Source organism: Hippopotamus amphibius, chromosome 12, assembly GCF_030028045.1.
Source record: "Hippopotamus amphibius kiboko isolate mHipAmp2 chromosome 12, mHipAmp2.hap2, whole genome shotgun sequence".
NCBI lineage: Eukaryota > Metazoa > Chordata > Mammalia > Artiodactyla > Hippopotamidae > Hippopotamus > Hippopotamus amphibius.
Genome location: NC_080197.1, coordinates 38,036,134 through 38,315,792, shown reverse-complemented (window position 1 = coordinate 38,315,792; position 279,659 = coordinate 38,036,134). Strand labels below are relative to the sequence as shown.

General features: G+C 49.8%; 1 protein-coding gene across 3 annotated transcripts; it reads right to left on the bottom strand.

Moving 5' to 3' along the window:
* Window positions 1–40,333: 40,333 nt before the first annotated feature.
* SYNDIG1 (synapse differentiation inducing 1) lies at window positions 40,334–158,560 on the bottom strand. Of its 3 annotated transcripts, none has more exons than XM_057702958.1 (4): window positions 158,395–158,560; window positions 106,211–106,768; window positions 83,348–83,485; window positions 40,334–41,472 (listed from the first exon to the last, which is right to left on the bottom strand). In XM_057702958.1, exons 2-4 carry the CDS (start codon window positions 106,688–106,690, stop codon window positions 41,314–41,316), a joined length of 777 nt encoding a protein of 258 aa, XP_057558941.1. In that variant the 5' UTR covers window positions 106,691–106,768; window positions 158,395–158,560; the 3' UTR covers window positions 40,334–41,313. The 3 variants fall into 3 exon arrangements, with proteins under 3 accessions (XP_057558941.1, XP_057558943.1, XP_057558942.1); XM_057702960.1 differs by lacking the exon at window positions 158,395–158,560 and adding an exon at window positions 157,926–158,107; XM_057702959.1 differs by lacking the exon at window positions 158,395–158,560 and adding an exon at window positions 124,181–124,314.
* Window positions 158,561–279,659: the final 121,099 nt, after the last annotated feature.

Sequence of the window (279,659 nt, the reverse complement as noted above, 5' to 3'; positions counted from 1 at the left end):
GTCTCCCTGTGACCCTTCCCACTCAGCACCCTCCCCCACCCCCCCCACCCCCTCCCCAATCCTGCCCCACCCTGCCCCCCACTCTGGGGATCCCTGTCTGATCGTTCAGCACAGATTGGTTTCCTGTTCTTGGCCTCACAGGCGGCGGTGCTTTTGCTCATCTCATCCACACTGGGGCCGGGTCGAAACCCTCCTTCTGGTTCCTGAGTTGCCTCCGTGGTGATGAAGAACCTGCGAGCCTTTGTTTGTGGACACGGGTTTTCTCCTCTCTTGGGTGAATGCCCAGGTGTGGGATGTTAGGTTGCAGCCTTGACGAGGGGTCGACTTTATCAGAAAGTGTCAGTTTGCAGGCGGTTCTGCTGTCACACGTTCCCGATGACACGGGCTCCCCTCTGTCGGCACGTTGCCAGCGTCAGACAATGTCAGTCTGTTTTTCTGTGCCGGGAGCTGTGGTGGCGTCTCGCCGTGGTTTTAACTTGCGCCTCCTGGTCCTGATGACGCTGAGCTCCTCTGCTGCACTTGCAGCCATTTTTCACATCATCTCTGATCAGCGGTCTGCTCAAGTCGTCTGCTCTTACTTAACACCCCCGTTCAACCCCTCGTCCTGCTCCTCGCTGGATGAGGTAGGTGGACACAGAAATCAGTGATGAATCGGTATTGACGGTAAGAAAAATTTGGAGAAACATGTCAATTCCAGAAGCTGGAGAAATTCCAGTCCAACGCTCTCTTTACCTTCTCGTTAGCTGTTTCTGGTTTTTTGAGGCCTCTCTGAGTCGGAAGTGATTCTGTCCTCTTCATGCTTCTACAGTACGCCCATGGGACCTCTGTCTGTTCACCCACTCGTCTGTCCACTCGGTGGCCTGCTCAGCGAGAGGCAGTGCCTGGGCTCTCCCCATGTCCCTGCTGGTCTGGGGACGGGACCCTCCTGGGCACCCCTTTGATCCTCCCGGTCCCCGTCCTACTGCAGCCACAGCTGCAATGACCAGAGCCATGCAGGCTGCGACCAGCCTTGTGTAGCCTGACATGTCCTGGCTCTGTCCTCTCCTGCTCAGTCCTTCTCTGATGCCTCGGTGTAGGACCTCTTCAACACACGTGGCCCCCACAAATCCCACCTAGACACCTGGGGCCGTCAGCCCTCCAGGGAGCTGAGGGATTACATGAGGGGGTTTGTGAGACGTCTCACCTCGTGCCCCGCGATTGCGTGTCCGGGGGTCTGAGCTGCAGCCGGCCCAGGGAGGTGGACTTTCCCCCTCCCTCTTTCACCCCCAGCTCCACCCCTGCTTCTGGGATCACAGCCCCACACGACCTTGATTCAGACTCTGCTTTTGGAAGCACCAGGCTGAGAGAGTCCAGAAGGTGGTGCTTGGTCCTGCTTCCATGTGGAAAGCCCTGCTGCGGCTGACCTGCCCTTTAGAACAAGGTGCCGGGTTACAGTGGGGCTGCTGGGCTCCTCCAGGGCCAGCCCCTGCCTCCCTCCATCTCCCATGCTTCTCCCACAGAACCCAAACTCCCCTCAAAAGGGACGTGCAGTGAATTCTGCCAGGGCTGCGGGCGGCATGGCGCTCGGGGAAGTCTTCTCAGGAGAAGGATGCTTGAGCAGCCTCTGACTTATGTCTGAGGAATTGTAGGGGTCATAGTGTAGGGGTCATGGCATAGGGGTTATCGTGTAGAGTCACGGTGTAGCAGTTAGGGTATAGCAGTCATGGTGTGTGGTGTAGGGGTTGTGGTGTAGGGGTCATGCAGGGGGTATGGTCTAGAGGTCACGGAGTAGGGGTCAGCACACAGGGTTTAGTGTGTAGAGGTTATGAGCACAAGTTTGGAAGTCAGATTGTGAATTTCAGCTCCAATTCTGCCCCCTCCTAGCTGTGTGACCTTGGTCAAATTACTTACCTCTCTGAGCCATAGTTCCTTCACCTGTGGAAGCGGTGCTGCTCACGTCTCCGGTGTAGGATTGCTCTGGGGTTTAGGGGATGGCTGGTGTACGGTGCCTGGCACTTGGCGACTGGTCAGTCAGTGCTCTTCATATGTGCTGAGTGTGTTTTCTGAGGCCCCCCAGGGCCTGGGTGTTGACACTATTCACACACTCAATAGAGTACATCCTCCTAAGGATGGAGACCTGTGTTAAACACCCCGGAGTTTCCACTCTGCTCCGAAAGCCTGAAGATTGAGCAGATAATAATAGTCAAGAGCTGTGATGAACAGTACGCCAGGTGGGGTCTACAGGAGTGTCTGGCGTAGCCCAGAGATTGTCACAATCGGGTCCCCAGCACAGCTTCAGCATCACCCAGACACTGGTTAGAAATGCAGACTCTTGGAGCCCATCTCAGACTCGCTGGATCAGAGGCTGTGGGCTGAGGTAGCCCCATCTGTGTTTTCACCAGCCCTCTAGGGTTCCGGTGACCTGGAGAACCCCTGGTGGGCAGGACAGTGCAGCATCCTGCCGTAAGGACCCAGAGAAGATGAAATGAAGCTTGCTTCCCCTGTAAACCAAGTGTTCCTGCCCTGCGCCGACCCTGATTTTTACCCTTACTCTTGGGCTGGTCATTGACTAGTGACATCACTCAGGCTGACCTGCATACTCTGTCCACCCTCTGCCTCTGTCCCTTGTCTGTCCTGTGACTCTCACTGGAGGGAAGGCGCTGGAATTTCCCGGGGCTGATAAAGATGACAGGACAGCTCCTGCTGTTCTTTGGACAGAAAAGCTTGTCCCTGTAGCCAGCAGGGCCAATGGTGGGAGAGAGGATTTACACCTGTGTCTCTCCATGGGTGCAACACCCCAACACAGAAACAGTCTCTGGAAGTCTCCATAAGGTTCGTCAGCCCAGGCTGACCCTCAGTGGTTGAGGAGAGAGGAGGCCCTGGAACCAGACCCTGAGATGGTTCATGGGCAGGTGATTTCTAAGGATGTGCTCCCAGGTGAGGCCAGCAGGGCGTGGGGGAGGTGCGCAGGAGGGGAGAGGCCGCTGGTGTGGGCTGACCCCACGCGGAGCTCTCTGTCTTGCCTGGGTCCCACCTGTCTTTGGCCACAGGAGCAGAGAAAAGAAGTGACCCTGGTCTTCTCAAGGGAGACGCTGGTCCTCTCTTATCTAATTATCGCCCATCCCCCTCACCTGCCACACTGACACAGGCCAGTGGACAACTGTGAGGACGGTCCCTGAGGCCAAGCTGATTGATGCTTATACTTGATTCTTGGGGAAGATAGACCAATAACAGGTACAAAGATTTAGGTGGATGGTGTCTTAATAATAACAATAAAAAGCAGGGATATTTCATTCCCCTGTAAGGCACCCCAAACTGACACACATACCTGCTCTTTACAAACAAACAACCTGCGGGCATTTGTCCAGTAGAAGGACCTTATTGCACGTTGGTCACAACCCAGAGCACAAGTTTCTGGAAGCCCCCATGGCCAGATGGCATTAGCAGATGGTTGGAATCGTTTCTGAGCCGGGAGGTGGCCGGCCTTGGGCTCCTGTGGCTGCACCGTGTGTGGTTTCAAAAGGAAAACCCAAAAAGTGCCTATGCAGTCACAGGGGCTGGGGCTCGTGGCTGTTCAAGCAGCGTGTTTTCCCAAGACGTTTTATCGTTAACCTTTGATTGTGCACGCACATGGGGCTGTCTCATTCAAACAAGGGCAGTAAAAGACACATTTCCAAAGAAACTGAGGACTGTGTCTGGGGGAGAGGGCAGACTGGCAGATGGGAAAACTTCTGGTTGGGGTCACACATGCCCAGATTTTCTGCAGCAGGAAGGCACCAGCGGGGGTCATCTCGCTCGGGCATTTCAGATGTGTTCCTGGGTCCTGCAAGGGCGACACCAAAGGGGCCGGGCTGGGGCGGGTGAGGGAGACCGTTCACTGTAGCAAAGCTGCGCGTTTACAACTTCTACATGTGTGCCTGCTGTGGATAAGCTCTTTTGACATCAGTGCATGCAGGGCTTTGCTGGAAAACAGTTCTGCTACTAAAACGTTAGAAAAGCACCGAGCTCATTTCCTCCTCTCCCTTTGCACTGAGGAACCAGAGGCCCAAGAGACTCAGCAAAGCACATGGCCGGTCGCCCTGTGAGATGGCGATAGACACCGGCCTTATCAATGACTGTCTGGCTTTTATTCCACCGAACGATTATCTGATCAAAACTTGGCAGGTTCACCTGAAATGGGACACTGGATCCCCAAAGATGTACCATCCTGAGGGAGTGGCCATGGGCTGGTGTGGAGCCTGGCCCTTCCTGACTACAGGGTCTGGTCTTTCCCCCGAGGCTTCCCTAAATTGAAATCTGTCCTATCTGTCTTTTTGGACTTTAGCCTTTATTTGTTTGAAATGGGCCTGAAACACCTGCTGTGTCTTTCCCATCATCATCACCAGCTCATTTGCACAACACGTTAGGGTTTACAAATGGCCCTTCTAGGTTCGATCGCCGCAGAGGTTAACAGTAGTTCCATGAAGCAGGTTGTTATGTCTGTAACGGAAGGGTGTGGGATCCGAGGTGACTTGTCTAACTTTTTTCCACCCGTGGTTGCTGGTGGTGGGGAGGGGCACGCGCCTTGGAAGTGTCTCCCGCTCGCTCCACGGCAGGCGAAGGCTTGCTCCTGTAGGGTCGGCTGCTCCTGTTGGCTCCTTATTCAGCAGATGTCTCTGGCGTGTCTGCTCTGGGCAGGCACTGTTCCATACACTGGGGGATAGCAGAGGACAGAGTCCCCGAGCCCAAGGGTCTGGATGCCAGGGGGCTAGTCTTCAGAATCCCTGGGCCGCCTGCGTTGATACCCACCTGCATTTAACCACTGAGTTCTAGGCGCCAGGGGTGTCCTGTAGTCTTCTCTACTCCACTTAACCTGGCGCAGGAAGGTCCCTGGGGCTGGATGTTCAGGCCGTCCTACACTCCCCGCCTTCCAGGTTTCTCTCTGCCGGCTCTTCTCTCAAGACGGAAATCCACAATTTCTTATGCTTTGGGGCTCATTGCCTGTTTGTTTTCCTTGAATTTTAGCAACCAGAGAGAGCAAAACAGTCCTTGATTTCTTCACCAGCTCCCGACTGCAGACCTGAGCACCGCAACACCAGTTCAGAAGGAAGCACGTCCCGTCCGTCTCTGGAAGACAGTCTCCCACCTGGACCCCCGTCCGTGGCCGAGCCCCTGTCTGCGGGCCTGCAGTACCGTGGGGGATCCTCACTGCTGCAGGATGCGTGGCCGGCGGCTCCCAGGCCTTGGGGTCCGGAGCCCAGTGTGGAGGGACGTGTTGGGCTGGGCGGAGGAGAGGTGCTGACTTCTCCCTGGAGGGTGAGGCAGCTGAACGGGGACCAGGACGGTGGCCGGGGATACAAGGTCCTGTAATATCGAGTTAACTCAGCTTTCCGTCTGATGGGCGAGGCCCTTCTGGTGAAATGTGTGTGGCTTAAATCCGAGAATGTAAACCAAATAGAAATTTGGTTCGCTTCACGAGTCAAGATAATTGTACTTTGAAAAATGTTTTCAACATAACATTAATTTTGACCTTTATGTGAAGCGTGACATAAGTGTGTTTTTAAAATGGATATTCATGCGTGACACATTTTCCATTATCACCTTATCAGATTTTCTGAGTTACTGCCGCAGTAGATAGGTCAGGTGTTTAAAATAAACAATCAGTTATTTTTATGCTCTTGCAGGGACAGGTTATGGTGATTGAACGGAGTTTTCCTTTTTTTTTTTCCTTCCAGGAGCCTCAAGAACAAAGGCCACGGGAAGGTGGTGGGTCCTGCCACAGGGACCCCCGGTTGGGATGGAGGGATGGAAAATGAGGGAGGGGCCAGCAAGGCATCAGCTCCTCACTCCTGCCCCCAGAGGAACTTGGTGAGGGGAACTGGCAGCACCTTCCTGTACCCTCTGATCTAAGATCTCCCTGTGAAATCCCTAAAACGCAGGTTACAGGTTTTTGCTGATTCCCACTGGAGCCACCGGCTTCCTGAGCCGATTCAGGGTGTTTTCCCTTCTGCCAGAACTGTCCTGGCCGAGGGGCTGAGGGGCCCACTGGGCTGTTTTCCTCCAACCCGCATTTCTAGTTGGCTCAGGGCTGCTTCTGGGATCCACGCTCTGTCCCTTCCCGCCAGACCCCACGACAGGAAAAGCCTCCAGCAGAGTCTGTAGGGCCCGCAGGGGAAGCTGTGGATGTGCCGGGAGCCATGAGAGCTGGGGTTTGTGGACGGGGAGCCCGAGGTGCCACTGTTTTTATTGGACGATTAGGGAATGTGGTGACCAGTGTGAAAACTTTAGGAATTAGTATGGAGCACAGCCTATTTAGATGGGAAGAAAGTATCCTGTCTGCGCTTCTAGTTAATTGGGGGACTCAGGGACCAGAGCACTGGGACTAAGCCGTGGGATTTGGATTCCTATTTGGCAGAACAAGCACAAGCACGGCATTATTCCAGCCATCGGCATTCAGTTTTCAAAGTCACTTGGCAGCACTAATAGCCTTAATTGCTAAATAAATATGGTTACTGAACATCTAAAATAATACATTATAAACTCTCTATTTAAAGCAGTAAAAGAATTCACACTATTAGGAGCTTGGAGGACATTAGTAATCTTTAAATACCTCGGTAAGCAAAGACTCTACTGCACTTTGTAAGCACAAAAATTGCAGGAACTGCTTGTTCGTTTCAGAGGAGAGACACCCAGCACTGTTTGGTATTTGCATATTTGCCCACAAGGGTTTAGGTGTTTCGTGGGGAAGAGAACCTGAAATCTCCCCATTGAGAGGCAGTTCTGGGTCCAGCACGTGGGAGGTGGTGGTGTGCCCGGGGTGGGGTGAGGGGTGGGGGTGGAGAATGGAGCTGGAATCCAGCTCGAATTCTTTCCATCTCATCTCACTGTGTGTCCTTGCATCCCTTTCCAGTCCTTTCCACGGCCTGGTTTCCTTTTAGGGAATTACATTTTCTCCAAGGGGCCGGCAAGGAGGCCAGTTCAGGCCAAGCTGCCAGGTATTCCCTCCAGGGTGTTTGCACCTCAAGTCAACAGCAGCTGTTAATCCACCCCAGTGACGGCAGCAGAGAGAGACCGCCCTCAGTGAGTTTTCATTTCTCTCCTGGTCTCCGGAGGGCCTATCCCTAGCCTCACCTCTGGACCTCTGGGCTTCTGACAACTTCCGGTGAATTCTCTGGGTTGGACACTTCTGTGAGCACTGCATTCTGGTTGATACACTTCCCCACCACCAGCTGCTCTGTAACTTGCAGCTGTGACGGTCCTTCCATCCTTCTCACATCTTGTCGTTTGGATGCACAAGGACTGTGATTTAGTTTTGAGGACTCACATTGTAGCAAACGTTGCCAGGGGCCTGCCCTTACCTCTGCAGCTCATGCTGGCCAGATTCCACTGCCAGCACCTGAGTTTCTCAGTCCCCCGGGCTCAGGAGCCCCAGATGTTGTAGGGCAGAGATAGCTGTCCCTGCTGTGCCCTTTCCGAAATCCAGTTACTAATGCAGCACAGCAGCCATTCTGAAATTAATGGCGTGAAGCATGGTGAAGCACTGATGCATTGGCAACTGGAACGGGGCAGGGGTGAGAGCTGGGAGCAGGGAGGGCACCCCCTGTTCATTCCAGGATGAGCAAGGCCAAGGGGACATGGGACAGAGCGGAGGCCCCCAAGTAGGAAGTGGCCAGGCCGGGCTGGGGCTCAGAAGCCACCCCAGGGCATCTGGATGGTTTTGTCTTTTCTGCAGCAGGTGGAGGGTGGTAGCTGGAAGCCAGCCTTTGGCCGAGCTACATGGTTTGTTACAAAAGTGCCATTGGAAACAGCTGCACCCAAGAAGCCTATGTTTGGTGTAAACCCTGGAGCAACTGAATTCCTGAAGTTCAAATCCACAGACATGCACACATTACTCCCCACATCTGTCCCTTCACTGGGATGGAAGCTGCACATCTGCTCTGGGCTCTGTCACGTCTCAAAGGGGAGAACTGTCCACCTGGAGAAACCATGATCTGAGAGCATGTACCTGGCTGCCCTGCAGGTGTCTTGCTCAGCACTGGGTGAGCGCACCTGGTCTCAAACAGGGAGAGATGGGGGACGTTGTTCATGCTGCTGACAGGGATCCCAGATGCCGCAGCCCGTCCAAGGCAGGGCAGGAACTGACCCCAGAGCAGAGTCCCCAGTAGAGCCAGTGCCTTGCTGGACTCCACGCCCCACAGGCCAGTCAGGGGCCCAGCGGAACATGGAGACTCCTGACAGTCACGGGCGTCAGCCCTGGGGTCCAACAGCAGTGGATGCAAGGCCAGATCTCTGTGCATTTGGGGTGCTGAGTAAGGCTCGTGAGACCTTGGTTCTCTTGAGCAAGTGGGATGAGAATTGTCCCCAAACCACAGGGTGGTTCTGGGCATTCCAGGGGACCTGTGATGTGCCCTCAGGTGCATGGTGTGTGTGAGGGGTGCAGCTGTCCTCACTAGTGGTTCCGTTCCTGCTCCTTCAGTGATGACGGAGGCTTGACAGCAGGATGTCTGGACAGTCTCTGCAGCGGCAGCTCCGTACACCCTGGGGCTCCTGGAATCAGTTTGGAGAACCCTTTGTCTGACTTCCTCATGGATGAGGGTGGTGGCTGGAGCTCAGAGGTGAGGGACAGTCCCCACCGCTGGGCTGGGAACCGAGGCTGTGGGTGTTTCTGAGGCAAGTACATTAAGTCCCCACGTACGAACCTTCAAGTTGTGAACTTTCAAAGATGTGAACATGCGTTTGCACGTCTAATCACAGAAGTTAGTTCTTTTGTCTGGCATACATTGTCACGTGTGTGCATCCTCTACTAGTTGTTGTGCTTTTGTGTACTTTACTGTACAGTACGGTATACAGTACAGTAGTAAAGTATCTTTATTTCAAGCCCAGGATGTCCAGAAGCAAGTGCAAAAGCAGCAGTGATGTATTGCTAAGAAGTGCCAAGCCGTAATGAAAGAAAAATGAAAATAATTGAGAGAGTGGAGTGAGGCGAAAAGATGGCAGACATGGCTCATTCTTCTAACATTGAGCTCCTTGCTGGGCAACATGAGGAGCTTACTAATGAAGCCCTGATGGAGTCGGAGGCCCGGAGAAAGGACGAAGAGAGACTGGAGGAAGAAGAAGGAACTGAAGAACCGAAGAGAGTCACGATGCTGGAGCTGGCAAGGGGATTTTCTTTATTTTGGGAGGCACTGTTAATTTTTTTTTTTTAACTGTAATCACGAGTTTTTTAGTAAAAAGAAATTTTATGACAGTTATTCAATTAAAAAACGTTTTAAAAAAGAAAACAAAATACATAAAACCAGGTTGACAAGAAAAAACTTATTTCCTTCATTCCTATTATTTATTTATTTATTTGGCTGTGTTGGGTCTTTTTCTTTTGCTGTGCACAGGCTTTCTTTAGCTGTAGTGAGTGGGGGCTACTCTTCGTTGTGGTGCGCGGGCTCCTCATTGCCGTGGCTTCTCTTGATGCAGAGCACAGGCTCTAGGTGCGTGGGCTTCCGTAGTTGCAGCACATGGGCTCAGTAGTTGTGGCTCATGGGCTCTAAAGCTCAGGCTCAATAGTTGTGGCGCATGGGCTTAGTTGTTCCATGGCATGTGGGATCTTCTTAGAGCAGGGATCGAACACGTGTCCCCTGCATTGGCAGGCGGATTCTTAACCAATGCGCCACCTAGGAAGCCCCATTCCTATTTTTTTGACATACAATAAATTGCATATATTTAAAGTGTACAATTTGATATTTTTTTCTTATTAGTAATGTATATATGGCAATCCCAATCTCCCAATTCATTCCCCCCTACTCCCTGCTTTCCCCACTTGGTGTCCATATGTTTGTTCTCTACATCTGTGTCTCTATTTCTGCCTTGCAAACCAGTTGATTTGTACCATTTTTCTATATTTCGCATATATATGTTAATATACGATATTTGTTTTTCTCTTTCTGACTCACTTCACTCTGTATGACAGTCTCTAGGTCCATCCATGTTTCTACAAATGTCCCAGTTTCATTCCTTTTTACAGCTGAGTAATATTCCATTGTATGTGTGTACCACATCTTCTTTATCCATTCATCTGTTGATGGACATTTAGGTTGCTTCCATGTCCTGGCTGGCACTGTTAGTGTTTGAGGCACAGGACCCGAATGTAGAACAGCACACGAAGGTTGCAGCAGCTCTTCAGAATGCAGTGCAGTGCTGTCATGTTATCTATGACGAGAAAAAAAGAGCCACTGCCCAGGCATTACTGGATCGTTTTTTCAAGACGGTAGATGGAATTGAATCCAGCAAGGAACCAGAACCTGTGCCGTCCACATCAGGCTTGAGTGACACTGCAGCTTGCCCTCCGTCTCCTATTGCTGACGAGCCTTCAGCTCTACCACCTCCCACCTCCTCTCCCTCCTCCAGGCAGTAACTGTTCTTGCCTATTCACTCGATGCCAGCCCTGTATGCCGGCTGTTGTACTGCACTACTGTACTTTTCAAGGTACTGTAAGATTAAAACTTAAAAAAATTATTTTTATGTTTGTTTTTCATGTATTATTTGTGTGAAAAGTACTGTGAACCTATTAGAGTACAGTCCTATTCAGCTGCCAATTGTGTTAGTTGAGTACCTAGGCTAACTTTGTTGGACTTACGAACAAATTAGACTTAACAAACGTGCTCTCAGAATGGAACTCGTTCATATGTAGGGGACTCACTGTACTTGTTCATCCCGTGCTGCATGTGGGGATACCCTCAGAGGCTGGGAGGTGACCCACCCTCACTGGGCTGGGGCTGGTGTTGAAACGCATCCCTACAGTCGCCTCCTTTGGCCTAAAGAGTTGGCCTTGGATAATGTGCATATTCAGCTGCCTTCTTTTGTTTGTATCTAGTTTATCCATTCATTCAAATATATATTGCGTAGCTCCTACGTGCTAGGAAATTTTCTGGGTGCTGAGGGAGAAAGCGGTGAGATAAATGGACAAAAATTCCTGTGCATTAAGAGTGTCATTCCAGTGAGAAAGGAGGAAGGCTGCGGATAAGACAAATAGGAACAAGGTAGGGACTGTTGGGAGCTCTAGAGCTCTAGTTGAGTTCTAGGAAGAAGAAGGAAGGAGATGAGAACAGATGATGGAGGGAAGGAGGCAGGGTGGGGAGGGGAGGATGGGAGGGGTGGGGAGAGGGCAGGGGAGGGACAAGGGTAGCATCCAGGCAGAGCAGCAGCACATGCAGGCGCCTTGCCGGCTTGGCTCTGCATCCCTGATGTGGGCGGATGTGTGTGGGAAGCAGCAGCTGAGAGTTCAGGGCAGTGGACTGTGGGGCTCTGGGCGGTGGGTCTGGATGGGGTCCTGCCCTGGCCTTGGTGAGCGTGGCGGGAGTGGCCACTTTGTCCAGGAGTCATTGCTGTGTTGTCCAGAATTCCCTGCAGAACACGGCCAGGAAACATGGGGTCACCCACATCCCCTCCCGACCACTCAGTGCCACGGGCCTGTTGGGCAGGTGCCCCCTCCCCATCTCCTCCAACTGTGACTCTGGTGTGTCTTCCCAAATAAGCCTCTTGCACGCACGTCCTGCCCCAGGGTCTGGTTCTGCGGAGCCCCAGCCCAGGTGGTGTGTTCTTCAGGGTCTGACAGCAAAGCCAGGCCCTGTGAGCCTCACCCTCACGGCTTGGTGCACGCACACGGTGTGCTGACCGCGGCCTCAGGAGGCCAGTGTGGGGTCGGGGGCCCCTCGGCCACGCAGGTGGGTGCTGGAGGGCTGGGAACACGGCTGGTCCTCACAGAGCGAGGAGCCCTCTGTGCTCCTCACTGGCATCACACCTGGAAGTGTGAACTGGGTTGGTGTGAATGGTGAGCCCCCAGCACCCCCATCTCTGTGCTGGGCCACAATCTGTCCTCAGGGTGGTGGTGGTGGCTCTCACACGCTGTCCCCAAGGATGGGACCTTGGTTAAGTACACACACTTTGTCACCTCACTGTGCAAGCAGGTCCTCCAGAGGGAAATAGCTTAGGGAATTTTGCTTCAGGCCATAGAGAGCGATCCAATTGAAGTGGCATGAGCAGAGGGTCCTATAGAACTAGAACCTTGTGAAACGGGCTCTGTGGCAGGACCCTTGCCCCTTACTTGGGAGGGACGTTTCCTTCCAGGAAAGGAACATCCCTGGCCTCTCATGTCCCCCTTGCTCCTTCCTACCCTGGGGATGGGGGGTGGTTTATGGGATTGAACGGTGTAGGGAGAAGGAATCCGGCCCCTTCCTGCCTTGGTTTTAGGGCTGTGCTTCCCTGCAGGGAGGGACCTGGCTCCTATCACCGGTGGTGAGGGGCCTTTTCCAGGGCTCAGCACCAGGAAGCCTGTCCACGCACCTGCACTTTGGCTGCATCTCCAGGATGGGCGGTGCTGGTTTCTGACAACTAGATTGGCAGTTGATGTGTCTCAACTGGTTTTGAAATTGGTAATTAGTGTGCCTCTGTTGGTTCTGAATTTGACTGGGAAACAGAGGCACATGATCCGCGGACCCTGTGGACCACGAGAGCTTTTCTTGTGGCTGCTGCACCTGGTGGTGGCCTGGCTGGCTTCTTGTGACAGGGGAATGCTGCAGGGCTGGTGGGTGACCTTTGTTTCCCCTGCAATGTGCACTGTGGTGGAAACATGGCAGCAGGTCCTGCCAGCCCTGCCGAGGCTGGGCCACGTCCTGGTGACTGGGCGCCCCCCCGCCCCCCATCAGTCTCGGAAAGCGTCGCTCCTGTTCCACGGCTGCAGGAGGAGCTGGGCTGTAGCATCAGCCCCAAGGTGTGAACAACCAGAATTCTTGGAAACTTTTCCAAGGAACTCCTCCAGGGAATGGACAATTTCGCCCATTCATGGGGTAGAGCTGCCCCAGAAAGCTGGGAGATGGGTCCCAAGTCATCTGTGGCATCCTCCCTTCAACCAGCCTGGTGGAGATAAACTGTAACAGCTGAGACAGAAACTCAACAAAAGTAACCAAAATTTGGATGTAAATGCCATTTTGGAGAACTGATTAATATGTCAAAATATTCAGCTCCCAAGGTATGTGATAAAAATAACCAGAGTTCTTTGCAATTTCGTGATTTAACATTCAAATGACTGATATAAATTCCATTTCATCAACTCCTTTGCAAACCTGTCCCCTCTTTGCAGGGGTTTTGGGTGGCTTCTTTGCTGGACCCTGAATTGGTGTGGGCTGGAATTCCTGGTGGGGGGCACCATGGCTTCTGGAGCAATGGCGGGGGATGGTTTCTTGCGGGTTATCCTGATGGGAGCAGTTTGCCTCGTACAGCCCTGTCCTTTGTTTCCAGCGGAGAGAGAAGGCTGGGGACAGGGTTGCCAGGCAGTCACAGCCCCTGCGCCTGACGGGAAGGGGATGGTGACCTGTGTGAGGTCACCTCCTGGTTCTGGTGTTGCTTCTTCTCTCTTCTCTGTGGGGCCCATCCTGGCCGGGACTCCCCAGAAAGTAGAGCCTGAGAGGTACAGAGCCCGAGCTCCCCTTTTACTGGGGTGGGGTGGGGTGGCATGGGGGGATGTGATCTCAGGGGAGCGAGGGCGTGGGGGTGGGGAGGGAAGAGGGAGCAAGCCTGAGGGTCTGACCACTGGGTGTGTCAGCACCTTCAGAGAGGCCTTAGGAATCCTGGTGGAGGGGCATGTACCCCCACTTCCCATCACCCATGGGTCCAGTTACCATCCTGCATCTTCAAAGAGCCTGTGAGCCTGGGCATCAGATCATCCCCCTGCACCGTGCCTCCAGCCCAGCAGCCTCAGGGAAGCTGGGGAGGGTGGTGAGGGTCAGGGTGTGGGTACAGGTGCTGCCCAGGCGCTCCCGTCAGAGGAGGGATAGAGGCCCTTGTGGCAGCTGAGGCCCTGCTCCACGGCCAGGCACCCACTGTCTGGGGCACCTGGTCTGCTTACACGTGGCCTTGGAAGGATGCTGACGGGACTGGCTGGGATGCAGTCAACCTGCAGGACTGAAAGAACCCTTGAGAATCAGCGGCTTGTGGGTGCGGCTCATGGATGGAATCGACACGGGTGCCCTGACCCTGGCACCCCTGCACGTGGAGGCGCGGCGGTGAGGGTTGGGGGTGGGGTGGGAGGGCAGGGTCCTTGTGGTCCCTTCATCTTGTGGGAATCACGGGGCGCTTCCACCGCATTCCAGCTGAGGGTGACTCTTGGGGCAGGAGCGCCCTCTGCACACAGGGCTCTCACACCCACACCCATTACACCCGCACCCGCCCTCACGCCTGGCAGAGTTAGGCCGGATTCCTTATTTAATCAGCCAAGGGCATGACATTCCCCCAGGAGCGTGGGGGCCGAGGTGGGAGGGGTGCGGTGCTCCACGTAGACCAGCCCCCCGGGAGCGGCTGCAGAAATGCCGAGTGGTCCTCTGAGGGTCCGAGGGTTGCAGGTGAAAGGCCCAGTGGAGGCCACACTGGGAGAAGTTGGGCTGATCTGGGGCTCTGATGCCAGGCCAGAGCCGAGTGATGTTGGCCTTGGACCCGGGCTGGCTGACGGACATCCCCACCCCCACCTCCCTGCCCTGCCAGGCCTCAGCCCGGAGGTTGCTAATTTTTCACTCTATTTTCTTGCCGCGCAGGCGGCCTCAGAACCCTTCCAGGCAGCGCTCCAGGAGGCTGGCTTTGGTGTGGCTGTCATGAGCCGGCCCTGCTGTTGCTCAGGGGAGCTCTTGTTATCTCTCAGCCGAGGAAAAAAATCAGAAAAAGCGTCCACGAGCCAGAAATAGAAATTGAGGCCACTGAGCGAATGTCCAATTATGTTTCGAGATGGTGCCCGAGTGCCGTCTGCCTGCTGAGGTGCGGCCTTTCAGAGAGTCCGGCTGCCTGCCTGGGCAGTGACTGTCGGGGATGGCAGTTGAGGGAGAGCCGGGCTTACTGTCCTGGCAGGTGTACATTTTGGTGCGTTAATGTGTGTGAAGTGCACTTGCTTCCACGTGCAGCTTTTATCAGCATCTCTCTTTCCTGGGACGGGATACTCCTGTACTTGCCACACCCCAGCGCCCCAGCCTGCACATTGCCACGTGAGTGGTGGAATATGCACGAAGCCCCATGACCTGCCTGCATCTGGCTGTGACACTGCTTCTCTCCTTTAGACGCAGCCATTAAATTGCCATTTTGCAGTGAGGAAGCACTCCCCTAGGAAAATTAGCAGAGAAAATAGGCAGAATCATCCTCACTGCACTCGCGAGATGAGGATGGGACGGCGCAGTGGGAACACTGCTTGGGGGACCAGCACGGTTGCTGTGTGTTCACTGAGAATGGGAGGCTTCTGGAGGTGTCTCTTCCGCTGGCCTTGCAACATCGAGATGCAGGCTCAGCGCCCTCGCTGTCAGGGACCCTGGCTCCTTCCTCACCTGCTTAGAGAGGATGTTGCCTTCATCAAGTGGCTTCTCGAATACCTGCTGTAACAGGAGGCGGTCAGCTGCAGTGGCGGTGGCCTGAAGCATTGTGACTCTTCTGCCGGGGGCCTGACCCCAGCCATGAAACATGTCTTATAAAGGATTTTGGGTGGTCCCCCAGTTCAAAGGGCTGTCTGAAGGATGCTGTTTGGATTTCAAAATACTGGGTTAGCATTTCTGGGACAGAAATGGAAGATCTAAATGGAAGATTAAAAAAATACATTAATTAATTAATTAATTTATTTATTTCTGGCTGCATCAGGTCTTAGGTGTGGCAGGTGGGATCTTTTGTTGCAGCATGTGGGCTCTTCTTTGCATCGTGCAGGCTTCTCTCTAGTTGTGGCATGTGGGCTCAGTAGTTGTGGCATGCTGGCTTAGTTCTACAGCATGAGGGATCTAGTTCCCTGACCAGGGATCGAACCTGTGCCCCTTGTGTTGGAAGCGCAGTCTTAACCACTGGACTGCCAGGGACGTCCCAGTGGAAGATTTGACACGGGGTCTGTTTTTAAAAGTCTGAGTGGATTGTTGCTGTGGGCACGTGATCCCTGTTATCATTGCTACAAATAATTGGTAAAGCAAATAGCCAGTATTTGTTAAGTACACACAGGCCAGCCTAGGTCACAGAACTGGCCAAGGTGGCCTCATCTGACCCTGCCAGACAGCTCTCTGAATGAGGTGTTTACTGCGTCGATAGTGAAGCTGAGGCTTGGATGTTAAGTCACGTTTCAAGTTCAACCAGATATGAGAGGAAGACCCGGAATTTAACCCAAGTGTCTGGCTCTAAACCCAGATTCTTAATCACCCCATTACGTGCCCCTCCCTTTCCTTCCAGGAGTTGAAGATTAAAGGAGTCAGTACACACAGCACTGAGGTTGCTGCCCAGCACACCGTGACCACTGAGTAAATGTCAGCTGTTTCAGCATCACTGTCACCATTGCTGCTCCTGGAGTAGCTGAGGGGGCAGAGAATTAAAATGGTTTCTTTGCTATATGTGGGAAAATCCTGGCTGAGAAAATACCAAACACAGAGGGACTCATAACCCTCCTCCATCCAAAAAAAGGAAAAGACTAAAAGAGCTTCCCATGACACTGAGTTCCTGGAAGCAGCCATGCCTGATATCCACTCCTGGAGTTTTCAGTGCTGTGTGCCAATAGCATCTGTGATTTCTTTTTGTTTAAACCCCAACTCCAATTGGTGTTCCCTCACTTTCAACCAGATCTTATATGTTCAAGCGGAGACAACCTCATCTTACCTTCAATTCCCACAGCTTGTTTCTATCATTTATCCCCTTAAGAGCCATATTTTCTAAGTCTGAAATCATGATTAACGCCTTGACAAAGAGTTTTTTTTCCTGACCTGAAAATTTCATCACAGGAAATTAGTGGTTTGTTAAAGGGTCACCTTTATAAAAGAGCCACCATCCCCTGATCACACGCACTGTGAATCTGGAGCAGCTCAGCCCCCTGGCCACGGCCATCGCCTCTCTCTATTTCCTGCTGCAGGGGGCTGTGTGCAGGCCGATTTTACCTTCCTGGCCACAGCCATAAAGTCGGGGTCTGGATCTGACTCATTTTGTGTCCCCCACGGTGGCTTACATGTAGTCCCATACAAGGCAGGTTTTCAGTGGATGTTGATACACAGCATCAGTGTGGTTTCTGGGGACTTCTCTTAAACCACCAAATCCCAAGACATCAGTAGATTTTTTAAATCTGCTTTTCCAGACCCCAGAAACACTACAAAATTAATTAAAGGGGCACAGTCCGTGCTTCCCCAGCTGGCAGGAGCCCAACACAGAACTTAAGCATCAGATTTGGAGCCAAAAAACATTAACCTCTAATTAACTTATATCCTCCTGACATCCATAATGTTGTGATGATGCTAATGCATGAGGTTATTAATTATATCTAATTATTCAATTAACGAATAGCAAATACCAGTGGAGATGAAAGTTTGTGAATGATTAACGAGAAGACTCCAGTTTGACAGACTTGAAGCTACTTAGCGGTGAGAGAGAGGATTTCTGGGGCACTGAGTGGCTTTCAGGGACGGGGAGGGTTGCTCACCTGGCCTCCCCGGAGAGAGAGACTCGGAGACTGGAGGCCTGGAGCTCAAGGCTGTTTGTGGGCTCAGAGCTCGCCCTGCCAGGTGGGGGTGTGCCCACCTCTCTTCCCCAGAGCTGGTGTGGCCCGTGGTGGGTGGCGCTGTCCTGGCCTCTTAGCAAGTGGGGGCTTGTTTCATACACAGCGACTCAGCACACAGTTCCTGGATGCTGGCTGGCCTTGAATAAGATACTGAGAAAGTTATGGGCCTTAAGGCAATGTGGATTCAATGTTAATTTGGGGATAAGCAGTAGATGTGAATTCTCTCCTGGGCACTTGTGCCCCTGGTACACGGACACACACATTAAATACTGACTCCCCAGGCCCCACCCCCAGGCCCTGGCAACCATCATTTCACTTTCTGTTTCTGGGATATTGACAACCGTAGGTACCTCATATAGGTGAAATCATACGGTCTGTCTTTTTGTGACTGACATTTCACATAGCATAATGTCCTCAAGATTCATGTTGAAGCACGTGGCGGAAGTTCCTTCTTTTTAAGGCTGAATAATAGTCATTGTATGTTTATACCACATTTTGCTTATTCATTTACCCATTGATGAACACATAGGTTGCTTCCATGGTTTCGTTCTTATGAATAATGCTGCTATGAACATGGACGTACAAACATCTCTAGAGACTCTGAGTTCAGTTCTTTGGGGTATATGCCCAGAAGTGGAATTGCTGAAGTGTATGATAGTTCTGTTTTTAATTTTTTGATGAACCTCTATATGGTTTTCCACAAAGTTCTATATTACACATTCCAACCACAGTGCACACAGATTCCAATGTCTCCAATGTCAACATGTTGTTTTCTCTTTTGTGTTTTTTTTTTTTTTTGATAGTAGCCATTCTAATGGGTGTGATGTGGTATCTCATTGCAGTCTTGATTTGCATTTCCCTAATGATCAGTGATGTTGAGCATCTTTTCACGTGCTTATTGGCCATTAATATACCTTCTTTGGAGAAATGTCTGTTCAAGTCCTTTGCCCATTTTTGAATCAGGTTGTTTGCTTTTTTTTGTTGATGAGTTTTAGTTCTCTCTATATTTTAGATAGCAATCCCTTGTCAGATATTATCATTTTAATCTTGACTGCTGTTAATAATCTCTCTTATAAGATACGCTTCACAATTTATTTTCAGAGATTTATACTGTTTCTTGAAACACACATTCACACATTTGTTTGAGTTGAGAAACTTCATACACCATCAATGGGGGGAGTCCCATCTGGCAGTTCCTTGAGCTGATTGAAGCCGCGATGCCTGGCTTTCTAAGCATCTGTGGGTGCGTTGCCATCATTTGAGTTGGCTAAGCCTCAGCCTCAAGGTCCTGACGAAGACAGAGTTAAGCCTGTGATAAAATAATGTCGAACTCTCTCTTAGTGGGTTGGACCAAACTGGAAGGCCTGATGGTCCCCTGGGAGTCTTGTAATGGGGGGTTTTTGGGCAGAATTTCCAAAGAAGGTGTAAGGATGATTTTACTGTCAGGGTAACAAATCCCTCTCTAAGGCAGGTGGTTTCTTTCTTTCTATTTTTCTTGGCTTCGTTGGGTCTTGTTGCTGTGCGTGGGCTTTCTCTAGCTGCACGTAGCGGAGGCTACTCTTCCTTGTGATGTGCAGGCTTCTCAGTGCAGTGGCTTCTCTTGTTGTGGAGCACAGGCTCTAGGCCCGTGGTCTTTAGTAGTTGCAGCACGTGGGCTCAGCAGTGTGGCACAAGAGGCCCTGGAGCACATGGGCTTTGGTAGTTGTGGCACTTGGGCTCTAGAGCACAGGCTCAGTAGTTGCACAGCATGGGCCTGTTTGCTCTGCGGCATGTGGGATCTTCCCAGACCAGGTAGGAACCTGTGCCCCCTACACTGGCAGGCGGATTCTTAACCACTGTGCCACCAGGGAAGTCCTAAGGCAGGTAGTTTCTAATTCTTGGCTTCCAACAAAGTTAAAGGGAAATGTAAGTGCTAAAGCTCAAAGGCGTTCCTTGGCGCTTACAGGTGTAACGCAGAACACCAAAAATGAAAGGTGAGGATAAAAGGGATGCCAAGTCTGCCCTGCTAATTCCAGAAAAAGCAACATCCATCCACAGCGAGGCCCCAGCTGAGAAGACAACGACAGGACCCCCAGCACCGCGGATCCACATTGATATAAGACACGGGAAGGGGCTCAAAGGCCCTTTGGAGCAGCCCTGCTGCCCCTCCTGTCCCTTCTTGATTAGGGGGCGGGCAGGGGGCAGCTCCTCAGAGAACAGAGAAACAACCGCAGAGCCTCCAACTCCTTCAGAGAAGCTCTCCCAGCACAGCCTCACTTTTTATATGCAATGACTTATCAAAATTTCTACTACTCTTGACTTGCTTAATAGCATCAATAATAATTATAATAAAACTCAAGAAAAACGTTTTAAGTACCTAGACCTTCTGGTCATAAGAAATAAAATAATTTCAATTTGTATATGTGTTTCTGTTGCAGAATTTTATGAGGATGATAATAAAGCACTTTCAAGCATTAAACTCTATGCCATTAGGATAAAATCCTGAGTGGAATGAAACTGTGTTTAAGGAGAAAAGAAGAAAGGGTAAAACTTCTGACTGTTGAGTGGAAATTGCTTTTGTACTATTATTACTATTATTATTTTTGCTCATGTATATTTTAATCAATCATGGTGGGTCTTAAATTGCTGTGAAACTTGTTTTCTATGGCATACATTCTAGAGACATCTTAGAGTTTTATTTTAAAATGCTAGTATTTATAATATATAAGAAATTATATATTAGGGTGAAAAAGTTACGTGCAAAAAAGGAATGAAATTGAATTATTTGTAGTGAGGTGGATGGACCTAGAGTCTGTCATACAGAGTGAAGTAAGCCAGAAAGAGAAAAACAAATACCATATGCTAACTCATATATGTGGAATCTAAAAAAATGGTACTGATGAACCCAGTGGCAGGGGAAGAATAAAGATGCAGATGCAGAGAACGGACTTGCGGACACGGGGAGGGGAGGAAGGAGAAGATGGGACAAAGTGAGAAAGTAGCATTGACATATATACACTGCCAAATGTAAAATAGGTGGCTAGTGGGAAGCTGCTGCAGAGCACAGGGAGACCAGCTCGATGCTTGGTGACGACCTAGAAGGGTGGGATATGGAGGGTGGGAGGGAGGCTCAAGAGGGAGGGGATATGGGGACATATGTATAATTACAGCTGATTCACTTTGTTGTACAGCGGAAACTAGCACAACAGTGTAAAGCACTTACACTCCAATAAAGATCTGAAAAAATGTTACATGTAATCTTAAAAATGTGTGAAGGGAGTGTCACAGTTTTGTCAAAACTTTTCAGGAGCCAGTGCAGCAGCGGATGGACTGCTGTCTCGAGGAAGCTGCAGGACAGCCTGTGTGTAGACGGCAGGGCGTCCGGTTGACAAGGGGAGCAGGGGGCTCACGGGGCGGGGGGGGCGAGCCACCAAGGCCTCGGTGAGGAGCCACGGGAGTATTAGGTGGCAGGCTAGTGATGGTGGCGGCCGTGGCAGACAGTTACCGTGTGGCGAGGAGGAGAGGGCAGAGGGGTCAGGCAGCAGGGGGAGGGTGGTGGCAGGACGTGTGTTTGGCAGGGAGAATTGACAGGTGTCTGTGACTCACAGGGAAGGGGTGTGGGTGAGGTGGGTCCCGTCTCAGGCTTCTGACACATCTCTGGGCACAAACGTTGTGGGGGATGTTAGAGGCACCCAGAGTCATCGGATGACGCCTCCAGCTATTCTGGGCTTAAAGAAAGATGAGGTCTCATCACTATCACCATCATATTGCTACATGTGAGAAAATGTTCCCTTCCGTCTCTGAACTCTGTTCTCAGTGATGGAAGCGAGAGGTGAGGTCTGACATCAGGCTCCGCCCCGCACAGTGTGTGGGTGTCATTTCCATGTGGGCTGTCAAAAGAATAGTACATGTCTATTTCAATTTCTTATTTTACAGAGGAGGAAGCTGAGCCCAGAGAGGTAATGTGATGGTCAAGGTTACACTAGTTGGTTGGCAGTTCTCTTGAAGATGCCTTGGCAAGGAGTAGAACAAGCGATTATTTATGCTTCATGGGCAGAAGGAAAAGTAAGGGCTCTCCCCCTGTTATCTCCAGTGGGGCAGGCAGGTTTAGAAACAGACCAGACTTTCCAATTAAAAGGCAGAGAATGGAAGAACAGGACAAAACCCATGATTCACGAATATGATGACTGAAAAAGACACACTTGAGATTTCAAGACACAAATTGATTGAAAGGGGAAGGATGAAAAAAGATATTCCCTGCAAACAGCCACCCGAAGAGAGCTGGAGTAGCCGTACTAATAGCAGACAAAATACAGTTTAAGGCAAAAATTGTTGCTAGAGAAAATTATATGTTTTATAATGAAATAGAAAATCCATTAAAACGACATAATGATAACAACAGAGTCCCAAATATATGAAGCAAAACAGGCAGATTTAAAGAGAGAAACAGGCAATTCAAAATAATAGTTGGAGACTTCAATACCTCATTTTCAATAATGTACAGAACAGCTAGACAGACATCAGCAAATAGACTACCAACACTATGAAACAATGATACCTCAACACCCACCCGATGATACCAGAAGACACATCCTTCCCAAGCATATGGACCATTCCCCAGAGTTGACAATACATAAGGCCATGAAACAAGTCTTAGTGCATTTAAAAGGGTTAAAATCATACAAAGGATGTTCTCTGATCACAATAGAATGAACTTAGGAATCAATACCAGAAGGAAATTTGAAAACTTCACAAAAATGTGGAAAATAAACGGTACACTTCTAAATGGCAATAGGTTAAAAAGAACCACAAGGAATTAGGAAATACTTTGAGATGAATAAGAATGAAAACACAACACACCAGAATTTGTGAGCACAGTGGAGAGGGAGCACAGGGTCAGAGGGAAAATAATACCCGTAAATGTCTACATTAAAAAAAGAAGAACTAGCTGAAGTTAATAACCTAATCATTCATCTTAAGAAACTAGAAAAAGCAGAGCCGCAGCAGGAAGTAAATAATAAAGATAGATGGAAATACGTGAAATAGAGGACAGAAAAACAACAGAGGAAATGACGCACAAAACCCGAAATTGGTTCTTTGGAAAGAGGAACAAAATTGACAAGTCTGTAGCCAGACTGATCGGAAAGGAAGAGAGACACACATTACTAAATCAGGAATGAAAAGGGGGCAGTATTATGGGCCGCACAGAATAACAAGGGCTGTAAAGGGATACTGCTGGTAACTGTGTGCCAACACATTAGGGGGTCGATATGAAATGGGCACATTCCTAGAAAGACACAAACTGCCAAAACTGACTCAAGAAGAAATAGAAAAATCAGTAAATTTGTAACAAAAGATTGAATTGGTAATAAAACATCTTCCCACAAAGAAAAACCCAGAACCAGATGACTTTCCTTGCTACAAGTGTGAAGAAAAATAAAGAGGAAAAAACAAAGAGGAAAAGAGGATCAAACAATAAAGTTGTCCTTAGAAAAGGCGAGACAGGAAATTAAGGACAATAAAAGCAGGACCCGGTGAGTTTGGAAACAGAAAATGAGAAGTAAAGAAGAATCTCATGTTGACTTGAAGACACACGTGTGTGGACACTCACAAGCTCCCGTGTGTGCGTCTGCCACACACACGTATGCACACGCACAGATGCGCAGTCAACTCAGCCTCGTAAAGGACACTTCAAAATGAGAAAGTGGAAGAAACCACAGATGCAGAGAAAACATTCAGATTCAAACTGAAAAGGATACTTTGCTTAACTTTACATAAATAAACTTGAAAACTCGTGGGGACTGGATGATTGATCCTAGAAGACCCAGGAAACTAATGGTTCAATGGCCATGTCTGAAGCTGAGCAGTTGTTCAGGTGACCCTCAAGAAGCATCAGCTGTGAGAGGTGCAACCATGGCCAGGAAACGTCTCCAAGGCGCTCTGTGAGCTGCAGGAACACTGCATATTGGTGCATGCCTGCATTTCGTGTGCACGTGGCTGCTGTAAGCTGCGTACATGCGCACACAAGGCACTGTTGTTTTGTAGGCATGTGGGCATCCAGGTGGGAAGAAGCTGAGTTTCCATTGCACATCCTTTTGATCCATCTGGCTGCTTTTTACCATGCTCTTGTCACTTTCCAATGAAAAAAAAAATGGGGAAAAATAGTTTCACAATTGCAAAAATCTCCCTGTACCTATTATTAAAATCACCCCCAGATAAAAGGCTCAGGAGAAACTGGGGTGTCAGCCGAGGGTGCTGAGTGTCCTGACTGGTGTGTAGGTGTTGGTCTCCTGTAATGACCCCACGTGTCCCACTGGCCAAGTATTCTGTTGGCAAGGATAATACCCCAGGCTTGTGGCCCAAGGTCTCTTTTTGCCAGTGGCAGTCCTAACCCATTCTTTCACCACAAAATAATACAATTGGGTTGGCAGAATGGTTTCTGAAATGAGAACAGTGATGAATGCCCACAGCTGTCAGTCTTTAGCAGAAATTTGTCATATTGTGCAAAGAATTAAGTTCATCCTCCATTAAAAATACGACTAAAAGTATTAATTAATTTTCAATGTAATGACTTCAGCAAGCGAACCTTGCATAACAATGAGGGTTTCTGAACTTCTAATGAACTGTTTAAAGTGTTCGAGTGAAGCTGAATTCAATTCTGATAATAATTACTAAGATCCAAGACTCCCCTAAAGGAGTTGTTTGATGAAATACTCTCCAAGGGGATTAAGCTTGAAACTAATAAATGAAGGCGTCTGAGTCAGAGGCCAGGGCAGACTTTTGTGTCTATGGCCCCCATGGTGACCTCACCCCCCGTTGATCTGGGGGTTGGCCAGGCCGTTGTTTGGGGGGTGGGTATCAGCAAGTGTGAGCTGGGTGAGTGCTTGCATGTTGGGGTTTGTCTTCCTGGGACACTGCCTCTTGGAAGCCAGCTGCCACATACGCGGGCCAATGGCCTGAGGCCACCTGTCATCAGGAAGCCCAAGCTGGCCAGTGGAAGGTCACATGGAGAGAGCTCTGTGCCGTCCACTCCCAGCCGTGTCAGCTGTCCCAGCTGAAGCCCCGCGGCCCATGTGTGTGCTAGTTGGAGGGGAGAACTGCGCAGCTGAGCCCCGGCGTAAATCCTTTATTGCGGCTTAAGCTGCTAAATTTTGAAGCATCTGGTGCAGCTTAGACAAGGGCTGGGGGTCCAAGCTGACATGCACCTTGAGGAGAGGGAGCAGGTGTGGGAAGTAAATACATGAGAGCGGTGATGCTGTCATCGTGGTGCAGTCAGTGCTCCACGGCTTCACGGGGACTCTGGGGGTGACAGTGCCGCAAAGATCCATACAACCAAGTGTGGTCCTCACACCGGCAGCACTGACATTCTGGGGGGCTTGTTCATGTCTTAGAAAACCCCAAACCTCAGGCCCTGACCCAGCCCTGCCGAATCAGAACCTGCCTCTCCACATGATTTCCAGGCGCTCTGCGAGCACGTTCATGTCTCAGAAGCCCGGGTTCTGTGCCCGGGTTCTGGGTTGTGAGCCCCAGGGACGCCACGCTCTGGGTAGCGAGCAGGTCATGACCATCTGCACACAGATGTATTTTGAGATGTCTGTCTCCCTGGAGACCTTTGCAAGGGCGTGATTCATCTGCTGAAGGTCTTACTGCCCCCACACGTGGAATAATTAGATTTCATGTTCCTAAATACCAGCGTACATTCCTAAGTCATGTCATCAGAAAAAAATCCATAAAAGGGGTCTTTGTTCACTGTTGATGCAGGGTCACTGTATTGACTGGGAAAGTGCCTGAGAGGGGCCTTGGGGAGGGGGGACAATGGAGAGGGTTCCACGTCTCCGAGCTGCTGGGTCAAGCAGCTGAAAGGCTGGCCCAGCGGCTCCTTGAAGTCTGCACAGAGCTGACCCCCATTGCGGGTCAGAACCCAGAGGCCAGGCCCTACCTTTCAGACCCTGTGCCAGGCGCCGGTGGGGGGACCCCGAGAACCTGCACACCCCAGGACACCACAGCGTCTGCAGTCTTGGCAGGTGGTCCCAGGACCACCCCTCCTAATTTAACCTGAGAAGTAAAGACGTTCGATGATACCAAGCAGCGGTGTGGTGTGAACCGGCAACGTGCAACGGAAATAACCCACACCCCCACTCCGCCCCGATTTGCAGCATCTCCTGATTTCTGTGGTGTGGACACTCTGGCCCCTGCAGATTCCAAGCCACCAACAGTCTAACAACCAGCTCCCTAAACTGAGCCTGTGTGAGCCCTGGAAGCTGCGGGTGGGAGCAGGGTTCACTGCGGTGCCTCTGCGGCTGGCGACGCTGCTGCCCCTCTGGGCAGGTGCGGCTGGCAAGCCCCCTCCCCTCCTGACCACAGCTCCCCAGGCAGGTGGGATGAAGGAACCTGGGGCTAAACTCCCGCCTAGGGCCAGGACGGTCCTGTGCCACGGCCGGAGCCCAGGGCCTCTGTGGGGCAGCTGGCCCTCAGGAAGATCCCTGGTGCCGGCATCTTTCCCTGGAGCCCAGAGCCCGGTCTGTCCCTGGAGCTGCATCGCCACCTGGCGGCAGGGTGTCCGTGTGTGGGTGGGGGCGGGGGCGCAGGTGCTTCTGGGGTCTGGGTGATGCAACTGGGCGAGTCGTGGGTGAGTGGGTGAGCTTTGAGCAGTGGGAGACGTGGTCCCGAAGAAGTCCCAGGAGGCCTGTGCCCTGTGCCCAGCCACCGGCCCCTGGCCTGGTCTCTGGACTCCCTGCCTCACTGCTGCGTCCTTAAGGTGCATTTCCCGGGAAAGTGTCAGAGCGGTGCTGTTGTCCCAGGCTTTGCTTTATAGGGACCGAAATTGAGACCAATCTCATTTCCTGCTTGGGCTGCTGTGCCGCCCTCCTCTCTCCCTGGTGGAGATGTGGGACGTCACGGGGTCAAGAGTCCCTGCCCTGGCTGGGCGTCCGGGCTGGAGGGCCTGAGTGCCCCGTCCAGCAGCCTGGCCCGCCTCGGGCAGGACCAACTCCAGGAGCCCGATAGGAACAGTCCTGCTCCTCCTGAGAGTTCAGGGCTGGAAAAGTGACCAAAACAGGGAAGTCTTTCTAAAAGCCTTTTACAACCTTCTCAAAATCTCAGTTTTCTGATACATATGTAATGTATAATATTACAACATTAGTATATGATGTATTCATATATTGTATAAAGTAATATGTAGTATACAGTCCCAGCTTTCCAAATATATAAATAATAAAATATAGTACGTTAGATTATTAGATATATTAATATATCACATACATTATTATTTATATATATTTGGGAAACTGGGATTTTGAGAATATTTTAAAGGCTTTTAGAAAGACAGATTCCCCTGCTTAGGGAGAACTTTCCTAAGTTATAAGAGGAACATCCTCTGTAACTCTGCCTAGAGAGGATCACATTAGTGGTTTGGTAGCTGCTTCTCTACAGCTGTTCTCTCCTTAATGACTGACGTGTGCCCGTGTCCTATAAAGTGGCAGGACTCTTGCAGCCTTGGGTGTCCTTGGCTGTGAGACTCAGGCTGCTTCCTAGAGGCGTTGGGCTCAGACACCTCCTGGCTTTGAAGGGCCAGTGGTGCCATCGGATGGATGCTCTGCGACGTGTTTACGGTTGTCTGGTGAATCATTGCTGGGAGACCTTCTGCATCTCATTTCTCACTCGTATGCGCCCTGCTGATTGCTGAGCTCACCCCCAAACCCAGAGGTCCTTATGGGGGCTTGGTGGGAGGTGCCGGGTCCCAGGCTGGCTCCAGGAGTTCCCCGGAGGGGCACATCTGACTTGAGGAAGTCAGGGGACAGCGCTCTGTGCCCCGTCACCTTCCACAAGAGGGACGCTCTGTCCTGCCCTTTGTTCAGGTTTGCACACTTGCTGTTTTGCTGTTGTGGACCATCGGGGACTCTAAATGCACCCGAGAAAAGCCGCATTTACGTTTGGACCAAGAGATGTGACGTAAGGGGGGCCAGCAGAGCCCGGGATGAGCTGCCGCCACCTCCCCTGCCTGTAATCACATCCTCACCCAGTACGTCCCACAGGCCTCGAGCCCAAGCAGAGTCGTCCTTGGAGACACACCCTTGTTTCAGTTACTATGGCTTCACAACAAACCAGCCCAGGCCCCAGCAGCTTTAAACAACGGTGTTCATGGACTGCGCGTGCGTGCGGGTCAGGAATTTGGACGAGCGCAGCGCTCTCCACGTGGCCTCCATCCATGCCCCAGGAGAGAGAGGCGGCTTAGCCTCGGACGTCAGCATCGCCTCGTGTGAAGGGCACGGGGACGGACACGTCTCAGTGCTGCCACTTTTAGAAATTCATCGTCCAGGCCACTGTTTTACAGAGGTGACCTCAGCGGTTGTGCAAGCTGGATGCTCCGGGACAATGTCGCTGGGCTGGGACTGAACAGACTGGGGCTGGGGACTGTCCCGGGGAGGACACAGGGTGTCCTGGAGGGTCCTTGGCTCACCCAGGCCCTGGCGATACCCCAGGTGGAGGGGGCGGCTGGAGGCTCCAGGCAGGGGAGGGAGTGGATCTTTGTGATGAAGGGCCCCCTCCTGCTGCTGGGTCATCAGTTCCTTCTGACCAGGAGCCCAGTCAGTGGCAGAAGATGAAGAAAGAGGGTGGGTGGTGAGAACCGTGCCAACAGGATTGCAGCCAGGGGTCTGGTGTCAGGCTCCATCTTGCAGCTGGACCCAGGCAAGGGGCAAGGTTTCCTTCAACCTCATCCCTTAGCCAAGGGGGCCTCCTCATACCAAGGGCCCTCCAACAGCGAGCCTGAAGCCTTTCTGCTGAGGGGGTGGGACAGGCCGGGGCCTCTCGCAGCCCTGCCTGGGTGGGGAAGGCTGAGGCCCACCTGCTCTTCCTGCGTCCAAGGAGCTGGTCACCTCTCAGGTGAATCTCAGGGGCAGAGGAGGGGCTCCTGTGACTGTGACCCACCCCCCTTCCCTCAGAGGTGGCTCCCGAAGCCAGGGTTCAGTGGCACGCCCTGAGCCAGGCTGTAAAACACCCCAAGAGTCTTCCCCCCATTTCTCTCCTTCCTTCAGGAAGCCCTCTGTGACTTCCTGCAAACAGGGTTCCGGCATCTGCCCTGAGCTCCCATATTTCCAAGGTGAGTGTGAGGCCAAGTCCTCCAGGCACAAAGCGCTCTCTGGTCCACAGCAGAGGCCGGACCACCTCGAGGCCTTGCTGGTTGGAAGGCACAGGACCGTGGTTCTGGATGGGGGGGTGGTGGGCCTGGTCCTGAAGGGCATTATGCCCTGCACACCCCAAGGGGATGGGCAGCGACCTGTATCGGGAGTCCACCTGAGCCCTCAGCCCCTGGCTCTGGTCATGTCGCCGGGGATACACTCACCACGTTCACCCAGGACAACAGGGCTGTAGGCTTGGCGACTCTGTTACCCCAGGTGTGGGAAGGAGGATTATGTGGCTTGGACCCTGAGCCGGATGGACGCTTGTGGGGAGAAACTGCAGCCCGGGAGTGGAGGAAGGGCTGGGCAGTGCCCTCCTGGGGGAGCCCCATCACCTGGGCAGGGCGCTGCTACTCGCGGGGGTGTCGGCCTGCCTGGTTCCTGCTCTTACACCCACTGTCTCCCCAAAGAGCTGCCCGGCCGGAACCACGGGGGCGGCTTCCCCGGTAGATTCTGGAGTCTGGGTGACCCCACTGCAGACGCACAGGCCTGTGGGGCCCCCACCCACCTCCCTGATGTCACGCCGTGGTCCCCGGGCTCCACCTGGAACCCCCCACACCCAGGCTCACTGCCATCGTCTGAGGGAGGTTTCGGGGTCTTGGCTTCTGTCTCCACTTGTCACATGTCCTTGTGTGACTAAAAGGGACTCTATCTTTGCACAATTTTGGTTCAAACAAAATATGACTATTGTTCATGGTGGAGAAGGAGGGGCACCAGCATGACCTCGTGGTGAGAGTTTAGAGAGCAAGGCAGAGGCTGGGAGGGTGCAAGGATGCTGGTGGGAGGAGGGAGAGAGACGGGGGCAGGGAGCACGTTAATACAAGAGGTTGTCTGAGCGAGCCCCACGCCCCCAGTGCTCAGGGGCTGGGAGCAGAGCCAGGACTCTGCCTGCAGGGCCAGCCTGCAGCCCAGCAGCCCGGCTCCACGCTGAGCCCAAGAGGCTGGAGAGGGGCACGTGTGAGCCACGGCCCTGCCTGGGCGCGGGATGTTTGGACTCCTAATTAACTTAAGTGTTCCTTAATCATCCTCAAATGGCTCCTGATGAGGGTTGCCATGGCCACAGGGCTCTGGAGAGCGAAGGGCCCGCCTCACTTTCACGTCAGTCTCACTTTCACGTCAGTTGCTTGGCCCACTTGGAGCTCAGGCAGCTCTGCTCTGAGCCCCAGGCGCCTCCAGCAGTTACCGGCACCTCTTCCTTTCGGGGTGCCCGAGGATCCTCGGTGCTCCCTGGTAGGAACCAGTCACGACAGGCCATCATGTGGTGTTTCCTCTGTGCCCTCACAGCAGCACTGCCAGGGATGGCAGAAGAGGAAACAGAGGTTCACAGAGGACCAGTGATGCACACAAGCCTAGTTATGACTGTCCAGGCCTCGTGTCATATAAAGATGTGATGACACTGGGCAGTTCTGTAGAGTCAGGTGCTGGGCTCATGTGCAGTTACTCCAGCAGCGTGGACATAAGTGCAGGTAATCATCCCCACTTTTCAGGTGAGGTTGAGCGGCTCAGAGAGGGTGAGTAACTTGCCTCAGTTCACGGAGCGAGTGAGAGGCTGAGCTGGGCTTCCAGGGTTGCCAGTGCCCACAAGTGCAGGCAGAGGCAGGGCCCAGGGTTTGCTGTGGTTCCTGTGTCTTCCTGTAGCAGGGATGCCTCCCCCTTCCACCCCCCACCCCCCCTTGCCACGCGGTGTGGCCCTGAGGGCTGTGGCACTGCAGCGGGAGGCGGGGAAGGAGGAGTCACGCTGTCCTCCACGCACAGGTGTGGTCAGGCCTCACCCACAACCCGGATTGTTTCATAGTTAGATGCCCCCTTCGGGACTGTCCAAAGCCTCAGCCCGGTGGCTCCTGCAGAGCCTCCTTCCAAAGGGGGCTGAGTCTTCCAGGTTCCTTCCAGCGCACACGAGTGTCTGGGGGCCAGGCCAGATGTGTGCCCTGTGGCATACCAGCTGCAGATATGCCAAGGGCACGCGGTGGGCGGTGAGCGCCTGATGCCGTCAGGAGTGGCGCCGACAGCTGGGCCCTGGTCCCCGTAATGAAAGTCATGAACGTCGCCTGCCCTGCTGTTCCTGGCCTCCTAATTAGAGTGAGACGTGGTCATCTGTGTCCCCTGCGGCTTTTCCAGATTGTTTTTCGCACGGCTAAGCAGGGCTGTTAGTCCTAATCGTGTTAGATGATTACGGGTCTGGTCCGATGTCTATTCTGGGAACTTAGGTCTTCAGAGTGTGGAAGTGTCACCTCACTCCCTCTTCCGTGTTCTGGGCCAAACCTGCAAGACTTTAGGAAGCCCGGGAGCCCTGGCTAAAAGCTGGGCTGCCTCTTCTGCCCAAGGTGTGTACTTGTCTTGGACATGACCGGGTTGCATGTGTGCAACCCTTTCTCCTCTTCTGAATGCCTGGCTTTGTTCACAGGGACAGGTCTCCCAAAGACCCCCTCTTTGTAAGAAATTCTGCAGGTACCCCACGTCTGGCTCAGTTGGGGGCTGCTGCCTGCTGCACCAGAAAGACCCCAAATGTTCAGAGTTTTGGGTGCAGAAGTTTGTGCTCACTCATTGAGCAGGTTGGCAGGGGGCTCCATCGGAAGGCTCCTCCCAGGGGTGCGTCCTCTGTGTCCTCAATCCCAGCTGTCATGGTCCAACCCAGGATCATCCAGCTGCAGAAGGGGAGGGCCCTGGGGACTTCCCCAGTCCTGGACCAGAGGCTGCTGCCTCGCTGGCCCACGTCCCGTTGGTGGGAACTCAGCGGTCACCGCTGCCTGTGAGGAGGTGGTGTGCAGTGCGCTGGGCGCCCGGGAGGAAGGAGGGGATACCGCAGTAAGGGGCCCTTGGGCTCAGGTGTGAGTGAAGAGGGCAGGCTCACGGGGCGCGGGACAGGCCCGCTCTCAGCACCTTCCTTGCATGTCCTCCTTCTTCGTGACGCGCCGGGGAGGAGCTCGTGCTGGACTTGGTGGTCTTCCCCGATGTCTGGCCATTTCCAACCCGTCTATGCATCAGAATCACCACGGTCCTCTGGAAACACAGACGCCTGGGACGCAGCCCCTCACGTGCTGATTCACAGGCCCCAGGTGACACCTGGGCATCTGCGTCTGCAACAAGTCCTGCAGGCCCAGCCGTCCCAGCTGCAATGCTTGGGACACGGGGCTGCCCCAGGTCCAAGGAGAGGAGTCTGTCGCCCACATGGAGGCAGTGCTGCGTCTCGGGGGAAGGGCAGGGCGGGCCCACTCCCCGCCCGGCTGCGGTGACAATGGGCTCCTTCTCCTGGTCCCACAGAGACTACGAGGGCCCCCGGGCAGGGTGGGGGGGACGCGCCCCACCCCCCCCCAGAGAGACACGAGCCCAGAGACGTGTGCAGGCGCCATCGGTGTCCCTGTCAGGAGATGAAAGCTGCTAATTGTTTTGTTTCATGTTCTGTGTCATCAACATCTGTGTGGAGGAGAGAGCAGAGGGCACCACCGGCCCTCCCGCCGTCCCCATGGCGACCACCCTCTGGAGTCCAGGCCTCCTGGCACAGAGCCCATCAGACCCGCGGCCCAGGACCCCGTCAGCTTCCCCCTTGTCCTCGCCGCACAGACACTCCTGCCCACAACGCTGCCCTGGGCACAGGCTCTGCAGAGACGGTCCCTCCTTCCCGCCGTGGTGCCAGGAGCACACTTTCTCCTGCTCCAAGATTCAAGGAGGAATCTGTTATCTCAGCCTCAGCTGGGTGCCTCCATGGGGGTTTCTCTCTTTAATTTTAAGTGCACTTTTTTCCAAGTGGAGCAGGTGAATGCCACTCTGGGCTCTTGGGGGCTGCTGGTGGGTCAGAGCACACGGCAGGGTGCGGGGCGGGCAGGAGGCGGGCGGAGGATGGCCAGAGCCTCCCTCAGAACACTTTGAAAGTTTCTTTGTAGGCAGGCGGGTGGATTCTCAGATGCTGAGAAAATCCACACTCTTGGTTCAGTAGCCATCCCGTGTCACGTTTTCCTTTCTAGGAGGAGGAACCACCTCTGTTTGGCCTCTGAGCCTTAGCTTCCCTGTTTGTGTATCAGAAGACTAATCCCCACCGCCTGCGTCACGGGGCCTTTCTCGAAGGGTCAGATCTAATCAGATTGAAGAATCTATGTACAACACTTACTGTTTCCCAAATGACTGATGCTGAGGGAATAAACAAATGCATAAAATAAGACGTCTGTTCTCGAAAAAAAGTGTACAATGCGGGGGAAGGTACGGCCAAGTCAACGATGAGTGTGCAGGGCTGAATCAGGGATCAGGAGGCACCCAGGGCCTGGGGACCCTGTCTCCACGCAGGCTGCCCCGTGCTGACCTGCTACCTGCCCTGCCCCCACTTTAATGACGAAGGTCCATCACACGCCCTCAAGGGGGCGGCAGGACCCAGCCTGTCCAGCTGGGAGTGGAGCTGGTGACCCTGGGGAGCACGCGCTGCTTCTTCTAAACCTGCTTGTGCCTCAAGCCCAGCAGAGTGCCTGGCACAGGCTCAGTCTCTGAGTTTTCTTTCTTTCTTTTTCTTTTTTTTTGGGCTGCTTTGGGTCTTCATTGCTGCACACGGGCTTTCTCTAGTTGCTGCGAGCGAGGGCTGCTCTTCCTTGCGGTGCACGGGCTTCTCATTGCAGTGGCTTCTCTTGTTGCAGAACACAGGCTCTAGGCACGCGGGCTTCAGTAGTTGCAGCGTGTGGGCTCAGTAGTTGTGGCACACGGGCTTAGTTGCTCCGCGACGTGTGGGATCTTCCCAGACCAGGAAGGATCAAAGCAGCGTCCCCTGCATTGGCAGGCAGATTCTTAACCACTATGCTACCAAGGAAGCTCCTCTCTGTTTTCTTACCCATGAAACATACCATACACATGGTGACGTGTGTAAGAGTTTGAGAACCATGGCCCCCAGCCCGAGCTCCCCTCGGCTGATTGCACCCCCTGCTTTCTTCCCGTCATCCTTCATCACCTAAGGAAGTGTCACTGCTGTTCAGCTTTTCCTCCTTTGACCGGATCTAAAGGGATCACGACGGGCATCTGCTGAGACGTGTGTCTTCTGCTCGCTGCTGTCTTGAGATTCAGTCAGCCGATGTTCCCTCCAGGGCAGGACTGATGGCAGCGGGTCCAGTGAACACTGCTGAGCGAAGGCAGGGCCTGTGGGGCAAAGACCCCGCGGGCCTGGCAGAGGAGGAGAGAATTCCGAGCCCACAGGAGCCCAAAGTCCAGGTTTGGCAATGCTGCACCACCTGGACCTTTGAGGACACGCCAGTCTCTACTGGGTGCCTGTGTGGGTAGGGCAGGTGGCGGTGGGCAGCTGGGGACCCCAGTCAGACAGAGCTCGAGACTCCAGGGCATCAGGAAGGGCAGGGAGGGGGATGGGCCTCCTGGGGCCAAAGCAGGACTTCATTCTGTGCAGAAACTGATGCCTCCACCACCCCTACCCTCAGAGAAGGCCCCCGCCCAGAGTAGGGGGCTGAGCTGCCCACGTCCAGGCCTCCTGATGAGCTCTGAGTTGCTGGATGGCGGCATTTCTAGGTGGGGCCCTGAATGTGGTTGTGCACGAAGTCCAGGGGCTTCTCCTGCCCTCTGCCTTGGCCTGTGTCCTGTCCATCTCCTCAGCCTTTTCCTGGCCGTGAGCTTTCCCAGGATGCATGTCTATCAGACACAGATTGATGAAAATTCGGTGGTTCTGGTCGAGCCAGACTGGGTGTGTCTCCGGCTCTGATCTCCTCTTGCCTGGGTCACCCGGGGCCCCTTGCAGCCCTTGTACACAGTAGGTGCTCAGCAAATGCTTGTCAGGCAGCCCTGATGTGCGACAGGCTGCCCAAGGCGTCACACCTCCGTTTCTGTCCCAAAGCAAAGTGGAAGGACTTGGAAAAGATATGCTGACCTGCTAAATATCATCCAACCCGGTTTTCAAACCCCACGCCCCCTCTTCCTGGAGGAGTGGAAGGGATGGGGCCCCCTCTGGGACCAGCTCTGGCCGTGGGATCTGACGTCCCGGCCACAAGCTGGGAATGGAGGCGTGTGGCCCTGGCGACATCTGGACCAGCATCCTGGAAATGATGTCTAGGCCACCAGCAACGTGTGCCTGACCCGGCTGGACCACCACCTGGCTCGCACCCTCTTGGAGGGTTTTTTTTTTGGCCCTGCCATGCAGCTTTTGGGCTCTTAGTTCCCTGACCAGGGACTGAACCCGGGGATATGGCAGTGAAAGTGCTGAGTCCTAAACACTGGGCCACCAGGGAGTTCCCCGTGAGGAGCTGGCCCACGGCCCCTTCAGATCAGGGGAACCAGAGGCTTTCTGGGGGCTCAGCGACTGGGTGGGCACGAAAGCTTTCCTTATGAAGCTCTGAGTCACACTGAGTACAAAGGCATCGTTTTACCAGAACCTACACTGGTGCTGGGAGAGGTGGGGTGTCACGGGCAAGCAGTGCCCAACACCAGTTTCCTTCCAGGAAATGGTCTCTTTTTCTCTCTTCCTCCCCACCTTCCTCTCTTAACTAAACTGTGGTAAAAGGTGATGGGTCTGAGTGGATTCCAAGCTACCGGGCTGTCTGGTACCTAACTCAGAGCCAGTTTTCTATGTTTGTGCCGAGAAGGACGGGCTCCCAGCATCACTGATGATTGGGGCCGCCCTGTGCACGGCAGGCTGTCAGGCAGCACCCTGGCTGCTACCCACAAGGCGGGCAGTTGTGACTGTCAACAGTGTCTCCGGATATTGACAACTGTCCCCAGGGTGGGGAGAGGGGAACTCTCCCAGATTTCATGTGCCATCCAACCTCGATCAGCTCCCAGCCTGCAGTGAGTCATCGGGGCTGTGGCTTCACTCCCTCCTGGCTGAAGGCCGCCGGCCTCACCTGCTCTGTCCCCACTTCCTGTGACTTGGCCTCTAAGGGCCCAGGGCTGGGATCAGGGGCCGTGCCCGCTCTGTCTGAGAAGCCGCTGTGGCTCTGGGCAGCCGCATGACCTTCCTGGCTGTCACCCCGTGGGTTTCTCAGACCCCAGCTGGTGCCCTCCTGGCCCAGGCTCACAAGACTCGGGACCCTGGCCCCAGGCCCTTAGAGGGCACAGACCCCAGTGCTGCCTCGCGGAGCCCAAGGCCAGGTCTGTCACCTCCTCGCCGGTAATATTGAGGCAACGGCCTCCGTGAGCTCGGTTTCCGCCTGACCCTGAGGATCCGATGGGCCTGGCACAGGACTGCTGTGGGTGTGAAGCTGGTACATGTTATTTTTAAAAGACCTGTGGCCTGAGAGCCCACAGCATGCCAGACGGAGGGTTGGTTTGGGAACTGGCACAGCTGGGTTTCTATCTGGGGATGGGGAGTGCCGTCCGTGGGGCCCCACATTTCTCCAATATGGGCCAAAGTGAGGGGTGGGGGAGACTGAAGGGCCTGAATCTGTTTCTAAATCAGACACTGTCGCTGGACACTGGCCGTTTCTTGCTCCTCATTCACAGGCCTTCTGGGGAGAACAAACGGGGCTGAGCTGGGAGGTTTCACAGCCTGTCACGCAACTCAGTGCCGCGGCGAGAGCTCCATCCACTTGCCACGAATACTCCGCTCACCAAGGCCAACAGAAAACGCGCCTCTTACAAAACGTGCTGCGGCCACATCCAGGGAACAGAGACGTTACATTAGGCGACTGAGAAGACGCCTGCTCTTCCCCAGCTTGTCCCGCAGGCAAATAGTTTGAGTCCAAATATGGATTCTCAGGTGTGGACAGACAGCAGCCCAAGTCACTGTTTATTCTTCAGCTGAGTCACAAGCTGGACTTTCGTGACCTGAGGTGTTACAAGCAAAGCGCTGAGGGAATGAACAGCTGAGTGTCGTGCTGGGATTTCATGAGACACTCCCCACCCCTGAGATGTGCAGGTATTTTATCCATCATCCATCTCTATCTGTCTGTCTATCTACCTACCTATCATCTTCAAACTGGCCCCAAATGACCTGATTCCAGTGAAAACCCAAGCCCAGTCCCCTAGAGGCCACAGGGGCAGTGGATACCCTCCCTGGCACTTAACTGGCCTCTACAGAGCACCTTGAATTCCATCAATCTCTGCTGGTCAGTTGAGTGCCTGGCGGAGGCTGAATTCAGATGCGTGAACCTATCTCTCCAGCGCGTAAGCGTGGCCCCAGCTCGATGGTTGCTGGAGGGAAGTGTACCTCTGGGCGACGAGGACGCTGGGCAGTGCTCAGCTAAAGGGACAGTCATCTTGGTGTCTGGGGCTCGGATGCAGTGGTGCCTGCACTGCAGGGCCTGGTGCAGAGGCAAAGAGGAACGGTGGCCAAAGGCCAGAGCAGTCCCGACACTGCTGCTGGGCTCGGTGGAGGTGGGAAGCCTGAGCTGTTTCAGACCATGCGCAGCTCCCCCGGGAGAGCCGGGGCCCCCCCCACCCCTGGGGTGTGTCCACCCGGGGCTTCTCCCTGGAGGCCCCCACATTCTGACCCTGTCACCCCAACCACCCTTCCTGATCCTGCCAGGCTGTCTTCTCCATCTGGCAGATTTGGGCAAATCTTTAGACCCCGAGGGTCTTCCCTGCCCTGTGACTCATTCAAAATGCCCTCTCTGCTACGAAGACCCACAGGGAGCCCCACTCCTGGGGGGTCACCATTCCCTACTGTGTGGGAAACTCTACTTGCCCTTGTCATTGACCCTGCAGCCTGTTCCGAGTGCAGTGGGCCCCACCTGTCATTCCCGCAGTGCCTTAAACACCCCGTCCACCCTCACCCACGTGGAGCTCTGACCCCTTCCCGTGGGTCAGTGAGATGACAGAGTCATCACTTGAGTTGCATGCTTGTCTGGCGGGGGCCCCGCCTTCTGCACGCCCCAGGTGTCTGCGGGTTTGGCGTCCACCTTTGCTTTAGTACCAGGAGCCTAATCTTCAGGTGAGCATCCCTGCCCCCTTCCCCACCCCTCCCCCCCACCCTCCCCCGGGGAAGCTCAGCTTACCCTGAAGACCAGGGAGGGGCTTTCAAGAGGTCAAGGGGGGGACATCACAGCCACAGCCTCACACCACTTCCGGCTCCACCTGACGCTCCCAAGGTCATCGACAGCAGAGCACAGACAAGAGCGTGACCTCTAGTTGGTTAAAGACAAGACAGCTGCTTTTCCAAGAGGTTGGCCTCCGCTCAGGGTCTGAATCTACACGTCATGGTTTATTGGCAAATTGGGTCAACAGATGTCAACACCTGTGGCAACAAAGGCAGGTGGACTTTGAGGAGACAACATAAAATTGTCCTCAGGGCTGGTGCTGAAGCCAGTTCACAGGGGCCCCTGGGAGGCTTTATGAAGACTCAGGGGCCCTGGGAAGGCAGCTCAGCCCAGTGACCACGGGGCATTCATGACCGGAAGTGGCAGCCGCTGTTGGCCAATTGGAAGGCAGCTCATGGATGATTTTAAACCCAGATGCTGCCCCAAATGAGAGGTGGCCTCTAGCATCTGGAGAGGCACAGGGTGACTGGCAGGGGTGAGGGACGCCCTGCCCCGGCTTTTGGGGGACCCAGGGTAGTTCCCTGGGGCGATTTGGAATAGCTGGGCAAGCGGGGACACTTGGGGGACATCTGGTAAGGTGAGGACACCTGGTGAGGACTCCTGGTGAGGTGCGGACGCTTGGTGAGGTGGGAGACACCTGGTGGGGGGTGAACACCTGGTGAAGCAGGATGCCCAGGGAAGCAGGGGCAGAGAGGGGCCTCAGGGAAGCAGGAGACCGGCAGGCTGTGGCCTCTGCAAGGATGTGGGTGGGCCCACGCTGTGCAGAGGAGTGGGACACCCACCTTTGCCGAGACGACACTTCCATGGAGATCACCACAGGCCTCCGCCCCTTCCCTGCTCGACCCACCACCCACTGGGAAAGATGAGCCGTGAACATAAACCAAAGTCCTTTTGGGTCCCTAAGAGTCCTGAGCCACTAACATCTGGCCCGGATGCGATTCCTCGCTTTGTAAGCCACGGCTGAGGCCACGTGCTGTAAGAGGGGGTGACGGGTTAGGGTCTGACTGCCTGGGTGGCAGCTGACTTTGCTGTTTCTGGGGAGCACGACTGTGGGGAAATTACAGACACTGGGTCTGCGCTGCAGAAAGTGTTTTGAAGAGAATGTGAAGAGCTGGCGAGGTGGGGCAGAGGCTGTGCCCGAGGTGGGGCCAAGGGAGTGGGTTCCCTGTGGCCTGGAGGGAGAGCCGGGCTGGGTCAGCCCTCGCTCTCCAGCTGCCACTTAGGTGGGGCCGGGCGCCTTACCTTCTCTGACCCTCTGCTCTGACTCCCACCCACCGGGGCTCTTGGGACTTTGTGGGAAAGCTGGACCCAATGCCTGGGGTAGGGCCTGCCCAGGTGGTACCTTGTCTGTGGCGGCTGCAGTGACAGTGGGACAGCCAGGGTCTAAGGAGGTGCACGGTGGCCCCGACACCCTTAGAAGATGCTGCATGGGTAGCAGCCCCTGCCAGAACCACCCCTTCCCACAAGGCCGAGACGGTGGCAGGGCTGGGCCGCGCTGTGTCCACCTGTCAAGCGAGCTGCGGGGCCGCGCATGGCAGGTCAGTTGCCCTAGGACAGGCTGGGCCCTGACCCCTGCACACTCGTGGCCACAAGGCACCGCCTGTGGTCATGGTGCTGGTCCTGGAGGGGCCACGAGAGTAGGGGGAGGCTGGAGGATGTGGGAAGGGGGTCTAGCGGGAGCCCAGAGGGGCTGGCTCTGCTCCTGATGGTGGCAGAGGAGACAGGGGACAGGACATACATCCAAAGACAGGCAACTTTGGGCACCTCTTGAACTAAAAATGGATATTTTGGGACAAATACAAAGAAGACCATTTCACACAATGGCTCATGATGAAGAAACCGAGAGAATGGGCTGAAAAGATGGGAGGGCATCAACAAGCCGGGGCAGACCTCAGGCCCAAGTGACTGCGACCAGCCATCTCTGTACACTGGCGGCCAGGCCTGGCCTCCGCCCCGCGCTCACCGGCAGTCCCAGCAGGTGGCCTCACTTGTCACCCTCCCCTAGAGATGAGATCCAGAGACGTGAACCCACCCGCCCAGGATCACACAGCTAAAACCTGGGTCAGTTTGGTTCCAAATCCATCCTCTCTCAGCAGGTTACACTGACTCATCACAGAAGATGTCTGGGCATCTTCTGTGCTCCTGTTTAGAGCATGTTTTTGGCACATCCATTAGATGCAAATGCCTGATGCATCTTGGATTTGACCCAGGAAGGCAGTGCAAATAACTTTCATGATATTAAGTGTTTAAAATCAAGGAAGAGAGAGGCAGGTGAGGGGTCAAACCTAAGTCCTTATTCTAGGACAGTGGTTCTTAATTTCCGCTGCACTTTGGTATCACCAGGCTGCACCCCTGATCCATCACATTCAATTTCTGGCCCCAGGGCCCAGGCAGCAGGGATGTTGTATGTGCCGTGGGTGGAACTACTGCCCTAGAGAGATGGACTCTGTGTCCACTGGGGGTATTAGGATGAGAACAGTAATTACTAACGTGTTCAAGTGGGAACGTCAGCAGCTGCGGATGCTGTGATTCTCACCTCAGGACACCCTGCAACTGCTTCAGCCGCTGACTGCTGGGGGCGCTGCAGCTACTTTAACAACAAGGAAAAAGTATCAGTGAAACCCAAGGGTTGATATTAAGCAGAAAGAAAAGTCTTAAGCCAAAAAGCTAAAAGATGATTTTTGTTAAATAATGAACACTCGTGAAACAACGATGAAATGGTATTAAAATGTCTGTGATTATGTATTTCTCAGCATTCATCTGATAACGAAGCAGCATGAAGCAATAGTTGCGCTTAAAAAAATGACAAGAAAATAGCTATTCATTTAGTCGACAGAGAAGGTTCGTGTCCTCTGTAAGATCACTAGTGTCACTGTCAACACCAAGGTGCGTGTCAGCGCAGGCGGGTAGAAGCCTCTCCCCGCGTCCTTACACTGAGGGGGCATCCGTGGCTCCTTGGCCTGGAGTTCCTGGCGCAAACCTGGGTTCTTCTGGGAGGAGTCTGGGGAGGGCCCAGATCAACGAGGCCCCAGGATTGCATATTGCTGCGTGGTGGCTGCGGAGTTCGGACACATCCCAGAGGAGGCCCGGTGTTCCTAGGCCGGGGACAGCGTGGAGAGAGGGACGCTTGGGGCCTGGGGACTATTCTGGCTTTGCATTCTCAGGGCTGGACCCGTCTGAAGACCCGTGACAGCCGGGGGTCCTGCCAGCAGCTGCGCAGCCTACCTCCTTCCTGCGGGGAAGATGCTTGGACTGGGGGGCGGTGCCCGAGGAGTCAGGTGGGGCCGCAGACAGAAAAGCACGTGTCCCCTGCCCTCTGCCCATCGCACCATATTCCATGGACACAAACACATGTTCCTGTTTGTCGGTCGCTAGCGCTACAGCATTCCAGGCACGGGCACCGTCGTTCATCCACCAGAATCCGTCCAGGGACAGCCCCGAGAGTCGGGATCTTTGGAGCTTCCATTTGGGAGGGTTAGCAGTGCCCATCTGTCCCATGCTCTACACAGTGCTGTGAAAACGATATGAAAGGGTGGAAACAAAAGGAATCCACGGGCGGAAGATCCCAGGGCTGTGGGGCGTCGTTGGCGATGACTTACGCTGTACAGCATCACACAGGTGTGTCTCTACCTGGGTGTCCACTCTTGCCGGCCCCGCTTCTCTGCACCCGCACACAACTGGCCCAGGCTCTTTGTGCGCCCGGGGAGGCTCATAGGTGGTTGCTTTTGGAGAGGTAGGCGATGAGGGCCACGGCCACGCCCACGTAGATGCCGGTCCCGATGGTGATGGAGAGCACGGCCAGGAAGAGGGCCCGCCGGGAGCTGGTGCTGGCCTGGTGAAAGTCCCCCTTGGCCACGGCTTTGTTCGTCTGCAGAGGGAGGAGGGAGAAGAAGAAGGGGGTCAAGATGAGCAAGAAAAACAGAGACGGGGCTCGCCGAGGGGGAGCCGTGCGTGCTGATGGCAGGGAAGGTGGTGGGTGGGTTGGGGCTGTCGCTCACCACTGCTCCCCCTGCCCCGCGAGGCAGTCGAAGCTCAAAAGAAAGAAAGCGAAGCTCCAGGGATCCCCAAGCCCGCAGTTGTCAGCTGAGCACCAGCCACGGGGGTCCCGGTTCTCAGGCCCGAGATGCGAGGGCGGGACGTCACAGCTCCGTGGCCCCTTTCTGCCCCGTAGAGATACACGAATCACAGTTTTCTAAGGTGTGTTCACACTTACCTCCTCTGATCCTTACAGTGTACGGGGGTGTGGGGAAGGAAATTGTAGTTCTCATTACCTGGAGAGAAGCCCGCAGCCTAAGATCTTTCAGTCGACTGTGGATACCGAGACCCCGCTTCTCAGCCGGTGGCCCGGGGATCTGCGTGCCTGATGCCCTCTCCCTGCCGTGGCTGGGCCAGAAAAGTCACCCACCAGGGAAATAACTCGAGGTGAGACCAGCGCCTCTATTTCTGGTCGCTTGATTGCATAACGAGGTGTTGGTTTAATACGATTCACGTTCCTCAGGGTCACGAGGCGGATGGGAACGTGGAGGTTTTGGGGTGTTGTGTCCGATCTGGTGTTTTGTGGCGGAGCCCACCTCCGCCACCGCCAGCCCCCTCCTCCTCGTCCCCTCAACAAGGGAGGCACGGGGCTGTGGGGACCGTCGTGTGATCCAGCTGTGACGTCACGGAGGGCCCCCCGGGTGACGGCAGATGAGGGTGCAGGCCGCGAGGGCACGTGTCCCTGGAGCATCGTGGGGCGCGGAGCAGGGCTGACCCCAGGCGTGGGGGGGTGCGCCACATCAGGACGAAGGCGGAGCCCACTCCCCGGGTGGGACGTCCTGACTCCCTCAGGACACACCTCCAGAAGCTGGACTCTCACTGGACCCCGTTTCCATGCGTGATGAGCGCATTTCCACATTTTGTGGGCAGGATGGCAGGCAGCATGCTGTTTACTGAAAGGCCGAGGTCCCAGACTCAGAGGTCACTCGCAGACGACTTTCCGTCCTCGGCCACCCTGCCCCTGACCCGACGCGATGTCGGGCGGAGAAGGGACTCCAGTCAGCTCATGTCCTTCTTCTTTTTCTCTAACTTCAGGACCTTGAGGGCCAGTTTTTATGTCTTCCTCCCTGATTTTTGGGCTTGGAAGTGAGCCTGGGGGTTCCCTGTGGACGGTCTTGGATGAACTGGAGTGAAGGGAACTCCAAGCGGGAAGCTCCCAGGACAACAGTAACTACATCTCAGCTGAGGTCACCCCAAACTCTGCAGGCCCCTCCTTGCCAGCCTCCGTCAGGGTGGCCCCCCCACCCCCAGCCTGGGCTAGGCTCTGCTGCAGGAGCCACTCAGAGACAGACAGACAGACAGACAGGGAGGCCAGGCCGGGCGCTCGGACCCTGCAGGGAGCTCCCGACACCGAGGGCTGCCTGTCCCAGGGTCCGCACACTCACCGGGACCCTCCGTGGCTGGGAGCCCCTGTGAGGTGGTTGTAATGCCTGCATCATCCGGGCTTCCCGAGGGCCGCCCTGGATGGTTTGACCCGCGGGCGCAGGCACCGAATCCAGGTGCTCTGTCCTCTCTCCTGACAGAAGCGCTCACCGTCCTCTGCTGACACACATCATCCCCAGCCGTGCGGCTTCAACCAAAAGCAAGCCTCTAACCTCTCCCAGGTTCCGGGGTCAGGTGTCTGGGAGCCCCTCGGTGGGTGGCTCTGCCTGGGCCTGGGGGAGCCTGGGCTGTGGTCACTCGATGTCCTTGCTGTGTCGTGGGCCCAGCGAGGAGCTCCCAGCAACCCCTGTCTGGGACCCGCCGGCTCCTTCCGTGCGGCCCCGTTCCCCTCAGGTCCACCCAGGGTCCCCTCCCAGATGGTGCCTGGCCTCACAGTCTCTGGGGACCAGCTCCTGGGGCCCCTGCACGGAAGGGGGCCATGGCTGGGGGCTGGCCGGCGTTTGCACAGCTGAAAGGAAACTCTCTTGGAGCAGGGTGCACACTCAGGGCGACACGGTGGGCGGCCCCTTCTTCCAGGAAGAGCAGAATCTGGGGGGTGCATCCTTGGGGCAGTGACAGATGGGTGTCCCACTGGCACTTGTCCTGAAGGGGGTCCCCATGGGCAGCTTTCTCTCCACATGGTCTCTGTCACCCCAGAGGCCGACCCCAGGGCCGCCAAGATGGTCAGAGGGAGGGGGAGGGCGTGTATCCCTGGCCAGCCCTTCAGGCCCTGTTTGCAAACGGCCGTCCCATCTGCACCCTTGAACCTACGGGTGAGCCGCCCCCTTCCCCCGGGCTGAGAAACTCCCCACCTCTGGTTTTCCTTCCCTGCCCTTTTGGCCAAAGGTCACCAAGTGAAGTTTGTTCCTTTCTTTTTTGAGGTCTTTTTCTGCTCAGAAAACAGAAAGTGCAGGTGACTGACCTGGTTTTTAGCAGCATCTTCCATGCGCCAGGGACTGGCTCAGAAGGACCCAGAGAGCCCGTGTCCACCCTCAGGGACACTGCTTGGAGTACAAGTCACAGGCACGGAGAGTGTCAGCTCAGGGCGAAGAGCCGGAGGTCGGAGGCAGGAGTGCCTGGGCCCCCGAGACACTGCTCGCTGGGGACAGGGTGCAGCTACCTCCCCAACCCGGGGAAATGTCCTCCAAACCCACCTAGGACGCGCTGAGCTCACGTGCTGCCCACTGGAACCGTCCACATTCAGACACGCACTCTGGTTCTTTAGCTAAATTACTATCCTCACCCTCCTGGTTTTAAAGCGATGTAGGAAACCCAATTTTAAATTCAAGAGCAAAAGTAAAACATTGGTGCTAAAACTCATGGAAACCCTGACTCCCTCCCTTGAGTGAGGTGTTATTTAAATGGAGGAAATAAAAATCATATAAACAGAGAACACACAGCCGGGACCACTGTGCTTAGGCCAGAATCGACCATCAGAGCCGTGATCCGGATACAGCGTGAGGTCCATCCCAGTGCCGCCCCATCAGCCTCTGAGGCTGAGAGGACCACCAGGTCAAGCCCTCGTGCGGAGGAACCGGTCACCAGAAGGAGGGAAGGTGCTCAGACACATTTCAAGCTCATTTCGTGCAGGTTTCTAGGGTGAGAAATGACCAGTGTGCAGGGGAATGAAGTCAACTTCACATCCTCGGCTGCACTTACCCACTGATACTTCCCTCCCTTGGTGGCCACGGAATGGCGATTGGGACCATTTAGGGGATGGTTTCATTGTGGGCTCATTCCCTGGTCTGACAGATGCCAGGCCCCCCTTTCTTCTGGTGCTTCTGGTGCGTCCCGTCTGGCCCCAACCTGGGGCCATCCTCACCCCCTTCCGCCCACCTGAGGCCCGGCTTACCTGAGAGGTTTGTCTGGTCCTCGGCTCGGGGGGTCCACGGCCCTACTCCTCCCTCAACCACTTCCTTCCTTCCTTTGCTCACTTACAACAGGTAGAGGTCTGACATCACGACAGACATGGCCTAGGATGGCGACAGGGCTGCACGGCCACGTTTGCCGATTTCCAAAAAGAGAGTGGAACCGAGTTAGAGGTTCTGACGCCCCCAGCCCCCCCCCACCCCCGAGGGGACCGGTGCCGGCTGGGTGGCGGCTGAGAGGGGACCTGAGGGACCAGAATGCGAGTCCGGGTTCTCTTCACGAGGGGTGTAGGAGCCGCCTGCCCCGTCAGGCCCAGTGGGAGCCGCTCTGATGGGACACTGGGTGTCTTGACGTGTGTCCCCTGCGTGAGGGCTGGGGACCATTTCGGTCTGGAGAATCCGGAAGGTGGGGGTGGGCTGGGCAGCAGTGTCAGGGTGGGGGGCAGGCTGGCCCTCTGGTTGGGAGGGGGAGGAGGAGCAGGTGCTTCTTGGGCCAGATGCCGGCTGCCCGGGCTGTCTTAGATCTCATCCAACAGAGCCCAATGGCGGGGTGAGTAGACCCCCAAGGAAAATGCCAAACTGCCGTCGAGGACGCAGAGTGTGTGTGTGTGTGTGTGTGTCCTGGGGGTGGGGGTCTCCAGAGAACCCCCCAAATGCCTTGCAGGCATGAGGCCCCCATGACGATGCAGGCGGGTGAGACTCTTCTACCCCCATAGGTCCCTGCTCGGCATGCCTCACCCCAAAGCGGCAGACCCCATGGTGGCAGGCTGGGAGTGGGGAGAGAACACACCCCTCCTTCCCAGGAATGGCTCAGGCGTGCCCTGCTCAGTACATCGACAAAGAGCAGTGCTATGCACCAACCCCAAAACAGCTCAAAGGGAAAAGAGACACAGTGGAAATCCACACTCTCATCTGGTCCTGTTGAAAGTGTGAATTCCTGTCACTACTTAGGAAACACAGCACTTTTTACAACTGGACACACACACACACACACACACACACAATACAAGTGTTCCACCCCTGGCAAACACTCAACAGAAATGATGCACTTTTGCACCAAGGACACCTAAAAGAATGTCCATAGCCATACCAACCATCATAGCCCAGACCTGGAAGTCATCCCAACATTGAACCACAGTAAAAGGATAAATAACAATGGTACCCTATACGGTAATGAAATAAATCTCAGGAACATGATGTTGAACAGGAGAAGCCGGACACAGGCATCTATTACATAAAGTACAAAACAGGCCAAAGTCATCTACACTGTTGGCAAAGGAGCCAGGTTGGTGGATGTCCTTGGGGAGGGTCAGTAACTAGAAGAAACCACAGTTTAAAAAATTTACTCTTACACCCTAAGATAATTTAAGAAATGTTTCTATGAAGAATTAAACGAACAAATAGGAACCACCCATACAGAACAGAGAAAACTGTCTCATGAAACTATTAAAATCTTGATATCAGAACCAGAGAAGGAAAGTAAGAGAGAAGGGAAGATGCTGATTCCCTACGAACATGGATACAGGTGAGATTCAGTGAGTGAGAGCCGGTTTCCTCTCCACAAGGCTCTCTGCCTCTGCATTTGCTGGGTCTTTTTGATTGTCATTCGCACCATTTTCTCCCCTAACACATCTTTTCCCCTGCGGAGGAGAGGCCCAGGGGCCCCCGAGTCTCCATCCCAGGCTCACCACAGAGCATCACAGCTGCAGGTTCACGGGCTCTGCACAGCACCACTCGGTAAACTAATGACCAAGGCCCAGCAGCCTTTCCTCCAGCTACCGAGGGCAGCACGCTTTGGTCAGAAAGATTCCCACACACCCAGGAAGCCCTTGGCTGATAACCATGGGTCTTACAGAGTCTACGAGCTGATTAGGAGGATGGGAACCAGGCATAGCTGAGAAGGAAGCGTTTACAACCACAGCTCCTTGCTGGGGTGGCTCTGCCAGGCGCCCACAAGGACTTGGTGGCCAGTTTGGGCCAGACGTGGTGACTGCATGATGGAGAGGACAGGTCCATTGTCCTCAGGGGTCCAGGAGAGGGGGGAGAGAGGAGCCTAGAGGGTGGCGGGGGCTGCGGGGGCTGCAGGGGCTGTGCTGGCGGGAGCCGGGCAGGGAAGCGCTGCCTCGATGGAGGTGTTAAGTCTGTGCTGCCCCGCGTGGTGGCCGTGAGCCTCCCGTGGCTGCTGAGCACTTGGGACGTGGCGAGTGTGACTGTGAGTTTTAACATCATTTAATTTTAATTAATTTAAACATAAATAGCCAAACGTTAGGGGCCGCCATGGTGGGAAGCACAGACCCGGGAGAGATGGACAGAGGGTCCCACAGGGAGTGGGGAGGCGAAGAAGCCCAGGGGGAGGGGGCGGGATGAACCCAAAGGAGGTGGAAGTCCTGCAGGGCGGTGCGGGCGTCAGTGCTGGGGGAAAGGGGGTCTCCCCACGCCTGGGAAACTGCGCCACACATACCTGCCTCTGTGCTTTTTACTTGTGGCTTTATTTTGGTGGCTTCGTGTCAGGTGGAGATAATGAAACAGTGGCAAAAATGCAGGAGGCTGGGGTGACCTTGTGAGGAGGGAAGGCCCGTGGAATCTGCTCCGGATGGGGACCTTTGGACCTGCGGCGGGGAGTGGGTGTCCTGGTCTGGGGTCCACCGGCCTTGCTCGAAGATGGAAACTCTCAGGGCTGATGCTGGGCCCAAGGCCTCAGTGACATGTGGTGAGGTCCTGCACTCCATTCCTGCTGGTGGATACCGCCCACCCACCACCCCCTCCCCCGCCCCCAGGAGATGATGCTCCCAGGGTCCGGTCCTGGATTGGGTTTCCTGCAAGCTGTCACCAAAGTCCTCATTTCTTTTGGCTGCAAAATATCCATGTTGTTTGAATTTCAGGAAAAACATGACTTTCTCAGCAATATACTCCGGCTTTTTCTTTCCTTCTTTTTTTTTTTAGCTGTGTGGCTTGCAGGATCTTAGCTGCCTGACCAGAAACTGAATCCGGGCTCTGGCAGTGAAAGTGCTGAGATCTAACCACTAGACTGCCAGGGAATTCCCACTGCTTTGTTTGTCTTACGGTCATTTATTTTAGGGACAAGAATCACTAAGGTCGGATGAGTCCACATCCACGTTGTCCACAGACACATGGTTCTGCTCTGGGTGAAGCGTGGGGTCCAGGCGTAGCTGGGACGGCCTCGGCAGAACACAAAGGCCGGCGCCAGGCCCCCCCATCTGAGGAGTGTGACGGACACACTCTCTGCCTCCACAACCGTCTCTCTGGGAATTTACAGCACTCTGGGTCCTTTACAGCTCATTTTCCCTCTAGCACCATATCTGTCGGGCTAGATTACGTTTCTCTGCATTATTGCAAGGCTTATTTCCCTTATTTATTCCTGTCTACCCTCGCTGTGTGCTGATGGGTACCCGGGCAGCGCTGGAGGAGGAGGCAGCTGGGTGATGGTTTAACAGGCTCTGCGGTAGGGAGGGAAAGCCTCTCAGGTCCGGGCTCACTCAGACCCACGCGCACATTTCTTTCCTTACATGTGTTCAGTTCCAGGTGCATTTTATGTCCCCCTGCTCCCCCTTTAAAAGCAACTCTTCTATTTTAAGCCATTAAAAAATAGAAACATTGTTAATTATGTCTGAATGGCAGACAGATCAGCTATGAAACAAACGTACCCCCTGTGCTTGGGTGAAACCTGACGGGAACACGGGCTCCCCTGGGCACTGGCACTGGGCCCCCCCCACCTGGCCTCGGCCTGGGTCACTGCATGGGGCCGGGGGAGCTTCCTGTGGCAGAGTCTGAGGGCCCCTGTCATCAAGGTCATTTTGTAGGGAACGCGACAAAAACATCAACAGGAGCAACGGCCCCTGTGCCGTCCTGGGCGGATGCCTGGGCGGCCTTGTCTCCATCCTCTAGCTGAGGTTAGAGGAGCTCTAGACCTTGTGGCTCCTGAGAGCCACCCCCCCTACAGTGCTCCTCCTCCTGCAGCTTAGGCCTCCCCCCCATGCTGGCCATGGGGCTCCGCTGGAGAGAAGCCTGCCTTGGTTTTCCCAAGTGACTCTTCAGTACGAACTCATGTTTAGCTTAATACAGGCACAGATGGATACATACAAAAATAATTATACATATAGAAATAGTTCTATATATAAAGACGTAGATAGGTATTTTTACATATAGAACTAATAACATGTGAGTATACACACATGTATTTCCTATTTCCTAGCTCTGTGTCTGAGCAGACCCAGAATCAATGACACCCTTGTAGAGACAAGCACATCCAGTGCTCAGATCGTGGTCTCTAAAACCATTTTCCAATAAAAGGGACCAGAACTCCGTGGGGAAGTGGCTGATTTTAGGACTCAGGCAGGAAATATGTAAGATGAGCCTGGGGAGGCATCTTATAGTACAGAAAAGGATCAAAAGGATGGGGGCATATCAGGGGGGACACAGGAAATACTCCCAATGGCAAAGTGACAAAATAAATAAGGTAGTATTGGATTATAAGCCAAAGTGTAAAATAAACATCCAAGGGTCCATACTGATATAGGTAAATGATTGGATGAATCAGTTCACCAGGAAGAACAGACAAATCTCCCACATAGACAAATTCCAAATAATCTATGTAGGTCCTCTGCCCTCAGGGAAGCAAAGCACAAGTCCTATCCTTGGAGAGTGGGCTACGCAGTGACTTCCTAGGACAGAGGATGGAAAGAGGGTAGGGGGAAGAAGGTTTCTCCTTGCCATGGGGAAATCTGACAAACATGACCCAGGCCAGGTGACCAAGGTCAGCATTCGAAGCAGTAGGTCATGTTGATGGGATGCAGCCCTGACCTACACCTCCACGCTCCTCCTCCCCAAACCCATAACCTCAGTCTATGCAGGAGGAAAGCATCAGACATGTCCCGACAGAGAGGCATCCCACACTATACCCGACCAGGGCTCCTCATAGCTGTCAAAGTCATCAGAAACAAGGGAAGCCTAAGAGGTTGTCACAGCGCAGAGGAGCCCGAGGAGGCCTGACTGCTAAGGCGACCGCTAAGGGGACCTGGACAGAGCACTGAGAATATGATGGTGCAGTAACACTGGCCTTTGCCTGGGACAGATGAGCCCCTCGCCAGATGTTGATGAGGGGTGGGGAGACTGCGCTCGGGGAAGCTGCCAGCTCTGCACTGCCTTTGTCCATTTTATGCAGAGCTAAACTTGTCTAACATAAGCCATTTATTTAAAAGGCAGGGCGTGGATGTGGCTGGTGAGAGGCCTGACAGGTGCAGGTGTGTGTTCCTGGGCTCCGTCCCTGAGATCCTGGGGGGAGGCGGGCGGAGGGGCTGGCACGCCTGCTTAAACTCGCTCAGCCCTTGAACTACTTACTCACTGTTTCCCTGAGTGTCCTATTTTACTTTCCTCCCTAAAGCAGAGTTATAACACCTGTCTAGTGGGTGTTGTGACAATGTCAGCACAGGACATCCTGACTTACTGCTCCATGTGGACAATTTACTCTCTTGGCCTCACTTCCTCCTTCCCAACTCTGCCTCTGTGGCCATAAACGTACCCTTAATACAACAATGTATTAGGAAGACGTTCAAACACACAGAAAAGGTAAAAGAACCTGCAGCAAACATATCAACCCCTTCCGTTCACCATTAGCATTTTGTTTATGTTATTAGGTGCATCTATCCAGCTCTCCATCCATCCATCAACTCGTCTTTTCTCTTTTGGATGCATGTCAGTGTACGTTGCAGACTCTCCCTGCTAGACACGTCTGCATGTGACTCCACTGATGAGAATTCAAGAATGAGAGCTGGGGAGTTCAGGTTCGATGGCGAGGGCCAGAGCTCTTGCCTCCTGGATTCTAACAGGTGCTCATAAACAGAAACTACACCATCATTTCATTCTCTATGCAAAAGTCCTGCTTCCTTTCTGGAAACGGATGGGGAGGAGGTTAACAATTTTAAAACCCAAGAGAGGAAAATCAGACCTTTCTCTTTAAATACCCCAAGGAGACAAAGAAAAATTCTTTGGAACAAAAATGCATGTTTGGGCCCTTTTGACCCAACGGTAGACGCAGGCTGGCTGACGTCTGCCCCACGTGCTCGGCTGCTCTTGCCGTGTGTGTGTGACACCCTGACACACGTGCGGTGGCTGTTCTGTGCCAGTGGAAACCTGTCAGGTGCTGGGTCGGTGCCTCTACAGAATCTGTGGGCCCCTCATGTTTTTTGTAGAAAAGCCCCCACGACTGGGCTTTGTCTTGTGCACAAGGTGCCTCAAGTTGCTACATTACAGGTGACATGATGGTCCTTCTATTTTCCTTCCAGTTCATGTCAGAAAAAAACCAATCACAACAGGACCACTAGATAACCACAAATTATATTGTTCCGATGATCTTAAGTAAAGCTTGTTTCTGAAGAAGCAAAGACAAGCAAAAATTTAAGAAAAAAATGAAAAAAAAATGCAGTGTTATCTATTAGACTATTAGAGAAAATCTAAATGCTTTAAAAGATGAAGAATTAGATAACTGTGTTATATCCCTATGGTGAGACAAACACCACTAATTACATGACAAATGCTCATGATATCAGTTACAAAAAGGAATATTTTAAACCCTGATCTTGCCTATATAGAGAATAACGCACACAAAAAGGACTGGACAGAACAGACCAATGTCTTAAATGTAAATGCGGAATTTCCCCGTTTTCTCATCGTTTAACGTGCTGTCCAGGATTTCAGTGCCAGTAAACAGGAAAAACCTATTGATCCTGCAGGTGCCCTTTCCAACCGTCCCCCACTGGGCCGATGACTCGGTTTACCACTCCCAGTGTGTGCAGCCCGGGGGGTTGGTGTCGGTCGTGGGGAGGAAGCCCCAGGGCACTGACACCCAAGCTCCCCTCAGCACGGCAGGTGCTGGGAACCCCCGAGCCCGGCGCCTGGTGTCTGGGTCTATGGGGGAGCCCTGCCCCAGATCTGCTCTCAGGCCTGATCTGCAGCCCCTCTGGCAGCTGATAAACCCACACCGTGGCTGAGCTGGGGGCTGGAGGCCGCCGGCTGGGGCCTGGTCCAGGCCCTACTGGGGATGAGGCCCTTGCTGGCTGCCTGGCAGCCCCCCCTGAACCTGTCCCAGCCTCACGCCCGCCCAGAGACGCGCGTCTGTGCACTCCAGGTTCAGACGTGGGATGCTCTGTGTTCCTTCCTGTGCGGCCTGGGTCGGCCTGGTGTGGGGACCCCGCCTGCCCCACCTCTGCTTCTTGGGCCCGGGAGCCCCTGGAGGGAGCAGCACAGGATGAGGGCAGGCGGCCCTCCGGCCAGGTTCGGAGCTTCTCATAGCCAGGCCTGCGAGTGTGGCCTTTGACCTTAGACATTTCTGGGATGCCCCAGACATCTTTTATAAATAACCCAGTGTGTTTGTTCAGTGGACTTGGGAAAAGAAAGGTCATACCCCCAGGGGAGCCTTTCACATCAGAGCGCAGAGTTCTGGCTTCACGCTTAATCCGTCATTTATCTTGACAGCTGCCCCCAGCTCCCCCAATTCCCTTGGCTAGTCTGTTGGTTTGTTTCGGTAGCAATCACATCCGTAGATATTCATCCAGTGACGAATTTAAAAAACATATACCTTCCACCACATTGTTGCTCTTCACATATTTGCATGTTTGTCAGGTACTGTTCTTCCTTTAAAAAATCCACTTTCGCACCTGCAGCAGGAGGTGAGGGCCGCCAGCAGGGTCCCGAGGCCTTGGGGGCAGGGTCCTCGGCTGTGGGCAGCGGACAGTTCTGCAGTCCCGCCGGGCTGGTCCCTTTTAGAGCCTGTCTTCCCAAGGCGGGTCAGGAGGATGTGTCTCCAAGTCCTTTGACAAACCCTGGCAATTGTCTCCCACCCCTCCTCAGTCACAGGAGGGGAAGCAAGGGCAGCTTCTGCCTCTGGCTGAGGTACTTAGAGTTGGAGACAAGGGGATGCCAGGGGTGGCATTGGGAGGAAGGCAGGTGGCAGCAGGCTAGGGGCTGCAAGTCGGGTGGCAGAGCCCGGGATGGGCAGCTACTGGTGCACCCGCAGACGGGGAAGGACCGAGATCCTATATGTGCACATAGGGCTGTGACATCTTCCCAGGAGAGGAAGGAGGTGCTGGGACTGGAGGTGAACTCGACTAGGGGGAGACAATTTCCAGGCCTGCCTACTCGCCGAATATTTATAATGGAAAGGAGCTTGCCACAGGCCACCAAGCGAATCATGTTCACATTAACTATGATCCATCCCGCGCTCCTGATTTCCTCGGGGGAAGAGGACCAGAGCAGAACACGAAGAACTGCCAGAAATGATGGGAAAGATTATTCTGAGCTGTGGAAGCCAATGGCAAGTTTATTAACCAAGAAGAAAATAAGAAACTTCACAGGAGCCGCGGTATGTGCTGTGTGCTCCAGCGCCTTCCAACATGCATGGCTTCTGACAAATTTATTCCAGAAGGGAGGAGACGGCTGGGAGGCCCTGTTTCCAGAAGCCCAGGCATCTCACCCACACCCTGTCCTCTCTCGGCTGCAGGAGACCTGCTTCCATGTGAAGCTGTTTGCTGCCCTCTTTTCCCCAAACACTCACAAAATATCTCAAAGAAAAGGCAGCGTCCTGCTGCTCTTTCCAGTACACCCCACCAGTGGCCAAACTACCCACTTGTTGCCTGGACTCCCTACAAAGCACAACAGGGGGGACCCGAGTCCCTGGGACCGTGCTGATAAAATCTCACTGAGATGATGCACGTGACCTGTACATTGTCACTGTGCTGTCGTTAAGTTAGGTGCTCTGTCCAGGCAGCAGGGGCTCCACTCGACTAGAAAAGTTTAAAATGAACTGATTTCCAGTGATCTTCTCACTGCCCACCCCTCCCCATCCAGGCCGGCAGCCCCGCCCCAACACACATTTGGCAAATGAAGGGCTCTTCTGGTCTGGTCTGGTCTAAGCACACAAGATAAGGCCACAGGCATGTGTTGCGTGGTCAGAGTCCTGGTCGGTGAAACTACCAGAAATCTAAGGTCTTATCAGAACGTTGGGTCCTGGGTTTCAGAAACCATCAACACCACAAGCCACCATCAAAGAGAGTCAGACAATGATGGAGTACTGGTTAGTGTCGTCACAACCCTTCCAAGGGCTCCTGAAAGCAGCGCTGACTTCTCTGGACAGGGTTCTGCATGTTGTCTACCAGCAGAGGTGCCAGAGGCATCAGGAAGCACCAGGGCTTTTTCTGACATTTTCACAACTTGCTCCTTTGCAGGTGGGACCCCCAACATCCAGACACCCCAGCAGATCTTACACCGTGAGTGATGCTCTGAGGTCTGTCCAGCACACTCTTAACCCGCTCACCGTGTTCCTCTTCATCTGTGAGGCAAAAATATCTCCTCTCTTTGAAAATAACACTTTTGGTAAATTCGTTCGAGAACAAGGAATGTTGAAGTTGAGGTTGACAGTTCTGGGGGCGGGTGACTGATGCTGCTGCTTTCTGGATGAGACCACGAGGTCGTGTCTGTAGGCAGGGGCAGCTGCGAGGCCCGGCCACCCCCTGCTGGACCTCTGCTCACACAGCTCCCACCCCCGGGGAGTTTTCAGCTCCAGACCTACTGCGGCTTAACTTCTCCATCTCACGGCTCAGCTGTGGGTGGACGCCAGGTCATGGTTTCAACTTAACCTGGGCCCATTGCCCAGAAATTCTGAGTTTGTTCTCGGATTTCCCCAAATGTGGATTTGAAGCCATCAGCACCGCACCTCCTCCTGGGTTTCCAGCCTTCCTTGACTTCAGACAGAGGCTCCCCAGGCCAGCCTTTAGGGGCATATTTAATTCTCAGCATCATCCTGTGGATGACACGGGTGGGGGTCTGTGACCTTCCCCAGTAACACCCTCTCCTTTCACATCAGCCCCCATGCTAGTTCCTCTTTCGGACCTTAATCATGGCTCCATCTTGCTGTCCTCTTATCTTTGTAGAGTGTTGTTCTTTGTTGCTCTTAAGGCTTTCCCTTTGAATTCTGTTTGTCTGGTATTAATATTGCTGCAGCTGGTTGCTTCAGAACCACCTACTTTCTGGCCAGGATATTCCACGACTCAGGGATTCTCGAAGCAGCAGGAGAGATGTGGTACTCGCAGCATGGGTGGCCCAAAGAGGATGAAGGAAACTGGTTCTGATGGGTCAGCACAGGGGCTTCCAGGAACCAACATCTCAGGAGTGTGGACACCACTGCAGTCACAGAGGGGGTTCCACCAACCTTGAAACTGAGGGGCTCAGGCGGCCCCAACCGAGCTGATCTGCCTGGTAAACCATCCTCCACCCACAGGGGCCTTGAGATCAACTCTGGCTGTTTCCAGCTCCCCTGGGTTTTTCCAGTTTGGGGCTGTGACCAAGGACGCTGCTGTGAACAACCCTGTAGACGTTTCTCTGTGGCCACGTGAGTGCGTTTCTCTTGGGCAGATGTCTGGGTGTAAAACAGGGAGATGGATGCTCATTTACATTTATAAGAAAATGTTACAGCATCTTCCACTCTCAGCAGCGGGGAGGGTCCCAGTCCGTGGACTCAGCGATTCCAACATGAACTGGGTGCTGTGCGTGCTGTTGGTTTTCATTTGTGCTCCCCTGAGGATGAATGATCACCAGCCCGTCTCCTGGGCTCCCTGGTCCTTCATGCACCTTCCTTTGTGCATGAACGACAAAGGGCTCTGTTTCGTTACTGAGTCGTTGCCATTCTTTATATGGTCTCCACGTCACTGTTTTTATAGACGTGTCCTCACCACCAGGTGAATAAAACAGGGCGTGGAGAGGTGGGGCATTCAGGCAGCTGTCCACGCAGTGCTGGGCTGGGGGCAGCTTCAGATGAGGGCCAGGGCCACACAGGGGAGTGTCAGGCAGAATGAGGGCAGGTAATGTGCTGGGTGCGTCCATGTGGTCACGGTGAACGTGGCCGCAGCCGGTCTTTTCATTTCTAACGCCTTCCACTGGCCCCACTGTGTACAAACCTATGTCTTCCTTTGCTTGGAGGTAGAACATCTAAAACCTCTGAAACCCCAGGCTCCAGACGCCAGCTCCCAGAGGAAAGCATCGTGCAGTTACAAGGTCTTTCCTGAAACGGACACCCTACCAGGTCCATGTGGCTCCGTGCGCCCTTAGTGCACTGAATATGACCTTCTCATGGACGCCTTCCATTCCCTCTGCTATGAATAAATGGGCCTTGAGGGGGGGAGCCCCAATGATGGCCCCCCACCAACACACAGGCCAGGAGGAAGGGCCGCACAGGGCTCCACATGGAAGACACGCCACTCCACCCAGATTCCGGGGCTCTTGGCCCGCGTTTGCTTTAGAATAGCACTGGCCGCCCCCAAAACCTTCCCATGAGCCCTGGCAGCCAGGGTGAATTGTTCTCCTCTTTCCTCCCGAGGGATTTTTATGCTGAGCAGCTAAGGACGGCCTGGGAGCTGGAAGAGGGGAGCTGTGCCCACGACTCGCCCACGTTCGCTGCTCTCACTGAGTTCCCTGGTTCCCAGCGGGACCACTCCTCTCTCACCCGAGCGCGTAAGTACAAATGATGGAAAATGGTTTAACATCCAGATTGTACACCCACGACATGAATAAAAGATCTAAAGGTACGCCACAGCCAAGAGTCCCGTTCTTCCATTTGTTATCATTAGCTCTGCTCTCAGGCCCCGAGGATCTCCGAGCCCAGGGACGTGAACACTTTATCCTTCGTGAACCTTTAACCGTCTACAAGGCGGTCCTGCTCCCGGGACAGGCCTGCAGTCCTGAGGGGCCCCTTCCTCACTATTCCTTCACTCTGGCATCAAACACAGGCTGCCTTCCACTTTGAGAGCAAAGCATCTTGCTGTTGAGAATTGAAGGTTTTCCATTTCTAAGGCTGGAGAAATCCAGTGTCAGCTCCAGGCACCGGGATGGGGGAGATGTTATGCTTTTAGCTGTTGGAAGATCCACCAAGAGAAAGGCTTCATGAGAGCAAGGGAACACCATTTTGCTCAAAGGAAGTCAGAACGTGGAGACACCTGAGTGTCCTGGTCCTGAGCAGACCCCACCCCGATTACATAAAAATGCCTATGAGGGGACCCAGACCTCAAGAGCCGTTCAAGGTTTCCAGGTGATTCCAGCATGCGGCCAAGGAGAGAACAGACGATTGCACAGGGAGATGGCAATTCCGGGGGAGCCAAGGCTCCTTGCTTTCAAGGAATTGGTCCATTTCATCTGGGCTATTGAGTTGATGGGCACAGTGGTCTTCACTCTGTTGAACTCTCTTCTTCTCTTAATGTCTAGGGCATCAGTAGTGATGACCCTTTCTTTTCCAGTATAGGTAATCTCATTCTCTCTCTATTGGTTAGCTTGGCTAGAGGTTTGTTCATTTTATTGACCTTTCCAACTTTTATTGATTTTTATTTTTCTTTTCAAATCTTCTCCAAGAGCTGGCTTTTGATTTTGTTGATTTTCTCTACTGTTTTCCTATTTTCAGTGTGAACTGATTTCTTCTCTAATTTTAACAATTCCCTTCATTCTGTTTGCTTTAATTTATTCTTGTTTCTCTAGTTTCTTAAGGTGGCCACTTAGGTTATGGATTTTAGGTCTTTTTCTTTTTCTAATATATGCATTTGATGTTACAAATTTCCCTCTAAGCACTGATTTAACTACATCCCACAAATTTTGACATTTTATATTCATTTTCTTTTAGTTCAGAATATTTTTAAATTTCCTGCAAGACATCTTTGACCTATGGGTTATTGAGAAGTACATTTTTAAAGTGCCAAATATTGGGGAAATCCCCAGCTGTCTTTCCGTTACTGACTTCTTTCTATTTTCATTCCTGTGTGGTCTAGCATGTACTTTGTATTTTTTTCTTTAAAGATTTTTAAGGATTGTTTTTTGGCCCAGAATACAGCCTATCCTGTTGAACGCCCCCTGTGCTCTTTAGAAGAATGGGTATTTTTCGGTGTTGGCGGATTAACAGTTCTGCTCAGGTCTTCTTCACCATTACTGCTTTATCTGTCTGCTTGATCTATCAAGCACTGACACAGGGGGCTGAAGTTCCAACTATAATTGTATCTATTTCTTCTCTCAATTCTGTAGTTTTGCCTCATATCTCGACTCTGTGGTTAGTGCATTCGCTTTCCATTTATGATTGTTATTTCCTTTTGGAGAATCAACCCCTTTATCATCAGGCAATACATCTCTTTACCCCCATTGATCTGCCTTGTTCTAAGGCTGGCTTTGTGTGACATTAACATAAGATACTCCAGCTTTATCTTGATTTGTGTTAGCATAGTATATCTTTTTCCATATCTTTACTTTTAATATTTACTTTCAATCTGTCTGGGCTTTATATACAGGTTTCTTGAAATGTAGACAGTATATAGTTTATAAGTAGACAGCATCTAGTTGCATCTCATTTTTTTTAAAACCAGTTCTGACAACGTCTGTGTCTTCACTGGTGTGTTGAGACCACAGACGTATAAATGATTATTAATATAATTGGATTAATATTTACCATGTTTGTATATTGTTACATTTGTTTTGTTTCTCTTTTTCATTCTTTTCAACCTTCTCTTGTTTTTTTAAAGGTTTTTTGGATGCAGACTATTTTTAAAGTCTTTATTGAATTTGTTACAATACGGCTTCTGTTTTACATTTTGGTTTTTTGGCTGCGAGGCATGTGGAGTCTTAGCTCCCTGTCCAGGGATTGAACCCACAATCCCCCTATATTAGAAGGCAAAGTCTTAACCACTGGACCGCCAGGAAAGTCCCCACTTTCTCTGGTTTTAATTGAGTATTTTATGTGATTCCATTTCATCTCCTCTATTGCCTTATCATTTATACTTCCATTTAAGATATGTGGAAGTTTTATGCCTACTTCCAAATAGCACCATATTGTCTCAAGTGTAGTGCCGGTACTTTACGATGGAATATTCCCAAATCCTTCCTCTCACCTCTTCAACACTGTTGTTGCTTTTCGCCTTTATATATTCCCTAATTGCCCAGGGCAGTGTTACTATTTTTGTTTTAAACACACCGTGATCTTTTAGATAAATTAAGAATAAGAAAAATAAAAGATTACATCTTATTTTCATTTATTCATTTTTTGCTGCTTTTCTTTTCTTTCTTTTTTTTTTTTTAATCAATGTAGACCCAGTTTCTTGACCCATATTGTTTTCTTGCTGCCTGAAGAACTTTACTATTTTTCTAGACCTCAGTTCTGCTGGCAGTGAATTCTCCCCATTGTTTGTTTGCGATTGTTTTTATTTATTCTTGCCTTCTGAAGGATAGTCTCCCTGGATATACACCCAGGTTAGCAGGTTTTTGTTTATTTGTTTTATTCTTTCAACACTTTCAAGACTGAGTTCAACTGCATTCTTAGTTGTGTGGTTTCTGATGAGAAGTTGGCCACAATTTTTATCCTTGTTTCTCTGTAGGTAAGGTATTTTATTCTCCTTTGGGGAATGTTCAAAGTTTTCTCTGTTTCCTTCAGTTTAAATATAATACATCTAGGTTTTTTTGTTGTTTTTGTTTTTTTGTTTAATTCTGCTTCATGGTCTCTCTGCTTCTCAGAAAAGTGATTTGGCATCTGTCACTAATATTGGAAAACTCTTGGCTATTATTTCTTCAAACATCTCTTCTTCTTTTGGTATTCCAATTGCACATTACATCATTTCCTATGCTCTTGCAGTTCACAGTTCTTGGATGCTCTGTTCTTTTTTTTTTCCCACTCTTTTTTCAATTTGTGTTTCAATTTAGGTAATTTCTTTTGGCCCATCTTCAAGTTCACTGATTCTTTTCTCAGCTGTGTCAAGTCTACCAAAACATTCTTCATTTCTGTTACTGTTTTTCACTTCTAGCATTTCCTATACAGTTTTTCTCTCTCTGCTGACATTACCCAGATATTCATGCAGTTGTCTACCTTCTCCTTTAGTGCATTTAACATACTGGACACAGCTGTTTCAAATCCTCTGTTTCATAATTCCAACATCTGAGTCATAATCAAGTTTGGTTCTAATGATTGCTTTGTCTCTTCAGACTTTTCTTGACTTCTGGCATGCCTTGCAATATTTTGTTGAAAGACATATTTACAGGGCAGTAGATGTTAAAGTAAATAGGCTTAGTGTGAGAATTTATGTTAAGCTGCCCAGAAATGGAGTACATTTAATGTATGTTGTAGCTTTAGGTACCAAAAACTTCGCAGTCTTCTAATGTCCTTATTTTGTCTTTCCTCTTGGCTTTGGGGCTTCCCTGTTTACTGCTCCTCAAACAGTATACATCTCATGTCCCTTAGCTCACATCCATGGTTATCACACTGGAAGCTTATACCCACATGGTGGAAGGGTATGGGGGAGGGGAAGCTCTCCAATCCCCTAAGTCTCATAACTGGAGTGCACAGTGGGTCTGGGGTGCACGCCACAAAGAGGGATGAACTCCACGGTCTTTCTGTCCCTCCTCCAGAGTAGGGTGACTCCCTCCATTGAAGCCTGCCAGAGACCACCCTGCAGCAGATGTGACTACAACGGAATTAATGAGATTTGAGTAGACATACCAACAAAGGGGCTTAAAACCAAATCACAAAAGAGATATTTAAAAATATGAATAAGCAGGGCGCTGACTTAGAAATGCAGTATTTCAGCAACTCTGAGAGGATACATCTTGTAAACGGCCACTTAACAGCACAAGGGTGCCAAATTGGTGTTACAAGTGTGCTCAGCCAAGCTCAAACCCTTGAAGCACAAGGCACTTATGATGCAATAAATTATTTACTTAAGAGCAAAAGTAAGTATGACAAGATTTCCCAGCACTTTGCTTTTAGAATAACAAATGAGATGCATGTTGAAGATTAAGAAACGCTTTAAGGTGGGTCTCTTTTGCTGAGATTGTTCCTATTCCTCTCCTGTACACACACACACAGTGGATATTTGAAGACATATGCTAACTTAGCTTATTTTAAAAATCATTTAGGATACTTAATGCTGTCATTTAGCTTTCCCATCACAATGCTGTTTGCTTTGCTAATTGAAGATTCACAAGACTCTCAGCCCTTCTGTCTTCACTAGGCAATGTCTTTGCCATCATTGTCATGTGTGCCAGCATGCATTTGATAAGTATAATAGCTTCGGAGTAAAAATGCCCTTTACTTTTTATTGTGATAATGCCATGACCTCATAACTATTTGAAGGCATTTTAGGTCTCAGACGTTTTGTTAACTTGATGTATTCTTTCTGAATACAGTATTTAGAAGAGAAAGTTGTTTTCTTATTATTCATTTTCCTATGAACCTAATAATATAAAAAATGTTGTGTGTATAATTTTCTCTCATCCCTATAAATGCAGCTGTGACAGACTGTATTTTTCCTGAGATGACTGCTGCAGCGTTTTCCATCCCTCATACTCTTCTAGGGCCTTGACTCTGTGTTCCCTCCCGGGAGTCTGGGTGGACCTTTACTAAGACCTCGGCCAGCAGGGTCTGGCAGAAGTCATGCTGCATGGCTTGAGGTTGGGTCATAACAAGGTCTCATGATCTCTCTTGGCATTTTGGGGACACTTGCTCCGGGAGCTCAGCCACCATGCTGTGAGGAAGCTCAAATCAGCCCACACGGAGGGACCACGTGGAAAAGCCAGGTACTGGGTGCTCCTGTGCTGACTCTGGGTAAAGTCCCAGCCAACAGCCAGCACCCATGACCCGACATGGGCGTGAAGACGCTACAGTTATTCCAGCCTCGAGTGACCCCAGACACCGAGGAGAGACAGACCTTCCCCATGGTGCCTCCTGCCTCGCAACCCAAGAAACCATGAGCACAACGAAAAGGTCATTTTATACCACTAGGTGCAGGGCGTGGCTTTGCAAAAATAACTGCATCAGCGCCCAAAATAAAACGCAGAGGTTTATCAGAAACCCAGGAGTGGGTGTGGTGTGTAAAACACTTTCACTGCAGAACCAGGAGGAAGTGCGGAGATTGTGAGAGTCTGAGGAAATCATACAAGGCCCCCTGAGGCAGCAGGATTTGCCTCTTCTGTGGAAGTCTGAGAGCATTTCTCTGGGAAGCCTGGGGTTTGTACCTCTTATTTCTTGGTATACTTTTAATGAGTCCATTTCAACTCCGGGCCTCAGCTTCCTCACGTGCAGACCTTGACCATGTTCCTTGGCCCCTACAGGGTCTGAGCACAGTAAGCTTGGGTTCACTCCTCCTCTACCTCCATGCTGCTCAACTGGAAACTCTTCCCTCTGTGAGTTTAGACAAGAAAGTGAGGGGACTTCCCTGGTTGTCCAGTGGTTAAGACTCTGCGCTTCCACTGCAGGGGGCACGGGTTTGATCTCTGGTCAGGGAACTAAGATCCCACATGCTGTGTAGCTTGGCCAAAAAAATAAAAAGTAAAAAGTAAAAAAATAAAAAAGAAGAAAGTGAGGCTGGGTCACACTGCGTGAGGTTCGGCATAAGACGTGCTCTGGTCTCTGTCCAGGAGACGATCCTTTTAGTCCTGGAGCTTTGTAGTCTGATAAGCTAATGAAGATGTGGCCAGTAAGGGCTATCCTATTATACAGTGACCATACGATATCTATCTGACTTACAAATGTTAAAAGTAAGTACAATGTATGGGTAAGGTCCTTAAATTGTGTATGTGTGTGTGTGTGTGTGCGTGTGTGTTCATGCACATGCATGGCCCCGTTTATGCCACGTAAAGACCAGCTCCCATGAGATGGTTTGTGGATGGGAACACATGGAGGGCAGACAGAGAAGGGAAGGTGAGAGCTGTGTTGGGCCCACGCAGTTTCTCTCTGCTCTTCCTTTTTTATGTGTGTCTGCCCCATTTGGAAGCCTCAATATTCTTGCCACTCTGTTCTCCATTGTAAGAAATAAGCAAAATCTCTAGGAGAAAAGTGTCTTTCTGGCCAAGGAATCAGAAACAACAGACTAGTCTGAACTTCGCTCTTCTGTATTTCCCACCCCTTCCAGACAATTCCTTTTGGTGGTTGCCACTTTCGGGTTGGGTACAAACGGGCTGACCTCTGCCTCATTTCTCTCATCACCTCCTAGAAGCCGAGGATGAAAGGACATCGATTAATATCGTGAGTGCAGGGACCTGCCACCTCCCGTTCCCTCAACGACAGCTGCACTGAGAGGACAGCCTGTACTCTGATGATTGACCGTGGAGCCCGGGGGGCCTGGGCACTGGCTCAGAGGGGCCCAGCCCAGTCCAGGTCCTTCCCATCCACCATGAACGCTCAAGTTCAGCTGAGGGTTCCAACAAGTCAGATGACTGAGCTAAATACAGACTTTTTTTCACTTTTCCAATGAAAGTGATACATTGTACACTTTAAATATGTAGTTTTGTTTGTCAATTATACCTCAGTAAAGCTGGAAAAAGTGATAAACCCAATACCACAGCCTCCCTCTTGACCTTCTGGCAGTTCTAAGTAACGGGGCTTCAAACAAGGGCCCTGGGCTAGGGTGTGACCTGCACACCCCGCTACGTCCCAAGGTCTGAACCTTCTCTTGTAAGAATCTAGGACTTTACAGAGGCTGTAACTGGAGAAAAGAAGTGGAAGACGCCCCAGTTGCTCAGCTATAGGGGAGAGATAGCTGACATGCAAAGAGGGAAAAGAAAGCAAAGGAGGAGGGGAAGGAGAGAGGAGGAAAGAAGAGACTCTTCCACAAAGAAGAAAGGTCACTGCGGCTATTTTCAGCATGTAAAATATTCCATTAGCTTTATTATGTGGAGGACATTAGCATCACGCACGGCGGGAAGGGACATTTTAATACAGAGCATCTTTGGCCAGCTTCAGAGATGAGAGTAAAATATAATGGTAATGAAACTGCTGTTGGGATGATGTCTTTTTCTCCTCGGGGCTTTGTGGGTGGGCAGAGTAACAGGCTGGTAGGAGCATAATTTGCAGGTCATAAATGACCCCAGCAAGAGAAGGACAGACAGGCTGAGCCCTTGGTGCCAGCAAGTCCTGGCATTCTGACCTGCAGAGATGCTGCAGGACCACCCTTCTGGGCTCCCCTGGGACCACCCCTCTGGTTCTCCCTGGGGCTGGGGGCCACCTTCACAGTCAGGAGAATTGCTAAATTTCAGTTAGAAGCTGGTGAAAAGCACGATGAACTCATTTCCCACCCAAGTCCATGGATGTCCCAGATGGCCTGCCTGACCCCGTGGGGTCTAGGCATCCCCCCACCCCCCAGGAGGAGGGAGGTGGGGAGGGGACGTCAATCCTCGTGTCCACACTACCTGAGCTGAAAGAAGGACGTCCAGGGCTCTGGGGAGAGGAGGAGGTGGGGGTGAAAGTGGGTGCCTATCTCAGGGACAGTACATGGGGGTGACTGTGTCCTGTGTTGCAGGCAAAGCCGCCTGCGAGGGGAGGCCCTGGAGGGGAGGAGTCGTCTCAGTGGGTCTACGAGCAGGACAAAGTGGGGTTCCTCGTGCTCTGTCTCCACCGAAGTGTCCTCCCAGCTCCATCCCTCGGGGTTAGGGTGTCAGGGTTGGAAGGAACGTCTTGTGGCGTGGTCGGGGGGCCATCAAGGATGGACAGAGCCGTGCGGCCGATTAAGTGGATGTCAAAATATCAGCAAGAAAGCTGCCTCACCTACTTAAGATACTAATGTCATTCAGAATTTGATAAATGCGTACAAATCATTGGCTAATTTCAACTATTAGCTTCGTTTATTAAAGGAGGCTGCTGAAAGAACTCCTTTGAAAATAAACCATTAAGTTCTAGGGAACAGACGTCCTTGAGAGCAATACTGCTGCCATGGAAATGTCTGAGCATCCACGCTATTTAGGACGTTTCCCCACACAAGGTCCAAACTCTATGGTATCGTTACCTTCTATTCATTTCTTTCCCCGACACACCCATTGGGTAACATTAATCTACACGTAACAAATAACTCTATTCTGAGCATTGAAAGGGGTGAAGCAGGGCTCCTCCTTGACAGCAGCTAGTCAGTTAGAATATTAACTGTGTGTCTGTCTTACTTATTCCCTGACCACTTCCAAGAAGGACCGGAGAGGGTTGACTGTTTCCCGAAGGCCGGCAGCCCTTCCTCATCCCATTTCCTCGTTGCTTCCCGAGGTCTCAGTGGACTTGTTGCCCTGATCACTGCAGAATCTCAGCCTAGGAACTTGCATGAGTTCCCTCACAGCGCCTCTTTTCAGCCAAGGAGAGCGGGCGGTTTGGGGAAGAGCCCTCTTGGCCAGGCCCCTCGTCCCTGGACCTGTTCCCCTGTCTCTGTCTTCACACTAACCCAGCAAACAGTGTGTTTACTAGACTTCTATTCCGGCCATGGACCACAAACAGCACACCCTGCAGGTGCAGCCAGACCGCAGCCCCCATGGCCAGCGTGCTCCGTCCACAGACCACCATGAGCTGAAACCCTTCAGCCAAGCTTTTTGACGATGACAAACCATTATTATAATTCTACGCTGGCAGCTGAGGGGGAATAGCTCTGAGTTTAGATATCTTTAGAAATGTAGCTAAAGCTGATTCTGCTTTAAGCCTTTGCCCTGGCTTTTGAATTCTGTTACGTTACTGGGAAATAAAGTTAATCATCTTGCAAGTTAGTGAAGGTTGTGCCAAGAACACTTCTACACCCCTCCGCCCACCGTTCTTCGGTTTTACAGCTCGCTGGTCGCTCGCGTCCGGCCAGGGATGTCCCATCTCCTCCCACTCCTGCCAGGAGACCAGGGCAGCAGGCGGGCCCCAGCATAGGGTCACAGTCTTCCCTATTAGATGGCAGGTGTTTGGGGCATACCAGATTCTGTCCTGGCGCCAAAGGGCTAAGTCCTCTCTCCTGAGTAAAGACAGCGTCCCGCCCTCGGCGGGAGTCAGACGGATCCCATCTGCTGGGGAAGGGCTGTCCTCTGGGGAAATGAACCCAGTCACTCCAGGCCTTCCTGGTCCCAGGTGGTGACAAGGAGTAACAAGGAGTTTTCAGGAGGAATTGGCCTTTCTCGTGAAAGGCTCTTATGTCAAGAATGGAGGCAAGTGGAATTGTTTGTAGTTAATCCATTGGGAACTTACAGCGCTTGATGATAAATGGATGTAATATCCATGGGACAGTATTTCCCTGTTACTGACATCAGGTGGCCATATAGCTGTCAGCACAGATGCGATGGACTTGGACGAAGCAAGTGCACACAGGGGTATGTGTGGTTACAGCTCAGGGTCCTCCCCTCCTGGGATCACATTGGATGCTGAAGGAGGTAGGGTCTGGCCTGATTCCCTGTGAGTCTGGCACCCAGGGCCGGTTCCCACACCAGCGAGGTGGGTACCATGGAGCGAAAGAGCAGCTGGAAATGCCCAGAGCACTTCCCTGAGGGCTCCCCTGTGCCTATCTGGGTCACAGAGTGCCCGCCCGAGGGTCCCTCGGGGCGGGTGGGCCAAGGGAGGACTCCTGGGAGGCGATGCTGTGGGGGTGGGTCGTGGGGCCCTGGGAGTCAGAGACCTGAGTCTGGGTCTAAGGGGCTCTGGGCTCCTGGCTAAGGGGCTCTGGCTGTCCTGCAGGCTGCAGGGTTGGGGTGGGGGGCACTGAGGCCTGTGAGCTGGGGACTGGCATGGGCCCATGTGCACCTGGGGCCCTGGGAGGAGATGCTGCTGGAAACAGGATCCTGAGCTGGGACAGCTAAGGCCTCAGCAAAGGGGCCATCAGACCAGGTGTCGGGCAAAGGGACTGAGGGGGGAGCAGTGAGGACAAGCTTTGTAGCCAGAGGACATGGTGGGTGGTTGGGTGGGAAGCCTGGGGGCTGAGGCCTGGGTGCCTGTGTCGTCTGGAGCCTCGAATGTGGACCAACGCTGCGTCCATCCACAGAAGAAAGAAAACACTCTCCGTTGGTGTCCAGAACACCCTGAGCATCTCCAGATCCAGGCCCAGGAGCAGATTCCAGACACTCCTCCGTGAACTCTGTCTGAGAGCTGGCCCAGGACAGAAGCAGCCCTCTGACCACGGAGCTGAGCCGCCAGCTCCCTCACCTGCTGCAACTGCAGCCGCAGGGCAGACACACCTGTGGCGGGCAAAGCTGCAGAGGGCGCTTCCCTGCATCCAGGGCTCTGGCCCCCCGGGGAAGCCCAGGACAGCTTTGGGAAGAGTGGCCATGTGTATTGAGGGGGCGTGAGCACTCAGGGCTTCAGACTCCAGCACATCAGCCAAACTTGGCCACCCCTCCCCCATCCAATATTCACGCATAATAAATCGAGTCTCACTGTGAGCGGTTCTTGTGAGATACCCAGCCAATTATCCGAAAACCAGCTTAAGGGCCAGAGCGGATCAGGTGTATCCTCTGTAGGCAGCGTGTGACTCAGGCTCCCTGCTGCAGACTCAGGCTCCCAGTTCCGATCCGCACCTGCCCCCTATGCTATGAGACAGGCAGAAACGTGCTCCCAGTGCCCCTGACGGGCGAGGCCGAGGGATCCTTACGTGGACACAGATGGCTCTGGTGCAGATTTGTCACTCACAGGCTCCATTTTGGTTTTCACACTCTGCGTGTCATTTCCAGAGTAACGTAGGGCACTTCACACACCTCTAAGGAGCAGGTGAAATGATGCAAAGTCATCCCAGGAACGCAGAGAATCATTTTAGAATTGAGCTCTAGGGACAGAGTCTCAAGATGGACTAACTACCTCTCCACTGTGCTTACATTCCCGGGATGACCACAAAGTACTGCCAGTCTGTTCTCACCTTTCTGTGCCTGTTAACCATCCCAGACACTTGGAAGCTCCTGTGGCTCTTGGTGACCAAGAAGGGACAACCAGAGACTCAGCCTGTGGTGGTGGACAGTGTGGGCCTGGGATGGGGCGGTGGTCTTGGAGGGAGAAAGGGGTGGCAGAAGACTAGCTGATGGCAGAATGGGGGTAATGGGGAAGTTCTGGGGTTCAGACTGGCTTTGAACCCCCCACTCAGTTTGGATGGAGCAGGCAGTGCTGGGGCCTTGAGGGGCGATGCTGTCCACGTGGGACTCAGATGGGCCAAAGTGGCCCCAAACCATGGTGCTTCCTGGAGAACTATGGCTGTGCCAGGATGGGAGGTGGGAAGGGTCCAGGGCCGAATTCACCATCTGCATTTTGCTGTCCCCCAGTGCAGGGCCAGTTCTAAAGGAAACTCCGCCTACACATCTTGCTGTTTCTTGCATCTCCTAAGCAATCTGCATCGTGTCATCTAAGAACTCGCTGCTTCATCATTTATCTTTGAATTACTTTTGAGGCAGCCGGCCCCACAGCTCTCCCCGACCAGCTTACACTGAGCACGTGGGGCTCCTTTGACCCTGCCCTTTTGTGTGCGTGGACATCACCGAGACGCAAAGCTCAGAGCAACGTAGACAGATACTGCAGTTGTGTTTCAAGGACTCCTTCCTATTTATATGTATCAATAATTTAAATAAAATCAAAGGTTAGAAATGAAGAATTCCCTGTGTAAAAGGAGAGAAGGAAAAATAAGAACAAGGAGCGTTACACGCTTTGCAGGTCACAGTACATGCTGTGCTCAAGGTAATTTTCCAGCTCTAAATTCAGCATCTTCTAAGCTCTATGTCTGGGATTAGTGCAACCCTCTGGCATTTGCCAGAAAATGCCAAAGCTCACCAAGAAAGCAAGGAAAGAGGGGCCCTGCTGAGAGCAGCCCACCCAGAGTCCTGAGCTGGGTCTTGTCCTCTCGCTGCACCAGTTTTTACGGCCAAGGTGCAGGTGTAACGTCATCAGTAGGTTTAACGCCCACGTACAGCTGGCCCATGGGTGAGGTAGTCCAGTGAGGGTCTCTCAGTGAGAAAGACTAAATTCCAGTATTGTCAATATCAAAACATCAGAGATGTACCCAAAATGGCCCTAACTTCCATGAGAACCTATGATGTGCTCATCAGCCAGTGACTCATCACAACTGTTCCCGAATTTCTATGTTCTGCTGGCATCACTGTACCTGTGAGTCCAGACACAGGAGACGCTGTCCTGCCTGTGAGGCGATGCTTCTTGCTGCGGACAGTGAGATGGATCAGTGGCCTGGCTGTCTTGTGGCCACGTTCAGAGACGCCTGTGGTAAGACTGGTGTCTGTCATGGACCAGGACACGTTCAGCTGAGTGTGTCCAAGCTCTGGCCAGGCTGGACTCAGCCTTCAGGGGTACAGCCATGGAAACCACGGGCCGCTGCACAGAAGCAGGAGCTCCTGGGACTGCATCTATTGTTTGGTTCTTGGGATGTCACAGGACCTGGGCAGAGCCTCAATCTCAGAAGAGATGCGAAAGAAAAGACCAACTCTGCATTTAGAGGCTATGTCCTCAGAACTTTAGGCACATCATCTAAAAGCAAAAGCATCACGCGTTTGCAAATGTAATCTGAGGTGAGCATGAGGCCAGAGGAAGGAATGTAACACACACTGCGATTTTAACTCTGGATTCCTAAGCACTGTGTGAGCTCTGCCCTTGGACAATCAACACATGGGTTTCTCTGCTCCAGACAGATAATCACAAAATCAAGATACTAATTACTGAGACAATACATAACCAGTAACTGAAAAAAATCCCGCTACTACACTCCAGGGAAGGGAGCAGACATGATGTATTTGTTCATTTACCCACCAAAACAAGCTGAGATCAGTGACTCAACTCCAGCATGCATTCTGGGGGAAGAAAAATAGATCAGAAATCTGATTTGTCTCGGCCGCACTGGATCATTAATATTTATACAGAATTGTTTAGATCCAGAAGTTGCAAAACAGCTCTCAGAAACTACAATCAGCATATTAAATATACACATGGAGACGGAGATAGCAGTGGGGCAGGAGGGAACGAGGGAGGAGGAAGCAAGGGAGGAAGACAGAAAAAGGGGAAGGGGAAGGTGATCATTCCATGACCATCTAGCTGCATCGGATATGTACAGGTTAATGTACATCCATCTGATAATACTGGGCCATCCTTCTAGCCATGTCTTTACTCCACTTCTGCAAAGGCAATGCCACTCCCATGCCTGGTGGGGCTCCTGCAGCTCTGGCCGTTCCCTCACCATAATCCTGGGGGGTGGGGGCGGAGTCCAGTTGGCGGCATGGGAAGACGGGGAGATTGCATCTCCCCACAAATACATAGGTTGCCGGAGGCTGGTGGGGGACCTGAGGCCCAAGCAGACCACAGGATCCCCGGAGCAACCGGGTAGGACCTGGGGGAAGTCAGGGGGGCGGGGAAGGGGAAGCCGGATGGGACCGGTGCCCCTGGGGGGTGGCTGGCTGAGGGGGGAGGTTCCTGCCCGCAGGGACCGTTGGGGGCTGGGGAGATCCGAAACTGCAACTGGGTTTCTCCCACCCAGGAGGCCAGGAGGCCTGCTGAGCTCCCCGGCTTGGGAGCCTGCTGGGCTCCCCAGCGGGGTCCTCCACCCTCCAAGGCCCCCTCCAGGCTGCCTGGGTTCTGGGGGTGTGGGAAGGAGGGAGGAGGGTGGGGAGGGGGAGAGGCGGACAGGTGGGGGTGGGGGCTTTCAGATTGGGGGACGGGGAGGTGAGAGGGCATTTCTCCTGCCCTCTGGGCCAGGGAGGCCGACTGGGCTCCCGGGTCTGGTCCTTCACTCTCCGGGCCCCCCTCCAGCACGAGGGTCCTGGGGGCATGGGGGGAGGGGGGGAGGGAGAGAGGCAGACAGTGGGGGTGGGAAGGGATCTCTCCAGGTCAGAAGACTAGGGGAGGCGCCGGTGGGTATTTCTTCTGGGCAGGTCCTCCACCTTCCAAGGCTCCTCCCGGCCGTTGGTCCTAGAAGTACAGGAGGGAAGCGGTGGGGGGAAAAGAAGAGAGGCATAAGGGGGGAAGGACCCCCTGGGATCAGAGGATGGGGGAGGAGGGAAGGCATTTCCACTGCCCACTGGCCCGGGAAGCCTGCTGGGCTCCTGGGCCTGGTCTCCAACTCTCCAGGGTCCCCTCCCAGACGTGTTGGTCCCAGGGACATTGGAGCGTGGCAGGGGAAGAGGAAGAGAGGCAGACTGATGGTGGGACATTCAGGAGCAGAGGACCAGGGGAGGTGTAGAGGACCGTTCCCCTGCCCACTTGGGCCCGGCGGACCTGCTGGACTCCCAAGTCTTGTCCCTCAGTCTCTCTGGCTGAGTGCGTTGTACAGGCATGGGAAGGAGGGAGGAGAGGAGAAGAGGAAGAGAGGCAGACAGCAGTGGGGGGGACCTTGCAGGACTGGAGGATCAGGGGAAACGTTGCGGGAAATCTCCCTACCCACTTGGCACTGGGAGGCCTGTTGTGCCCCCAGGCCTTGTCTTCGGTCCTTCAGGGGCCCCTCTGGGTCTCACTGGTCCTGGGCGTGTAGAAGGAAAGCAGGGGAGAGGAGGAGAGGTGGGCAGGGGAGGGGGCCTTCTGGGACTGGAAGATCAAGGGAGGCAGAGAAGGTATTTCCCCTGACCACTAGCTTGGGAACCCTGCCAGGCTCACAGACCTGGTCTTTCACACTCCAGGGCCCCCTCCAGCTGCTTGGGACCTAGAAGAGTAGGGGGTGAGGGAGAGGAAGAGAGGCAGACAGGGACCCTATGAGACTGGGCGATCTGGGGAAGTGCCGCAGACATTACCCTAGCCCAGTTGGCCCTGGGAAGCCAGTTGGGCGTCAGAGTCTGGTCTCCTGCCTTCCAGCGCCCCCTGCAGCTGTGAGGGTCCTAGTGGAATAGGAGAGAGGGGGTGAGGAAGAAGAGAACCCAAGGGGGAGCGACCCTCAGAGATTGGAGGACTAGGGGAGGTGCCTAGCATTTCTCCCACCAACTCGGGCCCAGGGAGCCCACTGGGTACCTCGACCTGGTCCTTTGCCCCCAGGACCAGAGGCATTCCTGGGCCCCTCTGCCTCATTGGGCTTAAGCCCCATTCCCCACCACCCCCAGGGCCTTTTCTAAGCTTATGCCCTGCCCATTGCCTAACCTCCCCACCCCACCCCCCGCCTCCCCACCTTGTCTAAGCCCAGCCCCCACAGCCAAGGCCTTCTCTGGCTTTCTTTTTTTTTTCTTCCCATCTCCTCACTTAGGCTATTGCAGTTGTTTTACCCTCCAGTTGTTGCTCCATCTTTTTTTTTTTTCAATTTTTTTCTAACACATCTGTTAGTTTCCTATTATCATATTTTTTATCTTGCTATTGTTCTTTGGTTCTCCTACTTTTATTTATTTTTTTAAATTTTTTTCATTTTCCTGCTCCACACAGCTTGTGGGATCTTGATTCACAAGCCTAGGGTCAGGCCTGTGTTCCTGAGGTGGGAGCTCTGAGTCCAAAACATTGGACTAACAGGGAAACCCAGTTCCCAGGGAATATTCATCAGAGTGAGGTCTCCCAGAGGTTCTCACCTCAACACCAAGACCCAACTATACTCAACAGCCTAAAACTCCAGTGCTTGAAATCTCAGGCCAAATAACCAGTGGGAAAGGAACACAGTCCAGCCCATCCAAAGTGGGGGGAAAATGAGATGACAAAACAATATGTCACAGATGAAGGAATAAGATAAAAATACACAAGACCAAATAAATGAAGAGGAAATAGGAAAATTGCCTGAAAAAGAATTCAGAGTAATGATAGCAAAGGTGACCCAAAATCTCGATAACAAAATAGAGAAAATACAAGAAACAGTTAATAAGGACTCAGAAGAACTAAACAGCAAACAAACAGTAATAGATAACAACATAACCAAAATTAAAAACACTCTAGATGGTATAAACAGCAGAATAACTGGGGCAGAAGAACGAATAAGTGAATTGGAAGATAGAATGGGGGAAATAACTGCCACAGAGCAGGAAAAAGAAAAAAGAATAAAAAGAATGTAAGACAGTCTCAGAGACCTTGGTGACAATATTAAGCACACCAACATTCGAAGCATAGGCATCCCAGAAGAAGAAGAAAAAAAGAAAGGGTCTGAGAAAATATTTCAAGAGGTTATAGTGGAAAACTTCCCCAACATGGGGGAGGAAATAATTAATCAAGTTCAAGAAGTGCAGAGAGTCCCATACAGAATAAACCCAAGGAGAAATACACTGAGGCACATATTAATCAAACTAACAAAAATTAAACACAAAGAAAAATATTAAAAGCAGCAAGAGAAAAGCAGCAAATAACATATAAGGGAAAACCCATAAGGATAACAGCTGATCTTTCTGCAGAAACTCTGCAGGCCAGAAGGGAATGGCAGGATATACTGAAAGTCCTGAAAGAGAAAACCCTACAGCCAAGAATACTCTACCCAGCAAGAATCTCATTCAGATTCAATGGAGAAATCAAAAGCTTTACAGACAAGCAAAAGTTAAGAGAATTCAGCACCACCAAACCAGCCTTACAACGATTGCTGAAGGAACTTTTCTAAGTAGGAAACACAAGAGAAGGAAAAGACCTACAAAAACAAACCCAAAGCAATTAAGAAAATGGTAATAGGAACAGACATGTCAATAATCACCTTAAATGTAAATGGATTAAGTGCTCCAACCAAAAGACACAGACTGGCTGATGGATACAAAAACAACACCTTTACATATGCTGTCTACAAGAAACCCACTTCAGACCAAGGGATACATGTAGACTGAAAGTAAGGGGAGGGAAAAAGATATTCCATGCAAATGGAAGTCAAAAGAAAGCTGGAGTAGCGATACTCATATCAGACAAATTAGACTAAAGTAAAGACTATTACAAGAGACAAGGAAGGACACTACATAATGATCAACGGATCAATCCAAGAAGAACATATGACAATTGTAAATATCTATGCCCCCAACATAGGAGCACCTCCATACATAAGGCAAAAGCTAACAGCCATAAAAGGGGACATCGACAGTAACGCAATAATAGTAGGAGACTTTAACACCCCACTTACCTCAATGGACAGGTCATCCAAACAGAAAATAAATAAGGGCACACAAGCTTTAAATGACACATTAGACCATCTCAACTTAATTGATATTTATAGGACATTCCATCTAAAAATGACAGAATACACTTTCTTCTCAAGTGCACATGGAACATTCTCCAGGATAGATCCCATCTTGGGTCACAAATCAAGCCTTGGTAAATTCAAAAAAACTGAAATTGTATCAAGGATTTTCTCTGACCACAACACCATGAGACCAGATATCAATTACCTGAAAAAAACTGTAAAAAATACAAACACATGGAGACTAAACAATACAGTATTAAACAAACAAGAAATCACTGCAGAAATCAAAGAGGAAATCAAAAAATACCTAGAAACAAATGACAATGAAAACACGACCCAAAACCGATGGGAAGCAGCAAAAACAGTTCTAAGAGGGAAGTTTATAGCAATACAGTCCTACCTCAAGAAACAAGAAAAATATCGAATAAACAACCTAACCTTACACCTGAAACAATCAAAGAAGAACAAAGAAACCCCAAAGTGAGCAGAAGGAAAGAAATCATAAAGATCAGATCAGAAATAAATGAAAAAGAAATGAAGGAAACAATAGCAAAGATTGTTAACTAAATTGAAAACTAAACTAGATTGAAAACTAAAAGCTGGTTCTTTGAGAAGATAAACAAAAGTGATAAACCATTAGCCAAACTTATCAGGAAAAAAGGGAGAAGATGCAAATCAACAGAAATAGATATGAAAAAGGAGAAGTAACAACTGACACCACAGAAATACAAAAGATCGTTATAGACTACTACAAGCAACTATATGCCAATAAATTGGATAAACTGTAAGAAATGGATAAATTCTTAGAAAAGTACAGTCCTCCAAGACTGAACCAAGAAGAAATAGAAATTATGAACAGACCAATCACAAGTACGGAAATTGAGGCTGTGATTAAAAATCTCCCAACAAACAAAAGCCCAGGGCCAGATGGATTCACAGGCGAATTCTATCAAACATTTCAAGAAGAGCTAACACCCATTCTTCTCAAACTCTTCCCAAATATAGCAGAAGGAGGAACACTCCCAAACTCATTCTACAAGGCCACCATCACCCTGAGATCAAAACCAGGCAAAGATGTCACAAAAAAAGAAAATTACAGGCCAATAGCACCGATGAATATAGACACAAAAATCCTCAACAAAATACTAGCTAACAGAATCCAACAGCACTTTAAAAAGATCACACACCATGATCAAGTGGGGTTTATCCCTGGGATGCAAGGATTCTTCAATATATGCAAATCAATCAACGTGATACATCATATCAACAAATTGAAGGATAAAAATCATATGATCATCTCAATAGATGCAGAAAAAGCTTTTGACAAAATTCAACATCCATTTATGATAAAAGCTCTCCAGAAAATGGCCATAGAAGGAAATTACCTCAACATAATAAAAGCCATATATGAGAAAACAAAAGCCAACATCGTTCTAAATGGTGAAAAACTGAAAGCATTCCCTCTAAGAACAGGAACAAGAGAAGGGTACCCACTCTCACCATTATTCTTCAACATAGTTTTGGAATTTTTAGTCACAGGAATCAGAGAAGAAAAAGAAATAAAAGGAATCCAAATTGGAAAAGAAGTAAAATTGTCACTCTGCAGATAACATGATATTATACATAGAAAACCCGAAAGACTCTACCAGAAAACTGCTAGCACTAATCAATGAATTTAGTAAAGTAGCAGGATATAAAATTAATGCACAGAAATCTCTTGCATTCCTATACACTAACAGCTAAAGAGCAGAAAGAGAAATTAAGGAAACCCTCCCGTTTACCATTGCAACAAAAAGAATCAAATACCTAGGAATAAACCTGCCTAAGGAGGCAAGAGACCTGTACGCAGAAAACTATAAGACACTGATGAAAGAAATCAAAGACGGTACAAACAGATGGAGGGACATACTATGTTCTTGGACTGGAAGAATCAATATTGTGAAAATTATCTTACCCAAAGCAATTTACAGAATCAACACAATCCCTATCAAATTACCAATGGCATTTTTCACAGAACTAGAACAAGAAATTTTATGACTTGTATGGAAACGCAAAAGACCCCGAATAGCCAAAGCAGTCTTGAGAAGGAAAGACAGAGTTGGTGGAATTAGGCTTCCTGACTTCAAACTATAATACAAGGCCATGTGATCAAGACAGTATGCTACTGGCACAAAAATAGAAAGGTAGGTCAATGGAACAGAATAGAGAACCCTGAGGTAAACCCACACACATATGGGCACCTTATCTTTGACAAAGCAGATAAGAATATACAATGGAAAAAAGACAGCCTCTTCAGTAAATGGTGCTGGGAAAATTGGATAGCAACATGTAAAAGAATGAAATTAGAATACTTCCTAACATCATACACAAAAATAAACTCCAAATGGATTAAAGACCTACATGTAAGGCCAGACACTATAAAACTCCTAGAGGAAAACATAGGCAGAACCCTTTATGACATACATCAAAGCAAGATCCTTTTTGACCCACCTCCTAGAATAATGGAAATAAAATCAAGAATAAATAAATGGGACCTAATGAAACTTAAAAGCTTTTGCACAGCAAAAGAAACCATAAACAAGACAAGAAGACAACCCTCAGAATGGGAGAAAATACTTGCCAGTGAAGCAACACACAAAGGATTAATCTCTAAAATACATGAGCAGCTCATGCAGCTTAATACCAAAAAAGCAAATAACCCAATCCACAAATGGGCGGAAGACCTAAATAGACATTTCTCCAAAGAAGACATGCAGATGGCCAACAAGCACATGAAAAGAGGCTCAACATCACTAATCATTAGAGAAATGCAAGTCAAAGCCACAATGAGGTATCACCTCACTCCAGTCAGAACAGCCATCATCAAAACATCTAGAAACAATAAATGTTGGAAAGGGTGTGGAGAAAAGGGAACTCTCCTGCACTGTTGGTGGGAATGTAAGCTGGTACAGCCACTATGGAAAACAGTTTAGAGGTTCCTCAAAAAACTAAAAATGGAACTACCATATGACCTAAGTCATCCCACTATTGGGCATATACCCAGAGAAAACCATAATCCAGAAAGAAACATGTATCATAATGTTTATTGCAGCACTATTTACAATAGCCAGGACATGGAAGCAACCTAAATGCCCATCAACAGTTGAATGGATAAAGAAGATGTGGCATATATACACAATGGAATATTACTCAGCTATAGAAAGGAATGAAATGGAGCTATATGTAATGAGGTGGATAGACTTAGAGACTGTCATACAGAGTGAAGTAAGCCAGAAAGAGAAAAACAAATACCGTATGCTAACTCATGTATTTGGAATCTGAAGAAATGGTACTGATGAACCCAGTGACAGGGCAAGAGTGGAGATGCAGGTGTAGAGAATGAACTTGAGAACACCAGGCTGGGGTGGGGGGTGGGGGGTGAAGGGGAAGCTGGGATGAAGTGAGAGAGTGGCGTAGACATAGATACACTACCAAATGTAAAATATGTAGCTAGCGGGAAGTTGCTGTGATGCTTTAGAGGGCCAGGGCAGGGAGGGTGGGAGGGAGTTGTGGGAGGGAGGGTGGGAGGGAGTCGCAGGAGGGAGGGGATATAGGGTTATATATAGGATATATATAGCTGATTCACTTTGGTATAACTCAAAAGCTGGTATAAGAATGTAAAGCAATTATATTCCAATAAAGAACTTAAAAAAAAAAAAACAACAAACCTGGGGGGAGAGCTGGGCTTGTTTCAAATCCTTCCCACCCCCCTGCCCCTTGGTAGCATCCTCCTTCCCAGATGGTCCCATCACTCCTGCTTCTCCATACCACCTGGGGCTGGAACGGGCTTTGCCAGAGTCCTTCTCTGCAACTCCAGCAGAGTTCATGGCTTTAGTACTTAGTTACCCTGCTGAACCAGACGATAACTCCACCTGTCAGAGCACCCGTGACTCTCACATATGAGTTGTTCTTGGGCTAATTCTGAATCTGCTAGTGTTTACAGATGCAGTCGCTAGGCGGTACTCAACTTACTATAAATCAGGGGGGATCTGAGAATAATGAACTTGAAGACAAAAGAGGGACATGGTGAAGTACATAAAACATTTTCTCTAGACCTGCAGATGGTCACAAACCACAGTACTCCGTGTGTGGAGGACACAGGGTCCAGTTTTACATAATGCACCTGTTCTAAGCACACCACTTTGAAAAAAAATGAGCATTTCAAAAACCTGTCTTTGTTTGTCACAAGGTTTAGCTAGGAGAACATGGAAATGCTGGTCTCTCCGGTGAGATGAATGGTTAGAGACGGACACGTGACAGCTCCTAAAAACACCCCAGGCATCTGCGGGTCAAGGCTTTGCTGTAACTAAGCTCCTGGCGGATGGGAGGGCAGAGGGAGGTGTACAGGCCACCTGGCTCCATCTGCCTCAGGCGACCCCAAGGGTGCACAGCAGAAATCCACAGAGGCCCCGCCGTGCCCAACACACGTCTGCTCGCTTCCTTTTAAAAGGATTTTCTGCTCTGAGTTGACTCTATCCTAGAGCATCCCGCTTCCGTGCAGTGCCCTCTGACCACCCTTTATGCTGTATTTCCCACCCTTATTCTCTGGCTTAAACGCTCGGTTAATAGACTGGCTCCAGTTTGTGTTCAAGGCTCTCAGGCCCTGGCCTGCCTTCCCAGGCCCCCCAGGTCACCTCTGTTGCTTCCTCCTGAAGGGAGCCCTCAGCCTGCAACTGATGGCAGCCCCTTCTTGGTGGACAGCTCGGAGGAGGAAGCGTGGCACTCTCTGCAGGGGGCCCGGGGGGGGGGGGTCATGCTGGCTGCCCGCAGCCCTGCGTGGGGTGCGTGCCCAGAGTATTTGGTGGCTTGACTTGATCTTCGTTACGGTGACTCCTCCCAGCTATGTCTGGGCACCTTCAGGAGAGGCCACGTTTATAAGCCACGTGGGTCACCTTTACCAAAGGACCAAACAGAACACGGGTAGGCAGGTCTCTGCATCAGACATGCATGCAGCCAGGACTCCGCGAGCCCCTCCAAGGCCAGGACCCAGGCCCCGGGGCTTTCCATCCTTTATTCACATGGTAATGCCACTTCCTCTGAGTCTGAATGAGGCTCTGATGGGCTTTGTTCCCTGTCCCCTTGCACGTGGCCACTCTTGCAAAGAGCCAGGGTGAGTTCCTGTCAGTGCGGGAAAGAACAGGAATTCAAGTGACAGATAATCTAAGTTCCTCAACCAAGCCTTCAATTTGCTAATTAAAAAATATTCCTGGGACTTTCCTTGCAGTCCAGTAGTTAAGACTCTGTGCTTCCGCTGCAGGGGGCACAGGTTCGATCCCTGGTGGGGGAAGTGAGATCCCACATGCCTCATGGGGCAGCCAAAAAAGTTAAAAAAAAAAAAAAAAGATTAAAAAAAATTTCTGTTGTAGGAGGAACACATTCTCCATATAAGTAATAAAGGAAAGAGAGAAATATAGATTTCTGCTTCTGGTGATACCACTAGTAACCCTTCTGCAGAAGACAGCTACAAATTCTTTAGGAAATATTAAAGAATACTTTTAAACGCTGGTGCTATTCATAAAATTCATAACCTGACTCAATTCCCTTTTCTCATTTAATTATGGTTATAATAGCGCAGTTAATAAAGGAAAGAAACATTTTATGAAATGAAATGAAATCAAGACGTAATAAACACTCAAAGGTAGAAGATGCCTGAGGCAGACGCAGTGCACGGAGCCCTTGGGCCTCTTGCTACAGTTCCAGACCCAGGGCCTCAGGCAGCGGGGGGAGGGGAGGATCCTCCAGCTCGTCTCAAGCTTGCATCAGCCATGCAGGTGAAAGCGCCCAGGTAAGCACCCAACCCTGTCTAAAAGGCTTGTGTTCCTCACTGTAATGTGCTCCAAGCAGGTAGGGGACAGTGGATTTAGAAGCAAGAACTGTGCTTCTATTTTTGTTTGCTGATAAAAAGTCAAAGTTATATTGCGGGAAATTTGATTTTAAGGGTTTAGAAACATCAACATTTGCATCCTGTACCCATACTTGCTACCTCTCTGATTTCTATGTTATTTAATCCCTTGACACTTCAGTTTTTGCACCCATAAAATGGGGAGGATGAAGTCCCACCTTTCAGACTCACTGCAAAGATGCAGGAAGATAAAGCAGGCACATCAACAGGCTCACAGCTGGTGCTCAGGGAATTGGGGTTCCTTTCTACCCTCAAGATCATTCAGAGCATCGGTTCCCGGGTGGACCCCCCCAAAACTACACACCACACTTTCCTCTCTATAAAAGTGCATAAAACTTGTCTGCATTGGGAACTGGATCAAACGATTAGCGTTGGAGTAACATGCAGTTGTGGACAAACGCAACACTCAGGCCTCCACGCTGAGTCCTCGACACCGACGGGCCCAGCCAGCTGCCTCCTCCAGAGGCAGCTCCGGGCCAGGCCCACCGCCGGCCAGGTCTGGACTTAGGACACCAGCACCCGCAGTGACCCCTGATCCCATGGCCACAAAGTGATGTGATGGCAGTGCCGTGTCACGGCCTTCCCACGGGATCACGCGTGTGCAACAGATCAGACTACGGCAGCATTGGGAGCGGCAGGGGGGAGGGCTTGTTCAAGTGCGGCTTCCACGCCCCACCCCAGTGGCTCTGATGGAGCAGGTCGGTGGGGCCAGACAACACGCCTTTCTAACTGTGCTGGGGGTGTCGACACTGATGGCCAGGACCGCCGAGAAGGCAGGTGTGCGGGGCCGGCAGGTCCAGGTGCTGCCCAGCTCATCGACACTTTTACCACCACTGTCACTGCTACTTGAGGCCTTTTTTTTTTTTCACTTTCACTCATTTATTATAAAAAGATATGATAAAAGATATAGTCGAACATCACACAGTCAAACATCCAGATGGAAGGGATGAGTAGGGAAAGGTACATGGAAAGGGGTGTGGAGCTTCCACACCTTCTCTAGATGAGCCACTCTCCCAGCACCTCCATGTGTTCACCAACCTGGAAGCTCTCCAAATCCCATTCTTTTAGGATTTTACAAGAGCATGATTGATCATTAACTCCATTTTCAGCCCTTATCCTTTCTCAAGAGAAAGGTGGGTGGGGCTGAAAATTCCAAGCTTCTAATCATGGCTTGTTCTTTCTTGAGGCCTTTTTTGAATTATAAAATCAGTTGAAGAAAAGACCCCACGTCCCCTTCCAGGTATCCCTTCACCTGGGGACCCATGTGTGTGCTGAGAATTCCTACTTCCATTGTCTGCAGTCGGGCTGAAGAGACTCCAACAGAAGGCCTGGCAACCTCAGTGCTCGGCGGAAGCGCTGAGTGCCAGAGGCTGCCTGCCTCCCAGGCCGTCAGCACAGCCCGGAACCATGAAGCCACCATGTGCCCGGGTCTCAGCCGTGGGTTCCCATGGAGACATGTCCACCAAGTGGAAATCCATGCTCACAGCACAAGGAGAAGACAGGCTGAGAGCCGGGGACCCCAGAGCCCCTCCTCTTCTTCCAACAGCAAAGGCAACCCTGCAGGCCTCAAGACGCTGGCTCTTCACCCCTGAGAACGTGACCCGCCACGTCCACAGAGACCGCATCTCATCTGCTGTCAACAGACGATCAGAATCCATTCCCATCAAAGGTATTAAACATCCTGACTCATCAGGCCTGAGTCTAGGAGGTTCTTAAGGTGTGAAGGACAACATAACTTTCTGAGAAGGAGCATCTAATGCCAGTCTCCTCTGTCGTGGCTGGATTTTTATTATATTTACCATCTGTCAAATGAGGACTCTGTGCACATCTTGCCCTGCTGCAGAGGTGTGCCTCCCCCAGGGTACGTGCTGCGGCCAAGACCAGGGATGACCTCTGCATTCCAGCCCATGGGTGACTTTTCCTTCCCCCGCCCCACTCTTATCCAGGGCTGACCTGGCACTTGCGGGCAGGCGACACCAATGTCTACTTGCATCTCTCTGAACAGGGAGCACCTGCCCCATGGAATCCAGGGTAAAAATATTGGTCCCATTCTACAATTTGGCAATCAGGACACAGTTCTGGTGTGGAGGGCACCTCCTGAGGGGGATGGGCTTTGTCAGCAGCCTGGGCTGGGAGGCTAGGGGTGGGCCGCCCCCTTCACCCCTCGAGGTGTCAGGACTGGGATGCAGGGGGAGACTGATGTCACATTTGGGCTCCTGGGACAGCCTGGTTCTTGTGGCTCTGTCCTCCTGACCTTCCTTCTCCTGGTGAAACGCTCTTGCCTGTTTGCAGCGCAGTAACCCCCGCTCAGGGTGCAGCGTATCTGGAGCAGTGGGCTCTGTGCCTGGGGTCTTCTGGGGGCCCCGTCTGCACACCGAGGGCGTCTGCTTTTGTCTGGGTCCCGCTGTGCGTCCAGTCCTTGGATCATGCAGCGCCCACAGCCACTGCTTGGGTCCGGGAGTTCCTGGTCTCACTCCAGCCACAGCTGCCCAGGCCCCTGACAGCCTGCAGTCTCGCTCTGCAGCCTCGGCTTGTGCCCACAGAGCAGGGGCCTCTGGCATGTGTAGGACAAACTCACAAAAGAGAAGCTCAGACAGACTCTTTGGGCCAAAGCTGGACGTGCAATGGCTACCTGGTCCAACACCAGTGGTGCAAGATGGCCCCCATCACCCCTCCCCGCACCCGTCCATCCTCCAGAACCAGGACCGCAGAGCAGTGGTGCCACCACGTCCCCCCAGAAGGGCCTCTGGGTGTCCCTGCGAAGAGGCGCCTGTCCTCAGGGGGCCACCAGTGGTCCTCTTCTCCCCCTGCTCCTCGTGGGGTCAGGAAAGAGGGGGCAGGGGACACAGGAACATGCATAAAGGGACTCACTACTCACCCAACAAACCAAATCAGGACAGACAATGGCAAGAAGCAGTGAGAGGCCAGGGGCCTGTTCTCAAGCCCAGAGGAATCAAGGCTTCAAGCATGATCCCTGGCAGGTCGGCCCCAGAGCCCTGGATTCTGGAGAAGGAGCCCGAGGTGCTCTGAGGCCAAGGGAAGGATCTGCCTTTCTCTCCCGTCTGGGGTGGGGGATGACGGGTAATGCTGAAATTCCTGCTTTAATTGGCAAGTACACGTCTTCCTTTGAGTAATAAAAAACGGGAACGCAGATGATTTCTGAATGAATGCTCCTCATTTGCCAGAGGAAATCTTTCAAAACCTGGGCTCATGAAGGCACACGGAGGACCTTTGCTGTGAGAAAAGGCCGGGAATCGACCCTCTTAGAGCAGGAGGGCATGGTTACCCACCAAGACAGGCTGTTTCCTCCAGCAGAAACTTAGCTTGGCATGAGCACACAGGCACTGCAAGACTGGAATCTATTTTATGTGTGAGCCTTTCACAAAGAAAACAAAGCTTGCTTTGCCTCCGTCCTGTATGTACCACGTCTGCATCCAACCTCCAGTCCTGCGGGCGTGGAGGCTCAGCTCCCAACCCGTTGCTTTCCCAGTGACTGTGTCTGAGGATGTGCCCTGGGCCCGCTGGGGTGAGGCTGGGCCCCTGCAGCCGGTTCCCCCAGGCGGGGCCCCTCCCCCCGAGCGGGCTCTCCTTGCCCGGCTGGGTGTGCCGGCCGGGTGCGTGTGACCGACGGCGAGGCCTTACCTCGTGGGACAGGTAGAAGGCGGCGATGCCCAGGGGCCAGAAGCAGCAGAGCATGGAGAAGACGCTGAGGCCCAGGTGGTCCCGCGGGGGCATCACCAGGAAGTTGTCCTCGCTCTCCGTGTCGCTGGAGTAGTCGCTCTGCCGGGAGAGACAGGACCGGAGAACAAGGTTAACAGGCGTCTTTCCACCATCCCCCGACGTGGGGGCTGGGCCTGGCAAGCCCTCCCGGCCCGTGGGCGTCCCCCACAGGGAGAGAAAAACCCCAAGGACAGGCTCTGGGCTGTTCCAGGGGAGATTAGACCCCACAGACCCGCGGATCTCTGGGCTGGGGTGTGGACAGCTGGGTGAAAGTTTAACTATTGGAGGCCGGGGCTGGGCGGGAGGCACACGGCTGGAGCTGGAGTCCACGCTTCATTCCAAGCCTTCAACCTGGTTTCAGGATGAGGCAGGGCTGGTGTCGGGGCCGGAACCTGCCCTGAGCCTCCTTCTTTCCTGAGACTCTGATCTGAGTAAGGACCTCGCTGGGCCTGGACTCAAGCCTGGGTGTCCCTCCTGTTTTAGTTAATTGAAGACACATAAAACTGCCAATCAGAGCCTCTACTCAGCCTATGCTGGAAGCTTCCCGCTGGACTGTTTGTGTCTTGTCTGAGAGAAAACAGATGAATTCAGAGGGGCTCAACCCAATTGCGAACAGCAGCCTTCTGCAGGGGCCCAGGATGGAAGCAGGTGATGCACTGTCCACACAGCACCCAGCTGCCCTGTGCATGCACACGCAGACAGACAGACACACGCACACAGACACATGCAGACAGACACGCACACAGACACACACACAGAGATACACAGAGACACATGCAGACAGACACATACACAGACATACAGACACACACAGATACACATACACACAGAGACACACACACAGACTCACACACACACACATAGATACATACAGACACACATGTACACACACAGACACACACACGCACACACCTCGCAGGTCCCCAGCTGCCCCCCTTCCCAGTGAGGACCAGCTCCTCCCTGCAGGGCAGGCTCTAGCCCTGGTTGGTCACGGCCCCTGGGGCGGTCTCTCCAGGACCCCACAGCCTCCCCTCCGCTGGGTCAGGTCTGCGGAATTCCCGTCTTTCCTCTGCAGCTTCCCCTCCCAAACAATAAGGGGAGTCTCCTGCAGAGACTGAACAAGAGCAGCCCCCAGGGAGGCATCTGGGGACTGAGGGCTGCCGGGCAGACAGACGCACACCTGCCGTCCCGCAGGGAGGCCAGAACCTTCGATCCGGGGGACGGAGGCCAGGCAGGGTCGCCAGGACGAGCGGCCCGTGAGGCCCACGGTGTCCACTCCGGGGGCACAGCGCTCGGAGCCTCAGGGCTCGGCTGGAACAGCCGAGCTGCGCGCCACGGCCCTCTGCGTGGGGTCTGGGGAGGGGGGCCACAGTCAGGACAAGGCGGGACCCGAGGTCCCCCGAGAGACGCAGAGGAGGGGGCCAAAGGACAGGCCCCCAGCAGGTGCCGGTCATGCGACAGGTGGAGTACGTGGGTGGCTGTTCCAGGAAAGATAATGAAAATTCATGATTTACCATGGGAAAAAAAAAAAAAGAATACCCGGGTGGGAATCCACATGCCCGAGCAACAGCTCTGTCTGTGGGTTCTGGTTCAGGCTTTTGGCTTCTGTGGAGTTTTTTTTGGTTTTGTTTTACTTCACTGAGAGTTTAAATACCTGGACCAACAGGATTCTTGCTGCAGCTCTGGAAGTAGCTGCTGTGGCTATTTCTCTTGTGATTTCTGTTTAACAAAGGACACTGCTGGGCTCTGGGAGGTTGCAGTGGCCCCAAACCACAGAACCGGCCAGCCAGCGGCCGCTTACTCCACACCTCTGTGCCGCCTGCTGTCTGGACACCAGCGTCTGGCCATCAACCAACCCCACTGGCCTCAGTTGCTTCTTGCCTAAAGCTGCGGTGTCCTCTTGGCACCCCTCGGCCCCCAGATTCTGAGGGCCACTTCTTGACTGGTCTGCTCCATGGCAGAAACAGGGAGGCCAGTGGCCGGAGTAGTCAGTGGAAAGTTGCCCAGTCAAAGAGCAGTGTGGTGTGAGCTGTGGCCACAGACCTCGCAGCGCTGCTCAGGCATCGACCCCCATCTCTGGAAACAGCTTCGAGTGACACCACCACACCTGTGAAACAAAGGTTCTCCCCCAAATCTTCACAGATGTTTATTTAGAGCATAAGGGAACCACATCTGTAAACTGCAAAGTTATGGCTGCCTGGCATCAAAATAACTAGTCAATTCTGATAAAAATAGATTTTTAAAAATTCAGACAAATTACAGGGCAGACAAAAACAGCCAAGCTCTCTGTACGTTCTCCCTCTCATCCATGATGCTGCTGCGGCTGTAAGTGGCTGTGGGCATCATGCCACCAGACAGAGGAGAGGAGAGGAGAACCCTGGCGGCGGGGGGGGGGGTGGGTGGTGTTGGCGGCAGAGACACCATCAAACCCAGTAGAGAAAACCCACACCAAGGCATGCACCATGCAGAGCAGCTGTTTCTGAAAATCCTCTTCATGGGTCATTAGATTAGAATATCTGCAAGGCAGGGTGGAAGAGTCCAGAGGCATTCATGGGTCGTGTGGTTGGAGGAACAGACGCCGCGAGGGGGCAGAGGCTGCTGAACCTCCCCCTCCCCGCGGTCACACAATCCGCCCTTGACCGTGACCTCCATACAGAGAGTTGGCTCTCAGTCCCCTGGGGTTTCTTCCTTGGGAAGATTTAATAGGATAGTCATGGCGCCAGGCAGGATGCAGCCCTGTGAGCACAGCCGCAAGGGTGCAGGGATGCAGGGGGCTCGGCCTTGGCACTCGTCTCTCTCAAGGCCTCACCACCGCCCCCCAACTCCCAGCTCCCTGGGGCCCCACTGCCTCCTCATCCCCTGGCCTTCTCTGCTGGCTAATTCTGGGGAAGCACCTCTGCGTGGCCCGGGCGGGGGCGGCGGGCAGAGACCAGGATGGACTTGGAATCGGGATTCCCTGCGGAGCCTTCACCGTGCTCCCAACAGCATCGCTTCAAAACCGCAGAATCACAGAGCACTCTACGTGGAATTCTACATGCTCATGGAAAATGATGACATACATTCTTATTCATTGCCCTGGAAAGATGCTTGTAATCACCGAGGGAAAAACCAGGGTAGAAAGTGGAAGAAGTCACATTTCCTCCAGAATGTCAGAAATTAAGATGCATCTGGATGGCAGGCATATCAGTGATGTTTTGCTTTCTTTTTGCATTTCTGGGGTTTAGTTTTTCTACAATAAACAAGGCTATTGGGCAATGACACTTACAAAGGCGCAGACATGCTGACAGATGGGGGCTCCCCCCGTCCTTTGTCCTCCCCTGGACTCTGTGGGATACGGCTTCCCTGAAGCCCTGCTTGGAGAGAGTGCGTCGGGGGCCCCAAGCAGTAGCTGGCGGAGAGGGATTGGAACTCAGCACAGCACCCGAGCTCCTTGAGATGCAGGTCAGACCCACTAGGCCACTGAGGGTCAAGAGCAGAGGCCTCAGCCCACGGCACCCACATCTGTGTTGGCTAGCATGGCATCATTGCCCCACGGAGCTGCTTAAATCCCCCAAATCAAAGATGCCCGACATAGTTCCTCAGCCTCCCCACCACCTGCCAGGGGCCCCGTTGGTGCAGGTGGCCTGTGCCTGTCACACGGGGTAACACACAGACTGCGCCCAGCAGGCTCCGACACACGCTGCGTGCACGAGGAATCCTCGCGAGCCCTTAGCCAACACGGACGGCCCCCACGAAGGGGCCAGGCTCCAGAGTTTGCCCAGAACTTGCGGGAGGAACTGGGTCCTGGCTCCCTGTGGGCGGTCAGCCCCTCCTCCCCACCCCAGGCTGCTCTCCTTCCCGTGAGCCTCAGGGTCCTCACCATCCATTCCGGTGGGACCACTGGGCGGGGAAGGTGACTTGGTCAGGTTCAAGGCTGTCTCACCCAGAGCAGCTGTGAACAGAGCTGAGGACGCAGGCAGGTGGACACAGCTCCCCCCCACCCTCCGTGTGTTGGTCAGAGACTCTCCTGATTGACGTTCTGGGGGTGTGACGTCCTGTCCACGTCAGAGGAGCAAGGGCCGTGGGTGAGTGCCACGGACACCCGGAGCTTCCACGGCTACAGACGGAAGTGCCTCCCGGTGGCACTGAAGTCCTTGCAGGGCGGACGCTGGGCCGTCCTCCCTCACCTGCACTGTTGGGTGGCCACGCCCCCCGCCCCATCCACTTGTGTCCACTCGGGGGGGGGGTCTTCTGTGGGCAGCCAAACCACGGAAGTCCAGGCCCCTCAGCGCGCAGCAGGATCCTCCACCCCAGCCCCGCCCGGCTCCTTCAGGCCACTGGCCTCTCCTTTAGCCAGAATCAGACCAATCAAAACCACAGGCTCTGCGGGGGACCCACTCTGTGCAGTGCTCACAGGGTCACAGATGCAAAGACATGCAGGGGTCTGGGGGCTCAGTGACATGGAATGCGGGGGACATATTTCAGTATCTAAACATGCTGCACCCTAAATTCTACTGGGGGGCTGTTACTCCACGTTCCTGCATTAATTTAAACACCATTTTCTCACCAGCTATGGTCTTCAATCTGATGGTTGGGTTAGGATGACAGACTGCCTCTAAGACTTGCCCTTCTCATTGTCTGGAAGTGCTCAGGGGTCCTGAGGACAATCCTACGAAACGCTCTCAGGACCCGCCTTAGTTTGGTTCCCCCAGAAGCAGATCTTGAGTCAAGGACCAGGTGCACTTGTTTTCTTGGGAGAGGATGACGGGGAATGCTGGCAGGGAAAAGGGGAGATGGGACACAGCTGGAGCACAGCCAGTAAAGGGTGTGTTACTGAGGCTGTTCCTCTGTGGGTGCCTGGAGCCTGGTCCCGCTGGGACCTCGGGAGCCGTGGGACTGTGGGGCAGAGGGAGCCCCAGGGGAATCACCTCCTGGCAGTGGCAGTGAGCGCCTGGGGGCAGAGGTTCTCCCACATTGCAGGGCAGGCTTCGGGGCCCAGAAAAGGTCCTCAGGTGGGTGGAGGCCAGGCCAGGGGGCTTCCCCTGCAGGGGTGATACCCTGAGTGGGCTGAGAGCACCTGCTGCAGAGCCGGTGGAGGAACTGGAGGGTTAAGACACCCTAAGGCTTCAACCACCTAGCGAACGAACATCTGAGAGGGTGAGACGATGGGGACACAAAAGAATGCGGACATCCAGGATGATAAACCCCACCCACCACCAGGCAAACAGGCTCAAAGAGCAAATACACATCGCATGTTTTCAAAGACAAGAGACATGGTGTAAAATAACACTACATGCATCAAGTGAAACCGACCTGAACACAGCAAGCAATCACTCCATGTTGGAAATTATATTATTTTTTCACTCTCATATGTTTTTGTTTTCACAGTGTGGATATAATGGAGTTGTTCACTGGACTTCAGATTTTGTCCAAGAAATTGTGCTTCCTCCCTGAAGGCCCCTTTCTCAGTAAGGATGTGGGGGCAGCACGTGCAAAGGCCCTGGGCCGGAGTGAGCACAGTCCACACGTGGGGCTGCAGGGAGTGAGGGAGTGAGAGCATTCGCTGTGGGAGGGGGGGGCGTGTGGAGCAGACCATGTGGAGGGAGGGCTGCTTTCCACTGCTGGGACCAGGGCTTATCCCACACCAGACAAGAAACCAGGAAATACACACAGACACAGCCCTCCAGGACCAACAACAGGGGTGGGTGTCACAACCAGGACTGGCCCTGGCATGTCGATTTATCAGCTGTGGATCCAGTTTCTAAATGCAAATCCCTGCTTCAAACCTGCATTATTTCCACGTGTGATATTCTGGACGTAAGAGCTACATGTACAATTGCATAAGGCGAGGGTCACCCCTTTAGATCTTCTTGCTTCCCCTTTATGTGACATTTGGCAGAAGAACTCAACACATAACCCACCAGGTTCCCTACTGTTTGCAGATGGCAACTCCAGGGTAGTTTTGGCACCGTGGGTTTGGATTGGTTTGAACTGGGACTTGACTCTCCCAGTCACTTGCGTGCAGGGGCAGCATCTGAAATTTTGTGGCCTGGGTGCTCTGCTGGCCTCACCCCGTCCAGGTGGGGCGATGCGCATCCTCACTTAGAGAAAGGAAAATGAAAATCACGCCAAGATACCATGTGTCACCTATCGAGTTGTCAGTGATGAAAAAGCACAACCAGCCATCCTGTCGGTTAAGCTGTGGGGACACAGGCTGGTTGGATACAAATTGGTGCAACCTTAGGAAGCAGGGTGCAATACAGTTAAATACGTGCTGAGTTTCGGGCCCAGCAATCTCACTTCTAGGTATTTATTCTGAAGATTCACCTCCAATAATTGAAAAATACACATGCCCAAGGTTATTCATTGCAGCCTTGTATGTAATTGCAAAATATTGGAAACGACCTAAATGCCCATTCGAAGGAGAGAAGTTATATAAACCGTGAGGCAACCATCCCCATGGGAGAAAGTGCAGCTGAGAAAAGAGTGTGTGATATTGATGTGAGCTGATTGGATTGGACTGAGGTTGTTAGGGTCTATCTATCTATAAATAGATAAAAAAATAAGTCTGTCCGTGTATAGACACACACACACACACACGGTTACATAAATGTGTTTATGTACATAGGTGCTACATGCTTCTCCCGGCATGGTCTGCTGAGAGGGGCTGGGGACAACACGCCCACCCTCCAGGGCGATGAGCAGACCCAGCGCCTGGACATGGGTGTTTGGACACGGTTCTCCAATATGAGGAGCCAGGGCGCTTTGGAGAAATGGCTGATTTCAGGGTCGGCGCTGCCAGCATCCAAGACAGACCTGGGACAGCTCGCTGCATAGGAAATGGAGATCAAATGGCTAATGCATGACAAGCTGTGTCAAAAGGACACAGAGCCAAGCAGAGGGGGTGCCTGCCGTCAAATCTGTAACAAAGTGAGACTAAACATGCAGTGAATACCATGACCGATGGGCAGCAACCCATAAAGTAAGACTCAGCCTGAAATGAAGTAATAAATGCTCACAAATAAATACGGGGGAAGGGAAACCTCTTCCCCACAGCTGAATGCCGGCCGATAAATACAGAAGGAACCGCGGCGTCAGGAGCTTGTGAAGCACCTCTTGCAAGTCACTTATTAATTCCAGAGAAATGTGGCTCGGCTGGGAGACACCTGGCAGGTGCCCCCTGCAACATGGGGATGGAGTCACCACCGGTCATGGGCATGTGCACCACGGACACACCGGCGACACAGTGACACGACAGGGGGAGGCAGGCGCCTCGCCCACGGTGGTCCTGCCCAGAGCGCCGTCACCTGAACCCAAGCAGCAGGAATCACCAGATGACCCAGAGCGAGGGCTCCCCTGTGAAATAACCGACCTGTACTCTCCAGACACGTCAAGGGCAGGAAGGGTACGGCAGAGAGAAGGTTCCAGATTACAGAGCACTAAAGAGGCACAGAAAGAAAATGCAAGATGGGGTCCTGAACTGGATTCTGGGCCTGACCTTTTTTCCCTTTGCTATAAAGGACAATATTGAAAGAATTGGAAAAATGTACATTAAGGTCTATAGATGAGAGGACAGCATTGTAACGATTTTAACTTCCTGACTTTTATAATTGAACTTGTTTTTAGAAAATACACTGGCTCATTTCGGGGTAAAAGGACATCACGTGTGACACTTTCTTACAAAGATTTCAGGAAAACATACATACATCGAGAGAATGGTAACCTGCCCGCAGTAAACTATTAAGACTGAAGGAAACCGGGTGACAACCATGTAGGGATTCTCTGTACCATTCTTGCAACTCGTCTGTCTGAAATTATTTTGAAAATAAAAAGTCAAAAAATCCCTCACACGTGTCATTTTAGGAAGGAAAAAAATTATACTTTAAATTGAATTTTTTCTTTTGGGGATTAAGCACTGCATACACGTTTCCCTCTTTTTTCATTATGCTTTAATGGAAACACTGTGAGCATTGCAGGGGAAAATGAAAAAAATATCGAATATTCGCTCTTTTCATGACACATGAATAATTCATTTTACTCTGCGATCTGGTATTTCATCAAGTTTGTCCTTTTCATGTTTCCACAGGGGAGCTACTTAGTAGTGTTCCGTGTCACACACCCGCCCTCAGGAGCTCAGTGACGTGCCGGAGCCCAAGGCGGCCTCTGGAACAAAGCTGGGCGCCAAGCAGCCAGGTGGCCGCGTGCCCACCGCCGGGGCCCACGTGGCAAAGGGCTCCCGGGAGAATCTGGCAGCGGGCGGCTCCCTAGGGCCCGCAGGGATACTGCCCTCGGCTGAGAGGCCGGAGGGTGGGCAGGAGCGGGGGGCCCAGTGGAGCAGCACGTCCTGGGAACAAGCTATGGGGTTACAACATGCATCCGTCTGTCCTCACCTGTCTCTCCACCCACCAGAGAGGCCCTGCGCCCCGAGGAAGTGCTGGAGCTACTCGGTGCCGAGGGACGGGCAGGTGGGAACCACAGTGCCTTCCTCTGAGAGGCTGGTGGCCACCTCCCTCCCCGGACGCCCGCCTGCCCGGGTTCCAGAAGCCTCTCTGGCTTGAGTGGGAGTCACATCTGTTCTGCTCCGGAGCAGGCAGTCTGCGGATCTTCCCTCTCTGTCCTCTTGTAGTATCAGATACTGGCCGAAGACCCAGCGCCTGTGCACTGTGAGGTCCTGGGAGTTACACCTCTCACCTCTGTAGCAAGGAGAAAGCCGTTTGCCCGAAGCTCGGGAGCAGGGACCCCAGAGCCCGCCCACCCAGTGTCCCTCAGCCCCTCACTGCTGACCGTGGCCACCAGCCCACACGTCTGCACGTGCCTGTGGCCCGGGCGGGCTCCCTAGTTTGTAAGGATGAGAATATCTTCTAAACCAAGGTCTGCCTCTGGGCAAGGTCCCATCACAGTAAACCTCTGGTTGTACACCAAGGCACTGGCTGGGCTATTCTAGGTCATCAGATACCAGCTGTTTTAAAAAAAAACCCACTAATTTCCCAATTTTCTTTACTGTTCTCAAATATTCTACTTTATTGAAAGGAAAACATGTACTTAAACAGTATTTTAGTTAGTTTGAAGATTACAGACTATTAAAATTCATTAAAAATGGCCTTATACAGTATGTGTATATATATGTATAAATTATTTCACTCTGTGTGTGTGTGTATGTGTGTGCGCACTATGTCACATCTAAAAACTCTTCAATTAAGTCTAGGTCACAGAGATGTATATATATATACACACACACACACCCTCTGAAGCCATTTTAGACTCACATAAAAGTTTCAAAAATAGAACAGAGTTCCTGTAGGGATTGCAAAGATAGAACAGAGTCCCACATCCTCGGCCACACCTCTTACATAAGCACGGCCCAGTGCCTAAACCAGGACACCGACTCTGTCTGGTGCAAGACCCCTGACTAGCCCCCTCAGCACGAGGCCCCGAGGGTCACCCCGGCTGCTGGGGGTGTCAGCTGTTCACTCCGTTTTATTCCTGAGTGATTTCCCACGATAAGGAAGTGTCGCTGTGTGTTCGTCTGTTGGTTCACTGAAGGGCGTTTGTTTCCTGTTTTTGATTCTTACTAATAAAGGCTGCGACACACAGGTTTCTGTGTGAACATAGGTTTTCTTTTCTTTAGAGTAAATACCCAGGAATGGGGTTGCTGGGTCGTACGGTGTTTAACTTTACAGGAAAATGACCAGCTGTCCTCCAAAGAGGCTGTCCTGCTTCTGCATCCTCACCAGCACTCGGTGGTGTCGGTTCTTGGCTTTCCACCGTCCCAAGGGCTGTGCAGTGCCCTCTCATCCTGGCTTTAGTCTGCATTTCTCCGAAGGCAGTGATGCTGAACATCTCTGTGTGTTTACTGGCCATTTGTATCTCCCACTTGGGGAAGCGTCTGCTCTTTCCGTTCCATGGCAGCTGGCTCCATCCTAACTCTTTTCTAAGTCCCTGTCACCCTTTCCTTAGCTTCCACCTCCCAAATGCAGACTCTCTGCCCGCCGGTGGCCTCCACGTGTCATGAGAAGGGATTCAAAGCTGGCAGGTCAGCGGTTGGCCCCCTGCAGGTGCCCGGCCCAGGAGTCTGATGTTCTCACACCTGACCCCCAGCTGGCACCAAGGACAGCAGACAGGGCTGTTCCGGGGGAACAGTTCCAGGGAGAACAAAGAACAGAGCTGTGAGCCCCTCAGGAGCACACTGACCTCCTGTGGACACTGCCTGAATCCGGGACACGGCCCGAGCCTCCAGCAGCCACCCAGCAAGCAGCTCATCTGCCTTCTCCGTGAAGCTGCACCAGTTGCTGCATTTCTAGAAGTTACGGTAGAGGATCTCAAGCATCCTTACCTCCTCTCAAGGCTAAGTGTGAGGCAGTGAGCACTCGTGGAAAGAGCCTGGGTCGGGGAGGGGGATGGAGAGAGACAGTGAGTGAGGTAGGTGCTGCCCGGATGGCACAGGCCTGGCAGTGCTGACCAGCCTCGCGGAGGGAGGGTCCAGAAAGGGGGCAGGAGCTCCAGTCCGCCTCACACAGGGCAGATCACCCCTGGATTCTCCCTTTCTTGGCTCATTTCAAGAGGGACCCAGAGTGAACAGGATGCGAGCAAAGTGATATCTTACTAGGAAGGGTGAGGACCCCAGGAGGGGGGGTGGGGGGGTTGTCTCCACATGTTAAAGGCCATCCTTAGAAGAAGGAGAGATGAGTCCCCAGGCATCCAAAGAGTACCAGGGGCAGCCCATCTCTAGAGAGGGAAACATTTCCAGCAAGGGCGAACCTTGTACATTCTCGGTCTGTGAAGTGGATTAGAAGCTGGGACCGCTGGTCAGTGAGCTCTTTGTCCTTCCTGCTCACAGTGTGGTCCAGGGGCAGCTGGGAGCCAGGACCCACCCACACCGAGGCCGCCGGACTCAGGAGAGGTGTTTGGACGGGGAGTCACAGGGGACTTTGTGCCTCTGGGGAGGGGGGGCGTCTCTCTACCACTGTGTGTCAGGAACATCCCAGTTGTCTGCCCTGCTACCTACCTCTGGACAAACGTCCACTTCAGCAAATAAGCAGCAACAGCAATGATGACAAACTGACCGTCACTCCTTCTGGTCTCTGTCCTCAGTTCTCCCGGGTTCCTTGGCCTCCACGAAGCTCTTCATCTTGTTCTGAGATGGACAGTCCTCTTCAGGGGACAGTGGCCCTGTGGCCATGCTGAGCTTGTCCATATGAAGCACCTCTGACTCCATCCCTGTGACGTGGTATGGGTCCTCCCCAGAGGGATGACAGGGCTGTCACCGGGTGCTTTGCTTCCTCTTGACCTCACGGATGCACTGAGGATGGTCGGGGGCTGAGAGGGGCTGTCGGGGGACCCCACTTTTCTCCTCCCTTCCTTCTGCAGTCAGGGACAGGTCTATCCGGCTAGAATGACCTCGAGACTTCTCTCTTTTCTAACGAAATGCCAAGGGCACTGTGTTCATAACAGTCTTCATGTCACGCTTTCTCCTTATTTCTTATTTAGATCCTGTCTTTGGTGGAAAACACGGTCTGCTCTTGTGTTTCAGCACCAAGCCGACGGCTGCCAGGAGGCCCCACACGGAGGTCTGCCGGACCTGCAGGGCGCTAAGTACCAGGAGGCCCGGGTCCCGTGTGTGCTCCGTGCACTTGATGTGGGAGATCTATTAACGCATCTCATTAAACAAAGTCAAGGTCACATAAATGCTCAATAGGAAGACCTCGAGAAGCCTGGGTCCTCACACAGGTGGAGTCTGTCTTCATTTCTATTAAAAAAAGGATGACATTGACCTGGAGAACTCCCCTGACAGTGATTTATGCATTGATAAACTGTTTAGCACGAAGGACCCTTCGATGCCCACTCGCTGTGAGCTTGGGGGCACAAATCCAGGAGCTCCTGCCTCTGCTCCTCAGCCCAGAGGCTGAAATCCCCTCACCCCAGGCCCCGAGGCCAGGCTGGGCCCCTCTGTGCTTTGCCTGAAGCTCCTTCCTTCCCTGACGCCCTCCCACCTTGCTCCTCTGCGGACCGGCTGGTCTCCCAGGGGATGTTTCCTAGGAAATCACGTGCTCATGAACCCTCACGTTGCCGTTTGCTCCTGGGAAACTCGGCCTAAGATGGCTCAGCCGTGTCCAACACGACAGAAAATAAACAAGTAAATACACACACACATAAACGATGGCATCCACCCTGCAACTTGGATGCTGGCGAGACGGCAGCCGAGCGAAGGGGAGGGGAGCACACTCCAGCCCAGAAGGGGCTGCAAAGCCGCGTGGGGGCCGGGAAATCGAGGGGGACCAGGAGGCAAGAGGTGGTGGGGACAGAGCAGGAGGTGAGGCGGCGAGGCGGGGGTGCTGCTCACGGGGCCCCCGCGTGTCTGCGTTTAACTCAGTTTGGGCGACCTGCTACTTGGTGATTTCAAAGGGATAAAAGCAAAAGTACTAGAAGAGGAGACTCAGTAATTGACTAATCTACCAGAGGCTTGATCTTTCCCCTATTTTCTAGAAGAAACATGAGAGGAAAGTCCCATACAAACTACCATATTCAAACACATCCAGATTTCACCCAGCCTGAGCCAGCAGCACATTGGATGGCTGGCTGGGAAGACCGCTATCCTCTGGGATCTGACCTCAAGTTACAGCTGCCCCTCCCACCGCATCTCGGACTCTCCACCACCAAGCCTCCCCGGGACACCACTGCTTTCTCTGCCAAATCCTTCTGCATCTGTATTTTACAGTGTAGACCTCTGTGGGTAATGTCTTATGTAAGGTTATGACCCCAAGCAACATGTTCTGTTTCTAAATATACTTCTTTCCACTCTGAGGACTGTTCCCTGACTTCTCAAGTTCTACCTGTTTGGTGATTGCAGATGTCCCCCAGGCCCCGTGGTGGTTCTCACCTTTCCAGACTTGTCCACATGGCACCCCTGTGGGCTGGCGTATGTTTTGCTGACAGATACCGCATGGAGACTTACAGATGCCTCAAGGGGATGTTTTCCAACTAACACTGCAGTCAACAGCACACACGTCTTGCTGTGTGGATTTGTTTTTTAGCTGGACAGAGGCTGTTTTCCTAACTCAGACTTGTGTTTCTCTCGTGACGGGGTTGTGGTGCGCAGTGTGTTTTTCATTATCCAGGAGGAAACATCCTTCCTTCTGGGATCCTCAGCCAACACCCAGGACAGCCAGGGCGGGACCATTCCTCTTCCTCCCACTTGTGAATGGGGACGGCACCGTCCCTGGAGACGAGCCCGACAGGAACCCTCAGCACTTTGCACAGGGAGGCTTCTTTCTTGCCTCCTCTGTGTCTTTCCTCCAGGTAAGTATGAGCACCGAGCACCCACTGCCCAGGGCCTGAGGAGGACCTGCGGGCTCTTCATCCAGAAGGACGGAGTGGAGTCTCCTTCACCTGCTAATGGTCTGAACCACCTGATAATCTTCGCACCAGCCAAACGCCCCTTGTTACAAAACTCTAGTTTAACCCCAGCCCATGGGGGCCAGCCACCTGCACGTCTTCCCCGTATTAGTTTCTTTTTGTATCTCAGAATTCACAACGCACCCAAACTACTTGTGTGTTAGTCCTGTGAGCTTTTCCTTCTGTTTTTAGGAAGCACTGTGAAATGGTTTGCTAGGGAAAAAAATGGAAAATATTGTCGGTGAAGAAGTTGGGCTCATCCTGGATGCCTGTGGTTTTTTCGCCATTGTTCCCCAGCGGCAGGACGGACAGAAAGCTGAACAGACCATAATATGAGGGTGATGCTTCCCACGATTCCCTTAAAAAGGGCGTGGTCATCACAACACTTGGAATTCAAAGGATGTGCTTCTTCTCACAAACTTGAATGCTGATGGTCACTTTCTCTTACGATATTATGATGTGGTAGGTGGGAGATGAGGTTTTTGTCACCACGGGCCAAGGTTAAATGGCCAAGGGCGTTTTCTGCACACACGGAGGTCACTGAATGCAGGAGTTAGCGGCAGGCCGGTGAGGAGACATGTTCCATGAACCGTTGAGCAAATCCGCCTCTCGGGGACCCCAAAGGATCCTCTTGGCGCTGGGTTTTGTCCTCATGAGTACTGCTTGAAATAGGTGAACTTTTGGCTAAGCTTGGGGAAACTCTATTAAACCACAATTTGGTTTAGAACCAAATTTTACTGATATCTGTTCAAAACTGAGTATGGAAGAGATTCATCTAAGTCAGGGGCCCGCCTTTCACTGTTATTCAAACCACATTTACCTTGTGAGTGTTCAGCTCACAGCCACCTGTACATATATAAAAGCTGATTTCATTGCAATAACTGTAGTCTGACAACGATGACAGATTCCTGTTCCAGGTGGACACAGATACACAGTTCTCTCCCACCCACAAATTCTGAGCAGGGGCTCAGAAGCCGCAGCCGAGAGGCCTGATCAGTGTGAGCGTGAACAAGTAAAGAGGCTTTATTTCCTTGGCATACAGATCTGGTTTGATGCCCCTACCCTTCTGCTTATCAGAAAGGGTTTCAGAGAAGTATGACAAATGACCCCCTTGTGTTCTTAACAGCAGATGGATTTATTATCTCAGAGATTCTCTCCTCATCAAACAGTTATAACTACACACTCCAGTGCCTTTTACTGGCACATGTAAGACGAGAAATATAAAGATATTGACTTTTATTTGGTAAGAAACCTGCCTCGAGTCCCATGTTTAAAGGAGAGTTTTCCTCAACAGAAAATTAAAATGGTAGATAGAACACTACTGTTCCAATCATCTTATAGTTCACACACTAGTTTTGAATTTGTCTTTGGAAATTGTAAGTAGGTGGGATGCCCTCAAAATATTTGCTTCGTAAAGCTAAATTTAATTTCCAGATGAGACGTGATTCACACAGGCCTCTTTACAGGATGAGGTGGTTGCTGCAGCTTGGAACGTGCTACATGAGATGTGACTATAAGGAGATAAAACAGATTTCCCGTGTGAATGATCCCCACATAGATCCAAAAGAAACTGGAATATCTAAATACATTTCTTTATTTACAGACTGCCCAAGGGAGGAAAATGAGTAATTTAATTTCCTAATGCTATAAGTGGATATATGTCATATTATTTAAGGATAATTAATTTGATTAAAATTCTTAACCTAACCACAAGCCCCCTGTGGGCATTTGAACATATTCTTTGTCCGTGTCTGGTGCCTGCTGGAAAATGCATCCAGCACTTCAGCTACTATCCTGCAAAACTGCTGGTATGACAGAGCCAGGAGGCAGGCAAATGCCGTCCCTGAGAAACGACTGAACAGAATTGCCAAATCAGCCTTCTCAGGGAGTTCTGCATTGACCTGGGGCCAATGATAAATTGAGGCGTATTTGCTTACCAACCACTGCTGAATTCTGAGTCAGAATAGTGTGAGTCTTCTTGGGGGTTCTTGCTCTGGGCTGATCCAAATCCACCACCATCTTGGCCATGAAGTATTTCTGCTAGGGTGGGGCTACCCTTGGAAACCAGAAGCTTCACTGCTAGAAGGAGCTGAATTGATTGGGGAGCACAGGGTGGAAACTCCAGTCCCAGATACAAACCGGAAAGCTTGCAGCTCTTCCAGCCTAAGGCTCTAGTCCTGGTTGGGCCAAGTGGCAGACAGCAGGATAACCCAGGAATTTAACAGGGAGCTCCTGGAATGGAGAGGCTCATGGGGGCTTGGGAAGCTCTCCTCACAACCCAGGCTGACATGAGGCTGTGCAAATGTATATTTACCGCAAAAAGGTAGAAAGAAGAAAAAGCGAAACAACGAGAACAAAACCAAGAAACACGTAGAAAACAAAAATCAAAATGGCAGACATAAATCCAATCATATAAAAAATTACATTTAATGCAAATGGATTAAAAACTCCAGTCAAAAGACAGAGATTGTAAGACAATGAACAAAAACAAGATCCACCTATGTGTTTTCTACAGAGACACACTACAAATTCTGAGACAAAAATAAACTCAAAGCAAAAAGATGGTAAAAGATACCTCGTGCAAACCGTAATAATAAGAAAGCTGTAGCAGCTGAAACTAACATCACACAAAATAGACCTGAAGACAAAAAATATTATTAGACAAAAAGACAGGCATTTTATAATGATAAAATGGTCAATATTCCAGCAAGATATAACAATTATAAATGTACATACGCCAACCAACACACGAAGCAAAAATTGACAAAATCGATGAAACAACCAGGAAGATAAGCAACAAAGACAGAAAACATGAATGGCACAGCCAACTTGACTCAACAAACATTCATGGGTTCTTCACACAACAAACACGAGTTCCTTCACAAATGCACCAGGCGCATTTCCCGAAACACACTGTTCGTTAGGCCATGCATCACGTCTCATTAAACTTGGAAGAGAAATTATACAAATTATGTTCTTCAACCGTATGAAATTAAATTAGGAGTAAATGATATGAAAATTGTGGGAAATCCTTGAAATTCAGAAATTAAACAACACTTTTGTAAATAACTCATTAGTAAGATAAAAAATCACAACGCATATTAGAAAATATTTTGAACTAAATAGAAAATGAAAACACATGTCAAAATTTATAGGAGGCAGTTAAAAGTGTTTGAAAGTTACAGCTTTAAATAGATATATTACGAAGGAAGAAAAATCTCAAATCAATAATTAAGCTCCCACCTAAAGAAACTAAAGAAGAACAAATTTAGCTCATAGGAAACAAGGAGGAAAATATCATAAATATCTGAGTGAAAATCATTGAAATGGAAAACTGAAAAGCAAGGACAAATCGATGGAACCAGAGGTCAGGTATTTGATCAACAAAATTTATAGACCTTTGGCTAGACTGAGCAAGGATGAATTGGAAAACCTCAAATCACCAAAATTAGGCACGAAAAGAGGAGACATTACCAACCACATAGAAAGTGAGAAGATTTAAATGGAATATTGTGGGCAAGGTTATGCCGACAAATTCGGTAACTTAGATAAAATGGGCAAATCCCTAGAATGACACAGATTACTAAAGCTGAGTCAAGAAGAAAGGATTTTAAAGATTTAAAATCATGAAGAAATTAGGTCTGATCAGTAATAAAAAATTCTTCCCACAAAGAAGAACCCAAGCCCAGATGGCTTCACTGTGAATATGAACAAATATTTGAGAAGAAAAAATATCAACACTGGACAGAGTCTTTCAGAGAGAAGAGGAGAGAACACTTTCTGATTCATCCTATGAGGCCAGCATTACCCTGACACCAAAGCCAGAAAAAGACAAGAAAAAAAAAAAAACAAAAAACTGTAGTTCTCGAGGACCAAGATTCTTCACGGACACAGAAATAAAAATCCTTACCAAATTGTTAGCACATTAAATCCAGCAATATTTAAAGAGGAGCATGACCATGGAGCATTTATCCCCAAACATAAGGATAGTTTAATGCATGAAAATCAGCTAATGCAATAGATCATATAAATACAATAAAGGACACCCCCCCGCCCCCCAGCATTTGGCAAAGTTAAACACCCATTTTTTTATATTAAAAAAACCCTGTTCAACCAAGTCTTGACAAAGGCTGCTCCCTACAGCTGATTAAGAGCCTCAAGAACTTGATCCATTTTTTTTAAGCCGTTTATTGAAGCATGATTGCTTTACACTGTTGTGCCAGTTTCTGCTGTACAACAAAGTGCATCAGCTGTATTTATACATATATCCTCATATCCCTTCCCTCCCGTGACTCCTTCCCACCCTCCCTATTGCACCCCTCTAAGTCATCACCAATCATCGAGCTGATCTCCCTGTGTTATGCAGCAGCTTCCCACTAGCTATCTATTTTACGTTTGGTAGTGTATACATGTCGATGCTACTTTCTCACTTCGTCCCAGCTTCCCTTGTGCCCCTCCGCCCGCTGTGTCCTCGCGTCCGTTCTCTACATCTACATCTTTATGCTTGCCCTGCCACTGGGTTCATCAGTACCATTTTTTTAGATTCCATATATATGAGTTAGCATACGGTATTTGTTTTTCTCTTTCTGGTTTACTTCACTCTGTATGACAGGCTCTAGGTCCATCCACCTTACTACAAATAACTCAATTTCATTCCTTTTTATGACTGAGTAATATTTCATTGTATATACGTGCCACATCAAGAACTTGGTCCTTCAGCTGAGTGTCTGAGCACTGCCCCCGAACCAGGAGGGAGGCAAGGCCCCCACTCACCACCTCTGCCATCATGTGAGGGTCCAGCCCAGGCAGCGAGGCAAACAAACCAAACCAAACCAAACCCCATGTCCCCGCCCCACCCCAGAGCAGCCCCTCACATTCTATAGGACACGAAGATCATGTTTAAAACAATGCCTATTATTTTCTGAGTGATTTCTGCTTCCTCTGGGTCCACTCTTCTATTTTTGTTGTTCTGTCTCATTCACGCTTTGGGGTTTTTGTCACATGTTTGCAAGTCCTCCCTGCTTTGCTCCTGTGTGTGAAGGAGGCCTCTGTAGGTGCTACATGCAGTGTGAAACCCTGTCTTTCCCAGCAGGTTTCCAGTTTTTCACGGGAGGGCTTGGAAGGCCCAGATGAGGGCTCAGACGTGAGGAGGTGACTGTGTCGGAAACAGCTGTTCAGAGGCCACACAGCATAGCCATCAGGAGACAGCAGTCTGATGCCAGCAGAGATACCTAGGACCCTCCAAGCTTCCGCCTGGCGTGTGCAGCATTAGGGACAGAACCCGCCGCCACTTGAGGCTGCCAGGATCAAACGGCAGGGTGAGTGGAGGGCCTGGAATGGGAAGATGCTCCAGAAACACTCATCTTCTTCCCCTTTCTTCCCGAGTCACTGTTTCCCAGTGATGACATCCCGGGTGCTCTCCGACGGATGCTGGAGGCTTGGCTTTGTCACAAAGGGGTGACAATCAGCCTTTCAACGCGTGGTGAGGCCCCTCTAGCCCTGACCTGCACCCATTTCGTTTCATAGCTTTAAACTCAAATTTTACATTTTGTAGTACTGCTTTATTACTTGTACCTGAAATCTCTCTGCCTGAGTTTATTTGTGTGAAAAGGAGACGTGATTTCCCACAGTTGGTGGCTGGTAAGTTGTGGTTTTAGCTGCAGTCTGGGAATGAGGAGAAGCCTTGGGGCTGTGGGGCACCTGGAGCATCCTGAGGGGCCCTGAGGTGGCCTGCTCGGTCACCCTCCCTCCCTGCGCACCCCTGGACCCCCCCACCCCCACCCCACGCTGGCCGACTCTCTGCTGTGATGGGCGCCCACTCTCCGGGCAGTGCAGAGCAGGTGCCATGGTCCACGAGATGCTTGCAATGAGCTGCAGATCTGCGCATGCCAGCACCACCTCCCGGAGGCAAATGCAGCTGCACAAGCTCCTGCAGACGCCCGCCCAGTGAGTGGACCTGTCTGGACCAAGGTGTCTCCACTGGAGTGCCGGGTGAGCCTGTCCAGACAGCAGATGGGAGCAGAGGAGAGGCGCCGGCAACAGGGCCCTGCTCCTATCAGGGCGAAGCTTTCTGAAAACTGTGATGTCCAGGAAACAGAATCAATCTGCTGTAGATCGAGTGAAGCTATGGAATTCCCCAAGGAGTCAAAACCATGTTTTCCATCTTGTCAGAAGTAGAGCTGCCTTCTGGGAAGAGCCCCACATCAATATGGTCCGTGCTTTTTATTTCAGTAACAATATGACCGTAATTGTTCTCATTCTGTTCAATTCGATGATCTTAAAAGTGATGCCGAGTGGTCTGCACACTCTTGCTCTGTGGGGGCTGCAGCAGTCCTGGCTGCATGGTTGGCCCCTTCCTGTCCTGTTACCCTGAGCAGCCCCTCCCACACTGACTTTGGGCTTGGCCATGTGACTTGCTTTGGACGATAAGACATAATGTATGCTCCACGGCAGAGACTTGAAAAGCTCTGGCTCCCTAGACTCACTTCTCTTCCTGCTCCTGGAATCCCTACCATGGCCACCACGTGATGAGAGGCATGTGGTCCTGTCACCTCTGTCATCTGGGCCAATGGCCAGCCCACATTCTCAGGCCAGTGGGGGAACCCGGCAAGCCCAGCGGAGCAGCCTCTGTCCAGCTGAGACCCCTGAAGAATGCTGACCCTGAGAATCACGAGCTCACAGAGCTGTTAGAAGCCACGCCTTTGGGGGAGATTTGTTACACAGAAAATGCTAACAGATACATGCCCATTTATTTTTTCATGAAACAGGATAACAGGACACTTCCTGCATGTAGGATGTGACCAGAGGAGAGAGGTGAAGCCACACGGGTGACCAAGGAACAGTGCAGACAGTCAGGAACTTCCTCTGCATTTTCAATCTAGTAACTGTTCCCCACGGTTCACTGCTGGGAATGTTATGTGTTGGAGCTGATTTCTAAGAAATTGTGACAAAGCTGAAAATCCTGCCCCGGCCAGCTTGGCCACATGGGGTCTCGGGACCTTCAGTGCACAGAGAGGCCTAACCCTTCCTTCCCATCCTCTCCAGACAATGGCAGGTGCCACTTCCTGAGCATTTGTTCACTTGTAGTGCTGGCCTGATTCTCTCAGCATCTGCTACAAGAGGCCCCTCATCCCGCTCTGCAGACAGAGCAGCTCTGACGACACACCCCCACCCTGCCCCGGCCCTCTGGGGTCCTCCACACATGAGCCTGCACAGTGACACCCCTGGAACTGCAGATGGGCTGGGCTCCCAGTCTCGGGCCTGCCCCTCCATGGGCTCCTCTTGACCCCATTACTGTCCCTCCTGTCTCCAGGCACCTGGGTTTGTGTCCCCATCTGAAATCCAGTCTCCCTGAGATGGCAGTGAGGTCCTTAGTGACAGGATCCCGAGTCTTCTTGGTCCCACCTCCCCTTGCTGTCCCCACAGATCTAGGTTGGAGGCCTCCGTTCGTGACATCCCTTGGATTCTACCCGCCCCCCCCACCGCCACTGCCCCCAATGAGCCTTCTTGCTGGAGGGTCTTTCCCTGGCCAGGTACAGCTGGGCGCCTCCCCTGCAGCCACCCCTGAGCCCCATGTCGAGCTCAGGGGCCCAGTCCCCTTTGGAGGCTCTTGGAGCAGCTGGGTTTCCATCACCATAGCTCCTGTGTTTTGCTGAAATTTCATCTTTGTGTGTCTGCTTCCTAAACTTTACGCAATATTTATGCTTTTGCTTTAGGCAAAACCCCAGACCTTGGAAAAAGTGGACACTGAACAGAGGCTCCTGAATGGAAGCTAAAGCACTCACTCAACTTTCTCAAATTTGGTGTGGCCCCCAGGATGTGGCAGTCCCCCCCAACGGCCTCTGACAGCTGCCCTCCCCCACTCCCCATCATCTTGTTTCAGGAGCTCCGTTCACAGGTTTACTACAAAAGCACATTTTGCTTTCTGTTTCTGAATATTTCTTCAGACTAAAACCATCTCTCCAGCTGCTTCTGGTTCTCATTTTACCTCCAGTCCTGACTCCCCTGGTCTCCTGGGCCCATCAGTCCCCTGTGAACTTACTGACCTTCTCCCCAGTCTGGAGCCCCGCAATGGGCCTGAGTCTACTCCAGACTGCCCCCCCCTCCTCCCACCCTTTACTCTCTCCCGCCTCCCCCAGTGCGCAGGCAGGAAGCCGAGCTCACTCTGCCCTGAGCCTCCCCTGCTGCAGGACAGCTGCCCGTCACGGGGAAAGTCACAGCTAGCCTGGGCCTGACCACGGCTGCACATGGAGCGCTCCCACACCCTTGATGCTTGGCAGTCTCTTCTGGAATGGTCACTTCCCTTAGTCACCGCCCTGAGTGTCCCCACCCTCCCCCAGCTCCACAGATCCTCCCCATGTGGGCCCTCATCCCGTCTTCTTCCACCCGGAGCACTTGGACTAGCTGACCTTCTCAGACAAGCCTCCTGCGGACGGCTCAGGAAAGGCCAAACTTCTGCACCCTGACTGGACGCTGATTCCTGCCGCCTTCCCTGACCCTGAATCCTCCACCCTGGACGTTTCCCTCCACCCACAAAACGTGCTCACCTACCAAAGCAGGAAACAAACTTCCTTTCCCTCTGACCACACACTTCCTCTTGCAGGTCTTTCCCTCCCGACGGATAGAAACTGACCCTTCTCTCCCTGCCATGCACGTCCTGGAGGAACCCCCTCTACCCCTAGGGTGGCAAAATGACCACCCCTGGCTTGGGTGCTGGCCTCCTGGGCTCAGACTGCTGTGGCCTCGCTCTGGCCCTCCACGTGGGTGGCTGTGGGTCACACCCTGGCCAACACGCATGTTCCTGAGCATGTGATTCAACGCCGTGCCTGCCGTATGGGAGACAGGACTCTGCAATAATTCAGCTCGGCTGCCCCTTCTGCTGTCAATTTTAACTATTTCTTCCAGCAGGTTTTAGCTCTTCCAACAATCCTTAGTAGACACTTGGGAATGTCAAATTAAGGAAAACACACGTGGCAGCAAAAAATCCCAAACTGTCCCCACACATGTGCTTCCAGCCTCTTGTGGACCTAGGACCATGGCCCCAGGACCATGGCCCCCCCGCCTCTGCTCACTTTTGCTAGTGCACACTCTCCACTGTGGCTGGGGGCGTTCAGCAGAAACCCCCAGCCCTCTGACCTGCTAGCACTGTCAACCCTTAAATCCATCTTAGTCCCATTCTGACGGCCATGACCTTGTGTCCTCTGACCAGAATCCCTCCTGAAGCTCCCGGATCCTGGTCCTCACCTCTTTCTCCATCCCTGCATCGTCCACAAATATTCTGAGTGAAGGGCACCCGGAAGGCTTTGGTTTCCCTGCACTTTCGCAAACTGGCTTCATGCCATCTGCCTGGCACTCATGCCCCCCCAGAACTCCACACCCTGCTCCCAAAGGCCCGTGACAAACACATGCTCTGACCTCCAGCTCCTGGAACTCCTCCTCCTCCTCCACGTCGTAGGAGAGCGTGTGGATCTTGATGTCTTCGGGCGAGAGGTCGATGAACTTGCCATCAGGGTATTCCAAGCTCTCCTTGGCGGGCGACCGGTCCTCGATGAAGGTGGTCTCACAGCAGTCGGCTGCCACCCCGTCCCCCCAGGGGCGCAGCATGCCCTCTGAGTAGAGAATGATGTTGGGCCGGTAGCGGGACTCCACCGACTGCTGGAGGGTGTTGGGGTCCAGCAGCTGCTGGACTGGCTCGTTCCTGCTGCCGTCCGGGGTGGCCGGTGCCATGCTGCCCACCACCCGGCAGCTCTGGTACTGGGGCGCCGGGTACACGGACACCAGGCCATCCCTGCTCTCGGCCACGAGGCTTCTGGTGTTGATCAGGCCATTCCTCTTGCTGGCCTCGCCGAGCTTGCCATGCACCAGCCCGCTCTTCTGCTCCACGACTCCAGCCATGGCGCTGTCCTCCCGGCCAGGCGTCGGGCTGGCGGGCTGGACTTGAGGGTCACACTTGCCGCACGGGGCCCATTTCTCCTGGAGGAGGAAGAAACAGAGATGAGACAAGAACATCACGCCTGAAGAGCTGCTCATCAGCCAGACCCTGGTTGTCTCAGCGTGTCCCGGTCTCCGGGGTGCACAGTGCACAGCTGCTGGTCCAGGCCCACCTACTCTGCCAGTTTAGACAGGCTGCCCAGGGGCGGGGGCCAGAGGGAGCCAGAGAGGGACTCCTCACATCTCTATATAGACTCTGCGTCCAAATGAAGGCGATTCTGCAGAAACTGGGACGACTGCCGCCCTAGAGAGAAACCCACATTCTGCCGACCTGAAATCCACGGGCAAGCCCACCCTCACTAGCCTCGACCACAGGGGAAGTGGGGCAGTTTCTCCACTTCTCCAGGCCCACAGCTCCTCATCCCAGCAGAATACTCGCACCAAGGAAGAGAAGGTTGACTTACAAAGATCTTGTGACTTAGTACTAATGGAACAAAGAAATAAAGCAATTATTTTAATTTTTGACCATCTCAAACAGATTTCCAACAAACAACCAACATATGATCGCTTGTGAATAAAATTTTGACTAGAGGGAAATTAGAGTTTTATATTCTCATAAATTCAAGGGTCTTTTTGAGTAATACATTTTTATCTCGATCATCTTTATTCAGATTGATATCTTAAATATTGATCTATTTTACTTGAATTTTATTTATTTTTTCTGAAGAACAAAGTTGCTTTTGCATCTAACTTACAGTAAACCGCATCTGTGTGATCAAAACATTAAAAAAACAAACAAAATGTCCCACACAGATATAGAAGATAAGTGACAGGAAGACCCACACGCTAGTGCTGTACGGGTACCAAGTTCCCCAGCTAAGGAAACCTCACATGCACATTCTAGCATATTCTATGCTTGTGTTAGAATTATCTCAACACTCACACTTGCCACTGGCCTTCAGCAGGGTCCCAGGGAACGGACTGGAATTTTCCCTGCCTCAGTGGTGCTCGGCTTAGAGAAACATCTGTGTATCTGGGATACAATTAAGAAGTCTTCTAAACTGTTTCTCCCTAGGTCCTGTTCCTTTCCAGAGTTTCAAACATCAAGAAAAAGAAAAGAAGATACCCAAGCTTAAGATTTGGGGGAGACAGCTTTTCCTCTTCGCAAATTAGTAACTATTTCGGGTGCTCTGGCTTTCTAGGAGATTGAAGAATTTTCTTACATTATAACCGCTTTGTGGGGTGGCAGCTACAGGCATGTAACATTTCAGACTGAGCAGAGGAGGAGAGGGAGGGGACGGATGCCCCCACAACTAACTGGAGGAGAGTAATTTAATGGCATCTGCAGATGACCAGTTGAGGGCAGTATGTGCACTGGGAGGTGTGGGTGTCACCAGGGTGACATTGTGCCACATGTCAGAGAGGTCAGGACACAGTGCGGGCTCTTCTGCCATGGCTCTAAGAAGCCCTCAGCCCTGGAGCCCAGTCACAATCCGAGAACTAAAACCACTGATTCTAAGCACCTGTGACGCACACCCTGTGTGAGAGCATTGCCTCTGCGCCTGGTCGCCTCCAAGATCCGCCAGGTGTTTCTGGTCCAAACACCCAGCTTCTCTGATCTTCACCCTTCCATGGAGAAGGTGCCAGGCCCCTCGTGCGGGGCTGGAGGTACTACTACGACCAGAATAACCTTCTTGAAACTCAGTTCAGCTTCTCAGACTCAGCTTCTGCCTGGATCTGCAGTGAGTATCTTACAAAAGACATTTGGTTGCATTTGTTCAAATTCCTCCTCCTGGATGGAGTCTCTTGCTGCAGCCCAGCCAGAGTGACCCTCCCTTTTCTGGTGTGTTCCCAGCAGCTGGGCTCGGGTTTCTCCTACAGCTCCTGGTGCGTCCTTCTCTGCCAACATGACAGCTACTCACATCACCTCCTCCTCAGCCCTGCCCTTCCCAGTGCCTGAGACCAAAGAACCACGGTCCCCTCCCTGCTCTGGCCCTGGTATGCAGCAGGTGTTCAATGAACGTTTCCCAAGAGTAACAGTCTCAAGGGTTACGGGATTGGCATAATCCTATGTAGTGATCTCCTTGAGCTACACCAGGCCCACAGTGGGTCAAAATCAAGGCATCTTGAGGCAGGCACGGCTCACGTCTCCACCCAGGGTTGCCTGAGAACCTGCAGCATCAGCAGCACCTGGGATTCTGTCAGGAAGGCAGAGTCTTGACCACCTGGAGCTACCAAGTCAGCATCCGCATTAACAGGACCGCAAGGGTTATTTTGCACCTTGAAGGGAAGGGCCCTGCTCTGTAGTGAATAGTGTGAGTTCTGGCTGTTAACTCACTTTTACAACTGACTACTTACTATCCTTTTTTAGTATTAAAACAAATCGATCCAACAATTTACATTCTTCATCTTTTGGTTTTTTTGGCCACACTGCACATCTTGTGGGATCTTAGTTCCCCAACCAGGGATTGAACTCGCGCCCTCGGCAGTGAAAGCACGGACTCCTAACCACTAGACCGCCAGGGAATTCCCCAACAATTAAATTCTTAAAGATCTTTTTTTTTTTAAGACCTTTTTTTTTTTCATCTTGGAGTGAAATTTTCCGACTTTGAGTATCATAAATTAGGATTACATCTGAGGGAAAGGGGCTGAAATGGGTGGAATTTTGTTTTGGCCACTTCAGCATCCTGTGATACTACTTCCACTAACACAGACTGGCTTGTCATTGCCTTTAACCTCTAATTCCTGTTTGCTTGTTTCCTCTGTGTTTACTTCCATCCACTTCTCCCCGACAACAGCCGTTCCTGGGCCTGAGTTTAGTGGCTCTGAGATAAAATGGAGAGACACTGTCCCATGCCAGCGCCTGGGGTCCCCTCCAATGCCCACGCGGTGCTTTCTGGAGTTTTACCCATGACTGTGCTGTTCCTCCAAGGCTCTTTATAACAGATATATAATCATGTAATATAATCAGCCATACTATATAACACATAATACATTTCTTTCTCAGTCCATGATATTCAGAACCAGTAGCCGCAAAGAAGAAACCCTCTCACTCGATCCTTTATTCCTGCTTGAACAGCCTCTGCCCTGTCGAGGATGCTGTCTGCCTTCGGTGGACAGAGCTCTTCCCAGGCTGCGTCAAGAGCCAGGCTCCAGATTTTGCCCCCCAGGGTGAGGCCCTGCAGTCTGTTTTTACAAGTCTGGCAGAGGTAGCCAGTCACTCGTGCTACAGCTGCTGTGTTACTGAGAGTGGCGTTCAGGGGAGGGGAGAGGATGAATGGGGGGCTCCTGGCCCCTGAGCTTCATCCCCTTTCTTCTCATTCCCTTGTTCTCACTCTCGGAATCACAGCTCAGAGAGCCGTCCTGCTCACAGGTGAACACCAGGTGGGTAAGGAAACTGATGGAGACTGTGAAAGGAAACTGATGGAGACTGTGATAGAAAACAGACAGAAAGCAGGCAGGCAACAGCTGTACAAATTCTACGTTGTACAAAAACATGCTTTTCTTTACTTTGAGGCTGTCAGGATGTAAAGAGGACAAAACTAAGAGTCAGGAAACCAGGAATTTAGCCTCAGTTGTGCTTCTTCATGGCTATGACCTTCGGCAAGTTGCTCGTGGAAGAGGAATTACCAATAATCCAGTTAAGCAAGAAAAGCTTTAAGGTCCCTTCAGCTCTGTGATTTGTACTTTGTGGCCCACAAGTCTCAGGCTTTTATGGGGTCAGATGGAGCTTTCCCACAAGGTGGTGAAAAATCTCACATTGAACAAAACAGGCTAGGTTTCAGTTCAATAAGATATATGTGTATCAGTTGCTTACTTTTGCCAGGCACTGTGTTAGGTGATCGCTGGAGACAGAAAGATGAATTCCCAATATTCAAAGTTGAATCAGTGAAAAGCAAAGCAATTACATAAACCACTGTAACAGTAGTTACACAATGAACGTGTCAGAAAGTCACACCGACATGAAACTAAAAAATCTAATGTTTCAGAATGAGGTACAAGGAATGGAGAAAATGGTAGACATTGTGAAGAACAACAGAAATCAGGACTGGGAAAATAATCAGAAGCAACAGAATTTGAGAATAGAGAGAAATGTGACTAAAACTCAGGAAAGAATTAGAAAGAAAAGAATAAGTAATTACAGAAATCAAGGCTAGCCCAGCAGGGACACGGGAGCAAATAAACACAGTGGATCATCCCTTAAAAGAAACAGAACATGGAAAATGGAAAGATGTTTTAAATTAAAAAAAACAGGGACGTCCCTGGTGGTCCAGGGATAAAGAATCCACCCTGCAATGCAGGGGAGGTGGGTTTGATCCCTAGTCGGGGAACTAAGAGCCCACATGCCTTGGGCCAACTAAGCCCTGGCACCACAACTACTGAGCCTGCATGCCTCAACTAGAGAAGAGAAATTTCTCATGCCACAACTAGAGAGAAGCCCACTACCCACAACAAAGATCTCATGTGCCGCAGCTAAGATCTGATGCAGCCAAATAAATAAGTAAATAAATAAATAAAATGAATACCTCAATTTATATGAAATTCTAGTGCACAGAGAGTGTTATGTTGTGAAAGCAATCAAAGTATTGTTTGGATCAGGATTGGAAGGACAATTTCATGCAAACGGCACAGGGCAGTTTCTGAGGCGATGCAGTGACTCTGTATCCTGGTAGTGCAAGGGTTACATGGACGTTTGCATTTGCCAAAGCTAATCAACATCAAAGACGTGCATTTCACTGTGTGCATTTAAAGTGCCAAAAATATTGTGAAAGAAAGCGATAAATGCAGAATAAAGGCAAAGTACAATATGCATATAAAAGGAAACCTTGGAGAAGAAAATAAACAATGGAAAAGAGCAAACACAAAAATTATGAAACATTAAGAATATGTTCCTGAGGTGAATGTTGAAAGGGTTCAGTAAGTGCCAGAAAAACAGACCAAGAATGGTCATCTCAACATAAGTTACAGTCAATCCACTAAACGTTAAAGAAAAACAAACACAACAACACCTTTGGTTATCCAGGAACAAAACCCTGGGTCACTCCAAAGGGTAAGAAAATCAGGTTGTCATGAGGTTGGTCCACGAAATGCTTTAGAATAGAAGACAACTGAGTAACACACGGAAGATGTGGAGGCAGGAAGGCTTGAGTCAAAGGTTTTACATCGACTCAAACTGACCCCAAGCTTAAAGCCTGTGGGTGAGCAGACGGGAGGAGTGCTGGTCCCACGAGACCTTCCTGTGGCATCCAGACAGCAGCTACGATGAACGACCAGAGGGCCGGGTGTGAGGGCTGGCGGGGGTCAGGGGCTACCGGCAGCACAGAGACAAAGACAACGGGCTTTACCTGCCTCTGATGGGAACACGTGTCGTCACCCGTGAAGTCTTCTTGCCCGACAAACAAAACACAACACAAACTTATTTTCATCAAATTTCTACATCTAACCACCAACTATAAGAAATTCAGAAGACAGAGGAACGTGTCAAATGACATCACAGGTGTATGAAACCAACAAAATCCAGAATGTGGACAACTCTACACGGGAAATAACCCAGGAATTGTAAGATTATCAAACAGACAGAGAGAGAAAGAGTCTATAGATTAAAGAGAAGACATAGCAACTAATTGCATATATTAATCTTATTTGGATCTGATTCAATTTTTCATATGTATACATATATGTACAGGCATATATACACACATGCCCATGTATGTACACACATACATATTCATACTAAATGTCTCTCTACATGTATACATACATTTATACGTGTTTATATATTGTGATGTTGGAGAAAGGAGTACACCGGCTGGAGTTCTTGTAATTTTGGGGGGTATTAATTTTTGGAAGGTGTATGAAGAAGATTAAAAAAAGAGCTACCTACTTTTAAAGATTCATAGTAAAGTATTTACAGATGAAATAAACGATTCAATGTCTGGGATTTGTTTAAACATCATCTGGAAAGGGAGGAGCTGGGTCGGGTACAGAGAACAAAAGGTCAGCTCTGGGTTGATGAGCAGTGAAGCTGGGTGATGGGTACACAGGGTCTATTATCCAATTCTCTCTACTTTCATGTATGTTTGAAATTTTCTGTAATAAAGAGTTTTTAAAAAAAAATCAACTGGTGAAGATGTGTAAGAAAGATGTTCCAGGCAGAGGGAACAGCATGAACCAAAGACCAAGAGGCAGGGACGCGCAAAGGGGGTGTTTGGGGAGATCCTAGCAGAAGGGCCAGGGGTCAAGTGGGAGGAGGGCAGGGGCCTCGACGGGAGGGTCTTGAGCATCATCTGCACATAAAACATTCACTGTGATCAACTCTGGGCGTCGTTGAAGATTGGCTCCGGAGTGGATGTGACATCACGGAGGCTGCTTGGGCACAGGGCTCTGTGGGCAGTGTGGGGAGTGGGCCCAGGGGGGAGCCCAGGGGACAACAGGGATGTGGCCGTGATGCAGCGGGGACCCCCTCTCAGCTCAGCTGCTCTAGGGCAGCCAGAGGCCGATGCCTGCAGGGGCCTCAGGGTGGCACGAACCAGGAGAGCATGGTTACGATTTCATCTCTGACAAACAGGTCATAAAGAGGCTATTCGAGTAGCCCTGGCAGTGGCCAGAGGATTCCACAGCCAGCAACCTCTTCTTGTCACTGGACAAGAAGCCCTTCTGGGGGACACAGGCACCTGGAGAGCCTGTGGGGACACCTGGGCATCACACAGTCCTTCCCGGGTAACTAATGCGTCCTTTCACTCACTCACCCTTCCAGGCTGTGGGTGGTCCCCACCATACACAAGGCTGTGCTCCAAGAGGGTCACCCGATGTGGATCTCTGTGTGTTTGCAGTGCTGAGTAGCTGTGTGGCCTGAGGCTGTGTCCATAGGCCCGGGGAGGGTCCTGGGCGGGTGTCAGGCCCTCGTCCCCCGAGGGGAGGGGCGGCCAAGCCCGAGTCTCCGAGCATCGCATCACACTGCCTGCTCAGAGAGGCATCTCTCCGGGAGGCCAGGGTCCCCGGAGGGCCAAGCAGGGCTCGTGCAGGAGGCAAAGGCAACAGAGTCGCCCGACTCCTATGGCTGCTCAGGCCAGACCCGAGGACCCACCTGAGAGGTTTATGAACAATTCACGGAAAATAGTTGTAAGCAGCCGCCCAGGAAGAGGAAAGAGTCAAACAGGAAGGAGGAAGATGCGGTGGGGAGCTGGGAGGGGCTGAGCATAGAGCTCTAGACCCCCCCACTCTCTTCTGGTTATTTTTTGGCTTTGTTTGGCTTTTGATTCTTGGTTCTTCTGTTGCATTAAACTTGGTTTCAAAATCACTCTCCACGCAGCTCATCATTTAGGTCCCCCAAGTTCAAAAGCCTTTCATGCCCTCCCCCCTGTTCCATCCAGTCACCGATTCTGTTGATTTTCTTCAGAGATGCCCCTCGGATCCGGTGCCTCAGCGGGTGGTCACGGTGGGTAGGGTGAGTCTTAAGGTCTGGACCTGGACGGGGCTTGCGTCCACCAGTCTACCCCTGCTCTGCCCAGGCTTCACTCAGTTTCCATGTTGCGATGTCTAATATTTTAAAAGATGCTGAAAGTGGAGATTTTATGAGAAATCTCCCAAATTTATACCTGTTGGCTCATTTTTGTACAAAAATTATGAACAGTGCTATTTGAGTCATGAGACTTGCTCAGCTAATCCCTCCCCAAGGCCACTGGCATGAGGGTCCAGATTATGCCGGGGCTTCTGAGCACGTCCCCCCCAACCAGAGGCTCTCCTGGGCCCACCCCCACCCTCCAGGCCTTGGGTTGGGCCCCCGGCCACAGCTGCCCCGTCCAGCCTCACCTCTGACCCCCTGAGCCCACACACCAAGACTCAAGGCACCTAGCCATCCTCTCTGAACTGGCCTCCACAGATGCTGGGCCCACCTAACCCCCTACCCCCCACCCCACCCCCTCCATCGCTGCCCTGACTCCAACCAGGCTTTGCTCAGACATCACCTTCCCCATGGAGCAGGGTCTAGTCAGGCCTCTGACACCACCAGCCACTGCCCTGAGATGCACTTCAGACAGGACTCTGACTCCAAGGCCTAGAGCTCCTCCAGATCAGAGACCAGCTCCACTCACTGGCAGTTCTGACTGTGAGGCCTGGTCACTCATGGTGCCCACAAATGCTTGATGAGTAGCAAAGACTGTTTGCCAACATAGGCCACAACCAGACCCTCAAATACGGTGACAAGAACCTCACTGATGAAGACGGAATCATCCCTCTTCCTCAATCAGGAGAAATTATTTGCTTGGTCACTAACCTGGGGAGACGGGTAACCTAAAAGCTCTCCAGCCTTAGACCAAGTTACTGAGTACTAGGGGCTTCTCTTGATTTATAAATAAACTTTTCACTTAGGAAGAAGTCATTCCAGCCAGAAGTTCTGTGTCACATGGGGGAAGTGCTTCTGGTGTGATGGCTGGATGTTCATCAAGCGATTTCCTGGAACTGCCTTTGGCACAAAGACCTACCTTTTTGTTCTCACCCAGGTGTCTGCACGGAAGTCAACGGGAAAGAGCAGCAAACGTCTATGATCGGCTTACACCAAGCACTGACTCCCACCTCATTCCTGTTTTCATTAAAGATAATGAAATAATGCCTAAAGATAATAGAAGCATTGTTTTCCTATGACTCTGCACGGCGGAGGCTTTCTAAACCTGGACCAGCACCCCTGTGACAATCCCCTCTCAGTACAAGTGGAAACCACTCCAGGCGTGCGGAGTCAGGCTCCCAGAGGATAAAAGCCAGCTGTCCAGAGTGGACGGTGGCCTGAGCAGAGGTGGCCTCAACCCCCAATGCAACATCACCTCTAAGAGTTTCAAAACAGGGAATTTGAACTCCCGCCCCCAAAACCAGGGGAGAAAGTGAGTTGGCGGGAACCCAGCACCTAGCATCTGGTGGGGCAAGCAGGCAGGGGCACGTCCGCACGTCCACTGAGAGCCTCTCAGTGGGCACCGACGGTGAGTGGGTGGTGTGCCGGGCAGGGGGACCAGGAGGCCATCTGGCCTGGGTGCTGCGCACAGCACAGGGGAAGATGGTCCCTGAACGGGCACGGAAGGATGCGCAGGGCTCCAGACCAGGAGAAGCCGGCCTGGAGATAACCAACACAGCACCCGGGTTTGGGGATTTGGAAAGAGCCTCCTGTGCAGATGCCACTTTGGGGAAATGTGAGGCTGGGGCCGGAGCTGGGGGCCAAGGCCAAAGGGACGTGTTCCAGGCTGAGGGGACAGCCGGGGAGATGCTTTAGGGCTCGAAGCAGGGAACAAGCTGCTGGGTGGAGCCGGGGGCTGGGGAGACGAGAGGGTGGGAAGGGGGTCCAACAGCCTCAGGGGTGCAGCGAGGGGCGGGGGCCCCAGGTGGGCACCTGAGAAGCGGGAAGTAGGGATCCCGGCCGAGGTGCGGGCAGCTGGACCTCAGGACAGGTTGCAGGTGGAGAGACGTGCACCGCAGGAGGTGTCAGTGGGCGGGGTCAGCAGGCCCGGGGCGCCTTGAATATGCATAAGGGGGGGCGTGGAGAACGTGAGGGTGACGTGCCCCCCGACACCCCCGCTCCAGCCCGAGGCCCTGGGGGACTCAGGTGTTATTTGCCAGTGGGAAACGGGGCGGCGGATGGATCTGGGAAAGCTGGGGACGGTGAGGCACTCACATTTCCCGGGTGGGCTGACTCACGGGTGCCGCCACCCCCGCCTGCCCTGGTTTCCACCATCCCGATGGTGCCGTCTTGGCTCACACAGGCCAGGGCAGAGGGGTTACTGCCCTGGTGCAGCTCCAGCCAATGACAGATGGACGCGTGCCCAGCATCTCTGTCCTTGGGTGGGAGGGTCCTTCACACCGTCCCACAGGCCGGCACCCCGGTGCCCAGAGCCTGCTTTGCTGCCTGTCTCGCCCCATCTCACTTTCCTGCTCCGCTACTGCTGTGGCCCCCAAATCCCTGTCCTGGGCCTGCTTCTTGGGGAAGGAACTCAATGCACCAGGCTCTCGTCCTCCAGGCCTGTGAGGTGCCACCCCCACTTCTGCACAGATGAGAAACCAAGGGAGACACCTCGTGTGTCCACCAGCTCTCAGCTCCACGTCACCTAATGACTGCGGCTCGCTGCCCTTGTCAGGACCCGGAGAAGAGGGGACGTGTTTGTCTCGCGTCCGAAACAGAGGCCACCCCAAAGAGCCAGCAGGTTCGGAGGGTCACGCGCTGGCCTGGATGAGCACACTTTAAAGCAAAAAGTAAAAGCAGGCCGTGGGTCAGCTGATTCTCTGTGCAAGTACACAGGCTGCCTTGTTACATGGCCGGGGTGTGTGGGGAGGAGGCGTCCTCGCTGCCAACGGATAAACTGGCAGTCGGCTCTGCAGGGCAGTCTCAGAAGGTGGGATTGCTTAAGCGGCCCCTAAAAGATTCTCTCACAGTGAGCTGAGAAACGATTAGGCTTCCTGACCTCTGAGGCCCAGAGTGAGACCCTGACTCACCGACTCTTCACCAAGAACACGAATGCCCCCAGTGGCCTCAGAGATTCAGCCTGGGGCCATGTCTCAGGCGGCGGCTTTCAAATTCTACAAGGTCCAAAGTCATCACAGCTGCTGATCTAAATACACGTGGAAAAGATGCTCCAACCAGGAAGAGGAACCGAAGTGAGACTGACAGGTGCATCTGACTCCAAGGTGTACTGTCTCCTTGCTCAGCGGGAGTGACACCCACACGTCACCTGGAAAGTTGGGGAGGCTCCTGAGACTGGGGACCTGACCATCAGCCCTCACCTCTGAGGGGCATGTGGTGTTTGAAGATCCCAGTTCTGTGGCTCTCTCTTGTTTTAATTAGTAATGTCATTCATTTTTTAAAATAACAGCATTATTGAGATGTAATTCAGACACCACAAAATTCGCCTGACTTTTAAAGCGTACAATTCCAAGGGCTGCGGCATGTTCACAGAGTTGCACAACCTTCACCCCCGCTAATTCCAGAACATTCTCATCGCTTCCTACACAGCAAGCAGCCACTGCCCCCTTCCCTGGCCCCAGTCTGCCTGCTGTTTCTACGGATTTGATCACTCTGGATATTTTAAACAGAAACCCACGTGTGGTCTCTGTGATGGGCTTCTCTCAGGAGGTGTCATGTGTTCAAGGCGCATCACACGTGTACATGTCAGTGCTTCACTCCTTGCACGGCTGAGCGGTCCTCCATTGTGCGGCAGCACGGCATTTTCTTCGGGGGGGGGGGTTATTCTCATTGAGATTGTATGTAATACTGGACTAATTGCGACTGCATCTCTCTTGTTGAGTGGTTGATACAACAGAGTTTTCTTTTTCTGGCAAATATATAGTCAGAATAAAACGGTCTTCAAAACAGAACAAAGCAAAACAACTCCTCAGTCTGTGCCTCTGGAGTGTGGGAAAGGCATTTCATGTTCGGCCTGGAACACAGAGTGACAGACACCACAGGTGCGCAGAAAGCAGAGGCGGGATCTCCCCCACATCAGCTGGACCAGACAAAGCCCACAGGCAGACAGGCCACGCGACCGGCTGACAGAGGGAACGCCGTGGGCTGGGCCTGCTTCCTCACTGGACGGAGAGCTCCGACCCCAACGCAGCAGGTGCTCCAGAACAGGTTGCAGCCCCAGCCTCTGCCTCCCTCCCCAGAAACAGGGTCTGAGCGATGCTGAGATCCATCTGCGTCTGGTCCTACCACACACATGCTCCACCAGGATTTTATATTATAACGCAGCAGAATTATACATGGACCCCTCTGTGTAGAAACGGGGATTACACATTCAAGGTTGTATTCTTCTCAACCTTGTTTCTAATGTTTCATAGATGCTTTGCTCTGAGGAAATAACTAGGAAAAAAGTCAAAAGAAAGTTTTGGGAACCAGAGTTGTAAGCATAATAATTTCCAAACAGAGGCAGGAGCCATGAAGTAAAGACAAAAGAAGAGCTAAACGTTCTTCCTATGAGCTGTCCTTTTCTCTGAGCCTGTAAACAATTCTAGATTTTGAAAAAATCTGTGTCTCCTACCCACCCCCTTGCCTCCCCCCCACAACCCCAAGGAAGACGTGAGGATCTGTACTGCTGGGCTTGTTTACGTCTGTATGTTGGGGGGTATTTCACGAAGTAGTACCTGATGTCTGTGCTTCTGTGGCTGATTAAGACCCTTATGTGCCAAAGATTTTGTGCAGCGAGAGTCACATTTAATACATAAAACCACCTTTAGAGCAGCATCTCTGAGTCAAAAGAGAATAGAGCAAGCTAGCTAGACAGCTGATGGGGAAAATGAAACTAATTAGCAGATCCGTTTGGCGTGACACTTGGGACGTGTGACAGGCCTGGATTTCTCCTCACACAATCCGCCCTCATACAGCTCAATCAGCAAAGCGTCAGGAGGGCACCAGGTGCGGGGTCTTCCCTAAACCCCAACACTGTCAGACACCTTTTGTGTCAACAGCAATACTTCCCTCCTGCTAAGCAAATAATAGATGCATTCCCACCAATGCCCAAGTGTCGAGAGAAGAGATCTGCTTGCAAATCCTCATTAAAACAATTAAAATTTGCCTTGAGCACAAACACACAGAAAAGCCTGTGATTTGGCAGTGGGGACAGTTAATGAAACATTCAGGACCAGATCAGTTATTGTTATTTAACATTTAAATGGCACATTACAATTGCAAAATGCTGTATCATCCAACTCATTACTTCTGGTGGCCTGGGACTTCCTGTTCACACAGCCGACCCAGACCCCTGCCAGGAACCAGACTCTGTCACAGCACCTCCGGGAAGAGTGCAAGAACCTGAGTCTGATTCATGAGCGTGGAAACGAAATGCTGTGATATCGGAAATGAGAAAACCTATGTATCAGAGACTATTGTCTGTGAAAGTTGTGCCGACTTCCTTTACTTTGTGGGTCTCCATCTCAGTCTTAAGGAAGATATCCTGGGAAGAGCCTTCCTCTCCAGTAGCACCTTCATGTCCACCTTCACAACCTCCAGCCCTTCACTATCACCACCACCACCACCACCACCACCACCATCTCCACCATCTCCACCACCACCAGCATCTCCATCACCACCACCACCACCACCACCACCATCTCCACCATCTCCACCACCACCAGCATCTCCATCACCACCACCATCACCACCACCACCATCTCCACCATCTCCACCACCACCACCACCTCCACCACCAGCATCGCCACCATCACCACCACCATCACCACCACATCTCCATAACCATCACCACCATCTCCACCATCACCACCACCATCACCATCACCACCATCACCACCACCATCTCCATCACCATCACCACTACCACCATCACCATCTCCATCACCATCACCACCACCACAACCATCACCACTATTTCCACCACCACCACCACCACCACCACCATCTCCACCATCACCACCATCTCCACTATCACCACCATCTCCACCTCAACCATCTCCACCACCACCACCACCATCACTGCCACCACCCTCATTACCAACATTCCCATCATCACCATCTTCACCCTCATCATCACATCACCACCACCACGACCACCACCAGGAATTGGCAAACTACAGTCCACAGGACAAATCCAGTCCTCAAGCTAAGCAAGATTTTTATATTTTTAAGAGGTTGAAGATAAGAAGTATATTTCATGATATGTGAAAACTAAGAAATTCAAAAATCAGTGTCCAGGGAATTCCCGGGTGGTCCAGTGGTTTTAAGACTCCAAGTTTTCACTGCTGAGGGCCCGGGTTTGATCCCTGGTTGGGGAACTAAGATCCCACAAGCTGCGTGGCCAAAAAAAAAGTCAGCGTCCATAAGTATAATTTTATTGAATCCCATCTGCCTCCATTCATTCACATATGCCTCTGGCTGTTCTGCATTAAAAGAACAGAGTTGGACACTGGCAAGAAGAGGTCATGTGGTCTACAAAGCCTAGAATATTTCTTATCTAGCTCTTCACAGGAAAAGCCGACTGATTCCTGACCACAACCCCTCCCGTACCACCACCACCACAGCCACCACCACTGCTGACACGACCACCGTCATCAGCACTAGTGATGCTGACACTGCCGTCACCATCCACAGCAATGACACCCCTGCCCCGCCCCCCACACCCCTCTACGGTTTGGAGGTGTGGAGGCCACCCGTGTGGTCAGTGAGTCCCATGAGAGGGCTGTGAATGAGGACACAGACTCAAGCAAGAATCTTCCTCCCCACCAGTGAGCCAGAGAGACAGAACTGTTGCAAGTAAATATTCTTGTGCCTTAGATGCTGCAGGTGAACTGCCGCCACAAGCCTGCATTCACACCCGAGGCCTCACCCTTCGTGTGCCTTGAACACTCAGTTTGGACTGTCTGGGGCTGGGAAAATCCACCCCCCCCTCCCCGCCCCCCGGCTGCCGCCTCGATTCTTGGCAGAAGCAAATGAAAATCCCTTCTGGAAGAATGGGCTAAAGACGGGTCTCAGAAAATGTCCACAGAGCATGCTGTGGAACTAGAGTCTGGGATTAAGCACTTGAGGAAATAAGCCCCAGTCAGCAGGGGTGAGTAAACGCTGCACGACCAGGATTGCATTGGCTGCAAGTATTGACATCAGATACATGGTACAGAGCAAAAATGCTTACCATGTTTAAAAAAATGCAGGACTGAGAACTTTAAAAGTAAAAAAAAAAATACATTTTTGAAATTAAAACCTCAATGGATAGACTGTCCCTTCTGGCATTAAAGTTGACAAGATGCTCCGAGGGATTGTTTTACTACAAAATAAGGCCCAGGATTAGAAAACACTCGGAGATGTGCTGGTTGTGAAGGAAAATCACCAAAGATCACTGCTGTTCCGTAAAGAACTACTGATAGGGCAGAGTGGCACTGATTTAGGACCACAAACACAACAAGTGAGTGAGTTATGCAGCCTTGGTAGGGACACGAGATGATGAAGTTGATACTGGACCCCTGTTCTCGGCTAAGATTCTTGATGGACACGGCCTCAATGTAAGCATACCTTACAGTCACCTGGAGGCCTTTCCCAAGCAGAGGTTCCCAGGCCCCCAGCAGAGTTTCTTATTCACTGGGATGCAGATGCAGATCCACGGACCACACTGTGAGAGCCATTGTTCTGTAGATTCTGACATAGCGTCAAGTAAGTGACAACCCCTGGCCACAGGTGGAAGTAGAATCGAAGGTCTAGGGTGGAAAGCCCCCCAAATTTAAGCACATAATAAGATCAAGCACTGAGCTGACAAAGTTCCCCCCACACAAAGACTGCATGTCTCTGTGAGTGAGAATCAATAGAAAAAAAATAGCTTTGGAAAATCAAGGACTTCAGATATTGGAACAGTAGGAATATAGAACAACTGTTTATAAAATATTTATGGAAACATTTGTAGAAACATAGAGTTGTAAAATTATAGACATACTTTGTGAAATATTTATGAAAGAAATAGAAATACTTAAAGATGAGCAAGTAACAAGAGACTATCAGAAATAAAGAGAAAAAATAAAAATAGTTTGAATTTTAAAAAGTGAAAATATTTCAGTTGTTAGAAAAACACAACAGAAGAATTAAAATAGCAAAACAGACACAGCTTAAAAAACAAACTAGAAGACACATTTGAGAAAATATATCTCATGATGCATCATTAAAATAAAAAGAGAGAGAAAATATAAAAGGTTGGTTAAGAGTGTGGAGTACAGAATGAGAAGATTCGACCCCCTTCTAGTAGAAGTTCCAGAAAGAGAGAAGAAAGGAAAGATAAACACAGGAAATGTCGCACAGACATGCTGTAGTCAAACTGATGAACGCGAACTTCAAGGAGACCTTAAAAGCAGTCGGAAGAGACGGGCAGATAATTTACTCAGCAACAAACATCCAAATGACAACAGACATAAGGTAACAGTGACGGGCTGAGAGCTTCAGTGTCGAGAAGCTGCCACCTTTAACTGTATGTAATAAAATTGTCTTTCAAGAACAAAGTGAGATAAGATAGATTAAGAAACAAAGAGACGTAGGCCAAAAAGAATTCTAAATGGTGCACTTCAGGAGGAGGAGAAACAACGCTGGTGGGCAGCTTGGGAGGCAAGGACTGGTAAACAGAGAAACCAACACCACATTCGTGAATCCAAACAAATAAGGAGGATGTAAGATCCCCACCCCTAAACTGTGAAGGTCATTAAAAATTTTAAAACACTGGAAAACAATAGTATGTAAATCAGGAGGTGGGTGATACTAAGATTCTTTCAGTGTTGCAGAAATGTGTTAAATTATTCAGTTTTAGACTTAGGTTAAATATGCCTGGGTAAATTTCAAGGATAACTACCAAATGAATAAAAATAGTATACACATATCAAATCAAGAGAGAGAAAAAGTGAGTAAGACTGAAAAAAATACAGCAGGACAAAAATAACAATAAAAAATTGAGGTAACTAGTAAAAACATATCAGCATGCAAAGTAGGCATTAATTAGTTGAAATTGCCAGTTAAAATGAATTTTTACTCCAGGTTTAAAACAGTATCCAGACATATGTTATTTATAAGAGACACACCTAAAGCATAAGGACGTGGAAACATTGAAAGCAAAAGGATGGAAAATATGTATACAAGAAAAATCCTAAGCAGAAAATAAACCTGGCACAGTTTAGCGAATCTAAAATAAAGTAGCCGCCAAGGAGTAGGAAATGCCACTACATAGTAACACAGATACTGCATAGTAAGAGGTTCAATCCACTGAGCTCAATGCTCAACCTCTGTGGACACAATCAATTCATATCATTACCTGCAAAGCAAAACTGGTAGAATTACAGGGATAATGGGATATCTTCACCACCAGAACAAGAGACTTCAAAACACTCTCTAAACTATGTTAGAAATAAACAGACCCAATCTAAGAAAGACATGGAATGTTCAAAAAGCAACGGTAGCAATTTTAAGCAATGAGCATATATAAAACTCTGCATCCAGCAATTAAAGAATAGATTCTTCCAGGCACGTGTGTTCATTTTCTGTTTCTTCTTATCTTTCCTCCCTTCCCTCCCTTCATCCGCTCCTCCCTCCCTTCCAAAAGTGGATCAAGTCCTAAGCCGTGAAGTACCAACACGTTTCACATAAGGAGACTCTTGCAGACCATGTTCTGTAACCACGACACAGCTGATGTAGAAGTCAATACATTTAGTAAAAACCACTCTCATTTGGAAGTGAAGAAAAAAGGAACATTTTCTTAATAACCCTTGGACCAAAGAAGAATTATAGCAAAATACAAAATTATTTAGAACGAATCATATTGAAAAATCTATGCATTGAAACAAACTATCGATACATATCAGAACCTAGGGGTGCAGGTGAAGAGATACTTAGAGGGACCAGATAGCTTTAAATGCATGTATTAGGACAATAAAGGCTAAAACATAATGAGTCAACATCCAAATTGATAAATGAGCTAAAATAATAATAACAAAGGGAAGGAATACCTGCGACAGGTAGCAGTAAAAATAAGAGCAGAACCATTGCACTAGGAAGCAGAGTCACAACACAGGGAACCAGCGAAGCCAACGTCTGTTCTTCGGGAAACCACCCTCCGTGGCGCTGACGAGAGTCCCGGTGCCTGTGACCGGGCTGGGCTTCTGACCCTGGGTGGAGGACTTGGCACATGGATTCTCTCCCCTGTCTTGAAGATCTCGTGAAAATATTACTGAAAGAATAAGAAATGTCTTACTAGGGAGGGATAAATTGGGAGATTGGGATTGGCATATACACACCACTCTATGTAAAATAGATAACTAATAAGGACCTACTGTATAGCACAGGGAACTCTGCTCAATACTCTGTTATGACCTACATGGGCAAAGAATCTAAAAAAGAGTGGAGATACACATATGTATAACTGACTCACTTCACCGTACCGCAGAAACTAACACAGCATGGTAAATGAACTATACTCCAAGAAAAAACTAAGAAAAAGAAAGGTCTTACGGGAAGAGAAAGTAGTAACATATACTTGTAGAACTTCTAAAAGCCACAGTAGAGCTGAAGAAGGACAGTAGAGGAAGGGACAAGACGGCTGCCACCTGGGATCCGAGGGGAGGTGGCTGGTGGCTGAGGGCGTGGGGGCATAGGCTGACACCTGACTTCCTGTTAGAACAACACAGGCTGGAAAGACAGCGGGGCCATGCCTTCAAAGTCGGGAGGAAAACTTTAAGTTATGCACCCCAGCAAGCAGTCATTCAAGTGTGAGGAAAAACAAAAAAAGACACCAAACAGCAATGGTAAATATTTTCAGCAGTTAGAAAATTTATCTCGTACACCCTCTCTAAATAAGTAGCTCACACATTTACTCCAGAAGGAAAAATGATCATGGAAAACCAAAGAAGTGGGTAATCAGGGATAAAAGAAACAGTGAATATCCAGAAATGAATAAAAAGAAACCCCTGTCTGGCAGCTGTCCTGTGGCAATCTGTCCAATTTATAACGAACATCTGTGGGCTTCACGAAGGCAAGTTGTGTTTGTTGTGTTGTCTCCTTCAACAACAGGAAAGACAGAACAAGCACGACACTGGAAGATGCCAGTGATGCTGGAAGAAGGCACAGGTTTCTTCCCTCAATGTTAAAAGAAGGTCATTTAGAAACTCCAGGGAAACACACAACCAGAAAAACTGTACAAGAGTTCCATGCGTCTAAATACAAAGAAAACAAAATTTCCCATTATTTTGGGCAGCTATGGAAACGTAAAAAGGCAGAACCCATTTGACCTGGACACTAAGACTACTTCTTCTTCTGGTATAGGGGGTCTGATCCTGCAAACTAGTGTAGAGGAAATAGTATTTCATCACTACAACTTGGGTTTACAGTCGGTAATGTTTATAGGATCACGAAGATAGCTTTAATAATTTAGTGTTTGGAATCTACATAATTAAAAAACAGATTTCGTACCAGTCCTGACACAGGTGTCATCATCACCACCATCATCATCATTTTGGCCAAGAAGTGCTGGGCATTTCCTAAATGCCAGGCACTGTGCTAAAATTTTTATGAGTATTATCCTGTTTAATTTTCAAAATAATCTCTTGAGGTAGGTATTACCATTACCCTCATTCTATCGACATGGAAACGAAGGACCAAGAGGCTGAGTCGCTTGCTCCATGCCCTCACCTGCAAGCAGAGCCAGAGTCATACCCCCAGGAAGCCTGATTTCAGGGTCTGACTCCCAGCCACTAAGCTCATTCTAGTGTAAAGTCAGGACACAGCCGAGCTGCTGGGAAGCCATGTGCTATGAGGGAGGAAGCGTGGGAAAGCGTGCCGCCCACAGCCTCCTCCTGCCTGGTAGGGAGATGGGAGATGGCGTTTAATCACATCCATTTACAGGTACAATAGTAATGGATAGAAGAACTCAAAATTACACACCTGAAAAGTTGGGGGAGGGGGAAAAGATAGGCAGTAATGTGAGTGCTCTTCATTCTAGCCTTCAGTAAGTGAAATTCTCCCCTTTCAAAGCAGGGGGTCCACTGGACAGAACCTAGAGCCAACAGAGCAAGAAAAAACTGGATGCACCCAGCAGTCCAGGTGTGGTAGTGGCTGTCGAGAGGGACAGGTGACCTCTGGGGAGCAGGCTGGAGGTATGACTGATTTTTAGGACTCAAGGTGAGAGGTATGGAATTTTCACTGCTATGTTTGTCTACTACTTCATATTTAACGGTGCCTTTGTTATCCTAGCCAAACTAACCACAAAAATATTTTTAAATCACTTATCGTGGAGAAATTGGAACTCTTTGCATTGTTGGGTGGGAGTGGAAAATGGTGCAGCCACCACGGAAAACAGTTTGGTGATTCCTCAGAAATTAAACAGGGAACTAGCATGTGATCCTGCAATTCCACCTGTGGGTATTTACCCAAAAGAACTGAGAGTAGGGTCTCCAGGAGATGTTTGCACACCATGTTCCTACGAGCATTAATCATGACAGGCACGAGGTGGAAGCAGCCCACATGCCCATCCACAGATGCAGGGCAAGCAAAACGTGATACAGCCATAGGACGAAATGTTATTCGGCCTTAAGAAGGAAGGAAACTCTGACACGTGCTACAACTTGGGGGAAACTTGAAAACATGCTAACCGAAATAAGCCAGAAGTGAAAGGACAAATATCGTATGATTCTACTTCTATGAGGTATCTCATGGTCAGATGTATAGAGACAGAAAGCAGGATGGTGGTTACCAGGGGCTGGGGGAGGGAGATGGGGAATTATTATTTAATGGACATAAAGTTCAATTGGGATGCGGAAAAAGTTCTGGAGATGGATGGGGGTGATGATTGCACAACAACGTGAAAATACTTCATATTTCTGAACTGCACATTTAAAAATGGTTAAAATGGTAAATCTCACGTAACGTGCATTTTACCACAATAAAAATGACTTTCTTCAGAAAAGGAAGCAACGACTTTGGCGTCCAAGCCAATAAGATAGGGTATATTTGAAGTTATTTGAGTTTAACATAAATTAGTTCTTTTACCACTTTCTGGAAAATACAAGAACCTTAGAACATGTTAATTCTGATTACAATCTCCCAAGTTAGCACTATTATTGTTCTTATTTAAAATCATGTATGCAACATATACAAAATATTTTAAAAATAAATAATTATATTAAGTATATTTTTTAAACTCTATAATACTTTATTATTGTTTTGTGCAGTCAACATTCACTTAAATTTGCCCACATACATAAAGATATACTCAGGGAAAACCCTTGTCATATTTCAAGAAGTCTCAGCAGCCGTTGATAGTCAGATGCATAGCTATTTCAGAATTTCAGAAACATTAAAGCGTGAAGACGGTGCATGTTAGAACTGGAGAAATACAATATAAAAGAGAACCTCAGACTGCAATATCTATCCAGAAAATCCTTTCAGGTGGGCTGGTTACTAAATGGGCTTCACCCGCAGTAGTTACATCCTGTGTTTCATGGGGTGGTAGGGGTGTGTGTGTGCGTGTGTGCGTGTGAGTGCATGTGAGTGCACAGGGGAGAGACAGAGGGAGAGAGAACTGGATTGTGCACCCAGCAGACCAGAGTTTCACGAGCAATAAAATTACCAAAGGATCAAAGCAGCCACACGGCAGCCCCTCCGTATCCACAGAAAAGACACACACAGAAGCGGGCTGTGGATTGGCTGTTGCTAGGATTCATTTCATGGAAAAGGGTACAAAGAAAGCGGCAAGAACGACATGCTTCTTACCTTCCCAAGTTCACAGAAATGAATCCAGAAGGAGAACACGGCCAGCTCCTCACTCACATCGTAAACCGTTTAAGAAAAGACACTTCAGGGGCAGCATGAGATCTCAGGGACTCATGAAAACAGACTGGAAGAGGGCTTTGCTTTTTCCCATGCAACGGGGTTTTACTAACCCTCGGACTTGCTAAAATACACTAAAAGCATAAAAATGAAAAATGACATTTCCTCGTATTTTCCCCGTAATGAAGGGCTTCTTCAACCCAGAAATACACTGTCTTTATTATAAAGATTCAGAAATGAGTGCACCATCTCACATTGCGTCCACAGCCCACCTTCTAATTAATTAACGCAATAAATGCTCAGGCTGCTTCCCGGACCTTCGTGTGAGAAGCACAGGGCCAGCTCAGCGTGAGAAACGTGTAACATCAGTAGCTGAAATGCATCCACCAGAGTCTGCCTTAGAGAAAGCGAGTCACCTTTCGGTCCAGCCGTGGGCGACATCTCAGGCTTATTCCCTGCCGCGTACTTTCAGTCCCTCTGCCAGTCTGGCGGCTTCCACAGACCTGGTAAACACAACTGGAGTAAGGGAGCCTGCTGGGCCAGCCTGGACCAACGACAGAGGGCAAAGGCCTTAGGGTGGCTGGGGTGGGGACCTCATCGAAGGTCACTGGCTCCTTAGTCAATTTCGTTACCTTGCTGCAGATGGGAACCAGCCACTGCTCAGGTGAATTCCTCAGTGTTCAGTGGATGGGGCTTTGTAAGTAAAGATGCAGAGTTTGGGGATGCTCAAGCTGTGTATGTGGTGGGTCACACATGGGACGCTGCAGGAACCAGAGGCTGGGATGCGGGCAGGGCCAGGCAGGCAGCCACTCCTCCTGCAGGAGCTTTAGAAAAGCTGAGCTTTCCCTCGGAACAAGGGATTTCTCTTTGATGAAAACATGTCCCTGAAAGGTTAGTTAAGTCCCAAGAAGTGAGAAAAGGGAAAATCAGCCCTGCTGGTGATACAATATTTCCACCAGCACATGTAGAATTCCTATAAAAAAATTATTGTTTCTTCACAAGAAACCCACCGCAGCCTCAAAACTGTCTTAGGTTTTGCTTCTGAACGATGCCCGCTCTCACCAAGGCTGTCCCAGCCCTGCTGCTTGGACACAGGTTACTGTCTGGGCTTCTCTGCACTGTCACCCCATCACTGCCCCCTCCCCAATTGCTCCTGGGAATCACTGAGTGGCAACCCCAATCCTCAGGACCCTCCTCCTCTGAGGGTGCTCTCATGAGTCTAGGCAGACCCTCTTGACTTGTGTCAGTGGCTGAATATGGCCAATTTCATTTGATTCCAGGCTGTGCTCCTGCTGGTCTTAGCTGGCAGGCTTCCGCGCAGTGAGCCTTAAAGTTAGAAGAAACAGGCGCTGAATAAGTCTGGGTCACAAACGCCAGCACAAGGGACCAGGATATAGTCCAAGTGACAAATTAGAGGCTGAACCCAGAGCACTTTCCCCCACCAACGTTTCTAGCCTATTTTAGTCCTGGTGTCACCATATCATCACACTTCTTGGGAGAAATCTGCTTTCACTATTGAGGCAGGCTATGCATGCAGTGTGCAACCTCCTGCAATAAAGTATCTGACCACGTTATAGCAGCAGACGCCTCTAAAGGCAGAGCTGAGCACACAAGAGAGCAAGAGAAACATTCCGGGGCAGAAATGTTAAAGACAGACGTGAAATACAGAGCCAAAAACCTAAGCTGACGCTGATGCCTCCCTGGGGAGAGGCCAGTCTCGGTACATGAGGCTTGTGTTGCAGTGGTCCCTCCAGGAGGAGCAGGAACTGAGGCCCCACGTAAAAATGGGACCCTCAAAGGATGATACATCTAGTGAAAGCGCTGCCTAGAATCACTGCCCATTGGCACAGGGATGGGGACATTGGGGGTGGTCCTCTGGGCCTGAGACGGGGGCACGTTCTCTGCCAGGAACTCCACATCATGCAGAACTGAGGTCTGAAATATTATTATGTATGTGGTCAGGAAACCCCTCAGGCTGGGAGACTCACATTAACAAATGGTCTCAGGTCAGGGATCCCCAGGGCACCTGCCAGACGCACCTTCCCCTCAGGAAATCCTCAGCCAGAATTTCCAGAGTTCCAGTGATAAGGACCACAGTATAAACATTTAAAATTTACCAAGAAGCAACCCACCATGTGCCTGCATCAGCGGAGGGAGCAGCCTCCTGAGAACTTTGGATACAGGGACGGTAAGACAGGTGATACAGTAAGTCTCTTTCAAGATGTTCAAGGCATACAAGGAGGCACTAAGCCCACACAGGGAAAAACACACTATCAAAGGAGTCGAGACAAATTGGAATTTCCTAAAGTAAAAATATGCATTGAATTTAAAACACGATGGAGAAGTTAATGAGCACCCTGGATGTATCTGTTGAGGGAATTAAAGAATGGAATGCGGCAGTGCCGACTCTGCCTGCAGTCAGCATATGGTGGGAAACATGAAACACAGACGAGAAGACAGGAAGAGAAAATGAGAAGGCCCCTTAATCAACTGATAGAAATGCTGCAGGAAGGGATTCCAGGATGAGAACATCGAGAAGGGAAGAGGCAACGTCTAAAGAGATTTGAGATTTTATCAGAACTAGTGAAAGATGTAAATTTGCAGATTCAGAAACACAGCAGGCAGGTAATTCCATACCTGTACATCTTATAGGAAAATGATACAAAAATATGATCCCAACCAGAGGAAAATATATAGATTATCTCTAGGAAAAAGGCAAACCAAGAGTAGATTTCTCAATAACAGCCACGGAAACCATAAAAAAAATCAAAAAGACCTCAGAGAAAGTGAGAAAACACTTTGGACCTCGAATTCAATACCTAAAGTATTCTTCGCTAATGAGAACAAACTGCATTTGGCCAAAGACTGAGACTAAACCAGCAACACACCTTCACTGAAAGGGCTACTGAAGCACGTCCTCCAACCAAAGGAAAATGATCGCAGAACGAAGAAATGAGATGAAGATGGAAGGAAGGGAGAAATGTGATCAATCGTTCATAAGCATTGACTACAGAAGATGACAGCAACCATGGAGCAATAATGATGAATTCTGGTGTCACAACGTGAGGGGGAACAGAAATCCTGAACAGAATCATTCAAGACAGGAGGAGGAAGATCCTTACCTCAATGAGAAGGGTGAGGATGGCACGAACTCTGATTTGTACATGAAGGAATGCACATTAAAATTTTGAGTCATATCTAGTGACATGGATAAAAAGTATACCTTTTAAATAAGTTGAGAGAGAAAAAAAGAATAAACAGTACACAAGAAACCAGAGACCCAGATTTATTTTAAAATGACAACTAATTGAAGCCGTGCATGTGTGTGTGTGTGTGTGTGTACATGCGTGCCCTAAATCAGTGAATCCCTCTGGGGCTGAATAAAACATGCGTGCAGCCCAGCAGGTCATAAATTCTGAGTGACTGGTGTCTGTCCAGGGGTTTCTGCAAAAATTACAAGGACTCAGGGACATCATACAGTAAACTGATACTCACTCCAGAGAGAGATTTACACCGCAAGCCTGTGGAATCCTTCGTACATTTTATTAATGGTCTTTTTACGCCGTGTTACTTTCTTAATTCACAATGAATGCATTCTGTTGCAGGACTTGGCATCGCAGAAATTGTGTTTTTATTTCACATTGGCCTGGTAGCAATACTCTTTAGTTAATCTTTAAGCTCCTTACTTCTACCTCTATTTTATTTCCTTTTTCCTTCAAGTCTCATAATTATTTCAGAGTGTGCATGTGAGGAGGTGAGGTTGGGAGCTGGAACAGTCATGTCTTGAACTGTTATCTGTTTAGCTTCCAAATCCTAGTCTGGTTTTAAAATTTGTGTGCTCATTTGGTTTTGGTTTTTATTTTAAGTTTCGATCTTTAACTTCTAGGCTTTCCTCTTAATTTTGTTGCCTCTATGTTTTTCACTTGTTTGTTTTAACATTTATTTTCAATCTTTTTCATCTCGTTGACTTTTTTCTTCCTTGGAGATTTAAGTTATCTGACAGTTAAATAGCATTCCTAATTCTAACTTTGCACTTCCCCATTGTTACCATTGGGTCACCTCTCAGCCTCCTTCCCACCTCCCTAGTCTGTTTTATCCCCTCCTCTTCTCAGGCAGTTTTCTTTCCTTCTTTACTGGCTTTTGCTTTTCAGCCCACATGTGCCTCAAGGAGACTCAGACCCTTCTCTCTAGCTATGCCCGAGCAGCCCCTTTGAGCTGCGGCTCTTATGAGAGACCAATGGCCAGCTGACCTTCCTGATTAGGGCTTCCAGGGTTTGTGGGAACTGCGCACCTCCTGGCTACTCCCTGCCCTTCTTGGCACTGAGCTCCTTGCTTAGGGTCCAGGAGTTCTGGGCAAACCATCCACAGCACATCCTGGACCAGGAGGAGACAGACAGCCTGCAGGAGGTCAGTGCAGGCTGCTTCCCTCCTGGTGGAGAAAGCTGGCCCAGCTGTGGGTGCCCTGCTCACACCCTCTGGGGGCTCACCTTCTTTTCTCCAGTAGAGAAGTCCTCAGAAGCCACAGGAGGGACGTGCCGCCTGGCCGACTCCTGCCCTGTGTGCTGAGCAGGTGCAGCGAGGGGCTTCCTCTGGGCCCTGAGGCCCCCTCCCTGGGGCTCCAGTGCTCACAGCCCTCCAATGGTGGCAAGGGTTGGGTTCCTGCTGGAGCAGGGGGCCAGGCGAGGAGCAGGCTTCATACAAAGGAGGGGCCTGAGTCCTGAGCTCTGAACGGTGTCTTCCAGAAAGGCCCGGGTTCTTGGCGGCCAGGGATAAACTGACACTGCCTCTGTTTGCTCCTCCCTCAGGAGCCACCAGGGAATAAAGATGAAGAATCAGGGAAAGCTCTTGCATTCCCAGATTTGCTGATGTCGACGGCCCCTTCTTGTATGCCCTCAGCGCTCATCACCGCAAGCAGCAGAAGGTGCCTTCTGGTCCACGTGCCTGGTGGGCCACGGAAGGAAGCAGTGGCCCAGGAGTGGCCTCAGCTCTGGGGACTGAGGTGCCGTGACCTCCCCGCACACCGGACCCAGTAGCCGGTGGGCTGACTCTTGACAATAAGCCAGGGGGAGCCGCCACCGTGGAAGTGAGGTCCTCCTCGATTTGCTGCAGGTGGGGCCACGCCTGCACGGCTCTCCTCTCCAGCTACGACCCATCGGGACTTCCGTATCAGCACCTTTCCTGCTGGGCCTTAATATTACACCACTTCGAGAGACCTGACTTTTGGGAAAGTTAAGTTTGAGATTTTATTTCTCCAGCTTTCAGGGGAAAAAGGTGATGCTACACTGGGACATTGGTCCCCTTAACCCTGGAGGGCTGCTGTCATGCTCTCATGTCTCCGGGGACTCTCTTTCTCCTAAACCTGGCTCGGTTTCCAGACAACTGGACTCGTGATCCTGTTTGTGTTTTCCTCTCCTGGGCCGCGGAAATGCTGCTCCTTGAACACTGGACACGTACGTAATAAAGGTGTAACTTCACTTCATCCCACGTGCCCCTGGTCTTACAAGTTGCTAAAGACAGAGATGTCTGTGTTGACAGACCCACCCCCGCGCCCCCCTGCCACCGCCCCCAGCAAGGCTGCATCACCTAGAAAGACTCCCCCTGGAGGTGATCCCTCAGCAGAGTCTGGTGTGTCAAACTGAGCACTGGGGGTAGACGGGGGCCGGGGCTGGACAGGTGGGGCTAATCACACCCCAGCCCCCGGGGTCAGCATCGAGACTATGTCACAGCCCCTCTTTTATTCCTGCCATGCTGGCACACATATTCTGGACCCGTTAAAGGAAGCCATCTCTGTTAGCTGTGTTGTTCTGGACCTGGCCTCGGTTCCCCCTGGGCCACAGTATTTGGCAGGAGGGAAACTTCGAATGACACGTCACCATCCACAGACGTCTAAAAAGCTGCATCAGGAGCTGCGGGTAAGGCCTGCCCAACTCCCCCCCCCCACCCCGCCACTGTGTTGGGCTTTGGGGCTCCTCAGAAGCCCCAGCCCACTGCGTTCTCACGTCCAGACTTGCTCCCCTTAGGAGAACGCGGGGTCCCGCCGGTCAGCAGACCACCCCAGCCCGCTCAGTGAGGCAAACGGCGGCACGACAAAATGGGTGGGGGCTGCCTGGCATCCCGCTCCACTCCACGTTTGTGAATGATGCTGCAGCACCACGAGAAACAAACCCTGCGCTGTGACGTCTGGCCGCCTGGATTCCACCCGCATCAGCTGGGAGGCTGAGCAAGGAGGCCGAGCTGGGGTGGGATGCGCAGGAACCAAGCTGGGCCCACCCACCCTACGGACCAAGAGGAGGCTTTCAGGCCTCAATACCTCCACCTCCAGAAACGGCCGCCCGAAAGCCTCTTCTCCAGACCATCTCCCTGAGGCGTCCATGACAGCCTCCACCCCCAGGTCTCCCCACCCCCTGTGCCAGGCCATCCTCCTCCATCCAGCCCTTAAGTGCTGGGTTTAAATCCTTCCTCTCTCATAATCTCCCTGTCGCTAACTACCACCCACAGGCCACTGCCCACCAGACTCACTAGAATCCCCACCAGGACCTCTCAGAAGCACCAGACTCAACACACACCAAGCCCTCTGCTAGCTTCTCATCCCACCTGTTTCTGTGAATGGCCACCACCGGTCCACCTGTCCCAAACCCGGGAGCCTATTTTACCACCACCTCCTCCTCACCATCAAAACTGAGTCGCCAATGAGTCCTGTGATTACATCTCTGATCCAGGCCACCCCCACCACCTCCCAGCTCCTCTCACACCCATTTCTGGCCAGGGCTGCAGCCACAGGGGTCTTCCGGGAATACCACTGCACTGGTGACACCCTGTGTAAGTCCCACCAGTGACACTGCTACTGGATGCAGACCAAGGCCCAAGAGGCCCCCCCCCAAAAAAAACCCCAGTCTAATTCTCCACCTCAACTCCGACCACCCCCAGCTTTCTGTGTTCCAGCCCCACTGGCCTTTTTTCACTTCCTTGGAGTAAAAGCTACTCTTCATGAACTACAGATTTCAAGTTTGGGTCTTGATCTACTTTGAAAAAAACTGCAAAGTTAAGAAGTTCCATGCTTCATAATAGGAAACATCAACTTCCTAAGACCAGCCCCCAAATAGCCTCAGAGCCATAGGTGGGGACCCAGGGGCCAGGTGGGGACTGGTCAACCCACAGGTGGCCTGTGTGTGTTTCCTCCCTTTGCCTCAGTCTCCACTATTCCCTTTCATTCTTGCAGGGACTTCCTTGAACATTTTTGTTGTTTATGTGGTCCCCTTATACATGGCATCTTTGTCTGACCCTTGGACTAGAAATACCACAGCCCGCATGGCACTGAAACAGGCCACTAGAGACCCACAGGCCAAGCACGTCTGCAGCAGGAGCTGCTCCGGCTGGAGCCCGGGCTCGTCTATGCAAGGATCACACCTGATGAAAGCTCTTCAGTCCATTCAGCCAGCACATGTGCAGGGCCGGACACTGTCCTTGGTGCTGGAGACGCACAGGGGCCACGTGAGGAAACCCCATCCTTGTGAAGCCCACGCTCTACCTGAGGGTGGGAGGCAGACGTGAGTGATGTGGGTGGGAGCCGTGGACAGCCTGGAGCAGGGCAGGGGGCGTGGGAGTGGGGTGGGGAGGCGCCGGGGGTGTTTGGGGGACGCTGCCCATCGCAGTGCAGTGTTGCTTCCAGGAGAACTTTGCATCTCATCTCAGGAGCAGAAATAGACAAGCTGCGCATGAGCCTGGGCTATTTTTACCGCTTGGACACCGTGAGTCATGCTGCTGACAGTGTCTCCCTCTTTGCACTGCTGCTGTGAGCTCGCGGCCAGCTCTGGGTACCAACACAGGATTTGGGGCACTGACCTCTCTCCTGGTTCTGTCTCATTTTCCCCTAATTTTTTCTCTTCACCTCATTAACATCACCTACGGATTAGCTGGATAGTTGGTCACGCAGTCTTGCTAACTGCCACGCATCCTTGTCACGCCCTGGGTGATTGATGCTATGCGTCCCCCATCCTGCAGATTCCCAGCCATCAGCAGCCTTTCCTCCGGCAGGGAAGCCAACCCCCCTCCACAGCCCGCAGTAAGGAGCAGCTCAGGAGGGGACAGGGTGGTTCACTCACCAGCCTTGCTTCAAGGCCACAGAGCTTCTGAGACCTTGACCAGGAATCTGGGGCAAAGGATGGTTCACACATCCAGGATAAAGAGCCCTCAAAACCTGGAGCACAACTGTGACGTGCTCCATGCCATGACTTCTGAATGAGCGTGGAATAGCTTTGTCAGAGTTCATTTAACATTCAGAGGAGACCCCAGCTAGTCAGAGTTTAAAGCAGAGTAAATACAAATACAGACAAAACTCTTGGAGGTGCCTTCCAGACACACCGGAAGCATGTAGATGATGATGTTTTGTAACACGGATGCCGGCACTCTCTTCTTACTTCTGTGACCTTTGAATTATGTCACCTTTAATGGCCGAGGACAGCCCGGCAGGCCTTCACGTCTTCCTGAGCAGAAGCCAAATGGTGCTACATGTGGGGATGTGTGTTTGATCTAGAAACGCAAGTTACATGTTCTTAAGAGATTCCGGACAGGACGTCCATGGATTGCTGCTTTCTCTAAAAGTCACTAAAATACCTGCCAAGGCCACTGTATAGTTGTTTCTAAGTCACATTCTTTCCCATCTGGCACTGCAGGAGAAGATTCCTTTGTGAGGATCTGGAGAGGTTCTGTCTCCCCCAGATTCACTCCCGTCTGTGCCCAGGAGATGATTCATCCTGAGAGGCTGTGAGGCTCTGTGAAACAGCAGCGATGCCGTGCACAGCAAGGCTGCTTCCCAAGGGACACTGCCTCCCAGCGACACCCCAGCCCCTGCCCTCGCCGGCCTGGGACAGAGCTCACCTCATGAGCAGGAGAAAAGCACATACCCCACCAGGGCCACCGTCTCAGTGCGGCTGTGGCTCCACATCCACGGCGATGCCCCAGGCTGCCGGGTAGGCTGGCAACAAGGACTGGAGTGTAAATGGTTTATTTGGGAGGTGGTTCCAGAAACACTGGGCAGGTAGTGGGGAGCAAGGCAGGGGGCAGAGAGGAGCCGGGAAGGTGTGTGCTATTAGGCTGCTTCTGCTGCCGGTGGCCGGGCCGCATCCTGCTGGGGAGCCTGGGGACTGTGTGGAACCTGCGGGCAGAGTCATCCCACCCGAGGCCTCTGTACACCGACCCGCATCCACCACTGGTCAAGGCTTGCTCCCCGCCCTCGCTCCCCTGCCCTGGGAGCCTGTCCTGGTGTGGGCTGAGGGGGCCTCCACTGCTGGACAGGAGCGGCAGGTAGAAAGTGGCAGGTATTTGCTGTAAGGAGCTTGGGCTCCCAGAGGTGAGGGCGCAGAGGCACTTGCACACGAGACTCCTGGACAAGACCGTGAGTGGCCGTCTTCTTTACCTCCGTGGGTACAGCCGAAGCGTGATGGGTGATACCACAGGGGTGAGGTGGGCAAAAGCTCCTCACAATTGGTCTGTCCCCACCATCCTGTAAAGTGGGTGCTGTTATTGCCATCATCCCCTTCAGGGGAAGGAATTGAGGTGCAGAGGCAGAAAGTCTGATGGCCAGACAGCTGATAAGTGCACAGTGGGCTTCAAACCCAGCCTGTCTGTCCTCAAAGCCCCGTCTCCAACCTCTGCTCCATGCAGCTCCCCATCAGGGAGGCAGCTGGGCTGTGCACAGTCTGGCTCAGGGCCTGGAACAAACTTGAAGGCTGGAATCTGTGCCACACAGACGACATCGTAGCCGTCACCCAGGGCCAGTGCCGAGGGTGACGCAAAGTCAGCTGAGCTGCCATCAAAGTACCCCACACGGCGGCTTCAACAACAGACATTTATCCTCTCACACTGTTGGAGGCTGGAATCGGAGACCAAGGTGCCAGTATGTGGGTTTCTGGTGAGGGTCTCTTCCTAATCTGCAATGGCCTCCTTCTCCTTGTGTCCTCACATGGCCTTTCCTGGGTGCCTGCACTGCATAAAGTGAGACCTCTCTCCTCCTTGTCTTTTAAGGCCACTAGTCCCATCATGAGGGTTCATCTCACCCTAATCGCCTCCCAAAGGCCCCACCTCCAAATACCATCATGTTTGAGGTTGGGGCTTTGACATGAGAATTTTGCGGGGACACGAACACTCGGCCCACAGCACGATTAAACACTAATTCTCAAAAGCTTTAGTATATTATCCATAAATGCATATTCAAAACAAAGCATAGATAGTACTACATAAAGTATAGAATAAAACGTATAATATACTTAAATATATGAAATATGCAAATATACTATGTACCTAGATCAGTAGATAAATATATTTCTCTTCCTAAAAGCTCCAAATTATTCCAGCTGCTGGCTAGCTTGGGGAAATCTCATTCTTTTCAGTTTTTCAGTGTTTGTATGGTAGAGTTGGTAAGCCATCTGCTTCCGCTTTCAATTTTCTTCACTAATTAGAAAACACTCCTGTGGGGCCCCCCGGGGGTCCTGAGCACAGGTCTCGACTGTCAGTGGCAGATCGCAAGTGTGAATTTACTCTGCTTTATGGGAAATGCATCTCCCCCAGCAGCGGCTTCCAAGTAGAAATCCCACGTCCTCTGTCCCGTGCTCCTCCTGGGGAAGCGCTGATGTTCCGATAGACACGCTGATACGCGTCAGCATCTTCACAGCTGTGCTTAACCAAGCGCCTCGTGGAGCCAGACGGTGAAGCCATGTCTGAAGCACGACGCCCCGTGGGGCCTGGACACGGATGCTGTCTTGGATTTTACGTCTTATGAAAATTCCATGCTTCTAAGAAAAGATGAACCAGCAATGAGATAGTAAATGAAGAAAGTTGTGTTAGTGTTACTTTGAAGAGAGAAAATTCTTTAATAAGCTCATAAAAGTTGGATCTAGGGCAAAAAAAACCCAAAAACTCAATGGGATTTTTCAGGGGTGGGGGATAAGGAGAAACTGAAAATTAGAAATAGATAAAAATTATATCACTCAAAAGAAAAAAAGTGAAAGAATATTTATTTTTTTAAAGATTTTTTTTTTTTGGATGTGGACCTTTATTTTTAAAGTGTTTATTGAATTTGTCACAATATTGCTTCTGTTTTATGTGTTTTGGTTTTTTGGCTGCGAGGCATCTGGGATCTTAGCTTCCCAACCAGGCATTGAACCTGCACCCTCTGCATTGGAAGGTGAAGTCTTAACCACTGGACTGCCAGGGAAGTCCTCAAGAGTGAAAGAATATTTTAAAATATCTAACATACAAAAGTGGACAGACACTTTTTCTGACTCTGATGGGGGTATTTTAATTTAGCGTATGGGGACAAGACGTCATATGTGGAAAAAAATCATCATTTTTACCGCGGATTCAGTAAAGGAAGGAATCAAACTAGTATTTACTTGCACTGTGCTGACTACTCGCACATTCATTACCTGGGTGGTCAGCTCGCCGACCCCAGTAGTAATGGATGTGACACCCACTTTATGGAGGAGGAAGCAGACGGTCAGAGAAGCCAGTTACACACCTGGCCAGGAACAGAGGCAGAGTTTACACCCAGGTCTGTTGGAAGCCCACCCTCATTCCATCACATAAAACACCACACTTTTAGAATCAATGAGAATAAAATCCATGTAACAGAAGAAGCTGAAATGTGTACACCATACACTGTCAGACACTATTAAAGAAATTACAGAACAGAGTAAAGGAAGAGGCATTCCGTGTTCACAGATTGGAAACTGCGTTGTCGGGATGGACACACTCCTCGGGTCGGCCTGCACATTCCATGCAACCCCATCAACACAAAGCTGGGATTTTGGCAGAAAGTGACAAGCTTACCCTAAAATGCACACAGAAATGCAAGAGGCAGGGTTCCTCGCCTGCTGTTCCTGCAACATAGGTCAACACAATGGTTACTGAACATAAAACAGTAACAATCCCCTTTGTCAGGCAGTTACTGTTAGCCTAGGGGTTCATATACTTCACCAAGATGATCTTGTTTAATCCCCCCAGACGTTTAGGATTACACAGAATTGTTCCCATTTTACGCCTGAAGAAAGTGAGGACCAAGTTTTAGGATTTGACCCTAAGTTATGTCTGCGTAAATCCCCACTGGGCTGTCAGAAAGGGAAGTTCTCTACTGTGTTTATTCCAACCTGACGGACACTGTCTGAAGCTGAGATTGTCAATGGGGAGAGTCTCATCGAAGCTGCCTCCTGGTCCCACCCCAGGTGACATCCCAGCCTTCCTGCCATCACCCTCAGTGAACCAGTTAGCTGGGGGAATGGAAAGACGTGGGCTCGGATTATAAACTGCATTATGCCCGAGACAAAGACAGGGGTGAGGGCAACAAAGGATGTTTTGTATCTCCTCTTTTAAAAGGCAGTGACGGGGAGGGGACCCCCAAAAAGGTGGTCAGGTAACTGAACTCCAGCAAGCTGAGCAGCAGGTGGGTGGTTCTGAAGGAGGTTTCCTGCCCGCAGTGGGCAGACCTGCCATCTGAAGCATCTCAGAGGCACCCGAGCTCCCTCACCACAGGTCACAGAGTTGAGCTGGCAAACCCCATCCTAGCAGGGGTGGGAGACACGGACATACGGGTCCTTTGCCAGATCAGGGTGGACCCTGAAACCACAGAACACTGACATAAGAGGTGGCAGGTGGAGAGATGGTAGCGGGTGTGACATCACCCATTTGTGAGAGGTTCCTGCAGACGGCAGGGTCCACCCAGCTCCCCAGCTTCTCAAGGGCTTCGCTCCCCTCCTCGGCATGCTCCCTCCAGCATCCTCCCCTCCTCAGCATCCTCTCGCCTCAGCATCCTCCCTCCAGCATCCTCCCCTTCTCAGCATCCTCCCTCCAATACCTCTGCTCACCTGCCAGAGCAGGCAAAGCCTCCACCACTGCCCCCAGTGCTGAGCTCCAATCCACGGGCCTCACGTCTCTCACTGCCTGATCATCTCACACCCCAATCCCACAGCGTGATCTCTGACTCATCGTTACGATCCCACACTCACACACATGATTCCCCTGCCCTTGTGCTTCCTTGGCGAAGCCCCTACCCCCCTCCAGCCTCCCTGGTCCCACGCCCGGTAAGTGGAGAGGGTGGTTGACACCCCCCGGCCTGGACCATGGCCTGAGATCTCGAAGGGCCGAGCCCGCAGTGTCTGTTGCTCCTTGTTTCCATTTCCTGGGCTGATCCTGAGTCTCCTTTTCAGACTCCACAAGCCAGGATGACTCTAGATCCTTCCTTCATCTTTCCTTTCTTGCCCCTCCTCTGGGTGGGCTCATCCCCCAAATGCTGGTGGTGTCCACACCCGCACCCACCACAGCCCCTCTGAGTGAGCGGCCGGCCTGGCACTCCCAGGGGGCCAAGCCCCCAACTCCTGGAGCCTCAAGCCAGCGCCTGCCCTCCCTCCACCCCTCACCCAGCTCTGCACAGATGGAGCACCTGCAGGGATTCAGGTGCCTTCAGGGCCCTGGACAGGGAGCAATGAATGAATAGGAGCCCTGCCTCGTGGGCGTCCAAGCCCCTCAGCCAGGTGGTCCCAGGTGAGCCATCCTCCGTTCACCTCTTCCTGTTGTGACCCCAGCAGTCCAGTCCCACCCAGGTGTCCCTGGCCATGTCCCACCCGCCTGCTTCCCCTTCATGGTCATAGCAGCGTCGGATCCCTCAGGAAACAGAGCCTCTCCCTCCTGCTCTGACTGCCGGAGAGGGTCCTGATGGACTCAGAACACAGCCTGGCCCGGGCCCCTCTGCCTGGAGATGTGCCGCGGCCCCACCTCTCCCTCAGCGTGGCCGGCTTTCAGTGTGGGTCCGTCTGGCCTCGGCTGCTGTGCCTGCACCCTCTGCACATGTCTTGTCTCAGCCGGGTTCTTCTCGTCCTTAGGATCTCAGCCCTGAAGTCGTTTTCCTATAGATGCCGTCCGTGGCCACCACACAGGTTGTTCCAGTGGCCCGTCTGTCAGTCGCGTGAGCCTGCTTCCTCCACAGTCTAGGCTGTCTGCACGGCCCCACGCCACCCAGGAACTCATGCCCTGACAGCTGAGGCCTCCTGACCTACGGGTCGCTCACATCAGAGCCCGGCTCATAAAAAACACTCAGCTCTTGGCACGACGGAGAAGCGGTCTTTCTGGAAGGCTCTGGCCCACACGATCCCGGGGGCCTGATTCACGTCCATGGTAACCTACACCCGAGAGTTTGCCTGAATCTGCTTGTTCATGATTCACCACCAGATCAGCCACTGCTGGGCCTGAAAGGGGGCACCGGCCACTGCTCAGCCTGCTCCGCCCTGGTCTGGTTGTGAGTGGGCATCATATCTCTGCCGCGGGGCCCTGGCTTCACCTTGTCCACAACCCCCGACTCAGTGGGGACCAGGACGGAGTGCCGGCTCTGCGTGTCCGGGCAGCAGAGGTGCCCGAGGAAGTCAGACCAACCTCAGCCCCACATGGAGACTCTAGTGAAAGGCCATCTGAAAACCTCCGGAACGTAACATAAGAGATTACTGTTTTCAAAGGATATTTGATTTGGGGGGAAATGCAGTTAAAATAAATCCACTTAAATCAGGAACCAGCCTTTATGGTAGTGTGTGCGCACGTGGGCTTCATGCCCCAAGGGAATTCATCCTAGGAAGTGAGTTCGTTTAACCTTTAACAAGGTTTACAGATAATTATGAATGTGTGAATTCTCAGAGCAAGGATGATCACGTGGTCTGGTTTGCTGGTGTAATTAATTCCTCCAGCAAAACTGACTTTACAGCAACTGGAAAGAGAATGATTTTTGCAAAATAGTAGGGGCTTCTCTAACTTTTGTGAGGACACCTCCGTGCTTCCACAGCCTCGTGATACAAAGGGATCCACCTGCCTTCTCCTGGCACCTGTCCTCGACGGCCACCCTCGCCTGCACGGGATCCTCTGGGATTTGCCTCCTCCCTGGCTCTGCCCCGCGCGAACAGTCCAAGCGGACAGTGTCTGGTGTGGCTGCTGACTTGGCATCTGCCTCCCCCCCCTCTGTGCCCACTTGGAGCCCAGCTGCTCGGGTTCCTAGCATCACCTGACCCCCTGTGCAAAGCCCACCCTTGATTAAGGCCCTGTATAAGGCAGGGCCAGCGTCCGCGAGCTGCTCTGCCTTCAGCCCACACCACGGAGCGCTGCCTCTCTCATCTCATGTGATCATCAAGACAACACCAGGGGGCAACTGGTGCCTCCTCTTCATTCATAGGGAAACCGAGGCACAGAGAGGCTGAATAACTTTGCAAAGGGCCAGGTGTAAGCCAGGGCTCAGACCCGGGCAGGCAGACCTTGGAGTCCCTAGCACGGCCCCCTTGCACCACCACCTCCCCACCACTGCCCCTCCGGCCCAGCCTCTCTCCATTTCCCAAATGCCACAAGCAAACCCCATCCCGAGGGCTCATCGCCAAAGCATAACTGCTATTTTAGGTGAAATAACTCTATAAATAAAAATCAAGAAGCTGCAAAGACAAGCCTTATATAAACTCCTCCGGGAACAGGGCTCGTCCCCCAGTGTGGAAACAGACCAACCCCCAGAAGGACCAAACACAATAGAAGAGACCCTCCCCTCCCCGCCTCTACCTGCTGCTGGTCATCATGGGAGCAGAACGGAAAGCATCAGCTTACCTAAAAGCATGGGCCCCAGACATGCCCACGTCCTTGCCTGGCACATGCTCTCAGGCTCCTGCTGCCCCCTCCCCCCCACCCCTCTGCTGTTATTTGTGGGCACAGGGGCAGCGGACACAACCCCGGGGACCACGTTTAGATCTGCCAGCTGGACAAATCAGGGGCTTCAGTGCACCAGAGGGAGGGTGGCCTAGTGAAGAATAAAGCATCCCACGAGGCGTCCTCACAGTCCGGGCAGGTGGCTGTCTGTCCCCAGGACTGTCCTCTGGCTCGCTGCTTGCCCCTCCCCGAGCAGCTCCATTCAGAAATGTTCATGGCGACAGCGTTTACTGTTCACGGTGTGAGTGTGTGTTTCTGTAGTGAGTGTGTGTTTCTATACAGGTACGTACCCGTGTGTGTTGGTACCTATGTGAGTGTGTGTCTATGTGTGCATATGCCTGTGTGTGCACAGGGGGGAGGGAACATGACATTTGTCTGCCTACAATATTGTCTTCTAAGAGGATCGGACGTCCAGTTCTAGGTCAGGGCACCTGCAGGAGTCTCGACCTCCACAGGCAGCGCCGACTTGCTGAAACCATGCACAGGGCTGAGTCACGGCAGGAGAAGCGATGAGTAACACCGAAAGGCTTTTTACATGTTGCCCGGGGATCAACGCTGGCCCTTTTGTCCCAGAGCCAGCAGTGCCCTGGCACATCCCTGGCCAACCCGGGAACCGTGCTTCTAGCTGAAGATCTTGGTGGAGAGTCTTCCTCCGTATTTAATGCCTGCTCTGCAAAAACTCACACCAGGTCCCACTCAGCTCGATAAGGCATGTGGGCCCAGAGTCCAGAGCCCTCAGTGACAGCCAACTCAGCGGGCATCCATCTCTCTAAGCACAGCCAGTGCGCGCGCGGGGTGGGCTCCCTGCACGCATATCCACGGGTCACAGCGCAGAGGACGCTGGCCCCCCCGCAGCTGGTCCCAGAGCCTAGATGATTATGGCCACTCCGCTCTAGTGCTCATCCATCTGGTCTACCTGTTCTCAACCAGCCCCAGGCAGTGGAGCCACAATTAGGTCACCAAGGGACATGGAGAACTGAGGATGGGGAGGTCGGTCTGCAAGACACTGTTGTGAGTACCTTTTGTGAGTGAAGAAGGAGCGATGTCTGCCTGGCTGCCAGGTCTGGTGCCTGGAGAAGACAGTAGCTCATGTGGGGCCGGGTCCCCCTGAGGGGCTCAGGGGTCCCGGATGCGTCACTTCCCTCTCTGCCCATTGCCTATCTGACATTTGCTCCAGTGTTTTGGACTCGGTGCTTTCACTGCCAGGGCCTGGGTTCAATCCCTGGTTGGGGAAATAAGATCCCATAAGCTGCGCAGTATTGAATTTAGTACAAACATATATTTTTATGTGTGTCAGTTATTACTTGCTGTGTAACAAACACCCCAAAAATTAGCAGGTTAAAATGGCAGCTGTTTTATTTGCTCACAGTCCTCTGGGTCAGCAGGTGGGCTGAGCCGGGCTACTTGGTTCTTGGCTGGTCTCTCCCGGGGTCACGCATGAGGCTGTAGTCACTGGGGCTCCACTGGGGCTGGGCAGCCCAGGACAGCCTCACTGGCATGTCTGGTGGTTCCTGATAGCTGTTGGCGGGACCACGTGCTGGCCTGGGCTCCTTCACAAGCTGGGCAAGGTCCAGAAGAGTGAGTCCAGGAGGAGCCTAGGCTTCTCAGAACCAGCACATCCCCCTCCCCCTCCCCCTTCACTGTGTTGGTCAAAGTCAGGCAGGCGGACAAGCCATGTCCAAGGGTGGAGAAATAGACTCCTCCTCTTGATGGGAGGGTGGGGTGTCACCTGGCAAGGGGGGTGTGGGGAGATGAGAGGACCCTTGGAGCCCATGTTTGCGAACAAGTTATTGCACTTCCCATGGGGATAGATGTTACGGCAGGAAGGAGACACACGTGATTCACGCGTGTCCACATGCATGCATAGATACATGTACTCTGTGTGTGTCTACACATGTGGGCCTGTAGTCATGTGTTTATTTAGCCCCACTGCCTGCCAAGAGGTGTGCTGGACCCTTTGTGAGATATTCTATCACCTTCTTTGAGATAAAAGCCCTGGTGTGAATTTGGAAGTGGAGAGAGGGGAGCACAAACGTGAGAGTCCGCAGGACGCCCTGGACGGCCCCTCTGCCCCTGGGCCACGGCCACGGCCCCTGCAACACTCAGCCCAGGAAACCCAGAGGCACAGCGGTTGCCAACGCTAGCATTTGTTTTCCACCTCTAAGTGTTTAAATAAAAGGGACACTAGGAACTTGGTTTTTAAAAAATATTCCATAAGGCAAACTTTAAGCATTTTCTATGTCTTGACTCCAAATTCAGGCTATGCAAGTTTACATGAGGTGAATAAGCCCACACGTAAGTGTCATCGGCACGCTGGTATCTCCCGCTAAGCAGCTGGGACCCTCCCTTGGCTCAGACCAGGGACAAGGGATACCGTCCTCCTCTTTCACGCTTGCACTCTCTCCTGCCACCTCAGCCCTTCATGACCTGCCTGCCCAAAGTGTGACCTGGGGCCAGCGGCAGCGTCATTACCGGGCGCTGGTTAGAAATGCAGGTCTCAGGCTCCGACCTAGACCTGCTGAGCCCAGGTCTGCGCGTCTGCAAACCCCCAGGTCTTTTGTGTACTTTAGAGTTTGGTGAACATGGCTTTAACAGATGTTTCAGTAAGAAAAGCAGACTCAGCTGTCCATTTAATATTATTAAATTCAATTTGTATTCTTTATGTTATTCGTGTATAAACCAATTTTCAACATCCCCTGGTAAATCTACTGTGCAGCCAACTTTGAGAACCACCTGGACCTGGGCCACTCAAACTGAAGCAACAGAATCAGTTCAGTTCTTGGCGGGGACGTGGGGTCTCCTGCCCTGACCCACTGTCCCAGAACCTGCATTTACCAGCCCCCAGGAGAGGCGTGTGGTCATCCAAGCTGAGCAGCTCTGCTCGGCCTCAGTCCTGGCTGTCCGGCTCAAGGTTTTCCACCTCCCTTGTACCCACCTGCCTGCCATCCCTCCTACAAACACTACACACAACTTGTCACCAGCAAACCACCGTGTTCTCTTATGTTCACGAGTACACATGGTTTGGTCTTCCCATCCCACCCCTATCCCATAATATGCATTGGCACTCTTCTCGTTGACAGGTGGGTGACAGTCACTGGCTGAGTGGAGAACGCACCACAGGATATCATCTTTGCCCACCTTCTCCTGGAGGCTGGAGAAGTTAAATCCTCCTCCTCACCCCAGACTTTCTTATAACCAAGCTGGTCATACACACAACTCTGGCCAGAGACAGCTGTGGGCAAATATCTTCTGGGGAAGCTCTGTCCACCTCTCCTACCGCTTGCCTTCATTTCAGATGTGATGTCTGGGGCTGCAGCAGCCATATGGGAACCAGGAGGTGGTAGAGATGCAGCCCTGACTCCACTGAGCTATGGAGTTGGCACCTCCCACCCCCAGGCTTGTATCACTGTCAGCTTCCGTGCCCCTGGTTTTCTGTCATTGTTGCTGTTTCATTTCTAACCGATAAACTCAAACAGTTGTTTAAACAAATATTTTTATTCTGCACATAAATAAAGAAAAAGAGAAAATAAGTGAAAAAGCAAAAAAGTTAGATCCAAATCAGCTTTGCCAGTGAATTCTGGGTTAATCTGGAGAAGTTACTAGACCTGTGAGGACATGAAACGTCTCCATTTTTCCTCACTTGTCCCTTTTATCTCTTCAGTGAAAACACTGGAGAATGATGGAATTGAACAAAATTCCCAAGACCTAGAATTCACTCACATAATAACTAATGCTCCCATATAATGTGCAAAATTGGTGCTATTAATTAATCTATACCCCAGTTTCTGACTATGCATCTAAGATAGCATCACATTCTAGAATATACTTTTGAGAAACAATGTGACTTGTGACTCATACATAATTGATGGGATGTGGCAGGAGTTACTCCTGAGGCTACATCAGAAGGGCCCATGTCAATTATTTCCTAGTAATTAATTAGAACCTTAGAGCTCCAATTAATATAGTTTTTTTTTATTGTGGTAAAAATACACAACATAAAATTTGCCATCTGGACTATTTTCAAATGTGTGGTTAAGTATTGCTAGGTATATTCACACTGTTGTGAAATAGATCTTCAGAATTTTTTTTTTTTATAGGACTGAACCTCCCCACTTCCCCTACCTAAGTTCTCTCTTTTATTTTATTTGATTTATTTTATTTGATTTATTTTATTTTATTTTATTTGTTGGCTGCGTTGGGTCTTCATTGCTGTGCACAGGCTTTCTCTAGTTGTGGAGAGTGGGGGCTACTCTTTGTTGCAGTTTGCAGGCTTCTCAGTGCTGTGGTTTCTCTTGTTGCAGAGCACAGACTCTAGGTGCACAGGCTTCAGTAGCTGTGGCACACGGGCTCAGTAGTTGTGGCGCATGGGCTTAGTTGCACTGTAGCATGTGGGATCTTCCCAGACCAGGGACCGAACCTGTGTCCCCTGCATTGGCAGGTGGATTCTTAACCAATGCATCACCAAGGAAGCCCAAGTTTTCTCTCCACTTTATCCTTTATTTTCATTTTCACAGCAATTCCAAGAAGGAGGTGGGCAGGTACCATCTCCATTTTACAGATGGGAGAGAACCAGAGTTGGGTGGCCTCACCTGCATCCCCTGGGCTCTTGAGTGGCAGGCTTCCGGGTCATCTGGTACCCACCCCACAGCTCGTGCCCAGAGACAGGGTTGTCCTGAGCACAAGAAGCAGCCAAGCAACCCTTTCCACAGTTGTGCTTTCGTTTTATTGAGGTACAACTGACATATAACATTATGTTACTTTCAGATGAGCAACATATGATTCAACATTTGTATATATTGTGAAATGATCACAATAGGTCTAACTAACATCTATCACCAGGGACAGTTACAACTTTTTCTTATGACGAGAACTTTAAAGATCTACTCTTTCAGCAACTTTCAAATACACAATACAGTATAGCTATAGTCACTGTGCTGTACAGTTCATCCCATGACATTCATTTTGTAACTGGAATTTGTACCTTTTGACCCCCTTCACCCATTTTCCCCAGCCCCTACCAACATCTGCCTGTGGCAACCACCAATCTCTTCTCTGTATCTATGATTTCAGAGCTTTTTTGGTTTTGTTTTTTTTCCGATTCCACGTACGAGTGAGATTCTATGGTATTTATCTTTCTCTGTCTTATTCACTTAGCATAATGCCCTCAAGTTCCATCCACGTTGTTGCAAATGGCGGGATTTCCTTTCTTTTTATGGCTAAATAGTATTCCATTGTGTATATATGTGTATATTTCTATAGCTACGTACATCATGTCTTCTTTATCCATTTATCAATTGCTTCCACATCTTGGCTATTGTAAGTAATGCTGCAATGAATACATGGGTGAATATATCTTTTTGAGTTAATGTTTTCATCTTCTTTGGATAAACCCAGAAGTGAAATTGCTGAATCTTATGGTAGTTCTATTTTTTATGTTTTTAGGAATCTCCATACTGTTCTCCATAGAGACTGCACCAATTTACATTCCCACCAGCAGTGCATAAGAGTTACCTTTTCTCCACATCTTCAACAACACCTGATGGTTACCTTTTTGATAGTAGCCATTCTGACAGGTGTGAGGTGATGTCTCATTGTGGCTTTGATTTGCATTTCTCTGATGATTGGTGAGTTGAACACTTTTTCAGGTACTTTCTGGCCATCTGTATGTCTTCTTTGGAAAAATCCTTATTCAGCTCCTCTGCTCATTTTTAATAAGATTTTTTCTGTTAATGAGTTGTATATATTTTTTTCAGATATATAATTTGTAAATATTTTTCCCATTCAGTAAGTTGGCTGCCTTTTCATTTTGTTAATGGTTTGCTTTGCTGTGCAGAAATTTTTTAGTTTGATGGAGACCCACTTGTTTATTTTTGCTTTTGTTGCCTTAGCTTTTGGTGTCAAATCCAAAAAATCATCGCCAAGACTGATGTCCTGGAGTTTACCACCTATGTTTTCTTCTAGGAGTTTTACGGTTTCAGGTCTTACATTCAAATCTTTGATTCATTTTGAGTTAATTTTTGTATGTAGTGTAAGATAGTGGTCCAGTTTCATTCTTTTGCATGTGGCCATTTAGTTTTCCCAACACCATTTATTGAAAAGATTGTCCTTTCCCCACTGCATTTTCTTTACTCCTCTGTCATACATTAATTGACCATATATGCATGGGTTTACTTCTGGGCTCTCTATTCTGTCCCATCAATCTATGTGTTTGTTTTTATGCCAGTACCATACCGCTTTGATTACTATAGCTTTGGAATATAGTTTGAAATCAAGACGTGTGATGCTTCCAGGACAGTTCAACTGGTCAGAGTACAAGGAGTGTGAAAACAGTGGGCTCCTGCCTGGCTGAGAGGGCCTGGTTGGGGAACCCTAGGAGGTCAGGATGGGGAAGAAAGATTCAGAGGAGAGAGAGGTGCAAGTCAGGGCTGTGCTCCCAAGATGTCCTCTAGGGCTGAGCTAGAGGACCCCATCTCCACCTGAACTCTGGTGGAGATGGGGTCCCTCTGATTTGTGCCCACAAGAAACAACTGAGTTCATCTTGGTTTTACCCTCCAAGAAAGGCACCAGCTGTCTTAAGGAGAAAGGGAAACAACAGGCAGAGTCCAACTCACTGAAATATATTTTTGAAATATCTGAAGCTCTGAATACAAATTCCAGAAAGACCAGCATTTCTGGGCAGCGTCTAAGAACATTTCTATCTTCTGGGAAAAGCCTTGTGCCGGGAGCGGGAAGGAGGCCTCGCTGGGTGACCTGCTGTCCTGTTTAATGTACCTGGATGTTCTCTGTGTGGTCAGGGGACTTCTGGCATTAGAGGAAAGAGTTTCCCCTCTGACCATAGTGTGTTGTGCAAGTGATTTCTGTTCTCCTGGACTGACTCAGGTGGGCACAGCAGTTCCACCTGGAGAGGATGGAGAGCTAGGCCACTGCCAGGGGAGGGGACGCTGAAGGCCACGCCCCTGTGGGTGGGTCCAGACTCTGGGTGCCCAGAGGCCCTGCCACCTGCGGTGCAGGAGGGGCCCTTCCTGCCAGCTCTTGGCCTCCCTGAGCCCGGCCTCACTCAATCCTCACTCCACAGCCCCTGTTTCCACTGAAGAGCTGCCAGCTCCCCTGGCAGCCAGGACCCACTGTGGCCAGGAGGGTGGGGGCCTGTGGGACTCACTGTGCCGGCCCACCTGACAGGTCAGGGTCCATGATCTGGAAGTGTCCAGTCACTCTGAGCACCCCTCTCTTCTCAAGCTCACCCACTCCTACAGCAGGCCTACATCACCTCCATGCTGCTCCCAGCCCTGGCATGCACGCACCCACACACCCACAGGCCCTTGGGCCCTGGCCTGGAGGATGGAGATGAGCCCGCAGGTCTGGGGACACGTTCACGAGAGGTCACATACTTTCTCCCAGGGTCTGACCGGAGAAGCCATGAGCACCCATCCTGAGGTCAGGGTGGCTGCAGGAGCAGAAGCCGCACTCCCATCGTGCAGATGGAGCAGGGACACTCGAGGCTGGGGGTCTGGGCTGGAGGCGGGAGCTGTGCCCTGGGAAGGCCCTGAGGAAGGATCTGTCAGTGATTCCTGGCAGCAGAGAGGGGACAACCACAGCTTCAATGAAGGGAAAGCTGTTTGCCCCTTTCCTCCTCTTCCTCCTCTTCCCTCCTCCAACACCCATCTGATGGCCGACAGACCAGGGTGCCTCCCACTACGCAGCATTTCTCCAGCCCACAGTTGAATGTGGTTGCACTTCTATAATAAGTTGGACGAGGCAATGGACTATTTGAAGCCCACCGGACACTGGTGCGGGAGCCCAGGGCCCTGGAGCAGCTGGAGCACAAGACGTGGGTAGCTAATGATGGCCCACAGCTTGGGAAACCACCCTCATCAAGGTCACAGGGAAGCCCTTTGCTCCCACACCTGGGAGCTTGGCTACCATGGTCCTGGGCACACAGAGCAGCCGGAGAAGGCAGAGAGTGTCTCTGAGTGGGACGAGCTCAGAGCCAGTGGGATGCAGCCTGCACCCACTGAGGAGCTTCTGAGTTGGGGGGCAAAGAGGTGAACAAGAAGGGGGGCCGGAGATGCCTCCAAAGCATCCACCTTCCTGACGGAGCGCTGGTGCTGGGCACGTGAGCACGTGAACCCCTCCCTGCTCTGGACCACGCTCAAACACCTGTGGGCAGAGGGCACAGCCACGTCGTCACAGCTGCAGTGGCGCCACTCACCTAACGGGCGGGGCTGCCCTGCACACACGCGGAGACAACTGGAATCTGGGAAGGAATTCACGTCTGCCAGCCAAGAGCCTGCAGTACATGTTCTTCCTGGAAAGGGACCTGGCAAATCACCGCTCAAGTCCAGCAACAAGGAAGGAAAGTGCATTATTCTGCACAGTTTGAGTCCACAATACATTTTCTTCTATGGTTTTAGGACAGACTGTGATGTCCCCAAGTATACTCAATGTCCCTGTGCAACAGCTAATGCACCTGTGTCCAGAACATTCAGATCAGCAATCCTGCCAAGAATATCGTGCAGAAGACTCGACAGGTGGGGTCAAAGGGGATGATGGAAGGAAGGTCTGGGACGTGGTCACATCAGTGGCCCTCCTGTTCTGGGTCGCTTGGTAGGGATGTTGTGCTAAGTCCAGAGAAGGTCAGAAGAGACGCCAGCAAGAGTCTTGAGATCTCATCCTGAGCAAAGGGAACAAGGAGGTGGGTGCCCACGTGTCAGGTGGGACCTTCCATCCACAGCTTTAAAAATATCAAGAGTGAAAGGCAGAGATGACTTCCCTTTACTTAAAATTGGTTTTTAACAGAAATCCATCTTGGCAATGGAGTGGGGGGTACGGCCCTGCATGGAGAACTGAGCCGGTATGTGCAGTGTCTCTGGGTTTAGCGTAGAAAAGCAAAGCTGTAGGCAGTGAGCATGTTAATTCACCCGCTCAGAGCCTGTATTTTAAAGCTGCTTGTACAGAGGACATGAGGGGAGAGGAAGAGAGTATGGGAGAGAGAAGTGGGAATAGGATCGGATGCAGACGGGAGGTCCTGGAAGGCATTTCGGGGCTGGGCTGGGAGGGGTGGGCTTGCCCAGCGTGGGGGCCTCTCCACCACCTGAGTGCACATGGGCCACAGTCTGGAGCAGACAGGTGCCTGGCTCTTAAAATAAATCTATTCATGCCCGACCATGGGCACGGGTCAGACCCTGTGCTCAGATGGTGTGTTAGACCCACAGTACGCTGCCTCATCTCACCCTTCCTGCTGTCCCGCGGGACACAGCACCCTTACCCCAACCGGTACAGATATGTTCCCTGTAAAGGAAACACTTGGGAAAGGGCTGAGGCTGAGATTTCAGATACTAAGGTTAGCTACAGAAATGCGAATACTTTATTTAAAGGCAATTTGAGAGACTGCAGACAACAGAAGAATTGGTAGCAATCTATGGTGGCATGACTTGAGCATTCGTGGAGCCCCTATGACGCTAAACAGAGACCAGCTCTGTCCTAGGACTTAATTGCACTGGAATCCTCAAAAGCAAACCAACCCTCTTATTTCAAACACTGCACAGCTGAGAGCTGTGGCACCAAGGCGCGAGGACCAGGATTAGGAGAATCGGTTAGAAACTGCACATTGTACCTGAGGCAGAAAGGTCCGTCTATGTCACGTGTTTGTTTCTTTGCTTCCCTGAGCAGGGGTGAAGTCTCAACATATTTGAGGTGAGATATCTGCCTCCTTTGGAAGCATCTTTGGTTTAAAGTTGAGGCAATGGAATAAAATTCTTGTGGTTCGAATTGTCTGACATGTTTATTTGCTTTTTGCTTTTGTTTTGGACACTGACATTTCCCAACAGAAAAGATTAAGAAAGGAACAGATGGGAGGCACATTTGAAAAGTGGATACTCAATGAGGTCAAATATTTGGGAAGTGACCTGTTTTAAAAATATGAATTTAAACGAAGCAGGCCCTGAATGAAAGACTCAACTTGCAATCAACAAACACCCACATTCTCTCCCTCAGAGTCACAGCCCCTAAATGTCACTATAGCATATTAGGACCTATGTTTAAAAATGACTGTGATGAACACAAGATCCAGTTGGGAATTAAAAACTCAAAGTGTTTTACGCTGAACATTGATTTGAACCCCAAGAGCAAAACCCCCACCTCGCTGGAATAAGGTTGATTGAACTCCTCGGTAAATGCTTTTTATGCAAGCCAATATGCACAGTTATCCCCTGGGTTGATCTTCTGGAAGCAGCTTTGATTTTTATTATTTTCTACACACGTATATTGTTTCCTGGTTGTGTTATTCTTAGTTCTAACACTTCTCTTGGGTCCCCATGCTTATTTGTTTTTTGTTTTCCTTAAGTATTTCATTTTATTTCATTTTGTGCCATTTCATAGGTTATTTATAACATGGTTTAAGATGACTTGGACTTTTGATTGAAACAATGCTTGTAACTTAAATCATCACATATTATAATGGTGCTTTGTGGTTTGTTGACAACCTGTTTTAAAATGTTTTATCCTAAAGAACATGAATCATGTAACTTTTATAATGTGATGTGAGTCTAAATCTAGTTGTGTTAAGATATCTTTCATAAGCTTTTCCCGCACACGCCCTCTGAACCACCCAACGGGAATGTTGACACCTCTCTGGGTGGCTCCTATATGAGGACATACCCACGTGGACAGGTGCCTGGCACCACCCCACCCCCCACCCTGAACCTTACCCTGACTCTTGCCAACAAGAACCTGGGGGATGCAGGGGCAAGGACAGGCCTGGGCTCATGCTGTGTCCCGAGAACCACAGGGACACAAATTTCACCCACGGAGACGCCCAAAGACTCTAACTAAAGTGCTACTAAACCAGAGTCGTCCCCATTTAAAAAACTGAGGCAACCATTAACATTTTGTTTTCAAAAGCGTGGAAAGAACTTGGATGGAAAGCAACAGAATCTCAGAAAAGACAAATGATCTCAGATCATTCAACAGGCAAGCGGCAGAACTCACAGATGGAGGCCTGTCTCGGCAAAGGAATTCCAGAAGGTGTCCTGGGGTGGGGCAGCCACCTGTGTCTCCAGACTCCTCCCCCTCTCCCCTCCTCAATCCTCCTCCCACCCCCACCCCTGGTGCTCCCTCCCAGCCCTGGTCCTCAGGCTGCCTGACCTAAACTAAGCCAGGCTGAGGGCACTGAACTGTAGCCTGGTGACTGAAAGAGTTACAGCTGTTCCTGTTTAAAACACGGTTAAAAGCTGTCAGAAGAAATTTGAAATGTCCAAGTATCTTACACAGAGAACATAGAAATATCATTTGTTTAAACCACCAACTACTACCTGTGTTATTTCAATTCTGGTGACATGGGCAGGAACCTGGTCAGCCTATGGTCAGTGTTGGGAATATTTAATACTGGAACACCGTTCGTGTTTTGTTTTTTGGCATGTTGGCACAATGCCTCTAGTGCAGTGATGCTGGGTCAGAGCCGTGGCTCCAATGTCGCCCCCTATCAGCGCCCTTCCCCCCAAGCAGCCTCAGGTGACTTCCCAATGGAGGACCAGGCTTTGCTGCTTCTCATCAGCCCCAGGCTGTGCTGATGCTGACAACCCAACACCCCATCCTTCAATCTTTGCACCTTTGCCCACTCAGTCCAGGGATGTTGCTGATGATGTGAGTCTGTTCAGACTACAGGTCACAGCACTGCGATCGGCCCGTTTGGCTGTGAGGATCGCGAATGTGCGTGGGCCCGCAAAGGCCCATGGGAGGGGCTAGGGAGTCAGGCTGGTTTTATCTGGGGGAGGAGGATGGAAAGGTGCTGGCCTGCAGGATGGTTATTCATATCAAAAGAGGTTGGCTGAGGATGCCTTTAAAGAGTGCACTTTATCAAGGTGTTCAAAAGTCTGCCGAATCCTCCAAGCACGTCGTTGACAATTTTTAGGAAAAGCTTTTCTGTAAAAGAATGCACGGAGGTGTGCAGAGTGCGGGAGTGGTGGGGGTAGCACGTGGGTGTGGGGACACCCGCCCTTGGTCCCTGGAGGCCGATCCCAGGCTACCCTTTCCAGACAACAGACCCCACACGTGGAACCCATCTGAGCAAGCAGAATCTCCAGAGGGTGTCTCAGATGTGGCCAGGTGCTGAGCAAATACTCTCTAATTGAGAGATGAAATGTCAGCACTCTCACGAGCCTCAGAATAGCACTGACTAGTGTCTCCCATAGAAAACTTACATAAGAAAATCTCTTTATTCTCTTATAATACTAATAACTCCTGAGAAAATATGCATTAGAGCTAACGAGAGAGGGAGGCAAGTCAGTGCAGCACTTTTAATTTCTGCCGATGCAAAGTGTGGAAGAAATGAACTGCTTATGATTTATGAATTGAGTTTTAAAGTTTTTTTTTTCTTTTTAACCAGAAAAGAAATGTTTTTTGGCTTATCCTGGTTCAACTGGAATCTGTTTCTGCCCTGCATGTCCGGTGGTGCGCGTCCAATGCAATTGTTTCAAATGTCTCTTTTCTCAGAATCTAAATTTTCCTCTCCTCCTTCAATTCCCCTCTTCGTGCCTCCAAGAATGTTAGCAGGTTTCTTTTCCACCCCAGTTGGACCGGGGGCACCTTCGTTTCTATTTTAACATCACCTATTTCTAGTGGAATCATTCAAAGGAGTAGTTTCTGCTGACGGTTAAGTGAAAACGAAATGAAACGTCACCAGCTGGAGATATATGGGCTGAAGTGAGCGGGGAATGGGTTTCCAAATCCTTCCCCAGACACGGCCTCCCAAACTTGCGGGAGGATGGTAAACGGGAGGGAAGGGCGGCAGGGTGGATGAGGGGCACACTGCAGGGTCTGTGCGCTGTTCTCGCCACCTCTGTGAACCACTGACATTTCCCACTGTCAAAAACTTTAGACATAGACTTCCCCAGTTTTTCCTTTATTTAACAAGGCCCCCTTGATTATGACGATCCCATTTTCATGCAGTAGGTGGGGGCAGGGTGGGAGAGGGTTCCAGATCAGTGACAAACCAACGTTTGCTCTGGGCAAACAGGCCCTGGGGTGCTGGAGCCAGAAGGAGGGAGGGCTCACCCTCAAATGTCTCACAGGCCCGCACCTGTGGTCTGATCTCCAGAAAGACATTCCACACAACCGCCAGGGACACATCGCCCGAAAATCTGTTCCAGCCACTTCCTGTCCTAGCCAGAACGGACATCAGACCACCGCTGGGCTGGCTTTCCACTCTGGCTGCTGGCAGCATTTAGGCAGCCAGACCCCCTCAGGCGACCACATCCCAGCACCAATGCCAACTGCCTGGCAAGGTCTCCTCAGCAAGGAAAAGTTGTCTGGCTCTGGGGCTTGATACAGCCTGCTCACCCCACAGGCTGCAGGTCTGCGCAGCACAGCAGCCGCTCCCTTTGGGCCCTGACCAAACACACCCGCCGGCAGGAGGGGACCCACAGATGCGTAGACCCGGGTCCTTGCCCCCCGCCTGAGCCTGATTCTAACTGAAGATTGGAGCCACCTACCCCCAGCCCCTAAAGTAGCCAAGCCCTCGACCAGTGTCTGCTGCACGGAACCCGAACCCCGGACGTGGCCCGGGAAGGCGCAGACATGAGTCCCGCCAGGAGCCTGGCGGCGCCAGCACATCTGACGCCGCAGAAGGGCTGCGCGCACCTGAAGTCTGGGTGACAGGCACCCAAGCCCCTGCGTGCAAGGGGACCCCCATGAAAACGAAGGCGACCAGAGGACCCCTTCCTCTAGTCCTTCAGAAAAGCCAAGAGACCCCACTGGCAGCCTCCCCACAGCAGGCTTACAAGCGCCCACTCCACTGGAGCCTCGCAACAAACGCATCGCGATCAAAGCCCCTTCCCTAAAGAAAAGTGCCCAGTTCTGCCTGTAATCCAGTTCCCTCTCTCCGCACCTCGGAGAGCGCGCCCGAAGTGGCAGAAATCATACCCAGGGAAATCGTGACCAGAACTTGAACCCCCAAACGTATCCACTCTTTCCCCTCTCCGCGCGGTGGCTGGCGGCTCCCAGGGCTGCGGGTGTCGCGGCTGCCAGGCACCAGACAGCTCGATGACCAGAGGGGACCCCTGAGTCCCCATCTCCGTCCCGGTCGCCGGTAGGGAGTCCCCATCCCCAGCGCGCTCGCGCCCTCGCTTTCCTTTCCCCCTCGGCTCGGCGAATGGAAGCCCGCTTCCCTTCCCGGTCCCAGGTGGACGCGGTCCCCAGCTCCGCGGCGGCCCCGCTCACCAGCCCCAGTCGGTCTCCTCTGGGTCGCCCGAGGGGGTCTCCCGGACCCGCAGAGCCTGTGCCCGCCGCGCGCCTCCACCGCCACGGGCAGCCCCGCTCCGCCGCGCTCCCGGGTCTCGGTCTCAGCAGCTCCCTCCGACTTTGCACAGCGGCCCCTCCGCGCCACCGGGGCGCCTGGGGTGGCGAGGCGCCAAGCTGCAGCCCGGGCTGCCGGCGCCCGGCCCCTTCCTCCACATCTTCCTCGCCCGTTCCTCTCCCCCTGGCGCCTGGCGACCCCGCGCCTCCCCGCTCCCGCCGCCCGGACCGCCCGGACTCACCCGGCGCCAAGCCGCCGGCGGTCTGCGCGCTCCGAGGCGGAGCCAGGACGCCCTCCCGCGCGGGGGCCGCCTCTCCGCCGCCCACCCGCGGCCCCCGCCCCGCTCGCGCCGACCCCTCCAATGCCCGCGCTGCCGGGGCGGTCGGGACTTACCTCCCGGACAAGGTGACCCGCTAGTGCGCCCGGTGGTGGCCCGCTCGTCTCCGGAGGGAGCGAGCGTGCGGGGCGCGGTGGTGCGGCGCCTGCCTCTGCTCCCGGCTCCCTCCCCCGCCGCGCGGCCCTCCCTACGCGCCGTTCGGCCCTGCGCTCGCCGCCCGCGCCCCCGGCTGCCCCGCGCGTACTGGAGCGCCGGGCGCGGGGCAGCGGCGGCGGCCGACGGGCGCCTGGAGCTAGCGAGCCGCGGCGGCGGGGCGGAGCCCGGCCCTCCGGCCCCCGGGAGAGGAGCGTGCACGGAGACTCCCGCGGAGCGCGCCCGGCCGGCGGGTGGGCGAGGGGCGCCCGGGGCGCGCCGCTCGGCTCGGCTGCCGAGCCTGGAGACACGCGAGCCGGAGGCGGCGGCCACGGGCTCGAAGGATGGCAGGAAGGAGGAGGAGGAGGAGGAGGAGGGACCGGCTCCGCACGAAGGCGTCGCCAACTTTGCCCCAGGCCGCGGGCCCCGCGGGGGATCGCTTCTGGCAGGTGGCCCGGGCCGGTGTCTGGGAATGTGGGTGACAGAGGCTGGGGGAAGGAGGCATCCGCTGGGGACTAGGAGGGCGGATTTGCCGCCTGGCTCAGAGAAGAGATGGCTCCCCTCGGTCCTAAAGGCCTCCCCAGGCTCTGGTTCGTTCTTTTTGAGGTTCCTAAGGACCCACTTTACAGGCCTGAATCTGCTCAAGTCCTGACCAGCCAATCATCCCGGCGAAACCAGGCGCGGGGCCCAGAGTCCAGGACCCAGGCCCAGAGTCCAACCGATCTGATGTGCGTGCTGGGCTGGCCCTGGGCAGTGGAAATTGAGAGGAAACCAGGGCGGCAGGAAAAGGAGGGGTTGGGGGTGGGCATGAGCCTGGTGAGGACAGTGGGTAGTGGGCAGGGAGCCAGGGAGGGCACCTCCCAAGATAGTCTGCATTTCCAACGCTGAGGGAGGTGGGGGAAGTGGTGTTTTCAGTTGGGATTTCACAGAGAAAGAAGTGAGGAAGAAAGAAGCACCAGAAAGGGAGTCACAAGTGATTTAGGAGAAGAATCTGTGGGCTCACTTCTGTCGCAGGCCCAGGGATGCCAGGTGCCCCCGCCAGGCCTGTACTGGCTGCGCCCTGGTGGTCCTGGTCTGTTATGCCCCAGGAAACGCTCCTTGGTGCAGAGGCCTCCCCCTGCCTCACTAACCCCTTGCCCCTGAGAAGGCAGCTCTTCCTCTGCCAGGCTCCTGGGGTGGAGTTTCCAGAGGGCTGGGTTGGAGGTGGGGCCAGAACAGCAGGTCCCTCCCCATGTTCCCTTAGTGGGACTGGCTCCTGTGGGTCCTCGGCAGCCCAGAGAGGAAGCGCAAGTCCCAGCGCGCTTGTACGGGAGCACCTGCACAGCGGAACCGGCACTATGCGCTGTCTTTATCCACCCGAATGCTGCCCCTCTCCATCTCCGCAGCGTGGCAAAGCACAGCCAGATTTCTTCCTCCAGATCCCAGAGCTCCGAGGCTGTGGTCTGGAACACTCAGAAAAGGGCAAGGTCCACTCCTCCCAGCTAGAGGAACTTCTCAGGTGGGAGGAAGATGCCATCTTATCCTGGTATACTTGCCACTGTCCGCAGCTCCTTTCCTGATCAGAACGTTCTCTCATCTGAACCACTGGGCTGATCAGATATCATTAGACTCATCTGAGGTGGAGAATCGTTACTCCCGTTTATCAGATGAAGAAGCTGAGGCTTTTTGACAAAGGTCCCTGGGGCTTCCGCAGCCACCGAAGGATGGGAGCGGCCCAACCTGGGTTCTCACCTCTCAGCGCACTTGTGCTTGTCTAGGCTTTGGGTTGGCTTCGGGCCAGTTTCGTTTCCTGTGAGAGAGAACACAGGGATGCTGCTGGACCTGCCTGTGCCTCCAGGGCACGGTTTGCAGTTTCAGTTGGACTTCTGATGTAGCAGGCGGGCATCTTGTGAGTGCAACATAACACGTGACCCCTGGCTGTCGCTGGATACCTGCTCGGTGCTCCCTCCAAAAGTGAGGGTTGCAGAGTGAAAGGAAGGGGACGCCTTTGCAGTGGCCTCCTGTATGCAGTTCTGTGGCCTGCCTCCGTGTTGTGTCCTTGGCACTTTGGAACATTCCATACTGATGCTTTGGAACTCAGTACCCTGGCTCTTCCAGGTGACGTGTGGCGCATGGGTACATGGGGGTGGGGGGAGAGGTTGCATTTCATAACATTTTCCAAGGCTTTGTTTTCATGACACGTCTCACTCAGTTTTGCATTTAAACATTCCAATGGTCTTCTGTTGCGGAATGAATATGGTGGGACCCTTAGGTCACTGTGTTTTATTCTCATACAGCTCTTGGGCACATCCCAGGTACTGAGCAAAGTGATTGACTGCATTGGGGGTGGGGTGGGTGTAAAATTAGATGTCTTTGAGGAACGAGGGTAATTTGAAAGAAAAGGGAAAATTTCATGATGTGGTGAGTTGTTTATTATTATTATTATTATTATTATTATTAATTTCTCCCATGCTACTCACATAGCTTCAAGGTCTCCAGAGTATGTTGTCTTTTCTAGACTCCGACCCTGCACACGCACACACATCTTTTAATGTTTCCCCAATCCCAGTGGGTGTTTCCATTTGCTGCATAAGAAACTTGCCAGGGCCAGGAATCTCAGATGAAGAGGGGTGTCTCCTGCTCCCAGCAGATGTGGCAGCTCAGGGAAGGCACCCAGGGCTCCTGGTGGGCACCTGGCTGGTCTGGAATGGTAGGTAGCTGCATGTATAGGGCGATTCCTCTTAAGTCTGGATCCCTGGTTGTTGGTTAGAATGTCATCATCACTTATGCTGTGATGCCTCACTGAAATAGGAAAGCAAATCAAGAGGCTGTCAGGTACTGAACAATGGGACACAGCAGGAGTCACCAAATCACCTGGGTATCAGGTAACCTTCTTGACAAAGCTTATCTCTTAGGCAAGATTACAGAACTGACAGAGCAAGAGAGGTCCATGGGACCAATTCCTGTGCTGTAAACTGTGACTCAGGCACCAGCAGGCTGTCAGGCTTCTGGACGACTTTCCTGAGAAGCTGTTAGTGCCCGGAGGCAGGTGACCAGATGAGAGGAAGCATGAACTGGACGTCTTCAGGTAGGAGACATTCTTCAACATGTCTTGAATTGAAAGGTTCCAGACACCAGGTGGAACATAGGAAGCACCCTGCCATGCCCTGCGTGGTGCCGGCAGCTCAGAGGGGCTCCTTCTAAACCACCTTTAGATCAACCATGTGAAGTGCTCAGTCTTGTTACTCGTTGACTGTAATACCAACGATGGAGAGGGTGTACCTGGTTTTAAGGCAATGTCATTCATCCATTTTTTTCTTCTCTCCCCCCAAATCTGTTATTAAATTGTCTTGATTGATGGCATCCAGGAATTGAAAAGCTGCAATGTCTTATCACAGGAGCATCCTGTGGACTTAGGAGGACAGAAAGATGATCACTCAGCTGTACAGTGTAGACATGACAGGCGAGGCTCTAAGAAAATTGTGAATCGGTATCAGAAATTAAAGGAGAGAGATTCAAAATCTAGACAAAATTTTGAGGCAATATTGAAATGAGAGTTTAGAACAGGAAAAGTTGCACCAGAATCCCAGAACATCAGAGCTGGAGGAGTTCTTGTCACTCACTTGGTATGGCCCTCTGATTCTCAGGTGGCCCGAGTGGGGAGTGAAGCCCAGGTCAGGGCTACTGACTTGCAGATCTGCAGTCTGGCCTTTGCATCTGCTGCATCACTTTGGAATGAATCAGGGAGGGCAGGAAGTTATCACATTGTAAGCCACCTCTGTGGCGCAGTGGACCAGTTACCCACTGTTGCAGACACCCAGCCCAAATGGTGTGGCTGAAAACGGCAGCCCTCTATTTGCTCACAGTTCTGAGTGTGACGGTGCAGGCTGAGCCACTGGATGGTGTTGCCTGGGCTCCCTTGGGCCTCCATGGTCGACTGCCTGCCAAAGTCTTTCTCACGTGGCTGGGGTGGTTGGCTGTGGACTGGAGGTACGTGCCTCTGCTCCCCCAGGGCTGGCCCAGGGCTCATCACAGAGCAGGTGGTGCCCAGCACTACAGGCCCAGGACACACAGGCTTCCAAGCCTGTATCACATAGCTGAAGTCTCCTTGACCAAAACCGTCACGTGGCCCAGGTTCAGGAGGTGGGAGACGGATTCCAGCTTTTGATGGGTGGGGCCGTGAGGTCTGGATGGAGATGGGATGCCAGGGGGTGGGAGACCTTTGGGGCTGTTTCTGCAATCATCTGCTGCTGAGAGTAAGATTTGTCCTTGATGCACGTGGCCTCACTGAATGCTGATCTGAGCTCAGTGGGGCGGCAGGAGTGACCCCAGGAGACAAGGAGGCTGGGTGCTGGACATGGTGGTGTCACATACAGCGAGTGAGGCGGGGGCTCAGGTCTGGCCTGTCTTCAGCTCGGCGAGCAGCCAACCTTCACAGAGGGTGTGCGTCAGGGGCGGGCTGAAGGCTTACCACAGCGAGGGGCTCAGAGATCCTGGGAGTAAGTGTCTGCCACTCCTGTTGCCTGTCCTCACACAGGAAGCCTGGCTTCCTCGTGTCTAACGAGCATGGTTATAGCATCTGCTACCTGGCTGTGTACAGACGAGGACGTGCTCCACACACGCAGTGTGTTTCCTGAGCAGGGATGGCAGATTATTGTTCTTAAAGATAGTTGGCCAGACTGCTGGGCTGCTGGGGACTTTTTGCAGGGAAGTTGAGGCAAATGGCAGAAATCTAGATTCTTGGCACAAAACTTGCTGGTTCTGGAAGGCCTTCAGATGCTACATGAGAGGGATGATTGATGTTTTCTTTCATCCAAGTGCTTCTTATTTCAAGGGGGCAGAGGCTGAGTGAGGCTGACACTGTCATCAGATCCCCCAGGTACCTCTGGGTGGTTCCCTCTGCCCCAGCTTCCGTGGGCCTTGCTGCTCAGGACCCACACCTGCGTATGTCTTTCATCCTGGGACAGGCTTCATTTCTCTTATCAGAGCATAAACACGTGGCTCCTGCTCCACTCAGCTCCAGACTTTAAAGCCAGAGCCTGGAGGGATGCCTCAGCAAGTCTGGGACCACGGAACACACGTGGGACACACACGGAACACACAGGACACACAGGACACATGCAGGACAGTGAAGGGGGCGGGTATGGTGACGCTGTCCAACTGGCATTGATCCTATAGCTTTCCCAGGAAATAGCCCACACACACCAGGCAGCCAGGGACCAACCAGGAAAGAGATCAAGTTCAAGGGCCCCTCTGTTCTCCATGTGGATATCGTGGACCCTTTCCACTGGGGGGTCTCCCACCTTCACCCGTTCCCTCTCCTGATTTTGACAATTTATTTCTTCTTTCTGGACCATAGCTTGACCTGAACACGGATTTGGCCTCACATTCTCCTGAATATGTGATATCAGGTGACGACCCAGCACTGTTACCCCAGAGCCTCCAGCACTGGCCGCATGTTGCTGGTGGGGCAGTGGTGGTGCTGGTCCTCCGTCCCCCACCCCCTGACCTGCCTCAGCAGGTGGCTTCTTCATCTAGTGACTAATTTCCATTATCCAGTTAGTAATCCCTAACCATGTCTATTATCATGACAGAGGACAGTATCAGAATAACCAGTGCCTTTAAGAAAATGTATTTTAGCTGAAAGTTGGAAAATATGATTGTCTCCAGAATTGTTGGAGAGAAAAATAATTAGGAAAAGCTTAGCTTTACAAAACCTTGCTATCGGGATGGTCTGCGAGGTCAGATTTTGCATCATGTGTTCAGAAACACTAGCCTCGAAAATTGGATTTGTAAATCCACTTCGATCTATGCACCAAAGTGGACAATGTGCCTCCTTGGCAAATGAAAGAAGACCATGTTTTTCTTGCCAAACAAAAGAACTGCGTGTACCAGCGTGGCTCTAACATAATGCGAAGCTGAGAGGCTGGGGTCCTCAAAAACGTTACTGGTGCAACACTAAGCGTTCAAACAAGTCATTAATTATTAGCATGATTTCTGACATTTTCTAAAAAGTCTACAAACTCATTTTTAGCTCAAGAAAATATACCTCTTTTTTGCTGCATGCCCTTTTTTTCCTGCAAAAAAAGGAGTGGATTCTATGGCAAAAATAACCATTTCTGAAATTTTGCAGGATGTGGGACTGGAGGGAAAACGCCCCCAGGGTAAGAAGTTTCATTTTTGTGATTCCCAGTTTATCACGCACATTTCAAGAAGAGAATGCCTCTTGACCAAAGGAACTCACCCGGGCAAGCACTGGGCCCTGCCCTCTGTGCCCGGCTGGGCTCCCTGGGAGACCGTCATGCACATCGGCAGCTGGTCCTGCCCTGGGTGCCTAAGACGTGGTTTGCTGGAGGTCAGGGCACTGGGGGACAGGATGATTTCCTCCCACAGCAGGGGCCGAGCTACAGGGGCTGGCAGCGCAGGGGAAGAGTCCTCTCTGGACCAGGTGCCATGATGTCCTGGTTCAGGGTAGCATCTCAGGTTCCCATGGCCTTTCCTGTGCTCTGGGTCGGGCTTGCATCTCTACCTGCCCCTGGCCTGGCCCATGCTGGCTGCACCGCATCTGCCCACCGCATCTGCCCGTCTCTGATGTCCCCACTTCCGGGACAGAATCTTGGGGCCCCATCCTCCCTTCAGCAAGGAGTCTCCCTCCTCTGTCTCTGTTGGCTGGACTGCTTCCTGCCTGGGGCACCGTTCTGTCCTTTATCCATCTCACGTGTTCCGCTTGCTGGCCTGGCAGCCCTCTGGGGGTGGGGACTGTGTGCACAGGGTGAGTTATTCCGACCTTCTGTGCTATGTCCTCAGGGTCCCAGCAGCAGCTGCCCCTGCCCTGTCCCTGGTAAGAGTGGAGAAGCACCAGAGAGCAGCGCACACACAATTTGAATGCTGTGGGACACTCTTGCTGCAAAATTACTTATTTCCTAGAATGTATGTGTATTGTATGGCTTTTCCCCTCCTACACAAATGTATTTGATAATTAAAAACTTAAAGTACCCATCACAATTATTTAAAAAATTCTGTGGAGGTTTTCATGGCTCTGCGCTTTTAGCAGTGGCTCCTGGGCCGTGTGGCTTGAACCATCCGCGGGGACCTGGAAGTCCGCCTGCCACCTCCTACTCACATATGCAAACCAGCTGCACCCAACAATAACTTGTTGTGTCTTGTCACAAAACCCCATGTATGTCCCCCAAAAGTCAACAGGTAGAAAAATACCTTTTATTGCTTCACTGAAGATACCTAGAACACAATTTTCAATAGAAACATGTCTTTTTCTTGCAAGTCATCTGTTTCCTAATTAGCAAGACAAAGGCGAGTTCTGCAGAATCAGTCAGGAGGAGGGGCCCCCGTGAGTGCATCCCCTGGGCCTCCCAGTCCTCTGGGCCTGTCCTCCCTGGGCAGCGTGTGGGTGGAGGCGGCAGGTTGGTGCCCACGCCCATCTCGTGGATAGAAGCCCCAGCACAACCGGGGTGGCCAGAGGCGGGGGTGGCACCCAGCAGAGGAGGGCTCCCCGTGTCTCGGGGGCGGGCAGGCCTGCCTGTACTTCCAAAACGAGCAGCCGTTTGTGCTGAGACAGTGCGTTCTAGTCCGTCTCCCTCTGGAATCTCCTCTCTGGTTATTTCTGCTCTGGCGCCTCCCGCTCTGGCTGCTCCGGGTCACCTCGGCTCAGCTCTCTTCCTTTCCGAGGAGCTCGAGGGGACGGGAGCAGGAGAAGCCAGCTCTGTCCACTGCCTCCAGCATCCACGGTGGCAGAGGCTGGCCCTCACCTCCATGCTGAGCGCTCGGGGGGTTTAAGAGCCAGGCCAGTGATGCCTCCCGGCCTTTCCTCAGTTCCAGCCCATCCTGGGCTTCAGACCCCCGAGCCCTCACTGTCCTGTAAATCGCCTGTTTGCCACACCAAGACGGTGACCTGAGAATTAGCCGGTGTCTTCCCACGCAGTTGCTCACGATACTTCTTGCCTTCATCTGGAGGCTGCGATGACGGTGACATACCCATTGCAGGGGCAGGTGGACCTTGGCCGAGGCAGGCGACCCTGCAGCGGGAGCCGTGCCAGCCAGGCTGCGGTTCCTTCCCTGCCCTCCCCAGGGTCTGCGTTGTTGTGGGGCGTGGATGAGCCTGAGCACTGGGCCAGTGGATGAGCGGGGCTGCTGTCCACGGTGGGAGAAGGTGCTGGGCTGCCCTGGCACCAAGCAGGCCTCTGGGCTCCAGGGCTGTGCGCTCAGGTCACTTCCTCTGCAGGCGTCACAACCCGTGTGCAGGGGCGTGGCTCCTGGGCTGTCGTGTGTGAGGGAAGAGGACGGGGCCTGGCTCTGAACCACTCCCCCAAGCCCCATTTTGCCCCTGATTCATTTGGCTTTTCACCTTCCTGGCGACTCATCCACTACTTACCTCCCTTTTCCTTGGTCTTTGGCCTTGAGCCACGTTCTGGTTTCAGACCTCAGCGTCTCCCACCTGCAGGTCTGGGACTGGTCCCCGACCGTCCTGCCCACAAAGCCCTCTTAGCTGGGAGCACGGGCCTCTTCCTGGGAGCAGGGACGGGCAGCCCTTGGAGCTCCCCATGGCTTTTAGGACCCATTGGGCCTCCAAGGTCACATTTGCCAAGTGGCAGAATTGATGTTGCATCTGGGCCTCCTGACTCTGGGTGTTTTCCAGACCACAGCCTGTACCTGGACTTGCTGACCTTGGAGGACTTGGTCTGAAGGGGAAAAAATCAGAGTAGGGAGAGGAAGGAAGTTCCTTGAAGGCTTGGCTCATGGAGTGGAAATGAAGGCGAGGAGCAGGCACAGAACCTGCTTGTGCTCCGGATTCAGGAAGCGGCGACTGCATCCTTTCTCACTTTTTGTGTCTGTAAAGTGGGACTGCTGGTCTCCAGATAGAGCCTCACAGCCCCGGGTGCTGGAGGAGTGATGGGTCACAACCCTGATGCGATGCATGGTGCCCCGTCAATAGCTGAAATAAATAGAAACAGTTGAGCTGATACGCAGGATGCTTCGGGTGTCCCCTAATGCCACTGTGTTGACTCAACATGAATTCTGCTCCAGCGGACGAGTGTTGAAATCCCTCTGAGCAGCAGCGAGTGCCGCCTTCCCTGGGCACAGGCTGGTGCTTCTCATTTAAAGTCGTCCTGGTGGATCCTCCGTTGTTTGCTCCCTGCTTTGACGGTGTCTGTGCTGCTGACAGCACACAGCAGGGCCCGGCGCCACTGCCACTGTTCCCGTGGCGGGGAGGGGGACTAAGTGATGCGCCGAGGACCCTCTGCTGAGCCATGATAAGAACACTTACCCCAACTCCTAAAGCCAGCACGTGTACTTTCTTCAGAGAACTCGGGCCACAGGGGCTGCTTGCCCTGCAAACTCAGAGAGCTGGACGTGCCTGTGGGTGATGTCTGCCCTCAAGAGCCTTGGGGGTCCGGCCGAGGCTCCTCTCTGTAGGACCCCCCCTGACATCCTGCTTCCCTTCCTGTCCCTTCTCCTGCTTCCTTCCCGACCCCCAACCGGGACTTGTCCTGTAATCAGCCACTTACCCAGTGGGTGCCCATCTCAGGGTCGATGTGGGGAGACCCTGCCTGAGACGCTGGGTTTCAGGACTTGCTCACGTTCCCAGGAGTCTCTCTGGCAAATCTTCCCTGAGTGACCTCCAGCGTGCCTTCCACCCTCTCCTGGGCTTGGATTTCTCACTTGAACTAGAGTTTCTACCAGTTTTAACTTCCTGAGACTCTGCAACCAAGATCATGAAAGGAGGCTGCTGTGGGGGCTAAGACATCCTGCAGAGCAGGAGGGTGCCCGGCTGAAAGGCGGCTCTGGCACTTAGCAGCTCTGTGTGTGTGTGTGTGTGTGCGTGTGTGTGCACGTCTGTGTGCACACGTGTATCTGTGAAAGAGCGAGGAAGACAAACCCTGGGCAAGCCCTTAATCCCTCCATTCCTCAGGTCTAATCTGTAAAATGGGTGACAGGGTCTCTTCATCGTGTTGCGGGGATTGAATGGTGTCAGTCATGTAACGTGCTTGGTATGGAACCTCCCGCTGGCATTCAACACGCTTTAACCCTCTGTCCTTTGTCCCTGTCCGGCGGAGGTCATAGTCCTGAGGGCACCTGTGTTGGGAGGACACTTTCCTGCTGCCCAGGGCTGGGAGCAGGTGGAGAGACCCACGCATCTGGGGGGACTCTGTCTGACGTTCTGCAGAGTCACCAGTTGCAGGAGATGTGGGCTGAGCACAGGCAGCTGGCACCGGCCAGCAAAGGGTGGGAGGCAAACGCCCTGGGCTCTGCAGGGAGGAGAAGACAGTCATCTTTGGAGTCAATGGTGAAAACAAAAGCGAAGTCATTTACTCTTGCCTTTGGCTCTAGGCAGTAAGCAGTGCTTTATAATTAGTGGATTTTGCCAGGGAGGGAATGTCAGAAATATGTGGCACCTGTGCCTGCTCATTGGCTGCCCGAGTATAAGAGAGAAAAAGACAGAACACTTAGGGAAATTAGAAGCCATTTAGAAAATGAATCCCCGGGGGATCTGTTGAATTTCAATTGGCAGGGACAACTGCTCTTTTCTACTACATTTTCCTGTCTACTTTCTTCCTCCCCAGTCTGGCCATCCTCTTGAAGGACTGGCTGTGTCCTCGTGGTCTTGAGTGGCCACAGAGCCATGACTAGAGGAGGTGGGTTTGAATGCATGGAACCGTCCCTCCTCCAGGTCAGCAGGCAGAGGGAGACACGATTCCCTCACACACTGAAAGGCTGCAGGATGTCTCCTTAGATGCTGCAGAGGACACAGAGATGGTTGCAACACAGCCTTTGCCTGGTGAGGGCTCCTAATCTAGGAGGCTGGGGTCGGGGAGACAGAACCAAGAATGTGCAAAGCAAAGAGAGGCGTGCTATGAAGGAATGGCTGACAGGGAGGACTGGGGACCGAGACAGGGATGCTGTCTGGTGCTCCTCCCACCAGTGGGGTGGCCTCGGGCTCAGCCAGCCCTTCCAGGCCCCTGGGGTCAGATGGATGGTCTCTCCACAAGAACTATTCTATTAAACATTTGGTCTAAAATACTTGAAAACTAAGCATACCTGCGGACATTGTGTTTTATTTTATTTTCATGTAGCTTTGTGATCAATGTAAATATTTTCATGATATAAAAGTTGTTCCCAGGAAGAAGATTCTATTTTATTATATCACAGATATGCAGAATAAGGAACTGAATCAAGATGCTTGATTTGGTGCCCAGACTCAATGAGGTGGTCAGTTAGCTGTGGTTGTGGCTGGATTTGGAGAAAGCATTTACCAGCATCTTCCCAGACAGCCTCGGAGCTGCGACATCACAGCTGAGCTTTCTGGTTGCGGCACAGGTGGTGTTCACAGGTGATGACCACCGTCCCAGGTTCACCTCTGCTTCTACTCTCCCTTGGCGGAGCACTGTTCTAAGTAGTCAGTGTGCGTTCTCCCAGCCCACCATCTCCTACATATTTAACAAAATCAACATCCTTTTGTGATTGTCTCTAATCAGGTTGCTGATTTTAATTTCTAATTCGATGCACCATCATCATGTCGCATTATTTAGAACAAATCATTTGATTCCCTGATACATTCATATTCCTCATATGTCTCACTTATTGCAAAAATATTGGATTGATTCATTCAACTGTGCTTAATAGATTGAATTATATTCAAAAATCATGCAAGGTTTAACATTAAAATAAAAATTAGAAGCTCACTCAGAGGGGCAAGGACACTTTCTGATCTGCTCCCCTGGTGACTGCTTTTCTTCTGCCTGATCCCTTCTTTCCTCATGAATATACAGACTTCCTCATCTACCTCTTCCCAAACAGACTTCCTTTGGCATGGATGCAAGCTTGCCTTCCTTCTGATTAATACTGAGCACTGAAACCAACAAGATTTCCTGTCCCTGTGTTACACGGTGCTGGGACCACGCACACACACCAGCAGACCAATTGACAGCCAAGCCACCCTCTCCTGGGGGCCCTGGTCCTGGAAGATGAGCCTCAACAGAGATTCTGCTCTCGGGATTCCTTCCCTTTGCTGTACCCACCAACCCAAGGCTATTTCATCATACACTCTGCCCAATTCCAACAATTCTTCTCTTTTCAAGACTTGCCAAGAATCCCCGTGCTCAGGCCCCATCACCAATGAACACTGACTGCTGGCTTTGCCCTCTTAGCACTGACACTGGCCAGGTGGGTCGCTCTTCCCACAGTGGGGCTCTGTCTTCATTCGTAACCATGGGTTCTGGGAGGAGGCGGGGGGTGCAGGGGGTGAGCAGAGCAAGGGCTCTACAGAAACCAGGGCATCTTCCGAGAGCCGCCGGGGCTCGCCCTATATAAGAGCAATTATTCCCTCCTAGACCTGCCCTTGGAAAGTGGGTTATGTGTTGGACTTTTTTCGAGATAAACCTGAGTGAGGCTGGCAGAGGATCTGAAACAGCAGATAGGGCAGAGGTGGCCGAGAGGATCGGGAGCAGGCATGTCGAGGAGGGGTCGCGGGTTGGGGGACAGCGCCGGGAGTGGTGTGAGTGCGTGAGTGTATGTGTGAGTGTGAGTGTGAGTGTGCAGGCGGCAGGGGGAACAGCTGGGGTGGTAGAAGGGTCTTTGTCCTTGTGCCACAGGCTCGGTCCTCGCTCTGCTGAGTCCACCGTGTCCACTGACACCTGGCCCAAGGCAAACGTGTGTTTAGACACAGACACACATTCTGGGTGTGGAAGGACAGAAATGCATGGCTGATTTTCTGTACAAACTTACAGGGTTCAAAATGGCCTTGAAAAGCCAGAAATTGGCCCTAAATTGAGAAGAACAAATTTATCAGGATGGCCTGGGCTGCCACTGATGCCATCAGGGACACTGATAAGTAGGACTGGGCAGGAGAGGGTTGTCCAGACAGGTGGGATGCATACATGTACACTCTGAAAAGGGCTGTGACTGGGGGTGTTCAGCCCAAGTGGGAGCTGATGGAGAGCAGGGCAGCAGGTCCACAGGACCTGTCTGTGTGTCTCCAGCAGGGTCAGAAATGCCTGCAGTGAGGGGAGAACTGCTCCTGAGGGAGGGGCTGCCCCAGCACCTCTGATCTGGAAGTGCCATGGGCAAGGCAGAGGGCCCTGTGTGCTGCTGCCCTTCCACGCAGAGGCTTTACTGTTGCCAGAACACAGTGGGGAAGCCAGAATTCTGGAAAGGGAACCCATAAAAGCACCCTCAGCTGCAGGCTGTAGGAGACTTGGGTTCAAATCCAAGCTGTGTGACTCTGGACAAGTCGCTTAACCTCTCTGTGCCTCCATTTCCTCATCCTAGGATGTGGCTATGATTTCCAACACTTTTGCAAGGGGAGCTTGGCCGGTGGCCAGATACTTGGTGACTGAGGGAAGGAAAAGCTCCGTGACAGTGATGCCGTGAAGAGTCTGGATGGGGTCTCGGCTCCCTGCCAGGCACAATTGTAAACAAGCAAAACGGGGTGGTCAGACCATCTCCTATTAGCATGTAAGGCTTCCTTGCTGGCCTTGCAGCCTGTCCAATGACCCTGGTTCACACTGCTGGTTGGAAGACCCAATCTTCTGATTTCTGGACCATTTGACAAATATCCCCAAAAGGCAGGTGGATAGCATCTCAGTGTTTTGTGGGTAAAAGCTGCCCCAGAGAGTGTGCCTGAGTTGAGCCTCCTTCTTCATGCCCAATGAAGGGGACTGGTCCCGATGGTAAGAGAGAGCCGGTAACAGCCCTGGTCCTCAGCTCACTTTTAGGAGAAATAACTACCCCCCCTTCCAAAATGACGCTTATAGATGATTTAACTCACGTGCAAACATCACTCCAAATAATTCAAATTTCGAATCAATTTAATGCCCTAATCATAACCGAGGAAGAGGTAACAGGCACTAAGTTATGGTGATCACATACGTATTTCAACACGCAAATTCTTGGGCATGAACACACGGCAGGGAACTGAAGACCTGCGAGGTGGTGGGCTCCAGGACGAAAACCAGCCTCTGAGAAAAGTAATGAGGCCACGATTGTTTGCATTTCCTGGGACGATGAGGGGTCCCACCTTCCCTGAGGTGGGCACCACAGGCTGGGAGGACACAGGCGTCCAGCGTGGAGGAAGGGAGGCCGTGTGGCCCCATGGACGTGCTGGCCTATGCACACGTGCAGAGTCAGCGGAAGCCCCCATGTCACAGGGGTGTGACTTGGGATGGACGTGAGAGTGACATGGGGCCACGGGCATGGATTTCTCATCTGAAAACCCCACGCGTCCAAGCATTTATTCAGCCTGCAGTAGTTAAAGGGAACTTGGATGCCATATCCTTTGAATGGTGATGATAAAAGCAAAAAAGAAAATGTAGGTAAGCTTTCTGGTAGCCCCCTGAGGAAATAACTGGCCTCCAAAGAAAGAAATATATTTAGTATGTTATTCTCACAACCTAGATTTTCTTGCTGTGGTTGAGTGCACGTATGCGCACACACACACATACATCTTATGGCAATTATATAAAATGTTTTTTAAAACTACTCCTTGGTGAAATCAGGTGAGATCCCTGCATTTCCTGTGTCTCTGCCAATGTGACAGCACCTGCTTCTAGGGCTGCGTGAGGGGTCCTCCATCTTCTTCTACGGGGTGGCCGCCGAGGTCTGGAGGTCCTACGCGGAGTCCCAGCCTGCACGAGAGGGGGAGGGGGAGGGGGAGAAGGAAGGGGAAGTTCGGGCTGTGTTCTTAAAACAAACATTTTCTGTTTCTAAGTAAAAATAGTGCATATCCATTTGAATTTTCTCTGGAAACATAGAAAACTATGAGAAAATAAAATTCACTTAAAACTCCAAGACACTAAGTCCCCTACACACGAGTTCTGCTCTAAGAGCACGTTCGTAAGTCCAACTTGTTTACAAGTCCAACAAAATTAGCCTAGGTACCCAACTGACATGATCAGCTATATAGGACTGTAGTGTAATAGGTTTATAATACTTTTCACACAAATAATATGTAAAAAACACAAAAAATAAAGAAACATTTTTAATCTTACAGTACAGTACCTTGAAGAGTACAGTAGCACAGTACAACAGCTGGCATAGGGGGCTGGCATCGAGTGAACGGGCAAGAAGAGCTACTGCCTGGAGGAGGGAGAGGAGGTGGGAGGTGGTAGAGCTGAAGGCTCGTCAGCAATAGGAGACGGCGGGCGAGCTGCAGTGTCACTCATGCCTGACGTGGACACAGGTTCTGGTTCCTTGCGGGATTCAATTCTATCTACCCTCTTGAAAAAACGATCCAGTGATGCCTGGGCAGTAGCTCTTTTTTTCTCGTCATTGATGACCAGATGGCACTGGATTGCATCCTGAAGAGCTGCTGCAACCTTTGTGTGCCGTTCTACATTCAGGTCCTATGCCTCAAACACTAACAGTGCCTCCTCAAATAAAGAAAATCCCCTTGCCATTTCCTGTGTCATGAATCTCTTTGGTCCTTCAGTTACTTCTTCTTCCTCTTGTCTCTCTTTGTGCTTTCTCTGGGCCTCCGATTCCATCAGGTCTTAGTGAGCCTAAGGTCTTAGTAAGTCCATCAAGTCTCATTAGTAAGCTCCTCGTGTTGAACAGCAAGGAGTTCAGTGAAGTCGTCCTTTTGCAGATCTAGCTCCAGCTTCTCATTGAGGATCACTACGTTGCTACAGAACTCACCAGGAAGTGTTGCCTACACACAGGAAAAAACAATGTGTGGGAAGCCAGTTCCTGGAGAAAAAAATTCTGAACCCCACCACATTTGGAATGAAATGAAGATAAAAACAAGAATAGTCTTGCTCTATTCCATGATCCAAAAGAAACTACTTCTGCCTGAGGGCAAAAGCCTCTGCTTTTCCAGGGCAACTGTATCACAAGAGCTGCTGAAGCAAAACTCCATCCTGCACATGTCAGGCAGGCGAGCGTGACATGATGCACCAGCCGCTGGGTGGAAGGTGGGAAGGGTGGGGAGGTGGGCCTCCCACGCCTCACAGTTTCCTTTTATGAGCCAACGTCACCTCTGTAATACAGGACTTCCCGGCTCTGAAATTCCCTCCAGCCCTGAAGACTGCACAAGCCTGTGTCTCCTTGATAAATCTTGCATCAGGCCTTTGGCCGAAAGCAGTAAAGCCTCACTTACGGAAGAAACTAATGCTCAGAGGGAAGGGGAAACATTTATCCACCGCAATCTTGAGGAGACGCTGAGCTTGGCGAGAAGGGGACAGAGCACTGTGGCTTCCGGCCGGGGCCCCATCATTGGGTGAGGAGTCCTGTCATTCCCGGGGACAGAGAGGAAAAGCCAGGGGAGAGGCACAAAACACAACCAAGAGCTCCTGTCCCTGAGCACCTGGATGAACCACCACGGTTGTCTGCACTTCTGGAAAACCACCTTTGAAAGCACTCCTTGCCAATAGTTGCAGGTGGATGACCCGGGGGGGCGGATGGCAAGGACCCACCCAGAGGAGGGTTAGCAGGCTCATAGCCTGGGACGTGTGTCCACCTGTGCAGCAATGTCAAGCCACAGGCCAGCCTCCCAGCCGACACGGACCAACCTCTTCTCATTTGCTCAGAGGGACATCTGTATCTCCCTAAATACAGACGGTCATCCAAACTTAGACAAATACTTGTCTAAATAGGCAAATACCTGTCTCAACCCAGACACCCAATTCCAGCATCCTTGGCAGCCAGGAGGGATCAGGTGACCCAGTTCTGACCAATGAGAGGTAAGGAGAAGGGATGCTGAATACTTTCTGGGGAAAATTCCTCCCTAATAAAAGGAAAGAGGCAAGAGGGGAAGACTTTTCTTGCTGTGCCTCCTCTTATGCCACCCCAACCCTACTTCCTGCCTTTGGACATGGGTGTCCGGAGCTGACCATGAGGCACAAAGGTATTTGGGTGAAAATCCAAAGCCCCGAGGTAGCAGAGCAGAAGAATGAAAAGAATTGGGACCACCAATGATGAAACTGAACAGGACTCTGGGGCCTCTTGGGCACAAAAGCCCCTCCAGGTCCCCTGTTTCTTGTTTGTAGGACAAAGATTTCAGCCTCCTCAACCTTCCCTGAGTTCCAAAGGGAAGATTCAAACAATGACTTGTTAGGGGAGTGACGGAATGCAGAAAGAAACAGTAGTGCAGTGTGGGGCCCAGGCCTGGTTCCTCCTTGAGGTACATACATAACAATTTGATACTTCTCTCTGAGTTCTTCTACAGGAGCCAACTGGAGGACGGTCACACATCCTGCAGCCCTTCCCCCATATTTTGTCTAGAAAAACTCTTCCCCCTAAAACCATTGGGGAATTTGCATTTTTTTGAGCACGAGCTGTCCGTTCTCCTCTCTTGTCCTTGAAATAACGTGTTCTCTGCTCCAGACTGCGACATTTTGGTTTGTTCGGCCTCACTGTGCATCAGGCATGTGAACTTGGGTTTCACATCAGTGAGACCACGGAGCCCCTGAACATGGAAGCAGCCCTGACCCCTGGGCATCCCAGATTGTGAGCTGAATTGGCTCCGTACCCTAAAAGCACTTTGAGTTGTGTGCTCTGTTCCTGGCAGCCAAGCATGTCCTACTTGATGAGATGTGCCTTAACTAAAGCTGTCTTTTGAGGATATGTTGAAAGAGTTTAGAGCCTTCTTTCAATAAAAGATGCAGGAAATTTAACAAATAAGGAAATTCAGCTTATTATCATATATGGACAAGCTCCTATAGAAAATGACTTAGACAAAGTTAAAAGTATAATTACCAATAAAAGTATGAAGAAGGCCCTTATTCGTAAGTGGATGCTTCTAATTAGTAACAATGTTTTCATACACGTGCAATCATTTCGTGATGCTCACGTGAAGACCAACAGGGAGATGGCAAAAACATCTGAAACCCAGGGATTTTGCTTAGAGCCAAAAGTGCATATTTTTGGCGTGTGGGTCAGACATTTTTAAAAATCCTTAATTTAAACTCTATTTTCTTTTATGAATAGGTAATACATGACTCACAATCAAAAAATGCAAAGGGATATTCAGTTAAAAATCTCTCTCCGTGGTCCCCAACCAGCCAATTCTCCTCCCTGTAAGCAAACAATGTCACTAATTTCTCTTAGATCTTTCCAGAGATGTGGGTAGATTTTAAGACGTGGTGGGCCAGTCCATCGATGGAGGACTGGATAAAGAAGATGTGGTATACCTATACAATGGAGTATTATTTAGCCATAAAAAATGAGAAAATAATGCCATTTGCAGTGACATGGATGGACCTAGAGGTTGTCATTTTGAGTGAAGTAAGTCAGATAGAGAAAGACAAATGTTACATGATATCACTTAGATGTGGAAACTAAAAATATGGTACCAACGAACCTATTGACATAACAGAGAGTCACAGATGTAGAAAATAAACCTGTGGTTACCAAGGGGTAAAAAGAGGTGGGGGGGGGGGATAAACTGGGAGATTGGGATCGATATACACACAGTATTGCATTAAAAAAAATAGGTAACTAATAAGAACCTACTGTATAGCAGAGGGAACTTTCTCAATACTCTGTAATGACCTATATAGGAATAGAATCTAAAAAAGAGTGGATATATGTATATGTATAACTGATTCACTTGGCTGTATAGCAGAAACTAACACAACTTTGTAAATCAACTGCACTCCAATAAAAATTTTAAAAAAAGTGGTGGGCCAGTTCTTGATGTGAGCCCTCATCTCTGCCCTTGTAGTTCAAAAACAGCCACAGACAACACATAACAAGGGCTGTGTTCCAATGAAATATTTCCAGAAACAGGTGGCAGGTGGAGTTTGGCCCATGGCTGACTCCAGAGATAGACTCCAGGAGAGAAAAAGCATCAGGTGTTTGCGGAGTGTTTTGCTTCATCGATGTTTCACATATATTTATGCACTTTAGTCCTCGCAGCACTTCTGTGAAATAGACAGTCGGTTCAGAGAATCAAATACATTGTCCAACGCTGCAAGCTTAGCAACAACAGAGCTGTGGTTCAAACCCCAAACTCAAAGCTTTACACTGTGTTTTCTGCTCATTTTGGAGAATTCCTGTTTCTCACCCTTGGAAGTGACAGAATGCAGTAGACACCTTCATGACTTATTATAAGAGGGACTCTACTGTCTGCCCCTCCCACACACCTGCTGACACATCGCTTTGCTGGAGGAGGAACACCCGCTGGCAGATGAGAGCTCACCAGGCAGGCACCTGCAGAAGTACCTGCGATCTGTACTGAATGTGTTTAAAGGCTGCAGTAGGGGACGCCTCCCTCAGTCCCCGCAAGGCGGGCAGGCAGCCTGTGGAAGGAAGCTGAGGTGCCTGCACACGACGTAGTACCTAACGGTGGAGCACTGTTTATTTAGCCGTAGCTGCAGCCGTGAATGTTTGGCTTATTTCCAGTTTCCTCCTTCTTAGTATAAACCAAGCTGCAGTGACATCTTTCTTCTCTTGCAGGAACAGCTAGGGCCCCATCACCCTCCCAAATGCCGCACTGATTCACACTGCCAAGAGGAGTCCAATTTCTCCCTCTTTGGGGTGCGGGGAGGGTAGAGGTGAGGATCTTATGTTTTACTTTGAGTCCTTTCATTAGACTCAGGTGCTGTGTCCTGGGCAGAGAATCTTATGAGAAATGTCTCAAATTAAAAAACTTCATTTTATTCTCTCCCACCTATGAAGTCCCTTCAGATTCCCTCGAGAAGGGAAAAGGGCAAAAGCAAAGGGATGGTATCTATTTTAGAAACCAGCGGCTGGGAGAACCCACCAGCCACGGGACAAGGGCAGCCTGGGCGACAAGATCAAAGCAGGTCTCCCTTGGACGTGCTCCGGGGTCCATCCAGAGGGGTGGTTTACACAGCTTTGCAGAAATGGCAGAATTAAGCCGCCAGTGTCTGACTTGTCACCTTTGGGATTTAAGCTCCTTCAGCCTCAGCTCAGCTGCCCTCACCCCTGTGTGTGTGCCTGTTCATGTGTGTGTGTGCACGGACATGCATGTGTGTACACGTGTGTTTGGGTTGACTCAACCATAGCGTAAGCTAGATACAAAAATATTTTACTTTCATTTCCTTTTCATATATTTCATACATTTACACACTACGAAAGAAAAAAGAAAAATCTTTATGTAGTATTCAATCAATAACTTATCGATATTCGAAATTTTTCAGTCAGATGGAGTATCATCGTTAGTTTCATTACTCTTTCCTGGATTTCACTTTTTTCCCCTATACATTTACGAACCATGTGGATTGCTTATTCTGGGAATTACCTAGTTTCATATTATATAATTTCTTTCCATCCAGTTATTGTTATTATTCTTGACTATTGTAGTGTCTTTTTTTCTACAGTAGATACCATCCCTTTGCCAATTACATATGCTAGAAATCCCTTTGCCAACTATGTATGCCAAGCTGCTTTTGCTAATTTTGTTTTGTTTTATCCTTGAGAACATTTAAATCTTTTTGAAGTCAAATTTGTCCATCTTTTTGTTCCCTTGTTTCTGGACTTTCTGTGTTGCTGAGCGGGCTTTCCTGCACCTCAAGGATGTACACACATCCTACTGAAGCTGCTTTCACCCTCTCCCGGCCCCGCCATGCACATCTCTCTGGTATGTGCGTTTGTAACTCTTGAATGAGATGTTTTGTTGTATTGGGCTCATTAATTAACCCAGAATTTATTTTTATGTGTAGAACGGCAGAAATCTTACTTTTTCAAAGTTGTATTAGTCTATTGTTGCTGCTGTGACAAGTTACCAAATATTTAGTGGCTTACATCACCAGAGTTACTGCATTACAACTCTGTAGACCAGAAGACCCACCGGGCTCACGAACCAAACTGATGTGGAAGGGCCCTTTCCTTCCTGGAGGCTAGGGGAGGACAGGCTCTTGCCGTTTCAGGAGGTGCCCGTGTTTCTCCATCTCGGGACCCTTCCTCCTTCAGTCTCTCTGTGGCTGACATCAGCCAGGACAGCTCAGCTTTCGAAGACTCTCAGGATTGGTTTGGGCCCCCGAGTGGTCTGGGGTCAGCTCTTCACTTCAAGGTCCATGAACTTAATCAAGTCTGTGAAGTTCCTTCTGCCATGGAAGGTCATAGAGCCTAGGGGGTAGGATGGGGGCTCTGGGGGTTATTCCTCTGTTTACCACAAAACGGAGTGGAATTTCCAAAGTACAGTGTATCAACTGATTCATCTTTCCCCCACTGTTGCACATCCTGTGTGTATCACATACGGAGCTCTTCCTGGATTATCTGTTCTCTCTGGCTCATCCATTTGTCTAGCCCTGTGTCAACACCACGCAAATTTCACCACTCTGACTGCCCAAGCTGCTTTCCTATCTGGTAGGGCAGGTACCTCATTAATATTGATATTTAAAAAAAATTCTTACTATTCTTTTATATTCTCCTTTCCATATGAACTTTATAGGCACCTTGCCAAGGTTCATTAAAAATTACCACAGGATTTTTAAGTTTACTGATGGATTTAAGAGTATTTCCAACTTTACAGCACAGGGCACATCGGCATCTCCTTCTCATTTTTACATCCTTCCGTAAAGGTAGACAGAGTCGTGTGGGTATGGATTTTTTTAACCTGCTGTGTATACATTTCTTAATTGGCTTATTCCTGGGTATTTTATTACGTTTTAACTCTTCAAATGTCATCTCCTCTTCTCCTGACCACTGCCGGTGAGCAACGTGGTGGGCTTTTGTGCGGAGTTGTTACCAAGCTGCCTTTGGTCCACTCATTAGTCCTACCACTCAGTCCATTGATTCTATTGGAGTTCTTAAGTAGACAAATATTTGGAGTTAGGATTTCAGAAAGACAAATTAAGGTTGTTAATCATTTCTTTTCCATTATACAGTTTTGCCCTAAGGCTTTTCCACAGTCAAGAAAAAAGGCAGCGTTAAATAATTTCTTTGCGAGAACGTGCATTCACCCCACTCTCAATGTATTCAGGAGAAAAACAGAATGAAAGTCAGGAAGGGGAGGGAGGGTTTTGGCTGGAAGGCAGGGGCCTCCCCCCAGGGGAGGCGAGTTTGGTGAGTGAGCTTGGAGGGGAGTGGATGGAGGGGACACTCTTCCCTCTGCGCAGGGATTCCAGCCCCCTCTGCCCTCCCCCCACCCTCCCCTCGCCTCCCAGGGGGGTTGATTATGGCTGTCACCCCTCAGGTTCCTGATGTTCCTGTTAGGAGCTCAGGGCTCCTGGGGAAGGGTCCTAACATCCGCTTGGTCTGGGCTCTCCCCACGCGTCTTGAATGTGATTGGAAAAAGCATGGAGTGCACTGTTCTGCTGTGGATCATAACAGAATATCGAGAACCCACGTGTTCTGAATTCCTCGGTGTTTTTACCCCTGCCGCCTCTCCTCAGCATCCCCAACCCAACCCACCCCACCCCACGCCCCACATCTCAGCACTGTGTAAGCTGCAATCCTATTCAGGGGCCGGTGATCGGGACTGTTACTTTCACTTATGGGAAATCTGCACAGAGGAAAAGTCAGCTAAAGGGTCTTGGGAGGAAGGGAGGAAGGGAGGAAGCCGGTTCCTTAGGTGGCGGCAGGATGTGGGGTGGGGTGGGGGTCTGTGGTCTCAGTTACACTGAGCCCTGCCGCTGGCTGTGGAAAAGTTACAATTTCACCTTTGGAAAAGCTACAATTTCACCTTTGGAAAAGCTACAATTTCACCTTTATGCTCTTCTTTCTAGAGGAACGCTTCCTGGTTGTGTTTGTGTGACTCTGTTTATTACTGTCCGTTCTGCTTTTCATACATACAGCCACATGCGCATGTATATCAGGCATATAAATTATTAGCGATAGCAGTTTAAATTTTCCTGCCCTCTGTCTTGTTCTCTGAATGTGTCTTTTTTATAGCAGCCTGTTCTTGTTTTATGGATGCAATGCTTTTATCATTCTCACTACTGATCACCAATGAGAAGTGTTCTTAGGTTGCCCTGTTCCTACATTTAACATAGGTTCAGTGGGTCTATTTGATGAAGCTGATTTCTCTCTTTGAGTGACGAAGTGTTATATTTAATAAATTCTCTTATGTATAACATATTATATTTATATATAAGTATATATAACTATATGGTATATGCTATTACATTCATATAAATACATAACATATTTATAACTATAAACATATACTTATCCACCATAACCAATTTTACTAATTGGTTCATTTTACTATTGATTCTTCAATCTTTCTCTCTCTCTTCTTTCCTAGGCAGCTTCCTTTGAACTAATCAAATTATTAGTATTCTATTTTTTTGTCTGCTATAATTTTATTTTAATTTTAGCGGTTGTTTTAGGAATTTCAGTATGCATTTTCATTTGCCCTGGTCTACATATAATTAACATTGTATCATTTCATATAAAATATTCAAATATTACAGCAGAATAATTATACTTACCCCAAATAACTCATACTTTTTTATCTTATGTTTCCTTATAAATATATTATAGCCCCTAGCATCATGTTATTATATTTTCTTTAAACATTCAAGTATCTTTTTTTTAGCTGAAATGCAGTTGACGTGCAATATTATGTTAGTTTCAGGGGCACGACAGTGATGTGACATTCGCACACCTTATGAAATGATTACCACGGTACATTTAGTAGCCATCTGTCTCCATACAAAGTTATTACAATTTTCTTGTATTCCTTAGGCTGTATATTACATTCCCATGGATTTGTGTATTTTAAAATTGGAAGTTTGCACCAGTTCTTCATCAATTTTGCACCCTCATCTTAAGTATCTTTTTAAAAAGTTATAAGAAGAAAAAGTATGTAATCTTTATATTAATCCTTTAATTTAATATTTCCAATGCTTTCATTCCTTCCTTTGGATTCCTTTTTCCATCTGGTATTGTTTCCCTTCAACCTGAAGAATTCCTTTACTATTTATTATGGTGAAAGTCTATTGGTAGCAATTTTTCTCAGATTTCAATTATGTGCGTGTGTTTTTATTTCACCATCATATTTAAGGATTTTTTTTTATATACAGACTATAGATAGATGCATTTTTTCAGCACCCTAAAGCTATCATTGCTCTGTCTTGATCCATGGCTATGATAAGAAGTCATGATTATTTGTATCACTGGTGTCTCACGAATAATACATTTTTTCCTCTCTGGATACTTTACAATGTACCTAAAGTCTAACGGTTTTCTGATTGGGATTTGCCGAGCTTCATTCATCTGTAAATTGAGGTTTCTCTCCATTTTTTGTAAACTTTTTGGTCATTATTTTTTCAAATGTCCTTCTACCTCATACCCATCATCCGCTCCATCTGGAATTCCAATTCCCCAGGTGATATTTTGCCACAGGTCATGTGTGCTCTGTTTATATTTTTTCAAACATTTTTTCCTCTCTATTCTTCAGATTGCATACTTTCTATTGATCTGTGCTTGAGGTCAATGAGCCTTTTCTTTTGCAATCTATAATCTGCTTCTATAACGGAAGGGAATTTATAATTAATATATTGTAATTATCAGGCCTACAATTTCCATTTGGTTCTTTTTTACCATTTCCATTTCTACTGAGATTCTCTGTTCAATCATTACTATTCAACTTTTCCTTTAACTCTTTGGATGCATTTATCAGCATTGCTGGAGTGCTTTCATTGCTGATTTTTACATCTCTGTTAGCTTTAGGTGTGTTTCTATTGACTGCTTTTTCTCTAGATTATAGATCACGATTTCCTGCTTTTTTGCATGTCTAGTAATTTTATATTGTATGCTAGGCCATTGTCTTCAGCTCTCTCAGCTGTTGGAGGGGAAGCCAGGCCTCACTTGGGGGGTCGGCAGCCCTCCAGTCTCTCCTGTGATGTCCTCACAGCTCGTGATCAGGTGCTATTTGCTGTCTACAAGGAGCCTTTCTGAGAAAGAAGAGTCAGAGTGAGGCTCCAGGGTCAGAAAGGGTCTGGGTCTGCCTGTGGCTCCCCCTTCTGCCAACGTCCATCCTCCCCCTCCACTTGACACTCCTGAAAGTGCCTTCCTCTGGCTGCCCCTGGAGAGCAGTCTTGCTTCTCCCTCGAGGGGGTGGGTTTTACTGGGCTAGTGAAGCACCATCTGCCATCCCCAGCCTGGAAAGCCCAGGATGCTGGGGTCAGTGGTCTGGCTGCTGGCAGCATTATCTGGCTGTGCCTTAAACTGTCAAAAGGACCATCAGGATTGAGGACTGCGCACTTCCGCCAGGGCTCCCTCAAGTGGGAGGGAGAAACAGAGTGTTCCCCAAGGGCTCTGGGGCTGCAGCCTTGGGGTCACCCAGAGCAGTCACTGCCCTTGCGGTCCCTCTGACCAAGCATGGACTCCATCCAGCTATTGAATTACTTCCAGAAGATTTGGGGACAATTGGTGATAAGTGAAGTCGGGAGAACTGGGAGCAAAGCTTGCAGATTTGGCCTGGGAATTCAGGAGAAAGGGAAGAGACCCTTCTCTGGATCCTGGAATGGGTGGCTAGTTTAGAAGTTCAAGGAAAAGTAAACAGTGACTCCGTTACCATTCGCTTAAATGGAGGGCTCAAAATTCCACTTCTGTGGCTTGCAAAGCCTAAAGCACAGGCTTTTGAGATTTGAGAGGAGGTGTTCTGTCTGGTCTGATCCCCCGAGGTGTGCATTGGGCGTCGGGTACCAACAGCGGGAGGAAGGCTGGGAAGGTTCACGAGTTCCCACAACAGTGGAGTCAGAAAAAGGGCCGATGAGAGCCCAGGGCCCTGCCTCCCACACATTCTCTGCTTCTGTGGGACCATTTCCAGCCAATCCCCAGGCTGCACACTGCAGGGAGGAGGCAGGATATTTTTTCAATTTAAAATTCAAGATTCCATATTTAAAAAATATAGATATGTATGGACTTGACAGGTTGTTATCTAGGATGGCTTCCAGATCTGACAGTCTATGATTTTATATGATCAAATGAAATAAAATTCATTAAATGCTAGTAAAATAAAATAAAATCCAAGATTCCTAGGTCTGTAACAGGCACCTTGCCAAGCCTGTTTTAAATATCAAACTCTTCTCCAGATCAGTGATGCTTCCACTTAGGGCACACCAGCATCACCCAGAGAGTGGGGGGGATGCAGCATCCTCACCCCCAACCTGACACCGGCTGAGGGAGGGCCCACCTGCAGGTGAGAGCTTGTGAAGAACCGAGCTGCGCTGCTGTCTGCCGGGCATGGGCCAGCGCAGAGTGCCACTCTGGAAACACTTGGCACAGCTGTGCTGGGTCTGAAGGTAAATAAATGTGCTTGGACTCCAACACCTGAGAGAAAATAAAAGACTGAAGTCTTTAGAACTCAGGTCAGCCTTTTATGGGTGGAAACCCCACAGCCGCACAGAGACACTCATGGTCCCATCTGTACTCGTTACTGAATGAGCACGTGCTTTGTGGACCCGACCCCCAGGGCGGATGAAAGTCTTAACTTTGCCTTCTGTGCCCAGCACACTTGAATTATTTGGTGAGGGCTGGACTGTTTTCAGATGTACACGCAGCAGTGTCATTTTAATTTTTGTGTTAATATAAGAAGGCGTCGTGAGCAACAGATACTTGAAAATGGGACCCATTTCGATGCATAACCAGCTTCCCCCCTAAAGACCTAATGGTGAAAACGGAGGCCACAGGTCATGTGTTGAGCTGAATTCAAGTCCCCATTCTGCCACGTGCGAGTGTGGGAAAATTACCTCATCAGCAGTAATAATGTGTACCTTATGTATATGCACGCATTTCACTTTCACCATGAAAGGAGGTCTTCCAGTAAAGCGTTTTAGAATCATCTGAGGTCAGGTCCCTAGAAGCACAGTCTGAGACGTGATTTATGGAGGGTGGGCTCTCAGGAGAAGCCTGCAGGGGAGTGAGGGAAGCCGGGGTTTGTGGGGGGTGGGGAGTGGGTTGAGGTGGCGGGGAGTCTGCAAAGATGTGATTCAAGAGACATGCGACTTCCATCTGGTCTGCAGGGCGCTGGGCTGTGAGTGGCTCCAGGAAAACTGTGCACCCAGAAGCAAGGGGCTAGGCTGCTAACCCCACGTCACCACTCGGGGCCTGGGGGCCCTTCTGGGTGGGGGCTGGGGTGGCCTCCCAGCACCTCCAGGTGAAGGGTTTGCTTGAGCCCAGGGCAGCTCCACGGAGAAGCTCACACAGCTGGGGCCTGGATGCCCAAGCCCAGTTAAAGGTCACCAGCAGCACCTGCTAACGGTGTTCAGTGACCATTAGCTTGAGAATGAAAGCAACAGCAGCAAAAGAATTATTCACCCTCGGATGCTGAGATAATCCCAGGTCCTGAATTAACTGTATTAGCAAGAACGTGTGCAAATTTTTCTGAATGTGTTTCAGTCTGAGTTACCCGCTGAGGAATACATAGACTCTGTGTTACATGCAGGTAAATAACAATAGCTCCACTTTGCATTTGCATCATATTTTAAAGTTTTCAAAGTACTTTCATACCTCATTGATTATAAAAGCAAAGCACAGCGAGTCATCATTTTTTTCCCCGAGAAATATGAACCCCGGAAGGCTGGGGGGCAGAACTCAGATGTGAAAGACAGATGAGGGGTGATGTGCTGTTTCCTCTTCTCTGGCAGAATCCCCTCATCCTTTGCCTCCTCACTTGTAAAGTCCTCCCCACGTCCTGGTCCTGGAGGGTTTAGCCACCTCTTGCCTGAGCCTTTGAGGAGCCTCGTGCAGAGCTCCACTTGACCTCTGACCTCAGACACTGTTCTGCTAATGCAGCTCTTGATGCATTTTCCTAGGGGAGAGGACTTCCCTAGCCCTGCTTCCCAGGCTGAGCAGACGAACGCCATCCAGAGACACAGTGGAGAAATCCGTGGCTCCCTCTAGATGAAGCTCCCCTCCCAGGCCCAACCCGGAGCCTTTGCTAGGAGATTCCCAGCCCAGGGCCGGCAGGGTCTGCAGTAAATCCTGAGGGTCCAGCACCCCAAGGGCTGGATGCCACTCCAAGTGGTCCTTTTTCTGAGTTGACCTCCAAATTCAGCTAAGAGTTTAAAAATACTATTACCGCTCGTGTGTAGATCTTCCCAGGATCTTGCTTCTGGAAAGTTCTCAGTCAAGTCCTCACCCATAATAGGGTCTCATCTGTGTTGCACCCTGGGGTCCTGGAACTCTGCTAGTCACAGTGCGGTCCCTAGACCTGCCTTGGGGGCAACTCCTGGAGGCTTGTTGGGAAAGCAGACCCTCAGCTCCACCCTGGACCTGCATCTGAACCAGAACCTGCACTCCAACAAGACCCCCCCTCCCCTGTGAGTCACGCACACATCATTTCAGAAGCACTGCCCTGTGCCAGAGCTCTTCCGTTTTATTTATTAATTAACACATTTGGGTGAGAACCGCTTTCTTCTGTGGAGTTTGTATGGAAGGAGAATACACAGAGCCGGTGGCCGGGCCCCTCCTGCATCCCTCGAGGCCCCCTTGGCCACTCAGCGGGACTCTTTGGGTTCCAGGAGGACTTGGTTTTCTTTCCCTGGAGTCCCCGGAGTGCCTCAGACTGGCAGGCAGGACCCAGGCTTAGAGGGGGTGGAGTCCTCTTCTCTGGAACTGGTCGTTAGCCCAACAGAGACAGTAGTGGACGTGTCTCGTCCTCCTGAGGTCAGCCCAGCCCAGGAGGGCTGGATGGCAGCTAAACGACAGGACCTGGTCGCCTGGCCCTCCCCTTGACTCCCCACATGCAGGGTCCCAGCGGGCAGCCCCATGCTGTGAAGATGGCAGAAGCGGATCCTGGGCCTGGCGGCTGCTCTGAAACTACTGTGATTACGTGGCAGACATGCCTGGGCCCCGGCCTGACCAGCCTTCCAGGCTGCCTTCCATCAAATCCTCACAACCGCTCATAGAGGTAAATCCCATTGTCCCCTCCGCCTGCCAATGAGGACACTGTGGCTCAGAGAGGATGGGTCACCTGCCTGGGGTCATACAACTAGCCGGCGCCGGGTCAGCCTTTGCGCCTAGAGCCGACCCCAGAGCCATCTTCCCTGTGAGCTGTTTTAGGTGTAGATATAGCCAAAGACCTGTCTGTTTAAATAGGTGGTTCAGGGACTGGTAGACCCTCCATCCTTTGCTAGGATGACACAAGGCTGGAGGAGTTCCAGACCCGCATAAGCTGGAAACAGACAACGAAGGAGCCTCGGAAACTAGCCCCCTCGGGACAGCTGGGGGGCAGCAGGGAGGGGTGTCGCCCGGGCTGCAGGGTGGTCAGCCTTGAGGGCAATGACCTGAGCTCCCAGGTGTCCCGGCAGCTGGGCAGGAGCTCAATGGGGCCTGGGCGTCTCCGGCTGCTCTTCATCCTCTGTCACCGAAGACGGGTCCAGCTTCTCCTATCATATCCGGCTTCAAGGTCCCTGTTGGCCAATCGAGCCTGAAGAGGTAGAGTCAGCGGAAAGGGCTTGGGCTCCTCGTGCACACATTTATCCCCCAAAATAGACAGCTAAAGTCCCAGTTTTAAAAATTAGAGAAGCAGCCAAGGCGAGCTGCCAGAAGTCATGAATAATCTGGTTCTAAATCTAGTGGGAAAATCCCAATCTGCACAGAACGGGACTCAGATCGATTATTTTGGCATAAACATCACTTTTCAGCTCTGGAGAGCGCAGCTGGGGGCAGAATTCTTCCTGTCCCCTGTCGCCTGTAAAGCGAGGAAGGGGCTTGCTTCCCGGCGCAGAGTTGAAAACTCACATTCTCCTGGGGCTGACGTTTAATGTTGGCAACTGAGTGGACTTGGCGAGTGGGGGGTCCAGATGCTTTCTGAGCAAATACACACAGGACGCGTAAGGCTTGGGGACGGGTCCGCCAGCTTGCATTACTGGTTCCCGCATAATTGGCTCATTCGGTGGGATGTGCGATGTGGCTGCCATATGGCTTCTGCAGCCCTAGCAGTGCTTTCTACTCCAGGCCGTGCACGTGAGTGGGTGTGGATGTGCATGTGGATGTCACACAGACTGTGCTCAGCTGCGGAGCTGTGGCCGACGTGTCCAGGGCCCACCTGTACCCCAAGTTTGCCTGCAGCTGCAGTGGTCAGTTCCGTGTGTCCTGAGCACCTCTCCCTGCGCACCTGCGAGGGTCTGCATCCCTGCCTGTGGCTCCCTGCAGCTTCAGGGCAGCTGGCTGGGCACTTGCAGGGTGTCCTAGAAGGGCCAAGGATATAATGCCCTCAGGGACAACCCTCAGCCAATGAGGGACAGGAGTTGTTGGATAGATGTCCAGGTTCCTTGTCCCCCACAAAGAACATTCCGAGGGTTTCATATCAGGTGCCCCGCAGGATGCAGGCAAAAGGCAGAGATCTCGTGGTTCACTTTAAGAACATCCTTCTTCCACTGAGCTCCGTCTTTCACACGATGTGATAAAAAAAGAGCTGGAGGATGCCCGCTGTTGCTCACAGTGGAAGCTTGTAGGATTAACATGTGCTTTACTCCCACACCTGCTGTGTTCCAGGCTGCTGGTCCCGGGGTGCTGGGGTGTTTGTGCCATTTGTCCCCCAAGAAGCTCCCACCAGGAGTTTGCCTGATGGTCTCCATCAGTCATTGATGTCACATCACAGACACCTTTGGGGGGCTCAGAAAGTCACCATAGTATGGCCTTTTGGATGACTCTTCCCACATCATGAAGTGGACCGAGGAAAGAGAGGGTTATGCTTCTAAGGCCAAACAAAACAACAAAATCAATCAAATTCAGGCAAAGAAAAAATAGGACAGAAATTGAGAAACGAAGATGAAAGCAGAAGCTGGGATTTGGGAGAAACTGTGATCTTTTAAAGTCACCGTAATTTGAGAATTCCCTGGTGGTCCTGTGGTTAGGTCTCGGTGCTTTCACTGCTGGGGCCCGGGTTCAATCCCTGGTCTGGGAACTAAGATCCTGCAAGCAGTGCGGTGTGGCCATAAATAAATAGATAAATAAATACATGAAATAAGTAAATAAGTAAATAAATAACTAAAATCATTGTAATTTATAAAGTTCCAAATAACTGGCTGTCGTGCCTGACTTTGCCCATGTATATATGAGGACCAGGGTGAGCAGGGGCAGAGGTCAGGGCCTTGGGGAGCTGCCTGCTTCGTGAATGGCAGCAAAGATCACACCCTCTGGGCTTTCTCGGACAGTTAGTTTATCTTAAAAAAAGATTGTTAAACTTATGGTTAAGTAGGATTTAATTGATATAATTTCACAAATATTTTACTAATACGCATATTTAATACATTACTAACACTAATATATAAATATCCCTACATATTACAAATGATCAAAGGACACATTCTTTTTCAACTTTTTATTGGTATGTAATATATGTGCGTGTGTATGTATGTGTGTGTGTGTATATATATATTAAGTGCACAGATCGTAAATGTAAGGCTTGATGACACAGCTGTGTGCCCAGCACCCGATTCGAGAAACAGAAGCTCAGCAGCACCCAGGAGCCCTTCATGTCCCCCCTCCCCCAGCTACCTCCCTGCTTCCCGGGAGGCGGCCACTGCCCTGACTGCACAGTGTAGATTAGTTTTTATATAAACGGACTTACACAGCACATCCTCTGGAGTCTTACCCTGTGTACTTGTGTTTATGTAACTTTTGCCCAATGGTTATTATTTTCTGGCTTAGAAAGTGTGTTTACTGCCCCTACATCCAAGTGTGGTCTGACGTCCCCCCCCCCGTAACCTGCCACGGGGGCCTTCTCTGGGTCAGCAGTAATGTCGAGGGGGCCGGGGGAAGAGTCTCAGGCTTGTAACGAGAGAAGGAGCAAAGTCCCCACAACTTCAGAGAAGGGTCGCTGTGCAGATGCCCTCTGGGCTTCCAATGGCAGAGCCCAAGGTGGCCCGGGAGCATTTATCAAGCGCTTCCTGTAAACCATACTGAGTGTGGGACCCCAGAACCACATGACCATCAAGACACATAATTAGGCTCTACTAGAGGCCTGTTTGTCATAAATTTTTAACAGCGAAGCTATTAATGAAAATAAGAATAATAAAATACATGATCAAAAAGCCACCATGCCCTGAGCACATGCTAAGAGCTGGCCAGAACTTGTCTTATTCGATCCTGATGAGAGGTCTGTGAGCAAAGAATTCTCATCCACACCGCAGGAGCCAGGATGCATGGGCAGCTGAGACAACAGTCCTGACCTCAGGGGCACATGTTATACCCGAATTCGATCAGTAGGGAGGCTTGTGATGCTGCCCTCTTCAACGCATGGTCCGCAAAGCTGTGGTTGATTGCAGAAATGGATGTGGTTCTTCCCAACTTGCCCACCAGCAGCTGGACACTACTTCCCCACCCCTGGAATCTGGGTTGGACTTGGGACTTGCTTTGGCCACTGAGTTTGGGGTGATTTCTTACTCAGTGAAAGCTGACTGATGCAATTTTTATGGGGGTGAGGAGAGTGCCGAGATCTTGGAGGGGAGTGTATGGCCAGGGAGCAGCATACACTGCTTCCCAGGACCCAGTCCCAAGGGCCCAGCATGACGGCAAGAGGGACTGGGAATGCAGCTTTGTCCTGAGTCTAGGTTTGCTGAATTATAGCTTTGTCACCAGCACACCCATTTTATAGATGAATAAATCGAGGATCAGGTAAGTCAAACAACTTTGCAAGATCGCATACTGAGAAGTACCAGATTTAGGATTTGATCCATCTTATGACCCTGGAATATGAGCCCTTTGTTGTGGTGCATGTGCTCATTGCGGGGTGGAGAGAGACACACGGTTCCTTGGAGAACTAACTTCTAAAATGAGAGGAGGAGAACTGATACAGACTGGTGGTGAAGCACAGGACTCCAGTGCCCTTTATCTACAATGTAGCAGGAGACTTAAGGATGCCTGCATTTGTGTTACACATTGTAGCTCATGCAGATCTTTCACAGGCATCATCTTCTCTGATCTTAACAATAATCCTGTGAAGTTTTTATTGTTTTCTCATCAAACAGATTGAGAAAACTGAAGCCCAGAAAAGCTGCCAGCTAGTAAGGGTGGAGGTAGACTTAAGATGCATGTCTTTCAAGTGAAAGTTCAGCCTTCTTCCCTGTAAAAGTAAACTATTAATGAAATGAGAACGTTGAGAGGAAACAGTAAACTGTCCAAAATATTCTATGTAGAAAACACAGGGGATGACATCTGCGTGAGGATCTCTGGACCCGCTGCCTGTGGGCAGGGAGAGGATATTGTGGAATCATGTCATTGTTGTCTTGTTTTGCTTTTTTAGCCTATAAATGTTATACAAAAAGTTGAGATAAGAGAAATGCCAGGGAAACAGCCTCAGAAAAGACTTCCTGGGCAAGAGGGTTTTGGGGTGTGCCTCACAGGAGGTATCAGATCAGAAGGTGGGGGATCAAGCCGGAATCACAGGCAGGGGTCGCAGGGGGAGCACAAGGGGCCGGTGTGGGGGTTGCAGGCTGAGGGGTGGCCTGGTGAGTGCCCGCCCACCTCGGGACGCCTTCTTGTCCCACCACGGAGTCTGGCTCACCCATGAGTGGTGAAAGGCCTCACCACTGTCACTGCATTTCACTGTCACAATGAGAACCGATGTGATAAAAAGCAACTCAGGTCCACCACCAGATAGAAGTAATATGGAAAATAAGAAGGGAATTCCCTGGCAGTCCAGCAGTCAGGACTCTGTGCTTTCACTGCCATGGCCTGGGTCTGATCCCTGGTTAGGGAACTAAGATCCTGCAAGTTGCTCAGCATGGCCAAAAAAAAAAAAAAAAAAAAGAAAGAAAATAAACAAATCAGACCCGTAAGTGTGATAAATGAACAATGGATGTGCTTAATAAACCTCCAGCTGCCTGTTGTTGAAACTTCAAACATGTCATAAAATGAATGAATGGTTTTTACCACCAAAGCTTGGTTACGGAATTATGTTCTATATGGACATATCTCACAAAGGAAAAGAAAGCAAACCCACCACAAACAGAAAGAGGTACGGACACCAAGAAAGAAGCATTCATCAAATAAATTTTGCAATGATCTGGAGAATTCTTACACACAAGCCCTGTGGCGAGCTCATCTATCTGCACAGGAGCCCCAGGAAGCAGTGGTTGGTTTGATAAAAGTGTGAAAGAAAAAAATGATCATATTTCCCATGAATGATAACATTAATCTCATGCTGTCCCTGAAAGTTTAATCTTCTAAAAGTCAATTTATGATTGGGAATTTAATTACTTTTTGACACCCTTCCCCGGACATTTGGTTGAAGCTTATTGCTTTGAATTGATGGAGATTCCAGGTGTCTTGTTCTATTGTCCTTTCTTATGGCACAGGGTTTTTAAATATTTTGCTCCACTGTCATCTGGCAGTTAATTGAGATTAAATTATCTCATAGGAGAGCCACAGGAAGACGACAGATAGAATGGAGGGGAGAGAATGTTCGAAAATAAACATTTTCAGGGACTTCCTTGGTGGTCCAGTGGTTAAGAATCCGCCTTCCAATGCCGGGAATGCGGGTTTGGTCCCTGGTTGAGGAACTAAGATCCCGCATGCTGCAGGGCAACTAAACATGCGTGTGCTAGAGCCCATGTGTCACAACTAGAGAGACCAAGTGCCACAATTAGAGAGAAGCCCACGAGATACACGCCACAACAAAATGTCTTGTGTGCTGCAACTAAGACCCGACACAGCTAAATAAATAAATAAATGAATTTTTTAAAAAGGAGAAAAAAGAAAATAAACATTTTCAAGCTGGACAAAGTAGGACTTAGATCAAAATGGCCCACTGAATGCTGTGTGTTAGACGTGAAATAAGATACAGTGGAGAGGCTTTTAGAAAACTAAGAATGGAGAGATATTGTAAGTGCTCTGGGTGGGTGTGGTGGTCATGGTATGAAAGAGACAAGTGGGAATTCTGTTGCCATCAGGAATCTTCTCACTGACAAGAAAACAATGGAGAGAGCAAAGCTGACTCAGTTTTGTGTTTTTCCTTGTCCTCAAACAATTTTTGATTCTTTCTGGATTGATGCAGTGATGTTTTTGTTCCTTCCGTATGTATAAATGAAACACATTTTTTTAGTGTTTCTAAACATAAAACCTACTTGGCTTGAAATCAAGTGGTTGGAACACTTTTAACTTTTATTTTAGACACGTTGTTGATTCAAAGCGTCATTGAAGAAGCTTTCAATCAATGGATCAGTGTGATTCTGTAATTAGTGCACAGTACCTCATGTTTCGGTGCTATTATGAGGACCAATGCTCAAAGTGGATCTTGTTCTTGAACAGTGTCCCAGTGGATTTGAGGACATTTATTGGTTTGAGGTCTGATTCCCCACCCCCCACCCCCCCAGATTTTAGATTTCTATTTGATGTTGATAAACTGCACACATTTGTATGGAACAAAACCTAGAAAAATGAAAACTATAGATTGAATAGTAATCTAAATTAATCCTAGTATGTATGATAGAGGAGGGAAAATTTTGGTGCCATAATTTTTCTCTTCATGGTGTTGGACTTAAATCAGTTGAAGTGTATCCTGTACCACAATTTAAACTTCAATAAGGTTTGCTTAATTCATAAAAAAAAAAAAAAATGGAGAAATACACCCAAATGACCCCTGGGGTGGGAAAAAAAGAAGACCATGAACCTGAAATCCTATAGCTCAATGTGGTCTTATACCAATGGAAGGGTTAAAAAAGGTTGTTTACAATAAAAAAAAAATTCAGAAAATTTACCACCTCTTTAAAAGGTCTCTTTTCAAAAAGAATCATTCTTTAAAATGATTACAGGGTGTACTCCAGAAAGAAGAAAATTAAACTCAACACTTAAAAAGGATACAAGGGGCAAATAAGAAATATAGAAACCTCAATTTTGGGCTACAAAGTTAATTTTTTTTATAAAAAATAAAGGAAAGCAAACAATAAATCTGTAATTAAAATCAATGAGCAAAACAGAAGGAATTTTCTCAATTTGATAGAGGAAACCAATAAAAACCTATAGTTGGCATCGTGTTTAATGGTGAGAAACTGAGAGCTTTCCCCCCTTGAGCTGTCTCTACTTTCAATACTTCTGACACCAAATGTGTGAGTTTTTCCCCACACAGACCAAGTCTCCAACTCTCTAGACATCAATTAGGTGTCCTACCACCCAATTCAACTCTGACAGCAACTACCCTGAGTCCATGCAGACCCCACAGTGCCAGGGCTCAGTCCTTTAAAGCTGAAGTCTCTAAGAGAGTAGAAACTGGCATAAAGATAGACATGCAAATTGATGGAACAGACTGAGAGCCTAGAAATTAATTCTTGCATTCATGATCAGTTGATTTTGACTAACAGATTGAGGCAATTTAATGGGGAAAAGGATAGTCTTCAACAAATCACGTTGAAAATATTGAAAATCGATGTTAAAAAGATCAATTTGGATCCTTGTATTTTTCCATGCAAAAAAACTTAACTCAAGACGGAGCATAGACAAAAAATGAGTTAAAACTATAGAGCCTTTAGAAGAAAATATAGAAAAAGTCGCCATGACATTTTGTTTGGCAATAAATTCTTAGCTTTGACACAAGAAGACTAATCCATAAAGAAAAGCTTGAGGGGCCTTCCCGGTGGCGCAGGGGTTAGGAACCTGCCTGCCAATGCAGACCCCACATGCCTCGGAGCAAATAAGCCCGTGCCCCACAACTACTGAGCCTGCACTCTGGAGCCCGTGAGCCATAACTATTGAGCCCATGTGCCACAACTACTGGAGCCCATGTGCCACAACTACTGAAGCCCATGTGCCTAGAGCCCATGCTCTGTAACAAGAGAAGCTACCGCAATGAGGAGCCCATGCACCACAAGGAAGAGTAGCCCCTGCTCGCCACAACTAGAGAAAGCCTGTGTGCAGCAACAAAGACCAAACGCAGCCAAAAAAAAAAAAAAAAAAAAAAATCACTGACTTTCACTTTTACCAAGGGTGAATTTTATGGTGTGTAATTATACCTCCAGAAATCTCTTAAAAATAGAGACAAAACACCACATGAAAAAAGTATTTGCAGTACTTACAGTAGGCGATAATATTCGTAAAATATAAGTATCTAAAAATTGGTAAAAGAAAAAAAATCAACAGAACAAAATATGCGAAGAGTGTCAACAGGAAAAACAGAGAAGAGTAAACACCAAGAGGCTGAGTAACAGGTGCAAACATCCTCAATTTCACAGTCACCGGAAAATGACCGCAGCCACCGGGTGTCATGAGATTGGTAAAAAAGACAGCTTAATGAGGATTTATGTTGGCAATTGGTTCTGAGAATTAGGTGCCCTTATCCACTGCCAGTGGGACTGTGCTGATGTTTAAACACAGACACACACATGCACACACAATTTAAGAGGGGGTATTTCAGAGGGAAGCAGGCACCCGAAGACAGATGGGAGGAAAACACCACCCCCCCAACCCCGGTATCCCGTCCCTGTCACTGTGTTCCCACAGAATGTGACCCTGCACATCTGCGGCCCCCACGCCTCAGCTCTGGGCCCAAAGCAAACCTGCTGGGACTGTGTGTGGAGCCCAAGCGTGCAGGCTGTCAGCACAGTCATGTTTATACTTTTGTAACAGATGTTAAAACAGGACTCTTCCTGCACCAGAGCTGACTGAGGGGCCAGGTCCATAGATAGGAATAGGAAACTTTTGGTTAATTGGCTCACTGAGTTCTCATGATTAGAGTATGTGATATAGGAGCAAAAGTGCTCACGCGGGAAGTGCACTGCCCACTCCGCTCCCTGGGGAGGGACTTTGTCTAAGGGCCCCAGGGCAAATGTATTTGTTGTATTTGTATTGTTCTGCTTGTTACAGGAAGTGCGCATTTTTTCCTTTCACTACTGTGAATTGCTTTATTGTTAAAAACGATCTAATAGAAAAAAATGAAAAGACAATATAATAAAAGAATTGCATTCATAAGAGTAGAAAAATTATAAAATGCTAGTACTAAAGCTAGAAACCGTATGCAATTATTATATCTCTGGAGCTACTAAACTTCTGGAGAATCTCCAAGAAGTCCTGAAAAAAAAAAACCCTAGATTATTTGCCATGTACTTGAATAAAAAGACTCAATATTTCCACAAGGTCATTTCTCCCAAGATTAGTTTATAGATTCACTGCCATCCTAATTAAAACCGTAACAGTAATTATCGTGACCTGCACAAGCTAATTCTAGAATTCATATGGAAAAGAAAATCACAAGAATAATCAGAATAGATTTTAAATCATATGTAATGAATACAGACTTGACCTACTAAACTACATAATGATTGTGGACTTGACCTAATAAATTATATAATGATTGTGGGCTTGACCTACTAACCATCATGAAAACCATGTGGGGATATTTGGCTTCTGTTTGGTTAGAATCCTACTTAACACCACTCACAAAAACAAAGTCGAGGTATATTTTTTTAAGACCTCTTTGTTGGAGTATAGTTGCTTTACAATGTTGCGTTAGTTTCTTCTGTACAACAAAGTGTGTGTGTATATATATATCCCCATATCCCCTCCCCTTGAGCCTCTCTCCCACCCTCCCTATCCCACCCCTCTAGGTCATCACAAAGCACGGAGCTGATCTCCCTGTGCTCTGCAGCAGCTTCCCACTAGCCATCCATTTTACATTTGGTAGTGTGTATCTGTCAATGCTGCTCCCTCACTATGTCCCAGCCTCCCCTTCCCCATTAAACAGTTAAATGTGAAAACAAATTAAACAAATCCAACACTGTCTCTAAATAAAAAAATTAGTAAATACAAAGTAGAAAACAAATTAAACAAATCCAACATTGTCTCTAAATAAAAAAATTAGTAAATACAAAGTAAGAGAACTTTTATATCATTATAGATAAAGAAAGCTTTCTTTAAAAGTGCATTTAACGTAATTGTTATAAAAGAAAATAAATCTGACAACATCAAAATTAATGTTTTGATACCTAAAATCAACATAAAATATCCTAAAAGATGAGAGACAGAGAGAAAATCCTTGAGGCATACATAACAAAGTGTTAATGTCTAGAACATACAGTCCGATTCTAAACAGATTCATGTAAAAATAAACAATTCAATAGAGAAAGATACTAACAGACAATTCAGGGTAAAGAAAATGGGAAACAAATGAATCTATTAAGTGTCCCTGTGGATTGATGTATAGTTATTCTAGGAAGGACTAGGCAATACTTTAAAAGAATGTGGTCGATCTTTACATAATGATATGGACAGAATCTCTAAGACACCATGGAAGATAGTTGGTTACGAAACCAATTACCAAAAGCCCAAAAACACCACCCGCAAATGAACAACCCCCCCAATTCCCCCAAAGAGTCTGTGTAAATGTATAAAAATGTCTAGCCAAACTCTCAACAAGTTAGTTACAGTAATGCATTCCGAGTGTTTCCTTTTGTAATTTTACAAACTTGAAAACACTGCTGTTCTGAGCTCCCAAGTGTGAGAGCGGCTGCCGGTGGTCAGCACCCGCCTGTTTCCCCACCTGTTCCAGGCGGGACCACACTGGGTCCTCATCAGGGAAGTGGTGGGCGAGGTTACTGGCAAGAAACACGTCTGGAGAGGCAGCTCCCGTGACCGTCGCAAGCAGCCAGTGCAGAGCCCACGGGAGCTTCCTTCACTTGTTAATAGTGAAAAACCAAAGTGCCGCCCGCCTTCCCCAGGGGGAAGCAGCTTGCTGGGTTGCTCACCTTCTTATCAACCTCACAGGCTCTTTGCTCCAGTTTCCAGCCCATCTCGGTTGTTAAAAATACAAGGAGGTTCACAGGATGTTCTCCTCACAGACAGCTGGATGTGTTCCCAGCAGGAGCCGGCTTAACATGCAGAGAACAGCTTCCCCTGAACAAGAGTCATTCTTTCCACTATTCTTGGACCCATGAGGATATAAACAACAACACAGTTTAACCTCTTGATTCACAGCAAATAAAAGACCCCCTCAGATGTCAGGAATAAAGCCATCACCAGGCTCCTGACCACGCTAATACACAAAGATGATCGTGCACTTGGCCCAAACTGAAAGGGGACATTCATTCTTCTTGAATGTCTGGACATGAATTCTTCCAGATTTCAGTAAGGCATTTGCTTTATGGAGGTGGTAATCCTGCTTTTTCTTTTCAGTTATCGTCCATCAACTAAAACGAAGCAGGAGAAACAGCCTTGGGCTCAGGGCACGAACTCACCTCCCTTTGTAAAGCCCTGCAGAATTCACTAGGCGTGGGTATCACGCACCTCGCCTTTGGTCCCAAGCATGTTCCCGAGAGGTGGAAAGCTCTAGAGGAAGAAACTACACTTGACAAACCTGTGGAGATTTGTGACCTGTGCCCAAAATCACAAACCTTGGAAGCACCAATCAGGAACCTGAACTCTGGTCTGTGGCATCGTTCCCTTCCAGGGCCCTCCTGTTGCACTTGAACTGTCACTTACTCACTCCTTTTGGGCAACAGGCAGGAAGAAGAGGAGCCATCTGTCTGAGCACACTTGCCCTGTGCCTCTCCAGGCCACACGCACGAGGGGCTCCCAGGCAGCATGAAGTCAAGAGTCTGAGACCTGCTGGGGAAGGGCCTGCGGTGCCCCGTCCACGTCCCCTCCGCCACCTCTCTGCACCCCTCAAACGACGTGGGCATCTCTGGCACCCAACAGATTCCACCCAGGCACCAGGCTCTTTGCTTTCTCTGGCACCAAAGAAGTTTGTGCAGTGTCCTGCAGGGATCAGTTCCCCAGGCAGCCTCCACCTCATGAGGGCTCAGGGTCAGTGAATAAAAGCCTCACCCCCCACCCCGCCCATCGCCCCTCATGCACAGTCCTGTGGGGGTGCTCTACATGCTCCTCAGAGGGTCCTGGGGGACGCGAGCCCCACGGCCCATCACAGTGGCTGCTCTTCGAAGCATCCTCTGTTTTGGCTTTTATCCTTTCTCTGTCTCACTCCTGCTGCCTGTGATCATCTTCCAAATAAAGTATCAGCGCACAAATCCTGTTTCCAGCTCTGCTTTGGAAGAACTAAAACAATATGTTGTATATGCTTTTATCTTGTTCGTGTTTCTCCTCCAAAGGCCTGGAGTAGAGTGGATATTTCTTGAATGACTTTTAATTACAGCAACTCCCCTCTAATCGTGTGTTTCTAAGCAGTGGGCGAAGTCAAGTTAAATGATGGCAACAATAAAAACAAAACAAATCAATGATAAATCCACCCATTTCCCCTCTTGTGGGCTGGCTGCACAAGAGTAGGGGAGAGAGTCAGATCTCGACATATTTGTTTCAGTTTCTCTGGGTAAACACCTAAGCCACATCCACACTTGTGCCCAAATGCAGTAGGTGAAAATTGGTGCCTACAGCTGTGTTTTCTTTTTCAGAGGTTGTGGGTGGGGAGGTTTGACCTCCTGAGTCGTCGTCATAAAGATCGTTGTCATTGCACAGCTGGGTCCACTGGACCTTCTTTCCCTCCCCTGGGGGCAGGGCAGGTCCCAAGGCTGCGGGGTCCTGTCCAGGGTGCAGAGAAGCCAGTGGCCAAGGCCAGGAGCTGCTCAGCTTCCCGCCTCCCTCTCCCTACCCCCTACTGTGGTCCCCCCCTCCCTTCTCTCCTCCTCCCTCTCCCCTGGCCTCCCCTCATCCCCCCCAGGGAGTTTGGAGGGGCTCTGGTTTTCAGCCTCGAGCTGCTAGTCGAGGGCAAGATCTTAAGTGACTAGGGTTTGGACTCAGGAGGAAAAGAGTACTCCCTGTGGAGACCCCCGGCCTGAGTGCTGGCTACGCCTGAGACTGGGCTTGACGTCTGAGGCACGTGCTTGGCCAGGTAAGAGAGGGATACTCTGTCTCCAAATGCTGTCGGCCCTGCACGTCTGTCCTCCAGACCTCACTGCAGGTGTGGTCTGGGGCTGCGCTCAGGACAAAATGGGGCCTCAGGAGGAAATGGAAGCAGAGCTGAAAATTGCTCCCTGATTTCCCCTGAGCCCCAGTGAGGGGATGTCTCTAATGAGGCGGGGTCCGGGGAGCCCTGAGCTCACTGCATGCCATGGAGGGTTTGGTGCTTCCAGGTCTCTGTCCCTGGGCAGCGATGCCGGGCACACCTGGGTCCCTGTAATGCCCACCAGGCTGGCGTCCAGCCCGGCGGGACCTTCTGGGGAAGAAAAGCAGATGTGGGCCACTGCTGAGAGCCGCTTATAGGCCAGGACCAGCCAGGACTCAAAGAGCTTGCGGAGACGGGCCATAAAGCTCTGGCTGCAGGACAGGCCCTCGTCCTCATGTTTCCTCCACACTTGATAGGTCAGCAGGAGAGATGACATTAATCAGAAAAGATGCTTGGTGATGACCTAGAGGGGTGGAATAGGGAGGGTGGGAGGGAGGCTCAAGAGGGAGGGGATATGGGGATATACGTATAAATACAGCTGATTCACTTTGTTGTACAGCAGAAACTGGCACAACAGTGTAAAGCAATTATACTCCAATGAGGAGTTGGGGAAAAAAAGAAATACCTTGATAAGGATTAAGGTCTGCACAGTAATATACTGATAAAAGTTCAATAATAGCTCTCCAGGAAAAAAAAATGTGAGTAACTATATATATAATAAATTTTACTCATATAGAATGTGCAGCACATGATTTATCAATAGCAATAACAGCTTTTGTTGTCATTCTGTATAGAAATTTATTCTCACAGAATCTTTTCCCTTATTTTGCCAAACTCTTAGTTGCGAATCTATAATTGCAATTCAACAATGTTTTGACCAAAACAGCCTCTGGGAAAAAAATGCTTGTGTTTGTTTAGTATGCAATACTAAACAAGCATTTTTTTCAGAGGCTGTTTAGCCTCTGAATTTAGCAAAACTCCCTTCATGTCATCAATGGCATGAATGCAGTTCTTTTTAATCTTTATTTTATATTGGAGTATAGCTGATGAACGGTGTTGTGTTAGTTTCAGGTGTACAGCAAAGAGATTCAGTGGCATGAATGTAGTTCTGACATGAATGTTGATTGGTATTTTTGTTTACATTAATGAATAAAACAACAATGAAACAACAACAACAGAAAAAAAGAGCATTAAAACCAGCCACCAAATCGATGACTAATAAGAAAGCAGCTAAGGGCAAAATTCCATCAGTGACGGCCCTGCTGCACATCTCATGGTCCCTGGTCCCTGAGGAAAAGGAGGAAGAAGCAGTGATGCTTGTGCATCCTGGCTCTGTGCTGCTGGGAAGGGCATGGGTAACGGGTACCCTTCTGCTAAGGGGAGGTGCTTGTCTGGGTGGAAATGCTCAGCAGTTCTTATTCTTTTCTTCAAAACACACACTAATAGAAGTTAGAAGTGGGATAACTGAGTGCTGATGTTGATTGGAAGCCCCACAGCTCAGATCAGCTGCTTTAGCCACAAGCAAGGTCTGGAGGACAAAGGAGGCTCCCCCAGTGGCCCATCACTGGCTGCCCTGTTCAGAGAATGCTGGTTGTTCAGGGTGAGACTCAATCATGATTCTGGGTTAAGGGTCAGTGACAGTGATGTACTTGTCACCCTTCAGCCATGAGACACGCCTTAAGAGCAGTGAAGAGACGGGCAGCCTGCCAGCCCCCGCTTGCCCAGGTCCACCCTGACTCTTCCTCCCTCCCCCTCCCCAGTCCTGCAGGGGCTGCACGTCCCACAGCCCTTTGCCCGCTGGTCTGGGCTGGTCTGGGCGGTGGAGGTTCTGGTGGGCGAGAGGAGGGCAGGAAGGAAGGAGGAGCAGGGTTTCTTGTCTCTCTCTTCTTCTGTGGGACCCCTGGTGGTGACCCTACACCAAGAACCTCTTGACCCCTCTGGGCGCCCCCTCCAGCAGGTGGCAGCCTCTGTGGCTGTGGCTCTGACCAGGGACCTTCAGCTGTGTCCCAGTAGCATCACTGCCACTCTGGGCCTCTGGGTCCCACGGCCCCAGGGGTGTCTTCATGTGGCCAGTCTCTGGGGCTCCTCACCATTCACCACTTGGCTTCCCAGTTGGACCACATTTATGCAAACACACCCCGCCCTCTGTGGCTGCCCCCATCGACAGGCAATGGGGACACGTCTCTGGTTTCCACTGCGGAGCCGCTGGTCTCTTGAGGGTAAGGTACTCACACGGGGTTTTGAGATGATGAAAGCACACAATGTCCATGAAGGTGAGCTTATAATTTCAAGTGCCTTGCTTGAGTGGTGTCGCTCTAGCTACATATTCAGTTTCTTGAGTAGCTGGAAACCAATGCTTTAGGGCTGAATGATGCAGAATTTTAGTATTAAAGATAAGAATTTCTTAAGAACAGTACATGGCTTAATCACCAGGATTTTTAAACTCTTTCTTAATATCAGAACATTTCTTCATTTCGTGGAGAAATCAACTGATGTATAAAAACATTGAAAGAGAACACAAAGGGATGCTTCCCCACCCTGAATATGATCAAAGAGTAGATTAGAAACATCTGCTGCTCTTCTTCCAAAGTGAAGCGCTCCTGTGTCCAGCTTTAAAGATGAAATGTTTTTTTTGTCTTCTAGTCTAGCTGAGTCAAAGGAGTATAGAATCTTTCCAGATTTCTGGTCCATATTTTTACTGAAAGACCTAGAAATGTCTTCTAATTTAATAAAAGGAAAGAGTAACAATTTGATTTGGGACTTGACCTTTGACTCAAAATATCCATTATTAAACTGGATATTTATGTCTTGGTTAAATAATACAAGCAGTATCATCTTGTTCTTGCAATTATTGCTTTTCTTGATTATAAGCAAATACACTTTATTTTTAAAGTTCATATTAAAACTTTAAAGTTTATTTATTTATTTATGTCCTGGTGGAGGTGCCTGGGAAGATGGAATACCTGGGGAAGGGTTGGGGTAGAGAAGAGAGAAATGCCAACCTCAGGCACTCTTATAGACTGAGTGTCTCCTGGGGGGTCAGTGAGGATACTTTCTACATGTTTTCCATAAGAGAAGTAAGATTTTCCTCTCAGAGTCAATGGATCAAACCAACTCAAAATGGATGATGTTGGAAAGACTTATGCAATATCTCTAGAGAGATGGCAAGACAGACTGGCCACATGTCAGTGCAAAATTTGACTTAAGATGTTAATATACATTTTAAAAAATATATTACTGGACCAGGATTCTGACTACTGACTCTTCTTGAACGATCCAAATAATACTTTCTTCTGACTTCATAGTCTCTGACTGGCCATCACATAGTGATTTTGTTTTCTCTTATCTGTAGGAAGAGAATATACAGGGGATTCCAAGATGAGTTATCTGGTCAACCTAGGAATACATTTTCCATTAGTTTCCTCAATAGTATTCTTGTTTATATATCTGTATCTTGTGAGCTGTGCCAATGTGGGTTTATCTTGATGGGCAGGTTTACATTTCAAGAGCTGATAGATCAGATTTCTGAGCCCACAAAGCTCTTGAACTCCAGGCACAGTGAAATGCCATTTGACAGACAGCCTGTGGGCTGGGGAAGGCAAACTGACCCCAATTTCATTCAAATTACAGGTCAAGATAGAGGCTTCTCACAGATACTCAAACCATGCCCTGGGACCATTATCAAAAACTGTAATAAACGATTCTCTCTTCTTCATCCCACAGGGAACATTCTTCACTCAGAGTATGAATCAGACTATCGGACACGCTCTGTCTTGCCCTAGTCCCCTGCCCCGTGCACCTCCCGCTGAGCACCAGAACATCTGCAAGAAAAGAGCAAAATAATCTTTCTTAAGAGGAATAAATAAAAAGCTCTCGGTCTATAAATCACTTGGAAATCTGGCAGGGCCAAGCACACCCCAACAAGAAATGAGAATACAAATCACTCTCTTGGAGGTGGCATGTTTCTATTACTGCTCGCAAGTGTCCTGGGCTGTCAGATACAAATTTCTCTCCATTCCACATGGTACTATGTCATTCTGGAGCCCAAGCCAGCACCCTGACTGGCGCCATGGCTCTTCAGTGTGGGGGGCAGCCTTTCCAGCCCCAGCTGATAGGCTTTAAGAGCCCGAGTCTGGTCCCTGCATTAGGAAGGAGTTAGTGGGTTCTGCCCACGGTGGTGGGGGAGAAGGCAGCCAATGTGGGGAACGGTGAGCTTCACAGTAACGTTGGGCCCCTTATTTTTAAGGAAAAAAAATGTATGTAGGTGTCTGCAAAGGTTTTCAAAAGAAGCTGCCTGAGTATATTGTGTGATTCTTTCTTATCCCAGTTGCTTTCTTGGCAGGAGGTCCACTCAGAAGATCCAGGTTTAGGGAAAGCAGACAAACAGCTCAGTGAAGGCGGACGTGGGGGTGGCTGAACCTGGGTCCCTGTACCTGGGTGGAGCCCCTGCTCCTTTTTCCCAAGAACCAGGACTGCCCAGCAGTCGTGACTTTGGGTTCGGGGGCTCAGGGAACTCGTGAGGTGTTCACTCCAACACTGTCTCCTCCTGAAGGTACTCCTTCCCTCCTGCCCCCTCCAGCACCACTGAGCTCTGGTTCTGTGCCTGGCGGGGCGGGGGTGCTGAGCCTGAGAGATTTCCTGGCTTTTGTGTCCACAGTCCTGAGACCCAGGGGATTTCTCAGGGCTGGTGAAGGACGTAGAGGAGGGAAATGTGACGCTGAAAGCAACTGGGAGGAGGGAGGAGCTCTCCCCGAAGCAGGGGTGAGGTTTTCCAGGACTTAAGGGGCAGGAGAGGGTCTTGAGGTGCCTGACCTCAGGAAGTTGTGTCCAGGTGGGTGGAAGGCTCCTCTCTGTCCTATGGCAATGGGCCCAGGACCAGAAGTGGACACTGAGCAAGTAGGTAATCGCTGTCCAAAAACCCCTCCCCACACCCGGACCCTTCCAGGCAGGTTGAACTCCAGACCCTAGAAACACAGCATGTTCCAGTTGGAGGCACCCTGAGATTAAATGAGGTACATTTCCCGCCAAACCAGTGAGATGGGATCCACAGTCCAGTTAAGCTTGCACACCGATAGCCCCCCTACATAAAGCTTCCTAGAGTTGGTATTTTTTAGGTCAAGAAGAGAATAGCTCTTTCTGGCTCCTTTCTCTGACGGGGGTGGGCAGGGATTGGGGTAAATGCAAAGGGAGCCTGACTGGAGTGCATATCAGGGGCTACAGCCAGATGGCATCTGGGCAGGGGTCCTCCTGCAGTGAGCGATGGGATGTGTAGCCAGGGGCGTAGCAAGCTTCAGGAGTGAGGCTGTATCAGAGTTCACCCTGGAAGGCTCAGATGAAGAGGCTTCAACAGAAGGCCCAGTAGAGGCGAGGAGCGCTATGGACCAGACCAGGGATGGGGGAGGCCCTGGAACCCACAGCAGGGGTACATGATTGTCTGTAAGGCCACGTGGACAGGAGGGTGAAGAAGGTCAGACATTGGCCACGGAGTAGGGTCATCAGGTGACGCTGTCCCTGAAGGCAGCAGAGTTAGGGCCAGAACAAGATGCTGGAACTGGGGGTGTCAGGGAGGAGACACCTAGTTTCTCTCTGCTCCTCCCCTCCCGTCTCTGCTGCTCATTCTCAGCCGGAAACGCAGCAGCCTGGTGGCAGCGTCCTTCTCCACGGGGCTCAGCCTCTGGGGACAGAGAGCAGGCACAGAGGGTGGGGGCCGTCTAGGGAGAAACAAGGAGTGGGGGCAGGTGCTGAGGAAGGAACGTCTGCGGTCCTGAAGGCTGTTTAGGAAGGGGAGCTGGGCCGGGGACCCAACACTGCTTCATGGAGCAGCAGAGCCGATGGCAAGGATGGGGCCATGGTCCTGGATGGGGCTTGTGGCTGTCACGGTCCCCCGCCTCCCGGGCATTTCCAGGCAAGCACATGGCTCTCCTACCAGCTGCATCCACAGCAGCTGCATTTAAATCTGCTGGATGAGCCACACACGTGACTCAGAGCCAAAGACTTCTCCTCAGCTGATGGCTGAGCTGGGGTCTGTCTCTTGCACCCCACAGCCCAGCTTCCTTTTAAAAAAGTATTTTCCAAATTATTTTTTAAATTGAGGTATACTTTATATATAAGATTTTATTAGTTTAAAGCGTGCAGCATAATGATTTGACATGTGCATACACCGTGCAATGATCTCCACGATACGTCTAATTAACATCCGTCACTGCAGTCACAACATTTTTTTCCTTGGGATGAAGACTTTTCAGACCTACTCTCAGCCCTGAGCTTTCACTTCTGTTAAGTGGGAAAGATGAGCTCAATCTCCAGAAAGTCTTTATAAAACAATTATTGTCTCGACCAAAAGTTGTTCTAGCCAAGAGAATTACTATCCTCAAAGCACTTCAGTCGAAAGCAAAAGAGTTCAATTCTGACCTTTGTTACCCATAAACATCAAACTTTATTGAAAGAATGAATAGAATGAGAGGGTTAGCACAAGAGGGAAGAATAGAATGAGAGCAGTAAAATCCTACAACACAGGCATCCTGCCTCAAACAGGGTCCTTCCCCTGGGACCGGGAGCTGGATGGCCAAGAAGACATGGCCGTCAGGAATGCCTCTCCCACCATGAAACACATGCTCAGTCCCTGGGACGAGGATGCTCTCCCAATGGCCCAGAGCTGGCTTCTGCAGTGCTGCGGTGCTGCGGGCATCTGAGGGCGACAGAGGGCCTGTCAGTATGAGCTGTGGGTCTGCAATTGAGATGAACAGAGGGTTAAACAGACCTGCTCTTCCACCGCTGCTCCTCCACCTCATTACTTGCCTGGGACGAGTGGCCAGAGCCATGGTGGAGCAGGGCCCTGGAGAAGGGGTCTGTGGGCATCTTGGCAAAGAGTAGGTTCAATGACCAGGAAGCTGGGGTGCTGGTCTAAGAAAGAAACTGGGCATGGGAACTGCAGGCAGGAAGGTGTGTGTGTGTTTTTCTTTCACGGAGAGTTGAAATTTGAAGGGAACGAGCAGGAAAGCTGTGCGGGGTCGGAGTTAAGTATTCCCATCAGGATGCCAGGAGTTAGTTGGTAGGGAGCCCAGTATCTGCAGAAGGGAGATTTCAGCAGGGTGTGAGCGTGGCTTGTCTTCCTCAGGTACCACAGTGCCCACCTGCCCCGCCCCCCACACCCCCCCCCACCTCCACTGGCCTGGGGAAGCCACGTGCACACCTCCCGCAGCAGCTGCCCTCAGGTCTGCTCAGTTTCATCAGCTGTCAGCTCTCACCCAGCGGCTCCTTTCTTGCCCCAGAAGAGGAGGCTCTGACCTGAACTTGGTCCACGGGGATCTGATGGTTCTGAGCAGCTGGAGAGAACTGGCCCAGCCCATCTGCGTCTGAGTTAGCAGCATGTCCCTCCCATGCTCAGGAGGCAAGGGACGGAGTCGAAGACACAGACGGAGAGGCCAGGAGAGGGCAGAGGCTGCGGCAGGGCACAGGGACACCAGGGCTTGATTCTGCCTTCATCCTGCTGACCAGGGTCACGTCACAGCCTCTCTGAGACTCGAAGGTCGGCATCTGTAAAATGGGAGTGAAGATGCATTACAGCCATGGGGGTGAGCGCGTGGACAAGTGCTGAGGGCCTGAGTCACGCCAGGCGCTGCTCTGGCTATGGGATGTGGCGGAGGCATGGCCGCCTGGGTCCCCGCCTGGTGGCACTTTCCACACTGTATGTTTCCTGTTTTCACATCAGGCAGAAAAGTGAGAATATGCAGGACGGTTTCTGGCATAAAGCACCCAAACTCTGGGTGTGATCTTGGCTGGCCTCGGCCCGCAGCGGCTTGAAGGAGGGTTTCAGCTCCTGGTCAGTGACTGAGGTCGGGTCGTGGTGGTGAGAGCACTGAATCCTAGCCATTAGACCAGTGGTCAGTGACAAGGCCCTGGCCCTACAGCTCTGCAGAAAAGAATTCCCACAAAGACGTAAAGTAGTGAAACAAATAAAGTATTTTTTAGGAAAAAAAAGAGCAGAGTACGTGTGGATAGACACATGGGCAGGCTCAGAGAGAGAGTCTTGCCCTTATGGCAGTTTAAATCACTTATATAGGGCATTTCTTTCGTGTTTCCTGTGACCAGTCATTTTGATTTTCCTGGTTCAGAGTCCTTATTTGGTGTATCTCAGGATTTTCCCACGTGTGCTCACATCTCTTAGCCAAGATGGATTCCACTGAAGAGGCCTATGGGTAGGTTTGGCCACTTGGCATCACTCCCCTTTGGACCTCCAAGGAGGCTTTCTGCACATGTGTGGTCAGGGGAGGTCTCCTGACTTCGAGAATGAGGAATATGTGGTCTCTTATCTTCTGTCTGGGCAGGGCCCAGCCTCCTCTCCCAATTGTCTTGTTATTTCTGTCTCAGAGTATCTGTCCACAGGGAACAGACTCATACTGTTTGCCCTGGGGGCCCATCTGTCTCCCTCCTCAGTTGGATCTGGGGTCACTGGCAGACTGAGGACACTGGCCAGGTGTGTGCTCAGGTCAAGAGCTTCAGGACAGTCCAGCGCGGGAGCTGGCTACTGGCCAGCGTGCACAGGGCTGCATGGCTCAGCATTCTTGTCTCAGGAGTTGTTCAGACACCATCAGCAAAAGCAGATCTCTCCCCAGCATCCTCGAAGAGTCTCAGGGTCACCATCATCCTTATTCTCAGCCCCATTTTGGCCCTAACCCTGGCCCTGGAACACTTCCGAGGATAACCAGGAGGGAGCTTGGCTACCCTCTCAGTGCATCAAAAGCCCCAAAGAACCAAGCAGCTGGATGCGTTTGGGTTGGTCAGATCCTCCATTCTTGTGTGATGGAGCCTAAGTCCCAGAGACCGGTGGTCTGGAGTCTGCAGGTGAGAACTCCCAGTGTCCTCACCTGGGGGCAATGAGGGGCTGACTCAGTGTGGACCACCTGCTACAGGAGAACTGAGAAGGAGCTGGGGTCCTGCCAGGAGCAGGGGTTCATGGACCCTATGGCCATGCTGCCTCACCTGGGTCTCCTCCTTTGACCTCTCAGGACTTGGTGGCTGCTGCACAACAGTTCTTGTGTGTCTGTTTGCTCCTAAGGTCTTCGTGACAGGGAGGTCACCAAAGCAGCAGAAATCAGGGTGCAGACCTTAGACCAATATGGCCATGTTCTCCTGCCTGCTACGCTGTAACAAATGACTCACATTTTGTGGCTTAAAAAAACCAATGCCTTTTTTTCCTCTGGATGCTGTGGGTCAGGAATCCAGGCAGGGCTTGGGCAGGTGAGTCTTCTGTTCCCCATGGAGTCCGGGGCTCATGGGTGATGCTCAGCTGATGGCCAGGCCGGGTGGTCCCAGTGCGCTCCATCCACACACTTGGTGTTGGGTGGCTATACCTAGAAGTTGCAGCCTGGGTGGGCCACTCCATCTCCATGTGATCTCAGGGCCTCTCCCTGCATCTTTTCAGCAGGCAGAGGCCCTAAGATCTGGTCTTCTTACTCCAGGAATGTGTTCCCAGGTGCAGGGGCTCAAGTGGAATCTGCAGGGCTTCTTAGGACCCAGACCAGACATCCCAAAACGTCATTTCCATCACTTTCTGTTGGTTGAGTAAGCTGCTGGGGTCACCCAGACTCAAGGGGAAGGGAGGATATGCCATCTCTCAAAAGAGAAAGGTCTGCAGGCACTGGGAGGGGATGGCTTGGACCAGCCTGGGCGCATGTCACCATCGCAGAGTTCTAGAATGTTGGGTACAATCCGCATGCGACGGTTTTATCATTGGTAAACTGGGAGTGAGGTTTCTACATCCCACAAAGGGTTGCTGACAAGGCTCCTTGACTGAACTGCTGGATGTTTGTGGCTCTGGCTGACAGGGTCCCGGGGTGGTCACATGAGGGGGAGGGGAGCAGTCCTGGGACAGGCGCTGGGTTCCAACCCAGCTCTACTGCCTGCCTCGCTCTGGGCCTTAGTTTTCTCAGCTGTAAAATATACATAGCAGCGTTGGCTTCATAGGAACATTGTGAGGGTTAAACAAGATAAAGTTTAGGTACTTTCGCTTTGCTGGAATATCACAGCTGCTCAATCAATGCTAGTAGCCATTATTACCCACGTGAGTCATCCCTAACCCACGCAATAGAAATGGGTGTTTTCTCCTCCTTTTATGCATAAAGAAGCTGAGGCTCAGGGGAAAATAAAAGTCTCTTCCCCAAGGTCCCAATGTTTGTAACTTGTAAACTTAAACTCAGGTTAAGATGACAGGAGGGAATGAGAGAGAATGTTGATTTGGGGGCAGAAAGTAGACTAAGAATCTGTTGGTGAAAGGAAGAAAGGAGAGGGTTTGGAAAAGATTGAAGGGAAGCTGGTGAGTTTGGGGGAAGATAGGTGGATGGCGTGGAGGTCCTGAGGGAGCCGTGGGCAGAGGGGAGGGAGGTGGCCATGCAGTCCACAGAGGTTCACGAGAGAGAAGAAATGGTTACAAAGCTGAAAGTGAGATCACAGGAGGAAGACTGTGGAAAGAGCACTAGAAGAGGGGTGGAAATGGTTAAAATCGGGAGGAGCATTCGTGATTCAAAGTTTGTGTAGCACAGATATTTGGCCTGGGCTCTTGGGGGAAGTGTATCCAGTTGTAACTTACACAGATTGAGTTAAAATTCATTCATTTGCAAATGTTACAGTTTGTGGATGAATATAATTTCTTTATAGGACTCAAGTAGTAAAGAGTTGGACTCTCCAGGAAATAATTAGGACAATAATAAAAATTTTAAAAAGGTCATGCACTAAAATTGGCTCAGAATTAGCATCATGTTGGGACATCATGATGGGGTATCAGATGGCGCCACAGTTGGGGTGGAGTTTAGTCTCATCTGTTTATCTGTCGGCCTGAAGCAGCTGGCAGGATCTGGGGTTCAGAGCTCTGGGTGCTCACCCGAGGAGGAGCCCAGCTCAGGGGAGACTGGTCCACACAGGACCCAGTGTAGGTGATGGGGTCTTCCGATACCCAGAAATGTGGATAAGATAGATTGCCTCGCTACTGGGCCAGAGAATTGCCAACTCAAACACATGCATGTACACACACAGACACATACACACGGTATATATCTTATGTCCAAATTACAGACTAAAAATTATTAAGGTAAACACAGTGTTCATCAAAATTAAAATCTTTTGCTCTACAAAAGAACATGTTAAGAGGGGGAAAAGACAAGCTAAAGGCTGGGAGAAAATATTTGAAAACCACGTATCTGACAGAGGTCTCATATCTAGAATATATGATGCCCTTTCAAAACTCAGCATTAATTTATCTGGAAAATGGGCAAAAGACGGAAAGAGACATTTCACCGAAGAGGGCATGCATGTGTGAAGTAAGCATGTGAAAAGATGTTCAGCATCGCTAGCTATTAGGGAGAGACAAGTTAAAACCATGGGGAACTATCACTATATACCCATCAGAACAAGTGAAAAAAAAAACTGACAATACTAAATGCTGTTGCAGATGTAGAGAAACTGGGTCATTCACATATTCTTTGTGGAAAGGTAAAGTGGTCCAAACACTCTGGGAAATAGTATGGCAGTTTCTTAGAAACAAACAAACTAACTAGGCATACACTTGCTATGTAAGCCATTAATTTCATTCCTGGGCAGTTATCCCAGAGACATGAAAACTTAGGTCAACATAAAAATCTGTACACAATTGTTCATGGCAGTTTTATCTGTGAAAGCTAGAACCTGAAAATACCAAAAATATCCCCAAGAGAGGGTGCTTAAATAAATGATGGTACGTCCATAACGTGGGATACAACTCAGCAATGAAAAGGAATGAGACTGATACATGGGGCGTCTTGGTCAATCTGCAGGGAATTATACTGGATAATAAGAGCCAGTGTTCCTCTCCTGATTTTAATTTTGTATTATAATTATACAAGATGGAACCCTTGGGGAGAGCTGGGTAAACTGTACCTGGGACCTATCTGCAGCAGCTTTGCAACTTCCTATAAATCTATAGTTATTGCAAATAAAAAGTTTTTTTTTAAAAGATAAAGACAGACAACTGAATAAAAAACATAGAAGCCTTGAAAAAGTAACTCATAAAGGAGAATATTTTAGTGGTTAATAAACATGAAAAGATAAACTTCTACTTTGGTCATCAAGGAAATACATGTATATATACATATATATAATTTCTCTATATATTACATTTCTATATACATTACACTTGTATATATGTTACATTTCTATCTATTATATAACATTTCAATATACATTACATTTCTATACATATTACATTTCTATATATATTATACTTCTACTATATATTACATTTCCAATATTTTATTTCTATATATATTACCTTCCTATATATTATATTACATGTCTATATATTATATTGTATTTCTATATATGTTACATTTCTATATATATTACATTTCTATATATATTACATTTTTATATGTACTTTATATATTACATTTCTTTATATATTTCTCTATATATCACACTACTATATATATAACATTTTTATCTATATTACATTTATATATTACATTTCATATATATTTGCATTTCCTTGGTGATCAGTGTGGTGGTATCTCAGCCAGCTGTTAAAAAGCATGTGAGGAAATCGAATTTTGACACATTCCTAATGTGAATTTTAATTTGTGAAACCACTTGGAAATACTCTTGGGAATCTCCACCAAGACAGAACATACCCATAGTCTACGACTCAGAAATCCATTGCAGAATTATGCTGTATTTACGCCAAAGACACATACGAGAACATTTATAGCGGCACTTTGGTAATAGCAAGGTCAATGGTAAAAGGGGTAAATGCACTCTCGCTTCCCAGAATGTCTTTCCTGCTGGACTCAGTCTGGGACTCAGGCTCACTCTGCATGTTGACACTGAGTCAGAGGCCTGTGCAGGAGATGCTCTCATCACTGCAGCCTGGAGCAGCTGAGACAGAGACTTTGTCTCTTTGGCTTATCCTCTGCTCCTTCCCTCTGGTTAACCCTCCCGATGAAAACGGGCAAGGAAACCACTCCCCAGCCACTCTCTACACCCACTTCCTCCACAGAGGTAATCAATTTTCCGACTTCCTTCACTGTAAACCGGTGTTTGTAAACTTCCTGTAAATAGAGTCATTTGAAGTGTGTTCTTTTGAGTCCAGCTTCACCATGCTCTCGTTGTCATGTAGAGCAGTGGTGTATCCTTTCTACACACCAGGCCAACTTCCCACTCTATGAATAAACCATCCTTTTCATCCATTCTAGTGTCAATCATGTACCTGTGGGTTCTTCCCATTTTCTTGCTATTATAACAGGACTACTATGAACATTCTTGCACATGTCATAAATGCCTGGAAAATAAGCTGAAGCATCACAAGGTATACGCATGTTTAGATTAGTAAATGGTGTTCAACAGTATTCCAAAACATGCACCAACGTACACAGACGGCAGTGTGAGTTTGAATCTCCACCAGCTCGTAAACACCGGCCTTGCAGGACTCGCTCTGTTCCTTTTGGCCATTCTGGTGCGTGTCTAATGGCCCCTCTCCTCTGTGTTCACCTGCACCTCCCTGAGGACTAAGCTATCAAGCCACTTTCATACATGATGAGCCCTCTGGCTGATCCCTTTCAGCCGGTGCCTGTTCAACCTCCCATCCGCTTTCCTTTGGGTTGCCTTTCTTTTATTGAGTTGTAGATGTTAACGGTCCACTCTGCTGGCCTTATTCTCTGGCTCTGTCATCTACCTTTCAATCATTCAATGATTTTTAAAATACATTTTTATTGGAGTATAACTGCTTTACAATGTTGTATTAGTTTCTGCTGTACAACAAAGTGAATCAGTTATATGTATACATATATCCCCATATCTCCTCCCTCTTGGGCCTCACTCCCACCCTCCCTATTGCACCCCTTTAGGTAGTCACGAAGCACAGAGCTGATCTCCCTGTGCTATGCAGCAGCTTCCTGCTAGCCATCCACTTTACATCTGGTAGTGTATATATGTCAGTGCTACTCTTTCACTATGTCCCAGCCTCCACTTTCCCCACTGTGTCCTCAGGTCCGTTCTCTACGTCTGCGTCTTTATTCCTACCCTGTCACTAGGATCATCAATGATGTTTTTTGATGAACGAACTGCTAAAGGAGCAGTCTGACTCAGCAGTCTTTTCCTTTATTGCTAGACGTGTTTTTGTTCATGTTCAAGAAATCCTTCCCTCACTTGAAAGCGATCAAAATACTCTCTTACACTATTTTTCAGAAGCTTGCTGTCTTTCAAGATTATTTTTTTAAAGAGAGGGAGTGTTACTTTTTCCCTTTCTGCAAATACGTACACATATCTTGAAACACAGAAGGCAGAAGAACAAAAAGAAATGCCTGTGCTCTAGGCACACTGGACACCAACGGCGAAGATCAGAGCACAGGCAAAGCTGTTGCATAAGCGACAGTTCAGGCACATTTGGAAAGAAAAGTGGAAATATGTAAAGAAGTAGAGGGCTCTCAGTATTTTACAAAAAGAGCAGTGGAATAAGTTCCTTTAGAAATAGAAAAACCAGTCAGTGTATCACCAAGATAATCTCTAGGCAACCAAAATCCTGTCAACTTAAAGCTTGCCTTACTTTAGAAAAGGTGAGGGCTTTGCTTATCGAAATTGAACAGAGCCCTGCCAAATGTGCCTGCACTTGTGGGAAAAATGCTTTTCAAAACATATACGTGTGTATATATTTATATATTTACACATATAATATATATTCACACACAAAATTTGGTCTATTTTCAAAGTTTCTATTAAGATTTTTTCGTCCTTGTTGTTACACGAAAGAGGGAGGTGGACCAGATGAAGAAGCTGGCGTTCCTTTCCATGATTTCTGTCCACATCCACATTCTGTGTCTAAAGGTGTCCAAGCTGGTTTCATCCTCATGTGGACCCTGAGGCAAGGATTTGGTTGCAGACAGTTCATTTGGTCAAGGATCCCAAGAAGTTCCTGTAGGGGAGAGTGGATGTGAGACGGGGCAGGAGACCCAGCCAATAAGAGGGTGCCTTATCCAGAAAGTCTGATGGGCCACTGAAACTGCTTCCCTGATGGTTTGGGAACCGGTGTGCAACGGGCATCTCAGGGCCATCTGCTCCCAGGGACACGCGGCTTTCGGTGTCTACCCACCAGGGCGGATGGCCGGTGAGGGAGGGCTTCGGGGGAGGTGTGATCCTCCCACACTTTCTGCTTCCTGGGGCAGCACTGATTCTTTCCTCTGATGCTGGCATCCTCAGTTGGGTTGGCAGCTCCTGACTGTCTGCTGGAGGAGAGGCTCTATGGGGCCTGGGTGAGGCCTTGAGGAGGACTGTCTGTCCCTTGGAGCCCTTCTGTGGTGGCCAGACAGGGGCAGGTCAGAAACTTCCCCACCAAGAGAGGATCACGGGTGCTGTGCTTTTCAGAGATTTCTGCTCAGCTGTGACTTTCGTCAGATCTCATGAGACAAAGGACCCCTCAGAGAAGCCTCCAGATAGACTCTCCGGTGGGCTTCTGTGGTCTCAGCTGGGTGATCCCAGGTAAAACCTGAGAGGTCCAGGGCCTGCCCTGGGTGCACACCTGCAGCAGAACCCTACACGACAACGGCAACAAAACAAAGTACCATCCATGTGCCAACGGGATTAATGTGTGAGAGAGGATGTTTGAGCGAAAAAAGGGACAGTAAATGACAATTTATATTAGGTTCAGAGACATCAGCCTACAGGGATGGAAGGCAGAATCACCTTAGGAGGGAAGGATGGTGGAGGGGAGAGGTCTTGGCCCTTCGTTGATTTGTTTAATATGTATATTTAGCAAGAACAAAAAGGAGTACGAATAAAGCAAAAACACAAGCGTTTCTGTAGCAAGGTCACGACTTTCCTCCCCCCTCCCCCCCCCCCCCCAGCGCCTGCTGCTGTTCCATGGGCACCAAGAAACACACGGAGGCGGGGAGGATGCTACCTGGGGACCCAGCCCCAAAGCCCTCACAGGTGCTGTCCTCCTAGAACAGGACCACTCACTTCCCGGCAGTCAGTTGTGAACAGGTAAAATGAGAGCATCCCACCACAGAATCCCCAGGACTCGGTTCATATCTCAGATCCGAAGACAGTGCTCAGAATCCCCTTGGTCCCCTCCACCTGCAGGAGCAGCCCTTTCCCCCCCAGTATCGAGGCCGGCCTTGTGACTTGCTTTGACCAACAGAGTCTCTGGGCATCAGTCTTAGGCCTGGCAGTGACCATGTCCACACTCTGTGTGGAATCCACCCCCCGTGCCATCAGGATGCCTTGACTGGACCCCTGGATGGTGGGGCCTTTGGGGAGAGAGACCCGGAAAGGATGGGGACGGGGGAGGCGTGGAGTCTTCTCGGGCCTTCAGCCAACTGAATGCAGCCAAGGGTGTGGTCCCAGCCTGTGCTGCAAGGAGGGGGGAGCACCCTGCCCCACCCTGCCCGAATTCCTGACCCACAGAATTAGGAGAAATAACTAACCGTTGCTGTGTGGAGCCCCTAAGTTCTGCAGTGGATGGTGGCACAGCCCCAGGTAAGGGAAACATCGGCAAAATCTAGAGGCAGAGCACATGCCCACGTCCCTCATCCCACACGTCACTGTGGTTTGCACTCTTCCCAGCTTGTTCTTGGCACCAAGAATCCCCCAGCAGGCCCATTGTCTCCCTGTAGTGTTCCTCGGGCTCTCAGCTAACTCATCCCTGGTTCTGCCTCAGCTCCGAGGGGGACAGGGTGTGCCCGGCGGGTTGTCGGCCTCTGTCCACAGATTTTCTCTGCGAAGCGAGTCTGGCCCCTCCACGATTGCCCCCACCACCCGGAAGGGAGGGCCTGGGGAGGGCAGGGTGAAGTCCTGTTTCCTTGCCCCTGCCTCTCGAGGACCACCCCCTGCTAGCCCCGTGCAATGCCAGCGCAGCTCAGAGCAGGTGTGGACTAGACGTCTGTCTAACTAAAACCTAAATGGTGTAGAAGAGTTCCTTGCATATATTTGTTGGTACATAAACCTGGAAAGCATCAAAATTAAACTTTCCCTCAACTACACCAAATAATCCACCCTAATCTGCCTGGCTCTCTCCATGAAGCTATGCTTATGCTTCCAGAATTTGCCTCCTCCTTATGGTCCGTTCCTGTGACACTTGCAGAGGGGGTCACGGGTGGGGGAGGGGCGGGCGGGGGCCGGGACTGGGTGCTGCTGGTGGCTGGAGGATCATCCCTATGGCCTTCCCTCTGGGCGGGGCAGGGGGCAGGGCACGGGCCCTGGGGCTTCTGACAGTTGCTGGGCTTGGTTTTCACTGACATACTGACTTTCGTATTTTCTTGCTGCCTTTAATCTCTCTCTCCTTAGGTCAAATCTAGACCCAGTGCACAGTCGCTTGGAGACGGTATTTCGTAATGTTGACTTGCTTCCTGGATGGAGACACCCCACTGCTCGAACTGACTTCACGATTGTTTGCTGTGGGACGCGGCAGGGAGGGGAGCGACTGGACCCTCTGCGTCTGTGCTTTGACATCAGTAAGATGCAGGACGTGACAGTAACTGTGTTTTCAGTGTTAAATGAGCTAATGGGATGAGATGCCCGGCACAGAATGAGATCACACCAATTATTTTGCATCATGACCAATATCCCTGCAACTTCTATTTCTGTCAACACATTACGACTCAGCTCATGGAGGCCAGGATCCAGCCACCTAGCTTTTATCAGCAGGGACAGAGGGGGCCACATGTATTGGAAATGTCAGCTAATTTTCTTCAGGAAGAGAGAAAGACAGTGTTCAAAATGATTTAATCAACATCAGGACCTTTCAGAGCTCCTAACTCCCCCATCCCTAGGACTAAGAAATGTTCAGAGTTGCTCTTCTGTGGTGGGGGCTACTGGCACTGGGAGGTGCTGTGATTGATACCCATGGAGGCCACAGGAACTGTGGTTGTTTCTGTGGAAGGGGCAGTGATGTCCTGGGGACAATGTGGGCTCCTGTTCCCCTTGGCATCAAGACTGCAGCCCTGGAGATAAGTTCCCACACCTGCCCCATGGGGAGGTATGATTGGCAGGCACATGAGGTCTTGAGTCATAGGAAAATGCCCTGTTCCATTGAATACTTCCCTCTGTTTGATCCTAAGCATGTTAGCTGGAAATCTACCAACAGACACTGGAGGCTAAACTTGACCCACATTTGAGCTGTGTGACCTGAGCCATGATCACCTTGCATAACTCATAGCTACCAGGAAAATCAGGCTGTTAGACCAGGTTATTTTCAGTCTCTTTCAAACAGTTGTTTAATTATTAGAATCAAGTGTCCACAAGTTGGTAACAAAGATTTGGAAACAAGGAACTGTAATTTCATCTATTCTTCAAGCATGATTCATGAGGATTTTTTATAATAAGATACTCCCTACCTTGACTCCTGCAAAACAAATTATAAGACAAACGCCACATCGGCCTCAACACACTTGATCTAAACTCTGCTGCTTCTCTGAGTGGATTTTTGCAGATTAATGAGGTGATGTTCTTTAAAGAACACAAAGTCCCATGCATTAGTGATGCAACCAAAATGTAGATTTTTCAAATTAATCTTGGAGGATACACTGTAGGGCCAGCATATTAGAGCAGTGCTGTATAGTAGAAATCTAAAACATGCTACATACATAACTTTAAATTTTCTAGCAGCAACAGTAAAAAAAGTAAAAAAAAAAGTGAAATTAATTTTAATAATATTAACATACAATATCCCAAAGCTTTTTATTTCAACTTGTAACCGATGTACAAATGTTAACGAGCTATTGTGCATCCTTTGCTCATATTAAGTCTTCAAACCCAGTGTGCATCTACAGGTCAGCCCCTCTAATTGTGGACTCTGCATGTTCTGAGAGCTCGATAGTCATGTGTGGCTTGTGGCTGCTGCCGTGGGCAGAGCAGATTCACAGGAGGAAATCGAGGGGAGTCTCAGCCCCTCCAGTTACTTCTCGGGGCGCTGTGCTCTCAGCTTCTCCAGTCCCTGCGTCTCTGCTCCCTCTTCTGGAGCATTCTGCCTCCCCCCTCCCATCCTCAGTCCCCTGATGAGCCCCTGTTCCTCCCCCCAAGTCCTAATCAAGTGTCAGCAGCAGCCCTGGGAAGAGCTTCACACCCTGGCCTCCTCCAGACACAGTTAATTCCGTCTCTTCCGTCTGTGCGCTCAGCACACCTATTATTTATATTGATTTGTCTTCAGGGTTTTCTCCCCACAGGGCATGCCCTGAAGCCTGGGCTGTGTATTCTGTGTGTAGAGATGCTGAGGTAGCCCAGGTGCTAAATCAATGGCTCCAGATCTCAATTTTAAGCTCAGGTCCCGGGAGGCTCCCAGGGCTGCCCCCCTCCGGCCTGCTCTCTGTCTGCAAAGGTGCCGGAAGGAGCACGTGAGATGCCTGTGGCCGCCAGTGTGATATAACCACGCGGATAAATGCTAATGATTAGTAATAAAATATTAATACACCTTTGCTTTCTCCTCTATTATCCTTATTAACCTTAGATACACCTGCTAATTTGAGCCCAATGACCCAGTAACAGGAAGCAACATGAATTTGTGTGAAACCAAATGTGGCTTGCAGAAAGCACGAGCAGATTCTGTCTAAAAAGAAGAAAAGACAAGATGCACATAGAAGGTCATCTTATTCAGAATACGGGAGAGGTGAGGAGGTAGAACATGACAGAGTTGATATGGGATATTATCAGGGTTCTAGCGCTCATGTCCGGTGGTAGGTTCCCAGGATTTATTATATTGCTTAGAATAAGTAACCAGTGGTTCATTGAATAAATAAATAGAAAACAGCCTGCATCCAAATCCACTCACCACAGAACTCATAGTTCTGGCCTGTTCGCTTTGACACTTTTCCACACTGACGACCTGTGGGTGGACCATCTCGTCCCTGTGTTGAGTTAGTTCCGCCTGTGCCACGCTGCTTTTCTTCTCAAGGCAAGGATGGTTTTCTCTGCATTCACTGTTTTCTTTCTCTCTTCTAGCCTTCCAGTACCATTCCTTCTACAGTTTTCACAATTCTCATTCCTCCCACCCTTCTTGAGTTCTTGTGGCTGGGCTAATAATAAAATTGACACAAGGCATTAAAGGGAAAAAAGAAGCAAATGTTAATTCATGTGCGGGAAGCTCTCATAGAAAAGGGACCTAAGAAGAGGACGAAGCAGACAGCTTTTATATTTTTAAAAATTTTTTAAATTTATTATTATTTTTATTTATTTTTATTTTGGATGTGTTGGGTCTTCATTTCTCTGTGCGGGCTTTCTCTAGTTGCGGCGAGCAGGGGCTGCTTTTCATTGTGGTGTGTGGGCTTCTCCCTGAGGTGGCTTCTCTTGTTGCGGAGCATGGACTCTAGGTGTATGGGCTTCAGTAGTTGTGGCATGTGGGTTCAACAGTTGTGGCTCTTGGGCTCTAGAGCTCAGGCTCAGTAGTTGTGGTGCACAGGCTTAGCTGCTCTGTGGCATGTGGGATCTTTCTGGATCAGGTATTGAACCCATGTCAGTTGCCTTGGCAGGTGGATTCTTAACCACTGAGCCACCAGGGAAGCCCTTTTATACTTTTTAGACAAGGAAACAACACATTTGTGTGGAATTGACAGGACAAAGACATTTAGGTTTTGGTGTCCAATTAGTGAAGAAGCAAAACAGAGCTTGGATTTGGAGCAATGATTGAACAAGGTTATTTATATGGTTTCTCGGCCTGGGGTCCCTGTCTCTGTAGATAAAGGTGTCCTCCCTCCTGGTAGAGGGAGAGCACCTTTCACACTAGAGATCCATTTCTTGCTTCAGGAGGACAGAGAGGATGGTCAGCGTGTCCCTCTTGTATTGGCTGTTTCTTAAGTCACTTTAATTCAAACTATTCAATGTGTAATCGAGGGGCAGTCTGCCTGGGGCCCCACCAGCATCAAGGGGCCCATTTCACTGCCTGGGGATCTGAGGCTGAGACCACCAGTGGGCGAGGGCCGAGGACTGAGTGCCGGGCGCTGGGACCATGCAGTCCCCCCCCGTCGCCTCCTTGAGATGCTGAGCCTGGGTTGGGTCGCTGGCAGTGGTGGTCGCCTGGCATCATTGGTGGGCATCCCAGTCCATCTGTTGGAGGGGCCCTGTGATGCTGACACCACACATGCTGACTTGGAGTAAAGAAGGGGCAGGTGGCGTCTTGGGGCAGAGGTCACCGTCCAAGAAGAGGGGGGTTTCTCTCCCAGCAGAAAGAAAAGGCTTTAGCTTTGCATCTGGTTTCAGTTTTCCCCAGAAGAAACAGTTGCTTTATTTTTAAAATGCATCACCTGTGCATTATAACGTTTCTCTTCAGAGGTTTTTTTCCCCCATTAATCTTCCTCTGTGATTTGTGGCTTCCAACTGTATGAAGACTCTGCAGCTCATGGCAGGGGCGTCCTGCAGCCTGGCCTGCGGCCCCCTTCCTGAACCACTTCCTCCTCCCTCCTGAGTCCAGGGGCCTAGGACCCGACTGGCCCCGGAGCAGTGCTGCTGGGAGGCCTGATCAGAACCTGCCTCTCCTGGGTGAGACCCGGGAGCAGAAGGGACCGTTTGCTTTCAACTGCGAGCGTAAACGCTAGTCAGAAACAATCTCATCGCTTCTTTACAACCAAGGATGCAACACTGAAGCTATTTACCATGTGCACAAAACTAACCCAGAACCCTCCCATGGGTCCACCTGGAGAGCACATTTTCTAAACTGTTTTAAAGGGGAAAAAGTAAACCAGTTCCAAGACTACTTAGAACTTTCACTTAAATAATGATTTACAGAGCTTTTAAGTCAACCTTACAAAATTCTTCTAAGGTTCAGAAATCTTTTTTCCCTTTCAAGAAAGCTTTTGGTACTGATGGGGTCCAGGGCAGGCCACCCTTACATGCGCCACACTGGCACGTTGATTATTTTGAATTAAAGTTACTTAAGAAGCAGCCGGTGAAGGAAGGGCACTCTGACCCCCTTCTGTTCCCCTGAAAGTGGGAAATAAATCTCCCAGGTGAAAGGTGGCCTTCCTACACCATAGAAACATCCTTGTCACCAAAGATGGGGAACGCAGGGCTGAAAAGTCTGCATAAACAAACCAGCGACTTCACTCATTTACTGTCCCAGCCTAAACTACTTTGTCTTGTCAATTCCTCCCAAATCTATTGTTTTTTTGTCTAAAAGGTATTAAAACTGTCTGCTTTGGTCACGTCTTTGAGTCTCATATTTTTGAGTTCTTGTAGGTACAAAATTAAAATTCGACCCTCTCCTGTTTAATCTGTCTCATGTCAATTTAGCTATTAGACCAGCCAGAAGAGCCTAGAAAGGTAGAGGAAAAAATTTCCACCCCCCACAGTACCTTATTTCTTGAAAGTCCCATTAGTCTTCCCTTTATATAGCCCTTCAATATCAGTCCACCTTTTTAACGAATAAACTCTTGATTTTAAACTAGTTTTAGATTTATCAAAAAATTGCAAAGGTAGTACAGAGGGGTCCCCTAAACCGCTCATCTAGTTTCTCCTATTATGAACAACTTATATTAGTATGTTATATTTGTTAATTAATGAGCCAATATTGATATATTGATATTATTCACTAAAATCCATCCTTCCTTCAGATGCATTTTGGGTTTCAGGTTCCCATCAAGGACGGATGTGGCCCTCATGTCTCCTTACACCCCCTCTTGTCCATGACAGTTTCTCAGAATTTACATGCTTTTGATGACCTTGAGAGCTTTGAAGCCCGTTGGCTGGCTATTTCGTGGAATGTCTCTATTGGGACTTACCTGTTTTTCTCAAGGTTGGACGAGGGTTCCAGGTTCTGGGCGGGAGGACCACCTTGCATCATATCAAGAGTACATGTCATCATGGAGAATCCATTCTTCCTGCCTTTTCCCAGCTTTTAGAGGATGCCTGCAGCCTTGGCTGTGGCTCCTTCTGTTTTCAAAGCCCTTGATGGCTGGTTGCATCTTTCTCACACTGAGTCTTGCTGATGCTGACTTTTCCCTCTTCTGCCCCTGTCTTCTATTTATAAGGACTCCTCATTGCCTTGGGCCCACCTGGATAATCCATGATAATTACCTCATTTCAAGATGATCTGATTAGCAAATTTAATTCCACTTACCGCCTTAACTCTCCCATCCATCCAATAGCACACTCACAGGTTCCTGGGATTAGGACATGGACATCTTTGGGGGACCATTATTCTGCCTACCACAAACCCCCACAAACCCCCAAATCTGGGTGCTACGTGTGCTCATTACTTTTGGAGTATCTCAGGCCATCTCAGCAGAAAGAACAAGGAAATATACATGTGTATATATCAACCTGCACATGGACAGCTATAAATTTATATGCATAAACATGTATATTTGATGTACTAGGTATTTAACTATGTCAATAATGATTTCAGGGGGTCTTATTCTAGTATACATTCTTCTCCGTGGCTTTTCATGTAGAATGTTTATAATTTAGAGTCGTTGTAAGTTAGAGTAGTTATAAAAATAGTGATTTGTATTCTATATGGCAAGAATTTGTAGAGAAGCAGTATGGTTTTTTTTTCAAATGTTTGCTTCATATATCTATCTGTATCTACACTAAGTTAAACATAAATTCCTACTGATGTTTCCAACTCTCATCCAGTTTCACGTGGATCCTTCTAGACCAGGATTGTCTGTAAACTTCCCCTCCAATAGTGAGATACTCGGCTCCCACCCTCAGCTATCATGTTGCCTAATTGTTCATTTCTGGTGTAGGTGGATGATGGGTTCTGAGCTGCTTACCTGCACCCCTACTGGAAACAGCTTTAGCTGTTAGAGTATGGTGCTCACGTGCACGTCCTTTTGCCTTTAGTCTTACAGACTACACTCATTTCTAAAATGACTTAGGTCAACACTTTGATCCCCCCACTCCTTTCAGGGAGGTTATTTCATATATTTGCAATAAAGTTTGTTTGTTTGCTCATAGTCTGCATTCCATTCTTGGATTCCAGCCCCTTTGAATATAAAGGATTTAAATAGGAGCGTAGGATAAGGAAGGGTCCATGAGTGTAGGGGACAGGGTATTAGTGAAAATAATCCAACTGCCCAGAAATTCTCTGGCCAAGAGTGCCCAGTGTCATCTTGACAGTTCAGCACACTCCTAGCCATCCTTCACAGCCCCTTGTGAAGCTGTGTATTTCCCCGAACGCCTTAGTCTTCTCTTCCTTTCCAGGCTGAACAAAGTCATGGTGTCCCAACAGTGAGACTGCTCTATTTTTTTTTTTTTTTGGTATCTGTTATTTTTTTAAAAATTTATTTATTATTTTTTTGGCGGTACACCAAGTTCAATCAACTGTTTTTATACACATATCCCCATATTCCCTCCCTCCCTCAACTCCCCCCCCCTCGAGTCCCCCCCACCCTCCCCGTCCCAGTCCTCTAAGGCATCGTCCATCCTCAAGTTGGACTCCCTTTGTTATACAACAACTTCCCACTAGCTATCTATTTAACAGTTGGTACTATATATATGTTTATTTTTTTTTTAATTTTTTTGGGGGTATACCAGGTTCAATCATCTGTTTTTATACACATATCCCCGTATTCCCTCCCTTCCTTGACTCCCCCCGCCTCGAGTCCCCCCCACCCTCCCCTCCCCAGTCCTCTAAGGCATCCTCCATCCTCGAGTTGGGCTCCTTTTGTTATACAACAACTTCCCACTGGCTATCTATTTAACAGTTGGTACTATATATATGTCTAGATCCGCATGCCCACTGCTGGTCTCCATAAATGAATCCCATGTGTTTCCTTAGTGTTTCAAGTTTGTTTGTCTTGTAGATCTTAACAGAATGTTTCACATGCCTGTGTGTCCTGTTCTCCCAAGCGCAACTGGAGAGCATCTTCTTTCTTGTTTATGCACGTCTGCAGGTCATGGAAAAATTAGTGCCCAAGAAAAGGATGCTGAAATATAGTGAATCAAAGAAAGAGCACCTGCTGTTTTTGATGTAGGTCCACTGAGTCCCACTGCCACTTCTCCATTTGTAGGGTTAGTCCTGGTCCCTACCTAGTACAGGTGGCTGGTGTATCCCCACGTGCCCCCTGGAAGAGGTGACTTCTAGGGAACAGTCAGTTTCTAGCCATTTATTTTGGGTCAAGGTGGGGAAACATTCTTCTTTTCCCATAAGCAGAATTATGGTATCACTTTACCGTTGGCTACAAACCTATTCATTTTTCAGAGCGAAGTTCAAGTTTCATGGATTTTGTGACTTTTCCTCGTATGCTAGTTTCTGTTCATATTTCCCACCTCTCGATTCTTGCACCATGGGCTGGCTGTCTGGGCTGGTACTTGCATCTTTTTAATACATTTCATCCTGCAGGTCACATCGCCACATTCTTATCATGCGGAATACAGTAACTACAGTAACTGCCAGAGGTGGGACCCATTGATCCTTCTTCTTGTGCTCATCGTGACACCTTACGTGCAGCAAGTGGTCAGCGGATTCGAGAGGATCAAGAATTCAAAGTGACCTCCTGAGATTAATGCATCATCCAGGGGAAGAGTCTCCTTGTATGACTGATGGGCACACACCTCTGGTCTCCTCCAACATGGGAGAGACGTCTATTCATCACTCCACAACAGAGAAAACCAAACAGGTGAATGCTCGCATCTTCAGAGGTGTTAGGTAAACCAGGGTCCCCTCTGGGCTCTCCCAACAACAAACTTGCTACATCTTTCTCGGTGTAGGTACTTTGGGAGGTGATCCCAGGAAGCACAAGTGAGGAAGAGGAGGGAAGAACAGACAGGAAATCAATAAATGTGCATCACGGATCTGGTGATGCTGTGAGCAATGGCGTTTTCATCTCCCTGGAGACCTCTGAGGAACGTCGTGGAATTCACCGGGGAGCCTTCCCCCTAAGGGGATTTATCCACTGACTCCTAGCCCTCACGGGCAGTGCTTTCCCTTGGGGACATTAACCACTGCTACGCCAGCACCACACCACATGCCCCCCGCCGCACTCCCAGCTGCACCTGTGGGTGGGCTGAGGGGCTTCTTGGCTTTGGAGAGGACCCCCCTAGGCTGGAGAGCAGAGAGCCTTGAGCCCCTTGCTGTGGGGTCTGGTGTGTGCATGGAGCTGCCCAGAGCAGCTGCACTGATTCAGGCGGTCTAAGGGGTTGGGGGTTGCTTACTTCATGAAGTATTGCTTGAGCTTCAGAGAGACAAGCTAAGACACACAAAAATGACTCACGCCGTTCACCTACGTCTCAGCTGAGAGGAATCCTAGATTAGATCTTCATTCTTGAAATTTTATCCTAAGTGTGAGTCTGCTGTGTGTGTGATTCTGACTGAGTTCTGTAAAATTGGATTAATGCAGCTCAACTCAACAGGCCGCTCTGGCCGCAGTCCACATGGGGCTGCAAACTCAGAAGTTACTGCATCTGCCAAAGACCATTTTTGCAGCTGGTGAGGGATTCGGTCTGAACCAGCAGAGCGCTAATTTGCAGACTCCAGCAAAAAGAGTGCTGGAGGATTTGTCATTTATGACCTACTCACCCACGCTGGGAGGGCCTAGGGCACATCTCTCACCAAGACCGTGAGAAATAAACTTGCGTGGGGCCCCGCATCTTTGAGGAGCTCTGTGATCGCTCTGCTCTACAGGTCAGAACTCACGGTGGGAACAGCAGGCACTGGATTAAGAAACCTACATCCAGCGGGATTAACTGGATCCCAGGTGGCAGGGCCCATTGGGGGCATCAGTCCCCAGAGGCCAGGTGGGTATGGTCACCATGACGACAGTCTGACTCGACAGACCTTTGGTGCTGAAGAGTTAATCTTGGTGTTCACTGAATACATATTCTCAGCGGCTGGCAGAATCCCCATATTTTATGTGCTGACATGTGGAGTGAGGGCTATTATCGTGGAAAAGGCCAAGTGGAACTCACTAGAACTTTCTCTACCTAGAAAATGGTAACATTAAAACAATACTGCATTCCTGGAAGGATCCCAGGGATTCGTGTCACCATCAGGAACTTGACAGATACAGGGCAGTGCTTCCCACCACGTCATCCTTCAACTCACCTGCTCAGTCTGTGTAGGAGAGAGTCAGGCCTTGGAGACTGACAGTGGATTACTTGAAGCTTAACCAGGTAGTGACCCCAATGGCAGCTGCTGTGGATGTGGGGTCACTGCTGGAGCAAATCAACACGTGCTGGTAACCACTGTGTTGCTCCTGATCAGGGACATGATGACCCCCCTCAGGCTCCAGGGTGGGGGGCGAGGGCTCCTCGTGCTGACCCCATCTTGCCGCTGATCCCTGATGGACTCTCTGGTCCAGTGGTGCAGAGATGCCGCCCGGGGAAGCGGAGGAGCTGGGGGGTGGGGCGCGCTGGACCAGCCACACCTGCTGGCCGGCACCACAGCCCCCAGCGCCTGGGGGGAGGACCCGCAGTGCATGTCTGTGCTGACTGACTCTTGGGCCCCAGCAGGATAAGCCTCTGTCACCCGCAGCAGTAACTGTCTGGACACCCACCCCTTCTTTTCATCCTGCTCTTCCCCGACTCCCTTTCCCACCTTATGTTTCTGGTACTGATGTTTCCTCAGCTCCTGAATAAGCAGTCAGCACTGGGATCCTGTCTCGGGTTTGCTTCCAGGGCACCTGAGTGAAGACAGGCAGGCTGTGGAGAGGGAGGCGATGGGGCGAGGTGTCCTGTGTCCACCAGAGACGGGCCGAGGTCCGCAGAGCAGGGATGCCCTGCTACTCCTCCCGAATGTGACAACACAACAGTGACAGCAGGGCCGCCTGTATGAGCTTATACCCACCGAGTCTTGCTACACTTAACCCACATGACAATTCAGCGAGGTGAATATTTTTACTGCCTTTGCAGGGCCTCTGTAACTGAGTCCACAGTCCAAGTGACATGTTTTGGGGATGTTGTTAAAGTAGACACGAGGCAGGATCCATGTCTACGCTCACAAGACAGCAGTGAAGACTTTGTTACACCCGTTTACACCCTCCTTCCCCCAGATATATGAGTCGAGTCAATACACAGCTGTCTCTCAAAGAAGGCACTCACTGTGGACACTGGAGGAGAGGGCAGCTTGGGCTGTCATCCCCCCGGATTGGTGCTCTCATCCTCTGTTCCCACCACTTTCAATTCAGGTCAGCTTTGACTGCAGGGAAATGTGGTTACATCTGCTCTGTTACAGATGCCTAGTGGGAGCTTCTCCATGACTGTCCCTTCACTCATGCCAGGACTGGTGAAAGGGGGCGTGTTGGAAAGTAAGACAGAAAGCACTTGAACTTCCTGAGGACCACAGGACCCCCAGCAGGGGATGAGAGAAATCAGCTGCATTTGTGTCTCTCCCCAGATGTTAGATACATACTGTTGTGGACAGAGTGATGCCCAAGACTCTGGACCAAAATGTGCAGGAGCTGCTGGGCAGCCTCTGCCCTCTCCTGCCCGGTGATCCTGGATGCCATCCATCTACATGGAGGGAGCTTGGATCCCTGAGTCGTAGGATGGAGCTCAGTTTCACTTGCCCACATTAGACTTTGAGTGAAGGAGAAAAAACCTGTGCCCCACTAAGCTCCTGCAGTGCAGGCCTTTCTGCCTCCTGCAGCATGAGTTAGAGCACCCTAACCAACGAAACGACACTGTCCTGAGAAATATGAGGTAATAAAAGGCATAGGAGACATCGTCCTTGCCACCAGGAAGTTCACCGCGTGATCTACAACACTGCCCTCAGTCTCGGGTTCCTGGACCAGAAGCATCAGCATTGCCTGGGAAAGCATTAGACCCAAGCTTCCAAGCTCCACCTCAGACCCCTAGGTTTACATATTTGGGGGGCGGGGCCAACGTGTGTGCTTAAACTTGCCTTCCTTGGGACTCTGATGCAGGCCCGTTGGGGAACCACTCATCTAAAAGATGCCATATGTACAGCCCGTCAGAGTTTTTCTAGGACCTGTATTTGTAATAAGCACCTCAGGACACCAAGGACTTTCTGACTGAATTCCCTGGCCCTTTTGAGGATGCATTTTCCTCTATCCTCCAATATCTTCGAATGAAGAATACCAGCCGCTTCTTGTCTCTCTAAAGAGCCTCCTTAAGGACTTCCTGAGTGATGCAGTGGTTAAGAATCCACCTGCCAATGCAGGGGACAAGGGTTCAATCCCTGGTCCAGGAACATCCCACATGCCATGGAGTAACTAAGCTTGTGTGCCACAACTACTGAGCCTGTGCTCTAGAGTCCATGAGTCACAACTACTGAGCCCACATGCCACAACTGCTGAAGCCCTCAAACCTAGAGCCCGTGCTCTGCAACAAGAGAAGCCACCGCAATGAGAAGCCTGCACACCAGAACAAAGGGTAGCCCTGCTCGCCACAACTAGAGAAAGCCCGCACATAGCAAAGAAGACCCAACACTGCCATAAATAAATAAATAAATAAATAAATAAGTAAATAAAGAGCCTCCTCAGCTGATCCTGGGGCAAACCCTAGACGAAAGGGGACACGTCTAGTACTCCTTCCATACAGCACATATGGAAGATAGTCAAGTGCTTGAGGGCCATTCCTGGCTTCTCAGTGCTAGGTTCCCACAATCCCCTCTTCGGGTTTGAATAATGTGCTAGAGCTGCTCACAGAGCTCAGGAAACCAGTCTATTCCCTAGGTTACCTACCAGCTTATCGCAAAGACATTAAATGGTATGAATCAACAGTCAGATGAAGAGATACATAGGGTGAGGTCCCAAACAGAGGAGCTTCTTTCCCCATGGAGATTGGGGCCCGGCATGATGATATGTGGAAGCATTCTGGTTCCCCAAACTGGAAGCTCCCCAAACCCCATCGTTTTGGGTTGTTATGGAGGCTTCATTGCAGTGGCATGATTGATTAAATCATTGGCCATTGGTGATTGATTCAACCTCAAGCCCCTCTCCCCTTCCTGGAAATCAGGGGGTGAGACTAAAGTTCCAACCCTCTACTATTCAGGGTTGGTTCCCATGGCAACCAGTCCCCCTCCTTAAGTGGGGTCCAGAGTAACTTCATTAACATAACGAAAGACACCTTTAAAGTTCTCAACACTTAGGAAATTCCAAGGGTTTGTGGAGTCAGAAATGAGGAAGAAGACCAAATATATATTTCTTATTATAAATCAAAATATCACAACCATATTTTAGAAGGAGGCACATTCTTTCTCATGGGGCCTATAATTTCTTCCCACACATTTGGTTTTTGGAGTCAAAGTTTAGAAATGACACAAAAGAGCACATGGGAAGATGCACAGGTTGCCTCTGTACCCAGCAAACCTCTCACCTCCTGGACTTGGTGACGAGAGACGGTCACTAAGCCAGGGAAGCCTCTGCCAGACAAAGGGTCCACTGAGCCTAATGTATCTTTTGAGTTTTGAATTTTTTCTCTTGAAGTGTTTGTTTCTTGTAAAGGGCAATAGTACTAATGGCTATTGCATGTTGAAGAAATAACTGCATCTTCGAAAATCGAAGCGAACCGTCGAATGCCCAAGATCTTGTTTGGAGTGAAAGATGCTAGACTGGGATGCACAGACTTGTTCCAACCTCCTGTCACCTGCTAAACAATTATGAGAGCTCTGTCTAGTTTGGGTCTTTGCCTTTAAGAAAGAACCTGGTGGGCGGAAGAGGTGGGCATCAGAGAGAGGATTAAGAGAGGAGCTGACCAAGTGAATTAAAGGAGAGCCTGGCAATTACAGGGAGAGGTTAATGGAGTTGAGGCCACTTCTCCAGCAGAATGTGTCCGGGAGGTGGATTAGTGAAGGTCATTGAGCATCTGAGAGGTTATGATGAGGACTCTTCACAGCCATTTGCTTTCTCCCCAGAGGTGCAAACAGTGAGAAGTGCACTGGCATTGTAACAGCAATGGCAGAAATATCCCATTAGAAAGATAAAAAAAGAACTTCTAGATAATGAAGGCATTTTAATCATTCTACAGGCTTCAAAAAGCAGGCTCCAGACCTTGGAGAGGGAACGACCCATCCTGGACACTGGGATTGACAACGTCCGCATCCCGACATATCCCTGAAGCCACCTGGTGCAGAGCAGACCCTAGTGCAGGTCACTCCTGATAGGCTGGCCTCTTGCCTGGAGGGCTGCACACTCCTGAGTCTCAATCAATAATTGCTGGGTGCAGAGACATTACCCTGACCCACACACTCAGGGATGGGACTGACTCTGTCCCCAAGAGGTTCTCTGCTCTACAGGCTCTGCTGGTTACCTCGCCCACCTGTGCTGGACCCCTGACCCTTCCTGGTTCCCTTCCCCCACCTCACCACTGGCCTTCCTGGCAATGCTTCCTAACCAGTCACAATCATGTGAACCCTCATCCCAGCATCCGCCTTGGGGAAATCCAACCTAATGCAAAGAATGGGTTAATTTCTGTTGCATAACAAATGACTCTATTGTTAGTGGCTCAGAACAGCTGCCCTTTACTGAAGTCATGATTCTGCAGGTCAGTGATTTGTGCTGGACTCAGCTGGAAGGTTCTTCTGGTCTGGGAGACTGCAAAATGGCCAGGATACTTTGTATCTCTTCTCATTAACGGATGGAACTTATTTTCCTACCCTTTGATTCTGGTCTCCTCTTACACTTTGGACAACAGCATGTGACAGTTTTAAGCTCACGCGTAAGTGGCCTTGCAGCTCCTACTTTTTGCCCTTAGAATCTTCCTACCACATGAACATACTGAGCCAGCCTGCAGGAGGATGAGAGTCCCCGGGGAGAAAGGCCAAGGTCATCTCTGCCATCCCAGCCTGGTTATCCTGCATCATGAGCCCCCGCCACCTGGCCTGCTGACCTCAGACACATACACAGGTCTCGCTGAAGACCCTGAGACCAAGCTGGCCCCAGCTGTCCATGTTGCCAGCTTGCAGAAGAACCAGTTAAATAGATGGCTGTTTTTTGAGCCACAACATTTTAGGGTGGCTTGTTATGCAGCAAAGTTGGCCAATACAGATGGACAATTTTAGCTCTTAAGTCTCCTCTGCAGGCTGGAGCCTAGATTATCAAATCTCCTGTAGTGCTGACAGCTTCTCCGACCCAGCACATACTACTCTTTTTTTTGCCTTTCTGGTACCAGAAGTTTGCAGATAGGTGATGGAGAAGATGACAGTTGACTTGATAAGAGAGGCACCTCAGACCAGCGGGTTAGGGAGCCCGCTCGGTGCCGAGCACTGTGCCCCTCATTGGGGTCATGGAACCACCTTCTGCCTGTGTGAGGTCATGTGTTTTCATGGGTTTCTATAACATGCAGTGAGAGTGCCTGCACTGTGAGCTCCATGTACAGCTTTAGTCTAAAAGAGTGTGCCTCACATTTTTCCTAATTTTTTTCCTGAGTTTGGCTTTCCTTTCAGGATTTTGGAAAAGTTCTCCCCAGGAAAATTCACAGACTTTAAAATATTTGCAGACAGTGTAATTTAAAGATTTCTGAACCTCCTTGAACTCTATCCACGGACTCCGTAAATTCTCAGGTTAATAATATCTGCCCTGGAGGATTTGATGTGGTTAAACAAGAGAAAGCCTGGCCTTCAGAACAGCTTTCCACAAATGTAGCATTTTCACCAGTTTTCCAAAGGACTCAAGTGTGAGGTGAGTAGGACTCCCAGGGGTTAGAATAAGGGCAGGAGGGGAAGGACCAGCCTAAATCAGAGAGCAGGGATCCCAGGCTGACCCCGCAGTGGCTGTTCCAGGACCTGCCCCACGATGCTGGCCTTACCCTGCCTTCACCCCTTCCAAATGCTGCCCTTGCACCTCTCTGCCCAAGGGTCTCTGGGGCAGACAGCTCGAAAGGCCGGGAGTCAGTAGCCCTCAACTAGCAGCTCATGGGGTTGGGGGGGCAAATGTCCAGATCTCTCCCTCTGGTGAGTAACCTGGAGCACAGGTTTCCCTGAAGGATTCCATGGTAGCAAGCACCCTGATAACATACCCTTCTCTACTGGCCAAGCCCTTGGTGGGCCAGGCTGGTGGCAGCCCCGCCCCATGGGCTGGAGTCAGGTGTGGGGCTCCATGACTGGAAGGAAATGGAGAAGGTGACAGGGAACCCCGTCTGCAGTGTCCCCTGTGCTGGGGTCCTTGAGGGGTCTTTAGGAGATGCAGGGAGGGGCCCATGGGATGTAGGCGCTGGGCAGCAGGATGGACTCTGGCTCCACAGCATCCAGGCGGGATGGGTGGAGGTGAGACTGCAGGGCCCGTGGCTGTGGACTTGGCCGGAGCCTCTAACAGCGGCAGCTAAGGGTTTGCTCTCTGGAGCTGAGGGCTGCAAGGAGGCCCAGGGCTGTTTTTGAGGGGCAGGCTGCTTGGGCCAGGGCCCTTCCCCAGAGCAGCACACCAGCCCCAGGGGTGAGATCCTGAGCCAAGGAGGTGCCCCCTTTTGTGCCATGAATGTGGTCCAAGGAGGGGGAGACAGGGAAGGAGGAGGAGAGAGAGTATCTGATGTGTCGTGGGGTACACAGAGCGACAGCAAACCAGCGGGAGCTGCAGTCAGAGGGTCCAGGGGACAGGAGGCCACAGGAGCTTGTGCTGTTGGGAGGGGGTCTTGGGGGGCAGCAGCTGGCTCCTCCTGCAGCGAGAGTGACCCTCCACGACTGGAAAACCACTGAGAAACCTAGGGGTGATGCAGACCCTTAATCTACATAAAGATGAAAAGCCACAGGCTGACAGGAGTGTTTCTTCTCCATAATGACCAGTGTGGTTTTCAGTCTCTCCGGGTGACAGAGAGTTACCTTACTCGGGGAAGTGAGGACTGGACAAAAGGATGGTCCGCTGGGGTCCAGTGTTTACTGACCAGCAGATACTTTGCTCCGGGGTCATCTGCTGTCATCACCATTGTTTTTCCAATCTAATCATACATCTGTGTCATTCGAGCTGACATTTGCCTAAACCCAGTGACAGGGAAACATCACTTTGCATCTGATATGATATCTGTGTGTGGCGGGTCCCTCAACATTCACTGAAATGCTGGGGGATGCCCAGATGGATAAGCATCAGTCATGGTATTTTCCATCTAAATCTCTGCCCCCCAATGGTCGCCTTGATCTTATCCGGGATCCACAAGCAGGCTGTTCATGAACATGAGGGGATCAGGACTGTGGTACCTCCCTCCCTAGGAAACCCTGACATCTGACAGACCATACAGCCACTTCTGCTCAGGTTGTCAATCGGAGCTCAGGGCCCACACTGGAAGATCTGAGCCTCACAAGCACAGCACAGGTGAGTTCACAAGTGGTTTGATCAAGCCCCTCCTGCAATCCCTGATGAGTGCTTCCTGGAACTGTTTGCTCACTGCACACAGGACTCCAGCCAGTGGAGGTGGAGAACATCTGCTTTGGAATCAGCCTGAGCTGAGGTCAATGTGGGATCTGCCAGGTTGTGTGAGCTCTTTAAGTCACACGGGGTTTGCTGTGACAAACTGATGAGCGTAAGCCATGAGTGAGTCATGAAATTAGTGCGTTGTAGCCAATATTTTAAGAAAGTGGCACATTGGATGTATGGAGGCTAAGTAACTGTAGCACGTTTCAGTGATCTCTCCCAGCCCCTGTGCTCCTGTAGAATGGACCCTCCCGCCACTGTCAGGAGGTGTGGTCCGATTCTTCTTCTCCTGAACCAGGGCAACCCTGTGACTACTTTGGGCAATAGAATTTGCACCTGGGAGGTGTATTGAAAAGTAAAATATCAAATCAACAAACATGTCCCTGACTGTGTAAAGATACAGATTCTCTGATATCTGAGACAGAGCCGTCCTTCTTTGGAGTGTTGCAGGTTTGAGCCAATAAACCAGGAGAAAGGACTACAAGGAAAGGTATCATGCTTGGGGAGGCGTTGATGAGGAGGACGAGGCTTGAGTGAGACTGTCATTTTCCACTCATCAAAATTCAGCGTGGAATTTTGGAAACAGAAGGGAGCCTCCTGCCCAAGACTCTGGAAACCTCTCTTGGGCCTGAAGCCCTGGGCACCTCTTGCTGTCACTGTGAGCAAAGTAGTTGGCAGATGCTTCGTGTCTTTGCTTAGAGCTCACTTTCCTGGCTTTTGTTGGCTTTAGATCCAGCCTGAGAGAAAAAAACCCACACGATACAAGAAAAGGCTTGCAGAGCAATCCTGCATTGAAGGACGCAGACCCTGGAGCGGGAGGTCTATCCCTGCGGCTCTCACGGCTTGGGAGGCTCATCTCTGCCTCTGAAAACAGAGATGTCCTCATGGCTCTTCCTCAGCAGGGCTGCCGGAGCATCTCTGGCTGTGACCCCACTGAGGACCCTCTGCGGAGGGGCCGCTTAAGGGAGCCTTCCTGCGGGGGAGCTGGTGTGGCTGAAACTCCGCGCCGCCCTAAAACCATCCAGAGACCTCAATTAGCTGTCAAGGCGAGTCATTAAAATGCTCTACAGCGACTCTCGGCTCGGTAATCCTCGTAATTAAGTGTGCACGCTGTCTCGGGTACTGATTAAGTCGCTTCAGTTTTATGGGTTTGACTTCTGACGATCTGTCCTTTTACTGATCAAGGTGCGTTAAACTCAGAGGGAACTGGGGGTTCCTACGCTCTTGGCAGGAAGTGTGTGAGGCCACACAGAATCTGGGGAGGAATCCTCCTCCATTAGCCGTGAAGAGTAAAGGCAAGTTTTCCAAACTGAGTTTATTCCCAGATGTCACTGTGCTGGACGAGAGGTGACTGCACTAAGGCCAGTCTGATTTCTGGAAGCTGATGTTCGGAGGTGATATTGGAACCTGTTGTGCTTTCATTTTTCTGAAAATTCATTGAAGGTGGGTTTTAAATTTTTCTGCCTCTCCAAACACCGACAATTCCAGAGGACCCCAGAGGTGCCTGGTTGGCAGGGGGAGGTGAGGCAAGAAACAAATGTCCAAGAAGCTAAAAGCAGAATATGCTGCCCTTGTCCCTCCCCACCCCGTCACTGCCCTGTGTTGACTCCACCATGACCAAGGGGTTTCACGGGCTCCCTCCAGCCTTCCTTCAAGGCGTCCTGCAGAAGGTGTGCAAAGGAATGACATCATGTCTAACTTCAAGTCGACTATAGTAATCCTGAAGGAAAAAGAGAAATATTTGTTCTTTTGTGCTTTTCATATTTAAAATACTCTTGGATTCCATGACATGACCCAGAAAAGGGAGCGCACAGTCAAAATACAGAGAGAAGCAGGCAGTTATGTTGTCTTTTCAGTTTTCTTGTGAGTTAAGAGTTTCATGGGATTTAGGGTAATTTTGACTATTATGCAAGTTTTGTCCTACATACTAGATATGAGAATTGGCCCTATGAATCCGTGAATCCCAGTTTCCCTCTCTGTCTCTCTCATTGTCTCTCTCTGTCTCCAGAGCTTCATAATTGAACTCATCATAACTCCTCTTGTAAAAGAGAGGACCACCATTCCATAAGATCCCCCTGAAGAGGCAGGACAGTCACTGTTGCTCTGTGTTTCTCACTGCCCACTTCCTCTCTGTGGTCATGTCCCCTCCCCTCTGTGCTCACTGATGGCTTTAGCAGGATCCTTGTCTGCGACCTTGATTATTACATTTTCTCCCCACTGGGCTCCCTGCTTCTTTTGTGGCTACCTTGGAACACTCACATGCTGCTAGTGGAAGTGTAAAATGGTACAGCTTCTTTGGGAAAGAGTCTGGCCATTCTTTGAAAGGTTAAACAGAGTTACCATACAACTAATCAGTTCCACTTTTAGATATATACCTAAGAGAAATGAAAGTGTGAAATCTACACAAAATCTTGTAAGTGGATGTTCATAGCAACATTCTTCACAATCAAAAAGTGAAAAACCGGACTTCCTAGGTTGCACAGTGGTTAAGAATCTGCCTGCCAATGCAGGGGACAAGGGTTCGATCCCTGCTCCAGGAAGATTCCACACGGCGCAGAGCAACTAAGCCTGTGTGCCACAACTATTGAGCCCATGTGCCGCAACTTCTGAAGTCTGCTCGCCTAGAGCCCGTGTTCCACAACAACAGAAAACACGGCAATGAGGAGCCTGCACACCACATTGAAGATTAGCCCCCGCTCATCACAACTGGAGAAAGCCTGTGTGCAGCAACGAAGACCCAACACAGCCAACAAATAAATCAATTTTAAAAAAAGAAGAAAAGACTATTCTTTCTCTATTTAAAAAAAAAGTGAAAAACCTCCAAATGTTCATCAGCTGATGAATGGATAAATAAAATGCAGTACATCCATACAATGGGATATAATTCAATGGTAAGAAGAAGTACTAATACATGAACTTTAAAAACATTATGCTAAATGAAACAAGCCAGTCACAAAAGACAACACATTGTATGATTCCATGTATATGAAATGTGCAGAATAAGCTAATCTATAAAAACAAGAAAAAGGTCAGTGATGCCCAGGGCTTTGGGGGCTTGACGGTGGTTGGGAGTGATGCTCGTGGGTATGGGCTTTCTTGCTGGGGTGATGAAAATGTTTAAAACTTAATTCAGGTGATGGTTGCACAATAATAATAAAAAAAAACCATTGAATCGTATACTTTAGGTGAAATGTATGGGATGTGGATTATATTTCAATAGAGCTGTTGAGAGAAGAGATGAGATAATAATAGAAAAACCATAGCTTTACTGTCTTAGAGTCAATACACACTTGCTTTACTGAGAAGCCTGATTATAACAGGTTTTCATGGCTGTAGGGAGCGTCAGTTGCCATCAAGGCTGCTTATCAGACGCGGAGAGGTCCTAGGATAAGCTTCTGAGCCATCGTGGGGTGTCCGCTTCCATTCCTCAGTGAGAGCATCTGAATTTGAAAGAAAGATAAAACGTGGTCGCTTCCATTTGTCACGATGATTTGTCCAGTCTGCCGTGGCTGCAGTATTTGCAGACAGCACCGCGGACTTTAGCCATGAGGTATCGCTTGGTTGTTGGATGCACTGCCATTGAGTCCCCCAAACGAGGCTGATTGATGGGTGCTGGGAAATGGGAGCAGCACTTGGCAGGTTAGTGAACTCGATTAGAGTCCCCAGACACCCTCCCTGTCAACCATGTCAGCCCTGGCGCGATTAGCACACCCACAGAACACGATTTGATCCAACCTGTCCAATTAAGAGTCTCAGCACAGGCCCCAAATTGGCATTTCAGGTCTGAAAACGGGCTTGACACTCATTTAATACAAATCTCTCATTTTGTGGGTGCAGAACTAAAGCTGAAGGACATGAGGAGACTTCATAACTAATGCTAGGAAGCTGGCCGGGAGCAGAGCTCGGGCTGGAACCCCCACCTTGGCCTCTGAGTGCCCATCCCAAGCTCACAATGCTGCTCCAGCCTTGGATGACTGCACCGCAGGAACCCTCTGGACCGGCCCTTTCTAGGCTGACCTAGGCCTCTGGGACCCTGACTTTGCCCAGGGGTGCTGGGAGCTAAGTAATTCCCACCCCAGCAAAGCCCTGCTTTGCACACCCTTGAGCTACAACATTGTCTCACTGTAGACTCATTTTTAGACCTGAACTCATCTGAGGTTTTTGGAAAAAATTAAACTGTTTTAGTTTAAAACATTATGGTTATTAGCATGTCTGTGTATACAAAAGAATTATTTTACCAAACGCACGTAAGGACATTGCCAAAGACATAAGATTTTCCCGCACTGCTCATGGACCAACAACCGTCACAGGGTAAAGAGGAGTCACTTTATCTAGGGTGGAAAGGGGACCCAGGTTTCTCCCCTGACTCTCACCCTGGCCATCCTGGGCTGGGCCGCACTGTGCTAAGCTGGGTGGGAAGTCATTGTAAATCAGCTGCATTTCACCCCACGGTAATCCACCCCCCACCCCCCCACAATGCAATATTTTCCTGAGCTCGCAGGTCTCCCAAAGGAGCTGAGTCTCAATATAAGCCCCCAACGTGCCCTGCCCAGGGTGCCTTTCCCACATGGCAGACGGCAGGAGGCAGGGGAGTCCATCCACAAGCCTAGGGGCAGCCCCTGTGCTTCTGCTGTGTCAGCACAGAGGCTCTTAGGCTGTCAGCTCAGTTGCTCAGCAGCAGGACCTGTGTCCCCGCCCCCCTCCCACCCAAGCGCATCCAGGGTGAGCTCTCAGGCCAGGCCTGGAGGGAGGTCCCCTGCTGTCATGATGATTCTCTGTCTGCCTGGCGTGAGACCCCATGACATGCAGGCAGCTTGTGCAAAGCGGGCCCAGGATAGTAACGAGAGGTCTGAGGTAATGATGAGTTTGTGAGAGCGAACATGTTTTATGTGGCTAATCACACCTAAAGGGAACTCGAAGTCTTGTGATGGTAAAGCTGTCAACGAGTTGTGAAATGGCAGCTTGGCCTGGTCTGTGCTGGCATTTCAGGCACTGAACTGACCCTCTGAGGACAGTGGTAGCGTCTCGGTTTCAGGGTCAGGAGCTCAGCCTCATCCTCGTGAGTGCCTCACAAACACTGACTCGATAGCAGCGAGATTTTCACACCACGTCTTCCTGGGGGCTCTTGAAGCCGCTTGCAGGAACCAGTCAAGGAGAGGAGCCCACTGGCAGGATGACAAAATCTTAACGGGTCTACAGCCGCCACCTCCCCCGTCTTGTCTGGGAGGAGGGGATGCACGTCTTCCTCTCAGTGTGTTGTGTTTTTCTTGGCCAGTATTATTGCTGGTCCCCAGGTGTGATTCAGTAAGGATGTTGACCCCACAAGAACTCCATGGTGGCTGTTACCCCGTGACAGAGAAGGAGCAGGACCAAACGCCCCCATGCCATAGCTGCACTGACCCTTCCATTCCCAGCGACCTGGCACCGTGCCCAGTGGACAGCATCATGCCAGAGACCAAGGTGAGCATTTCAGCCTGGACGTATGGGTTCAGATCTTCATAGAACAATGAGGCAATTGCTGTTTCAGGAAAGTCTTCCCATGGAGATGTCAGGGAGGAAGAAATTTTCCTTGACCCTCTAGGTTCTTCTACATGGTCTAATATTTAGGTTGACATGAGATGGATTAACAGGAGAAAATCAGACAAAAGTTTAATAACGTGTGCACACGGGAGAGAGCCAGGGAAACTGACTCATTAGCCAAACCACTGAAGCCCTCACTTTAAATACCATCTTCAGCCAAAGAGAAAGGAAGATATTGGGGTCGTGGTTTGGGACTTCAAAGGGGAGGAAGGTGATTTACACGGAGATGGACAAGCAAAGGGCTGGTAAACTAGTGTCTGCTGGGCCAGCAGAGACAATGGGACACAGAGAGGACTTTAGCAAACAGACTGTGCTGGGTTCCTCCCTGTCCACACGCCTGGTTCACACTACAGGGCTCCCTTCCCGGAATAGGCTCTCTATCCACACTCTGCAGGAAATTAAGGGAAGGTCAAAGTTTCTTCCTGAGTCTTCTGGGCCTTGGTAGTTTTCAGCTTGAAATAACCCATCTGCCCGGGAGACATTTTGGGGTGGCAAATTTTGCTTCCCTACAGAGATTATTGAAAATATGCAGTCACGACAAACTTTGACTTTAAACTTCTTCATTGTTGATCTTTTATAAAGCCCGCCATGGTGTCACAATCTCTACATTTGTAAAATATAGGCTTGGAAATGTTTAGATGAGTATTCCCAGCATGAGATGAGATGGACTCATATCAAAGTATCGGCTTTTCTTTCTTCCCATTTAACATGAAAGGAGAGAGAGTGGGGCTGCTCTTGGCCCTACGAGCACATTCACTGGTTGGCGGAGAAGAGGGTGTGGTTTGTGCCTCCTGCAAGCACAGCACCTGCGTCACCCTCACCAGGGAGGGGCCCTCCTGGTGCCTGGCCCTGTCACCCTGTGCTGTCCTCCTGGAGGCATGGACATTTCAGCCTGGTGCACAGAATCGGGACCCTGTCGTACAGATGCTGGTAGATTCTGTAATCTATTTTTAAAAGACTCGATAAAATGATCTTACAATGAGACCAAGGAAGTGCATAATTACCATTTGCTATTCATTGCTCAGCCGCCTGACTTTTTCCCTGAGGTTGATTTCGGTTATTGTCAATTTTTGGTGATAAAGGTTGTTCGTGACTGCCGAAATGAGTGATAGTTTATGTGAATGCAGGAGATACAATAAAAAGGCAATTTTCAAAATGACAACATGAAGAAGTCGAAGGGGATGTGTTCAGCCTCATAAAGGTCGGGGGAAGAGCGTCTCCTGAAGGTGCTGTGTCATCAAAAACTGTCAAATGTATTTTTCTTGAACAGTTTGCGACCCGAGCCATAGAGGTTACTCTAAAGAGAAGTTAGGTGAGTGGATGGAGTCACAGAAAAACAACAATAGTTTCGCAGGCCTGGATGGTGTGAGAACAGGGGCTGTCACAGGAGGTGGTGAGGAGCAGCTGGGCAACCGGCCTGAGAGTCCGCTGGAGCGAATCAGCAAGTTCAAGGTGTTGAGGAGGAGGATCTCCAAGCTCAGGTGACACCTGAGCCCACTTGTGTCTCCGACCCCTCGTGGCTGGTCCAGCACAGCCACTTGCTGATGCTCGGGGCTTGGGGCTGGTCATGGCCCCACTGACTCCTAACCCTCTTCCAAGGGACCATCAAATCCTGATGAAGATGTGACCTGTCTACTCAAACGTGATCCCTAGTTACTTTCTCAGTTACACCAGCCTTTTCTGGATTTATAAACATGAAATGTGTTTATTCAATAAATCCCTGCAGTCACATCACACACAGTCAGGTCACCTCGTGATTATCCATCGTTACAGGTGGGACCAGGAAAGCAATGACAAGTGAACCCCACACATGCTTGGAACCTGCATTTCTGCTCCTAGGTTGTGGGCCCCCTTCTCAGGTCTGTTTTCTAAGTTCCTAGCAAGACACTGATGGTTTTCAGTTGACATTTCTTTTACTCGTGCTGTGTGCCTTCTGATGGGGGTGTAGATTTGTTAAAGAGTAGAACCAGGAAGCTGTAGCAGGGTGGAGAAAGCAGGAAGAATGTATAATACCTGGAAGCCCCCACTTGTAATGAAATCTTCTTTGCGTATATAAGACATTTATCCGGAAACTGACAAGTGTGGATACACGTCATGGCTCCATCTACGAGCACAGTTATGTGTGTGACCTGAAGTAGTCAATGCAGTTGACTGAGAACAGCAAGGTCACCCCAGTGCACGCCCCTCCCAAACGTGTGACAGAAGGCACTGCCTGTGGATGGTACGCATGACCACACACGCTTGTACTTCTTGGTGGGTTAATTGATTGTCGTTTCCAGTGCCTAACAGGCCAGCACCGCCCCAGAGTGCAGCAACCACATCACCAGCTGTGGCTGACACAGGGGGGGATAGATTCCTGCGCTGTAAGCGAAACACACCTGTCCCGTTGTAATCAGGTAGGAATATGGCATTTCCGTGGATTCACACAGTTACAGAAATACAACCTGCATGTGTGTTGTTATTCATTTTCATGTTTTCTCCTCTATCCCAAATCCACCAAGACATGCTTCTCCCCCACTAGCTGACTGCTGTTTCCCGAATGCTTGCATCCCTCAGGATGGCAGTGGTGTCAGAGCACTCTCTGCCCCGCTGGTTCCTCCCCATGTGCCGCATGTATTTCCAGACGTGCTCGTGCCTCTCTTATTTTTCTTTTTTTGGCTCTTTATTGGAATATAGTTGCTTTACACTCTTGTACCAGTTTTTGAGGTACACCAAAGTCAATCAGCTGTATTTATACACATATCCCCATATCCCCTCCCTCCCGCGACTCGCCCCCACCCTCCCCAGCCCGGCCCTCTAAGGCATCACCCATCATCCAGTTGATTTCCCTTTGTTATACAGCAACTTCCCACTGGCTATCTATTTTACAGTTGGTAGTGTATATATGTCCATGCTACTCTCTCACTTCGTCCCAGCTTCCCCTTCGCCACCCGCCTCCCCAGCCTCGCTCCCCAACGAGCGTGCCTCTCTTAGATGGAGTCAGAAGACGCAGTTTGGCCATGCGGTTGGGTGATCTATCAGCTGTGCCGGCTGGGCCTGGCAGGGCTCGCCCGCCTCTGTGTCAGCCCAAAACAGACGGCGCTCCCTCAGTATCCACCAAACCCAGAGTGGCTCCCAGCGGAGAGGGCCGCCGAGCCCCACTTGATTCAGTCCTTCAAAGGATGAGTACGTGCATGTAGTGCACCTACTGGCTTTGTCCACTTGTACATGCTTTGATCCTGGTCTCTGCGTTCAGAAAAGAGGCAGCATTGGGAGTCCAAGTTGAACTCCAGCGACACTTGGCCTTGTAACTTTGCTCCCCTTCTTCTGGGAATACATGGGCTTCCTGAGGTTCGCCAGCAGTGAAGGTTGTGCAGGTGGAGATGTGAGCACAGGGAGAGGGTGTGAGAGAGGTCTGCAGAGAGAGGTGGCTGATCTTGGGAGATAAAGAAAGGCCACCAGGGAAACCTTAGAGTGTCAGTTTTCAGACACCACACCTGACAGTGATGACAGCACCTTGCTGTGTGGAGAGCATAGCCCTCATTAAGCAGCATCGCACGGCATCCTAAACCCTTAAACACACCAGCCTGGATAGTGTCACTTCCTTTTCGCAGACAAGGAAGCATAAGTTCGGGGTGAGCTCCTGCCTGCCTGACAATGGCTGCACTGCAGATGCAGAATTCTCCTGCTTTCAAAGTCTAAGCTCTTCTACCATCTTTCCTCTCTGAACGTATTTAACGTTCTAACTATATCTCTTCATGGCACTAATTGTTTGTGTCATATTTTTTCCTATCAAATTACCAGATCCCTGAGGTTAAGACAACCCTGGTTCATAAGCTTAGGTCCATACAACACATGGTACACTGAGCTTTATGTTGCTGTACCTTGTTGAGTGACTGTATGGGTGAATGGGTAGAGACAATGGATGGATGGATGAGTGAGTGAATGGGCAGATGATGGATGTATGGGTGAATGCGTGCATGGTGAACCAATTCTTATTTGTTTATTTATTTATTTGGCTGTGCTTGGTCTTAGTTGAGGCACGCAGGATCTTTGTTGTGGCATGTCGGCTCTTTAGTTGCAGCATGCAGGATCTAGTTCCCTGACCAGGGGTTGAACCCAGGCCCCCTGCATTTGGAGCATGGAGTCTTAACCACTGGACCACCAGGGAAGTCCCCAGTGAACCAATTCTGATCAGTACCAAATGGACAAGTCAACATGTGGGGTCTTAGCCTTTTGCGGCCTCTCAACATCTGTTAGAATGACACTGAAGTGCCTTGGAGTCTTACGCATTGGGCATGAGAGAGGGAGGAACTGACCAAAGTCTCCTAGAATTTTTCTGGACCCAGTATTTCTTCTTTAGGGTAAGTGCTGTTTGCTCTGTAGTTTTTCCATAAACAACACGCAGAAGTTAAAAGACAGATACTGGTCAAAATGACAGTGAAAACCCAACGCAAATAAGACAACTGACTTTGCATGCTGAGCGTATTGAATTGCCCCTATGAGGAAACTTTGAAAAAAGAGCAAAACGTGACTCTGAAACTACAGGACGAGACTTCATCTACTCGCACTGCTCCAGAAAGGGTTCAGTTCCCATCCGAACTAGCAGTAGCTCTCCCCAGTTTAACAGTCGTGATGCAGTGACCTTGCTGCTTTTCTTTTGTTGTCACGTGGAGTACGTTCTTGGCTAGCTGATGGCCTTACTGAGCACACAGGGGCCCCGCTTAATCAACAAGGAAGGTCAAACCTGAGCAGATTGCACTGAGGGTATCTTCCCCCTTGAGGACTTGACTAAAAAAAACCCTATAGATTAATCAGATTGGGGGTGTCCTCATCATAAGGTGGGCCAGTGAGGCTGTACGGATGAAATGACTTCTCAATCAGGTGCCAAAATCAGTGGTTCTCAGTGTGTGGTCCTAAGACAAGCAGCCTCAGCATCACCTGGGAACCTGTTAGGAATGAAAAAGCTCAGGCTCCACAGCAAAGTCAGAGGGTCTGGTAGGGGTGGGGCCCTGCCACCTCTGTGTCCCCACGCCCCCCAGAGGACATTCTCTTGAGCCCAGAGCTGCTGCTCTAAACCGGCTGAAGCTGGATTACGTGAGACACGGGTGTTAGCTGAATAGGGTCCCACCCAAGCATCCACAGCAAAATCAGTTCACCCTCTTCTTTTCTTTGGCAGGAATGAAGTAAGAGCGAGAACAGGGGAATCACTGCAAAAATGGGTTTTCTCGTAAGACCCCTTGTCGGGGGTGGTGGGGGTCTCATGAGTGCCACATTTGTTGGTCTCTGTGTTCAGCAAGTCTCAGCTGAACTCGTACAATGTACCAGAACTGTCCGAGGAGCTGGGATATCATAGTAAATGGAACGTGTGTGGTCCCTGCCTGCAGGGGTCTTGTGTTCCAGCCAACAGGACAGATGTTAAGCAGGTGAAGACCCTGAAGTATGAAGCTGTCACGGAGACGTGTTACCAGGAGTTATGAGACCAAAGAACAGAACCCAGTGTTCTGTCTACTCCATCCCCAAAGGAGAGATGCTGAATTTGGGCTGCAAAGAAAGTGCAGGCTGGAGGGGAAATGTTTCAGGTGAAGGAAACAGCACGTGCAGAGACCATGAGGCCAGTAAAAGTTTGGGGAGCGTAGGGGATGAAGAGCACTCAGTGAGGCCAGAGCTTAGCAAGAGAAGAGCCTCACGGGGGACGTGAGGCCACAAGGAGAAAGTCTCTGTGAACCACTAAGTATTTGCCTTTCTCTGATGACTTGGGGAGATGTTGACTGAATGTCAGGGAAGAAAAATGAGTAGACTTTGTTTTGGGAAAATAGGTCTGGATGAAGGTGGGGAATGGGATCAGGAGTGCAGCTGAGGCCTGGGAAACCAGTTGGGAGGATACCAAGGTGATCCAGTCAGAGTGAAACGGAGCGGGACCCTAAGTTCCTGGCCCCCGTGTCCTCAGCCTGCCTTTTGTCTGTGGAAAAACTTTAGCCAAAGAATAAGTTTAATCAGAGAAATGAGAAAATGAAGAAGCTCAGAAAAGCAGTCAAACAGGACAAAACAATAACAGTTTAGTCACTAAGCAAAGTCAAGGACCTTTAGTTCCTTCTCCAGGGCCACAGAGAATATTCTAAGCTGCACCCTTGGAGCTGTCTTGTAGAAACGGATGCTCCCACCAGGTGGAAGAAGTTACCAACATGATGACCAGAATATAGCCACGACAGAAACTGTCATAATTCTGAGAACTGGCCTAAAAAAAATGGGAACAAACTGACCTTGGAACTGAAGACTAACTGTACTTAAGACAATCAAGATGACACTGATCAGACCATGGGTGGCCAATTTCAACGCGACTGTTAGAGCTGCCTGTGCTGTTTCTGCATGTAGCCCCTCCGTCTGTCTATAACAGTTCTTGCCCCAAATTGTTGGTGGCGGGTGGCGGGAGTCAGCCTTTGGACAGGCGTCCACCCTCCCTACCAGTTGCCAGCATCCAAAATAAAGCAAACTTTCCTTTCCACCAACCTGGCATCTTTATTAGCCTTTGAGCGACGAGTAGCCGGACTGCACTTTCAGTTACAAGAGGAAGATGGGTCCCTAATCAGCGTTAATCTGCATTACAAATGTGTGAACCCCTTTATCCAAAGATGACCACCGCTTCACAAAAGCCACAGTCCACCAGACACTTCAATGGCAATCACTGGCAAGATGCCTGGTTCTACTGCCTGTGCCTCTGACCAAGCTGGGGCTGCCTCCTGGCATGTAAGGTGTGGATCCATGCACACTCACAGGCACTTGGGCAACTGAGATACAGCTGGAGTGGTGGCCCTGCCCCCATCTTTCAGTGCTGTAGCCCCCAGAACTTGCCATCATCTCTTTGTGTTGTTGTTGCTCTGGGTACCATATGAGCAGCTGGCATCAATTACATCCCAGGTAAACTGAAGAGCATTAATTATCCACATGTCTCTGCATCTGCCAGCATGAGCGGCTCCCAGAGTGATTTCGTGCCTTGAAAGATACCTGCAGGGAAAGTGCGCTGCATGATGAAGAAAGCTTGGGTACCAACACTGCAAACAGAATCAACCCTGGCTGCCTTGTTTTTGCCTTTTATTTCCCCCAAGATGAGAGAAAAACAATAGCCATTTTCTTAAATATTCTTCTAGGAAAATTGATAGTTAAGATCACCTTCATAAATGCGTAGTCTCATTGAAAGTCAACCAATTAATGAAAATTTCATCTTTACTGAGGGACATTTAAGGAAGCAAATAAAGTCGAGGGGGCAGGAGAGATGACTTGATATTCACCATAGGAACCCATATGGCTGAGAAAAAAATGAGAGAATTAATCCTCTCTTCCTTCCACCCCCTACCCCCATTCAGAGAATGGTGAGGAAATGAATCCACGTAGTTCTGTGTAGGTGACAATTCCCAGCTGAGGGCTGGAAAAGGAAGGAACATCCCTTCAAAGAGAAATCATTGAGAAAGCCACAAGGATGCTGACAAGTCATAATGAATAAAATGGTAAAATAGGGTCATATCTCAGTCCTTTTAAAACCTACTTTAGCTACTCCATGTTTCCAACAATTCTCAACAGTTAGATTAATTTTGAGCCTTGAAAAATCAAGATAACAGACCCATTCAGTCATTTATTCATTCAACAAATATTAGCTTAGCATCTGCTGTGTTGGTCCCCATCTTTGGGGCTGAGTCCTGATAGTAACAAAACACCATCCCTGTTTTCTAGGAGTTTCGAAGCCCATGCGGTCTTTCTCAGAAGAGTGGTTTTAGATACATAAAACAAAATATATAAGATTAAAAAAATACAACGAATTATAGTAGTAAAGATACTGTTACTAAACAATTTTAAAAGCTGCAACAAATAGTAATAGATGTAATTTTAAATTAATATATTAAATGACAATTATGAGATATGAAAATATCTGTGGTTTTTATTGGTGACAAAGACACAGGTACTGCTAATATTTCAGGGTTGTTTTTTCCTGTGGGGCAACATTTAGAAGGAAATTTTCTAATTTTCAGTTAGACATAAATGAAAATAAAGTTATGTGTTTTCTCATGCAAGCTCAGGGAATCTCTGAATTCTTCTCCTTGGCTCCCTTTGGGGCCTCCGAGGGGTCTGATTCTCAGCCCCTGGCACAGAAACAATAGCAGGAAGTGAAGAATGCCAAGGGCCTCTCAAGGGGAAGCCCGCCTTGAGAGGCGTTTCCAAAGGGTCCATCCAGGAACCCCCACCTGACCCTCACGCGGAAAATCATACGAAGGAAGGATGGGTGAGGCTCCCGTCTCAAAGAGGACTCCTGGGGGAGGGGTAGAGGTGGGGGTCGTGGGTCTATGTGCACAACCCCCATCTACCTCTCCCTCACATGCTAGCTCTTCCCGCAGAGCTTCTCAGCTAAACTTTTATCCAGACAATGACACGGTCCTCCCGGAGTCAAGTTAGAAGCCAGGCGCCAAAGGGATACACCCCTCGACCCAGGGCATGCGTCCCTGTGACCAAGCTCCCTCCCCAGGTGTTTGATCTCAGATGCCTCCATCTGTTCCTCATAGCAAGGAGCATGAAGGCATCCGAATCTCATGGCCATCATTTCAGAGGAGAAAAATAGAATTCTGAATCGCATCAGGAAATGAATGCACCTCCTGGAGTTATTGTTAGGAAGCTGAATAACGTTGAGCTATGTAAAGAAACTAAGGCAAGATGCTGGGACTGTTTTGGGAACGATGTGAAAGATTTTAGCATTATGTAAAGCTTCCCATTCCTCTGCAGAGATAAATCGCATCATTATAACACTGACTACGCCCCAAACAGGGTGCCTGCTCCTCCCTGCACACCGGCTTCCCCTGTATTTCTTCTTTTTTTTTTAATTATTTTTTTATTTTTTTGGGGGTACACCAGTTTCAATCATCTGTTCCCCTGCATTTCTTCTTGAACCTGTTAATGGGGTCTGTTTTCTTCCATTTGGTTGGATAGAAAATCATGGAGTCATCCTTGATTCTTTTTAAAATTCGTAGCCTACTTTCAATCCATCAGCAAGTGATGTTGGCTCTACCTTCACAGCACATCCAGAATATAACCATTTCTCCCCCTTCCTCTGCTTCTGCCCTCCAACTGCCGTCTCATAACCTCCCTCCCACCTGCAACTACACCTGCGCTGAGCCTACCCTTCTCTTCCTACTTCCCGTGATTTTTGCTTTTCCTGCTGTCTGAGCTCTGGAAAACCCCTCCATCCCCACCTGCTCCAGAAGACTCCTTCTTCTCCTCTGGTTGCTCATGATCCATGTGACTCTGGGTCTCAGCTGCTAGAGCCACCCACCCTCGCAAAGGCTGCGCCCACCCACCTCGGGGGCCACCCACCACACCTTCAAGAGCCCATGCAGCCGGAGAAATTGGACACAATGGCCTCTTCCTCTGGTCAGTTTCCAGGCCTCCCTACTCATGCCCCACAGAGGCCTCTCTTTGTAAGATGCTGGGTGTGGACCCTCCATCCTCTGGCCTCCGCTCAGAGACCTCTGCCTTCCTGCGACAACCCTCCAATTTGGAGAGATCCTGGTGGGGAGCAAATAAATTGCCAAAACTCTCCAAATGATTATTTGGAAGCCAATTGCCCCCCAACTGATAGTACAAGAATGATGGGACTTGGGAGGGAGAGACACATAGCAGCTAAGGGTTTTGTGAACAAAGGATGTCAGATTTGTGAGCCTGTATCAGATTGTATCCTGTATCTTTAACCATCTCTTCTCTACTAGGACTTTCTCATCAATTTAAACACAACAAAGTCTCTCATTTTAAGAAAAAAAAAAAAAACACACAAACCTTTATTTCCACTATGCATACACAAAGCTGTTGCTGTATTTTTCCTGTTTTGCCTACTGCTGGATTTATTCGATCATTTCTTTACATGAACACTGTCCTTGGATATTTGATGTGATGGACAATTAGGACCACCCTCCCTGACCCCTTTATTTCCCAGCCCAGGAAAATCTGGTTTTCCCTTCCACTTCACTGGGACATCGGTCCCAAAGGAGCTCACTATTGTAAACCCAGCAGGCATCTCCTGCCCCCACCTCATAGGTTTTCTTATATGTTAGGTCTCTAAGGACCTCTTTGCCTCCGTGATCTTCCTGTACAGACCTGCTTTAAGAATTTTGTATGTATTTTCTCACTTAACCCGGTGACAACACTGTATGGCAGATATTAGTACTCTCCATTTACAGATGAGGAAACCAGGGCACAGAGCAGATAAGCAGCCTGCCCGAGGAAGGGCCAGGCCTGAGGAAGGACCCCTGTGGCCTGGTCCAGCCCCTTTACTCTGACTCTGAATCCTACCCCACTCTCAGGGGAAGTTCATGCTGAACGCAGCCTGGAAGACAGCCCAGGGTGTTGGTTTTATCTCTCAGAGTTATCACACTTAAGGGGCAGCTGAATGTCTTTATCTGACATCATTCAGTATCCCCAGGTCTTGAGCTTCCACTGTGGCTTTTTCCTTTTCTATGACTTCCTCCCAGACCCTGGCCCTCCCCCAGCCCTTGGAGCCTGGACCACACCATCCATTAGCAGAGATTTCTCAGGGACCTCAGATGGTTGCACCTGACCTTCCTGTCACCAGATTTAACCCCCGGGAGCCTTTGTGTTTTTCTCCCATGGTGCACAGTGCAGTGCAGGACAGCCAGCATGTCACGTGCGCACCCTAATGGCCTGACTGATGGGTAATCTGTAACTTTGGCCTATTTTCACCAGCCTCGAGGAAAACCTCTATGAAGCCTGGGAGCAGCCGACTTCATTTCTTGGCATCTTCCCAGAATGGTACTTCAGGCTCTGCCAGCTTTGCGGGTCACTGGGGTTATTTGAATTATTTGTTTTACTTTCAAATTACCCTGCAGACGGCAGGGACCATTTCCCCCCTGAAAACCATTTGCTTATGGTCACACCCGCCCAAATAGATGAACCCCACCCTGCAACCACCAGCACCTCTACTGCCCCGGCTCTCAGGTACTTGAAAGAGCTTTGTCTCCATGCTCTAGTTCTCCAATAAGAGAAAGTTAATTTGTGCCAAATGTCTTTTCATAACCAATAAAGCCTGCAGGGCTGGGAAAGGCAGATAAGTCCTGCTTCCCTGCAGTGAGGCCCACTAATTAAGACCACATGATCCACTCCGGGTATTTGTATCCGGAGTCCACCTGGTCTCCTAGTATCTTGTGTTTGCACACCTAGAAACACCACAGGGATGGATGGTCCTGCCTGAAACAAAGCCATGCGTTTGAGGAATTAGGCTCTTATTAAAGCTTGATTACAGTCACTCTTGTCTTCTGTGTGTGCATTCCTGCCCTCGACAAGGCATCTGGAAGATTAATTGGATGTTGGACTTCAGCGGGGAGAAAGGAGAGGGCCTGATGGGCATCTCACTGCAGCTCCCTCGCCTTCCGAGTCCAGCCCAGTGGCTGAGGGCAGAGGAAGGACCAGGACATGGACCCAGTGACCTCTGCCCAAGGCTCGCATCCAGCCACTTACACCTGGGGGAGCTTGAGCCCCTTATTTCCACTCATGGGGTTATTGTGAGGATTAAACAAAATGACATATGAGAATTGGGCTGTGATTTTCCAAGCCAGGTGTTCTCATTTGTTATTTTTGACATCGTTCTCCGTGAGTGAGAGCATTTCAGTGTTACAGCTGGTAGCATCTCCCTTCGTGGTCTTCACCTTGGGGACAGATGGTACATCTCTAGAGACAGGACTGGCGTCGGAGGGCCCACCAGAGGAAACTGGAGTTATTTATGCCTGGGTTTTTTCCAGGCTGCCATCATGCAGGCGGGACTCTCAGCTTCCACAGTTCAGATGGGTGTCAGGAGCAGAGGGTCCCTGGTTTGCAGGATTATCATATAATTACCGTCCAAGTCAGAACACTTTCATAGTGAAAGAGACGCTATTACTAAGAAGCCTGGGGCATCTGGGGTGACCTGGGACATTTGTCTCTGCTGAGACTCAGCTGCCGCCAGCCTCAGAGGGAAGGGAGGGAGGTGTTTGTGGTTCGTCGTTTCTGGTTCAAAAATCACTGCATGAGCCTGGGCGGGGGTTTGATATTTCACTCTCGCGGCTGTCTCCTCGCCCTGGATTACAGTCCCTCCGATGAGGGACTCTTGTGAAAACCCCAGAGGGATGAACTGATGGCAGGAAACTTTAGAGGAGGGGACTGGAGCAGGAGGTCGATGTCGTTTCAGAGAGAGCGGTCCGCTTCCCTCCTTCCTCTCCCCGTGCTGCACCCTGTCCCATATCCAAGGGCACACAAACTCTTCTGGTGGTGGTGGCAGTGGTTTTTCTTGTTTGTTTCTTTCGTGTGCAACACGTGTTTGATCCCATGTGTTGAGCAGATAAGTAGAGATCCCACCCAACCCACACTGGTTTCTCCAAAGACCCAACCTGCTGAGTTGTCCATCTGTGCTTACAAGACATCTCCCCTCCCGTCATCCCTAAGTGGGTTCTCCGGCTTTCCCTCTGGGCTAAATGAAGCCAGTGGGGAGCAGGCCGAGGCTGAAGGGCTGCTCAGCCCCAACTGCTGCTCTGCCAGGAGAGAGACCTGAGGAAGATGTAGGTCTGAGAGCTGAGTCTCTGCCTCTTAGAATGAAAGCCTGACGAACTGCAGCTTCCTCCTCCTTTTCAGGTGTGACGTCTCCACAGAGCATTGAGCAGGATTTGACCATGTCTTTCTTGGGGATCTCATTTGCGTTGTTGTAGGTTTTTTTTCTACTCAGTTCTCATTTCCAGTCTCAGGCACAAAGTCATGTACTTTCAGGCCCAGCCCCCTGGTGCAGAGAGCAGGGCCTCGTCCTGCATCTCCAGTCCATCTTCCCTGCAGGGCCCTGAGGGGAGGCGCTGATGCTGCCCAGAAAACCAGTGTCCCTGGAGTTGTGGTGTGGATGTTCTGTGGGGACCATGATGCTGTCTCCCAGGAGAGCACGGGCAGCTGGACTAAAGAAGGTAGCCAAGGGGCTTCCGAGGGGAGGCACCAAATCATCCAACTGGTGACTCTCAGACGAGGAGGCATGGTAGGGTTCACAGACACACATGGCCCTTACCTGCCCACCAAAAATAAATGCATTAATTCATCAAGACCTAGGAAAAGGGACTTCTGGAAGATTATAGTATGACTTCTTGTGTAGAGAGTCATTAAACTCCAAAAAAAAAAAAAAAGGGAAACAAGCAACTTTAAAACCAGTAAATTAAAACCAAAGAAGACTGGATAAAGAGGGAGGAAGAAGTTGCCTATGATGAGAAGAGAGTTTTTCAGTACAATAGAAAGATAAACAAATCAAACGGGAAGGCCCTGGCTTAAAAATGTAAAGAGATGAGAAGGACAAAACGGATCTGAAAACACCTTTATATATATTTCAGGGCGTGGATGGAGGTGTTTTCAGAAGGAGATTAGAGATGAAATAAAAGGAGATAGAAAGAAACATGGTGCAACTATGAGAGCCAGAGGATGTTTAAGAGAAAAAGAACATGAAAAGAACCTGAAAGACACGAGAAACCGATGACAGGGACGTAAAAAAATCACTCGGGAAAAGTATTCGGACATAACGCTGAAGAAAGTGCAATCTTCTAAGCACGTTGAGGTGCTAATGGTAAAGTCGATGGTCAGATATTTAGGTGTGTTCTGTTCTAATTCAGAAATGAAATATGACACAGGAACAAACAAAATGGCTAGGAAATAGAAACGGCAACTGTGTTATGTGTGACATTGGTTAGCACTTACTCAGGCACTGATTGCATCAAAAAAGCTTGGCATTTATCGAATGAAAACAGCACTGAAACAAGGAAGCAGTGCCTCAGTATTAATTGGGATTTAGAGTAGATCGTATCTATTAAACTGTTTTGGAAAATATAATAACGATTCTCCCAAATAGGGCAGGATGATCCCTGTTGACTGCAGGGCCCTCCTGGTTGTTCTTTGACTTGTGGCATGCTTGTAGCCCTTTAAGGGAACAGACGAAAAGCAATGGAAACTAGTTGTCCCCAATAATTTTGAATTCCTAAAGATCACGCTGAACTTCCCATGATCTAATTGCTGTGACTGAGTGGGAAAATAACCCCAAATATGACCCTAAGCCGTCTCAGCTGTTTAGTCAATACACTTTGTATCAATAACAACATACTTCCATCTTGGAGTTTTTATACCATTTTACCAGAAGCATTAAATGCTGGAAGATAAAGAAAGCCTAGGTATTTTTAAAGCATCCATCCCTGTAAGGATTAAAGCTGCAGCCTCTGAGTCTCTGAAGACCCCAGATCAGCTTTGCAGAGGGAATACTCTTGACCGTAGAGAGAATAAAGGAGTCCTACAGACAGTGGAAACAACACTGTCTGGTAAGAAGTGGATTCTGTGTAGTGGAAGGATGGATCCTGAAATCCTGGGAGGAGAGGAGGGTGGCACCGAAGAGAGAGGGGAACGCAGGAGTCAATTACTTTCTGTGGAGTCAGTTCATTCCAAAGGGCTCCTCTCTCTGTGCTGTGACTCCTTCTTGGACGACGCCCGTAGACGGGGCTTCCTCTCCCAAGAAACTTAAACAAAAAGATGCTGGAGGAGAGGACTATTTTAGGAATGTATGTATCTAGAGGGGAAGAAGAAGTGAAAGGTTGGAGCAGGAAAACATTTGGAGGGAAATCAAAAAAGGCTACCTGTGGGGAAAGACCAGGTTTCCATCCAGGTGGATGACTCCGTGGAGCTCAGAGCCTATGAGATCCCCAGTGGTGACTTCCCTTCCCAAACCTCGGGTCCCATCCAAAATGTGGGGACCATTGATCAACAATTGGTGACTGTAAGGGTGGCAGGGACAGATGTGAGTCTGCTTGTTGGCAGAGAAGTTGGTAAAGCCTCAAGGATTGTGTCACAACAAAGGGGCCTGAACAGACGGGTTTCAGCAGCCTGTCCACATCTTCACGGTGCTTTCAGTCAGAGGAAGACCCTCTGGTTATGCCTGGGCTTGTCCGCTCCCAGTTTAACCTCCTGGAAAACAAGAAAGGAAGGCCTGGCTGTGGATCTGGAGCTGGGAAACTTGGGGCAGGGGGACCATCTCGACATGAGGTGTGATGAATGGGAGGGAGGCCTGGCCTCCCAATGTCCTGGACTTTCAAATATCAGACTCTCCTGGGGTGAGTCCAGAGTAGATATGAGCCACTGGCCCCACTGCCCACGGGCACAATTCATCCCAGGGCGGTTCAACATGTGCAGATCTGTAAGTGTCTGGTCATATAGGTCAGGGGAGAAAGACTATAACCGCAAAAATGCTGGGAAAAGGGCTTTGGGGGAAGGGTCACAGGGCCATAGGCATGACTGGTGATATCTGACCTGTAGCTGTGTCTCCATAGATACACATGTGCTTCTAAAGACAAATCGACCCCACACTGCCTGTGAGCACCCTCGGCCCCCACTTCTTAAGGCAAGAAAGAGCCAAGAATATCCACGGGCTTTCCTCTTATTTTTATTGCTCTGGAAACACTACTCACTTAAATCAGACAAGAAAAAAAACGTCTAGCATATGGAATGGAAAAGGCAGAATTATAGATTTGAAAATATCAAAAGAATTAACTAAAAATATTTAGAAAATGTGATTTTTCAGAATTAACTGAAAACTGTCCAGAAAACAACTGCTTTAAAATCTAGGGTAGCTTGGGACTTCCCTGGTGACGCAGTGGTTAAGATCCGCCTGCCAATGCAGGGGATATGGGTTTGAGCCCTGGTCCGGGAAGATCACACATACCATGGAGCAACTAAGCCTGTGCGCCACAACTACTGAGCCTGTGCTCTAGAGCCCACGAGCCACAAATATTGAGCCTGTGTGCCGCAACTACTGAAGCCCATGCGCCTAGAACCCGTGCTCCGCAAGAAGCCACAGCAATGAGGAACCCATACACCACAATGAAGAGTAGCCCCTGCTCACTGCAATTAGAGAAAGCCCGTGTGCAGCAACAAAGACCCAATGCAGCCAATAAACAAATTAAATAAATAAATTTATTTTTAAAAAAAGACAGAAACAATACCAAACTTTAAAAACAAAGAAACCAAAAAAAAAAAAAAAACAAAACCCAAAACCAAAAACCAAAACCCAAAAAACCAAAAAAAACCCACTGGGGTAGCTTGGGAATTCCCTGGAGGCCAGCGGTTAGGACTCTGCACTTCCACTCCCGGGGGCAGGGGTTTGATTCCTGATCAGGGAACTAAGATCCTGCAAGACACATAGCATGGTCAAAAATAAAAAATAAATAAATAAAAATAAAATAAAAAATAAAAAAATAAGGTAGCTAGTGGCATGTCAATTTTATACAGCCTCTCAAAAGGCTAACTTGAAGACATCTGTCCAAATTTAAAATGAATCACACTCTGTCCCAGACATTTCCAGTCTGGAAATGAAACCTGTAGAAATGGTCACTCATATGCAAAGATGCAATGACTTTGTAAGGACTTTGCAGGAGGAAGTCTGGACCTGAGCGAAAATTCATTAGTAGGGGACCAGCTAAATAATTACAGTTTCTTACAAAGATATATCATGCATCATTTAGGAAAATAATTGTCTATTTTTTGACACTGTGGAATCATCTCCCCAAAATGTAATTTAAAACCGAAGAAACTGCAGAATACAGAGTATGCACATTTCCATTTGTATAAAAGGAGAAATGTAGATTCCTGTCTCTGAGGAGGAGACTGGACACCGTGTCCCCCAGTGGAGGCTGAGCACCTTCCATCGGATGCATATGGACTCTAGTCAATACCTGAAAAACCTTGCACACAAACAGGCTTCCTCTGCTATCTGAAAGCAGAGCGCTCCCAGGAAACTTTGCACAGATGAAATGGCCTGGTGTGACGAAGCGACTACCTTAGGACACATCTTGCTGACAGATGCACAAAATAAATGGAGATGAAGCCCAGATGCTCACAGACACAGCTCACAGCTCTGGCTGCTCATGCTGAGATGCTGAGTGTGGTTCCAGGGAAGGAGCTGGCGGGGCCGCTCCTCCTCCTGGGCTGCGCGTTACCCCTATAGCGGCTGCTGAAAACAGACGCGGGAAGCAATTTTCGCTTTTTGCCTTTTTCGTAAAAGTAAACATCTTCTTTGGCTTTCTTTCCATTAGTGAAAACAGACACTAATGTGGGTCTTCTCTAAAAGTAAAGAGGCGTAAAATTAACTTTCCAAGAATGGGGGGGGGTCCCCCTATATATCATTTTTTAAATTAAAATAAACCTATTTTTTTTAAGAGCAAATGTTAATTAGCTATGTACAAGATCATAATTTTGCATAGAAACAGTTTCTAAAATTTGAGATTTGGGCCCGGAGGCTGTGACTAATTCCACTGAGAATGAAAAGCCCAGCCTGGACCCTGGACCCCAGGTCTTGGCTCAGACTTTTAACAGCTTCTCCCAGAGCACAGGGAGGCCCCTAGAGTCACTCCGGTGGGGGTGGGGGCCTCAGATGGGAGGGCTGTTGGGTTCGATGAGGGTGGAGAGACAGGTTCAGGCCAGGCAGGTGCTCAAGTGAGTGGCCTTGGAGACACAAGCGAAGAAGCAGGAAAGGGGTCTGGGCACTGAACAGTAAGACATTGCTCCACCTGGAAAAAAAAAAGGCTTTAGACAAAGTCCCAGGCAAGACAGAGAGAGGAGATAGGTGAAAGCGGAAGCAGATGAAGAAAAAAAAAATAAAACCATTGGCTTGAAGTCGCGTCTACAAGGCCCTGTGGGTTAGCCTGGGGCTTAGCCGTCCCCCAGGAGTGCCGCTCTCGGGCTTGGGAGCTCTGGCTGAATTCTGAGACCTGCCAAGGAGAGCGTGGAAATAGAGTGTGGAGTGATTCGAAGCAATTCGTGTTCACAAGCTCTTTGTAATTCCAAAGGTTCTGACAAGACAGGCATTTGGATTGTTCTGTAGTTGTCTTGTAGAATTAAAAATTCGAGACAAAGTACACATGATCACTCAGCTGTGTGTGAGAGGGGAACTGGGATCAAACAGCCCCACCTTTGACAATAATAAAATATCAGCATCCAGTGATTCACTGTCTCTGGAGCGATCATTATAATTAACACCAGTATTTTATTGCTGGTTCCACCAGATTTATAAAAATTTCAAGATTAACTCTGCTAATTGGGGTAAAAATTCTTCATGGGAGGCATGATACACCATAAAGCAGTGTTTTATGTGCCAGGCAGGTCTCAGAGTTAGGAAGGGTGTGAGGAGGCAGCTGGACCCGCCTCCAGAGTCGGTGATGTGGACAGCAGCACAGGGCTTCCTGGGCGCTGTTTTACTTGTGGTTGCAGCCCGTGCTCCCTGGGTTGGATGAGCCAGCAGTAAGGCAGCCAAGAAGGAGAGTGATCTTGTTCTCTACAGCCCAATGTGGCTGCATGCGTTCCTGCCCTCTCAGCCAGATTTCACAAGGGGTCCACTGCAGCTGAGGCAGGACTAGTTTATCTCTCTGCATTTAGGCTGCCACTGGCCCTGTGCCTTTCTCGGTATAATTAAGACAATATTCATGCAGATTGTCTCTGTAGGCCTGACAGGCTTGTGGGTCCCTTGTGAAGAAGGCCATTCTAGCAGCTGAGGGTCCACTGGCCCACGGTCAGCTCAGAAAACTCACCCTCCCCTTTGGTGCCAGATATCTACATCCTGATCTTTCCTACACACATGCTGGTTGTTTACCCTCTGAAGGGCACATTTCCCACTGCCCAAAGCCCTCCCTGTCCACACGCAACTCTCAGGAAGATCAGGGACTGGTGGACAGGCCAGCCCAATACTCGCATCCATGACCTCTCCCCCTGGCCCTCTCTGGACAGGGGTCTGGAGGCTACTTCCTTCAAGGCCTGAGGGCTACAAGGCTATAGGAGAGGGATCCTGTCCTGTAGGTTCACCGACAAAGACATGCAGGAAGCTCTGGCCCAGGCCTTTCAACCCGGGAGATTCACATTCTCTGAACAGCTTCTCACTGGACAAGAAATGCCCCTTGGCCAGATGTTCCCGCTGTGCCTGGATTCTTCATGCCTCCTGGCTGCCAAGGGCACCAATGGTGATGGACAGATGGGCGGCTGGAGCACAGGACCAGTGACCAGCCTTGGAACAGCCTCAGAGGCCACTGAAACAGTCTCTTCTTAGAAGAGATTCTTTCTTCCTCTTCCCCCACCTCTCTCTCTCTCAAGATCTGAGGTTCCCTCTTTAACCCTTCCCTTCGTTCTGCTTTTGCCTTATGTCAGATACTGCCATAGGTGTTCCCACCAGTGTTTCTCCATGTATTTCTCACTGAACCATAGCAAAGACCATTCGGAGCCAGGTTACATGACAGTTGAATGAGGTGTAGAGAGGTTACGTTTCTGGCCAAGCATCCCTCTTGTTACCTGGTCCTGCAGGCTCTTCAGGCCTTCAGGGGAGGGTCTGAGGGAAGTGGAGTTCGTGGCCCTACAGGAGAGCTGGGCCGGAGCTGGAGGTCAGGTGAGACCCCTGAGCGCCACAGGGGAGGAATTGCCAGGAACGACCCACATTTCTACCTCCCATGAAGACAGCTGTCACTGTCTCTAGTTTGTCCCATGTCAATTCTGACTCTAAGTGGACATGATGGCAAGGCCTCATTGAATCTGACTGCCTCACCCTCCACATTGTATACACACATAATAAACATATATATACGTATATGTACATATGTATATATCTCCTATGATGTAGCATAAGAACTATGTGTATGAAATATATATGTGTATACTTATTATAATGAATTTTGCTCCCATGATTACGGAGACTGTGAAGTCCCATGACTGTGGCAGTTGGGGAGCTGGAGACCTAGGTGATTTCTGGTAAAGAAGCCCCGTCGAGGTGCCCAGAGCACCCTCTCCCCTTGGCCTCACCAGGGCCCCTTGGCCAGACCTGAGCTGGGCGTCCAAGGACTTAGAAGAGAGATTTTGCCAGAACTTGGAGGCTAATGTGTTCTGACTTCACTAAACCCTTGAGCACTCGGCTGTCAACAGGCTTTCACAGTCCTGTAATATCCATTCTTTGCTGATCTAATGGTCTCGTCTTTATTGTGATTTATTTCCATTGGTACCAGAGCCCGGCAGAAAGTTCAAGGCTCCTCCAGACAGCGAGTCCATCAGACGATAAGAAGAGGCAGCAAAGGCGCCCAGAGCTCTTGTGCCTACGGCAGCGCCCAAGGGACAGGGTCTGTCTGCAGGGAGCAGCCTCCCCGTCCTGGGACAGAGAGAAGGAAGCGGAGTGTGATTATCCAAGGGGCAGTAGGGGTTCCTTGGTGCCGTAAAATCTAGGATGTTTCTAGATTTTCTCTCTCTCTTCCTTACCTGCTCCTTTGGTTTTATGGTCTCTGGCCACCAACATTCTCTGTTCTCCTCCGTGATGCCTCTAGTCCTGGCCCTCCCTTTCTCCCACTTTCCTCCTGATCCCAATGGGTTTGGCAGCTTGGCTTCATACCTGTGTCACTGCAGCTGGTAAACTCACCACACCTCCTGGGCTGCACTTGGAGAAAAGAATAGAACTTGGATGGTCCTTAATTCCACTTCAGCTGTGCATCCAATACCTTTCCTGGTTTCAGAGTTTGTTGTTTTTTGAAACGGGGCTTGCAGTTCCCCATTTGTCTGTCCAGTGGCGTTGATTCTAGACAAGTCAGAGAAAAAGGACTGGCTTGTGTTCAAATAATTTGAGATTCAGAAGCTGCTTGTCCTCCCTCTGTCTTAATGCCGAAATCAGCACGTGTACAACCTTTGTTAGTGCCGTGTTAAAGCCGTGGGTTTTTAAAATTAAAGTTGCTCACATTATGCTGAGCCCCCAAAATGCACCAGGAACAAATACTGATTTTCCTTATCATGTTTAGCACCGCGCATTTGCTGAGTGTTTCACTGCCCCGCCACCAACTAACAGCCGGGCGTCCGTGTGAGAACCGCAGCCACAAGCCCCATTAGGCAGAGAAAATAGAGCCTGAGTAGCAGGCCCCTGCTCCTCCAGGACAGTCCTTCCTATCTGCCAAGGGATGTGTTAACACTCCCTTCCCAGGGCCGACCTCCCGTCCATAAAGGAGGAGAAATCATCTTCACAGGAATTGCTGGTCATCCGTCAGGATGACCTCTCTGCAAAAGGACGGGACAGAACTATTGTTTATGCACCAGACCTGCTGGCTCCCAGGCTGTCCCATCACGAGTGACTCCAGGGAGATTCTGTGTGGACCCAGCACCTTCCAGACCACGCCTCCTGCAGGGCCTGTGATCACAGGACGCGGCTGGAGTCTGCTCCATGCTGCTCCGTGCTGCCCCAAGAAGTCCCGCGAGTGGGCACATCTGCACAGAGAGGGAGGGGACTTCTGGGATCCGGGATTGAGGGGAGACTCAGGGCCCGTGGCTGCACAGGCACAGGGCTGAGGGGGGTGTGAAGATGGAGCCCAGTGGCTGTGAGGATGCCTGGGGTCTGTCATTGTCACAGGGGGTGGCGGCTCTGAGTCCTGCCTTGGTTTATAGCAGTGTCCCCAGTCCAAAGGCCCCAAAGAGCTGCCCAGAGAACACAGAGAAAGTACGAGGACTGGAGGACAGCAGCGTGAGGGCAGGTCAGGGAGACCCACCCCCCCCCCCCCGGTCCCCCACCCCCTGCTGTCAGTGCGAACAGGAGGGAGGCCCTGAGGGGCAATGAAAGCTGCATTCCAGGAGGGCTGGGTCGTCTCTGATGTGGGGACGGAAGGGTGTGCCGCGTCTCCCAGGGCGGCATCAGCATCCACGGTGGGCCGCCCGGCCCGGCCCGGGACCCTCGGGCTCCCTGCCTAGTCAGACTTGCCGAGAAGACCGAGGGTGGTGGCCTCTTCTCCTGGATGCTGAAGTGTCTCCTTTAACCGCCCAAATCAGCCCTCGTCCGAGAGTCCACGGACACCCCTTCGCCTACTGCTCTTAGAGAGGGGAGTGCTCGGTCCCCAAGTTTGTGGCTGGCTGGGCATGTCCGACTCACACACTTTCCTTTCCTCTGTCTCCAGAACACACTTATCTTAGACCTCAATTTCCATCTGATACAAGCCCTCTGACCAAACTGACCACCAGCGCGGAGAACCAGCAGCCCCCAAACAATTGGGCCAACAGCTCAAAAACATCTCAATTCCTCTATGTCATCTCCTATCCAGAGAGCTTGGTTTTCAAACCAGTTGTATGCGGGGCTGACACATTACTGGAGTGGTGGGTGGGGGTGTTCCATTAGGACCAGTTCGAAGGAGAGTCGAGGGCAGGTGGTCTGTGCGGCCCCCTGGCTGTGGCACCGCCCTCCACCTGCCGTCCATACTGTGGGAGTCTGTCCTGCCATCCACGGTGGCCGGGCACCAACCTGACCAGACCTGCCATGCCATAAACCAGAACCCTCTCAGTGTTTGCTCCGTTTTCCTCCTGAGGCCTCTGCTCTGTGCTGGTGGAGTCAGCCCGCCGCTCTCTCTGGATGACGGATCACAGCGCGCTGCCCCGGACCCTGGGCGGGTGAGCTGGTGCCTAATACTGCTCATCATGAAAGGTCAGGAGCCAGAGGCGGGCGCCTCGGATGCGGGCAGTGGCGCTGGGAGAACCTGACATTCCTGGACCAGAAGCCTGACAGCCAATGCATCATTTCTCCTGGAGGAAATGAATTGATTCTGTCACCAGCAAACTAAATGCAATCAGGCTCTTGACTGGAATCATAAATTGTGTTTAAGGCACAGTTAGCAGGGCACAGAGGCCGGACAGCATGCAGAGGAGTTTGAAGGGACGCGTGGGCCAATGGTCTCCCTGTTTCCTAGATTCTAAGGGGTTTTAAATTATTTGAGAAAATACTCTGATAGATACACACCTGCCTGCCAAAACAGTGAATCAGAGAGAGGGTGGGGAGGAGGAGAAATTGGTCAAAACACCCCTTGGGATCGTGTTTACTTAAATTGCAATGTATCACAGACCCTCTGAAAGCCCTGAGGCAGCAAGACTGAAATATTCTTTTGCCTTTTGTTTGTGGGTGATCAGGTGTTCAGTGGAGAAAAGTTCCACACTGGTCAACTACTAAACCAGCAAATAATAGAAAAGACTTCACGCCTGGCTTTGAGCTGATCTGACCTTGCCCCTTTCGCCTCACCTGACATATCCACCCACACGCATGCCCTGGATTCTGACTGCACATGTGAGAAGACGAGCAGTGCTTTAGGGGTGCAGTGAAGCTCGTGGGTCACGTGTCATACCTCACCACTGGGGGCTCCCAGGACTTGAGTCCAGTTGTGGGTCTAGAAGCAAAGAGGGGCGGTGGGGGAGGGGCCAGGGCAGAGGGTCCTGAGGGGAGTCGGCAGGGTCTTGCAAAGCCTCTGCCTCAAGGGGGGTGGCATCCTCAGGTGGAGGCGAAGGCTCTGCTTCACTGGGGGTGGAGAGGCTGCTTCTATTGGAATCGAGGGGCTCAGGGTCCCCAGCTTCACCCAGACCTTCCCACACATCCCCATTCCGACTCCCAGAATCCCATTCCTTCCCCATCAGTGCCTCCACTTGAACAGTAGACATTCTGTGGGGCTAAAAATTCAACTTGTGTTATAAGTCAGCCACTTACAGGATGAGATTCTGGGCTTGCTTTTCCACCATCTCAGCCCTTCAGCTACAGGAGACAAGGTCTCTTTCAGGGCAAACATGGAAGTGCTCAGATCCTTGATGTGGTGCTCGAGCTGGGAATTTCAAATCCCTGAGCTCATCGCTTCCTTCCCCGTTTTGTCCAGTGACATTAGGAGCAACCAGCCAATCTCATGACACTTGTTAGTTTGACGAAAATGTTCAAAAATGTCGTACACAGTCACTCAGATCCTTGCTTCTTATAAGTGTTTGATTAGGAGAATCCACTGGTGATGTTTTGTGTGTTTCTAGTGCCAGATCACACCATGGACTAGCAGTGATCTCTCTACTGCTGGAAATGGCAGCATTCGGGACACCAGGCAGCATGGCGGCACTAGGATGGGGACCACTTAAAACAGAGAAATCACCCACAAAAGGCACAAGATAAAAAAGCCACGACAACAGACACAAACAGGACACGTGTTTCTAGTGCAAGGGTTGGCACGAGAAGGCAGGACATGGTCTTATTTGACCTCAGCTGGGAACATGTGCATCAGGAGACATTTTTTTTTTCCTCCCTGTGCGTGTCTATGAATCACTGCAAGTGTTGATCTTGGAGTTACAAACACATGTTAGCAAGTAGGCAGGCTTGCAATTACAGAAGCTGTGAATAATAAGGATTGACTGCATCAGATACAGGTCTAGTATCTAGAATATAGAAAGAACTCTTGTAACTTAATGATGAAAGGATATATAACCAACTAAAGTAGGCAAAGGATCTACATAGAGATTTCTTTCAAGAAGATACACAAATGGCCAAGGAGCCCATGGAAAGATGTTCCTCTTCGTTTTCCCTTAGATGGATGCAAATCAGAATGATGAGCTGTTATTGTATACACACTAGAAAGGCTAAAACTAGAAAGATGAAAAATAGCAAGTGTTGGCAAGATTGTGAAGGAGGGAGACTCTTGAGTGTGGCTAGTGGGGATGTAGGATGTGCGGCTGCTGCAGGAATCAGACAGGCACATCCTTGAGACGTTAAACATGGAGCTGCTGTAGGACCAGCAATTCCACTCCCACATATGTGCCCAAGAGAAATGCAAATAGATGTTCACACACACACACACACACACACACACACACAGACACACACACTCACAGCAGCATTATTCACGAGAGCCAAAAAGTAGAAACAAACCAAATGTCCATCAGCGGATGAACAGATAAATGTATGTGGTCTGTCCGTACATGGGAAAGTTATTTGACATAAAAAGGATAAAAGTGTTGAAACATTCTTCAGTATGAATGAACTTTGAAAACATTGGTAAGAAAAAGGAAGCAGTCCCCAAACATATTGTGTGGATTCTTTGGTAGGAAAATTCTAGAATAGGCAGATCTAGAGAGATACCAAGTAGGTTACGATTGCCTATGGTTGTGAGGTGAGGAGGAAGCAGAGAATGACTCTTAAACATTACTTAGTTTCTCTTTGGAGCGATGGAAATATTCAAGCTGACTGTTGTGGTTGAATAATTCTACAAATATATCAAAACAAATATATCAAAATGTACTGAAGTGTACATTTGTGTTGGTGAATTGTATGACTTATGAGTTATATCTCAATAAAGCTGTTACAAATAAAAGTTAAATATACACCTATCTTATGACCCAGCAATTCTACTCCTGGTTATTCTCCAAGATAAAATAAAATGATATTTATAATAAAATTTGTATAAAAATGTTGATAGAAGTTTGACTCACCATAGTCAAAAACTGGAGAAAACCCAAATGTCCATCAAAATTGTAGTAAGTCCACACAAAGTAATTCAAGTTATCAATAAAACAGAGTGAACTAATGATACACACAACAACAAAGATAAATTTCAGTATCATTATGTTGAGTCAAAGAAGCCTGGCCTGAAAGGGTACACGTAGAGTGTAACTCCATCTAAATGGAGTCCTGACACAGAGAGGGGGTGCCTGGGGGCGGGTGCTGGGGGACAAGGTGCAAAGGTACACACGAGAATTTTCTGAAGTAATGACAATATTTTTTTAAGTTAAAAATATTGAAAAAATAACCAAGAATATCATATGAAAGTAAAATAGTATTGTGTTCTACCTGGTACTAAGACATACTGTAAAGATACAATAATTAAATTATTTGTACAACAAGACATATAAATCAGTGGAACAAATAAAAGTTCAGAAATAGAATCAAGTGTTTATATGAGATAAAGATAGAGTTTCAAATGGTCATACTGCTCCACAGCAGTCTCTAGGACAACTGCTTCACTTTGGAAAATGTTATATCTGCCCTTGCAAGTCACCAAAAGAAATTCCAAATGATAACATGGAAGTGTCTTTAAGGATGTTGATTAGAACATTATGTGAGAAAATATTATAAATGCCCAAGTGCTCAGCAATACACTTTATTTAAGAAATCACAGCAGAGCCATCCACGGATCAAAGTTCGTCTTCTGTGGGACAGCTGGAAAGTGTTTGCAGTTTGTGGCCAAGAAGTGTGACTTTTGTCAGCATCTCTGGGATGGTAATTTTGGAAGATGTCTGAGATGTAACCTGGTCAATGACCCCATTTTACAAAGGAGGACACGAAGGCTGGAAGATGCTAAGTTACTGGTCCTAGCTTACAGCTAATTAGAAATAGATTCGGAAAACGGATAAAAATTTTAAATTCCATTCTCAGTATGTTTTACGATAATCACATTAGAAAAGAAATGTTAGCTGTATGAGAAAATTTGCCATGACCTTCTTTTAAATATGTGCTCCTCTAGAACATTTAAAAGAGGATTTATGTGTAACCTAATTGAGGAGGAACATTGCAGGAACACAGCTGCCTGGGCACATTTTTTTTTTTTTTACAGGATTACACATACTCTCAGCAGCATGTATTTTCCTTTCCAGCCTTTCCAATAAAATCAGGAAGAAATCTGCTGAAACAAGTAATTATGTAGCATTTGCAACTTGCTACAAAGTGAGGGTCTTGTAAGTAAGAAATAACATTGGCCAGTATGTCTTCAGCATGAGTGAGAAGCCTGGTTATTTTGTAACTGAACTGGAAAGCCTGCAATCAGGGTGACTTCTGTTTGAGTCCTTCAGGGAGATCTTGCTGGTGCCCATCCAAGTGTCAAGGTCATTGCTGGGACTGAGGCCGTGCTGGGCGCAGCTGCCTCACTCCGCCTCCCAGTGGGATGGCAACGCTGCCCTTCAGGCAGGCTCCTTCCTGATGGGCGCTGCGTCATACCTGTGCTGTCCTGTCCTGCTGAGAGCGTGGTGGGGGCCTCTCTGGACTCTGGACCGCTTACCTGCAACCCAGAGAGCCTGCCTGTGGGCTCCTCACGGGTCTACTAGATACAGCACAGGTGAATTTTTAGGGCAGTGAAACTATTTTGTTTGATACAGTGATGGTGGATACATCACTCTGGGCATATGGCAAAATCCACAGAGCTTTACAGCACAAAGAGTGAAACAACATATGAAAATGCTATAGAAAAGTACAGTATTTAGGCAGTTGGGAGAATCTTAGGATGGAATGCAGATATGATAAAAAAAAAAACCTATGTGTGACAAATGTATGAAGGGGGTGGTGGGAACAGACACTAAGTCCCTTTGGAAGTAAGCGGTCACTAAGATCACCTGTGAAAGGTCTACTCTAGGTTAAGGTATTTCCCATGGGAGCAGGGTTGGCGTTCTGATGCTGCCATACATGTGCCCTGGAACTGAACAATTAGGAGATTAGACGCTGGATGGTGGGAACCAGTTTCTCCCTATTGGAGGGGAGCTAATGGAGAAGCCAGAGGAAGAGACAAGAGTGGTCCACAGGGTGATGGGTTCTGGGGCAGACATCAGCGTGAATTCGTGATTAGCTTAATATGCACACAGGTGGTCACATATACAATGTTCCTGGATATGTGTACATGCATGGTTAGTACACACGCATGCTCTCTGTTCTGTCAGAGCCAAGGTCATCCACCCTCTCAGAAGTCAAGGAGGAGCCACCATTTGCAAGTCTATAAATGTCCTAATTCTGTCCTGAAGGCTGTCTTTTGAAAGGGGCAGATAAGACCGCGGGGTCTCGCAGTGAAATCCTGACGGGGTGGAGGACCTGACACTGCAGGCATGTCTGACTCTGGGGTGGCGCTTCTCCTGCTGTTTTGCAATTCCTACAAATAGAAGTGGGCTTGTGGAGGCAGATGGTGAGGCAGGTGTTTTCTGTCCATTGTGATGCAAATGGTTCCTTTTCAGAGCAATGCAAATGTTTTTCCTCAGTGGAAATGGAATTGATTTCCGGCCTGAATAAAGGATGATCCAAATATTTTACTTTTTTTTTTTTCAAACTTTACATTTTAGTGCCTGAAATATGACCCAGTTTTGCAGCTCTGTGTGAATTCATCTCAGCATCCTGTCTATCACATTTCTGTTCTTTAGATGCTACTTTGAGCCAGTTTTTGTACCTTACATCATTAATTAATGAATTAAATAAAACAATTAATGTATGTTTACGTTTGTGTTAAAGTCATGATTTTACCTTTTTGAATATGATCCTTTAAGAGTTTCTACTCATCGCCAGCTAGAATCCAGATATTGCAAAGCTTAAGTTTTATCAAGGAGGTTCACAAAGCCTCCACTGGATTCTCTCAGAAAATGTTGGCAAGATTCATTACTGTGCCCGTTTTGCAGTTGTTGAAAATGAGGCTCAGATGTCCTGAGCTAGTGGGGTTTGGACTCGGGTTTTCTGAACAAGCCTGCAGTCCTGCCTCTGGAGAGTGTGATCCCCAGACCAACAGGGAATTCTCAGCCCCAGCCCAGTCCTGCTCTGTCAGAACCTGCGACTGGGAGGGAGGGCAGTGGTCCTGATGCTGCTGCACACACTCGGGGCTGAACACCACTGCCCTGAGCAGCACATGCGAAGTGCTGCCAAGAAAAATCTGTCCTCTGTTCACTGATGCCAAATAGAAATACAGAGACAGAGCTTTGGAGGAGTAGAAAGGAATAGCTTTATTGCTTTGCCAGGCAAAGGGGGAACACAGCGGCTAGCGCCTCAAGAACTGTGCCCCCTCTCTGGGGAATAGGGAGAGGTCTTATAGTCGGGCTTGTGGTCAGGGGTAGGCGATAAGGATCAAGGCACTAACAGTCCTGCATTCTTCTGATGGGTTAGTGGTGAGCTAAGTAGGAGTCAGCATCATTAATCTTCAGGTCCAACTGGTCTGCGGTCTACATTGTGGGCAGCATACCATCGTTAATCATTAACTTCTCACACCGGGAGGGGGTTTCAACTTCTGCAAAATAACTCAAAGATGTTGTATGTATTGTTGCTGGGGAAACAGGACCTGCCCCAAGGCTGCTCTGGACTGTGTCTCCCAGGTCTCGCGCATCCCCTCCCTTCCTTAATTAACAACTGCTTGAATCTGCCCACTGGAACTCAGGGGAGGTCATGGAGGCTGAATGAAGGCTGTTTTCCCACAATCAAAGAAGTAGGGGACACAGAAAGGCTTAGTGCCCAGGAGCCTCACAGGGCCCTGCTCGGTATCAGAATCACCAAGGAGCTTTAGAGAAAGCACTGATGCCCGGGTTCCCCGCTAGACATTCTGATTTAGTTGGTCTGGAGCGTGGCCTGGGCATCTGGGTTTTTAAAAGCTCCCTTGGTTGCTTTAAAGTGCAGCCAGGGGTGCAACCTGCAGCCCTTCAGAGTGGTAACCCCAACTCAGAAATACATCTACACTTTGGAAGCATTTCCAGCTCACTGTCTATAAAGTTAGATGGAAACTAGACAGATATCTAATTAAATAGGACAGTTTCAGATTCATCCCACCAAGAGATATGATTTCCCTCCACACAGATCACAAGGACCCAAATCATGAAAGAACAGGGTGAGCCCTTCTCACTGAAGGGAAGTAAATGAAATGTTCCTTAGGTTGGAGAAAATAAATAAAAAGAACGTCATTTGGAATGGCCCCCTGTGGTTCAGTTACTTCTCAATACAGCACAAATTCATTTTAATTTAATGGATTTGTTACAAATTTCCTGAAAAGCTTTTTCAGAAGGAGTTTGTGAATTAGCAGCTCAGCTTCCTACTGGGGAAGTCATTATGTAGCAAGCTCCAAGCTGAGACCATCAAATAATAACTGACGATTTATAACTTCCAATGTCATATTCCTAAATATGGAATTGTGGAAAGGAAGGTTTGCCAACAGCACCACTGCAGTGGAGCTGATAGCTTTTAAGATGACAAACAAAGTGCTTCCTTCTTTGGGGCCATCTGCCCTGGCCTTCAAGGTAGTTGGGCAGTGAGCTCTGGTCCAGGCAGAGGGCTCTCTGGTCCAGGTCACTCCTCCTTGGTGTATACAACACACCGCATCAGGGACCCTGTGAAGATGTTTTATTTACTCAATTGGTGATGAAAACTGGGATACAGATGTGCTAACCTCATTGATGCTGGAGTAGGGACATGTAGGACTGTCTCATGTTTGGACATGTGGCTCTCAGGAGGATGCGTGTTTTGGGCAGAATTAATACAGTAATTGACCATCACTTCATTCATCAGAGTGATTTTCTAAAGAGGTTCTAAGCCAAAGGATCTTGTAACAAACCCCAAAATGCAACCTTGGAATTTGCTTAGGATCCCAAATTCTCATTACTTGTTGAGTAATATTTTAAGACTTATGGTTCAAGATACAAGATTTTTTTCACATCAAAATTGACTGTCGGCATAAGGAGAAAACCAAATGTATATTAACACACATATGTGGAATATAGAAAAATGGTACAAATCAACCGTTTTGCAAGGCAGAAATAGAGACACAGATGTAGAGAGAACAAACATATGGACACCAAGTGGGGAAAGTTGGTGGGGGGGAGGGGTTGGGAGGGGATGAGTTGGGAGATTGGGATTGCCATATATACATTACTAATGAGAAAAAAAATATCAAATTGTACACTTTAAGTATATGCAGTGTATTGTATGTCAATTGTATCTCAATAAAAGTTCTTAAAAAAAATTGACTGTCGGAATATCCAATAGACTGTAACTGAGTGTTAAGAGATTTTATTCTGTTGAGGAAAACTCCCCTCACTATCAACTATATCATCTATCACGGTGTCTGTGCTTTTCCCCTCACAATACGTTCTCTTTTTATAACCAATTATATCTTCATACCATCAGATTTAAATGCACCTGTGGAATTCACTAATCTATGCATATTCTTAATTTCTAATAAGAGTGATACCAGGGCAGGGCAAGGACAATGCCTTAGAGTTTCGAATCCATCATCAGGTCTTGAATACGTAGTGGTACCTCAGACATATGGTGGCTCTGACGAGGGCGTCTGTGTGGATTCACCAAATCTGATCACATGTGTCCTCACTGCTAGGACAACTTACCTTCAAAACCTCTGCTACAAGCTACCCACATACCTTGGGCAAATTGCAAGGCTTATGACTGTCTCCCCACCTGTAAAATAGGAATAATGATTGTACCCCCCCCCTATAAACTTGTCTTGGGAAGATTAAGTTCTTGTACACAGAAAATCCTGAGAACAGAGGTGAAGTCACGTGAGAGTCAGCACTGTTACCTAATGCCAGTGGCAGGGTGGCCACTCTCATGGGAGAGCAGGGGAAAGTGCCCAGCAGGGAAACGGGCGAGTGTCAGGTGCTGGAAGCGGGAGGGCAGAGAGGAAGGTGGGATGCTGGCCACTGTTAGGTTCCTCACGTACACAGCTCAAATGTGAGAACAATCGAAGGCATCAGTGAAATAACTGATTAAATAGCAATTAAGTAGGATGAGAACACCAAATGCACCAAATGCAAACACACCAATGTCTGTCGATCAGAATCCCATCAGGGAATGGGCGTGACATCATACTCAAATTAGGATCTCTTGAGGTGAGGCTGTTAAGGGAATATTTACAAAACTGTGGGCTCAGGACGTGCCTGGCTGTCTGTCCTCATCCCATGAGAGGCCCTCCTGCTGAGATCAGTTTGAGGATGCACTATCCACCCTCTCTCTTGATGAGGACATTCTCAGCTGCTTCACTTTCTTCCACTTGACATTTGGATAATTCAGGAAAGGAAGTCCAGGGTAGGCCTTGAGTTTTCTGAGGACAGATCTTAGATACTGGCCTGACATCTCAGTAAACTCTGTCTTTGAAGTTTATTTCTATCAAGGAACAATTGAGCCAGTAATGTGTGCATCTGCTCATTTCACCACTACATTCAACTTGCATTTTAAGTGCTTATTACATTTCTAGGACTGAGGAGGGAACAAAAGAAATGAGGCTTTTTCCTCATCCTGAAGAATTTGCAATCTCACTGAGAAGGCATAAAACAAAACAGTTACTTACAGAAGCAGAGCTTTGTGTTCCAGTGGGAAGAGGGTTGAGCTGGGGACAGAAGCCCTTATTCTTTGTCCTGATTGAGATCTGTTTACCTGGGTGAGGGCAGTGGCCAGGGGATGGATGGGTGGGGATGGGTGAGACGTCTCAGAGGGGCTGTCAGTAGCTTTGAGGAGGAGCAGAAGGGCACAGCGGAGGGCTGTGAACTCCGAGACGAATCAGCCCTGGTAAATGAATCTCAGAAAAGCTGTTTCCTCAACTGCAAAGTGGGGGAAATACTAGCTTCTCACCAAGGTTGCCGTAAAGACTAGATGTGGTGCAGGTCATTGATGTGTCACGTGGCGTGTTCCATAAAGGCAGTGGCTCTACTTCCTTTTTCTCATTACCATGTGTCAGCACCTCCGGGCAGGGTCTTATAAATGCAGATGGGAATTTGGTAAATATGGCTTGAATTTCCTAAACTAGCAAAGTGTCTGGCACTTCGTAGATACTTAAAATAGTAGCTATTTTATTGTTTTATTATTATTTAGCTCACTTCCAGCTCTGAAATGATGTGATACATGGGTAAGATTCAGATGAAAATTAACAACGAAGGGAACGTCATCTTCACTTGCTGGGCCAGTTTGGGCTCTGGAGTGAAACGCTTGTCTCTCTACGAGGCGAAGGCGGAGGGATTAGATGAGAGCGAGGATGGGAGATCCAGGTCTTAGAAGAGCCTGAGAAATGGGCCCTGTGGGGGGAGCAGTGCTAGGATCAGGATCCTCGGGGGAGTCGGAAGTGGGATTCTCCCAGCTGCGAGGATGTATTAAGCTCCCAGGAGAAACTGGTGTGTAATAAGGCAGGGGAGGGGTGGGGTGCAGTTTGCAGGGGAGACCCAGCCTCAGCCTGCAACATGAATCGTACTCAGCATTTATCTGTCTCGTCTGCCAGGGTTGAGATTTTGTGGTTCTGCTCCAGTCATTGGCAAAGCAACCCCCCCCCTGGGGTGGGGAGGGGCAGGGACCGTAAACTTCCAGGCAATTCCACCAGCTCAAAGGCAGGCCTCGGGAGAATGGCTCCGGTGTGAGCCAGCAGCATCAAAGCACGAGGAACTTTGGGGTGGGTGCACAGAATGATTAAGGGATCTGTAGAGATACAGGTAGGGCACCAATTGTGTGTGGTCTGAGAGCCTGGATCCTGATACCAAGTCTCCGGGAAAAGTCACTGAGCGCGTGAGGCCGGCACACCCCCTCTTGGTCTAATTCAGCAGCGGGGAATTCTGGAGCTTGGGCACCGGGGCTGCGTGAGCAACTCAAGGGGATGAGGTGGCTTTTGCAGCAAAAGCAATTTCTCCAGAGCCTGAGTGAAGGCGTGGAGATGCCCTTAGGGAAGGAGCTGGGAAGGTGGAGGAGGTCTATGCTGGTGTGCAGAGGAGGAGTTCTTTCTGAAGAAGACAGGAAGGCACCACAGGGGCTCAGCCACTGGCCCCGGAGTCTTGCTTTGCCTCTTTCTGCATCTGAGCCTCTAGCAGAGCCAAGGAGTGTGGCCGGGGAGATGGGCCTGCAGGAGGTTGACAAGCCCGGGCTCGTCAGACCTCTACTGGCCACTTTCCGGAAAGGCCCCTCTGTACTTTCCATCTCCCACCACCCTCCTGCCCGGGGGATGGGGGGTGATCTGGTGCGGGGAGCGGAACCCCTGTGAGGGGAGGAAGATGCAGCGGAGCAAAATGGTACCTCTGGCAGGGCGCTGGGGGCCGGATGCCAGGGCAGCTCATGCGATTCCAAAGCCTGCAGCCTTTCACTTTGGCCAAATAGCACCTTAAAGTTCTTTTTTTTTTTTTAAAGATGAGTGGCAGAATATAACACATATGTTTAAAGCAATCCTTTTATCGAACATTCATTGAACATTTGCTATACACCTGACAGTGCTAAGCATTTTTTTCTTAAGAGAAATTTATTTGTGTATCTATTTATTATTTTTTGGCTGCATTGGGTCTGCATTGCTGCCTGTGGGCTTTCTCTAGTTGAGGGAAAATGGGGCTACTCTTCATTGCGGTGTGCCGGCTTCTCATTGTGGTGGCTTCTCTGGTTGCTGAGCACGGGCTCTAGGTGCTCAAGCTTCAGTAGTTGCAGCACTTGAGCTCAGTAGTTGTGGCTCACCAGCTTAGTTGCTCTGAGGCATGTGGGATCTTCCTGGATCAGGGATCGAACCTATGTCCCCTGCATTGGCAGGGGGATCCTTAACCACTGTGCCACCAGGGAAGTCCCCACCTTGAAGCTCTAAGGTTCTTGTTATGGACAAAGTTGATCCTTGAAGATACAGCTTAAACTGAAAAAAAAAAAAGAAAAAGAACTTCAAATATGAACGTGCATTTCAATTTTTAGGCATTTCCAATAGCAAATGTAGAAAGACAATCCAAATTCTGACACGAGTAGATGTTTTTGGTGAGGGCTGAATGGGGGATGGTGGTCAATTAGCGTGGGTGGTCCCTACTCAGCAGCCATAAAAACCTGCCTTTTTCTGGGGCCACTTGTCGCTCACCTCACGTGAGAACTGGTAGCCTCCCAAGTCACATCACGTGGTGTGGTGACAAGCAGGAGGACAGGTGTCCAGGACCCATTCTCTGTGTATTAACAGCGTCTCGGGCTGTGTCTAACGTTTTACCTCCGCCTCCTTTTCCTGTCTAACAGTCATTTATTTTCCATCCTCAACCATTTCTGGAATAATTATGTCTTCTAATTATAGACAATTAATATAATTTAGCCAGGATGTTCTAACTATGCCAAGGGCAGCAAATGAACCCCTGTTTCACCCCTTTGTCACTTGGGACATATGTCTATTGTGCATTTATCATATTAGGATAAAATCCTCTTATTAGAGTCTGTTTCCCACTGACTCATAAGCCCTTTAGTAGCGGGAGTCAGATTTTGTGCAAATCTCTATCCTTCTGTATTATTACCTCATGGACACAGGCCTCAAGAGTCGCTGTTAAGTATACAAATGGTCTCCGTGCTTGGCTTGTGCCGGTTCACCAGTGCAGCCCAGGCATCTGGGAACAAATTATCCCCCTGGCTGGAAGCCTGACTTCAGTTATTTTGGTGTAAATAGAATAAACATGCATTTCACCAATGGAAAAAAATCACAGCAAAAGCCAGTGATGTTATCTGTTTATGAATTAAGACAACACACTTAAGCCCTTCCATTCTTAGAAAGGGGAGAGGGACAGACATGAATAGACAGAAATTCAGCAGGAAGAAAAAACCAAAATGTTAACTGTGGTTATCACTAGGTTCAAGAATTACAGATTCAGCTCATGAGCATGACCAGTCAATAATATCCAACGTCTAACAATTAAAGTGCCAGAGATATAGCGAAATATCTCTTCAAAAGATATGCAGATAAAAATAAAAGAAAAAACATCTTTTAAAAGTAAGAAGAAAGAGGAGGAAAGATGTTGCAAAGGCAGATTTTCCTTTGGGAAAGTTGTGTATCTGTACTGTGAATATTGTTGCCTGGTTGCTCAACAGTAATTAAATATATAATCTCACCAGAGGTACATGCAGTATATTAAATTTTTACATTAGTCATGAAAGATTTAGTTGTAGAGTCTTACTCTTGACAGACCCGTCTAACACCAAAGTATTAAATTTTACTTTTTAGTTTAAATTATTCTCTTTTCTCTTCTTCCCCAATTTAGGTCACTTATTTGCAACAAAACAAGTGAAATGTAACCATTTGAATGAATAAAGCATGAACTCCAGAGAATGCAGCCCTCATGCTGTGCATGTAATGAAATCTATTTCTCTTTGATGATATCAATTAAAAGAAGTTAAGAATTGAAAGTGTGACTTTAATTATCTCTTGATGTATCTGCTTTTTGCCAGACAGGCGCAGTAAGCAATAGCTTCTCTTGGGCTTTCCTAGGACCCTGGCATGAATGAGCAGGGATATTTCAGGCAAGAGGGCCTGGTACTAATCTTAGAAAGGAAGGGTGGAAGCCCTTTGTTCCTGTTAGCCATCGTTTTACAACAAATGAGCCCAAAACACAGAGACAAGACAATCGCTCTGTCTTGCTCACGATTGGGAGGTCAGGACTGCTGGCTGGGCTGAGCTGGCTGATTCTTCAGCACTGTTTGGTGTTGACCAGGGTTACTTGATGGTGGTCAGCTGGCAGCTGGTCTGGTCTGGAGGCTCAAGGCGGCTTTCCAGCCTATGATACTTTGGTGCAGACGGCTGGGAGGCTGGGCTTAGCCGTCCCTCTCCATCTGTGTGTCATGTCCACGTGTCTCCGTGTGCTCTCTGCTGGAGTAGAGGTGAGCTTCTTACAAGAGCTCAGGGCTCCAAGAGCAAGTGTTCAAAGCACTGGGAAACAGAAGCTCCCGATTTCTTAAGGTCTGGTCTCAGAACCTGATGCATGACTGCATTGCCTCTTAACCAAGCATCCACAGACTCCACTCCGATTCAGAGAGGGGCAGTCTTGATAGAAGGAGTTGTCAGAGAAGGTGTGGGTATCTTTAATCCAGCATGTTCTCGTGTAGCAGCACTTTCCCCTATAAATGGGTGGCCCGCTCTTACTGTCTCTCAGCGGACACATTGAAACCCCTGGTTCCTTCCAGAGGATGGCCAGGTCAAGTTAATCCACATTTGCACAGGGCTCATAGAAAACAAGAAGTGCTAGAGTCAAGGTTTGATAATTGCTCCTGTTGATTCCAGGAACACTCTTTAAAATTCTTAATTTAAAGAAAAGTTGATTAGATGCTATATATCAAGGTCTATGATACAAATATATTGCCTGGATTATGTTTAAATATAAGCAAAACTGAATGACTGTCCTGTTATTTGAGGTGATTCATCATACATTCTGGAGAAAAGTTCTACCCAGTTTACCTTGAGAGGGAGCCATGACAGGCTGGGTTATCTCAATATCTGTCTAATATAAACTGGATGAGTCTTTTTTTATGTGCCAAGCATTGTCCTAACTTCTGGAGATCTACTGTTGAATAATATTTTTGGAATTGTGCCTTCATGGAGCGTACATTCTAATGAGAGACAGATAATAAGTAAGCACAGAGACATGTAGTTTCAGGTACAGTAAAGTTCAGTGAAGAAAACTAACAAGGCAGGAGACGATTGTGGCGGCAGGAGGGGGATTTTATGGGTAGATGGTGAAGGGGTCTTTCCTGGGATTTGATGCTGGAACAGGTACATTAACAAATTGAGGGAGTTGATGATATGGCACTGCCTGAAAAGAACATTTTCTTTGATCTGGAAACAAGAAACACGAGGCAGAAAGAAGCTTTCACTGAGCAGCACAGCGTAGTGGAAACAGCACCTGAAAATTAGGTAACTCAATTACTAAACATCAGCCCAAAATTCAGTGGCTTGAAACAGTAACGATCACTTATTATGGCTCATGAACTGTGTTGGTTGAGAGCGCAGGTGCGGCCTGGCTGGATAGTTCTGGCCCGGAGTCTCCCACGAGGCTGTAGTTAGAGGTCAGCCAGGGCCTCCATCACCTGAAGGTCGACAGGGCTGTAACATCCACTTCCAAGGTGGCTACTCCTGGGGAGACAAGGTTGTCCTGACTGTTGGCTGCAGCCTCTGTTCCTCACAACAAGGTGGGTGAGTTCTAAAGGGAGAGGGACACAGAGAGAGGGACAGGTCCTTCACACGACAGCCTCGGAGCACTCCTGCAATGTTTGTTCTATTCCACTCTGTTGGTTAGAGCCCAGATTCAAGGAACGGGAGAAGAGTCAGGAAGGGGACAAACATGTGGTCCTGAACTTCTTCGGAAACTACAATGTGCACCAGGTAGCTAGATAACTTAAAGCCTCTGGGCCACAGTGAAGGGTCGGGGTCTTTTAGCACAAGAGCAATAAGAACCCTTAAAGATTAGGGTGTGAAGGTCAGATTTACACTTTTAGAAGTTTACTTCAGATGACTTGTGAAAAATGAATTGCAGAGCAGGAAAATAAGAGGTTACAGATGGTGTCTAGGAAAGAAATGATGGTGAATGAGCCTTGTGGATGTGGCAAGAAATTTTAAATTTGGGAAATGTTTCGAAGTTTGAGCCAATAAGACTCACTGTTGGATTGGATGTGGGATTTGAGAGAGAATGAAAGACCCTTCCAGCGTCTGGGCTGGAGCAAAGGGGTGGAGGGTGCAATCTTTATCGAAATGGAGAAGCCTAGGTGAGAAGCTGATTTAGAGCTGGTGTGGGGACTCAGATTTCCACGTGGGCAGTTTGGCACCATTGATAGAATTAGCACAAGGAATTCTAGGAATGGAAAACGCAGTGGGCAGGGGAGGGTCTTTAGTGATCTTGACAAGGTTCTGAAGAAGACGTGGCTGGAACAGGTTGGAGAGAGAATAAATAAGGAAGGGGAGACAAAATTAGGGGTACATCCTTTTAAAAAGAAGAGTTAATTGAGAAAACTATCGCGTTTTATTGAAGATCAAAAATATTGAAGGAATAAAAGATGCAATCATGACACACCTTGAGCCCAAGCGACAAATGAATAATTTTCTAAGCAACTTGTTACTGACTCACCTACATGAATGAATGATCCACCCATAGTCTACACAGCACAAAAGTCATAACATTCCTCACTATTGAAGAGGATTCCAGGCTGGAGCGAACTGTTACTACTGTCAGGAAAAGTCAGAGGAAGTGTTATGAACAAGATTCTGCTTTCCCATCTCCCAGTTTGAAATCCTAGGGGCGCACATGCACATCTATGCATGCACACGCGTGTGCACACACACACACACACACACACACGGGAATCATGTTCACTGGTGTTTCATACAAGATTATTTTGAGTATAAGATTATGGCTATAAAGTAGTGTCAGGGTCTCAGGAAGCTGTGACAGTCCAGCATATTCATTTATCTTCAACTTTTTAAAGACGCTCAGAAGGCCCCCTCCCCGGGCTGCCCTACTTCTTAGATGTATGTTGGTTACAGTTATCACTTAATTTATTGTTATTCTTAACCTAAGTTTATAATGGATGTGGACCCCACCCCCATCTGTTGATGCACCCAGCTCACATTTACGGAGCACTTCCTGTGTGCCAGGCACTACCGATCGTGTCCGGGGGAGGAAGAAGGATGTGTCTCAAGGTGGGAGAGACTTCAGCCCAGGACTGGTGACAGGATGCAGGGAGGGTCTTAGCATCAACGTACATATGTTTGCATCTTCCAATCAGTGTGATTGGGCCTGACGTGAGTGGGGGGAGTCCGACTGGCCCGGGGGAACGTGAATGTCCGGAAGTTGCCCATAAACACCAACCGGAATTTGGGGGGAAGAGCGTCAGGCAGATGTATATGCGCCGAATAACTTTTGCCTCTCTGGGGACCCGACCCCTTCAAACGGGAAGTTCCTCTCCTACCCCTGACACTCTGTTAAAAGCACAGAGGGTTGGTCAGAGGCAGAAGGCGCAGACGCTCCAGGCCCCAGGTTCCAGGCGACAGTGTCCCCAAGTCCGACCTGTGCCGACTCACAGCTGCAGCGCTTGGCAGGAACACCTGTTCTGGAGCCTCGCGCCTGCTCGTCTGTCTCACTCAGGCTCCGTGTTAACTGCAAGAGAGCAGATCGGGCCTCGTCTCGGTTTGTCACTCCTGTCTCTGAGCCCTTCACCACCACCCGTGCCCCATAAAGCCTGCGCTTCTGCAGGGGCTGCAGCACCTGGAGCGGTTTATCCATGGAACAAGAATTCAACTTCAGGGAAGACAAACCCTGCCCCTGTTTACCATAGAGTAACACTGACATTTTAGAAATGGATAACTACTGAAACCAAACTTTTTGTTACTAATGAAATTGGATTTTC

Excerpts from the sequence above, each read along its gene's own strand:
- SYNDIG1 (XM_057702958.1), bottom strand. The coding sequence starts at position 106,690 with ATGGCTGGAGTCGTGGAGCAGAAGAGCGGGCTGGTGCATGGCAAGCTC. Across the intron at positions 83,486-106,210 it reads AGGAGTTCCAGGAGCTGGAG|AGCGACTACTCCAGCGACAC; the intron begins GTCAGAGCATGT and ends CTCTCCCGGCAG. Across the intron at positions 41,473-83,347 it reads CCTTCTACCTGTCCCACGAG|ACGAACAAAGCCGTGGCCAA; the intron begins GTAAGGCCTCGC and ends CTCCCTCTGCAG.